The following is a 288,358-nucleotide window of genomic DNA, read 5'->3' on the forward strand; positions in this document are numbered from 1 at the left end:
CTTAGGAGGCTTTCGATAAATCTTGCTTGAATGAATTAACAAAAACATGATTGGAGGATACCTCCTCGTTCCCCCGGGTACACGGTGTTCCAGGGCCCCAATCTGTGCTAGCAAGGAAGGCAGGAAGCTGCTGTTTACCTTCCAGGGAGCGGCTGGGTGATGTGCCTGTGTAAACAGCCATTTACCCAGGTGTCAAGAGGAGCCACTGAGAGGGAACACACATTTATTCCTTTCCGCGTGGTAATGACCCAGAAATCCCGGCTTGCCTTTCTGCATTTTTCCAGGCACTACTGGAGTGGGAGCCTGGCGTTTTTCTGCTTCAGCCTGAATAAGACTCCCACCTTCACTCCGCCACCCTTTCCCCCGGTCACTCCTCTAGTGACCCTCCAGGGCAAATATCAGCATCTGAAGTTATCTTATTATTGGACGTTTTTGCCCGCTTGCTGTGTCCTTCCCCTGGAATGGAAACACCTTAAGATTCACCTGTTTTGTTCATTGCCATATTTCCACACCTGGAGGAGTGTCCTATACTGGGTGGGACTGCCCAGTCAATAGATACTGACCAACTGATGAATGAGTAAGGCTAGCTCCAAGCCTGGTCTAGTGTAGTCACTAGCCTCAAGTGGGGCCTGAAATTTCCACCGCTAAACCTACCTCTCTGGGGTAAGTCAGCATTCTTCACTCAATTATGACACAGCATTGTTGAAGTTTGGGTCATATCTCTTACTCTAATTTACTTAATATATTTCTCTAATTCATCTCTCCTCTTTTCATAAATTTATTTCAAACACATTCTGTATGTCATGACTGTAAATGGAAACCATTAATCACTCTCCATACAGAGAAAGTGACTATAAAAATAAACACCATGATCCTTCCATGGTGGATAGAACTCTACTTCAATATTTTTTTTTCTTTTAATACCAGGCATTTTGTTGTAGGCATTTACAGATGTTATTTTGATATAAATAATAAATAATAGGGTCCATAGGGTTTACCAGACTTCCATAGGAGCCATGGCATTGTTCCAAAGAACCCCAAGAAGAGATACGAGGATATAGTCCGCAATGGTCCAAGCTTGAGGACTCTTCTTTCTTTGTTAAAAAGGAAAATCAGGGACTTCCTAGGTGGTCCATCTGTTAAGACTCTGCACTTCCTATGTGGGGGATGTGGGTTCAATCCCTGGTCAAGAAACTAAGATCCCACATGCCACACAGTGTGACAAAAATATTTTTTTAAAAAATTATTTTTTAAGAAAAATCAAATAGTATTAAGACAGTATGTAAGACATGCTAATACCAGCCTGGATATACTTTCTGGTGCACATATGTATTCATTTATGTTGGGCATATATCTTTGAATGGAAATTTTGGACCATAGGGTGTCTGCATGTTCAGTTTTATATACACAGTCAAAGAGTTTTAAAAGTGGTTTTTTTTAACCGGTTTATAATACCCACCAGAAGTATGAGAATTCCAGTTATTCCATTTCCTTACCTCGTTTACTACTAACAGTCTTTTTCATTTCAGCCATTCCAGTGACTATGCAGTGCTAAATCCGTGTTGCTTTACTTTACACTCTCGCTGTGACTAATAAGGTTAAACACCTTTCCATGTGTTTATTGGCCACTTGGATACCCCTTTGAAAGATGATTGTTTAAATCTTGTGCCTGTTTCTTTCTTTTTTTTTTCTCTCCTGTATTTTTCTTATCTACTTGAAGGAGTTTTTAAAAAAAAAAATATTTTCTGGATATGTTTCTTTCAGTATTCCAGTTTTTTTCTCACTCTATAGTTCCACTCTCTTAATAATGCCTTTTCCTGAAGAGAAATTCTTAATTTTAAAGAAGCCCAAACATCTGATCATTCCCTTTATAGGGTTTATGTTCTGTTAAGAAATCTTAGCTGGGACTTCCCTGGTAGTCCAGTGGTTAAGAATCTGCCTTGCAATGCAGAGGACTTGGGTTCAATCCTTGGTCAGGGAACTAAGATCCCACATGCCACAGAGAAACTAAGCCCAAGCATCACAACGCCTGAGCCTGTGTGCTCCGGAGCCCATGTGTCACGACTAGAGAGTCTGTGCACCACAAAGAAAGATCCCGCATGCTTCAACTGAGACCCGATGCAGTCAAATAAATAAATAATTTTTTAAAAAAGAAAGCTTATCTCAAGATCATGAAGATATTCTTCTATACTGTATTCTAGAAACTCTATTGCTTTAGCTTTCACATGTACATCTATAAATCACTTTGGGTGCATGGGGTGAATTATGAATAAACACTCTTCTGTGTTCATTTCATATGGATTTTTCATAGGAATTCAAAACCATTTTCTGAAAAATCTATCCTTTCTCACTGTTCTGCAGTGTTGCCTTTTTCACAAAACTAGTGTCCATATATGCATGGGTCTTCTCCTGGACCCCCTGTTATCACCTTTAGTCGATTTGTGTATTCTTACACTGATACCAGGCTTCCTCCGTGGCTCAGGGGTAAGGAATCCACCTGCCATGCAGGAGACGCGGGTTTGATCCCTGGGTTGGGAAGCTCCCCTGGAGAAGCAAATGGCAACCCACTCCAGTATTTTTACTGGGAAAATCCTAAGGACAGAGGAGCCTGGAGGGCTACGGTCCGTGGTGTCGCGAAGAGTTGGACACGACTGAAGAGACTGAACGCGCATGCACACAACCATTTACGTTGGTTGCTCATTATGCACTAATTCATTTTGTATCCCACATATTTTGTAAAGTGTGGACTTCATTGTTTGATGAGGATATATTCATATGTAAGGGGAAATAATATGGTCATTTTAAAAATTAAAGAAATTAAAAAGTAGCTAGAAAGCAAGCTTGTCTTTATCTGTTTCTTGGGAAAGCCAAGCTTACGGAATATCAAGCTGTACGTGAAGAGACGGTATTATGGTTAGACTCACGCTGTATTACAATAGCTTCTCCTTACTAAGCTGCATTAGAGAGGCACTTCTCAGTTCAGCGATTTCCCAGGTTGGTGAGTTACCTATCGGAACATAAACCTACTTACTTGCTTTGTTACCTGCTAGATAAAAAAGGACCAAAAGTTATAGGAATCTTCCAATTCTGGGAAAACATTAACTTTCTCAAACTAACTTTAGCATGCAACTAAATTAAAAAAAGAAAAAAAATTCTTTCTTAGAAAGAGAGATATAGAGCTATAGAGTCCTACAATTTATATAAAGACTCAATTTGTAAACTCCATTCCACAGCTTTTCCAGATTTGAAATCCAAATTAGGAAGTGAATATTAGTCTGAGATGACTTTCATCTTATTTATTCTACCCAGGTCTTTTATGATCATTTGAGTCTGAATTTTGTCTCCAACTCTATTAACTAATGTTTCCATCATTTCATCAACTAAAAATTTAGTAGCTGTGTCTATGTCCTAATTTATTTATGAAAATGTTGGAAAATTTTTCCAAAAAATTCAGAATCAGGGACAGAATAAAATGAGACTTTGCTAATGGGTTTCTGTAGGTTGTCAATAACAAATCAACACCCTTTGTGTATGATATTCTATTTCAAATCCACCTGACTACAGTATGAACCCATTCACATTTCTGTTGTTCCACTAGAGCTACCAAATATTTTATTCCCATTCAAATCTTCTCTTTGGTGAACTAACTTAGTCATAGACCATAAGACCCAACCCTCAGGTACCTGGCCACATTAGATTAAACCAGGGATGAACAAACTGGGCCAGATTTTCCATCTCAAGAGCCTGGTAAAGAATTGATAAGACAGTAGATCTTGAAAGTTCTCATTACATGAAAAAAATTATAACTCTGTAAGGTGAATGATGCTAACTAAACATACTGTGGTAATCATTTCACAATATGTTTTCAGCTGACCCTTGAACAGCATGGGTTTGAATTGCTGTTCACTTATACACAGTGAACAAATGGGTCCACTTATACACAGATTGTTTTCAACAAATACAGCACTTGTAATTTCATTTTTCAGATCTTTACGTAAACTAAGTGTGGGGAAAAGTGTGCATTTGATTAGAGATCGCAATAGAGGGCACCCAAAGAGCTAGGGTTTGAGTCCTGATTCTATGCAGGTGCGTCATTTATCATTTATCACCCTTAGGCAGGTGCATCATTTATCATTTACCAATTCCTTCGCATTTGAAGCAGAGATAGCAGTATGCAGAGTTTTCACTGAAGGAGGGGTACAGGCAGTGGAATCTGTAGTATCCATAGTGTTTAAGGGTCAACAATATTATTCTCACACTCACACACACACATATATAATCATTACGTTGTACGCCTTAAACTTACACAATGCTCAGTCTCTAAGTCATGTCCAACTCTTTGCCACCCTATCGACAGTAGCCTGCCTGGCTCCTCTGTCCCTGGGATTCTCCAGGCAAGAATACTGGAGTGGGTTGCCATGCCCTCCTCTGGAGGATCTTCCCGACCCAGGAATCAAACCCATTCTCCTGTATCTCCTACACTGCAGCCAGATTCTTTACCCACTGAGCCACCTGGGAAGCCCAAACTTATACAATGTTGCATGTCAACTGTATCTCAATAAGACTGGGAAAAAAATTTTCGAAAAATGCGTGGGGCTTGAGTCAGCTCTAAGAAGCCGAACAGGAGGGTCCTGTGACTTGGGACCTGAGACCACCATCACATGGCACCCATGATGGGCCTTGTACAAGAAGAGTGAGGGTGTGATCGGGAGAGAGAGAGAAAAGAACCAAAGCGTACAACCTAAGAAAAACAGAAGTTTGAGACCAGAAAGAGGAGAAAAGATGAAAAGAAGAGCTCCCTGTTGGCTTTCCAGTTCCCATGAGGTCTGACTTTATAACCTGTACTTTGATTCTGTGAATTTTTCTATAGTTTTAAAATAAGCTTCCTTTTGGCTTGGGCGAATCTCATAACTGTACTCTCTGCAAAGTCCGTATGTTGAAACCCCAAATCTCAAAACCTCAGGATGTGATTGTTTCTGGAGACAGGGCCTTTGAAGAGGTGATCAAGTTCAAACGAAGCATTTAGGGTGTGTCCATAACACAACCTGCCTGGTGTCCTTGTAAGAAGAGATTAGGACATGCAGCGAGACCGCGTGGAGACTCTAGCACAGAGAGATGACCACGAAAAGAGGCAGCTCGAGGGTGACCATCCACAAGCTAAGGCCAGAGGTCTCAGCGCAAACCAGTCCTGCCGACGCCTTGATCTGGTGCTTCCAGCCTCTGTGGTGTAAGCCACCCAGTACATGGTATTTCATATGGCAGCCCTGACAAACCAATATAGCAAATTAAGTGAGTTTCGCTGCTCTCAGTTTCAAGTAACAGAAGACTTCAACTTAATTGACTCAGAAGATAGAATATGTATTATTTCACATAGCTAGAAATCAGGAGGAAAAGAGCTCCGGGGCTGGTTAATTCAGTGACTCATGACATTGTCAAGGATCTATGTTCTTTGCATGTTTCTGCTTTACCATTCTTATCCCAGTATGTCAGCTCTGACCTCAGGCTAGACTCCCTTCACGTTGACAACATTTCCAGACATGACACTGTCCAGAAGAAGAAATTATTATGTCTTCTTGTTTCCTTTTAAGAGCAAAGAAACTCCTTAACAAGCCCTCCTGCACTCTTTTGCACGTCTCATCAAACAGAAATACATCATAGCCAAAGACTAAACTTATCACTGGCAGTGAAAATTGGGGACATCATGATAGAATCTACTCTGAATGAATACAATCCAGTGGAGGAAAATGGGCCTACATATAATAAAGGCGGGGTTAAGCAGTAAGAGGAAATGAATTTGGGCCAGGAAAACAACTGTGTCTTTCTGGTTCCTTTTACCATGTTTCCTAGGCCACAAGGAGAAGGAATTGGCACCCTACTCCAGTATTCTTGCCTGGGAAATCCCACCGACAGAGGAGCCTGGCAGGCTACAGTCCACGGGGTCTCAAACAGACACGACTCAGTGACTGAGCACGTATGCTAGACCACAATTGTATGGACAAGAAATCTGACAAATGCATTGTGGAATTTGAAACACTTCTTTAATATCACTCCTCTAATCTGTTGATCTTGTTAATATTTACAAGCAGAAGCAAATAAGTTTGGATGTTGATATTTTCATAATCTTGCATAATTTAAAAAATCTGTATGCATGCTACAGATCCCTTTTAGAAGAATGAGGCTCAGAAACTTAAAATGATTTCCTCAAGAACATACATTATTTACTCCTGGAAGAATGGGAAAATGACTAGGGGGGCACATGTCAGTGAGTCATGATAGAATAGATTAGAGATATAAAATTAGAGATGTAAAATCATAGGAATCTAGGCCACTCTATGAGGGCCTTGCACGTTAGGGGAAGGAGGTTTAAAGCTGATTAACTTAATATTGTAAGATCTTAATCTGAGGAGTGACAAGATGCAATGGTATTTCAGGAAGACTGATCAACAAGTCATTTCCAAAAACAGTTCGTAGGTGTCTTAACTAAATAGCACATAAGGACCATATTCAATTCTGGATTCATTCATTGTCCTTCAGTCAGTGTTTATTGAGCACACACCACATGGGAGACCCTGTATTTAGCATAGGGACCAGGAAATGATCAAGACAGATACAGTGCCTTTCCTTGTGTCACTTTTCATTGTATTTATTTATTTTTTGGCTGCACTGGGGTCTTCACTGCTGCATGCAGGCTTTCTTTAGTTGTGGCCAGTGGGGGCTACTCTCTAGCTGTGGTTCATGGGCTTCTCATTAAGATGGCTCCTCCTGTTATAAAGCAGGGGCTCTAGAGCTTGGGCTTCAGTAGTTACAGCCCATGGGTTTACTTGCTCTACCTCATGTGGAATCTTCCCAGACCAGGGATCAAACCCAGGTCCCTTGCATTGGCAGGCAGATGCTTAACCACTGAACTACCAGGGAAGTCCTCCTAAGTCAGGGGAGTCTGTATTGATCAGGATAGGCTAGACTATGCAACAGTAACAAACACTCCTATGGCTCAAAACCCTAAAGATATGTTTTTGCTCATGTAAATTCCGAGGTGTGAATGACCTTCCTCTATTTTCTATCTATGGCATTTGAAACACCTGGCCCCCAAGGACAGCACAGTAGGGCAAGAGAGATACGGAGGATGCAAGCATGCATGCGTGCGAAGTTGCTCAGTCGTGTCTGACTCTTTGCGACCCTATGGACCGAAGCCCCCAGGCTCCTCTGTCCATGGGATTCTCCAGGCAAGAATACTGGAGTGGGTTGCTATGTGCTTCTGCAGGGGATCTTCCCGACCCAGGGATCGAACCCGTGTCTCTTATGTCTACTTGCACTGACAGGCAGGTTCTTTACCACTTGCGCCCCCTGGGAAGCCCACAGAGGATGCCTATCAGATCTTAATTTTCTCAGCCTGAAAATGACACATTTGCTCACAGTCCATTGGTCAGAACTGGTCACATGACCCCTTGTCTAATGACAGAAAAGGTTGGGAAATACACAATGCGGGGAGGGGGCAGCACATGAACCCTTTGAAAATGGCAACTGTCTCTGCCATAGGATTTTATAATAAATAAACTCAAGTAAAGATTTGTTTCTTCTTAATTCACTTATAAAGTTGTCCTACTCAAGGAGTAGTTATATAAACAGCATTTTAAGGACAACTTCTGCTTGAGGAGAAAAGTATCATGTTAACCTTGCTTTCAGACTCTGGGTATAAGGAGAAGATAAAGAATAACAAGTCAATACTAAAGAAAGGTGGCATTTTTATTTCTTTGCCCTGCAGTGATGCAGTAGAAAGAAAAGACCTCAATTTGCATCATGGCTCTCCTATGTGCTCCTTCTGTATCCTTAAGCAAGTCATTTAACCTCCGTGAGCTTACTTCTTCAACTTAAAAAAAAATAGGGAATAATACTATCTACTTCAGAGAGATGTCATGAGGATTAAAATTTTAAATATACATATGCAAATGTCTACATTGCACCACAACTGGCACACAGGATAAACTCATTAAATGTTAAATGAGTCTGCTGAATATGAGTCAAAGCAAATTTTAGATCAGAGAACCCAGCCATGTTTTCATGTCATCCTCCATGTAGACTTTTGCATCAAATCTAACTCAGCTGCAGGAACTTCAAAACTTCATTACCTTTAACTTCTCAGCCTGCCTCTCCCCTCCACAACTTACCGGCATCTTATCTCACCAAGCTCTTCAAGACTCACTCACTGCTCCAGCTAAACAATTTTACTTGTTGCCTGAAATGTTTGATAAGTCTCTTTAAAAAACTCTTCCTTCATCACTGATTTCATTTTTTCAAAATATTGTGAGCCCCTCCATATCAGACCATTTCCTATGGAGGACTGTACTTTCTGCCCCATTGACATCAGGCATGGCTACCTGATTATCTGACTCACTTTGACTAGTGAAAAGTGAGTGGAAGTGATGTGAGCAGAGGCTTCAAGAGCCATAGCATGTTTTCTCTACCTCTTTTTTCATTTCCAGAAGACCAGATAGAAGCTTCTGCTTCAACTTTGGTCCTGAAATGAAAATGTGACTGGTGGTAGACAAAAATGTGAGTGAGAAATAGTTCTTTGTAGTGGTAATCCACTAAGATATTACAGGTTGTCACTGTAGCATAATCTGTCAGGGATGACTGACAGGACTCCATATTCCAGTCATACATATGAGCTCTTCTCCTTAATGACTGTGCTCAAAAGCTCCTTCCTTTAGGACACTTATTCCTCCCTCTTGCCTCCCCCAAATACTTTCTGCTTTCAAATGCCTTCTCCATGAAGCTTTCCCTGATAATCTTGATCCTAAACCATCTCTCCATTCTCTAAGTAATACCCTAACATATTATCTGCAAACATATCTGTGAATAAAATTTGTTGACTACATTAGGGAGGAAATGCTTCTCCTAAGACACTAATGATGGGCTTCCCTGGTGGCTCAGGTGGGTAAAGAATCCACCTGCAATGCAGGTTTGATCCCTGGGTTGGGAAGATCCCCTGGAGAAGGGAATGGCAACCCACTCCATTATTCTTGCCTGGAGAATCCCATGGACAGAGGAGCCTGGCCTGCTACAGTCCCTGGGGTTGCAAAAAGTCAGGCACAACTGAAGTGACCAAGCAGTCATGCAAGACACTAATGATAATATTTCATCATTATAATACTTTCCCAGTGTCTTATAATCTTCACTGTGAACAGGGATCATACTTGTTTCCATTTCTGGAAACAGCATCGGGTACCGAGAAAGGCACAGAAAAAAAAAGAACAATAAATGACATGAGTTTCAGTTCTGACTAAGATGGAGTAATCACATTCTACCCTATCTATTCCACTAAGCATAGCTACTTGGTACTTTCAAGTACACAGTGGGGACTCATTTGGTGATGTTTCTAGATTAAGAGAGTCTTTCGGTAAAATCATTGCTGATGATATGTGGCTCTGGGCAGCAGAATAGGTTTCTTCTTTAGACCAGTTTAAGGGCTTCCCAGGTGGCACTAGCAGTGAAGAATCTGCTTGCTAATGCAGGAGATGTGGATTCAATCCCTGGGTTGGGAAGATCCCCTGGAGAAGGAAATGGCAACCCACTCCAGTATTCTTGCCTGGGAAATCCCATGGACAAAGGAGCCGGGTGGGCTACAGTCCATGGGGATTACAAAGAGCTGGATATGAATGAACAAAACAACAACACAACAGTTAAATGAGAAAACTTCTGGAAACTCCTATCTTTGGGACTGAAATTAGACTCACAGATGTTCACAAGAAAGCTAGACCTTTTATGGCTATAATTTTGTTATTGTTGTTAAGGGAATGTGACAGATCAAGAAGGGTTTGTGGGGATCTCTCCAGATTTACAACTGCAACATCCCCAGTGAAAGATGGGGAGAAGCACATGATGAACCAAACCATGGGGTCAAAAGGGAAAGAAAAGTTGGGGCAGGATGGCCTATAATACCAGGGTAGTGTTTGTATGATGACCTGCATAGCCTGTGAAACGGGCTTCATTTTGCAGTGAAAAAGAAATTTTGAGGCATAATAGAGAGTTCTTTAAAAACCAGTTATTTACACCTGTGGAAGAATAAAATGGTCACAGACATAGTGGCATTGGACAGATAGGGCAACAGATAAGCAACGTGAGGGGAAAAATTAAATTTTGATTTTGTGACTTAAGGTCTAGAAGAATCCAAGACTCTCATGGGAGGTGTTGAGGGTGAACAAGGGAGGAAAACAGAAGTAGGAAGGAAGGCAGTAGGTGGTGGCAGAGGCCAGCCTTAGGACCAACCACAGAAGTTAGGAGGCTGTCATTGTTTTTAAATTTTATTTTTAATTGGAGGATAACTGCTTGACAATGCTATGTTGGTTTCTGCTATACAACAACGTGGATCCGCTACAAAGGGACATTTATCCCCTCCTTCCTGAACCTCCTTCCCACTCCTCTAGGTCATTGCAGAGCACCAGCTGAGTTCCCTGTGTTATAGAGCAGCTTCTCACCAGCGATACAAATCAAATCTACAACGAGGTATCTCTTCATACCAGTCAAAACGGCCATCGTCCAAAAACCCACAAACGATAAATGCTGGAGAGGATGTAGTGAAAAGGGAACTCTCTGGCACTGTTGGTGGAAGTGTAAATTGATATAGGCACTATGGAGAACAGTATATGGAGAGTCCTTAAAAAACTAAGAATAAAACTGCCATATGAGCCAGCAATCCCACTACTGGGCATACACTCTAAGAAAACCATTAAAAAGACACAGGTACCCCAATGTTCGTTGCAGCACTATTTATAATAAAGGGTGTTATTTTTACTGGAAAGTCTATCTCAAGAGGTTTCAAGCAGGCATCAGTTCTGAAGAGCCTTCTATGATCTTCATTTCCTGCCTGTCCTGGGTTTCTGGGTTGTGGCTTGGGGTAAGTGGAAGAAGGAAAAAGAGGTGCTGTTTCATTGAACAACTCTAGGGGGCAGCATCCACACTGCATGTAGGTAAGGGAAGGAAGTTGTCTTCGCCTTCCCCAAGGATAGCCATAAAAGAAGGAAACAAGATGTTTTCTCTGAAACACTTGCCATGACCCTTTTTCTATTTAATTTCTGTTATATATGTAACCAGTTTTCAATTCTCAGAGTCCTGGTTGGAAATTTTTGACATTTTCCTTTTCTTCAACATGTTGTTGATCCAGGGCATACTGAATAGATAAAATGAAATGGTTTTACCTGCTCACCTTTAACAGAAAAGCTCTTCTGTGAACTAGCTTCACTTCTTTAAACATGTTTTCTTAAAAAAAAAAAAAAAGCAAATCCTCTAATCTAACTTGTAAAACATTTAATATTTTGGATATACGGCTTTCATGACCATCCAGAAGTCAGGCTGACTGGACAATGGGAGCTGCCAGGACTATTGTTCATTGGCCACAAAGCCATGAGGTGGCTCTTTCTCCCAGGTCAAGAGGTCAAGCTCCACAGCATTAATTTTGCTGAGTTTCTTTGTTATAAATAACAAACAAGGTCATTTATTTTCATTTTCTTGTTTCTAACTGCATGCATCTACTCCCGAGGATGAACTCCATAAACAGGTGGCTGGAATGCTGGGGGAGAAAGCTTGAAACTGTTCCAGGAAAGAGGGCATGTCCCACTCCGGCGAAAACAGTTTGATGAGTTAGAGATTTCGATACTGCACCTGCATTATTACTCGAAAAGCAAACACTCGTGTGTTTGGCACGCACGGATCTATGTAAATTAGGGGGGATTATTTTGCTGCTAGTCCTTGGCTGTTCGGTGATCAAAATGTAATTGTTTCCTAATTCTTAAGAAACAGAATCTCTACTGGACTCAGTTCTTTTCTTGGTGTGTTTTTTTTTTGTTTTGTTTTTTTACAATTTTATTGTTCTATGGTTATTAAAAATAACATGCCTTATAAATTCAACCTAGAGACTTGGGTGCTTATCAAAGAAAGGATATCATCAGAGGCTCCAACTATGGGAAGTATTTATGTGCATTGGTATATAGATCTGTCGTGGAAGGACTTAATATCTGTGTAATGATTTTTTTTTGCCTTAATGCCCCTATAGCTGTCCTTTGGTGAAGAATAAAAAATGGACTGACTGCCACCCATCGCTAAGAGAGTCCTGGGTCCTCAGCTTTCATTGTTTAGTCAGTAGGCTTTGTGGGCGACCCTGCAGGGCCCCTCTTGCTGGAAACCCTCCGAGCTTCCTGATTTCCAATCCTGTAAAAACCTCCTCCCCCATCGCTACCTTTGTCTCTTTGTGGGGTGGGGAGTGGGGAAAAATCTTTTTCACTTGAGCAAAATAAAAACTACCCAGTATTTGTTTCTGGAGTGTAATTATAAACTTCATTGTACATTCTTCCTGGCTTTGATGCTTATCTTGAAGAGTTCAGTGAAAATAAATTGTTTTTATGAAAGCAGAGAAACCATTTGATAAACACGCTGTCTCTGAAAATTGTTCCTGCAAAAGAGGTCATTCTTTCACTTTAAAAGAAATAGAATATATTTCAGAAAACAGGCAAGGCAACAGTTTAGGATTTCTGTGAACACAGGATATATTTTTTTAAAACAGGGTGTAAACACATTGAAAATTGCACACCTCCTGGTTGTATGGAGTGTATTGGTTTTTAAAACAGCTTTATTGAAGAGCTACTTAGGTCACAAGCAAATACTGGCTATATTTCATATTTCTGGGAATGAATTCTCAACTCAGTACTTTTTTTTGCTACTAAGGTTTTGGGGGTTACTGTTTCATAATTACTATATATCTGTTGGAACCTATGGGTGTATCTATTCTTATTAAAAGTCAAACTTAGCTGGGAAAATGATTCATTTTCTAGAGCTCTTCTTGTGCCTGGTAGCACAGAGACCCATGTGGCCAAAATTGGTTGTAGTAATATGAGACACAACCTCATGTACATAACAATATACATTCATTATTTTTTTCCCACTGTCTCATGTGTTTGTACATCTTGACCTAAGTAAAACTATAAAAATAGTTCACATTTCCAGACCAGAAAAGTTCGGATTTACTGAAAACTGAAACTAACCATGACAGTGCTTGGGATTTTTTTTTCACACTGTAATTCCTAGGTTGAACTCTTTCCTGGTGATTAGTTTTTGAGCCTGAGCTAGAGATGGGTAATGAGGGCCCCGAGGTCAGAATGCTTCCTCTATGCCATGAGTACATCCACTATTGTGAGAGCCTTGGTTGGTCTTGACTTGATTTTATCTGCATGTGATTTAGACTATGAAAGTGAAGTGTTGATTCTTGACAGGAAACTCTCTTAAATTTCACGGAGATGAGTTATACAGACACTAAGAATCCATGCTAGATAGAAATGCTATGCTTTATGACGTGAAGACAAATTCAGATATAAAGCCAAGTATAAGACGTTTGACCAATATAATACTTTAGCTGTTACTATGGGAATAGAAAAGAAACTTCAGTAGCTCTGGCCTTGTTAATTTCCATTTGGAGCCGCTGTTAATTTGGCTACATTACATATTGCAAACAAGGATCATAATGTTTGGATAGAACTTTTTATGCCCCAAACTCAAGAAAATTAAACTGTATATAATGTTTAGTACAATCCTCATGTGAGGAAGCCCAATACAGGTTAAATTACCATTCATAGATACCTAAAAGTGGGGAGGGGGGTCTCATTAAGATCTTTGGTTATAAAACTCAGCAGGCTTAATGCATCCTCATGGGACTCTCTTGCTTAATTTGGAGCCAGATAAGGCAGAGAAATAAGGTTTTTGAGTTCTATCAAGATATAAAAATGGTGTTTCTATTATGTAAAGTTTGTGTGTTTTACCCCCATTTTTAAAAGATTCTTGGATGACACCAACTATCCAATTATAAACATCAAGCTAATAAGACTGACATTTTGGACCCAAATCATATTAAAAACCCTATAGGAATTTTCTTATGCCCCAAAGTTGTATTTTGGCTTCATAACTGATTCTTGTGCTGCCTTCTTCTAAATCAATGACTGTTAGCACCGTGCAGCATAAATTCAAAGCATGTTTAAGATATGCTCTTGGAGAAGTTTCTTCAAATTCAAGGCTAATGTAGTACAAAGAAAGCCTTTGTCTGTGGCATAAAACGCTGACAGCCTGAAAAAGGTGACACCCTTACAATGACAAATAGCATGACAGTTACAATTGCATTAAATTTTTAAAAGAATCATTCTAAAATTTTTAACCAATGGGCTTCAGATCCACTGGAACCCTTAAAACTGGGGCAGCATTCTGAATACAAAGAATCATCAGAACAGCACTAAATGCAACAACATATAATTCTAGTCTTAATGTGGATAAAGGCTCCAAAACTGCAGGGTACGAAAGACCCCAAGTTTGTTCTTCTCCAAATCAGAACTGCTGGGTTTACTCTTTCCAAATCTTACCTCAACCAGGTTCCCTGGGAAGGATATTCCACTATGAATACATCTGTCTCTCTTCCCTCTCTCTCTTTCCCTTTCTCCCCCAACTCCTTCTTTCCCTTCTTCCTTCTCACTTTCCTTTCTTAAATGCATATTTACTTATTGCAAACCACCCAAGTACCAAAGGTGGTCCCAGGTTCTTGGGAAACAGCAGTGATCCTGCCTGGGCTCTTGAGCAGTGGTTTTGCCCCCTCCCTGGAACTTTCTTTTACTGTGGATAAAATACTATGGATGCAAATTTGCATATCAGATGGCTTCTCCCCATAGCAGCAGCAGGTATGTCATCACGGGATCTCCAGGTAACTAGATGAGAATATATGTGTGTATGTAACATGTGCAGGAGTGTGACTGGTCCACTTCTTTGAGGGCTTTCACATGTATCATTTTGGGCTCCTCCTTCTCATTCACAAGTGCCCAAACAGTGTCCAGCACAGGGGAAGTCATGCAAAAGTAGCTGCTGAATGCACAGATTATGGACAGTAGCCAAAGTCAGGGGTTGGCATACAGCCTTCCCAGATGACTATTTCTGGTCTAGGGATTTTTTTTTTTTTTTTATTCATAGTGTCTCAACATATGTATCTTCAGACTCATCAGACAGTTTCTTTTTTCCTCTCTTCTTAATCAAGATCTACACTCAGAACTTTCGCTTACATTACTTCCTAAATCATCATCATCTTAAAATATCGACTGACGAAATATTGTTTCCCTCTCCAAAACATCTGCATTGTAACGGGGAGGGGGATATTAAGAGCAAGCCTTTCTCACAACAATGGCCTGGAGGTGGTACCCCTAGCGCCTGGCATTCCTGCCTCCTGGGAGGCTCCTGGGAGAAGGTTGTCCTGAGTTTCCAGTCTCTACAGCGCTATGCTCAATGCCACGCATGCGCTCACATGCAATTCCCAGTCTTGCAGCTAGTGGGGTTTCCAGTGCGAATATTTGTATTCCTGATCCTCGAAGTCTGATTACAGCTTCAGGTTTTGTCTCTCTGTAACTTTGATTATACTTTGCTTCATCCTCTGTAATCAAGCTCAGATTGCTTCGGATGTGTGACAGAACGAGCAGAAGGTGAGGGCTGTGAGTGCGCGAAGAAAAACTCCCCTTCCCAGCCTTTGGGGGCTTCTTTAACAACTATCTGGAAGAAAAAAAAAGAGAGATTTCTTTTTTGGTACCTCAGCTCAGCAGGCTGCTCCTCTCCTGTGGCCAGATGCTGCACTCTCCGCCATTGTTAAATACTAATAGTGAAACTTAAAAGATGTACTCTTGCGAGACAACAGGTGGCCACTGCAACCTCGGGCTCTGATTGGTGGAAAAGGCCACAGGCGCCCAGTGGCCCGGAGAAAGGGCCTCCACTTCTGCGTTTCAAGAACCTGCTCAATGGGGTGTTGTCCTGATAATATCTCAGCTCACTGCCAATTTGTGCAACCCGCTGGGCCATTAGGGAGCGCCGCTGGGTTGTCAACGTTAAATGGAGACTCGGGAGAGGAGACCAAAGCTTTTTCAGGAGGGGGGATTGGAGTCAACCCAGCGACAATGTAAGCAGTTGTTCCTTTCCTGAATACACACCGCTCTCTCACGCAGTCTCCAAACACCTGACTCTGCTAAGAGAAGGGCAAATACACAAACTTTCGCCTAATTGAAGTTTATTTTTTCCTGCTTGGTTTCAGAAAGATAACATTGGGCAAAGGTACAGACATAAGGTGTCACCAAGCCAGGGAGAATAGACGAAACGGAGAGAAAGTCCTGTGATGCTTGTCCGAAAAACTTCAGGCTGTGGGCCAGCAAAGTGTGATCAGGGATGAAAGTGTGAGTGAGCGTCAGCTCAAATATTCCTAAATTTCTCCCTTCCGGTTAGTTTCTAGATAACCAAATTGGGGAGGGGGGCAAATCTCACAGCCTCTCCCTAACGTTCTCGGCTGGTATAAAATCCTTTCCCTTCTGCCAAGGCTGAGGGCCAAACTCTCAAATGAACCCGAAGCAAAGTGGAGGGTAGGGACGTGGGGGTGGGGGGTAAGATGCAGCTTAAAGAAAGAGAAAGAAATGAAGAGGGGCTGGGAGAGTGCAGTGTGAGGAAGTTAATCACCCAGAACCTTTTAGGAAAATAGGGACATTTTCTCTCCGAGAGCAGTGAGTGATCCGCCTAGATCCAGTTACTCAAATGCCTTTCGAATACAAACAAGAGCAAAGAAAACACGAAGAGAAGCGCCAAGAGCCTGAACCCCGGAGCTTCAGGTCTGCCTACCTGTGAAAGGGCAGGCCCCCACCCCTCCCCACAGGTGTACCCTGGCTCCCGGCTCTCGGGAGGCAATTGTGCAGGTGACCTGCTGGGTTAGGTACCTCCGAGAGGAAGGGAGCACTCGCAGGGGAAGGTGCAGGGCCGTAGAGGGACCGGGGGACCCACGAGAAAGGAATGGGGCGAGGAGTGGAAACGAGGGAAAGAGCGGTGGTGGGAAGGGAGTGGACGGCGCGTGGCCGCTGCTGACCGCAGCCGGGGGGCCCCGGGCAGGGGTGGTGGGAAAGGGGGCTGGAGGGCCACGCCGGGCACGGGGCTGGCCGAAGTGGCCGAGGGAAGGAGGGGAGCGAGGAGCGCTCCGAGGCAGCGGGGACAAAGAGGACCGGAGAGGGAAGGGGGGCGCGGTGGGAAGAAGAGGGGCCCGGGAGAGGGGGAGGCCGCCGGGCGGGCGACGGGGCGGGTGAGCGCTGCGCGAGGCGCGGGGTGAGCGGCGAGGGGCCGCGCGGGGCAGGGGCCGGCGGGGCGGGGTCCGCGCGCCCGGAGGCGGTCCGGGCCGAGAGCGCACCGGCGGGGCGGGCGGCGCGCCAGCTGCCCGCGGTGGGAGGGGCGGAGCGGCGGCCGCGCGGGGAGGGGACCGGCGGCGGAGGGAGGCAGGAGGGGGAGAAGGAGGGGAGGGGCCGGGCCCCTTGTCTCCGCGGCTCGTCTCCTCAGTCCGCCCGGGGAGGAGGAGGAGGAGCGCGGCCAGCCGCCGCCGCCGCCGCCGCCGTCCCAGTCCCAGCCTCGCCCCGCGCACCTGAACTCGCCGCGCCGTCCCGGGCCCCCGCGCCGCGCCCCGCGCCCCGGGCGCCCGGCCCGCGCGCAGCGCTGCCTCGGTGCCCCGGCGGGGCGCGTCCCCCGGGCCGCCTCCCGCTCTCCCGCGGTTCGCGTGGCCGCGCCTTTGTGTGCGGCGGCCGCGGCTCCCGGGCTCCTTCGGCTCCAGGTCGCTGCGCCCCTCCGGCCCCGCGTCCCGCGCGCCGCCCCCGGGACAACCCCGGCCCGGCGCCCCCCGACGGTGGATCTAGCGGCTTCGAGGAGGCGGGCACCGGCCCCGGCGAGCCCCAGTCTCGGCCCCGCGGCCCCGGGCCCGGCTCAGGCATGGATGTGAGGTTCTACCCCGCGGCGGCCGGGGACCCCGCCGGCCTGGACTTCGCGCAGTGCCTGGGGTACTACGGCTACAGCAAGGTGACCGGGCCGGGCGGGGGCCGGGGGCGGCGGGGCGGGGGCCATCTCTCCATTCCGGGCGCGCCCAGCTCTGCCTGCTGCACTTTTCTGTCCCCTCTCCACTCCCTGCCCATTGCGCCTTCGTCTCTGTCCAACTCTCTCGCTCTACTCTTTCTGCCCCCTTCCCACCCCCCTTTTTGTCCCTCAGCCTGCGCTCCCCTCTCCCCTCCGCCTCTCCTCCCACTGTCTCTCCCCCCCACCCCCCACTCCGCCGACTCTCTTTGGCTGCCCCCAAAGAAGCAAGGAGCAGCCCAAGAACTGCTAGGGGGGATTCGCTTTGTTGTTGTTATTAGTAAACCCGATCGCAGGCTCCCTGAGTTTGGGGTAGAGGGGGGCAACGCAGGAGTCCCCGATTTCGTGGTCTGATGACCTCGCCGCCCCCCTCCCAGTCCATCTCACCTCCCCCACGCGCCCTAGAGCTGGACTCCGGGCCGCTTAGCGAAGGAAAGGAACTAACTTTTGAGCGTGCCCTGGATGGGGGAAGAAGGGGGCCGGGAAGTGTTGGGACCCCCGCAGGTGGCCTTTGTTGCCCTCTCGCTGGGTCACTTTGGACCAGGCAACGGAGGGGCCCGCTCTTGCCGGGTTAGCGCCAGTGGCTTCTCATCTTTCATTTTCTGGGGAGGGGTAAATTTGGCATTTCGGGGAGATCAGGGTTGGAGACCTCCACACCACGCCCTGGATCACCCCACCTCCTTCACCTCCCCCTGCGCCAACTTTGAGGACCGAGCATTTCAGGTGGCCGAAGGTGGATCTCTCGGAAGGGCAGCTGGTGCCGCGCGCAGCGGCGAGTCCGTGCGAGAGCCGGAGTCCTTGGCCCAGGGCAGCGCGGACTCGCGTTCTCCATCCTTCCTGAAGCCCCCAAGGCCAAGCTTTGGAGGAAACATCACCCCGAGGGCGATATTCAGAGAAAGAGCTGTGCCTTTTGAATGTGGTTTTTCTTTCTCCTTCCCCACCCCTGCTCCTCCCTCCCCCCTCCCCTTTTTTCTTTCAAATCGCAGTTTGTTTATGATTGCTTGGATAACAGAGGAGGAAATAAAGAGCCTGCAGAAAGAAAGGTGCTATACAAAACTAATGAGTACATAGCAGGAAGAAGGGGAATTGTATCTAGAGGGAGGAACGGTTGCAGTGCCCCGTGGCTGATGGAAGCTTCTGTTCTTTTCTATTTGTTTATACTCCCATCCGATCGCAACTCCAGTGCTGAAGTTTGTGAAAGACCATCAAGGTTTCTCTCCCTCACCCTTGTCCCTGTGGCATCGTCGTCCAGCTCTGCTCCTGGCACTGAGGGGCCTCCCAGCAAGTATAGAAGGAAGGGACATTATTCAGTGTTTTTTACCCTTTGGTGATGGGAGGGCGAGGAGAGGGGCATTAATGCTCTCCAAATTCCTGAGCTTTGAAAGAGAAGCAACAAAAAGCCCACCGAGGTAGCCAGAGTTACCGTTTAGTTTCTGTCCTCTGATTTTGGATTTACTCAGGTTATTAAATGCTTTAAAAAGTCCCCCATGTATGCTCAGTTAGGGACTCAGGCAGCCTAATTAAGTATGTAGTGTATCTGAGAATCCACCTAATTATTCCAGTGGGGTATTATTTGTCTCCTTACAACTTAGCCTTGTGTATGCAAGCCTTGTCTAACTGGGCAGGCTCTTATTTTTGGAAGCCATTACCTTTCCTAATGTAACTACTTCTTTCTCTGATTTAAGATCAGCAACCCTCCAATGACACCAAAATAGAAACCTTTTGTACTAATCCAGTCACTGCAATGCGTGGCAAATCTCTGTTCACTAGGATCCCAAGGGTACTTCAAGGGACCAGAGGAAATTGTGGGTGTTTTGTGTGTGTCTCTTTTTATTTTTTGAGAAAGGCTATTTGGAGTCAATTTAAACTCAGAACATTATTTATTTCAGGGAGGGTCTAGAAAGCTTAAAAACAGACAATATTTATTGAAATGCTAGTTCAACTTCAGGAGTAGGGACACAAGGTGGATTGCTGTCATATTTTCTTAATGCAGCTATTTGCCTGAAATAACTCAGTTTCATAGTAATTCTGCAATCTGTCATCTTAAGTGCACTGTGTACCCAACTTATGAAAGTTAGCACTTAATATTGGTACAAATCAGATTGTACTTATTTTAAGGGATGTTTGCATTTCATTCCTTGCAGATAAAAATACAAAAGTCTTTAAATTGAGCCATGATACTATATTTTCCTACTCTTCATTTCATAAGTGAACAACTCAACTCTCTTCCCTGTAATTTTTCTTTATGGAGAGAATGAAGTAGATGAGGAAGTATTAACTTCATGGGTATAAAACAGCAAGTGCTAATTAAAGGTTTATAGCACTTTGTTTCATAGCTAACTTGTGTGTCTGAAGTGGCGTTGTTCAGTACAGATTTATATTGAAAATGTAAAAACTAGCAGACAAAGACATGCATTTATTTTATTTGAAAACACCTGTAATTATTAATCTCCAAAGACTTTAACTTTTAATCATATATATTATCTTTCTGGATGGGAAACGATGGCTTTCTAAGAAAGTCTGTTTCTGCCCTTTCTTGTTTTAACGACCATCTGGGAAACTTTAGAAGAAATACAGAGCCCTCTGCTCCAGGCTTAACAAGTGCAAAGTTGTTTAAATTTATTTACAAACCGTGAATAATAGGGTTTCATTCATTTCTCTCTTTAACAAATGACCAGAGTCCTTTGTATAAATTATATCATGTGCATTATCTTTACATTCTGTGAGTATATGGATCCTTTTTAAATGTCAGCGATCAGGAGAGTGTGTAATTTTGTCTATGGAGAATGGATGAAAGAGTTTTGAGGGTTCAAAAGTCATCGCAAGTAGGAGAATAACTTCAAATAAAATATAGCCAGGATCATTAAAATCAGTTAATAATTCATGAACCAGCCACTGATGTATAAACTTAAAGTCATCTCTATTTCCTCAGGGCTAATTTCCATTTTAATTTCAAGTGGAAAATCTACTGTTTGAGCATTTCTTTTTCTGATGCAGCTAACAAATTTAACACCTATATATATGTTTTTGAAAAAGGCCTTATCTTACTCAAGTGAGTTAATGACCCATTGTCTATATACCTGGATTTTTTCTTTCCCCGGGTTCAATTTGTCTTTACCAGTAAGAAGATAATATGCAACATATCCATCAGCATGTAGTGCTCAGAAGTCTGTTCCCCCTAAATAAACTATTTTATTTTATGTGGGTGTAAGCAAGATAAAATCACACTGTGGGTTAATAATGAACTTGAACTCAACTCTAGTTACTTTTCTGCATGTTCTTAGGGCTTCCTCACCCCCTTTCAAAATACCGCTATTGACTTCTTACCCTATATAGAATGGTCCTAACTGTTGTAACTCTATCAGTCCCAAACATTCCTTTCTAATTACTATATGTGTTATTGATCACTCTGCTTAATTAAGACGCTCTGATGTGAACTCTTTTCCTCCACCTCATGGGCCTCTACCTTAACTAGCTTGAAGAGTAGGAGGACCTGAAGGGTGATTTGTCATTGGTCTATATCAGTGGAGACCATGGTTTAAATTGGGAACATATTGAGCGGGGAGGGGCGTGTGACTGAAACTCTTTTTAAGTTAATATCTTGCACGAGCATAAAAACTCATGATTTCATTTGTAGGTTCTAGAGTATGGGAGTGTTGAACTTTGAGAGCAGATTGAGAGATTTTTCATGTCAGGTATTTAAATAAGATGTGGAAACCACATTGAAAGAAATAAAATGTTTCTAAGGACCTTAAAGCAGGGGTCATAAACAAAATGTCTATAGGGACATCTGGTTAACCTTCATGAAGCCAGGTGTTGTGGTTAAGTGGAGAACATGCCCCATTGAAAGGGGGTGCCTTGCTCAGCATTATTGGATTTTTGTCATGCCAACATTTGACCCAGTATCTCCATATTCTGCATTTCATTTTTTTTTCAAGAGAATGATAATCTGGGTTTTTATGGGAAATAGCCTGAATTTTAAATATAGCAAATTAACAAACAATTGAAATCATTATGTAGTACTCTCAACACATGCTCAGCTTTTGTGTTGACAAACTCATAGGCAGATGAGAATTCAAAAAATCATTTTTTTAATAAGTCATTTCTAGTTTATGTTCAACTATGTGGGCAGTTCTACTGCAGTGTTCACCTACATGGATTGTTCATTTGAGTGAGTGGAACTACACTTTCAGTGTAGTTCTAATCTAATCATTTGGATTCTATCATTTGTTACTTTTATCATCTCAAACCAATGGAATAGTTGTTATAGACCAGGATTTGGCAAACAGCATCCTGCAGGTTACATCTGGCCCCCTGACTGTTCTGGTATGGTCTGCAAGTTAAGGTTGGTCTTTGCATTTTTAAATGGTTGAAAGAATTTGAAAGAAGTATAATATTGGGTTGGCCAAAAGTTCATTCGGGTTTTAAGTAAGTTGGCACAGAAAGTCCCAAGTGGACTTTTTGGCCAACCCAATATTTTGTGACTGTTAAAACTACATGAAATTGACTTTTGTGTTCCATAAATAAAGTTTTATTGGAACACAGCCCCACTCATTTGTTTACATCTTGTCTGGGAGGCGGGCTGCCTTCATGCCACGGTGGCAGATTTGAGTCATGGTGACAAAGACTGCATGGCTTGCAAAGCCTGAAACATTTGCTGTTTGCCACTTTATAGAGAAAGGTTGCCAACCCCTGTTCTAGATAATTAGTCCACTGATGGTGCCATAATCTTCCTGTGTTCCAAGCCAAGGCAGTAGAAAGAAAATCAAGCTGGTCTAACTGGAAAGATGTGTATCTCAGAGAATGTTTCTGGAAATGTTTCTAGAACAGTGGAGTCTCAGCCCTGGCTTCAGTCATGGTTATGTAGGAGGAGGCTTGTAGAAGATACTGAAACTCAGCCTTACCCTAGACTAGGTCAATAAGAATCTCTGGGGATGGGATCTAGGCAGCAGTGTTTAAAAGCTCCTCAGGTGATTCTAATGTGCAGCCATGGTTAAAAACTTTGTTTTAGGCTGAGGATCCTGGAGTGAGTAGTGTCAAGGGGCAGTAAAACTGAGTATGAAGTTTGTGATTGCTATAAGGAAGATAAGACCTAGGGCAGAATGGTTGGTTCCAGGTTGGCACTCAGGTCTTTTGAGGACCTTGGCAATGCCTCAGTCCTATTGATCTGGGCTCCCCTCTACATCCTCCATTTAATATAATATGATGTGATACCATATCTGAGTTGCTGTTGGTGAGGTGGCTTGTGTTTGTATTTTGTAGGCATTTAATTAAGCATCTATTTGTTTTAATTTTGTACTGTGTGTCTGTGTGCACATGTGCACACATGTGCCTGTGTGTGCTGTGTGGCCAATTATTTTTTTCTCATATTTTGAACATTTTTATAGGCCCCCAAGAGGCTTGGAGTTCTAGGTGTCCAGTCTGGTGACTAATGGATAAAGTGATCTTGCTGACAGTAACTAGATGTCCATAACCCTCCCCCTGCCCCCGCATTTTGCCATCCCAAACAGTGGAGTGTTGATGAGAACCTTGTGCTCGGTGGAGTCTAACATAGTTAGCCAAAGAGTATTAATTTCAGTCATTTCAGGTGAAGTCAGTGGTTGTCTGTGGCCACAGCATTCAAAGTGTGTGTGGATATTGCAAAAACTTTCTACTCCAGGTCACAAACTGTCAGGGGAATGCTGAATCCCCTTGAGGACTTGTTTTGTTTACTTTGCACCAGTGTTTTTTTTTTTTTTTTAAATAAATGAGTTGTATGCTTCTAAAAATCTTTGCATGTAAATCTGGATTTCCAGCTTTGCCCTCCTCATAAATTTGGCAGTACTAGACCTGTACCCTCTTGTGGCATCATCTCCTGTTGCCCTGATTCAGACGACCGTGCATTCCACCATTCACCATGGTCCTCTCCTGTCTCTCTCCCTCATAGTTCGACCTCGGTAAACCTCTGAGGTCCCAGGAGGCTTCAAGTTTGAAAACTTTGATTAGAAAGAGATGAAATTAAGCGAGCATCAAATGATGCCCAGACCTAGTGAAATGAGGTCACTGTCATTAGAGAAGTGTTCCTTATGGTATGTAGGAGAGTAGATTAAATGGAAAAGAGTAATTTGTGATCATATTATAGAGCAGTGTTTCTCAAACTTTAGCATATACAGTGATCACCTAGAATGCTTTTTATAACACAGACTGTTGGACTTTACCCCTAGAGATTCTGAATCATCGGTTTGGGGTGGGGCTCCCAGGTGATGATGTCATGCTGTAAGTAGCATGGCATGGAGGGTGTTAAGTGGTAAGGGAAAGAGTTTGTTCTGTGGACATTTATTGGTTAGAATGCTTCGGGCTCCAGGGAGCAAATGCCCAGCAAACAGTGGCATAAACCATAAGGACACTGGTTTACTTGTAAGTCTTTAGTGGGCCATCTCTGGCTGTTTTGGATGGTTCAGTCATGTCTTCCCTGGTGGCTCAGATGGTAAAGAATCCACCTGCAGTGTGGGAGACCTGGGTTCTATCCCTGGGTTGGGAAGATCCCCTGGAGAAGGGCATGGCAACCCACTGCAGTATTCTTGCCTGGAGAGTTCCCATGGACAGAGAAGCCTGGTGGACTGCAGCCCTCGGGGTCACAAAGAGTTGGACACAACTGAGTGACGAAGCACAGTACAGTCATGTCTTCAAGAAACCTGTTTGTTTTTCTTTTTATTATGTCATCCTTGGGAGTTTCAACAGTCTCCTCATGGTCACAGGGTGGCTGCTGTAGCTCTTGGCATCACATCCTCACATCATATCCTCACATGATATCATGCAAAATGAGAAACAGGATAGCAGTGTGGTGGGGGTGGTAGCAAAGGAGCACTTTCTCCTTCTACACGTCTCTTATGAACACAAAGGGGGAAAGATAGGGTGGGAGATTGGGATTGCTATGTACACACTAGTATGTGTAAAATAGGTAGCTAATGAGAACCTGTATAGCACAGGGACCTCTACTCAGCGCTCTGCGGTGACCTCAATGGGAAGGAAATTCGCAAAAGAGGGAATATGTGTATACATATGGCTTCCCAGGTGGCTCAGTGGGAAAGAATCTGCCTGCCCATGCAGTAGATGCAAGAGTTGCAGGTTCGATCCCTGGGTGGGGAAGATCCCCTGGAGGAGGAAATGGCAACCCACTTCAGTGTTCTTGCCTGAAAAATTCCATGGACAGAGGAACCTGGGGGGTAGGCTCCAGTCCATGGGGTCACAAAGAATCAGACATAATTGAAGCATGCATGCACATACTATGGCTGATTCACTTTGCTGCTCAGAGAAACTAATACAACATTGTAAAGCAACTATACTCCAATACATTTTTTTTTTAAAAAAAGAAAGCTTTCTTGATAACAGTTCCACTAGACTCTTTTGACTTATTGATCAGAAATGGATCACATGTCCACCCTAGACCCATCATTGACAAAGAGATTGCTGTGATCAGCTTCAACCAATCCCATGTCATCCATCCCCTGGGGCTGGGCACTTGTCACATGAGCATAATGAATGCTTTGCTCTGTTAGCAAGGAGGAAGGCTATTGGAAAGACACCCTCATCTACTATGGGGCACATCTGAACAATTTTGAGAGGCTGGCGGTGTGGGTGGGGTTGCCCTGTGTGAAGATGGCTCCGACTTTTTCGTGTGGGACCTGACAAGAGGTTGTGAGGGTGGGGGCAGAGAGGAAAGATTTGAACTAAGGAGAGGTGGGAATGGATGTGAAGGAGAGGAGGGCAGGGAACAGAGCATCTCTGTAGCTTAGGAAGGGGAAAAGGAGGCAGAGTGTTTGAACTTGGGACCTGCGTGACCGTTGACCTCAAACAGAGGCAGAGAGGCCAAAGGAGAAACTGGTGTTGAAGGACAGATAAAGCTGATTGAGGATGTTTTGCTGGAACATTCCCACAGAGATATCAAGTAGGTGCCCTGGAACCTACCAGTGCCCTGGAACTCAAGAGAGAGAAATCGGGGCTGAAGGACCGAAGTCGGGGTCTTCCTCTACATGATAAAGTGCTGGAAACAGAAGTGACTCCTCTAAATGTAAGGAGACAGGGGTGGCAAGGATATATGCTTAATCAAGAGGGTTGGCTGATGTGGTATTTGTTAACCCAGCTTCCCAGTTAGGGAGGTAGTATTTTAGGACATGACATGTGAAACTCAGAAAACTTGGAAATCCTACTGTACCATTACAACTATGATACAAAAAAGGAGTGTGTGGGTGTGTGGGTGTGTGGGTGTGTGGGTGTGTGACAGTATATCTTTTCTATCTTAACAGTCATTTGGAAAAAAGCATTCTTAAATAGTGGTCATCAACTGGGAATGATGCAAAATTTGTAACACTTCATGTTACAACCACGTCAGCCAACTTTCAAATTAAAATATTTCATGTGTTTTTCTTGATGTAAGAGGTACAGGTTCAAATTGGATTTTGTGACGTGTTAATGATGGCATTAGTATCTTAGGGAATCTGTTTTGAGTGTGGTTAATGAGGAAAGACAGGATTTCAGCTAAGTATGCTTATAAATTCAATATGTTTTACAGGTGGATTCAGCACTCTTTAAAAAACTTAAAATATAAGAAATAGAGGCTTTTATTCAAGGTCTGCATGAGCTTCTGACAGGTTTTATTTTCTCTCTCTGTAGTAGATCATTTTATGTTCTTTGTTTCCTAGGTTTGTCTCTTAATCCGTTCCTTTGGGAGGCCATGTTCTTTTAAATATGTTCCATGCTTGTGTAAAACACATGAGCCGTTGGAAAATGGCCCTTCTTGTAGGACTAACATTCTGTCTTTAATCTTAATTTAATTGTACTTTGTTTATAAAAGAATACTTTTCATGTCTTCATAATCCTGAAGTTAAACAAATTGGCCAATATCAAGAAGTGTTTGGATTTCACTCTAAATACTATCTGAATGATGTAGACTCATTCTTTTGGAGGAACTAGATTTTAAGGTGGGCCCTTCTATTTCAGAGCTTGCAAGTTGAATGTGGCCTTTGCTACACTGACTATAAATTGTTTATATAAAAGAATTATGTTAAATATTGTAACGGAAGTGAGTTCTCAACATATGTTAAATTGATATAGTAGAACTATACCATATTATGAGATTTTCCAGCAGTTTCTACAGCTAATTTGTAATGAGCAAGGGATTTTGATGTGTCATAGAATAACAAAAGTTTTCCACTTTCTTTTAAAAATCTTCTAGATATAGGAAGTAGAAGTCCCAAATGCTGACCTGCTACAAAACTTTTATTAAATATGTATGTTTGACTTGAAACTTTCTTTTTTTTTGGAAAAAGGATGAGTTAAATTTAGAACTATTGAGTGCTCATAAAGAATACTAGTAGATCTCTTTTCTAATCTTTTATGCTTGTCTTCGGGCTTCCCAGATAGTGCTTGTGGTAAAGAATCTCCCTGCCATTGCTGGAGATGTAAAAGACACAGGTTCAATCCCTGGGTCAGGAAGATTCTCTGGAGGAGGGCATGGCAACCCACTCCAGTATTCTTTCCTGGAGAATCCCATGAGGAGCCTGGTGGGCTATTGTCCATACGGTTGCAAAGAGTCAGACATGACTGAAGCAGCTTAGCACTCGCGCATTCCTGTCTTCAGGGAAAAACTCAACTCTTATTATTTGGCTTACTCAAAAAATTCTAACAGTGTTTAATGGAGACGCCATTAAAACTGTTGTACAGGTAAAACTTATTTTGAACCCAAATAGGGAAAATCCTCAAACTGTTTTAAATAGAAAAAGGGTTGTAAGTTTTGCTTCAGGCACAGCTGGATCCAGGTGTCACAAAGCGATGCTGTCAAGACTCTTCTATTAGTTGTGTGTTCATCTGTTTGGCTTCTTTCTCAGTCAGGTTATACTCAGATGGTGGGAAGATGTCCAGTAACAGCTGCAAGTCCCATCTGCACAGCCTTCCCAAAAGGGAACGATTCTCTTCCTCACTTATCTTAGTACCTCGGGTGCATCAAGTCTCATTGGATGGAATTGGGTCATGTGCCCAGGCCCAGTGTCACATACGCATCTTAGAATCAGAGGTTCATACTGGCAGCCCCCCTAGAAACCAGATGAGCCAAGAGTCGGGAGCAATGGTATCTCAGAGGGGCAGCAAAACCCTGACATCACAGCAAAAGGAAGTGGATGTATGGTATTAAAAAAAGGGGAAAAAATCCATTTAAACTGCTAAATGAAGTGAAACTTGATGGTTTTGAAGATTTTTAAAGATTTGAGTTGTTCATGTTTCTTGTTCTTTGTGGAAACCAGAAATAGCCTGTGCCTATTTAATGCAGGTATCATCATTGTTACTTATTACTCATTTATTAGGAATGCACTTCTTATGAGGGCCTATTAGATGTGGTCTGCCTTTGAGAAACCTCTGGTTTGGTGGGAGAGGGTGTTTATATGTGAGTGTTCAGGAAATATGGGTGTTTGTGTGGTTGTGTCAATATGGGTACATGGGGAGATGTTCTAGACAGAGGCCAATGGTTGGTTTGGTAAAAGTGTTCCAGAAATGGTCAAGGAAGGGGAAACTTTGATTCAGGTAAAGAAGAACCTGTGAGTTAGGGTTTGCTTGCAAGTAAAAGGAAAAAAAATCTTGGGGTCACTCCTCCCTGGTAATTAAAAGACACTTGCTCCTTGGAAGAAAAGTTATGACAAAGCTAGACAGACAGCATATAAAAAACAGAGACATTACTTTGCTGACAAAGGTCCATATAGTCAAAGCTATGGTGTTTCCAGTAGTCATGTACAGATGTGAGAGTTGGACCATAAAGAAGGCTGAGCACTGGAGAACTGATGCTTTTGAACTGTGGTGTTGGAGAAGACTCTTGAGAGTCCCTTGGACTGCAAGGAGATCAAACCAGTCCATCCTAAAGGGAATCAGTCCTGAATATTCATTGATAGGCCTGATGCTGAAGCTGAAGCTCCAATACTTTGGCTACCTGATGCGAAGAGCCGACTCGTTAGAAAAGACCAGAATGATGGGAAAGATTGAAGTCAGGAGGAGAAGGGGACGACAGAGGATGAGATGCTTGGATGGCATCACTGACTCAACGGACATGAGTTTGAACAAGCTCTGGGAGATGGTGAAGGACAGGGAAGCCTGGCGTGCACAGTTCATGGGGTTGCAAAGAGTCAGACACGACTGAAAGCCTGAACAACGACGACTGTGGTTAGCGGTCTCTGCTCTCACTGCTGGGGGCCTGGATTTGACCCCTGGTCAAGGAAATAAAATCTCCACAAGCAGTGAGGTATGGCCAAAATATAAAACAAAACAAGCAAAACACAGAACCTCAAAAAACCACTTGAGAAGCAGTGGCTTGAATGAGGTAGATTTTCTCTTGTCTCTAATGAAGACCAGAGGTAAGTAATACAGGGCTGCTCTGGGGGCTTCCTAAACATCTGGGACCCAAGCTTACCTCCAACTTTCACATGCCCCTTGTCCTTACGGTTCCAGGTACAGGGCCAGTCATCTTCATGGTCCAACCAGCAGGAAGGAAATGCGGTCAAGGGAGGTTTCCAGAGTCTGCCGCAGGACCCTTGCTTATTCCTCACTGGCCAGAGCTGAGACACAAGGCCACACCTATCAGTGCAAGTTTGTGGCTGGCCGTGTGCCCAGGCAGACACACAGCTACTGAGGAAGCAGGCCTGAGTGCCTGGGAGTGTGGTCTGAGGAACCCTTTCCGGTTATCTCCAAGTACAAACGGTGATGCTGTATTTTACTTCATTCAATATTTTAGCTTTTATTTGCCCCTTAGAGGGTCCTCTTTTAGTGAAAGAGATACACCATGCTATCTTTTCAATCCTTTCTTCAGCTTTGGGGTTTTATTTTGGATCAGCTTAAAATACGTGATGATTGATCTTCTTTGCAGGAGCTGCAAATTCAATGTCCTGACGTTAATTGATTACCTATATTTTAGGTCCAAATTTCTTTCCATTTTGAACTACCTCTTGAATTTTTACACTGTCATTTCTCAAGTCCAAACTCTTGGTAACAGAGTTTTATGCAGAAGTCAATGTTTAGTTGTGTTTTTAAATGAGATTGTTTTTCAGTGGACATGTTTCCTCTTCGATCAAACCCAGCTTACTTCTGACTCATCATATCCATATGTCCACCGAATCTTCTTCCCCAGAAACCTATGGTTCTCTTTGCGCTTTCTCCTCACTTAACCCCCTGGTCCCTTTAATTAACCTTTGACCACTGCAAAGCCAAGGCATCCTTCCCCACCATGCCTCCTCAGCCCCCTCCCCTTTTGCTGTGTAGGCTTTGTCAGCCTTTGGTCAACCCCATTTCTCAACTTTAGGGTAATTGAGAACTGTGGCCATTTATCCTACTAAAAATTAAAACTGTCTGAGTGTACCTGAGTCCTTTTGTTCATCTGTTTATTCTCTTGGACATTTTCCAAATGCAGAGCCCAAGGGCTCCCCACTCTTTTCAAGTCAGAGTCAATCTTAGAAGTGAACTCTCAGCTTTCACCTCACAGGATTGTTGATATTATCTGCTGGGAATCGCTCTATTGCCATCCTCACTTGTCTAGGGACCACGTCTCTCTTTCATCCAGACCCAGAGGAGAGCAGTTTCTACTCTTTGGGAGAAATCCCCACCACCCCACCCCACCCCCGTAACAATGTCACTCCTTTTCTGACTGTTAAATATTCTTGATTCTGCAGACAACTCCTGTCTTTCCTGTCTGGTTCCTTTCTACTTTCAAATGTGCCCAGATGTCCTCTGACCTCCACTACATGCATTTCAGATTTTTTCCATCTTCAGTTTGTTGAGGGCCACCTCACTGGTCACAATTTTGGCTGTCTCCTCATGGGCTTCCCTGGTGGCTCAGATGGTAAAGAATCTGCCTGCAGTGCAGGAGACCTGGGTTCGATCCCTGGGTGGGGAAGATCTCCTGGAGCAGGGAATGACTACCCACTCCAGTATTCTGGCCCAGAAAATTCCATGGACGGAGAAGACTGGAGGGCTACAATCCATGGGGTTGCAAAGAGTCAGACACGACTGAACGACTAACACACACACATTATAATATGTGTCACAGTTTCTTTCAACTCACTTTTCTCCCTTACATAAATTAATGGTAAATGAAGACTATCACCAGTGGAAAACCCTATCACTTCCCAGACTTGGAGGAAAATCCTAAAGATAAACACCAGGGGAGTAAACAGTATTCTGGAAAGCTCACTGGAGACCTTGCTGGCCTCAGGCTCTGCTGTCTGTTTGTTGAAAAGGGGGATTTGCAAGTGTTAGGGAGGTGTGGAATCTGTGTCAGCACTGAACTGAGATGCTGCCTTTGATTTTATCTGGGGTCTTGAAAGGGAGTTCAAAACAGAAGGACTTTCTCAAGATGTAATTAAACATTCTTTCTTCCTTGTCTATGGATCTCGAAGAGCAGTGCTTCTCAAACTGAGATGTGCATGCAGGTCAGCTGGGGGTGGGGATAAAAGGCAGATCAGTGGGTTGGGGGGTGCTGGAGGGTTGGCATTGCTAATCTGTTGCTGCTGGGTCCCTGCCACTCTGGTAGTTATAAGTCGAGAAAGGACCATCTTTGTTGACACTTAATCTGACTCTGTGAACCCCTGTTTTTTAATCATCTCTCTACACCATTGCTCAAACAGGAAATCTCTACCTACAGTTACATGTCTTTCCTACTCCCAGGCCCTCCTCAACTCACTGCAGTTTGCTTTTGTTCCTCCTTTTATTTATTGACACTGTCTTTTCCCTCTTCTCCTGTGAGCTCTGCCTTGCCCAAGGAGACTTCATTCGTTCTTGCAAGAATATGGAGTGCCAACTTTAGGTTAGATCCTACTTTAAGCCCTGGGGCTATGATTTTCTGATGACTCCTTGAGATCTCCTATCTCTACCCCTACCCTTCTGTCTCCTGTGACCTTGCTTGTCTCTGGTTCCCAAATATGGTACCCTTGGGTACTTCTGCTCTTTTGTCTGCTTTCTCTCCTCTTCCCAGACAGTGGAAATGTCCTCCCCAAACTTGTCTCCTTGCTGTTTTGCCCCTGTATTTTTTTTTTTTTCTTCCCACTTCATGTGTAGGTCTTGCTGTCTGCCTTTCACTGTTCTCTCTCTGATATTGTTTGTATCAGATATCTATTGCTGTGTAACAAATTAAACCTTGTGGCTTAAAACAAAAAACAGGTTTCCCTTGGGATTCTGCAAATCAGCAGCTTAGGCTGGGTCCAGGGGCACAGTTATTCTACTTTTAAATTTATTTATTCTGATTGGAGGATAATTGCTGTACAGTATGGCACAGTTATTCTTATCTTAGCTGGGTTAAGAATGTGTTTGTGATCGATGGCAGGTCGGCTAGGAGGCTCTGCTTCTGGAGGTTGGCTGACTGTCTGCTGGGGGTCCTCACTTCTCCAGTGAGTACATGTAGTCTCTACCCTCTGGCAAGCCAAATTGTACACAGGAGTCTGGATGGCAGCATTTTAAGAAGTTCAAAAAACCCTTGAGTTCAGGCTCAGAAACTCTTCCTTCTTGCACATACTACTGCTCAAGGCCAGCTTCAAGGGGAGAAGTAGATCCCATTTCTTGAAAGGAACTATTGCAAAGTCACATGACAAAGGCGTGTGGATACCGGGAGATGTGGGGCACTGTTTTTTTTTTGCAGTCTACCCCCCAAGGCCTCAAATCTTCATCTTTGGCTTCATATGCATTTCTCATCTCCTACATGGCAGCTCTCTCTAGAGAGAGCTTCTAAGATATTACCACTTCCCTGTCTGCCATCTATTCAAATCCAACATAAGCCATATGGCCACCAGCATCCCTCTTCCCCCAAAGCTCCCCTTCACGTTTTCACCATTTCTCTCAGTACCCTCGCCATTTTCAGATACAAAAAGTTAATCATGATTACTGGGCCTCTTTCATTCCCTTAGGGCAATAACTCTTCATGTTGTCTTCATCTTTCTTCTCATGCGCTCTTTTGCATCTATCTTCTTTCTTTCCACTGCCAGCATCCTAGCCCAGGCCTCTGTCATAACCACAGGCTCCTCACCAGCTCTGTATTCTCTAAATCTCTCCCACCTGCAGTTGAGTCTGTGTTCCACTTTGGTTTGATCCTCAAAAGGATATTAGTCTAAGCATCATTCTCCTTCTAAAAGCACTTCCAATGGCTCATCTTTGTGTATACCAGTGCTTTCTCAGCCTTGCCACCTCTTTTTGGCCATATCTACATACCACTGATATTATTTATTAAATATTTTGTGGACTTCACTAGCAGTCCAGTGGTTAAGACTTTACCTTCCGGTGCAGGGGGTGTGGGTTTGATCCCTGGTCAGGGAATTAACATCCCACATGCCTTGAGGCCAAAAAAACCAAAACATAAGCAATAAAAGCAATATTGTAACAAATTCAATAAAGACTTTAAAAATAGCTCACATCAAAAAATTAAAAAAAATTTTTTTTTACATTGGCTCACTTTTTATTTTCTGTCACTATTGCATAAGGCAATCTTGTATTGCTTGCAATATGTAAAAATTAGCCATACAATAAATGCAAAACTGTTAATATTTTTTAAATGTTTATTTATATATCAGTTAAATTAATCCACCTATGCATAATAGATATTGGGATTATTGGCCTACTGGCTAAATTGCTTTGTCCTCAACTTGACTTTGAAGACCCTTCATATCTAGTACCAAAGTTAACCACATTAAGGAAAAATAAAATTCCTTAGAAAAGATTATTGAATTATATTAAGGGTCATTACAGTGGCTATAGATCAACACCACAAAGTAGGATTGCCTGTCTTAATATTTTTGTGCATTGCTTAGATATATCAGTTGTTTTGAGCATATTAATTTGAATTAGCTATTTTTCCTGGACCTCAAAGCTCTGTTGTTCATACTTATGTTCTTGGTGGCATAATAGCCTTGTTCTGTCTGCATTAATAATTTTTCAAATATTATCTCCAGTTCTGACTTTGGCTTGACAGGTTTCTGCTGCCAGTGGGCTAAAATTTTGTACTACATATTCCCTTATTTATGGCTTGTCTTAATCCTAGATTCCTAGGAAATACTTTTAGTTGTGATGTATACCATTGTGATCATCTGAAAAACCACCTCATTGTTAGACACTTTGAAAACACTCATGCTTGAGCTTCCATCTGCTCAAGCATAGATGGGGGTTGTAGTTGGCACTCACCTGCCTTCCCCATGATTTTTGAACCTGTGTGTTTATTAGGGTAAAACTGGTAGAAGTTCAGGGCAGAAATCAAGTGAAGGAAAACCAAGTCAGTTTAAAGGAATTCTGATAGACTTATACGAAAAGTAAGAAGAGTGACAACAGAAGACAAGAGTCTCAACCACAAACCACAAGAGTGGTTGAGACTGATCCAGAAGAGTCGTATCTAGAGAGACAAAAAAAAAACAACAAAAAAACGATGTCCAGATGTGGGGATAAAAAAGAAAAGGGTCGTTGCTCTCGGTGTGTGGGGGTCAGTTCAAACGTCATCCTCTTTTGAATAAATATGTGTATCATAACATGCTCATCTTAAAAAAGAGAAACCAGCAAAAAGAAAAGGGTATTTTTTTTTTTTAGAGAGGCCAATTCAACCTTAACTGATAACTTTTGGACTATAGTCAACACCTTATTGCTTGACTACTAAAATTTCCCAGTGAAATGTAACCCACATGTGAGAATTCAACTTTGGGGGAAATGTTTTTCTGATGATAAATTTGGCCATTATACTTAATGGTTGACACAGAATTCTTGTCCTTTAGTTTCCTATCAGAAATGATGCTCTTGAAGTCTGCTGCTCAATCCTTAGTAAAAACTGTTGTAAGAGATAATATATTTATGGCAAATGGCCTGAAGAAGATGCAGTGCAGCCATTCAACCAGATAACCTAATTTAATGTGAGGCTTCTGCCAGCCTGAAAGCTGCCTGCTCAGGATGGTACCCTGTTGTGCACCCCACTCCACAGTTGCCTTCACTGGGTCCTTCTCATGCGTTGATTGCACACTCCTAGGGCTTCACTTTGCACAAATAGTAGTTTCATGAATATCCTCTTTTCAGTTCTGTTTAGGCTGTCTCCCATTACATATCCCAGTGTCCTCTTTTATAATGTCTTACCAGAGAATCTTCTTAGGTTACTGTACAGGAAAAGCTGGGGAAAAAAATCACTTAGCTTTAGCTAATAGGTATTATTAATCTTGTTATTCTCATTTCTTTGCATTGGCTGCCAAGAAGCTTGGAGTCCAGCATGAAACTTACTCAGTAACTCTCCAGGAGAGTAGAATGTACATTCTGGTCATCTTGGCTTTATTATTTTCTTAATTTTTTTGCCTTGATTCTTAGAAATATAAACTCTCTCTTAGAATCAATTGTACTTTTAAAAGTCACCCAGCTCTTTTGTGGAGAAAGACAGGTTATGAATAAATACTTAAAATGCTCCTAAGTATAATGAGTATGTTTATATAGTGTCAAGGATACATTGCATATCTTTCTACAAGAGAAATTTCCACTTAGGAAATTAAAGTCTACTGGTTATGTCAATATTGTGCAACTGAAAAAAAAAAAAAAATCACCAAGCACATCCCTTCCCCTTTTGGTCTTTTTATAAGGACGAGTCTAGTTCTCAACTTAAAACGCTTGCTAGAATTCATCTCTTTTAGAATATTTTCCCCAGAGTTAGGAAATTTATTGAAATGATGAGAACAGAGAAATTGGGATAGTGCCCGAGCATTCAAATCAGTGCTCTGCTATCAGTCAAAAATTTCCTCTAATTCCTATATGTTCACATTATGCCATCATCAGCATTTATCTTGGGCTTCCCTGGTAGCTCAGCTGGTAAAGCATCTGCCTGTAATTGAGTAGATGTGGTTTTAATTTTACCTGAAGACCGTGCTAAGATTACACCAGCGCTGGGAGTCCATTGGACCAGTTGTCAAGTGGTGACTGGTCCACACATACATTCCAGGACCCACGAGTTGGCTCCCTCATAGTTGGAAAACATTTCTGCACACACCCAGGGCATTTGATCTTTGAGAAAGTGCTGCTGTCTTGGTTCTGGGAAGCCTGCCCGGTGCCACGTGAGCTCTGCCCAAATTAAGAGAAGCAGTTAACCTCTTGTAAAACCAGCCACCCTCTTAGATTGCTTTAAAGTGACTCATGGCAATGCAGATGTACATTACCATTGTCTTGGGGGCCACTGTTTTGTTTAATCAGCTTCCTGAAAAGTGGAAAACTTTATTTTGGTAACTTTGGAAAGCAGCCTGACTCACTCCTCCTTCAGTTGTTTATCTAAGGTTGGCCCAAGAGGTCTAATGGATTTTAATGACTCTGAATATCAAGCAGTTGGCAGGCTGGCAGGGTGTGGGGGCAGAGGCCCAGTTGGAGCTACTCTCCACTATGTATGGGCTCTATGATCTCCCGCACATTTGTGAGCTTCATCTCTAAAATGGTAATTCTGCTCTGTTGGGTGGTAGACAGACACTGGTGAACAAAACGGAGAAATCCTGCTCATAGGACTTCCATTTTAGAAACTTCTAGACCCACCTGCTACATGGGATTGTTGTGTGTAATAAATAAGCTTCTTGTTGTTGTTCAGTTGCTTAAATCATGTCCAATTCTTTTGTGACCCTGTGGACTACAGCCCGCCAGACTCCTCTGTCCATGGGATTTTCCAGGCAAGAATACTGGAGTGAGCTGCCATTTCCTTCTCCCAGGGATCTTTCCAACCCAGGGATCGAACCCTGTCTCCTGCAATGGTGGGCAGATTCTTTATCACTGAGCCACCTGGGAAGCCCATAAATAAATATACTTTGTAGAAATTAATGACAGCATTTATAACATAGGGTTGTTGTAAATATTGACTGTAGCTCTTTGTATACCAAGGGCTTCATTATTGTTAGCTATTATCATCATTAGGGCTTCCCAGGTGGCACAGTGGTAAAGAATCTGCCTGCCAATACAGGAGACACAGGTTCAATCCCTGGGTTGGGAAGATCCCCTGGAGGAGGAAATGGCAACCCACTCCAGTATTCTTGTCTGGAAAAGTCCGTGGACAGAGGAGCCTGGCAGGCTGTGGTCCATGGGGTCACAAAGAGTTGGACACAGCTAAGCCCCATGCATGGTACAGTAATTATCATCATTATTATTCTATGGTATTATTTTTCACCTGAGATCAGGTGAATTTCTTCAGCTACGGAGAGATTGCTGAACAAAGACTGTGGCAGAAGGATCTTGCCCCGGAATATCAAATATATGAATGGAACTGTTTGGAGGACTTTACACCTTAAACATTGATAGATGGATCCTGTTTTCTTTGCTTAATGTATAACTAGGTCAGGGTTTCTCAACCTCAGCACTATTGATGTTTGGGGCCAGATAATTCTTTGTTCTGGAGCTTTTTCATATATTATTGGGTGTTAGCAGTAACCCTGGCCTCTAGCCACTAGATGCCTATAGTACCTCCAGTAAAAGAACCAGAAATGTCTCTCAACTTGGCCGAATGTTCTTTGGGGGGCAGAATTGCCCCTGGTTGGGAACCGCTGAGCTAGAGAAGTATTTTGGAAAACTTTCTGGTTTTATCATTTAGAAAGTGCTAACTGGGATGAATTACTCTTTCGTTACAAAGGGCATTTATCTAAATATAGGGCAGATTTTTCTCTAGGGCCTAATGGAGCTAAAAGGAGGCTCCATTACTGTGTGCGCCTCAGAATAGCTAAGAAGGCCAGTGTCAGTTTTGGGGAGTCACCGGGGAAGGAAGTCCCTGGACCAGGTAAGAGAATCAACAGCTGCCTTCCCATCTGGCAACTGTTTTCTTTTTCTTCCTCTCTCTGTTTGGGGATCTCTCTGGGTTAATGGAAAAAACTTTTGAATTTGCAAAGCTATGTAATAGAGTAGATTGAGAAGAGAAGGTCTGTGTTCACTAGACGGGATAATTGTTCATGAACTTGGGACTTGGCTCAGTTAGGGTCCACCTGTGTCTCTAGATACTTGAATTAAGTCAGTCACAAAGCTATTTGGAGTGAATTGTTAAAATACCACCAATGACTGGTTCTATGCAATGATTACATTAAATAACAGATATGATCTGGATATCAAGGATTTCTGCTTCTCATCCCATTTCTTCTAATTTGAGGGACACATTCAAGTTGATTATTTCCTGTGTTTGGTCATTTCCAGTTTATCTGCTAGTTGTTATTATTCTTTTTAGGTTTGAGTCACATGAATCCCAAACTCAGAAATCTTTTCTTCATTCATCCCTCAAATATTTGGCAGTGACTATGCCATATAGCAGCAGTCCCCAACATTTTTGGCATCAGGGATCAGTTTTTTGGAAGACAATTTTTCCGCAGACTGGGGGGATTTGAGTGATGGGGAGTGGCTGTAAATACAGATGAAGCTTCACTCACTCGCCCACTGCTCACCTCCTGCTGTGAGGCCCAGGTCCTAACAGGCAATGGACCAGTACCCATCAGGTTTTGGGGCCCCTGCTGTATGGTGCATAGAAGCTGAAGAAATAGTTTCAACTTTCTACACGGTGACCTTCATGTCTGTCAGTCTTGATTGTCTGTGCTCAGAACTCATCCCTGTGTCTGGCGCGCAGGAAAATCTCAATTTATAACTAGTTGAAATGTTTTATGCTAATAGTCAAGGTCCCTTGTTTAAAGATTCTGTAGACTGATTACGCATTCCTTGAACAATTGATAGGATGTCTTAAGGAACCTGTAGCAATGTGTTCAAACAAACAAATTCCAAGAACATGTACTGTGGTAGTCCAGCATTTTCCAAGCAATAAATTGCAAAGCCTACCTGGCTGATCCTTCCCAGAGCAGTCGTCGCCACGACCCTTCCCTCTCTACCATGCTTGGAATTCCCAAAGGGAAGGGGGGAGTGCTGCAGACAACAATGTGCCCTCTTGGGCTCTGATCAGGGTTTTATTGTCAGGAAATCCCCCTTTTCAGGGACTTCATTGTCTGCATCCTCTAACCAGCCCTCCTCTAAACCGTCTCCCCATCCCCTACCAGCCAACAGATTTCAAGGCTTTATGGAAATGAAAAGTTGCTCTTCTTCACAAAGAAAGATTGGGGGAGATAAAGTGATTAACACTTATTTTGTTCAGGAATCCATCCGAGCCACCATCCTTGAACACTCATTTGGCTTGTTGGAAGGGTAATCTCTTTCAGAAACATTGGACAGAATTGACCAATTCATTATGTATGTAAGTCTGCTTAAGAATGTTTAATTCAGTGAGTCCTCATCTCCAGGCTTCGTAATCTCCTGCCTTGGCTATTCTGTTTTCTTTGAGTTTATGCAACTCATTTCTCTCTTGGTTATTGAATCTTTCCCTGGACATTCCAGACATGGTAGAATCTCAATGAATAGATGGATGGGGGTGGGGAATTCCACACTCTTTTAGTTAGTTGTCGATGACGGAATTGTTCTGGGGTAATTAAACTTGGACAACTACAAACTTGAAAAAAGTATGAGAATACTTAAGCCAGTGGAAATGTTGGAGCATGCCTTAGAGGCAACAGTAGCTTATAAAATGTAGCTACTTTGGCCAATATGGGAGAAGTTCCTGGAGAGCCAATTCTGGAAGATCTAAAGAAAAACAAGTGAACATTTAGTTCTTTATGGGCAGACCAGTGTTTTTGCTATTTAAAGAGAGGAACAATTCAATTGTGGGTATCTTTCAGTGGGATATATATATATATATATATTTTTTTTTTTTTTAACTCATTTACTCTTCCTTTTGGGTTTACCTAGCAGGTTTGTGTTATAAATTAATGCAGTACTAATACTTATAACAGGGAAGGGAGGGAGTGGGGAAAATAAAAAAATCGGGCAACGTTGAAAGGGCGTGTGTGTGTGTATGTGTGTGTGCAGGCACGTGTACGACACTCAGTGGGACTCAGATGGATATCCCAGTGGTAGAAAGTAGCAGAGGCGTGAGAAGAGACCCTCCCTTTAGCTATTGCCTTTGTAGTTCAGGCCTCCACTATCTCTGATTGCAAAGAAGCAATGAAATACATTCTTACGTGCTTGACAGTAGCCACTGGTTTGAAATTGATGTTTTTCCCTTTAGGTGTGGCGGTTAAAGTTGCTGATGGCAGGCTGCACGCTTCTTAACAAGTGGCCAGATGTCCGAAGTAGAATTTGATTTGTTATTTTATTTTGTTTTACTTATATGTCTAAGTAATTTAGGGAAGTGCTCTGGACTCCAGAAAATGTTTTTCTTTTTTCCCCCATTTCCTTTGCAGTAGGAGGGCTTCCGGGAAAATGGCAGAAGAAAAAAAGAAAACAACCCCACTAACTTCTTCGAGTGGATCATTACATTTTAATAAATACATGGGTAGCCCTCCTCCCCCAATCATCAACCTTTGTATTCATCCAAAATGTTCTTCAGTCATTTTATTTACTGTAGCTGATTAGTTGCAGTGAGTTCAACACACACGGTGGGAGTCAAGTCCTGCATGTTTACTTTCCAAAACTCAACCCCCAAACTCATGACCTAAGAGGGGTGGGATTGGGGCATGGGAGGGAGGCTCAAAAGGAAGGGGACGTATGTGTACTTAGAGCGGGTTCACTTTGTTGTACGGCAGAAAGGAACACAACTCTGTAAAGCAATTACGCTCCAGTTTAAAAAAAATAGTCAAACTTCAACCCTCCTTTTTTCCCCCCGAAAGAGCATGCCTTTTAGACTTTTGTGGAGGGGGGAATGGCAATCCACTTCAGTATTCTTGCCTGGAGAATCCCATGGACAGAGGAGACTGGCAGGCTACAGTTCGTGGGATCGCAAAGAGTCGACACGACTGAGCGACTAACACACTGCTTAGACTTTTGAAACCGGAATAGAGCAGAGCAGAATTTTTTTTTTTTTTTAATTATGATCATTCCAGCTAAAGAAACTGATAGAGGAATTTTACTTTAGCAGAACTTGGGGGGGTAGGTATGCGGAGGAGGAAAGTCATAGAGCCATGACCAGGCAGCAAATGGGGGTTCTCAGCAGAAACCCAGAGGGGAGGACAGAGGCTGCATTTGGAAAGGTCTCTCCAGGCACACTGCAGAGGTTGGGCTTTATCTTTCAGGCACTTTGCTCCAAGGGTCATGCTTATACTTCTGTTCTGGAGGTTGGGTAGACCTGGCGTGAGGTGCTGAGGGGCGGCCTGGGGATGGGAGGTTAATGGGTCCTGGGTGGGGGGAGTGGGGTAGCTGTGTTCTTCTCACAAGACTTGGGTCCCTTTTAGCATCTCTGAGAAGAGGTAGGGCCTGGGGATGTTCATTTCCTTTATGTCTGGTTCAGAAATGCCGAAGTCTTCCAACATCTCATTAAGGGCCCGTTGTCCTTCAGTACACGTCCCCATGGTGATTTGACATCATTTGCATTTTCTGGCCCATCATGTAAATCATAGTCATTTTTAGGAAGAAAGAATCACAAACATCTAAAAAAACTGACTTACATTCATTTCTCAAATTCTGCCTCTAATATATCCTTTTCTTTCAGGCGATCAAATGTCTTATCAGAATTATTTTTAAAAACTGAAATAGGCCCCTTTTAGGGCCTATTGGATTCAGTGAGTTATTAAATTTCACATCTTCCAGGGTATATTTTTTCCTGATGCCATAGTTCAAGATAATGTTTTTTTAATACTACATGCAGAATTCCAGAGATTCATAATAGCTTATGACATCTTAATGTCCATAGTGACATTCCACTGGTCATATCCAGCTGTGATAAACAGCTCTGTACTCTATAAAGACGACAGTCACTAAGTAAAATGCAGCAAGATGCAAACAGTCCCTGGATCTTATGAATAATGCTACAGAACCTGAATGTTAATTTTGAAGAAAACACATACTTAAATTTCAAGTTTATGCCTTCAATTCGTAGTCCTTTTATTCTTCCAAGAAAAAAAAAAATCAAGCAGCTATACTTTAAATGAATTTAATGAACTGCAAAGACTGACATTTTCACTATAAAAGTCACACTTCATTTAATGAGTAGTTAAATATTGATGCTATATTAAAATACAGGCAGAATAAAAATGGCACAATGGATTTCAAAATAGGAATTCAGGGTTCTTTTATGTTGAAAATTTCATGAACGGAAAAAAAGTATCATTCATCAGAATGTCTTCATAAACACAAATATTCCTGAACAAAAAAAGCGTATTAGCCTCCAGTACATAAATCCCAGTAGAGGAACTGAGGTAAGTCTCTCTTTCACTGTTTGATTCTCTATCAGTCTTGTTGCCTAAGGACCCCATGGTGTGAAACAAGGTTCTTACCTTCAATGAGAAGGATGCTGAAATTATAGGAGCGGAACCTAGTTTGCTTGAACTGACTTGCTTAGGTATGAAGAAAAAACCACTGTATGTTGATGACTATTCTAGAAAAATAATTGAGTTAGGTCCTATTAGTCCTATTATTCCCTGCTCAGAGCTCTCCAGTGACTCTCTGACTCACTCAGTCAAAGCCAAAGTCCACATAAAGGCCTGTAAGGTCTCAACTGGGTGGCTGCCATGATCTTCTTGATCTCATCTCTTAGGCGAGGCTCACTCTGCTCCTGCCGCCCTCAGAAACTCCAGGCACACTAGTGTCTTCAGTTTACTCCCTGTAGTCTGGCCCCAAACCCCTTTCAGCAGGTGTTTTCACGTTTCCCTCCCTCATCTTCCTAAAGTCTTTTTTTTCCAAATGTCCTTTTCTCAGGGAACCCTTTAATGACCAACCCTTTAATGATCAACCTAACCAACCTATTAGGACCTTTTATGAACCCTCTTCCCTTTCCATGATATTTTTCTGTCCCCCCTTCTCGTCTCCATTTTCCTCCACTCATTTGGTCTTACAATAGACACTGTATTTGTTTCACTGACTGCCTGTCTCCCTTGTGCTAGGACATAACGTTTTAAGGGCAGAGAGTTTTATCTCTTTTCTTCATTGCTTAATCCCCATTGCCCAGACCAGTGCCTGCTTTAGAGGAAATATTCAATAAGTATTTGCAAAATGCACAAACAAACAAAGTGTTTGGGTGTTTTTTTTTTTTTTTTTGAGGTAAAGGTGGGAAACATTCCACATAGTAGTTGGACCTGAGGACCAGAATATCAGGAGAGACCCCTCGGGTATAGATTTTGGAGTGATCTGCATGGGTAAGGTGTCCAACTCATCTTGGGTTTCCTTGGACTCTCCTACTCTTCGCAGGAAAAGAGCCATGTCCTAGGAAACCTGTCCGTCTCGGGTAGACTGGGATGGTTGGCCACGCTGTGCACAGAGAATGTGCTGAAAGCTCTTCGAGTTTGCAGGAGGAACGGGCTTGCAAAGCCGCCTGTCATAGGCACCGGGAAGGTGACATGTGACTGCAGCTGACTTGCCTGTGTATATGGCTGCAGGCTGAGAGCGGGACATGGACCCCATCTAAGGGCATGGTGGCAACTCTACTCTGACCAACCGTGGCTCCAGGGAATTAGAGGAGCTAATTCCTCTAATTAGCTAAGCTAATTGTTTAGTGTTTTCTAAACTCCAGAGTTTCCAAGGGGTTCCAGAAATTTTGATCCCATGCTATTTCTCAATTTTTAAATCTTGGCAACTAGTTTGAAACCATTCAGGGATTGCATATAGCCTGTGGGCTGTCATTTACCTACTTCTGCTGCAGTAGACTTAGTCTCCCAATTCTTTAGGAGACAAGTCTTCTGAACCTTAATTTTAATCCTTAAATGAAAACAGTCATTCAATGTCTTTGTTGTTTGGAGAAAACAAATCCCATTGTTAGTTGTAAGTAAAGGTTTTATGTGGAAATTTGTAGTATAAATATTTGTGGAGTATTTCCAAAAACTAGTCTAAGCATGTGACCTCTATTAGTAAATTTAATCCTCAACTCATAAGGTAAGTCCTGGTAAGGTCCCAGTTTACAGGTGAGGAAACAGAGGCGTGACTAGATTAAATAACTTATTCATGGTCACAGGCTCAGAGGGGATAGATATGAGATTCAAACTCAGCAGGCTGGTTCAGAGCCTGTGCTCCATACTCTCATGCTTCTTAAAATTTAATGAGCATCAGAATCACCTAGAGGGCCTGTTAGAACCGAAATTGCCAGATCTCACATCCAGAGTTTCTGACTTGGTCTGTGGTGGGGCCAAAGAATTTGCGTGTCTAACAGGCTCCCAGGTGATGCTGTTGCTGCAGCCTCAGGATCTCAGTCTGAGTGAGCATCACTGCTCTGAACCATCCCGAGGCCTCTGAAGGGACCAGAGACCACCGGAGAGAATATACTCCCATCCACCAGAGTTGTGTAGATTCAGTCCATCTCTGCAAAATGCATACTCTGGTGATCACAGTGTCTTCCACAAAGGCAGCCATAGACAAAGGCAGAACACATTTAACAAATATAAAGTGGGTTTCATGTAGAGTGAAGTGCTTCCTGGACCCTTGTGGTCTTACACAACTTAAGTTTCTTAGCAGCTGCATACTGAAGACCTCTGTGTGTATTTCCAAACAGCTGACAGAGAAGGTAGGCCAGCCAGGGATGGGAGCAGACAGCTGGGATGAGTTTGTGTAAGACTGGAGGGAGGGAGGTGATGGTGAGCTTCAGCCATCAGTGGGATGTGATTTGATTCCTAGCTATGAGGATATGTCATTAAACCATACTGAGTGATATAGAAAGGGTTTCTTTTCCATTTCCTTTTCAGTCTTTTTACAGCAATGAGAAAAATCTCAGTTTGGTGCCACTATGTCATTAACACCTAATACTTGCTAATCTCTCTTTTTTAACAGAGCTTGAAAGAAGAGAGGCAAAAGCAGAGGGTGGAGAGAAGGAAGGAATCAGGAGGGAGACATAGGCAGAGAGAAAGAGGAGGAAGAGGGGAAAACAGGACTTGGTCACAAACTTTCTGTAGCTAGTAGCTTGCTAGAATGAAATTGATCATTTTTCTTTTATTGTATTACTTTTGATGGTTATGTTCTATTTATGGCAAAGAATACTGGTTTTCTACTTATGATATAAATTTTCCTTTTGTTAATAAAAAAGCATAATTTTTCTTATTCAAATGGTGGAATTAAAGAGAAGTAAAGGCTCACAATGCTTTAGCCACAATTCCCGAATTCTGAAAGCTCTGAAAAACAAAGTTTTTCTTATTAAAAAAAAAGTTTACGATAATACATTTGCAACAAAACCTGAACCGAACTTAGGTAAGACTGTTTTTATTTTCTACTTATCCCCCTTCGTGTGAATATTCAGACATTTTGCTGCAGAAATATTTGTGTATTTGATTATAGGATGCTGCCCAGGCCACTAGAGGTATCATGTCATAGATGAATTGTATTACTTTTCTAAATCTTAAAAACACTCAGCTGTAAAGCCCATCTGTCCCCAAGATTATGGAGAAGGAAGAATGTGGACCTGCTTTAAATGGCAAAATTCATAGGGGTGGTATACAAATAATTGAAATTTGGCAGACACTGATCTAGGGTGAAGAGCTATCCCCTGGAGAAGGTCACGGCAATGTGCTCCAGTATTCTTGCCGGGAGAATCCCATGAACAGAGGAGCCTGGGGGTACAGTCCATGGGATCACAAAGAGTTGGACAGGACTGAAGCGATTTAATACGCACACATTCAAGTGAGCAAAGCAAGCATACGATTTAATAGTTTCTCAGCTTTAGCTTGTTATGAACAGTTGCTAGTGGTTGTATCTCTATTTGTTGTATTTTGCATCAGATAAGGTGCTTGTCCTGCTGCTAAGCCTGATCTTTTGAAATAAAGGCTTTTCAGGGAAGTTATAATGAATGACAGTATTTTCACTGGTAAACTGAAGATATTCAACCAAGAGCTAGTTTTTTTAATATAATTTTATTTATTTAGTTAGTTATTTTTGACTGTGCTGGGCCTTGGTTGCTGCATGAGAGCTTTCTCTAGTTGCAGTGAGCAGGCTCTAGAGTTGTGACTCAGTAGTTGGGGCACATGGGCTTAGTTCTGCGGGCATCCCAGATGAGGGATCGAGCTGGTGTCTCCTGCATTGCAAGGCAGAGATATGTTCTCAGGATTTTTTAAATTACTCCTATGGATTCACTTTTTATATTTAGATCTTATATACCATTGCTTCAGAAAATTGGGCATATCTGACATGTGATATCTGCACCCATAATCCAGTTTCCATGAGGCATGGTATTTGTAGGTTGTTTTACTACTACTTTTACATAAGAGGTGATGTCTGGTGTTTAAACACATCTTCTCAGTGTGAAATGGCTGATTGCCCAACCATCATATCCCTTTATTTTGCTCAGCTAGGATTCACTTCTTTCATCCAACCCAGTCCAGCAAAGAGACAGAAGAGACAGGAGCAGTAGAGAAGCAGGACTCAGGTGCTCACAGAAGACAGTGAGAAGTGATGAGGGGATCCTGCCTCAGGAGCATGGCACATTGCCTTGGTTGCCTGACAACCACCTATCCCATAGAAAGACCTAATCTTCTGGTACGGTTGGCTAATGGATCTTGGTGGGCCAGCTGACTGTATATTTTATCACTTTGTGTGATGAGTGAACTGGTCCTTGTATTTCCAGTTTAAATAAGAAGAAAGCATTTGGGAATAAGGAGGTATAGATTTCAATATAACATGCGTGAGCTAGTGTAGATTTCATGGGTTTTAAACAATTTGTAGTCTCCAAAATGTTTGTAGATAACTCAAGACAGTTTAGCCCCTCCATCTGCCAAGGACAGTTAGTGTGAGAAAAGGTTGGGTTTATGTGCCTTGAGTAATACTCTTTTTCCTTTAATCTTGGCAATAGTTGTCTCTTAATTGTCCTTACCACGAGGAAGGATTTCCTGATAACTGACATTTAGCCTTTCTGTAACTTCTTCCAGTTACTAAAGTCAGTCTCATTGCTTATTGTCCTTGGTGTTTACACTCAAGTGCAAATTTTGGTAGAAAAAAGAATTGAAGTGATTTGCTTCACCACAGAATATTAATTGATCATTGAAATATGATTCAGATCAGAAACATCCCATCCTACCATAGAGGAGAATGTTTGGAAAAGCATGCATTGTTCCTCATGCTTGAAATCTGTGAGAAATCGATCAGGTAAAGCAGTTGTTCTTTTTATTTATATTTTTCAGATGGACATTAAGCCCCTGATTCTAAGTTACTGTAAGATGCTTTTCTCCCCTGTGCCACACACATAGTATTGCAATTTACAAAGGTAAATGTAGATATTTGAGAAATACATAGCTGGCAATTCTTGTAAATATTAAAATTCTGTACAGGAATATTGATATTAAAGCTGTATTAGGACTGATACCATTAGCAGCAATATAGAGAAGATGTTTTATTAAATACTAATTTCATATGTTATTTAACAAGTAGCTGGCTTTGAGCACATTAATCTCTCTTTTTAATTCAAGGTTGATGGTCTGGGTCTTACATAGTGTATCCCTGAATAGGCCATTCAATAACTATGCAAAATATCTATTTCTCCCATGGGTATTTGTGCTTTGATATATTCTGATCCTTATTAAATTTAAACAGGATCAAATTTATACAGCTCTGGCAGAGATTTATTAAAATACACTGAATGGACAGCTTGTGGGAGCGTAGTGTACTGTAATAACATATGCCTTTTACCAGAGAATAGTAATTATTGAGAATCAAATAAATCTGTAGGAGGTTAAATATATATGGAAAAGATATCAATTGCAGTTCTTCAAAACAAGACTGAAATAGTATTTGAAGATGTGTTACTGGGCAGAATAACAAACCTCATCCTTTTAGACTCTAAATATTTGGTAATATTTGACATGCAGGTTTTTAGAGATGCTTTAAATTCCAAAGGAGGGGAGGGTGGAATTCAGCATTATCAGAAGTGTTACATGTGTTTCGCATACTCCATCTGCAGAGGCACCTGTTTTTTACTTTGCCCTACTTTTTATTAAATAAAATTGAAAGCGTATGTATTATATGGTTTGCAAGAAATCATTTTTTGGAAGCAGAAATCTGTGTCTCCTTTGCTTGGGGGTTTGGGAGAAGGTGCACAGATGGACTCAATAGAAACTTTTTTCATACTTTTCACTGCCTATATTTTTTAAATATTATTTTTGTTCTTAATTGTGTGTTTCCTTATATATTTTCTTTTATTTTTCTTATGTAACCTTTTTTAAAAGAATTTCAAATTTATTTTTTAATTGAGAGAAAATAATTTTACAACGTTGTGTTGGTTTCAGCCATGCAGCAGCACAAATCAGCCATAATTTTACATGTATCACCTCCCTTCCCTATATATTTTCAAAATGGTCTTGGTGTGTTTAATCTGATGGAAAAGTTAGTGGTATTCCCAATTTACTAGGTTTTTTCCTTTGGTATGATGGCAGAGGACAGTTAGTACTTACTTAACTTGCAGGTAAGATACAGGTAGCCCATCGGTTCCCATGGCTCCAATATTATATCCTTCATAAATTGTTTAATTATGTTACATTCATCATTATTAGTTCTTTTCTCTCCTGTATATTTATAGACACTCTTGGGAGCTGATTAGGGCATCATCAAGGTGAAGGGAGCTCTCAGCGAGGCAGGGGGAGATCTTCCCGTAGCAAACCATCCTGGCTTGCCACTACATCCTCCACCCAGGATCTGAGTTTCTTTTTCTGTCCAGTTCTTTCTAGTGTAGAGGCAGAGACATAGGTGGAGTTAGCCACTCATCTTTTCTGGTCAGAATAATGACAGGTGTCAAGTTAGAGTAGATCAAAATGTCCAAGGGAAACTTTGAGTGGTGGTGTCTAGGGGGAGTGAGTTAAGACACTCCCAGCAGTTCCCCCAACTCTGTCCTAAATTAGACCAAGTGCTGGTAAGGAATTATTGGGCTTCTCCGGTAGCCCAGTGGTAAAGAATCCACCTGCAATGCAGGAACCCCAGGAAACATGGGTTCAATCCCCGGGTCGGGAAGATCCCCTGGAGGCAGGCATGGCAACCCGCTTGCCTTTCTTGCCTGGAGAATCCCATGGACAGAGGAGCCTGGTGGGCTACAGTCCATGGGGTCGCAAAGAGTTGGCCACTGAGTGAAGTGACTGAACGCAACACACACACAAGGGATAGTTAGGGTCGGGAGTAGGAAATCTATTTTCTACTCTGTATTAATCGTATCTAACCTAATTTTTGTACTTAATATTCGTTAAACATATCATCCTTCTCTGTGTGTTTTATTAGAGAGTCGCTGTTTGCTTAATGCATTCATTGTAGTATTTTTTAAAAATAATTACTTATTTATGTGACTGCACTGGATCTTAGTCGCAGCACACGGGATCCTTGTTGTATGAAGCAGGATCTTCCATCACAGAGTATGGGCTCAGTAGTTGTGATGTGAAGTCCTTTTTTGTAGTATTAGGCTGGGTCGTAATTAATGTTTGTGTGTCTATGGCAGGTACTCTATAGAAATGATTCTTTAGGTTCATGGTACGTTAGGGTTTGGGGTTTTATTTTGTCAGATTTATTGAGATATAATTTACATGCAAGTGCAACTTTCCAGTTTTAAGTGTGCTGTTTAAATTTTGATGAATTGGTACTGAATTTGTACCGTTGTTAATAACCATCTCAGTGATTACAGAGCGTTTCCATCTTAAGAAAGGTTTCTTCATGCCCTTTAGCACAACTTACTCCCAATCACTGATCTCTCTACAAGATGTTTATAATATGCATTTATGTTTAAGAGAACTAGGTTAAATCAATAAATGGGTAAATGTTTAGCTATGTCCACATTAGTAAACCATTATGGTTAGCATAAACATTAGTTTTTTCAGTCTTTTGCTACATTTTGGTAATACTGAGTCATAATCAAGAAGAGGAAATATCAGAAATTTGAGTAAAAAGTTTATATCAATTATGGTAAAAACTATTTTTAAATGCTCTGAATTATTTTTTTTATTGACTCTGTTGCCAACATTTCTCCCTCATTATTGCTGATGAACAAGACAGATTTTTCTAAGTGCACAAAAGTGATGCAATTAAATTGGAGGAGAAGGTCCCTTTCTCCTGCAATTATTATTATTATTTTTTTTACTTGTGTGTCTGTTTCTGTGTGGGGAAAATATCATATTTTTTCTTTGATAGTATTAGATCTGCAGGGCCGCATAGACCTCTTTTCTGAAATTTGAAATTTGATTTAAAAAAATTAAATGAGATGATTTTTTAATCTAAATGCTTTCATGTTCATCTTTGGTTGGTTTTCTCAGACATTATGTTTGTGACTATATTGGAAATCTGTGTGGAATTTGAAAGTTATTTTACATTCAAGGTCATCTACAATGCCATGGCTTTGAACTGTATCAGCTCAAAGCTCTTTTCAGTTCTGAAGTAGATAATTCTTTGAGGTTTTTTTTTTTGCAATTATATGTGTGCATGTTTGATTTGTGTGTGTGTATAGGTGTGTACTTATAGGTCTGTGTATACAGATTCACACACACAAAGAGAAAAACCCCAAATGATTGTGCTATAGATATTTTAGAGCTATCATGTTCAGAGGATTGATTGTAAAGATCATTAAAATAAACATTCTATGTGTTGATTATATCAGTGTGAACAGTGATGAAGACAGAAAGCTATTTGCTGTGAAATTTTGCTGTGAAAGTGTTAGTCCCACAGTTGTGTCTGACTCTTTGCAACCCCATGAACTATAGCCCACCAGGCTCCTCTGTCCATGGAATTTTCCAGGCAAAGATACTGGAGTGGGTAACCATTCCCTTCTTCAGGCGAACTTCCTGACCCAGGGATCAAACCTGGATCTGTTGCATTGCAGGGTGATTCTTTAACATCAGAGCCACCAGGGAAGGAAGTTAAAGGGCAAGAAGAAAAAAAAAATCAGCTTATTCTGTCCTTCCATTTCATCTCCTTCACATTTAGAGTAACCTGATCACTAACTTCATAAATGCCAGGCTCTTAAATCCTGCAGTAACAAGGGCATGTTTTAATGTTGTCAGAACTTTTGTTTGCACCTGGTGCTACACTTGATCACTGAATAATTGAGTGATAATGACTGTTATTTTTAAACTAAAGTATAACATCAGAGGAGGATGAGAAACACATAATGATTAACTTCCCAAGGGGAGTAGGGAAAATATTTATGTGTCAAGCATGGTAGAACTGTTGAAAGTACATGCAATCAGCTATGCCAACTCTGAACAGAAGTCATGAAATGATTTGTTCTGCAGCTCAAAAAATCAGACTCTTTTTAAAATTTCATAAAGATGAAAATTCAAGCAAAGGAAAATGAGTAGAATTTGGACACCAGTGAACAAGAATTAGGAAACTATCATAACAAGCCAAACACAACTGTTCAGGACCAAGGACAGGGGCACAGGCAAGCCTCTTCCCACTTAAAACATTCCTTTTTCTTCTTTTTTGGTAAACTCTTCATAGTTACGCCTTAAGTTATCCATTTGTTTCATTTACTCATTCAGCAATTATCTATTGAGTATCTATCTTGTGACAAAACAAGACAAATCAGAGCTCTGCCCTCATGGGACTTGTTTTCTCTTGGGTCCTTTTCTAAAGTTAGCTCTTCTATAAAGTTATATGCTCTTTCTCATCTTCTGGGGCGTGGCTCCTCCTCCAGGGTAATTCCTATCTTCTGCATAAATACCTCCTGTTAGATTCTCAACCTACTGGTCTTCTCTTATATTCACCCTCCCCTAGTTTTCACGAGCTTTCTGTTTCTAGAGCTATTGAAGTTGTAAGTACTGTTCTTATCTTAGCTTTTATAACCATATTGAGAAAATAATTACTGTTTTCCTTATTTTTAAATGACTGTTCTAAAGATGAATGAAGGGTGCTCTGAGTAGTTTAGTGGTTAAGTATCAGTTGGGTTCTTGCTCAAAACCAGTTATTTGGGGCTTTCCTGGTGGCTCAGTGGTAAAGAATCCATGTGTCAATGCAGGAGACATGAGTTTGGTCCCTGATCCGGGAAGATCCCACATGCCATGGAGCAGCTAAGCCCATGTGCCGCAACTACTGAGCTAGGGCTCTGGAGCCCCAGAGTAACTACCGAAGCCAGTGTACTCTATAGCCCGTTTCCACAACAAGATAAGCCACCTCAATGAGAAGCCCGCACTCGCTGAAACTAGAGAAAAGCCTGATCAGCAATGAAGATCCATCACAGCCAGAAATAAGTAAGTAAATAAAATCTTAAAAAGAAAAAAAAGCAATCATACAGAGTTAAGTTTGTAAGCATTGGCTCTTGAGTTATGACTGAAATGATACCCAGAAACAGAAGACATACAATGTCTAATTTAAAGAAGGTATCTATTTAGCCTCTAATAATTTGGAATTTGCTAAACTTGCCAAAGAATTGATGCTTTTGAACTGTGATGTTGGAGAAGAGTCTTGAGAGTCCCTTGGACTGCGAGGAGATCAAACCAGTCAATCCTAAAGGAAATAGCCCTGAATATTCATTGGAAGGCCTGATGCTGAAGCTGAAGCTCCAATACTTTGGCCACCTGATGCGAAGGACTAACTCATTGGAAAAGACCCTGATGCTGGAAAAGATTGAAGTCAGGAGAGGGGACAACAGAGGATGGGATGGTTGGATGGCATTGTTGGTGATGGACAGGCAAGCCTGGCATGCTGCAGTCCATGGGTCGCAAAGAGTTAGACATGACTAAGCGACTGAACAGAACTGGACTGCAACTTGTATTATATTTAAGAAGTCTGATATAGTGGAAAAACATAGATCTGGAGCTTAATAACCCTCTGTTTGACTCCCACAATTAACCCTTTATTAGCTTGGTTCCTTTGTATATGTTATTTAATGATCTCTGAACCATCATTTATTTATAAATAAGGGAATAATAATACCTACCTCAAGACATTGTAAGTCTCAATGAATGTAAAGCGTGTAGAAAAATATATGTAAATTCCCTTCCCTCCTTTGTATTTTTGTAAGTAGTGAATTTCCCCTTATTGTAAAATTCTACGTTTAAGATTTTTCAATTTTAGATTAGTCTTTCTATTCCAAATTCTAGGTCACTCTGCTTTTACTCAGTAGAGCTTTAGTTTTAGAACTAGAATAGAAGCAACACAGAAAAATCATGTCAGTTTTATTTTGGAGAAGAAACCAACATTTTCTGAGCCCTTTTAGGACCCCAGGTACTCTGCTAGGATCTTGGTATTTCATATCCCATTTTAACCATGAGAGAAATTGTTTTCAGTATGTTTTCAATTTCTCCCTCATCTAGTCTTCTGTAATTTTTACTCATGCCTTTACCCTTGTAATGATCCTAATTATATGAATGTTTGTGAAGTATGGGGCTGGTCCTCAGTATTTCTATACATTGAATATACAAAGAGGAAATGGTTGTTTATCATCTTTGTGATGAATATGCCATACATCTCCAGGTATCGTAACACAAAATGTTTCTGGAACACAGGTAACACTGTATTTCTGGTTGTTTGGAAAATGGTGCTGCCGGTAGTGATGACTATCAGAGGGCAGGAGTGAAAATGGAGAGCCAGTTGGCCTTTTGTGCAGTATACATCCTTATTACTGTGCTTGGGGGAAGGCTGTGAGTATTCAGTCTTTGTGTTGGAGTCTCCACCTCTTTTTTGTTAAGCCCCGCCCCCCAAATTAGTTGCAGTCTGTTTGCATTATAGCCATTCTTCCCTTGTGATCCACTACTATGGTGCCTGATATGGTATGTGCATATATAGTTTTTAGAATTGCCAAAAGAAAATTGATCTACTATTGACTGTTATGAGGAGTACTATTTATTCTTTTTGCTTACTTTGCTTGCACCATGTTTTTTTTTTTTTTTTTTGGTCTCTTCCGTCCTGTCCAAGCTTGTGTTGAAATCCTCCCTGGCATTCTCTTTGCTTAAGCCATCTTTCTTTTTTTTCTCTTTCTCTTCTTCCTTCCATCCTCATGCCAGGCATGTTCCTTACTCAGGGCTTTCCTACTTGTTCTTCCTCAAGGGATCTTCTTCCAGCCCTTAATAAGGCTGGCTTCTTCTCATTGTTGATGCCTTAGCAGAGACTGTGCCTCCTCCCAGAAGCCTTTCCTGTTCCCCCTCTTAAAAGCATCCTTCCCACAAGGCCTTTTTAGTAACATAGCCTTATTTTCTTCATCTGAAATTCTTGTGTAATGTCATCTCTCTTTGTGTGTCCCCTACCTCGTCTGGGGCAGAGACCTTGGTCTATTTTGTTGCTAGCTACATCTTAAGCATATAGTGTAGTACCTGGCATGTGATGATGAATATAGCATTTGATTCATAAATGGCTGTATCGAGCAGTAGCTGTGCTTTGATAAAAAGGAAACAGAAGCTATGTTGACTGAAATATTCCTGGAGTAAAGTTCAGAGTTATAGAGTATTTAGGTTTGGGATCGTTTTTGAAGGAGTTGAACACAATCCATCAGTTTGTATTTTCTTCTTCAAAAATCATCCTGGCATTTTGGCAACTATATCTGAGGCAAATTTTTATTCTCTTGATTCAGTTGAAAGAAAATAAATTGGAACCCATATCTCTGTGTCTTTTCCAGAATATGTCCTGATTTGGGGGGTATAGTAATAAAAAACATACTATTCCTTTCATGGTCAAACTGTCTTAAAGATGAACTACCAAATATCTGTACAATCAAACAAATGCTATAGAGATGGTCACTTTGCATAGATTATCTCACATTTGATCGTCATATTTACTACAGAGAGAGATCTGATGGGTCTTAACATTTTAAAAACTGGGAAATAGGCAAAGTGTAATTGAACTTGAACTCTCTGATTCCAAGTTCACTTCTCCATTGTGTTCTGTTTCCTCCCTCAGAAGTTCTGAATTTATCCAGTTAGGCAATAAATATCTTGTTTGGTTTTAGCTGCTGCTGCTGCTAAGTCGCTTCAGCTGTGTCCGACTCTGTGCGACCCCATAGACAGCAGCCCACGAGGCTCCGCCGTCCCTGGGATTCTCCAGGCAAGAACACTGGAGTGGGTTGAAGTCGCTCAGTCGTGTCCGACTCCTCGCGACCCCATGGACTGCAGCCTACCAGGCTCCTCGGTCCATGGGATTTTCCAGGCAAGAGTACTGGAGTGGGTTGCCATTGCCTTCTCCAGAGCTTGGTTTTAAGCCTTCTTTGAAATTATACAGTCAAACACAATTTTGCACTGAAGAGTTTTTTTTTTATTTTTTCAAGTACACTCAGTTTTTGAGTCATTCAGGTGTGGGCTAATAGTTCTCAAACTTCTTGAGACCTGAAGACTCACTCTCACAGAGGTTGCTGGGATTCTTCATGTTTTCTTGGAATAGTTCTTACTTTTCTGGGACTGTTTGGGTTACTCAGAGTTCATTAACACACATAATGAAAAAGGCAGATCTGTATTTTATAAAGAAGCACATGCCTAATAGGAGAAACAGAATATTCAAACCTGCGAGCACTTTACCACTTATTAAAATTGTTTTTAAGGGAATTCTCCTGCAGACCAGTGGTTAGGAGTCTGCACTTCCACTGCCAGACTTCAGGGGGCACAGGTTCAATCCCTGGTTGGGGAACTAAGATCCCACATGCTGAGTGGTGGAGGAAAAAAAAATCAGTTTTAAGGTTTTTTTCACATAATCACTCCTCTTTTGTATTACAAATACCTTTCTTTGGGGTATACTCCACATTAACTTTTCTATTTTAGCATCCTGAACTCAGAGCTTTTTATAGTATGTACTTGTTCTAATTAATTATGATGCATATTCTCAGGTTGGTGCTCAGATGGTCACAGCTTGACCTGAGGGAATCTTCTTAAGCTTTCTCCTTGGTCCTCTCAGCATCTCTCCCGGCATTCCTGAAAGCACTTTTATTTTCTGAGAACCAAAACAATTTCCAGTTGACCTTGATTTTTTTTTCCTGTTCCCAACACGTGGCATCAGCTATTCTCCAAGGAACTCTGATTCTTTAGTAGAGAATAGTATTGGAGTCTAAAATTTGGATGCTGGGCCATTCACGTGCCTCTGAAAAGAAGAAGTGATTCCCCTGTTAGGTCGTTTTAGGGTGAGATCTGTAAAGGTTAAGGTCATGAGTTCAAATACCTATTTCCAGTTTAAATCCAGTATTACTAAATCCATTTTTATTTTGTTCTAAATATAAATTTTTATATATATTTCTGCTCAACAGACCTACTCCTAGATTTTTAAGACCCTTGTCCTCTTAAGTATTTTATTTTATTCCTTTCTCTTCTATAATATTTAATGTCTCATCATTTTATTGTAATCACTTTATTGACAAAATAATTTTGAGATTATTTATGCTTGTCATAAGAGAAAAGGGAAAGACACATGAAAATGAGCCTTGCATTTCATCTTTTAAGTGGCATCATTTTGACCAAGGTTTATGTCTTTGCTCTTTTTCTTGGAAATGCAACAGATATTTTTTTGATGTATGAGGGGAGGTGGTGAATTACCAGGGACTAGAGGAATATAGCTGATTTTGTACTTGGATGCGCCCTCCAAACCATTATCAGTGGGAAATAGCTTTGGTTTCTGGGGATGGGGGTGGGACATGGGGTCCTTTTAGATTCATCTCACAAATATCATGACTGGCCATTATTTTTGCACCAGCTTAGTGTTTAGACTTGCCATTTCCTATTTAAAAGTTAGTTATATTAGTAGCATTGCTAATATCAGCATTATGTCTAATATATAATAAGATGATATGCTAAAATCTATTTTAATCAACACCCAGCATTTAATGTGTTTATACATATTTAAGTATTATGTGTGCTTGTGTGTGTACATGTAAACACACATATGCATACATGTTAGACTCCAGTGCATTATCTCGAGGAATTATGAGTGGGTGTGTGTGATTGGCAAGTGTGAAATTAAATTTAATATGAGATTCTCTGTCTTAGGTAAAATATTTGAAAGGATGCTGGTAGTGAAAAGCTGTCTAGCTTTGGAAAAAATGGCTTATATGTTTTGGGAGCAAGAGGTCTGAATGTTAAAATTTCATTTAAATGGCAAAACATTTTTAGAACTACACTGAAGAATTTGGCTTTAGTGGGAAAAACGTTAATTTGCCTATAACATGAAGTACAAGTTATTAATTGCACCAAAGATAACATACTAATTAAAAGGTTCATGTATAGTTGTCAGAGGTTAACAGTGCACACTGACAGACTTGGAATAGAAACTAATTATGTTATGTTCTCTAAAAGGAGTATTTTTACCCACGAATGTACCATACCTTATTATAGTACTGTTTTTTTCTTAGCTTGGAAAGAAGTCTATTAGATGTACTTTATAATAAAACTGCAGTGATAAGCATTCAGACCAATGATGAGGCTATATAAATAGCTTTACTTGCAACATTAGCTTCAAACATGGTTACAGAGATAATTCCAAAGAAACATTTATTCATATTTTCAGCTTATAAGAAAGATACACAGAGTGGAACTTTCCTAAACTTATTATCTTGGGTTGAAAGAACATCACAAGAGCCAGGATTTCTAGAAATACTCTAATGCTTCTTTCACAATTACTTTCTCAGTAACAATCATCTTTTGATTGTTAGTATGCTAGAGAGTTGTGCTTATTCAGTCCTTTATTGCACTTTAAGTCTCTTAATTGTTACATATATGTATATATATATATCCTATATATATGTGTGTATATATATATTCTCTCTCTATATATATAATAGAACTATATATAGGGGCTTCACCAGAGGCTCTGTGATAAAGAATCCTCCTGCAGTGTAGGAGATGCAGGACATGTGGGTTTGTTCCCTGGGCTGGGAAGATCCCCTGGAGGAGGGCATGGCAACCCACTCCAGTATTCTTGCTGGAAAAATCCTGTGGACTGGAGACCAGTGGGCTACGGTCCATGGGGTTGCAGAGTCAGACATGACTGAAGTGACTGAGCATGCACACATAATTATATATGTGGATTTAGATTGGAAAATATATTTCATGTGCACAAATATAATTAATGTTTCAAGAATAATAATAAAGCCATCACTATCTAGCCAACACCCAGCTTAACTGAAAGTTATTAATAACGTTGACACCTCCTCCGTGTCCTCAATTGCGACTCTTTCCATCCCACCCCCAGAGGCAGTCACTTTCCTGAAGTTTACATTTACCACTCCCTTGTTTTTCTCTATAGTTTGACTATACATCTAGTTGTCCCTCAACAACATGTTGTTTGGTTTTACATATTTCTAACCTGTTTAATAAGTAGAAATCTACCGTACATTTTCTTTTCTGCTTGCTTTTTCCCCCTCAGTGTTATTTTTGTGACATTCATCCAAGTTTATGCATCTGGCTGCACTTTCTGGGTATACAGGCTGTACACTACACTTTTCTGGTATACACTACACTATTCCACTGTATGGATTGAATTAAATTCATCACCAACATTTTGCTATTATGAACAGAACCCCTGCACACATCCTGTATCTGTATCCCAGTGGTCTCCTGTGTTTCTCTCCTGTGTTTGCTTAGGAGTGCAACTCATGAGTTTTAGGCAGAATATGTGCTTGACTATATGATGCTGAACTGTTTTCCAGAGTGATTGTGCGAATTTATACTCCCACCCAGATGTATCTGTTTTAGACCTCTCCTTCAAAACAGTCTTTGTATTAATGCCTCCAGACACGTGTATGATTAGTTAATTCTCTAATTACATCAAAGGAATTTTTTTCCCTATATAATGGAAACTTATAGGGGTTCTGCTCTGTTCGCTTATTTCTTTGATTACAATGCTTAGTCAAAAGTGCTCAGTATTGTTGATCAAATATTAAATGTGTCCAGAAATAAGCCTAAAGCTCATTCATAATACTGTTATAGCTACCCACTCCAGTATTCTTGCTTGGAGAATTCCATGGACAGAGGAACTTGGCAGGCCCCAGCCTATGGGGTCATAAAAGAGTTGGACACGACTGAGCAACTAACACCTATGCAAACTCCATAGCTTAGTTGTGACAGAATTGAGTCCTCTGATACACCTTCACTCTTTCCTGAGTTTTCTTCTGTCACCTAACATACCAAAAGTCACTGTTTTCAAATAGTATAATCTAGACACCAAAAAAGAAAGTAAAAAGATAGTATTAGGCCTGTATGTGTGCTTAGTCACTCAGTCATGTCCGACTCTTTGTGAGCCTCTGGACTGCAGCCCGCCACGCTCCTCTGTCCATGGGGATTTTCCAGTCAAGAATATTGGAGTGGATCCCCTCCTCCAAGGGATCTTCCTGACCCAGGGATCAAACCCAGGTCTCCTGCACTGCAGGTGGATTCTTCACTGTTTGAGCCACCCAGGAAGCCTACGTATTAGCCCTAATAAAATGTAATTAAAATCATATAATATCCAAACTGTAAAAATGATCTCATGTATAAATGAAATCCTCAGTATGTAACTTCTGGACTTTAGTACCAGTTCTGAACGAACTGATACTTTGGGTAACCTATGGCATTTCTTTGCTCTGTTAATAGGAAAATAATCATATGCATCATTTTCTATTTTTGACATAATGTTTTCCTAAATACTTCTCTTCTTGTTTGTGGCTTACTTTGCTTACTGAACTGTGTGCAAACAATTAAGCATAAATGTTGAAATGAAAACTTCATAACTCTTTTGAGGTGCACCTTCTTACACTTTATCACAGAAGCCCCCCTGATGGTAAAGAAGGCAGAGAACTCACATTCTTCAAGGTCTTTTTGCTGCCATCAATTCTCTAAAGTCTCTTGTTTTATTTTTTTAATACAGTTTTGCTTTTTAACCATTGTTCCTCCATGTTTACTATAATACAAATCACAGCTTTCTCCCCCCACCCCCTTTCTTTGAGTAAAATTTGTATGGAAGATTATCAGCTTCATTCTGTGACTTGGAAAATATTTTTATGTGTACCCAATGTGTCCATGTACCCTAGTTAAATAGTGATGTTCCATCTATTTTAGCATTAAATAAGAACTATGTGAGCTTCATCACCTTGACAACCAGTGACCACTTTGTTGGAAGCCTTAGAACAGTGTGAGCAGAATTAAGATCTCCATGGGGGACTCTAATCAGAGTTTCCTGCCACTTAAATTCATTAGTCTCCATGATGACCTCAGTGAGTACTTGGCACAAGCATTTGTTGTTCAGTCACTCAGTTGTGTCTGACTTTTTGAGACCCCATGGATCTCAAAAGCCAAGCATGCCAGGCTTCCCTGTCCTTCACCAACTCCCAGAGCTTGCTCAAACTCATGTCCATTGAGTTGGTAATGCCATCCAAGCGTCTCATCCTCTGTCATCCCCTTCTCCTCCTGACTTCAATCTTTCCCAGTATCAGGGTCTTTTCTAATGAGTCAGTTCTTCACATCAGGTGGCCAAAGTATTGGAGCTTCAGCTTCAGCATCAGTCCTTCCAGTGAATATTCAGGACTGATTTCCTTTAGGATTGACTGGTTTAATCTCCTTGCTGTCCAAGGGACTCTCAAGAGTCTTCTCCAACACCACAGTTCAAAAGCATCAATTCTTCGATGCTCAGCCTTCTTTATGGTCCAAATCTCACATCCATACTTGACTACTGGAAGAACCTTAGCTTACAAACAATACTATGTTATAAATGGAAAAACCATAGCTTACAAACAATACTATGTTATAAATGGTAGTACTTCTTAGATGAAGTAGATTTAGAAGGATATTCTAAGGGAAATCAGAATTCTATGGAGGAGAATGTTAATGTATGATTTAATCACGTTTTTGAATTTTTTTAATGACCATAAGTGGTATCCCATTGTTGGAGGCCTCCACAATAATTCCATCCTCCTTACTCCCCCGTAAAAATTCTCTTACCTTGAACCTTGCCTTCAGCTTCTGATTACTTTGTGAACCTGAATAATATGCTTGTAATAAGCAACTTATGGTAGGAGGCTGGCTGCCATGACCCTGTGAACTTTAAGAGAAAGGTCAAGAATCCATAAGACCCTTGAGTCATGTACTGCAGCTCGTTCATAATGACTATGGTCTACCATTCTGTGTGATGCATCACTTTGTGAGTTGGGTTGATATGAAGGTTCTGATGACTATGTGTTTTGAATTCTTACCTATGGGAAGCTGTTCACCTTCTTGTTCTTTCCTCTTTTCTGTTGGACCTGGCTTCTAGTAGTTAGAAAAAAAAACACTTCTCTCTAACTGTTGTATTTGTTCATGTCTTTTGGTAGTTAGACCTTTGGGCATATGAGTAATGAAGCTTGAGCATTTTGTGTGTGTCAGGTATGTACCTGCTAAGACTTGAAACCAAGAGGCACTCAGTGCATTGTTTTTAGCATGAGAAGAGTTTCCTTTGCACTGCTCCCCAAATTCTTCGACGTAGATAAAATAGCCTTGGAATTGAATATTGAGACCCCTCTCTGGTGATTGTAATTTTGTGTGTCCACTCAGGGCTAAGTTAATAATATTCATCATTGAGGTTTCAAATACATTTAGATAAAAATTGAGATTCTCCTAGAGATTCTTCATTCTTCTTGTGATTTATAATGATTAACTAGCTGATTGTGATCCTGACTGTTTTGTATTCACCAGAAGGAACTTGGGGCTTATCCATGAGGTCAAAGCAGTTGATGATTTTTGTGGCAAAATCCAATTGTCAGCTCCATGAAAACTCAATTTAGTTACATTGTCTAGTATAATCTGTAATTATTCCTATGCTTCCAAATTGTCAATCAGCATGCTTAATGCTTAGTTTGGAGACCCTGACATTCAGAGTTTATTATAGCTAAAGAAACAAGCAAACAAGTCATCCCTCTGGAAAAAAGTGGATAAGCCAGTTATTATTGTTATTCAAATGAGAAGTTAATAAAGTCAGGACTATTGGTAGCAGAAATGAATCATTACATCTGAACTGCATTGATGACTAAATAAGAATAGCCAAAGAGATTCAGAGATTCTTAGCCAGGCTTTTTCTTTCCTGTGTATTGGTCTCCTTAACTGATCTGCATTTTCTTAGTTCTTTAAAAGCTTCTCTGTCTTTAATATATCACTGCTGCTCTATCCATCTCAATAGGTCTTTAAGAGGCTTCTTTATGCCAACAGTGAAACGCACATCTCTTCCATCCTTTGAGTCTCACCTATGCTTTTCAGTGCTGTCGTGCGAGCAGAAAAGAATGGAGCCCTGACTACGCTCTCCACCAAGTGTGTGTGTGTGTGTGTGTGTGTAGAGTCCTGTGTGCACACAGACATTTCTCATTCTCTTCATCTGAGAATGTGAGCATCTTAAGGGAGTAAGCCAGGCCTTTTGGTTCTTTCCCAACCACCAAAATTGTTGCACAACAGGAATGATTGGCATATGTTGCCCTTATGTTCAATTTTGCTAAAAGAAACTACTTAATCCCTGGACTTTCAAGACCTACTCTTTATTGAGTATCTCATGCTGTCCTGAATAGGAAATTGTTGATTCTACTGGAGAACAAATATCAGAATATGTCTACTTGATTTCAAAAACAACAATAAATCAAACTTTGGAGTGGTGTGTTATTATCTCACATTTTTGTTCTAAAAGAGTGTCTTTTCGTAGTATTGAAACCAGTTAATTTACAATGTGTGTGTTGTTACCATAAATGCATCCTCTGGTTCAAGTAAGGTTATAAAATAACAGCTTTCATTTACTATTTATTTCTTATTCTTTGAAAGTTGGAGAGAAGCACATTATATACAATTTTCTCTAGAAAACTTGTTGATACAGTTTCAGTATTAACTATTACTTTCTGTTGCCTTTCTCTCTTGTAAAACATTGGAAGATCCAGTTTATGCTTTGACTTGGAAGCTAAAGTAACATTTTGCCTTCTCCCACTCTTTCATTTGTTTCACTTGCTTATTCATTCAACATAGGTTCATTGTGCTGGATTTTCTTTTTTTAATATCATTAGAGATAAACTGGAAGAAAGCTGATAGCAATAATTTTTATAGGTCGTGTAGTAGAAATGTGCTTTATAGTCACTGTCTGGTCCTCACAGGGAATGGCACTGTGGCGTTAGGACTGTCATCATCTCCGTTTTACTAGGGACAAAACTGACATCTTGTGATGGAAGGTCACTTGGCCTGAGTCCCAGGGCTGTCCTAGAACCCATCCCTGTTTGACTTCATAGTCCAAGGCTCTTTCTTCATTCTGTATTTTTATGAGCAAACATAACTTTTAATGAGCAAACATAATTTTTATTGTGGAATGATCCCAATGAACAGCAGGCTGAAAAAAAAATTAAGTAGATACAAGTAATCATTCAAACCACGGGATGGAGAACTATGGCTCGAGGGCCAGCTGTAAGTTTTTGTAAAGAAAGTTTTATTGAAACACTGCCACGCTCATTCAGTTTTGTATGTCTGTCTTCTGTGACTGCTTTCATGCTGCCTCAAGCAGACCTGAGTAGTTGCAATACAGACCAGATGGCTCATAGAGCCCAAAATACTGAATTGGCCAATATTCTGTGAGAGTGTATAGAAACCCAAACAAACTGTTGGGCCAACCCAGTAATTACTATCTGGTCCTTTAAGAAAAAGTTTGCTGAACTCTCTGAAATGTAAAAATGCATTGTTATTATTATTATCCACATTAATATTATACCAGCAAGCTGAAGTTATACTTAGAACAAGAAGCAATATTGTTTGATTATGTTTTGGAATTCCCAGAAACTGAATTACCAAGGTTTAGTCTTCATCAGGGTATTATGGAATTCTTATGTTATGTTATAACTAACTCTTATGTTAGTCTCTCAAAAAGAGTTGGTAATAATTGTAAAATACTTTCTCTTCTTTTCTTTGTTAAAAAGTTATATTTAGAGCTCATTCTGGCATTCTTCATTTTGACTACAATATAATCCATTTATTTGGTCGAAGTTCACCGCTAAAGATTATCCTTAAAAACCTTAGTGCTTTTCATTAGACATGGCAGCCAGGATCAATGGTAATTTTCCTTCTTTGCTACTGAACTATTTTCTCAATGTGTCCTTTTTGTTGAGAATAGACTTTTACATTTTAACTGAAAATTGTTTCCTTTTCTTGAAGACCCCATTCTTGTAGGTTTGATCTGCATGGTATTGACTACTGCTTATCTTGTTAGAAACTGGCTTTCTGGCTAATATACAAGAGAAGATATTTTAGAAATGAGAGTTAAACTTAAAGCATGGAAGAGTGTAGCTTTTTCTAGGCATGTTAGATTTTCTTCCTGTTTTTTATGGTTGCAGCTTTTGTGTGTGTTCCTGGTAACGTGCATGGGCTGGCAAACAGTAGGCACTCAGGAAATGCTTGAGTATTTGCCTTATTGTAGGGTTGGAAGGGACTGTCAGGAAAAAATGTAGTTGCAGTGTTCCAGAAAACCATGCATTGATAAGCCACCTGGGAAGGTGTGGCCACTTTGACAAGACTCATTGACGTGCCCATGTTTTGTTTGGTGGGTATTCAACTTGCAGGAAACTGATTCTTTCCTTCCTTTTTCTGTTGCTTCCTTTCCTCAAGTAATTGCAGGATGGTGAGACAAGTCTGTACCACCCCAGGAAGGAAGGCAGAGGGAGCCTAGTTGGTGGTGTGGTTGTCTCTCATAGATCATTCTAGATAAGAAGGTTGTCACAAGTAATCTGTTTAGCAGGGGTTTCCCCATTATGGCCTCACATAGCTCAGGGAGTGACTTTAGGATCAGAGAAGAAAATATTAGTAATTATCTCTATGTTTCTCATCCTTTTCATTACAATTTTTGGTATGTTTTAAAGTATGTATACCATGTCAGAATGGTGGTAATTAGCTATATAAATTAAACCAGATAAACCTGCATATGTTGGCAGTGGATGTCAGTGATTTTAGGGAGACACTTCAGTCCAGTGTGGAGTCTGCTTATCTGCATCACCTGGTTGCCTTGGTCAAGGTCCTTAGTTTGTCCCTCTGTAGAATGGGTATAGTCATGGTACCTGTCTCAGATTTTTGTGAGGAAGTAATGAATTAACATATGGAAAGGGCTCTGAAGTGTGCCTGGTGCAATGGTAAATAATATGAAAATGTTAGCTATTATTATTTATGAGAAGGTTTTAGTAGAGATGTACAATAAAAAAAATTGTAGACTACTTAATTAGAATATAAGATTTCAGAATCAGACCATTCTTAGTTTGAGTCCACGTTTTCTTGCTGTGCAATTGTGGACAAGTTACTGAAACTCTCTGAGCTTTGTCTCCTTAGTTGTAAATGGGGATAGCAATAATAAAAATACCATATTTCATTGATCAAGGCACACATTTACTCACATTTTAACATTCTGTAGTTGGATTTTATCTTACAATCGGTGGTGTCCTAGATTTTATAAAATATGATAGTTTCTTTTTTACCTCATATAGATGTTGTGAAGGATAAATTAGGTAATTAACAGGATGTGATTAGCAGAATGCCTAGCATACAGAAGGTACTCAATAAATGTTAACTGTTATTATTACTAAGACACATTGGCATATGAATTATTCTAAAGGGAGGTAAGAAAGCAAAATGCAGTGACTTTCACTGGAAGGTTTTAGAGATCTGCTCTTGATAACCTGTAAGAGTGTAGATTCAGCCTTCACAACTCTTGGAAATTCTTCTATGGTACCAGCTTGAGAAATGTGGCGGCACTTAAACCTTCTCCAGAAATCTCTGTGAAACATCCAGTGTGATGCTGTTGGTTCATGTGATCAAATGCTGATGAGATGGTACCAGTAGTGGTCAGTTAGAGGGCATCTGTTCACTATAAGGCTATGTCCTTGGCCAATGCTGAGGAGCTAATATCCATGGGGTGTACACGTTTTGTTTACATACTCTTTGATATTTGTTTGAGTCATAGTGCCATTCCTCCAATGAAGGAGATGTTTAAACACAAGAAGGCCTTGTGCATTTACAGGGTAAAATTTGATGTGATGTGACTTCCTTTGCCAACTAAATGTTAGTGTGTTATTTCTTTTAAATCTCTTAAATATAGCATTAATTTCTTTTATCTGGAGAGGGAAACCATAGTCAGCGATCCCTTTTCCAGTTCTAGAATTCTCTGTCTTTGTAAAGATGGAAAACTTCTGGCTTGCATAATAGTATCCATTCTTATATGGAGCCAGAAGCAGAAATTCATAGTTGTCACTTTGAAGTCAGTGACTTTTTTTGTGTTTAAACCAAAGATTGATGCTTGCTATGGTTTTGTGTTTGTCTCAGACATCTTGTATGCTCTCAGAAACTGGCAGAACTGACTTGGAAAAAGCTTTTATGAAGGGTCATGCGTCTATACCTTGTACCTAAGATGATGCAAGAGTTGCTGTTTGGTACTTCTCTGCTCACCATCTACCTGTCCAGGAAGATATATTTTTGAGACCCTAGTGAAAGCATATTTTCATCTTGCTAGAACCATGAGTCCAGGTGTGCACTCTCTGCTAGCTGAGAATATCCTGAGGTGGATCTTAGATCCTTCAAGACTGCTGGAGAGGAGACTGGTTTAGAAATAAAATAATTGAAATGAAATTTACATCCTTTTTACTTGGGCTAGGAGACAGGGATGAAAGAGGGCCTTGGACCAAAATCCTTCAGGCAGTTTTGCGTCATCATTTTGTTTATTCTGGACTTTTAGAATCACTGTGATCTTTAAAAATCTGATTCCAAAAGTGATGAATTCTTCATACTTTGTCTAGAATCCTCTGTTTTATGTTTTTTTTTTCAATTTTTAAAAATTTTGCTGAAGTATAGTTGATTTACAAAGTCGTGTTTGTTTCAGGTGTATAGCACAGTGATTCAGTTATACATATACACATGTATTCTTTTTTTCAGCTTCTCTTCCCTTATAGGTTATACAAAATATTGAGTCTAGTTCCCTGTGCTATACAGTAGGTCCTTGTTGGTTATCTTATGTCTTTTTTAAAATCAGAAACCTTCTATGAATGATATATGTGAACACAGCTTTAGTTAATATTATGAGTATTTGGAACATAGGCCATGAAGAAAAAGAAGATAATTCATGAGGACAGGGTGTTTGCGTTGTCCCCAAGTAAATGCTGCCTGGCTTCCTCCAAGCAGCTGTCTGCCTCGCTAAGACTGGTGTGGGAGCACCCAATTCCCTTCTTGCCTACTGGCTTTCTAATTTTTCCCCTGTGATCATAGTTATAAAACGTAATTTCCAGGGGGGTCTTGTGAATCATATTAGTAGCTTTCTGTTATAATAGCAATTTTATATTGCATCGGTATTCATTTTCACTATTACGGAATAATCAAATCAGCACCTCTCTTGTTATGCCGTTGAAATAGAAAATAATGGACTGTAATGTAAAACTGCTAATGTGATGAAACTCGCTCATTGTGTGAGGGTAAGAATGTCCTCCTTTCTTGTTCCAGCTCACTTGAAACTGTGATTGAGGAAGGAAATGGAAAGCATTTCTACATCTGTGATAAGGGCCCGCGTATATCCTTCATTTGAATATGTAATTGTCTTTTTATGGCTCAGGCAGTGACGGTCGGTCCACACGCTCCGAGACCTTCCCTGCCACTGGGGCGATGCTCAGGCTGACAAGCAGGAGGTCGTGTGGGCTAGTTTCATACCGCCGTCTCCCTTTTAACCATGAGTAACATTTGATGTCTCTTTGCTTCCAGAATTGTTTGCACTTGCTTTCGAGCTCATCCAGGCCTTCTCCTCACTTAAAAAAAAACAAAAACAAAAAAAACACAAAAAACCCAACTTGAAGAACACGTTTAGGCTATATTGTTAGAAAGTACAACAACCCCCCCCCCCCCCAAAGGTTCTGATTTGACAGGGATCTTGGGAGGGCGGTCAAGCAACTGCCTAATGAAGATGAATGAAGAAAATTGCTGGTACCAGGATCATGCCGGGGCTCCCAGCCCAGGTTGTTGAAAGTGTGATGGAATCTCATCGCTTCATTTATCAGTGTCATATTTGGGCTAAAAGTGAGCAGTATTGTTCTCATTTCTCCCAGATGGATAGGTCAACGTTAATATTTATTGCTCTTGTAGAACATTTGTTTGATGTATTTCCATTAGCTAGGCAATAATAGGAAAGCAGTGGAGAGAAACATAAAACAGTTCTCTTCCTATTCAGTTGAAATACAGCATACACTAATGTAGAACTACAGCTTGAAGTGCCACGATTTTCCCCCCTTTTGGTTGATGACATGACTGTATATATTAGAGAGTCCCATGAAAATAATGGGGAAGTGGCATGAATATAATGTATATTGAGAGCAGCTGGTGGGGTATAAATTGTGCTGTCTTTTGATTTTCATGATTTGGTCATGTAATTGGTGGATTCCTCTTGGCTATATATTAAATTCTTAGCCCAATATCATATTTTGGAGTTGGGAATAATGTGCGGTAGATCACGTCATCCTCTGTGTTCTATGGCGAATCTCAATAAAGCTAGCATTTTCTTCACATCATAGAGCAAATTGTTTTCAGTCGCTGAATAATGTTGATTTTTTTTTCCCCTTTCTGTCTTTGTGGGAGAAAAATACTGTGTTCCACAAAGTATTTTCCCATATGTTTTGAATATATGAAAAGATAAGACCCTAAACACTCGAAGAGATTGGCTCTGCAAGGACATCCCGATTTATTAGCTGATACTCACATTTTGCAGAAATCTCAATGTTGGGATATTATTTTCTGCCGTGGCACAAACCTAGCTCTTTGTGAGCTAGGTGTTGTCTTAAGTGCAAAGCAAACATCCTAGCCATATGTTTCTATAATTTAAATTAATTTGGTACAGTCATACTGTTAATCTTTAGTGACTTGTTGATTGGCATTTTGCAGACATATTTCTGGAAGGCTCCCAATACCATTTTCTGCAGCCTTTCTGGCAGTAGCAAAGAGCAACATTTCCACAAATTGGAATCTTGTACAGCACTGGGAAGCGAGCCAAGATTTAAATTAGACAATAACCTCTGCTCTGTATATAGCTTCTATTCTTCAGCTGTAGGCAGAATGATTTGTTTAAAACAGTCAGCCCTGTAGCATATAATAGACTGATATATGAGTCACTCCTTGGCAATGTGTGTTTCTTAAATTTATATAGATTGAACAACTGGTTGGTAATGTACTTAGTTACAGTTGTACAAACAATAACTATTAGCAGGGCTGAAACAGGCCTGGAAAAGCTACACTGGGCCGGTGTTTGCAAGGATCCTGAAGTATTGCCGAATTTCAGAATAATTCCCCTTTGGAGGCTGAGGGAGACTCTATTTCATAAACATGAGTGTGCTTTTTTAGCAAAGTAGCAATAAAAGTTTGATGTTATAGTTTTCTGTTTCTCATTTTCTATTTGTTTAAAATTGAATTGGGGAACCTAATTTGCTTCAAAAATTAAACTTAACATCAGTCTACCTTTGGGGCAGGATCATTTGGTTTCAGGGTCTTTGTGTGTGGGTTGTGTGCGTGTATAAACGTTTCAAAGAACATGAGTATAAATACATATTTTCCATTTTTTTTCCCCAGGTTAGATTTGTCACTGGCATTAACCGTTCATAGGTTGAAAGAGATCTTTCTGGACAACAAAGATCTTTTCTTAAGGGAAAAGCCTGTGCTCCAAGTTCAGTTCATGTTTATTTAAAAGATTAAAATCATTAGACCAGATCTCACTTTTTTTTTGGTCCAAAAGAAAATTGATTTTGCTTTCCATAAAAGTGGGATCTGAAAGAGGATATTCAGGAATACGCAAATAGAGGCGATGGCGGAATCTGTTTGTGCAGCTGAACAAAGCAATTGTGTTTTTACCGCTGAACATTTACTTAGCCTTGGTGTGAAAATTTCTGAACAGAATTGTCACCTGTCTTTAGAAAGTACTTCTTTTGTAAGGCAAAGGGGATCATTTTGATCTGAAATGTTTTAATGCCTTTTTTTTTTTTTGCTTATGCCAACTCGAGCATTTATAAAATAACACACCCTGTAAATATTGAACAATACAAAGACATCTTTCATAACAGTTTATAGTATGTTGCCTGTGCTCTGTGGAAGCCAAGCAGTAGTTAGTGGCAAATGATATGCCAATCAAAAATTATTATTGCAAGTATAACCTGGTATAATGCAGTATCTTATCTGGAAGTGTCAACTTGATATAAGCCAAGTCTTTGTCTTTTAAAGTTAAGCTCCTGTTTGCCCTCAGTTAATTCTGTCTCCCCAAGGCTCATTTGAATTGCATAAAGGATAATCTACTTGACAGTTTTATACATTTAAACAATCTTGATTATATGGTATTTTACAGGTTTTTTTTCTTTTTAAAGCTCCCAGTTACTATTTTGTGCAGGCTTTTACGTCTTCAGTTTAGAAAAGAATGAGAAAAACTCATGGGTAGAATTCGATCCTCTTTTGTGAACAGCATTTAGTAAAACTGGATACACAGCACCTCTTTTCACTGGCCCCATAGTTCTTAGTGATGATGTTTGATCGTTGTTGATGGTGTAGAGTTTGCTTTCAAAGTTTCTCAGACTAAAATTCTAAGTGAGAATAACTGGAAGAAAATGTAATACTCCAGTTTCACTCTTCTGAAATAGACATTTATAGATTGTTTTTTACTCTCCCTCCATGGTCATTTCGAGAATTTCTAGATTGATCTGGAGTGGAGGATTTCAGGATCCAAGTGCCTTGCTGCAAGAATTTGGAGATTATCAATGGGCCAGCTGCCCTCTGGAAGGGCAGGGGTGGGTATCAACACTGCTGTGGTCATTGAGAGCACATCTGGCATGATCCAGCTTGACTTGGAACCACCACACGTGCATGCACTGTGGTTTCTGAACAAGTTGCTAAAGTTCTCTGGGAATCAGCTTCTGCACTGACAACCAGAGGAGACAGCAGTATGCCCCTCAGTCAGGGTTGTGATCCAGGTGAAATGTACTGAAATGCCAATAAATGTTACTCCAGTGTGGTCCATCCTAAAGGAAATCAACCCTGCATATTCATTGGAAGGACTGATGCTAAAGCTGACCCTCCAGTACTTTGACCAGCTGATGTGAAAAGCTGACTCATTGGAAAAGACCCTGATGCTGGGAGAGATTGAAGGCAAAGGAGAAGAGGGTGGCCAAAGATGAGATGGTTAGATAGCATCACTGACTCGATGGACATGAACTAGAGCAAACTCCAGGATAGTGGAGGACGGGGAAGCCTGGCGGCTGCAGTCCATAGTGTTACAAAGAGTCAGACAGGACTTAGTGACTGAACAACAAGTGTGGTCTATTCGTTCAATGTTTTAGAACTAGTGAGATTTGGGAATATGGATCCAGAGTGGTTAATACTTAAATTTCCTTTCACCAGCCAAGTATTTAATAATTATTTGATCATTATGAGGAAGGTCACATGGTGATTCTCCATATCTTCTGAAGAAATGTGTTTTAAAGACAAAAATAAGGCATTGGGGAATTGCATTTTGAGGAGGTAGGAGGATCTCTGTTTCCAAAGTACCTTTTGAACCCCTGACTTCTTTGAAGGTAATGTAGAGGTAAAGATATCTTAAAGGTAAAAGGGGTTTTCTTCATGTCTCTTATTGGTGGGCGCAATAAAAACAATCCTGCAAGGTCTAGGTCAGTATTATCTCTGTTCTCTGGATGAGGAAATGGGAGCTTAGAGGGTTTAAGAAACTTATAAAGAGCTTACATAACCTCAGCCTGTGGGTGGGATTTGAACACATGTGCTGTGAACTGCAAATCCGTGCCCTCTTCAGTATCAGCAGACAGTGATCCTATTTTTAGGAGAAAAATTTCTCCTATGGAAGATCTGAGACCCACCCCTCCCTGTAAGGTGCTGAGGTGGATATTGTCATCAATGAGCTAATGACACCCTGTTGGCCATTTGACAGAAACTCTTGTACCTGCAGTATATAACACAGGTGAATGGTTTGCCATAGGAAAGCAAGCAAGCTGAAAAAACTTACTCTCTCCTCCAATATATCATCAGGTTGCCAAATAACATTGCATCTGATGTAAGAGTACTGAATAAATATTTATCAATGGAGGGATTAAAGAATCATGTGACCAGATGCAAATGAGTGTAATACAAGCAATACATAAGGGCTGAGAATATGGTTTTTGGTGGAAGTTTTGATTAGAGAAGTAAATTTGATTAGAGCTTTGAAGGTCAGTGTGGACACTGAATGAGTCATTTAGTGATGGCCTCAAAACCTGTGAGACTAGAAATGGTCAGATGACAGATGAATAGAGCAAATAGAAGATGCAACAGAGCAAATAGAAGATGGTGATCTGGTCAAAATAGCCCAACAGCTGTATAGCCTAACAGTTGTAACACCAGGGGCTTCTCTGGTTCCCTGGTGGCTCAGATGGTAAAGAATCTGCCTGCAATGTGGGAGACCTGGGTTCGCTCCCTGGGTCAGGAAGATCCCCTGGAAATGGGCACAGCAACCCACTCCAGTATTCTTGCCTGGAGAATCACGATGACAGAGGAGCCTGGCGGGCTACAGTCCATGGGATTGCAGAAAGTTGGACACGACTGAGCGACTACACTTTTCTATAACAAATAGACCTTGAATGTGTAATGAAATACACATAATAGAGATGTAGTTCTTGTTCGCCCATACCGATCAAGATTCCTCTAGTCGGGAAACTAGGCTGGTGGAGATTCTGCCATCTTCTTTTAAGTGCCAGCAACCAGCTGTGATAGAAGGGGAAGTAGAAGATGGAGAAGTCACACTTACTTCTCAACTGTTTCCTTCCAAATGACACACATTCTTTCTGCAGTGATGAGAACTAGTTGCCTAGCCTGGCCAAAGGGGTTTAGAAACAGCCAGTAATTCTATACCATGAAGAGAGGAGCCTGACTTTTAGAAAATAATTAGCTGGAGCTGCCACATGTGACAGGAAGATTTGTTTGCTAGTATTAGAGGATTCTTTGGGGAGTTGGAAGAAGAGATTATAAAATTATTCTTAGAAGTGCAGCTGGAAAGATTGTAAAGGAGTTTTGGATGATCAGTTGGAAAATATCTGCTTTTCTAAGATATAAAATTCAAACCTTTCAATGTTAGGGAAGATAAATGTTTAAGGAGCACGTGCCCACAGGGAGAGTTATAAACACTGAGAGAGCATCTAAAATATTGACACTGAATCTAGAGAAGGTGGCTGTGACCAAGAGCTGTCTGGCTGGTTGTGGGCTTTAATGCTAGGACTTTGGGAAATGATTACCATCTTTCTTCCAAATAAAGGGGGAGACTTTATAGGAAAGGTGGGGTTTCAAGAGATAGAAGCAAAGGTACTGAGTATTTGGATGAAAAGACACCTTCTCTAAATTAGACATAGTCTTTAGGAAGGTTCTGAGATGGACAGGAGTGAAAATAAAGAAACTGAGGAAATTTTCCTGTGAGTAAAAGAGAGGTTGGGAAGGACAAAAAAAGACTGTTTAGGATGGTCAAATATTTATAACCAATTGTCTCTCTTCTTGCTGGTAATTCTCTTCAGGTGATGTTTGGTGTAAAGTGGGCTTTTTGGTTTCTCATCACCCTGCAGTTTATTGGTGCATTTATTTTTTAAGCTCTCCTGGGAATTCACCATTACTTTTATGTTATGGTCCAATTTATGGAGATGCTGAACTTGAATAAAGATTTTAGCTTTCACTTTTCCAAAGAACTGGTTTCTGAGAGGGAGAGGGTAGATATGTACGTGTTCATGTGAATATATGTGTGTGGGGGGGTGGTGTATGGTTGTGTGTTCAAGGTTAAATATTTCTTGACATCATCTTACATTTATTTCTCCCCTGTACATCCCTCTGCATGTGTTGTCTGGAATACTGAATTGAGAGTCTCTTTCCTTTGCCCCCGTTTTAAGTCACTATTTTCAGATACTTCTGCCTCTTGCAGGCAAGAAGTCCTTTGCAGGTGTGAGTATTAACGAAGCGAAGGGAAGCTTGCTTCTGTCCACTTGTTCTGTGTTCAGTGAAAGTACAAAGTACATGTTTGTTTCACTTGTAAGTATAAAGGGGAAAAACCCACCTGTTTTGCCTTCAGAAAAATTCTTTTGATCTTACTGTTCTCAGAACGAAAGCTAGGGTGAACTTTTTTTTTTAGTTGGATTGTCTGATCTACCGTGTGCCTCACATGAAAACAAAATTGGGAGTTGAAAGAGTCTACTCTTGAGGAAAAAGAAAATAAAGACACTTTTCAACATTCTGCAAATCAGAAGCAAAGATACGGCCTTTCATTTTTCTCGTCATATACGATAACACCTGGTAATGTTTGGAGCCCTGACTCAATTGGGAAGGGGAAGAGTGACTTAATTTTGATCGGCCATCTGTCTTAGATCCCAGATACAGTGTGTGAAAATTCAGTTGTTCATGAGTGTTCTACATAAAAAGGAAAATTAAGGAATTTTTGTATAATTTTAGAAGTGATTGATAACAATAGCGCCATTAAAAAGTTTATAAAAATGGCCAAAGTAATTTGATACCCAGATTCATTGCACACATCCATTTTGAGAAACTGATCTAATTTATAAATCCTGGAACAACTGAAGGAATAATATTTCAAAGCCAACCCCGTGTCAAGGGGGCCCAGCAAATTCAAGTCCTTCAGAAGCCAGCTTTCCTCTTGCTACCAGCCCCAGGGCACGTGGCCCTGAAAGCAGCTTGGCCTATGTTTCATGAGAAACAAGAAATCTTCTGAAAAAATGATTATGGGATGCTGAAACATACGAATGTGTCATCTTCTGATTCTTGATATGAAACCTGATATGATGAAACCTGTGCTTCAGTTTCTACTCTCTAAGGATGGAGATCATGCTGTCAGTGACATCATAGAGTCACTTATTCCTTCTTGCAGGAAGTATTTATTTAGCACCTGTCTAGTCCCACAGTGTGTTTGATACTCAGAATAAAATAGGAAAAAGGGATGCAGTTCCTATGCGACATTGACAGTCAATGGGCGGGTCAAGCATGTTCATCAAATAATTACCGATACTTTGTCCACCTGATACAAAGAGCTGATTCACTGGAAAGGACCACAATGCTGGGGAAGATTGAGGGCAGGAGATGGGAGCGACAGAGGAGGAGGTATTTGGATGGCATCACCGACTCAATGGACATGAGTTTGAGTAGATTCAGGGAGATAGTGAAGGACAGGGAAGCCTGGCATGCTGCAGTCCATGGGGTCACAAAGGGTTAGACATGACTAAGCAAGTGAACAAAAAAATATACAATTGCTACTCCAAAGCTCAAAGAAGATTAGACATGGCACATACTTAGCATTCAGAAAATTGAACTATTACTATAAATATTGCATAATAAGTCCTATACTGGTAACATACCCCAGTGAAAAACCTTTGTCCCCATGTATTTAACACAAATTTTAGAGGTTGCTATGAGTCTTTGTGAGTCTTTATCATATGCAGTAAGACAATATGTCTTCTGGAGGGTCTTAAAGTCAAATTAGGAAGAAGGATGAAAGAACCAATGATACTTGGCGTGAAAGACAGCCTGGGGCTCTTGGCAGCAAGGCTTGACATCATTGGATGATAAGAGGAAAGGAAATTTCTAGGAGAGAGACTGGCAGATCCAAGAAGTGGAAGATCATAGACGTAAAGAGGGTGAAGTTGCCAGTGGGGAAAAGCGGAGGGGAATGAGGCTGCATAGATAAGGCAGTGTAGACTTGTGAATGGCCTTTTCCTCCTACTGATGAAAGGAGTTTGTAATCAGTGAGCTGTGGGCAGCCTTTGAAGGATTTTCAGCCCCATAGGGACATGCTTGATCAGAGTTCCATTTTGGATGGCTAACCCCACCGAGAACCAATGAAGTAAATGATGCTAAAGCCAGCCTTGGTATACAGCATGCCTGTTAAAAACCCCATCTTAGATGGTAATGGCAAGGAAAATGGTTGTGGAATATCTTAAAGTTTTAAAAGTGTGTTAAATATACAACTAGATCTCGATTTTGTTTTAAAGGTTATATATATACGGAGAGGAAAACCAAAAAGATTGGGAAAATATTATGGCAAAAGATTGAATGATCATGTCATTATGGGGTGAGAAGGACTTTTCTGTTTGTCCTGCTTTTCGGTATCTTAAAGTGTAATAAAAATTGCTATTTAGAGGATAAACTGAGAGAAAGGTAACACTGGATGCCATGTGGAGTGTAGATTAGAAAGAGAGAAACGAGTCTGAGGGCTCGTTACGATCAGCAGGGCCATTAGAAGAGAACACGTGAAAGACGTTGGCAGAGCTGCAGGCATTGTGTGGAAAATGAGAGAGAGGGTCAACAGTGATGCCTGGGATGGTTACTTGAGAGAAATATGGCTGCGATTGGTCCAGTGTAGTTCTTTACTGGATGTGTTGAATTTGAGTTGTTGGTAAGACATCCATTGCAACATGCAGGAGGAGCTGGAAAACTGAAACTCAGTATAATGACAGATATTTAGCCTGGAGAGTGTTGGTCGTGACTGGTGCATTGGACATGATGAATTATCAGACTATGTATTAAGAAGAAACTGAGAACTCTTCAGGGGAATAAGAAAACTGGCAGAGAGTCTTTCCAAATGAAAAATACTCTTTCAAAAAGGGGATGGTTGAAAGTGTCAGAGGAAGGAAAGTGACCATTTGAGGCAGAGCAGGGAAGTGTCGGTGGATCTTGGTAATTAGGAGTCCAAGAACAGTGGTGGGCTTCCCTGGTGGTCCAGTGGACCAGGATTAAGAATCCACCTGCTGCTGCAGGAGACAGGGGTTGAATACCTGGCCTGGGAAGAGCCCACATGCCGAGGAGCAGCTAGGCCCGTGTGCCGCAACTACCGAGCCTGTGCTCTAGAGCCCGGGAGCCGCAACTACTGAAGCCCGTGTGCCCTGGAGTCTGTGCTCCAAAACAAGAGAGTAGCCTGCATTTGCAGCAACTAGAGAAAAGTCTTCATTCAGCAACAAAGACGACCCAGCACAGTCATAAAGACAACAAGAACGACAAAAACCCCAGCAGTTCGTTACATAGAGGAAGACACTTGCAGCCTTAGGAATGAATGAAAGATCAAGGTGTGGAGGTGGAATCAGGATGAGTAGGTATGGGGTGGGAAAGAGGAGAGATTTATTTTAAGAGGGGCTCTGGTCTCAGTGGTCTTTGGTTCCCCTTCCCCTAAAGGATTTAAATGTTTTTATAAGTCTAGGGAGGAAGCTGTGAAGTGAGAAAAGCTGAAGGATCAATTGAGAGGTAAATGAATAGAGGCAAGTCTACATGGGAGTGGGATGTGCAGAAGAACACGTTTTCCTTGGCCAAGAAAGGAGAAGGATGATTGGAAGGAATGGTTTGGGGGTGATAGTTGAAGAACTCAATTGATGGCCTCTGCTTTTTTTTTTTTTTTATAAGGGGCACAGTTCTCTTGTGGAGGAGTAGGTGAAGATTGGCAAAGAGCTGGAGGGGAAGGGAGAGGTTTGGCAGAACCACTCTGGGAAATGGATCTGCAGTTGCAGGGGAATGCTGAGTATTTTCAGGGCTCTGCTGAGATCAGAAACTTAATAAGGCAGAGATCATGCCTATTGGGAGATACATATTTTTGGTGCTGTGTTTCCATAGTCTCTTGTCTGTGTGTGTATGGGTGTATGTGGATTCTATAATGACGGCTCCGCACGTGTTTGTTGAACAAAAGAGTCAGTCATAGGTTGGCAGACAATTTGGGGTTAGACACTTTTTCCTAGAACCCAAGTAATATGTCAAGATTTGAATCCCTTTTCCTTGTTATGCTTTACTTTTGTGACCTTGGTTTCCTTTCTCTTCAGTTGATATTTTCTCTTCCACTAAAATAAAAAGTTCATGTCAGAATGAAAAACTAAATCCAAATACTTACTGTGTCTCTTCTATGGATAAAGCATTGTATGTAGCTAGCCTTGCAGAAGAGTCAGAGGGGACAAGATGGTCCTTGCCCTTAAAGAGCTTCCAGTATGGTGGGAGAGGTGGGATAAAGCATAGGAAGAATTCATCATTTTCAGCACATGCTGGGCATTGTAAGACATGGGAAGGAAGGGCTTTGAAAATTTCAAAGAAGGAGAAGCAGCTCTGCTGGCCTGGGCCAAGAAGGATCCTGCAGAAGCGGAGGTGTTCCCGGTACATCTTGATGAATGCATAGAATTTCAACAGGAGGCCACTAGCTGGGCGCAGGAGTGTGTTGGAATGGAGTTGGAGAGAAGCACCATTTCAGATGGAGAAGATGGCCTGGAGCTGGGAAAGGCTGGGATGTGTTCAAGAAGGAACATACATATGTAGTCCAGGAGACTACATATGGAGGAAGTACAGTCAGTTAGTTATTCATTTTCAAGTTTAGGGACCCAAAAGTTTATCTTTCGCTTACTTAATAAAGCTGACAGGACCTCAGATTCAAGGTAGACAAAGTTCACTTTTTATTTATTGGAGTATAGTTTTGACTTACAATATTCTGTTAGTTTTAGGTGTACAGCAAAGTGATTCAGTTACACATATATATGTATATGTCAATATTATTCTTTTGATTCTTTTCCACTATAGGCTACTACTATGAGATACTGAATATAGTTCCCTGTGCTATACAGTAAATTCTTCTTGGTTATCCATTTTAAATATAATAGTATGCATCTGTTAATCTCATACTCCCAATTTATCTCTCCCCTACCCCTTCCCCTTTGGTAACCATAACTTAGTTTGTTTTCTATGTCTGTGAGTCTGTTTGTGTTTTGTAAATAAGTTCATTCAAGCTATATTTTAGATTCCGCATATAAGTGATATCATATCTTTCTTTGTCTGAGTTAACATGACAATCTCTAGATCCATCCATGGTGCTGCAAATGCCATTATTTCTGAATTACATTCTTTATACATATCAGAATCAGGAGGAAAATTTTGCTTTTCCCTATTGGTCACTAGATTTTTGATCCCAAAATTTATAGACTTGTAGAATTCATATTGTTGGCTTCATAGACAACCTGTCAGTTTTCAAAGGCCCCAACAGCAACCTTTATCACAACCAAATTGCTTTGTGAGAAATAGTTCCAAATTTATTAGAAATTTCCTCCAATTTTCAATTAAAATTTCATGCATTAACTTTAACCACAACATCTAGTCTGATTCTCCTGTTTTTAAAACAATATTGAGAAAATAATGTGACAATAGCAGTTGCCAGCTTACAAATTTGTTGTCCTAGAAACAGAAGCAATTATTTTAACCCTGTTTCTTCTAGATGTTATTTCCTTCTGAACATATCTGGATGACTCCTTATGTTTAAATGATGTGTGTGTTGGGGGGGCACTTCCCTGGTGGTCCAGTGGTTAAGACTTTGCCTCCCAATGCAGAGGGTGGGGGCTCGATTCCTGATTGGGGAGCTAAGATTCCACATGCCTCGTGGTCAAAAAAAAACAAAGCAGAAGCACTATTGTAATAAATTCAATAAAGACTTTAAAAAAAAAGTGGTCCATATTAAAAAAAAAAAATCTTTAAAGGGTGTGGGTGAATAAAAGTGGAGAGAGGAAGTGTTTCTTGCTCCATTACATGTATGTTTAATTTTGCACTACCCCTATTTTAGAATTAAATATTGTCCTAAAATCAATCTATAATACCTACTGTCTTATTTAATTTATTTATTATTTTTAATTAGAGGATAATTGCTTTACAATGTTGTGTTGGTCTCTGCCACACATCAACATGAATCAGCCATAGGTATACATATGTCCCCTCCCTCTTGACCCCCGCTCCCACCTCCCAGCCCACCCCACCCCTCTAGGTTGTTGCAGAGCACTGGATTGAGCTCCCTGTGTCATATAGCAAATGCCTGCACGCTATCTGTTTTACGTAGCTTAGTGCATGTGTTTCAGTTCTGTTCTCTCATTGCATCCCACCCTCTCCCTCCCCGGCTGTGTCCACAAGTGTGTGCTCTATGGCTGCGTCCATCGCTGCCCTGCACGTAGGTTCATCCGTACCATCTCTCTCACAGGACCTTTTAATGTATGACATTTCTCAGCCATGAAAGAATATTGGGAAAGCTCACTCGTCTCCCTCGTGCCCCCACTCATGATGAAGTGGGTGTCTTCGTCTATGACTCAGCTGCTCTGGTCAGGAGGGGTGTGAGGTAGGAGCTGACCGTGGCATTGCCGCGTGCTCATCACCGCCGGAAACCAACAGTTTCTGGGCCATCCAGCTCTTTGTGCTCATCAGCAAACAAGGCCTTTTCACCAGCCCCAGAAAATGCACCTTCTGCTTTATTATAAGAGAATCTTGTTTGTCCATTTGTGCTAAGGGCTTTTCCTTTGCAGATGTTTTGGGACTCTTGTTTATCTATTCAGGGATGACTTATATGCGAAGACGATAATGCTTATTATTTCTTCTCCCATAATAAATGAAAATTGTAGGGTAGCTGTCCATCACATTTATTTACTTATTTGTTCATTTATTTACATTGATTCATAACTCTACATAAATTTCATCCATTTTTATTTTTTTTTAATTTTATTTATTTATTTGTGGCTGTGCTGGGGCTTCATTGGTGCTGCCCATGGACTTTCTCTAGTTGCACAGACTGGGGGCTAACTCTCCACTGCGATGGGCAGGCTTCTTATTGTGGTGGCCTCTCTTGTTTGCGGGCCATGGGCTCTAGGGCACATGGGCTCAGTAGCTGTGACTCACGGGCTTAGCTGCCCTGTGGCATGTGGGACCTTCCCAGACCAGGGATTGAACCCATGTCCCTTGTGTTGGCAGGTGGATTCTTAACCACTGGACCCCAGGGAAGTCCCATATATATATATAAAATATATATATATGTATGTATAAATTTTTTTTTTTTACATAACTGAAATCTTCCTTACCTCAGGCTTGTCCCTTGCTTCTCCCATTTTCTCTTCTCCCACCCAAACTGGAGTTGAGTCCTGGAGCTTCTGTGGGAGGTGGTTTCGTGCTGTTGCCTGTGTGTCAGCATCGTCTTCACAATGCCCCGAGGGCAGCTGGTACTATCCCTCCCTTATCTTTCTGCTCAGCGCCTTCCGTGAACAGCAAAGTATCTTGTGCCACTAAATCCAGCAGATGTATCTCAGCTTCATCCTCCTTTTCATTTTCGCGGTGTTTAGCAGGACCCGCTCCTCTCTTTCTGCAGCTTCTCTTGGTCGAGAATGCCACTCTGTCTAAACTGCACCATGCTTTCACAGGCTGCTTTGCTGAGTCAGCGTCCTGGACTTGCTCACTGTTCTGTTCTAGGCTTCTCCTCCCCCCAGTCTCATTCCTGTTCATGGTTGTGCTAAACATCTGCATCCATGGGTCTTAACAAAGATTCTCACCCAAAAAATTCTCACTGTTTCAGACCTTTCCCAAAAACTACAGATGTTTCCTGGGTCTCTTAATCCCGGTTGTTGCCAAACACAACTTCGTGTGTCTAGTGAGGCCAAACAATACCTAAACATCAGAGTTTAGAGCAGGGAAAAGTTTATTGCAGGGCCATGCAAGGAGACAGGTGACTTGTGCCTCCAAAACTTCCATACCTGAAGGATTTCAGCAAAGCATTTTTAAAGGCAAGGTGAAGGAGGGGGCGTGATTAATTGTTAGAAACTTCTTGGTGTCTGAATCCTTTGTTCTTGTAGCTACCCACATAGATCACAATGTTCCTATACACCTCCAACAAAACAAATGCCATTCTTTGTTCTGAAACTTTTTATCTCTATATGAATGGACTCTTAAAGGTCAGAGCCCTGAGAATAGGCTATCCTGTTTATTTCAGGCTATAAGCAACTTTTTTTTTTTTTTTTTTACAAAAATATAGAACCAACTTGACTAAGCACAGGCAGTAGAACAGATCTAATATGGAGTCAGATTTATTCTTCTTTATTGCAAAACTCTGGGTTTTTCTTGGTTCCTCCATCTCAACACAGTTAAAATGCACCCATGATTCAGCCCACCCCCCAAACCTAAGTCTGATTCTGTTCCGCATCCCCTGCTTAGACGAATGGCACTGCCACTCATCCAGGCCCGTGAGCCTTGCCATCTTCCTTGACCACAGCCCTCTCCCTCACTCCTCTCAAGTCATCATGAAGTCCAGGGAGAAATAAATTCCTGGATGCCATCCACTCCTCGACTTTCCCCATCTTCCCTCCCTTACCCCCACCATTCCCACCTTAGTTCATGCTACTATCACCTCTCATCTGGCCTGTTGTAATATTTTCTTCTGATCTACCAGCATTTATTCTAATCCATTTTACAGCCTATGTCCTTCTTCATGGCCTACTTCACAGGTGAAGTCTCTTCAAATATTTCTATAATCATTTAATTGCTCTCTTATCTCTCTGTTCTCAGCTATGTGCTCCATGGAGTCAGGAACCATCTTTTTTGGCTCACATTGTATTCTCAGTATTTAAGCAAACTCCCTGGCACATAGATTTTATCAGAATATATTTACTGTCAGAATGAGTAAATAAATGAACAGTAAAAATTGATTATTGCTGTTTCTTATTTTCAGTATTTTATTTATTAATTATGCATTTTATGCTGATAGACATTGAGGAAATCCTTCTTGGGAGCAGTTCCATTATAAATAATGTAATTTTTCTGATTACCAAACTAGTAGGTGCTAATTTTAGAAAGTATAAAAGGAGAAGAAAAAATTATTTCACACTGTATATGGTTTTGAATCATGGTTTTCTAACAAATCATGACCATTTCCCCACAACATTAAAGCCACCTTAGAATTGTTTAAAATAAAATTCACAAACGTGAGACATATAGCCTTTCTAGAATGTTTATATTTGATGCATATCATCCTTGGGAAGACCTTGTTTAGTTGATGGAGTTAGGAGCTGTCGGAGTTCGTAAGGTTTGATGACTCTTAGGCTCCATTTAAAATATACGACACTGTTTATTGTCAAAGATATGTTTTCTGCTTCAGGATGACTGCTACTTTGTAAAACCCTTTACTGTTACCTGGGCCTCCCCTTATTCAGATTTTTCAAGAGCAGGGTGAGGATTCCTTGATTAATATCTGTCACAAAGCAACACTTGATATAGTTCCAGATGACCACCTACAACATCCACTTCAGGTTCTACCATTAGAAATGAAATCTTCTGTAGAAATGAAATCTTGTGTCTTTGGTAAAGTTACTTTCCTTGTATTAAAAACTGCCCTGACCAGTAGGGGAAGCAACTTGAAAAACTTTTGCCCAGCAGTGGAGAGAAAGCAGGTGAGGCTTTCCTTGTAGCTCTTGTTTTCCAAAGGCACGTGCAGGGAGTTGATCGGTGTTCAGTGCTAGAATGAGATGAACACTGAACACTTGGTGTTGTCTTAGCCCTTCTTTTCTGGTCAATGCAAGGATCAAGGACTTTGACTTAATAGAATACATTTCCTGTTAACTCTGGAGGGTTTATTTTTCCACGGAGATGTGTGATCTTTTATGTCAAGAGTTTCCCTATTATATGTTTCTCCCCCCAACACCCCAATGGTGTATTAGGATATGAAGTGTCACCTCTTTATAATCTGATGAAAGTCATTAAAACATGACGAGAGTAAACAGTTTGGGCGATAGTTGTGGTTTTTAAGGGCGCGGTCTTCCTGTGAGCATTTATTTTGGGTATGGAGCGTTTAGACAGCACGGTTAAGGGAGCAGCAGCCAGTGCCAGATGGAATCCAGGGCATCCCTCATGGAATCTGTTCCTGATCCCAGGGGCCCTATTAGACAGGGTTCATTTTCAATATTAATCTTGATATGAAGGCAGCTGTGGTTCTTTAAGAAATCATGCCCTAGGACTTCCCGGGTGGGGCAGTGGATAAGAATCCTCCTGTCAATGCAGGGGACGCGGGTTCAATCCCTACTCCGGGAAGATCCCACACGCCATGGAGCAACTAAGCCCGTGTGCCACAGCTACTGAGTCTGTGCTCTGGAGCCCGAGAGCCGCAACTACTGAAACCCAGATGCTAGAGCCGGCGCTACCAGAGAAGCCACTGCAATGAGAAGCCCCCACCCGCCTCAACTAGAGAAAGCCCTTGCAAAGTAACGAAGGCCCATAGGACCATAAGAGGCAAAAAAAAAAAAAAGAAAGAAAAAACAACCTGTTAAAATAGCAATCATACCCTCAATTCTTTTTATTATGGCCAAAGAAATTTATAGATAGGCTTTATAGATGGATCTGACTTTCCCCCTCCGTTATTAACCAGCACTATAGAACGTGTAGTAATTTTTCCTTTGTGCCATGTATATTCTTCCACTAGTAGCAATGAGAAAGAAATGCTCTTCCTAGGAATAAATGGAGTCAGTATAGGTTGATAAATACGTACATTTAAAAAATAAGAGTCACTATAAATAAGGTGCTAACATTTTACTTTAAAGCCAAGTAGTTTGCCTTTTCTAAGAAGTTTCCAAGCAAAAATTTCCTCCCCTAATAGGTGGCATTTTAACTGTGGCCTATTAAGAGGGTTGGGGCCTCCCAGGTGGAACTTGTGGTAAAGAATCCACCTGCCAATGCAGGAGATGTAAGAGACACGGGCTTCGATCCCTGGGTTGGGAAGGTCCCCTGGAGGAGGGCACGGCAACCCACTCCAGTGTTTTTGCCTGGAGAATCCCCATGGACAGAGGAGCCTGGCGGGCTGCATTCTGTGGGGTTGCAAAGAGTCAGACACGACTGAGTGACTAAGCACTCAGGAGGATTGGTTCATGTTTAAATAGGAGGCACATACTCCAGCCTAGCTACTAGCCCTTTGTGATTGTTTTAAGATTTTCACCTGTTTTACCTCATTTGGGGTCACTTTTGCATTTACAACCTGATACAGTTTGCCTTCATAGAGTTGAGTCACTCTTCTAGAATCGAATGTGGATTTTGCTGAAGAGTAAAATTTGATATATGATTTAAGAAGAGCTGCTTACAAATTGCTGTATAATCACATCTTTTTAAATTCATGCAAAGAAATGTTAAGGTAATCTTGAATGTACTGGCATACAATGACTGTTTGGGATTCTAAGAATAAAATGCCTCCCTTATTTAGGAATGCTTAAACTCATGGTTATTTTATGGAAAGTGCTAAAATAAGTTTGAGCTCTACACCAGATTAACACTGACATCTTGAGTGAATTCCATTATTTGTTTTTAAGATGAAAGCCAACAGTTCCTACTTTGAAGGGATTTTATTTTATGGTTATGTTTAAAAAACCATTAGCCTCTTACTCAAACTAATTAAAATATAGGTCTAGAGGCGGGGGGGAACCTCCTTTAAAAATAAATATAAGATATAAAATCTTAAGTTACAGATTTCAGAGTAGTTGTTTGGGAGGCATGTAATTTCCCTCCCTCCTGCCCTGAGACCTTATCAGAAGTGGGATTTAGAGTCTCGTGTGAGTCCTTTCCTAGTAAAAGATTTTAGCTAAATAAACAAACATAACTGGTAGGATACAGAGAACTAATGAAAGCTATATGATCGCCCATCTGGTAAAAAGTTGTCCCTGCAGAATTCAGGCAATCATAAAATCACAGAAAAAATGTATGTAATCAAGATATTCTTGCAGTGTGAGCAAAAACTCCCTGCCCTACCCTGTAAAACACTACTCCTGACATGTTTCCATAGCCAGCACAGAACCAGGGGTCTTGTACATTCTTACAATTTCTTATCAGGTATCTGAGACATGTTCTTAAGCTTTTGGAAATGATAGATGTGAATTAATAGGCATTCATAGACATATGTAATCCTGTTTGATTTAAACGATTATGTATTTGCTGACAAAATCTTATCATTGATAACTTTTGAGTTAAATGGGCTTCAAGTATTTGGTGCATCAAATATGTCTGAGACTGGAAAGTACACACAATAAGTCACTTATCATTCTTTGGGAAGAATTTATAGGTTTATTTCTCTTTTTAAAACAGCCTTAGAATAACAGCTAAAACTATTTTTGTTTCTTGACTTATTCAAAACAGGGAAAAAACATGCAACTAAGTATTTATATAAGTGGAAAGCTTCAGAGCTGACAACCAACTAGTTGATACATATTTGAAACCCATTTAAGATAATCCTTAATTGCAGTCAATAATCTTATAAGTAGGTAACACCCAAAGTCAGCATAATGCCCACTTGAAGAAAGAACACTGATTGTGTTTGGATACTGTAGCAGCAAGAATCCTGTAGTATGTCTTTTAAAATACTTTAACTTTTGTTTATGCTTAATGTATGAAGTGATCTATATCAGGATTTCTCAGTCTCAGCACTACTAGCATTTTGGTTTGGTTTTGTTCTTTTAGCAGCCAGTATTTTATTTTATTTTTTTGTCCTCATTGTCATTTGTTTTTTAATTAAACCTGTTTTGTATTGGAGTGTAGCTGATTAACAATGTTGGATAGATTCAGGTGGGCACCAAAGGGACTCAGCCATGCATTGACATGTGTCTGTTCTCCCCTAAATTCCCCTCCCACCCAGGATATGGCACTAATAGCACTTTGGAAAAGATACTTTTTTCATGTGGGAGCTGCTCTGTGCATTGCAGGATATTTAGCAACATCCTTGGCTTCTACCCACTAGATGCCAGAAGCACTCTATAGTCATGACAATAAAAACTCTCTCCAGACAGCATCAAATATCCCCTGGGGGGCAAAATTACCCCTCATTGGGAATCACTGGTCTCTATACCTGTGTATTTATATCTGTAAATCTATAGCTTTACCTGCATCTCTGTATGAGCATAGTTGTTTTAGGCACCCCACTCGACGTGATACAGTTTAGGAGCATTAAACTTTATACTTTAGCAATCAAAGAGTGGAAGACAATACAGAAAGTCATTTTTGGTGGAATCCATACTAACTTATAATTAGAGAGATTGAAACTAGAGAACACATGTTTTACCTTTGGTTGGGAGAGTTTGGTGACTGAACTAAAAAAATACTGTAATTAGATAAAATGTTTTCATTTAAAAATAGTGAAGAACATTTTGCTTAATGCATGGTTCCTTTGTTACATTTGAAATTTCATAGGGTTGTGCAAGAAGTAAGACCCAAGAGACTTATTGAAGGTATTTAGAATAAATATGTCCCGTCATTGGAGACCTTAAAGTTTGTTTTCAGTGGAAAGTTTCTGAGGTCCTGGGTCATTTGATTGCAGTATGAACTACAAAGTCTGGCAGGACAAGGAAAAGAACTCAGATTTTATCTTAGATGACTTTCCATTTCTATTTTAAGACCTGGCAGTGCTTTGGCAAACCCTCCCAGTGGTTCACCTGAATTTGAAGTGGACTGAATCATGTGCACAAAAATAAATGGCTTAGGAAAAAATAAATAAATAAATGGCTTAGCTACACGCTAGAGCTGCTAATGGCAAGGACCCCTGGGCTGATTCTGAGACCACTGCCTCAGTAGTTGAGTACTTCCTGTGTGCCAGGCCATGGGGCTGTGACGGCCAATGGGCCACATACAGCCTCTGCCCTCGAGGGAGACAGACGGGGAAATGGATCATTTTAGCACAGCGTAGTGATGTCTTGTGGCTCAGCTGGTAAAGAATCTGCCTGCAATGTGGGAGACCTGGGTTCGATCCCTGGGTTGGGAAGATCCCCTGGAGAAGGGAAAGGCTACCCACTTCAGTATTCTGGGCTGGACAATTCTATGGACTGTATAGTCCATGGGGTTGCAAAGAGTCAGACACAACTGAGCGACTTTCACTTCACACTTCCCTTTAGAATGATGTACAGGTTGCTTCAGAGCTTGAAAGAGGAGAATCTAGCAAAGCACAGGGGTGCATAAGGTGCTGCCAAGGAAGACCTTTCGAAGGTGTTGTTTTCTGGGTTTTTTTCTTTCAGTTTTATTGAGATATAATTGCATATGGCATGGTATAAGTTTAAGGTATGCAGAATAATAATTTGACTTACATGCATTATGAAATGATTATCCTAGTAAGTATCAGGAACATCCATCATCTCATACAGATAACAAAATTAAAGAAATAGAAAAAGTGGTTTTTTTTTCCTAGTGATGGAGAACTCCTAGGATTTATTCTTTTGTCGATTCTCATATATAACATGTAGCAGGGTTAATTATATTTATTGTGTTGGGCATTACATCCCTAGTACATATTTATCTTATACTGAAAGTTTGTACCTTTTGATCACCTCCTCTGACCCTCCCTGCCCAAGTAACCACAAATTTGACCTATTTTCCTATGAATTTGTTTGTTTTTGAAGTATAATTGACCTACAACATTATATTAGTTCCTGTTATACAACATAATGAATCGATAGTTCTATACATTTCAAAATGATCACTGTGATATATCACATGCAAAGGCATTACATAATTATTGGCTGTATTCCTTACAGTGTATATTTCATACCTGTGACTCATATACTTTGCAACTGGAAGTTTGTAACTTTCACTCTCCTGCACCTATTATATTTCTATCCTCCCACCACCACCTCCCCTCTGGCAGCTGTCTGTTTGTTCTCTGTGTCTATGTGTCTGTTTCTGTTTTGTTATATTTGTTCTTTTTTTGTTTGCTTGTTTTATAGATTCACATATACATGAAATAATATGAATTTGTCTTTCCCTTTTTGACTTAACTGCACTTATCACAATACCCTCTAGGTCAATCCATGCTGTCACAAAAGGCAAGATTTCTCCCTTTTTATGGCTGAGTAGTATTCCATTGTATATATGTACCATATCTTCCTTACCCATTCATCTACTGATGGGCACTTAAGTTGCTTCCATATCTTGGCAGGTTCACTGCTGCAGTGAACCTCAGGATGCATATATCTTTTCAAATTAATGTTTTTTTCCTTCATATTAATACCCAGGAGTGGAATTGCTGGATCTTATGGTAGTTCTGTTTTTCATTTTTTGAGGAATCTCCATGCTGTTTTCCATAGTGGCTGCACCAATTTACATTCCCACCAATAGTGCACAAGGGTTCCCGCCCTTTTCTCTGCATTCCATGAAATTGTTTTCTGAGCATCCCTGAAGATGATACCTACTGTGTGCATCAGTGGGTCTATTTATTATAAATTAAAGTGAAGTGAAAGTTGCTCAGTTGTGTCCAACTCTGTGACTCCATGTCCATGGAATTCCCCAGGGCAGAATACTGGAGTGGGTAGCCTTTCCCTTCTCCAGGGGATCTTCCCAACCCAGGGATTGAACCCAGATCTCCTGCATTGCAGGTGGATTCTTTACCAACTGAGCTATCAGGGAAGCCCCATTATAAATGAACCCACACTAAAGTGCCCATGAGAGATGAGAACAAAGTAGTTGTTTCTTTCAGGAATGTTAGAACTTATCTTGAGACACAGCCCTTTCTAAGCCCAAGTAACCGCTAGTGACAGAAATTTGCATGTGAATGTCAGATCTTTGGGGGCAGGCAGAGATCTTTCTGGGTTTTACAGTGACATCAAAGAAAGTAGCTGTTTTTTCCATCCACATTAATGGCTACTCTTCTGTCTCATTTCAGTCCTTTTCAAGAAACCAAAAGAAACCAAGCACATCTAATGTACAAGTTGCTATTGTTATACAAAAGATGCCCACAATTTGCCAAATACAAGGGAAAACCCTGTAAGAAAAGACATGATTCTTACCTTCTGGAAGTTATGCTCTGGACTTTATCTTCTGCTTAATGTTGGCTGGTACTTCTCTTCCGTCTTTAGTCTTTCCTCTGCTTGCAAACCTCCGTACAGCATGTCTGAGCTAAAGCTCTCCAAAGTGTAGTCTGTACTTGCTGGCTCCCATATGAACACTCTCTGTTCACTGCCAAGAATGCATATCCCCGTTTCTTTGTCTGCCAGGCCCGCTGATGACAAGTAATTTTCTCTACCAGAGTGCTCTTGTCTCATAGACAAACTCCTGTACATCCTTCAAGACCCCATTTAAGTGGCCTCTGTTATTTGAAAACTTCTGCTGACTTTCCATGGGGAGTGTTTTGCTTATCTCTAGTGTATAGTGTGGTCACGTGGAGTCCTACCTGTCCTTAACATTAGAGCACTTCTAGGGTAGAAACTGCATCTTATTCACATGTATTTTTACCGAATGTGTACCACTGTGTCTTTTATATTATGTGTGTGTGCTCAATAGCTCAGTCACGTTTGATTCCTTGCAACCCCATGGATTGTAGCCCCACCAGGCTCCTCTGTCCATGGGATTCTCCAGGGAAGAATACTGGAGTGGGTTTCCATTTCCTTCTCCCAAGGAATCTTCCTGACCCAGGGATTGAATCTGTGTCTCCTGCATTGGCAGGCAGATTCTTTACCACTGAACCACCTGGAAAGCCCCTTTTATATTGTGAAAGTGAAAGTGTTAGTTGCTCAGTCGTGTCCGACTCTTTGCAACCCCATGGTCTGTACCCCACCAGGCTCCTCTGTCTATGGGATTTTCCAGGCAAGAATACTAGAGTGTGTTTCCATTCACTTCTACAGGGGATCTTCCAACTCAGGAACTGGACTCGGGTCTCCTACATTGCAGGCAGATCCTTTACCGTCTGAGCCACAAATAAATATTACATGAAATGTTTCAATGATCCATTTATTTTCCCCAGATTACCAAACACCAAGTTCTTTACTCTCAACTTTCTTTTTTGTTTAATCATGTGCCTCTTGCATATAAAACACTTTGCTGGGGGCTTTGTCTTGTCTGTCTTCTCCTTACATAGCCCAGTCCCACAAAGTTCTATCCTTTCCTTCTTAGAAACAAGGAAACAGAAACTCAGAGAGGGAACGTGAAGCATGGTACCTAATGATAACCCAGTATGTAAGTGGTAAAGCTTGGATTTGAACTTAGATCTTTCTGGTTCATTTGTCCACTCATGCATTCAACTGATAATACTGATAAATACTTACTGTGAGTAACCATACTTACACTGGGGCCAGAGGAAACCACATGGAAGCAGATAAATTCCTTGTCACCATGGATTCTCCATTCTAGTGAGGCCAGAGACAGACAATTAAATACAATAAAGGAACTTCCCTGGTGGTCCAGGAGCTAAGACTCTGAGCTCCCAATGCAGAGGGCCCAGATCCCATCCCTAGTTGGGGAGCTAGATTCCACGTGCTGCAACTAAGAGTTTGTATGCTCCAACTAAGACCCAGTGCAGCAAAATAAATAAGGATGGGGTGTGTGTGCCTCTATAGCTAAGCTGATCTGGGGAGGGACCTTAAGCAGAAACTGACATGAATTAATGGTGGAGGGGATAGTGGTCCAGGCAGGGAGGAGATCGGGGCACTGGCCTGGGGAAGGGAGCGAGGAACAGCTGGGGCAGAGTGCCTGGATCTGAGCGGCTCTCCTAGGAGGTCTTTTGGAAGAGGAATCAGCAGCCAGGTCCTGTGGGTATGTGTGGCCCGTGGACAGGGATAAAGCTTTTACTCTGTGTATCAAAGGGAAGCTACTCGAGTTCTTTAGGTAGTAAAATTCTCTTGTGCAATCTTATAAGCCTTCGCAGTTTGTAAAACAACCATGCGTGGTCTGCTTTGGTTTCTGCAAGACTCTGAAATGTCACCTTCATCATGAGTACAGAGAGAAAAAGTAGCTTTCTGTGCACAACCCATTTCGTTCGCAAAACCCCCAGGATGAGGCAAATGCTGTTCTTATGTCCACGATAGAAACAGGAAAAGTAAAAGCCATGGTGTCTAACCAGCTTGTGCAGTTACATGACTAGCAAGTAGTCAATAACTGTTGGAGTTTGAACTTGTCCTGAAAGTGAGTTAGGTAACTTACCTACCTTCCCATAACTAGCCCCGTGGGATTGGAGTGCAAAGCCAATTAGTCTGACTTGTAATGAAATGCTGTCTGTATTGCATTCTTCCTGCTCTTGGCCCTGCCTGGTCTCGGCCTCTGCAACTTGGTGCCAACCTTGCCATGTGAACTGGTTTCTCAGCTTCCGTCTATCCTGATACCAATCTTGTACACCTCCTACAGGCCATGTGCTCGGGGGAGAGGGGCTTCACATCTCTCTTACTAAATCTTCCCTTCAACAAAATCCTTCCTGGACCTTCCTATTTAGTGCATTTCAAAATATTGGGTTGGTCAAGAAGTTTGTTTGGGTCCTTCCATAACATCTATGGAAAACCCCAAACGAACTTCTTGGCCCATGCAATAAATACTTAGACTGGCCTTCAAGGCCCCCCCAGAGCCTGGCTGCCGACCATCTCTCCATAGTGACCTTGCCTTTCCTCAATACCTGCCCTTTGCCTGCAGCCAGATGGGTCTGTTTGTTCCTGGAAGGAAGCCTGTGCTTGCTAAGGTCTGCAGCTTTGCTCATCCCATTCTCTCTGCCTGGGCCATTCCCCACCCCCACCTTCTTACTTCATCCAAGATATATTTTTTGAAAAGGCCATTCCCTTTTGATTCCATCTGCTAAGCTTGCAGACCATTTGTCAGTGTCACTCACCAACCAACCTGGGCCTTGATAAATGTTTTTGTGCTATCACTCAAACTGAGTTGTCATCTCTTAAAACCAACAATCACATCTCCTACTTCAACTTCTTGACATCTGCAGATAGAGCCCCAACCACATCCTTTTAATTAGCCTCTAATATGCCCTCAGTGAAGTGTTGGTAAGGCTTTGAGGAGGAGGAAGTGAGATAAATTATAATTACACAAAAGGTGTGGTCACTTCATAGCAGATGCCTTACCATTGGCCCCTTTGGGTGTGTATTTAAGGAAAATTTGGCCTTGTTCCCTGAATACCGGTGATGCTCGGTAGCTAGACCAATCCCAAGAACTGCTCCATTTTTGCTAAAAGGAAAACTTTATTTGAGAGATTTAATATCCTCTCCTCTACTTATATTTGTTCTTTTTTATATTAAACAAGTGCAGTTGGGTTTGAGAGGGTGTTGGTTTTTTTTCATTATTTTTCTTGCTACTTTTAACTAGTCCAGATGGCTATGCCATTCACAGACTCAAATGTGTCCAGATCATGAAACTCCAAAGGCCTCCCTGTTTGCGTAGAGTCCATATGTTTAGGCATTGTTGTTCCTTGTGTGGGTCCACAGAACGTGTTGAAAAATCTAACAGGGGAACTTGCATTTCCTACTTGGTCCAAGTTAGGATGTTTCTGTCCTTCCTCCTGGTCATGAGGGGAGGGGAGGGGGATCATGGTCACCTTTCAGATGATTACTTTCTCCTCTAAGCGAGGAAGGTGAGAAGAGATGATAAATAATTGAACGAAGCCTTTATTACTCTAAACAGTACAGTCTGTGCTATGTCAGCATTTTGGCAAGATCAGTGTCAGATGTATGGAAAGGTTTTTTTTTAAAAAAGAAATTTCCACCCATTAGCCTAAAATTAATCAGGCTCATCATTTGCAAATAGGAGTCTATTTTTGAGTTCCTGAGAAACTGGTTCAAAATATAGATTTTTTTTAAAAAAAATAATAATTTTCTTTTTTTTTTTTTTTGGTCGATACCCAGGGATGCGTGGCGCCCTAACCACTGGCCCACCAGAAAAGTCCCAAAATACAGATTTTTTTAGGTCCCCACTGCCTCAAGATTCCGATACGTTAATTCCTAGTTGGGTATCAGGTCATCTGACTTTAATACCAGGCATCTGATTACTCCTTGGTTCCTAGCACCAGACTTTGAGAAATTCTAATCTAGACTTGAAAGCTAAAATTTCAAAAAACAGGATATTTCAATGAGAAAAAAAATCAACTAACAAATTTAAAGCTCAAATATTTGCCCTATTAGATTGTTGGCTTTCTCTTCTTTTCTTGCCTACCAGCCAGAATCTCCGTTATTCATTGCAGCTTGTTTTTAGCCACTGAAGGCATCATCCTTAACACTCCAACCCTACCTACCTATAGGCCTCTTTATCCCTCCTAGAAAAGGGTTAGTGCATTTTCTAGAATAAAGCATTTTTCTTCCAAGCTAAGTAGCTCTAAGCTGTCTCTTCAGTTGTGTCCGACTCTGTGTGACCCCATAGACGGCAGCCCGCCAGGCTCCCCCGTCCCTGGGATTCTCCAGGCAAGAACACTGGAGTGGGTTGCCATTGCCTTCTCCAATGCATGAAAATGAAAAGTGAAAGTGAAGTCGCTCAATCGTGTCCGACTGTTAGCGACCCCATGGACTGCAGCCCACCAGGCTCCTCCGTCCATGGGATTTTTCAGGCAAGAGTACTGGAGTGGGGTGCCATTGCCTTCTCCTAGTGTTTAAAATATTCATTTTATTAGAGTATATAGGCAACAGAGGATGAGATGGCTGGATGGCATCATCGACTCAATGGACATGAGTTTGAGCAAATTCCAGGAGATGGTAAATGACAGGGAAGCCTGGTGTGCTGTGGTCTATGGGGTCGCAAAGAGTCAGACACGACTAAGCAACCGAACAATAACAGCAAGTTCTTTTTCCACTTTTCCCACTTTCCCCCATAGGTGTGGTTTTTTAAGGGACCTCTTGTAATGTGCTTACTCAGTTGCTTCAGTCATGTCTGATTCTTCGTGACCCCAGAGGAGCCTGCCAGGCTCCTCTGTCTGTGGGATTCTACAGACAAGAATACTAGAGTGGGTTGCCATCCCCTCCTCTAGGGGATCTTACCAACCCAGGGATCGAACCCCTGTCTCCTGCGTCTCCTACATTGTAGGCATATTCTTTACCACTGAGCCACTTGGGAAGCCCAGTAGTGATGGATGCTTGGTTTCTCCTTCTTATTTGAATTTCATGTGCTGACTCTGTGCTCTGCTTAGCTTGGAGGACAATGCCACGTACCATCATTTCATATCTAGAAATGAATTTATCTGTTTGTTCAGTTGAGATCTATTGAACACCTGCTATTTATCAAACACTCACCTTGGCCCTGGGACATCAGTGTAAACAAGAGATAACACATGCTTATTCTCACTAACTTTACAATCTAGTGGAGGAGAAAGATAAGACCTAGGTTACGTTATGATAAGACCTGATTTAAAGACCTGACTCATTGGAAAAGACCCTGATGCTGGGAAAGATTGAAGGCGGAGGAGAAGGGGATGACAGAGGATGAGGTGGTTGGATGGTGTCACCGACTCGATGGACAGGAGTTTGAGCAAGCTTTGGGAGTTGGTGATGGACAGGGAAGCCTGGCGTGCTGCAGTCCATGGGGTTGCAAAGAGTCGGACACGACTGAGCAACTGACCTGAACTGACTGAGGTTACATTGAAAAGTGTTATGGAAAAAATAAAGTAGGGGAAGAAGGGTAGAGTTCTCTAGAGGTGGAGGAGGGCTGCAAAGATATGTTATTCGGTGATCAGAGAGAAGGTGACATTTGAGAAAAGTTTCAAAAGGAGAGGAGTGAGCAAGCCATCAGGCTTTCCAGGTGGTGCAGTGGTAAAGAATATGCCTGCCAATGCAGGAGACACAGGAGACTCCAGTTTGATCCCTGAGTCGGAAGGATTCCCCTACAGGAGGGCATGGCAACCCACTCTAGTATTCTTGTCTGGAGAATCCCACGGACAGAGGAGCCTGAAAGGCTATCATCCATGGGATCGCAAAGAGTCAGACACAACTGAGCGTGCACAGGAATGCACATGAGCGCACCGGGGACACTTGGAGCGACAACAGTCTGGGCAGGGGAAACAGTCAGTGCAAAGACCCTGAGATGGCCATGTGTCAGGCATCTTACAGGAACAGCAAGGAGAGGCTGGCAGGGATAGGGTGGGATAAGCAAGCGGGAAGAACAGTGACAAAGTGCGGAGAAGACATGGGCCATTGTGCAGATTTGGGCTTCTTCCCTTGCGTGAATGGGCAGCCACGGCAAAGTTTTGAGCAGAGGAGGGAGGTGATCTGACTTGGATTTTCAAAGGGTCTCTTTGGCTCTGTGCTGGGAACAGACTGTATGTAGGGGGTTGGCAGAGCTAGTGGGACCTGCCAGGAGGCTGCAGCAGGGATCCAGGAGGGCATGGATGCTGGGGCCTGCCTGAATCCTGCAGAGGCGGTGGCAAGCGTCAGTTTGGGATATAATTAGAAAGATGAGCCAACAGAATCTTTTGATGATTTGATGGGGGAAGGGAGAGAGAAAGACTGGATTCAAGGATGATTTTTGGCCTGAGTCACCGGAACTGAGTCACTTTCCTTTCAAAAGAGACGAGGAAAGGCTGAGGGTGATGTGGTTGGGGGAGAAGATGAGGAATTCAGTTTTGCTCTCATGACTGAGATGCCTATTGATATCCAAGAGGAAGTGCTGTGGGTGACTGTATATATGAGTCTGGTGCTTTGCAGGTAATTATCTAGAAGTTTTTAGCATATGCACAGGCAAATAATAATTTTGAAAGTGTATTTCCTTAAAAAAATCTTGCTTTGTACTTGAGCCTATTTATGTGTGCTTATGTATGTGTATGTGTGCTAAGTCTCTTCAGTTGTGTCTGACTCTTTGCGATCCTATGGACTATAGCCCACCTGGCTTCACCATCCATGGGATTCTCCAGTTAAGAATACTGGAGTGGCTTGTCATGCCCTCCTCCAGGGCATCTCCCCCACCCAGGGATGGAACTCATGTCTCTTATGTCTTCTGCAATGGCAGGCAGGATCTTTACCTCTAACTCAGCTTAGGAAGTGCATGTCTGTGTATGTGATTGTATATATGTGTGTACATAATTCTCTCTGGTTATAATTGTATAAAGAGCAGAATTGTGTTTGTATGCAATTAGTATGCTACCACTACGCTACCACGTGTTGGGGGGGAGGGGCTTCCCCGGTGGCTCAGTGGTAAAGAATCTGCCTGCCAATGCAGGAGATGTGGGTTCAATCCTTGGGTCTGGAAGATCCCCTGGAGTAGGAAATGGCAACCCTCTCCAGTATTCTTGCCTGGAACATTCCATGGACAGAGGAGCCTGGTGGACTACAGTCCATGGAGCTGCAGAGTTGGACAGGACTGAGCGACTCCACACACACACGTGTGTGCTCTTCCACTTAGCATACCTCAGAGTCCATTATTTGCAGTTTTTTTTGTGTCCAGCCTATTGTTGACCCCCTAACCTTTGGTACAAACTGACTTTTTTTTGACAAGGCCACTCTTTGTTTCCTGGTGTGATGCTCCAGATTTACCCCTGATCACCATTAGTATTATCATTTGCCATATTGGGCTTTCTAAAGACAGATTACCACTGCTGAAAAGGGTTAAATCTTGATGATCCCTGGCAAGTTCTTTTCCACGGGGTAGTTAACAGAGCCTTCGAGAGTGAACTTAGCAGTGCAGTCTTCTCCATCATGTGACCGTGCTTGGCACACTTGGTCCATGATGGCACAGTTCATTTGTGTAAGCAACTTGACAGATGTCCTTACTGAGGCATCAAATTGGATGGTGTCTGCTAACAAATCTAATGGGAAAAAAGAAAAGAGAATTCAATGGATTATCTTTTTTTTTTTTTTTTTTAGGATTAAATTTGTGCCATTTAGCTGTTTGATACCCTGTAGTTAATGCTGCTTTATTAGAAGCCTATACAATTCTTCACATGGGTGTCAAAATAATTTCAGTGAGAATGATGTTGTGTGGACTCATCAGGCTGAAGTCTTCGTCTTGTGACTACAGATGGGTTATTGTCTGCTGTTCCACTGTCTTCCAAGCCTTTTGCTGGATGAGCGAGACTTAACAATCTCCATTAATTTGCTTTGGCACTTCACATGGTTAGTCAGGCCATGAACACGATGGTCTTTAATAATTTTTTTTTTTAAATACTGCAATGCTCCTTTTCAGTTGCTGTCCTTCATAAATTGTATTTGCTGAAGCTATAATTACTCATCAAGCAGCAAAAGCAAATCTACCTCCAAGTACAATGAAGATGTTCTTTTGTGAAATTATTAAGATAGAGAAGTTCGACATGCAGAGTAATTTAGTTCTGCTTTTTAATTATATCTTTGGGGATCCCATCTATTAGAGCCTATCAAATTGGAAAGGACTGATCATCACCAGCACACCTCATAAATGCCCCTGTCTCACAGTGACCATTTCCCCACATAGATGAGGTCTTTAAAACAGTTGAATTAGCCTGTTTCTTTCATAACATGTTTAAATGCTCTTTAGAGTAGTTAACTCTGTTTCACCTACAGGTTCATATAATTTATTTGACATATTTTGTTTTGACTCTTGAAATCACATAGAAGAACTTTGTTTCATTGAGTAGAGGATCTTGGAAGGAACATTAGTGAAGAGTTGCCACTGAGAAATTTTGGAAATTGACCAAATTAAGGTGACTTGTTTTTGCTGTTCTTGTTTACTTGCTAAGTTGTGTCCAACTTTGTGACCCCATGGGCTGCAGCATGCCAGACTCCTCGGTGCTCCACTATCTCCTGGAGTTTGCTCAAATTCATATCCATTGAGTCAGTGTTGCCTAGCCATCTTGACTTAGAATGTCTAATTCAGAAATTCATATTTAGTTGATTAATAAAATACATAAACTTTACCATGGTGCAAAGTTAGGATATTAGTTATTATAAGAAGGATTCAGGGAAAATAAAACAGTATTATCAATAAAGGATTTGGAACAAGGTGTCCCAGAATGTGTTCCCACAGGGTGTTGTGGGGGGAAAAATGAATTGTTCCACAGCCAGTTTATGTGGGGCTGGGTTTATTAGTTCTCAATTAAAGAAAAATGTCAGCTCCGTCCAGATAGGAACCTTGTCATCTTTTTCATCATTTTGTCTCAGGTCTTGCACATTGTAAACACTGCAGGACTTCTCACAATCTTTAATGTTACAGGGAGCCCTGTGACTCATCCAAGAGAGGGCAGTGATCCGCAGCCTTTCCCAAATTTACTGGTTTTTGAAATACTTTTACTGAAGTGCATTTTACTAGACTTAGTAAATGAGCTACCCTCTGGGAAATTTAAGCTTTGAGTAAGATCATTAAACATGAAGTTCTGAAATTGATCACTAAGTGAAATATTCAAGTTTTTGCTGCGACTGGAATGTAATTGATACAGATTATGAGGCAGGAGGGGCTTCCCCAATGGCTCAGCGATAAAGAATCTGCCTGCCCATGCAGGAGATGCAAGACATGCAAGTTTGATCCCTGGGTTGGGAAGATTCCCCTGGAGAAGGAAATGGCAACCCACTCCAGTATTCTTGCCTGGGAAATCTCACGAACAGAGGAGCCTATAGTCCATGGGGTCGCAAAGAGTCGGACACGACTGAGCAACTGAGTGAACAAGCATGAGGCAGGAGGGATGTCAGGCTTGACTGCTTGTGTCTGTGTTTGGGGCAAGTTTCCTGACTCCCTAGAAGCCTCAGTGTGTTCGTCTGTAAAGTAGGGGTAGTCATTTTATTTCTCTGTTTGTTGGGAAAATAAATTACATTTGGCCCCACTCTGGAAAGTTAAATGAAATATTAATTATGTATGCAGAGGACTTCCCTGGGTAAACCTTTATTATCATTATCATAAAAAACTAAGGGGTAAAATTGTTCCACTTCAGATGAGTGATTATGTATGATACACTGAAATTAAAATATGAACACCCTCCCTTCCACAAATATCGGAGGGCTTATAACATGCCAGGCATTGTTGTTAGTTCAGGCAGAGCGTGGTGAACACAGTCAAGGCCCCTTCCCTCGTGGACCTAGAGTTTTTGTACTATAATGTGTTTATGGATGTCACTGTCTCTTAGAACGTAAATCTAATTGTACACAATTCAGTTAAAGTTAATTGTTCTGGGGTCATTATATTAGCGATCTGCCCCAAATGATCACTTTTTCCTCTCAGAATCAGATCGGTTCTTACACAAAAGAAGCGCAACAAAATCAGAGGTCATGTTTTAAAAGAAAATAAAATTAAGCTAGCATTACTTGATAAGGTAAAGCTAGTGAACATGGGATCCAGTTCTTCCTTGTGAGGTCCATCAGCACACAAGGGTAGCCAGATTTAGCAAATAAACATACACAACCTGCAGTTCAATTCGAATCCCCCGTAAATAAATACTTTTTTAGTATAAGTATACCCCAAATACTGCACGAAACGTAATTATACGAAAATAAAGTGGTGTTTTTTTTAAATTTTTTATTTTATATTTGAGTTGCTATTTAGTCACGTCCTACTTTTTGTGACCTGTAGCCCACCAGGCCCCTTTGTCCATAGCATTTCCCAGGCAAGAATTCTGGAGTGGGTTGCCATTTCCTTCTCCAGGGGATCTTTCCCACCCAGAGATCGAACCCACATCTCTTGCGTTGACAGGTAGATTCTTCACTACTGAGCCACCAGGGAAGCCCAAATTGAAGTATGGCTGACTAGCAATGTTGTGATAGTTTCAGGTGAAGAGCAAAGAGACTGAGCCTTATGTAAGCATGGATCCATTCTACCCCAGGTCCCCCTTCCATCCAAGCTGCCCCATGACATTGGGCAGAGTTCCCTGTGCTATACAGTAGGTCTTTGTTGGTTATCCATTTTAAATACAGTGGTATATTTGAAAGGGAAATTTAGCTGGGCATCCTGTTTTTGTTTTTGTTTTTTTCTTCTGAGTACCCTCCAGTTCCAACCCAGAGGAGATATTTTTACCCCAAACAGAATAGAAACCTTTGCTTCCATTTCAGATGATTTATAACTCTTCCTGCCTGATCACGAAGTGTTTCCAAATTAAAAGCCATTCATTAAGGCCTTATATAGATACAAAGGATATGCAAGGAGTGCTTTGTAATGCCAGCTCAGTACTTCAGGTGAGAGCTTTTCAAATTACGTGGGCCACTGGAGCCACCTGCTTGAGTAACCACGGAGGGGGCCGTCCCGTGGCTCATCAACGCACCACCGTGCCCGCGTTGTTACTGATTTTTCTCATTTCTCCAGGGCAAATACTAATTAATGGATACAATTCACAGCTGATTAGCTGTAGTTTCTTCAGTAATTACATTCGCATGCTAACTGTTCAGAAGAGGATTTCTAACCCAGTTCTTATTTCACTCTAAGCTTAATTTGTTTTTTGAATTGTTTAAGCCCTTCGTTTAATAGCCATTTTATTTTTCTTTGTTGTTTTAGGTGCTATTAGATAATAAGTGAGTTTAATCTTAAAAAAAAAAAACAAACCTCTCTGATAATGAGCTGTTTGCTTTAAATGGATTTCTAATTCCCCAACAAAACCTACATTTAAGTAACAGTAAAGCTGTGATACAGGCTGTCGTCAGTAGCTTGGGAGCCAGGGTTGGTACACGGAATATACATCGTGATCCAAGCTCTCATAAATACCCTAAAAAGAACATTTGAGATGGAGGCCTGAGATCTTAATTCTAAACTCCTTTATTCAACAGAAATTCCTGTCCTTTCTCTCGCATGTATTTAACACTGTGGAAAAATGGGCCGGGGGCCAGTGGGGTGGGGTGGAATATATGTGTATGTGCATGCACCTGCTCATGTGTTTTTTTTTTATATATATTTTAAAATTATTTTTGAAACACTTTATTGAGGTATCATAGACATACAAAAAAACCTGTACATATTTAATGTATACAACTTGATGAGTTCGGAGATAAGTAGACATCTGTGAACCCATCACCACGTGTTTTCGATATCACATGCCTTCAGAAAAGCTAGATAAAGGGCTTTCTTAAGCGCTAACAAGTACATCTTTCAGAAATCCTCATAAAGATACTTATCCAAATGAATCTGAGGGCTCCTTGTGTGAGGATGTATTTAGGTGTCGGTTTACGGGGTGGGATTTTGCTTCTGTAGACCGTAACAGCGTTCTGGAACCATTAGAGCCTTCTGTATAAATCCTGCTTAGTTCTTGGATCCCTGACATGATAAAGTAGAGCATGTCAATCCCACTTCTGTGCGCGAATCCTACAGGTTCAGAGTTGGAGGATGAGAGCCCCTCGGAAATAAGAGTGTGGGGGCGTATTGAGAGGAGGATGTGTGGGTTTATTGTGGGTCTTTCATATCTGTATGTCTGTATTTATATTTATTCTCTGTGTTTATCAATCTGTGTATTTGTATCTGTCTGTCTACCTCCTTGGGAAAATCGTGCCTTTTACTTTAAATAATTACTGGCTGTATTTATAATAGAGAATGGATATACATTTCACCCGTTGGAGACCAAATCTATGTGTTATTTGATGCATGAAAGGGAGGAAATAATACACTTTATAAAAAGAAGGGCATTCTTTTACCATTTAAAAATCGTGAAAATAATATAGTTCCAGATAATTATGTTCCCAGAGCCTCTCTACATTGCCAGACTGATAACAGAAATGTTTAAAGCAACAAAAATGTGCCTTCTTAGACCATCTGAACCTGAAAATGCATTTCTGCCAAAATCCAAGTTTTACATTTTGATAACAGGTCTCTGGAAGGAAAGAGCTTATGTCTGAAATGCTGATACAGTCTTACTTGTGATGGTCTGAATGGGCTATTGTGTTAGGGAATTAAATAAAAATTGCTGTGTTCATGGGATCCTGCTTATTTTTTAAACCTCTTTGCACTTAATGTTACATTGAGAGATTAAATACCACTATTTTCAACAGCTCTGATGGATATAGATATCATTTTAAACTCTATTTGAAGGTTTAAAAAATATTCTTTAGTCTTATTATTTATTTATATTCATGCCACACCCTATTCAGGGGAAAATAGAATTTGAGTCCTGGGAACTGAATTCTATTCAATTTAATTCACATTTTAGTCTAGGTACACTTGTGACATTTGTTCTTGAAAAGTAAGCTATGAAGTCCCAACATGCTTTAAAAATGTGTCAAGGTGATTTTCTTGGAAACTCTTTTCCTGCTAACCTCTGACAAATGCCAGTTCGATAAACAACACCCACTAGTGACCAGTTGGGCAAATGTTTACAGTTGTCTCCTTTCACTGTTAGTCTTGATGAGAAACAACACTATTTTCTAGAATTATCGCGTAAGCTTAACTCGATGCTTTATTTTCTGAGGGAGTCAGCTGACAGAATATAGCATGGTGCTCTGAAACCTGTCACAGTTCAGATTTCGTCTGAGGCAGACCACCCTTTTATCTCATCACACCAACGTTCTTTCCAGATCCCATCTGAGCGCTAAGTAAATCCCCAGAATTCTTTATGACACGGCATATTAACATAAAACAATGTGTTTTCTTTCAGTTTGGAAATAACAATAACTACATGAATATGGCTGAGGCAAACAACGCTTTCTTTGCCGCCAGCGAGGTAGGTGTCTGTCTTAATGTGCCTGTTCATGTTTTGTCTGTTATTTAGATCATTTAAAAGGCTTGAAGGGAAAAGCCAAGTATTGAATTTATCTCACTCTGGCTCTTACATGGCACGAGGTAACAACTTTGGAGGAGAAATGAGAAAAACCTATTGGAAGAGAAAATAACCTGACAAGTCTTTATCACTCGTCCGTAGGCTGTTACAAGTGTTAGTAACTCACACACACACACACCTCTTAGTGAAAAAAAAATATAGGTGCAAACAGCAGTAAATATATAAGAAGAGACTATCTATCCAAACTATATTGGTGTCTAAGCAGATAAGGGTTATTTTGGAAACTAGGATGGAAGGGATTTCTAATAGAAAATATTTAAGCATCACACCGCTCTGGAAATCATTTCATTAAGTTGCCATGGTTTTGGAATGATGTGGCAGAATGGCATCATGATTTGTCGGGTCTTCAGTGGGTGTGATGTAAAATGAGTGTTTTTTGTCAGATTCCCACAGCTGAGTATAGTGGTGTGCACACAGCGCCTGCTAAGTTGCTTCAGTCACGTCTGACTCTGCGACCCCGTGGACTGTAGCCTGCCAGGCTTCCCTGTCCATGGGATTCTCCAGGCAAGAATGCTGGAGTGGGTTGCCGTTTCCTTCTCCAGGGGATCTTCCCGACCCCGGGATCAAACCCGCGTCTCTTATGTCTCTTGCATTAGCAGGCAGGTTCTTTACCTCTAGCACCACCTCTGCTCAGTAAATATGTATTGAATGAATGAATGAATGAGCATGCTCCAAGACTGTCAGGGCTAGGAAAATAGAGGGATGGAATCAAAAGGCAGCACCATGCTCGGAAACCATGAGAGTATGTGAAGGTTATCAGTGGAATGAACATATTCTTGTTGCTGTTTTCACTGCACTCCTTACTCAGTGACAGGGCTGCTCCCCTGGTCTCACTGGCCTGCCTTCCAGAAAAACCTCCATCTTGATTAGATCAAGAAATGGTTTCCTGAAAATGGTACCCTGTGTGAGATTTAAGGAAACAAAAACAAGCAGAAGTGAAAATGGAACATTTCCTCTTGCAGTGCCCATAATACAAAACTCTTCATTTTCCAAATACATTCAAATATAGGAAAGTGAACCAGCTTGACCCCAGAGAATGAAAATCATAACGTAAATTTTCTCCGTTACAGGAAGGCAAGTGGTATGGAAGAAATGAACTTGGCAAAATGAGTAGAAAAAGTGGGGAATCAAGAATTAAGGGTATCCATAAATTAATCATTTTTGTAGTGACTGTCATCTCTCTAACCAAGAAGACTGCCTAGATAAGGGAATATTGTTTGGCACTGGCTGCTGTGTTGTTTGTGATAATGAGCACAAACCCCATCTGTAAGGACAACATGATGTTTCATTCTGTAGGATTTTTTTCCCTACATTTGAATCAAACATTGATGAAAGCTCTAGTGCCAGCAGCTGTTCAGAGACAATTTAATTCCAGCTGTGATAATTCACCGTGTCAGACATTGGCTGTTATATGTTGATACAACAGTTCTCCAGATTTGCATTTTTATCAAAAGGAACAAATGTTTTGAACATTTCAGTACAGATGGTATTTAACCATGTACATACTACTTTAACATGTACAAGGTAAACACTGGAAAGTCAATATCTGTAAAAAGTAATTATATAAACTAACTGATTAATCTGATATTGGTCATATGGTGTGGTTGCAGAAGTCAATGTCTTTTTTTTGGTTGCTGCCATACTTGGTTATTTTTATTATCTCAGATAACCATTGCTTTGATTACTCGTTTCTCTAAGGAATGTTTAACTTTATATTTCATGGATTACCTCTCTTTAAAAGTCATTTAAGGTTTTAGCATTTTCTTAGTTATATAATATAATGTTATGGTATTGTTTTATTAGATTATGAAATAGTAATATATTGAATTCTATGTAAAAATTAATTTCTTTAAAAAATATACTGGAGGGACATATATGTAAGATCTCTTTATACCTTAACAAAAATAAAAATGAAAATCTCTTTAATTTTAACTGCCTAGCAAAAGACATACTTTATGTTCAAGTTTAAAAAATAATCCTATGTAATGATTTCACTGTACATGTTTGCTTGAGCAAAAAATAAAGCCCAAGTTAATGTTAATACACTACATTATAGTATGTGCCTAATTTCCCAATCACTTCATTAAAAGCATTAAAAGTAAATTTGTTTAGTTTTTTAACATTTTAATGAGTGCAAACTCATTCAGGAAGACTTTAGGTTTGATGCTGTGAAGTCAAAATTGTGCCTGAAACTGATTCCCTTCCCATAGATATCTCCCAGTAGATAACACTATGGGGACCAGGATGCTCTGAGTTTGAAATTCACACATTTGCTTTATGTTTTCTGTCTGTGTCATGATTACCCTGACCATTTTTAAAGTACTTTAAATATTTATTGAAATAATATTTCAAGTGTTAATTACAGTGGTAATGAAAACAGCCAAATGCCACATATCAAGAATGAGTGTTTATCCGTATTGTTAATGTGATATGTTAGATTTCATTAAGCAGTAATGGGGTAGCAAATGAGTCACAAATTACAGTTGCATCTGTTACTAGACCACATTAGTGCCAAAATAACAGCAAATGCAGCCATAGGGTTACATTCATTAGCCAGCCACGCTTGTGGCCAATTCATCCTTTGTGTTTGAGAACTCGGGGTACCGCAGTTGGAAACTGACATTTTTGGGGAGCCGTTCTTGGAATCAATATGTCAGATAATCTAATATTTCACTCCAGCTTTCAAATGTGCTATTGTACTCTCATGTTTTGCATCTACTGAATCTACTGAGAAACTCAAGATGTTCAGTTGCCCAGCCATGGACACCCATAGCTTGTGACTTCTTTATTTCTGGTGAGATACGAATAGCAGTTGACAGGTTCTATAGACAAGAAAGGGTGTGTGTGTGTTTTCTCCCCTTGGGTTTGTTTCTATTTTCTTTCAAATGGTTATTAAGTTACATCATCATTGATAGCTTGAAGAAGGATGATTTTCAGCTCTTAATTAGTTTTCTTAACCAATTATAGTAGATTCAAATTATCTTGCACCAATTCATTCTTCAAAAATTACTATTAATAATAAATGAACTATAATATTGACCCTCTGAGCTGGAAATAAAAAGTATCTGAGTAACTGCTTCACCCTACCAAAAAGAATATTCTAGACATTGACCCCTCTTCCCACAAAATTGAAGTTCTATTTTAAGAAAGATAGTTCATGGGGTTTGGCAGGCAGCTCTAATTTGCACCCCAAGGGCCTATGTGAAAATATTATCTTTAAGGGTCTAAGTAGCACTGAAAAAAGTATGCATTATTTACTTTGGTCTTGAGAAATAACATTAAGTACTTGAGAAACATCCATGGAATTAGTACATTTCTATCAATATATCTCTATGCTCCTTCTATGGCCTTTAAAAACTGAAGACTGGAAGAGAAGTGTTCTGATAAATACAAATCAAAAATCTTCCTATAAAAGAAAATTCTCCTTTTTGTTTAAATAAAAGCCCTGGATAAATATGCTCTGATGATCCTTATATAAAATGCTTTATTACAAACAGTAGCAACTTCCATGGAAGCAGGCATTGCACTTGAGACTATACCAATAAGGAAATTAAAAAAGCAAACCATACATTCGGCATCACTTGTTTTATATGTTGTGGCAGAAAGTAAATATGTGTAATGTTCACTTCCGGATTAATGTTGTGTGTGCACTCCACAAAATCGTCAACATTTGATGAAGCATGTGGATAATGTAAGCGTTTGAGCTGTTTCACTAACATATCAATAAAGTGGCAATTTGTTATATAGCCAAATCTAATGTCGCTGGTGCTCCAACTAACAACAAAGACAGATGTTGCTAATTAAGTACGCATTAAAAAACTGTTAATACTGATACTCCATTAAAACCATATGATAATGAGACTTAAATCTTTAATCAGAATGATCAGCAAAACTTTATATATGGAAATCTGTGTTTAAGATGTTTTCATTTGAGAAATAAATATTTGGTCTAGCTGTGTAGTGTTTTCATGTGACATCGTTCTTTTTCCCTCCGAGGAGAAATAAGATCTAGGAACAGAATATGAAGATATCTATATTTTGTTTCCTTTTAGCAGACATTCCATACACCAAGCCTTGGGGATGAGGAGTTTGAAATACCCCCCATCACGCCGCCTCCAGAGTCAGATCCCGCCCTGGGCATGCCTGATGTCCTTCTGCCTTTTCAAGGCCTCAGCGATCCGCTGCCTTCCCAGGGAAGTGAATTCACACCCCAGTTTCCCCCTCAAAGCCTGGATCTTCCTTCCATAACAATCTCAAGAAATCTCGTGGAACAAGATGGCGTGCTTCATAGCAGTGCGTTGCATATGGTAGGCATCAAATTTACTGCTTGAAAGTGTTTTACTTATCGTTTGACCTTTGCGGGGTAAAGATCTGAGAGCCCATGTCCTGAAACATGCCCATGCCCGTGTGGGACTGGTGGACATGTAGATTGTTCCTCCTGGTGCCATTTAAAGGCACATAGTGGAGCAGTCCCTGGTGTTGGTCAAGATGGCATTGGGTTGGTTGACTTGAAAAAGGAGGACCCCATAAGATCCTCTGGTTTGAATTGATTTTTTAAAGTAGTCTGACTCATTGGTTTGAAAGCAGCCAATCTTCCCTTGCTTTTGGTTTAACAAAGATATGTCCTTGAGTTGAAAGTTTGCCCAGGAGAGTTTTTTTTAAAAAGAGAGCCCTTACCAGGGCCCAGGTCTTTTTGCATTTGTTGGATTAAAGCATCATGTTTATGATATGTGATTTGCTCCTACCTGAAATGAAATTTCAAACTGTGATACAGAGAAAGGGAAAAAGAATAATTGTTCATAACCAACAGAGGAAAGTATAGAGCAGGTTATTTTGTGAAATATAGCTAATTGTGTTATTTATTGTTGTAAACATCAAATAAGGCACTCCAGAGAGCCAAAATTACTAATGCAATAATTTTGGTTCTGTTTTTCTTGGTGTGCAATTATAGTTAGCAATCACCAGAGTAAATCTACTTAAGTATTTTAAACTCTTCTGCTGGGGCTGTTTTTTCCCTACCATAGTATATAAGGCATTGGGTGTCTATCTAGGTGAAGTATGAAACAGACGTTTTAAAACAAGATTAATAGTTTATAGGGCTTTTTTTTTTTCTTAAACCCTGATAAGATGAAACAGATGTGTTGGTATAACAAAAAACAAATCCTATTGCTTGTTTACATATTTCTCTGCACATTATGACCATGCCAGTGATGTTTATTGGTTTCATTGTTAATTCCCCAGATAACAGCAGATGATTGCAAAATATGTAGTGGATTAGCAGTGCAAAGATTCAGTGTGCGCTCTGAAATATAAGATTACTTTCCCAAATAGGATTGCAGCAACATAATTTTCTTTGCCTGTGATCTTTTGTGTTTGAGCTGAACATCAGGGTTTTTATTTTTACTTTTTTGTCAGAAAAGAGTGTAAGGAACAGTCGGGAAATGGTCATTAAGTATTCATAAATGTTCCTCGCCATCTCAAATAATTGTTTCCTGTGGACTTTCTTGCATTTTTGTCCCTTTGACACTGGAAGGGAGGGTTCTGTCCTCTGTTTCTCTACAATCAGCCTTGCAATGTTGTGCCTGGAAAATAATAAAAATAAAAAGGGTGTTTAGTTGCCAAGGGAGTTTGCCCAGGGTTCACCATTATTCATAGATGCTCAGTGAGGCTCATTTAAGTTAGGGAAATAGTTAAAAGACCATATAATGCATGCTAAAATGTGTGCTTTATTAAATTGGTAAATATTTATTAATAATATAAGAATCTGCCTTTAAATTAAACATCTGATGAATTACCTTGCCGTAAAGCTATAAAACTGTTATTGCTGCTATAAAAAAGTGTAAAGGAGGCATTTTGACTATGAAATTTCATTTCATGGTCAATTGAATTTACTATATTGGAAAGAACTAAAGATGGAATCATAAAATAATTATGATATTCACATACACTTAAAGAACAATGCTTTCACGGAGTGGCGTTGGGAGAGAGGACTCAATTTTTAATGCTTCTTTTGTAATGTATTGCTAATCACTCATGCAGTTGAATTATTTCATTGATTTTTAAAAGTAGAAGTCCTTTAGCTAAGTACAAACTGTTGTCATGGTGTTTATGTGGACCTCATCGCATTTATTGGTGCCTTTCTGAAGTTTTGCTGAACCTGAATGATATTTATTTTGGCTGGAAACAAACTAATCTTGTTGAAAATTCGAGTAGAATTTCACCTTGAAGAAATGTCATGGGATTTTAAATCACAAATGTTGGAAAAAATAAAACGTACCAGGACAGAATTACGATGAATACAATGTGTCGTTGGCTTTGTTCTGTGTACTACCTGACATGTTCACCTATAAACTTGAATTCAGAATCGCCAGAGGCATGGTTAAAAATAGGTTATGTCAAGGTTCTTCTATATTTCCCTCCGGGTACCGAGGTGGCTGGCGACATCGTAATGCTCCACAGCAGCTCCTCGGAGATTTCCCTCAGGAAGGTCACCAGAAAAATAATAAATAATACTTTATACATCATGCATTCAGTTTCCCAGTGTGCACTGGCTATTTGGTACCTTATGCAACTAAGAAGTTTTATTATCCAAATGAATATGGCTGTCGGTTAAGAATTGCTATAGTAAATTAAGACTATCATGTAAGAAGAAAAGCCAGCTTGTTTATGTAGTTTTGAACCAGCTTTTCTTCAGAGCCTCATTGGTTTTCCTTTAGAGAGTGACAGTTTGTCACATTACTGATTAACTTTATTTTGTTGGCAACATGTTTATCTTCTTTAAATTTCTGCCATTATATTTAAAAAACAGAAAGCAGGAACAAAAAAGAAAAGGGGGGAGATTGAAAAGAGTCTAATGATTAGCAATCCAATATGCAAATAATGCCCTGGTTATTCAAAAGCGAATTGTTGAAAAAATTGAAATCTGATGCATTTGTGGCTTCAAAGAACAACCTTGATTTGCTTGTTGTGGATATGTGTATTTTCAAACAGGATGTGGTTGGCAAGTCAAAATCAACAGTCATAGTTTGGTTAAAAATTCTTTTTACCTCTAAGCATTATTGTCAGTTCAGATGATCATCTGGAAATTATTTTAATCTACAAAAGATGGCAATCCTAAAAATCTACAACATGTGCTCTAAAGGGTTTCTTTTTTTTTTTTTAACACCTCTCTATAATCTGCCCAGCCTGCTGAGTAGCATTGACATCAGTAGTACATCAATTTCAGAAAGTGGATTATTTTTACTAGACAGCTATTGTGACATATTGGGTCAGTCATAAATGAAAGATATTCATGCAAGCATGCAATACTTGTAATGAAGTCTCACTCTGACCTTCTGTATGATTGATTCTGTAATTTAGTTTTCTCAGGCAGTGCCTGAAATGAAATGAAATCATGTTGAACAAGTTTTGAATACCCACAGTGCACCAGGAGAAGAAAAATCTGCAGCCCTAGAGGCTTGAGAGAGAGCAGCTGAACGATTTATCTCTATGCTATTATAGCCTTTGCCAGCATTCAACATTTCTTTCTTTCTTTTTTTTTTTTCTTATTTGGCTTAAGTACTTAATTCTGCAGGTAGCTGTAAATGGGAAAATAAAATGCTGTTCAGATTTAAAATGACAGGACAGGAGTATGTGCAGGGGACTGATAAAATATCTTGAATAGAACTGACCTTTCATGTAGCTGAAAGTTACTGGGGGATTCATCCTCATAATTACCATATAGATTATTTTTATTTCTTTCCTGCAATGAAACATTTCAGAGAGCAGTAGTGCTGATTGAATGAAAATTGAACTTGTTAACATTCTTTTCAGCTTAGCCTGTTGTACATAACAGAAGGTTAGCTTTGATGAATTTCAAAATTCTCTTTGATATCCAAGAAACAGACAGTAAAATAATTGTCTCTAGTCTGATATTTTAGATGCCCCCCCCAAAGAGAATTTATAAAACACACTGATAATTCACACACTTTTTCTTTGTGCATTATATTTCATGTTTGAAGGACCAACGTTTTCTGTTTGATATTTGCTTTGGACTTAATTGTGATAGCATATATTTATAGAAAGTACTCCTGGTGCTTTGGTAATATCAAACATAGTATTAGAAAATTGAAAATGATGGCAGTAAGGGAAGTAAATTTGAGTATGGTAGTCTCTGTACCTGTTAAAGAAAGAGAATAAGAGAGAAAAAAAGTCTTATAGAAGATAAGCACACAGAGAAGAAAAAGAAGAAGCTTTTAAAATATTCATAAAGCTCTTAAGACATAATCCAGACAGATATCATTTTTGATCAGAAAAATGGAAGTGTATCAAAATAATTCTAAAATTGCCAGGCTTGTTTTAGAAATTTTTATTTTTCATACAGTCATTTAGTATGGGTCTAATTCTGGATTATTTTTATTTTCACAAAATAACTTCCATGCCATTTTTGTATTCCAAAATCTTCAGAGAAATATCCGACTTTCAATGAATACATTGTTTTAGCAATGTTGCTTAATGTGTTACAGATAAAACAGTTATTTCATGGGTCATTAATGTGTTTAATGCGTGGAACGTTCTATTAAAACAAGCCCTTATTATTGTTATGGACATGTTCATTGCTATTGTCAATAGAAGCGGCAAAGCTAAATTCCGCTGGACGATTACCATTTAGCCATTGGAGGGGACCAACAATTTCTCATACAAATTGAACGATTACTTCAATAATGTTTATTTTTGGTCAAGTATGGTCAAAACATTTTCTTATTGTAAGTTAACAGTAGAAAAGGCATGTCTTACATAAGCAAAATGACTCACTTTGAATGCAGTGGGACCCATCTCTTCAAAGTCCAAATTATAAAATTGAAACCATATTAACTCTAGCACACATTTACTGAGCACCTACTAAGTGCTATATATTCTTAATCATTAGAGACTGATCACTTATAAATTGAGTTTTTGGTTAGCAGTGTCTCTTCCATGTAATACCAAAACACAGAGTCTGATGACTGCTTCATAGAGGCATGTTGTCCGGAGTCAACTTTAGTTTAGCTGTTACTACACCTTGACAATTGTCTGCTCAAAATACCAAGGCCACAGACATTATACAAGCTGCCTTTCTTGGTAGAGCAAATAGCCTTGTACCATGCATAGCTCTATGTACCTACTAACCCTGAACATTGGAGTGTTCTCTTTAAGGCTGAGTTAACTTTAGGATCATGTTTTTGCTTTTAAAAAGATCATGTATTGAAGGAGGGGAATGTTCCAAATTTCTACTAAACCCAATTAGCTGTTGTGAAGGGCAACCTGTGATGACTTGGCTGGTTTATTACATTCAAGGAAACAAAAACATGTTATTAAAAAGTTAGCCTATGATTTATTTCCCTGTGTCTCATTTTGAACATATAATCTACAGTTATAATCTTTTATAGCATTGGCAGTACTTCCCTGTGGGTTAGGGACAGTAGACAGACCATTTAACAAATTTTTATTTATGTATTTATTTTAGTTTTGGTCGCACTGAGTCATTGTCGCTGCCCATGAGCTTTCTCTAGTCTTGCAGTGAGCAGGGTCTACTCTCTAGTTGCCGTGTGCAGGCTTCTCATCGCAGTGGCTTCACTTGTTGCGGAGCATGGGCTCTAGGGTACGTGGACTTCAGTAGTTTCAGCGCTTGGGCTTAGTTGCCCCGTGGCACGTGGAATCTTCCTGCACCTGGGATTGAACTGGACTTGCTTGCATTGCAACCTGGATTCTTAACCACTGAACCACCAGGGTGTGTGTGTGCTCAGTTGAGTCCGACTGTGAGGCCATGGACTGGAGCCCACCAGGCTCCTCTCTCCATGAGATTTCCCAGGCAAGAATACTGGAGTGGGTTTCTATTTCCTCCTCCAGGGGATCTTCCTGACCCAGGGATCGAACTCACGACGTCTGCATCTCCTGCACTGGCAGGCGGATTCTTTACCACTTTACCAGCTGGGAGGCCCCCTGGACCACCAGGAAAGCTCTCAAACAATTTTTAGAGGGATGATAGTTACTCCTGTACTGTTGTCTCACTTTCTTTTATTCACAGCCCTGTTGCCCTTAGAGACAGTTTTTCTTTGCTTGTTTAAGGCCTGTCCTCCCCTCCTTGCCTGTCTTGTCTGCTACTAGTTCATCCTGAGACCTAGAAGTGTCTGGGCTGAAACACACAAAGCTCTCAATAAATATTTTGTTGAATATATGAATGAATGAAAGGATCATGAGAGAATATTTATTGGTTATTAAGAGAGTACTTTGACTACTAAATAAAAATGGAGGGGAAGGGGATTTAAAACATCAACAGCTGTAAAAATAGAATTAATCTTTAAAATTTTAATTTAGGATCAAATAAAATCAATATAGAGCTGACTGCTTGGTAAAACAAAGGAGTTAGAGGGTGTATGAGAAAATACCATTGTTTTATCATAAACTCTTGAAATTTTTATTTTGCTGAGAAACTATTAATTAACTTTGGGGAAGACTGTTTTTCACAAAACTTTCATGTGTAGGTATGTTTGATTATAACCCTGAGAGTAGTTATTAAGTAAAAATTATCTATTTCAGTGTAGATATTTTGATGAATATGGTATGTAGGTCTGTAATTATCATTGGTATGCATCTGGCACAACTTTATTTGTTTGAGGTTCTACTTGGGTTAGGAATACATTAGTTATGCCTAAGTATTGATTAATTGCTTATCTGCAAATAAAATTTTAACATTGCTATAGAATATAACTAAATAATTGAGCTTAAAATTATTGGATTTCCTATTTGTAGTTCTCTGATATTTATAAATACAAAGCACTTTTTATTACTGATAATTGTTTAATTACTCCATTTCTTAAGAAATATTGATTAAAATAACACATTGTGAAAATTTATTTAGTCACACTCTCTAGTATGTTTGGGCTGTTTGCTTCTTAATTAGTTGTTCTCCTTTATTATGAAAACCTGAGGTTGAATTGTTACAGAGAATATTTGTAAATGCAGATGGAAGATGCATAAAATACATTTGCATCTTAGATTTTTAAAATTCCTTTTGAGCCAAAATCCTTTGGCTTACTTTCAAAGATGGAAGTAAGCACCATTGTAGTGAGTCACAATCGATAGAATAATGTGTGATATTTAAAATTATAAAATCTATTTGAATATATTTTACTTTGTAAAAGAAACAAGAAAGCAATACAGGAGGATGTATGATTATGTATCACCAAGTGTATATCACAAAGATAAATGTCAGGCATGGGAAGGAAAGAGAAATTTACTCTGAGAGGACTTCGTGGAAGGACTGGTCCTTGTGGGCCTGAAAGTAGGAGTGGAAAAAATTTGAATATGTAAAGGAAGTAGAGCTTTCTTGGCTAAGGTAGTAAGAGCAACCTGTTTCCATTCCCTCCCCATCCCCTCAAACCCCATATATCTTATAGGAAGTATGAACATGGTAATATGCCATCATGATTTACACAGTAGGGACATTTTTCAACTTTTCATTCTCTTTCAGTCTTGATTAAATCAAGGAGGCAGTCTCAGTTTGAGGCTAATTAGTCTTTCACATCTCTCTTTCATCCTTTTTCAAAAGGAGAAAGCAGAACTCTGGCCCCAAATCTTAGGCAGATCCCCATATTTAGATGGACTGTGTTGTTATTTGCTTTACTTGGTATTTACCTGGCATTCCAATGATCATGGTTTTTAATTTATGATTCCAGTTTTTAATTTATGCTAGTGAGCAAAAGCTTCCTTTTTAATATAAAATTATTCAGATTTTTACCATTCACTCCAATGATTAATGTTCATTAATAGACTGGATTTCAGGCAATTGAAGAAAACAAGGGACCACTACCCAAAACATCCATTCCTTGGTTTCCTTTTTTAAAAAACAAACGACAAAGAGGCTTTTTTATCAGGTGGAGAGAGGAGCAAGTCTCAGCTAAGCACTCTGCCCATGAAGACATGGACAAACCATCAAGACATCATTGCCCAAAGACTTTGTTGAATTGTATTTAGAGGCAACTAGAAGGCAGTGTGCTTTCTGTTAGAAGTCTGTGATCTGCCCATTCAGAATAATTTTCTCTGGTTGCAAAAATAAATCCTTGAGTACTCTTCAAATCATACTACCATATGACTCAGCAGTCCCACTCCTGGGCATATACCTGGAGAAAACCATAATTCAAAAAGATACATGCACCCCATGTTCATTGCAGCAATATTTAACAATAGCTAGGACATGAGAGCATGTCCAACAACAGAGGAATGGGTGAAGAAGTGATACATGTACACAATGAAATACTACTCAGCCATAAAAAGGAATGAAATAGTGACATTTGTAGAGATGTGGATGGACCTAGAAACTGTCATACAGAGTGAAGTCAGAAAGAGAAAAACAAATATATTAACACATATGTGTGGAATCTAGAAAAATGGTATAGATGAGCTTATTTGCAAAGCAGAAATAGAAGCACAGACATAGAGAACGAATGTATGGATACCAAGCAGGGGGGAGGGAGTGTGTGGGATGGATTGGGATTGACATATATATACTACTATATACAAAATAGATAATTAATGAAAATCAAAAAGCATAAAATAAAGGAGCCTGGGCTTTTAGGAGCTATCATATATATTTTACTGATTTACACTTTAATTTTTATTAGAAAATTAAAATTTATGGCTTCCCTGATAGCTCAGTTGGTAAAAAGTCCACCTGCAATGCAGGAGACCCTGGTTTAATTTCTGGGCTGGGAAGATCCCCTGGAGAAGGGATAGGCTACCCACTCCAGTATTCTTGGGCTTCCCTTGTGGCTTATCTGGTAAAGAATCTGCCTGGATGCGGGAGACCTGGATTTGATCCCTGGGTTGGGAAGATCCCCTAGAGAAGAGAAAGTCTACCCACTCCCGTATTCTGACCTGGAGAATTCCATGGACTGTCTAGTCCATGGGGTAGCAAAGAGTTGGACACGAGTGGGAGACTTTCACTTCACTAGAAAGTAAATTAAAAATTGCTTCATTCTACAAAAAATAAAAAAAGTTCATACCAATTTAAAAAATAAGTTGAGGTGTTAGGCTCTTTATACTATTTATAATTAAATCCAAGTTGTCCACAATTGATGGGTTGCCCTTGAAATACCATCAGTTAATATTTATTGGGATGAATGACATCAATAAATAGGTACCAAGCTTTTAAACTTTCAATGGCTTCCTTATCCATTGTGAATAAAATCCAGAATGGATTATAGACCCATTACTTATGGCCATTACTTGTTCTCCAGCCTCACAGCGAGCCTTGCTTTTCCTGGGCAGTGACACGGACCTCTTCTTTACTTATCCGGCATGTGCTTCCTTAGGGTTTCCTAAGTGGCGCTAGTGGTAAAGAACCTGCCTGCCAATGCAGGAGATTTAAGAGACGTGGGTTTGATCCCTGAGTCGGGAAGATCCCCTGGAAGAGGGCATGGAAACCCACTCCAGCATTCTCACCTGGAGAATCCTTTGGACAGAGGAGCCTGGTGGGCTGTAGTCCATAGGGTCGCAGAGTCAGATGCGACTTAGCGAGCACACACGCATGTGCTTCCTTATGCCACGGGACTTTGCGCATGTTCTTCTTCTCTGCATACAATGCTCTTTCCTCTTTTCTAGCTCTGTTAGCTTCCACTCATCCTTTACAACTCAGCGCAGTGGGTCACCTCTGCAGGGGAGCATCCCCCAATTTTCCCACCTCACCTGATCTGGCTCATCCTCATCTCTCCCAAACCCATTGCATTTCGCTGTTCACCTTGCCTACCCGGCTCCTGCCTCTTCTGGCCTCCTCATTTCTCAAGCGTGACAAGCCTTCTCCCATCTCAGACTTTGCACATGCTCTTCCCTCTGGCTGGAACATACTTTCTCCTCATTTCCTAATGGACTTCTTACTTTTTAGGTATCGGCTCAAAAGTCACCTTGGAGAGGCCTTTCCTACTGTAGCTATCCTCTCCTGAATAATTTTTTTTTTTTTTTTTTTTGCGTAGCCTCTTTATTTTTCCACAATATTTATCACAGTTCTATTTTCACATATGTTCTATTTTCACAGACAGAACCTAATTTTGGACCCCTCCTTCTCTTCCCCCACAAGAAGAAGATTTCTGTTGTATTTCTCTTAATAAAATCATTTTCAAATGGGGCATTGCAGATTTTGTCCATCAGGGAACTTTGCCAGTGTCTGGAGACATTTGGATGTCACAGCTCGGTAGGGAGGGGAGGTTACTGGCGCCCAGTGGATAGAGACCAGAGATGCTATTAAGCATTTACAATGCTCAGGATGCATTGCAAGCAAAGGATTTGATGCATCTGCCCAACAAAGAATTTTCCAGTCCAAAATGTCAATACTGCTGATGTTGACAAACTCTTATCTAATATTATCAGTTAGAAGACAGAGTGAGATAAGAAGAAAGAAGGAGTTGCTTTCCAATGATGAACAATTTAGGAAATGATACAAGTGAACTCTCCATATAAAACATAATTGCATGAAGAGTCAAAAAAGCTACCAGCATTCAGTCCTTCTTGTTGGATGTGATAATAGCATCTCTTATAACGCAGCAGTTGCTTTGCCTTTCAGAGATCATTGGGAAGTCTTTCAATGCTTAATTTTAATAAGTAAGATTAATGATTTACAAAAGCACATTGAATTTCTTAGGGCTATGTCCATGATTTTACATTTCCATCTCATGTCACTGGTGGTGGTAGTGGTGGGTTAGTCGCTCAATCATGTCTGACTCTTTTGTGACCCCATGGACTGTAGCCCGCCAGGCTCCTCTGTCCATGGGATTTCCCAGGCAAAAATACTGGAGTGAGTTGCCATTTCCTTCTCCAGGGGATCTTCCCAACCCAGAAATCAAACCCACATCTCCTGCATTGCAGGCAGATTCTTTACTGACTAAACCATCAGGGAAGCCCTCTTGTGTCATTACTACTAGGAAAAATGGTGAGCTATTTTGAAGGAATATATATGAATTATTCTTGCCTATACTTTTTTATGGTATTAATAAATTCATTAGTCCATTCTAAATTTTGTCTAAATAGAGTCATGTTTAAAAGAATCACATGGTAACTTTCTAGTTTTGAAAGATATGAGCATTGGTATATTGGTGTCTCTGGCCTGGCACATAGTAAGTGCTCAATAAATACTTTTCCACTGAGCTGACATCTTTTTCTTCTTAAGTGGAAATCCTAAGATCACAGGAGGTTTTTTTTTAAGGTTACTTTTTGAAATAGAAAATGATTGGCGCTGTTAAGGATCACCAGGTTCCCCAAGGAGGTTGTTAATAATTGGTGACCCTAAAGGAACTTGAATCTCTAAAGAGATACTTTCACCATTAATCTTCTTATACTATAATCCTCACACATAGGAAGTTATTACCAGATAACAATGGACCATGGTAGATGCTAGCACATTTTGTTGCACTGATTATGTGGTTCACAGGTTACCTGACAATATTTGAGAGGTCCTTGGTGTGTGGTCCTGTGGGAGATAAGAAAGGTGGGCCAGCATTTTTTGGATTTGAAGACCACGTGGATGGCTCTGAGTTTTGGCAAGATCTTGGCCCCACCACCACCAGCATGCTTCAGGAGTGGTTTTCACACTGTCCCCAATTCAGAAGCCACCCCCCCCTTTCTTTTTTTTAGTGAAATGAGTCTCAATTTATATAAGACAAATAAAAATGGAGTTGCTTTTGTGAAAGGAGGGTGGGACGGTCAGAGTTCAGAGCCCACCCGTCTCTCACTCTGTCAGTACAAGCTTCCACCAGTGGTGGTCCACGGCTCCTTTGCTGTGTTGCTGTTCAGTTACTGAGTCAAGTCTGACTCTTTGCCACCCCATGGACTGTAGCCTGCCAGGCTCCTCTGTCCATGGGACTTAGAGAACAGTTTCTCCATCAGTCAATCACCCCAGCTACCTCTGTGGCTTAGGGGTTCCTTCTTATCCAAGAATAGGTACAATAGTATCTAATTCAGGAAGTTATTTAGAGGATTGAATTGGAAAGTGCATACATACTAAGCTTAGCACAGGTCCCAGATCCGAGGAAACACACAATGCTCCTTGTCCATGAACCTTGGTTGTTTATCAACAGGAGCTCTTAGGCAACCAGGTCCATCATAAAGGTATAAATGGCAGGTGGAATTCAGGAAGAGTAGACAAAGTCAAAAAGTCTAACCCCGTGGCCCTCTGTGTGACCATGAGCTTCCTCTGAAATAGTGTACGTCTGGGATGCACCTGTCACGTATTGATGTTCATGGGCATGGGAGTAAAGAAAGCGAAGTGGCTTCTTGGTCAATGAGAAGGTTGTGTAAATTATATCCTGATATTTCATGGCCATGCCAGTTAACTGATGATTTTACCATTGGAATTAAAATGCTCTGGAGTTGCCTGCAGATATTTTTAAATAGTTAGATTTAAAGAAGTCTGAAAGGACCTTTGAAAAGCCTCTGAAAGATGTATTTGGAGGCTACAGTTAAGAAAAATATAGCATAATTCCCAGTTGTGGCGGGCTGGAAAACATCAGCAAGCAATGGTAGAACTTTAAAAGGACATGGAAGGGTGGACAGTCTGCTCAAATTTTTGAAGAGAAATAGCTAAGTGTGTGAAGAATGCCAATAAAAAGAAATTAAGACACACTGGTAACGTGAAATCCACTTTTCTGATATCAGACTGTAGAAGGACTCCTACAAGGAGAATGTAGTATTTTAGGAGCGTATTGTTAGTGAGACAAAAAGAGTTAGGGTTGCTTGGAAATGTGGAGCACCTTTTCCCAGGATTCCATAGGAATTTGATAACTCAAGAATTATTAATGGAAAATATGTACATTTTCTATTAAACCCTGGCAGTTAGCCACAGACTCTTTTAACTGTTTCTGTCTCTTGTTTTTAGATTTTCCTAACTATAGTGTTTTAGTTTCTGTTTGTTTTGTTTTGTGTTTTTGTGAATGGGAAAAGTTAAGGTGCTTCCCTCTTTACCCCTCCAATCCAATCCAGTATAATGTAAGTACTGTTTACACTTTTAAAAAATATTTATTTATTTGGTTGCATCCAGGTTTAGTCACAGTATGTTGGACCTTCCCTTGCAGCAGGCGGGCTTCTCTCTAGTTGTGATGCAACTATGTGGAATCTTAGTTCCCCGACTAGGGATCAAATCTGCATCCCCTGCATTGGAAGGTGGATTCTTATCCACTGGATCACCACGGAAGTCCCTAAACTTTTTTTTTTTTTTAAACAAAGAGGGGGCTGTACTCTCTAACTGTTTTGCAACCTGGTTTTTCACTTGCTATGTCTTGCACATCACTCTAGATTAGTGGCTCTCTCCCCACTCCAGTGTTCTTGCCTGGAGAATCCCAGGGACGGGGGAGCCTGGTGGGCTGCCATCTGTGGGGTCGCACAGAGTCGGCCATGACTGGAGCGACATAGCAGCAGCAGCAGCAGAACTGGAGCAAGCTTGCCCTCCATGGGGCAATGTCCAGAGACATTTTTGATTGTCATGACTGGTGAAAGGAAGGAGGTTGCTATTGGCATCTCCAAGTTTGATTGCTGGGTTAGGAATGGCAACCCATTCCAGTACTCTTGCCTGGAGAATTCCATGGACAGAGGAGCCTGGTAGGCTGCAGTTCAAGTGGCCACAAAGAGTTGGATGTGACTGAATGACTAACACACACACACAGGGAGAGACCGGAGTTACTGTAAACATCCTACAATGCAAAGCACAGCCCCCACAGCAAAGAATTATCTGGTCCAAAATGTCATTAGAGCCAAAATGAAGAAACTCTTCTCTAGGTCAATACACATAAATCTAATTCATTATTTTAAAAAGCTTCATAATACTTTGTAGCATGATCGATCATAATTTATTCAACAAGTTTCCTATTGATAGCTCTTGGCTTCTGAATTAGTGACATTACAATATTTACAATTCATTTGTTTCTTTAAAGAGCAAAATAAGCTTTATCAGAAATATTGAAAAGAAGAATTCATAGGGTTATGTATAAAATTAGATTCTGGGTCACTGTGAGTCAAGAGAATCAAGAAAATCGGTTTCAAGAAAATCGCAGGCTCACTCTAAATGACAAGTCTTAAATGTAGTCATTTGAAAAGCATGTCTTCATTTTTGTATTGTTTGGAATGAGAAGAAGCAAATATAAATCCTTTTCTATGCCTCCTCAAAACAGAGACTACTTTTGAAGTGTTGGCAGTAATTTTCAGAGGAGCTAATTCTGATGGTCTCTACCTCCTCCTTATACATATTTTTTACCAATTCATTAATGCATTAAGTCAAGATGGGTTAAGGAAAAGAAAACAAAGCAGGTTTAAGATGAAAAAAGTGATATTCAATCCTAAAGACATGGAATGACTTCCAGATGCCATTGACAATGTAATTCAGAATTGGAATGATCCTCTGGTTAACCACAGAGGTTTTCACAGAGAGGGTGCCCCGAAGCAAACAGATGCTTGCTCCGTGTTTCTCTAGCCCATCCTTTCTACATGGTGTACGCCTGCCTGGGAGGATAAAATAGAGAACAGCTCCTCCCCATTTTGCAGAGCTGGAGAAAGGATAATTGAACCAGTACCATGTGGAAGAAGGATGGCCAATGAGTTGGTGAGTCTGAAAGGCTTGGACCTTAGCATCACCCCTTTTCTTGTCATCAGTTTCCTCAGTAAGGAGCAAGAGCTGGATATTTCTCTTCCCTTTGCTAATAGTCCTTTATTTTCACTTAATGAAGTCATCCAGTGATAGTTCTAGGCTTCCCTGGTAGCCCAGTGGTAGAGAAATCTGCCTGCCATTGCAGGAGATCCCTGGGCGGGAAGATCCCTTGGAGGGGGAAATGGCAACCTACTCCAGTATTCTTGCCTGAAAAATCCCATGGACAGAGGAGCCTGGTGGGCTAGTCCATGAGGTTGCCAAGAGTCAGACACGACAGCATGCATGCACACTCGAAGAAGACAATTCTACAGTGTCATAGTTGAGGCTGGATAATTTGGGCTTCGTGATTTTGACCTTTCAACTTTCTAGCATGAGTCCTTCTAGTTAATAAATTAATAGAGACCATTATCCTGCAATAAATCAGATCTAACAAAATTGGAACAAGTCAAACTTATCTAAGGAGCTGCTGAAGTTATAAGTTCATTGATCTTTTTAATTGAGGTATTAATTGACATATTAGTTTTAGGTATAGAACATAATGATTGGATATTTGTATATATTCCAGAAATATCACCACAGTAATTGCAGTTAACATTTGTCATCATACAGTTACAAATAAAAAAAAAAAACAGTTTTTCTTTTTCTTGTGATGAAGACTTTATAATCTATTGTCTTAGCAACTTTCAAACATGTCATAGAGTATTATTACCTACAGCCCCCAGGCTGTGTATTCCATCCCTATGATGTATATAGGGTTTCCCTGGTTGCTCAGCAGTGAAGAATCTGCCTACAATGCAGGAGACACTTGTAGGAGATGCAAAGTTTGATCCCTGGGTCAAGAAGATTCCCTGGAGCAGGAAATGGTAACACACTCTAGTATTCTTGCCTGGGAAATCCCATGGACAGAGGAGCCCAGCAGGCTAAAGTCTGTGGGGTTGCAAAGAGTCGGAAAGGACTTAACAGCTCAACAACAATGCAATGCAATGATCTATTTATTTTGTAACTGAAAGTTGGTACCTTTTGACCCCCTTCCCAAACCCCTGCAAGCTCACTGATGTTTGGGAAAACTAAGAGTGTCCCATTTCTGTTGCCCCTTTAGGATCAGAGCCACACACAAGTTTCACAATACCGCCAGGATCCCTCTGTGATCATGAGGTCCATCGTCCACATGACGGACGCTGCTCGCTCTGGGATCATGCCTCCTGCCCAGCTCACCACCATCAACCAGTCTCAGCTCAGCGCCCAGTTGGGGTTGAATTTGGGAGGTGCCAGTGTGCCCCACACGTCTCCTTCACCTCCTGCGAGCAAATCTGCGACTCCCTCCCCTTCCAGCTCCATCAACGAGGAGGATGCTGACGAATCCAACAGAGTAAGTTAACTGCCTTTAGTATATAGGGATCAACCCCATGTTCTTGTGTTTAAACTCCATTCACAATATTACCTTCCTTTTCTTCATGGATGTGGAGTAGCACTTAAATTTATGCCGGTTTAATTTTTTCTTAACTCTTTTATATCTGTTTATTTCTGTGGAAAGTATATTCAACTGAAACTTGGGAGATCTGACTTTTACTAATTGTAAAGCATTGAGCAAGTCACTTAATAGGCTGAATTTTACTTAAATCGGCAAAGGAGAAGGCTTGTGCTAGGCTTTTCAGAAATTCTGAACTGCTCAGGTTCTAAGTTAATGTCCAGGTGGGCAAGTTTCATCTGGTCAGTTGGCTGACCTGCTGCCCCATTGGATAGTCAGTCTTGCACTTGGGTGATGTTTACCGCATAGTATGTTCCAGGGGTTTTGCCCCTTTGCTTTTGTCAGGGAAATGATACATGATTCAAATATACCCAATTTGAAACAAAAACTTAGTTGCCAGTTTGACTTTTTTGAATGCCTAGAAAAAAACATTGTTTCATTGAAGTTACTTACTCTAGGTACACAATTACTCATTCCTCATTTATTAATTATGGGTGGCACACCTACTCTGCGCTTGGCATCTTACTTGGTTCTGGTGATACAAAGACTTATGAGGGAATTGCTGCCCCTGGGACTTCCCACTGAGAACAAATAAGAGTGTTTAAAACTAGCTCCAGATGTGATTAGTGGCATAACTGATGTATGTGGTATACTGAGATTGTCATCGATTCTGCTTTGGAGAGTGATTTGAGGAAGACTTTATTGAGAAGGTGATGTTTGAATTAGGTCTAAGAGGATACATAAAAGTTTGTGAGGCAGAAGAGAGAGGGCCACATAGTGGTAGAAAGAGCAAAGGAATTATATGTCCATTTATGGGTACCATGAATGGTGTGACGTGGAGGAGGAAAGAAATAGGACTTGAAAGAAATTGCTGGAATGTGGCAGCCTTTTCCTGCTGGTACTTGAGAGCTGATTAATTCTTTGCATCGAGGAATAGCATAAACAGATTTTTTTGCTTTAGAAAGATAGCTTAGGCTGTATATAGAACGTGTTACAAAGAGAGGGACCAGAGAGAAGGAAACCAATTAAAACATCCTTTTGTTATGATTTGTTTCCTTTAATTTTAGCAAAGGAAGGCATACAAGAGGTACCAGATTAGTGAGACATTCAAGAGAGAGAGAATCATCCATTAAGGTTTGATGATTGCCTGGAATTTGAAGGAGTAAAAGGTATGTTGGGTTTTAGTTTGAGAACCAGCATGGATATCAGTAAATGGAGAGGATTAACCCAGGAAGTGAGGAGTGTTCTTTTATTCCCCCCATGGGGAAGCTGAGAGTTTGGCATGGTAGGGGTTGAATTTGAGACGCTTCCATTTGAGTCTAGAACTCAGTCCATTGGAGAGAGTCTAGAATTCAGTCTGTTAGAGGTGGAAGTATAGACTTTTGAACCATCGGCACATAGATAGGAGCACATAGAAGTAACCAGAATTTCTCAGAGTGGGTAAGGAACAAGTCAAGGCCAGAATATTAAGCATCATTTATTTTCACCTTTAGCATCATTTATGTTTAAATAGAAATGGAAGAAAAGGTGCTTAGAGAAGATTGCAGGTGATGAAAAGAGGAGGGAGTTTAGCTGAAAAGAGGAGAAACGTGGCAGGGATTTTAAGGAGGGTTTGGTCTGTCCAGATATGTTAACTCCCCACTAGACACAGAGTGGGGAGATTTGCTTAGCAGTCTCTACTCACACTCACAAGGACTTCAGCAGGGTGAAGTGGGAAATAATAAACCCAAGGGATGTGTATAAGATATTGCTGGGTTACAGCTGGCTATTACACAATTCAAATGGATTCCTTTCATTTCGTTCGCATTCCCACTGATCTTAATACTTACCTCTGTATCAATCTGAAATTGTCATCTCTGTAAAGATAATTTTATGTGACTCTTAGCTTGTTCCATTTTTAGACAGGATCCAGGTTTTGAGTAAAGACAAGGAATCCAGTTTATCTTTTAAGTAACTTAGCTGAAAAAAAGGAAGATTAACGTTATTGTTGATTATGTCTTTGGGATAAAGCTATTTCTCCACTTTCTCACAGCCCTTTGAGTCAACTATGCAAAGTTTCTTTAGGAGAATTAATTGTGAGCTTTTATTTAAACTGTGAGATTCTTCATTTTGGATTTATTCTTAAAAGGTAATGATGACTAGGGCAAGTCATGGTTGTCCAAGAAAGATGACAAAGGTTGTCAACATTTGAATGTTGTTTTGCAAAGAAAGGAACTGAACTCTCATTTGGAAAATCTACACTGGAAATAGCTTTCATCTTGTCATTGGTCAGGGTATTGTTGGTGCAAACAGTGCCAAATTCTCTTCCAAGAAAAGAATAGAGTTTGACTCAATTAGAAAAATCTGTGTATATATTTTTGCCTTGTGGTTAAAGTAATATTTTTCATTGAAGGAAAATTTGGCTCAAGTTGAAACTCCAGCTAGAAGACATCTGACTCGTTTGCAAGTTCAGATTCATTAACTAGAATACACGTTTCACTTATTCTGAAGATTTAGAAAAAAGACTGTGGGGTCTATGGAATTTTATTTAATGCAGTGTGTGAGTTATGAAAGGTGGCATTTTGGAGGAGAGGTGAAGTCTAGCTTAATACCTACTGACATCTGTAAGCTACTTGTGTAAAGTATGGGTGTGGTTGTTACTCAAATAGTGCAAACAATAGGCCCACCAAGAAGGAGGTTACTGGCTTCCTAGGGTTCAGAGCTCTCAAAGAAAAGTTACTTATCAGTTTCTTCCCTATGAATTCTATTCATTGAATTAAGTTCCAAACAACCCTCTTTCAGAATGCAATGATACTCTTGGAAAATTTGAGTTAAGATTCAAGACTCAAGGCCATTAAAAGCCAATCTGCTAGTAACTTGAATCTGTCTCCGTTGATCTTGCCCAGAGCTGGCTTTTAAAACATATTTTGTCAAACACTTCAGGATTCTTGATAAAGTTAACTGCAAAATTATCTCCAATATAGTCATCATATTATAATCTAGGGGATGAAGAGGGGGATAAAACAAGGTTGATGAATCATTTCCCCTGCTTCTCTGATGAGTCTGTTATATGATTTTTGAAATTAGATGATGGTAGCAGGTGAGTATTAGAGCTCAGTGGTATATAAATTTGGTAAACTATATCATTCCTATGGTTTTGATTTCAGAGTTCATTGGGAATGTGTGTGAATATCACTGGGCCAGTATTCTTGTGGCAGCCTTACTTACTTTAGATAATAATAAGCATCTTATTAGTCTTCTTTTTAGCCTTGGTGATTCTAGCCTAAATATCTACTGATGCTGCTGTTTTACAGGTTTTTTATTTTATGAAGAGTATCAATTTCCTTTCTAGCCCTAGTTAGAAGTTGGACACGTTTGCATTCCTTATTACCCTATTCTTTAGCAAGTTTTTATTATTTTAGAAAATAAAAGTGGCCTTTCCCTTTTTGTGCAAACTTAGGGATTGGAGCTAATTTCCATTTGAGTTTCTGGAGACCATTAGCAAAGTAAAATTCCAGTTAAAAAAAAAAGAAACCAAACTTCGAAAAATCAATTCAGACCAATCATACATACGATGGTATGAGTCTTTGGCTAAGGGACCTCATTTAAAGTATCTGAGTATGATCAACATCCTGAATATTATTTAGGTTTACTTCTAAAACCTCTGAAAATGTAAGATATTTTGTTTATGGGTACATATGTAACACACACACATACACATGCACACATGCATACGTGTTTGGTACAAAGCATCCTGTTTTTCATTATTCATAATTGCTATTTAAAGCACATGTTGCAAATGTATTGAAGATACTTCTGGGTCTCATTAATCAATGTTCTAAATGCTAATCTCTGCCGTCCAGTTAACACTAAGCAAATTTACCCCTCCCCCTCTTTTGGTGGTGATTCATCTGTTGATGATGTTTAACAAAACCTTAAAAGAACAACCACGGACCTGAGTAAGTCTTTCTGCATTCTCTTCAAGTACATTCTAGGCAGTGAATTTTCATCTTGCTTTGCAGGCCATTGGAGAGAAAAGAGCTGCTCCAGATTCTGGCAAGAAGCCCAAGACTCCAAAGAAAAAGAAAAAGAAAGATCCCAATGAGCCACAGAAGCCAGTGTCAGCATATGCCCTGTTTTTCAGAGACACACAGGCTGCAATTAAAGGTCAGAACCCCAATGCGACCTTTGGAGAGGTCTCAAAAATCGTAGCATCAATGTGGGACAGCCTCGGGGAAGAACAAAAGCAGGTAAGTTCAGGCAAAGACCCATCACAGCCATATAATTCAATGTTCCAAGAATATTCCTGACACCTTTTCTGGGTGAATACATCACCTTAATATGATTGCTTCTCATGAAAGCCTTTTTCTAAGCTATGGAATTAAAAAAACACTAACATATAACTCCAAAGTACTTTCCAGTTATCTGGATTTCTCAGTTCCCTTAAGGGGTGTGTGTTCAGAACCCATTCAGAAGAGAGTTGGAGGAGATCCAGGCAGTATCCTGCAAGCATAAACTTTTGATGATAATCTTTTCATTTTAAATAATGTAGAATTTCCCCAACCCCCCCCCCCCACCTTGGTCACAAAGGGCACTATGGAGGGATTAGGTCCATCCTGCTTGCCTTTTTTTTGATCATCTTTCTGAACCCTAGTGCTCTCCTGGTGGGTTTCCAAACTTTGAAGCCGCCTCTGTGTGTTTTATTATTGTCAATGGGCATTTGAAATTTTATTCCATGTTCATTTGAAAGTGTGGCCATATGAGAGGCCTTGAGAGATTAGCCATGCTGGTGGGAGACACTTCCTTAGGGTCTAGCATCCTGTCTTTCCCCATGCAAGTCCTCCACACAAATGCAGAGAAGAATGGCTTCCTTGGGGCTCAGTTCTCCTCTGTCTTTTCCGTGAAATTCCAATGACCATTCATAGGCGTTAATTTCACATATCCTCACAGGAATAGACCCCTGTTAGTAGTAAACCAGAATAATTGTTTCATGAATAGAATGGAAAACCCTTGATTTTCATTCTTTCTCTCTTCCTTCTTTCCTTTAATCATGAACTCATTCCTACTAGCTGGTTACCTTGGGCTGATGCTACTGGAGAATCTGCCTGCTTGTTTGCACTGAGCTCCATGCTCTAGGCAGCAGCCCCATCTTCTACCCTAGAAATGTAATCCTAAGGGGCTGGCAAACTGCTGCATCTAACTTTTAAATTCTGGAGAAAAAAAGATAGTTGCATTTTGGTGTAACAGCTAGCCATCAGACCATTGTTTAAGAAAAGGAAGCCCAAATCAGGTTTCGTATACTGGGATTTATTTATATAAATCACTAGTCTCACTAATGGAAATCTTTTATCTTTCACTATTTCTGATTTTTTTTTTTTTCTTGAAAAGAAAGGTCTCCATCTTTTCTCTTCTGTCTTCACTCGCTCTCCCTGTTGTTGCTGGGTTTTCATCCTCTGATTTGTTTCAGTTTAGAAATGGGTGTGAGGGAAAGAAGACAGGATGGAGAAATTGTTAATATTCTATCATTTAAACTGTTTGCCACAAATTTCATTCTCGTTACCTTATTTACTGCCTGAACAGGAGGCCCTCAGCTGTTATTCTCATGAATTCTCTGCTGCTAGCCGAGAAATCTTTTTCTGTTTGTAATAGTAAACATTAAAACTGTGCCCCAGTGAAGGTGGCAGGGTTTGGTTTTGTTTTAATACCTGTGTGTGTGTTTTCACATTTAAAAATCAAAGCCAGAGAGACCAACTTTTTATGTGAGTTCTGTTGCAACCTAATTTGCACAGCAGTTATTTTATGGCTGAGAATGTGTATGCTAAAGGTGGTGCTAATTGTGGTCTTTTAATAGGTATATAAAAGGAAAACGGAAGCTGCCAAAAAAGAATACCTGAAAGCCCTGGCTGCATACAGGGCCAGCCTCGTTTCTAAGGTAAGAGAGCGACCAGTCTCTGCATTACAAAGTTGAAAACAGCCCTGGAGCACTGAAAACATAAATCCAACTCCTCAAACAGATAGCACCTCAAATAACTCATAAACTTATTTGTTCTCATTAGAGATAACTCAAATGACGGCATGAAAAATAAAGAGTTCATTCAAGCTAATGAATCCAAATTGTTTCCAAAAGATTCACTGATCTCTGCATATGTTGGCTGAAGCTATTCAGACAAATCTTAAACAGCCCTTTTCTTCCTGTCAGGGGCTGAGATCTGTGTTAATGTCCTCTATTTAAATTGAGAAGTATGTTTCTCAGGCATTTTTGGACATCAGATCATAAATTCTCCAGTGGTTGCATTATTGTAATAGAGGATGTTGTATTTTTGACAAACTGTTCCACATCATATAAATAAATAAACCTCATGATTATTTAAAATAAAATTATGCTCCAAGTACTTAAAAAAAGAGACATGTATACATGTATTATACATAGAGTATACAATGGGCCCTGATGTATTATAAAATGCACTGGTATTCTAAAGCAAATGTCACTCTGGATTATTATTACCTTGATCCAAAAGGAGCATGAGCTGTTACCTTCTATTTTAACATTTAATTAACTTTGTCTTTAGCCTTCCTAGAATTTAGAAAGGCTTTGGGGAGGATAATGTGAACTAATGTTTTGCTCTTGATGTATTTCCTCTGGCAAGCAGAGATTCCATTTCATTGTCTTTGTCGTGGCCTCAAAGTACCACGTTGGGCCTCAGGGCATGGTCAGTGCTGCTGGCAAAGCCATTTAAAAAGAATTTAGCCCTTTTTTCTCCTTTTCACCTGAGTTGTTTCTTCTTTGTATTAAGATCTACCATTGGCAGCTGCTCAGAACCAGATCAAGAGAGGTTGTCTTTGACAGTTCTTAGGACACTGCCTGTTTCATTAGAAAGAGAAAATATTCATCAGGTCCATAGCAAAGCCTTTTTCTGGGACTCTGGAAGATGCACATTGAGAGATATACTGATTCTGGATGCAGACTTGCACATTGGTAGAAAACCACTGAATGTGTGGGCTATAGATGTTAAGAATTGAGGTGTACTTGATGGCTAATTAGATGGAGTGACGTGACTAGAGTAACAATGTGCATGTACTCAAGTGGACCATTTATTCATTCACTTAGCCAGAAGCAGGTATAGATGATCTTTGTGCATTAGAGTGTGAATAATTGACCATACATGGATTTAAGCCAAGAGCCAGTAACTCAAAGTGCACTCTGGAAATAGCATCGGTGATTGGGCTGATCAGGTCTATGACTGACTTAGAAGGGATAACATACAAGTTTTACTTTTGGATACTAAAAACTGATTCAGAAATGTTTCCCAATGGATAGATTGAGTCTATGGATACTGGAAAAACTATTCAATAGGATGGGATTTAAAAAGAATAAATCTAAAATTCTTTAGGGGTAGGTTTGCTTTGTTTTTGGTTTTTCAATAGGTTAAGTACTGTTGTTGTTTAGTTGCTGAGTCGTGTTGTGCTCTAGCAACCCCATGGACTGTAGCCCATCGGGCTCCTCTGTCCATGGAATTTTCCAGGCAAGAATACTGGAGTGGGTCACCATTTCCTTCTCCAGGGGATCTTCCCAACCCAGGGGGCCAAACCCGTGTCTCCTGCTTGGCAGGCAGATTCTTTATGTGAGCCTCCTGGGAAGCCCCAGGGCAGTTGAGAACACCCCAAATTTATAGTCAGAGACATAGCAGGCAACTAAAATGGCCCTTGGGGTATAAGTTTAGAATAACTTCAACCTGACCCTAAAGTGTGAAATAGCCGCTAATATGGTGATCTCACAGGAAGCAGCATCTAACTGTATAGTTTGATGAGTAGACCACATCTGAAGAATTGGTTCTCTCTTTTTTGGTCCCCATGATATAAAGAGAAATGGTGACTAACTGAAGGCCTTCTAGTGGGTTGTCTCCATGATGGTAAGGACTGAAAATCAAATCCTATTTAAATAATTAAAAGAATCATGGGAGCAAGGGTTTGGGGGCATTTGATTTGGTCCTCAAGTATAACAGCCATCATGGAAGGAAAGCTTAAGTTTGATCTCTGTGTCCTGGATGGAACTCATTCAAGGAGTGGGATTACAGGGAGCAAGATTTCAGCCCCAGCATTAGAAATAATAAACAAGGGTGCATCACATGTGCTTTATAACTTAAGCCTCTACATTCAGAGGGCTTCTCCGGTGGCTCAGCGGTAAAGAATCCACTTGCAATGCAGGAAACACAGGAGATTCAGGCTCATTCCCTGAATAGGGAAGATCCCCTGGAGGCGGGCATGGCAACCCACTCCAGTATTCTTGCCTGGAGAATCCCATGGACAGAGGAACCTGACTGGCTACAGTCCATAGAGTTGCAAAGAGTCAGACACAGCTAAAGCAACTGAGCATGCACTACATTCAGAGCCTGGAACTCCTTCCCTTAAGGTGTGACTCAGCTATCACTTTTAGTCTTCAGAATAACCAACAAAATTAATAGAAGCTTAATATTAAACTGTAAAGGAGTAGAACCGGCAGGTGAGCAGGAGTCCTTCATAGCCATCCACTTTTCCATTCTCCACTAGGGGAGCATCTTAAAGGTGCAATGGCGTGATTGCCCAGGTGTCTAAGTATAGACTTTTCTTGTAGTTTCTTCCTTAAGACTGTCTTGGCCATTTTTAAATATTTGAGTATTTAAAAATAATGTGTCATTTACATGGAGAAAACTGCATATTCTACTTTGTGGGTGAAGTAATGGTTTTTAAAGATCATTATGAACATTTGTAGGTTTCTTCTTAACCAAAGACTTTAGAACATGACCCTCCACCCTCAAGCCATGTGCAGCCCCCAGCCCCACCCCATCCCCTGAGCTTTTGTACAAAATCATAAAACTGTCCATGAATGGATGGAGTCTTACACTGATAAGGTCTTCAAATGGAAGCCATCAGACATGGCTTTTTCTACCTCCAGTGATTCTCCATGTAAAGTCATTCCTCAAGTGTCTTCTAATAGTAGATTTTATAAATGTAAGTAATAAAAATCTAGAAATAAACATTCAAAATCATTAAAGAGAATAGATAGCTTGATGCCTCCAAGTTCCCCTGTCCCTACTCCCCTCCAAAAAACCCTAATTTTATGAAGCATAAGAAGAAAAAATAATCTTTAAAAGAAATCATTCCAATCACAGTTGCATTAGTATAATATTTTTGTGGAGGTAATTAGGTGTTTTTAGTACAAAATGTATGAGGCAGTTTCTCTGCATGTTGAGGTCCAGATTGTTTGTTTATAACAGGTTGTTCAGTCACATGAGAGTTGAACACTCACCACTTATCCATGACGTCTTTGATCAATTTTGGAAAACTTTGAAAATATTTGGTAAACCAAAATATTTCTAAAGTTGTAAAGTTCTTCAATTAAGTGTTTCTAAAGAATTCAATTATGTTTTTCTCATACTCAAGTAAGCACTGTTATAAATAATCATGGCTCTGATTATTGTATACAGGGCTTTGAAGTTTTCTAGTAATAGTCATTTTCTGGCAGTAGAGCTCCTTAATGAGTGAAAATAGCTAACATTTACCAAGTGCTCTCTGTAGGCCAGGCACTTTTGTAAATGCTTAACAAATATACGAGTACATTTAATTCTCACAACCCCTACACAAGGTGAATACCATTAAACCCCATTTAATGGATAAGGAAACTGAGGAACAGATGGGTGAATTAACTTACCTCAAGTCACAGAATTGTTGAGTAGTGGAGCTAGACTTGGACTCCGGCAGTCTACTGTCATTGTCTTTCAAAATGGTTCTTGGTGATGATCTTAGTTCAGGTTTCAATGCTGAACAACTGTTACTCAAACGTGTATCAGTCATCTTTCAGTACAGTAGTGCTGTGGAACAGTTGCATCGACCCAAAGCCCAATGACTTACAAAGATAAGCATGTATCTCAGAGAGTGCCAGGTAACTAGCTGGGTCTTCAGATCTAGGCCAAGCCAAGGCAGCATCACCAAATCCTTCTCATCTGTGTGCAATTGGCACACACATACCCCTACATGGCAGTGGGCTGGCTGGCAGTGAGCTAGTAATTGAGTCTGGTACCAGGGCCACATGTCTGTCATCACCTAGTGGTAGGTTCTGAAAGAGACAGACAGTCTTTGAAGCCTCATTTCCATCACTTTCTGTTGACCAGAGCAAAGGTGCCAAGCCAGCTCAGATTCAAAACGTGGGGAGCTGGACTCCACCTCCGGGAGGAGCTGCCTGGTCCTCCCCCAAAGCTTGGGCTCAGGGAAGCAAGAGTAATGCTGACCATTTTGATCATCCTTTCACAGTCCTTATAAAAACACTTCAACCGGTCTCCCCTCCAATGCAGGCTGCGGCGGAATCAGCAGAAGCCCAGACCATTCGTTCGGTTCAGCAGACCCTGGCGTCCACCAATCTGACCTCCTCCCTCCTCCTCAGCCCTCCGCTGTCTCAGCACGGAGCCGTGTCAGCCTCCCCGCAGACTCTCCAGCCGTCGCTCCCTCGCTCGATTGCTCCCAAGCCCTTGGCCATGAGACTCCCCGTGAGCCCGATGGTCACGTCGGTCACCATGGCCGCCAGCATGCCGTCGAACCTCGGGGCCCCGCTGATGAGCCCCGTGGTGGGCTCAGCGTCGTCGGCCCCGGTCAGCCCGCCCGTGCAGCCGCAGCCGCAGCAGCAGATGCAGCAGCTGCAGCTCCAGCAGCAGCTGCAGCAGCAGCGTTTTCAGCAGCACGTGCAGCTGCAGCAGCATCTCAGCCAGCAGCAGCTGCAGCAGCGTCTCCAGCTGCAGCAGCTGCAGCACATGCAGCATCAGTCCCAGCCCTCTCCCCGGCAGCACTCGCCGGCCGCCTCCCAGATCACGTCCCCCATCCCCACCCTCGGGAGCCCCCAGCCGGCCTCGCAGATACAGCCTCAGACACAGACTCAAGTGTTATCGCAGGTCAGTATTTTCTAAAGACGAACGCGCGCGCGGGGCAGGCGGTTCGTGCCGCGTCTGGAAGAGAGTGGCCGTCGGAGGGTACACCCCGGGCGGCTGCAACTCGCGGAGTCGGGGTGTGGTGATGCAGAAAGGTGTAACGATCGCGGCGGTCCTTCCGGTGTCTATTAGATAGGCAAGAAGAACGAAACAGTGGAGCTGAAAGATCTCGAAACGACTCTGTTTTTAAACAAGAAAAGCTGTGCTCTTCTATGTGATGGCTTTTTTATTTATTCAGGCTCTACCTACAATATGTGAATCAAACCGTGTCATGAATCCTAGGACAGACTGATGACTATAAGAAACTGGCCTCTCTGAGTCATAGCAAATGGCCTTATTTCTCCCGAAGTGAAGAATCCCCACTTCAAGGCGACTGGAACTTCCGAAGCCCTAAAAATAAAAAGCACAGTCAGTAACTACCTGAAATCTGAAGGTCCAGTTTCATACAAACATTTGTATGACGTCAATCGTTGATGGCATTTTTTTGTCATGAAAAAAAAAATAATGTAAATCACAGACTTTTGCCAAAGCTCTTATTTTTTTCCTTAAATCTCTCCAGAAAAAAAAAAAAAAAAAAAAAAAAAATGCAAGTGATTAGATTCAATTATTGACTCCTTTTCACTTTTTATCCATGACTTCTCCAGACCAAACCACAGTATATGTTGTAACACTATGACCACTGTTAGCCCATTCTATTCATTCCAATTAGAAGAAAAGAATGTGAATACTATATTCTGTGTTTTGAGTGACAAGTTTCGAAAATTAAAAACACTGTATTTTTAAAAGGGAAATGCACTTAAATGAAGACAGTTATTACAAAAGTTAAGATTTAAAAAAAAGCAAGAGTTTTTATTATGATGTAATACCGGTAGAATATTTAAAAGGCGCACCACATCTGAATAATCAATGTAAATATTTTCCTTCAAAGTTGTAAGTTTTCATATCATGTGTTGTAAAGTTTTCATAAACGAGGCTTTAACGTAAACACTGGTGACATAAACCATTCATTGCTACGTTGCTTATTGTGTTTTTATGCTGTTTTATACTTTTTTATGAGTTATGATAGCAGCAATTAAGTTGTTTGTATTTTGCTTAACTAAAACAAAAATGCTTTTATCTTGCTATAGAATAAACACATTTCAGTAAAAACTGTGGACTGTATTTTGATGCAACAACCAGGCAACTGTTCACTTTTCAAATAAAATGATATGTCAAATTTCACTTGTGGTTCCTTGAATATGTAGAAAATGGGGGAAATAGATCCCATACCAACCTGTTTTTAAGCCCAGGTATCTTCAATTTTTAGCTGAAAATGCAAGATTTACAGCTAAGAATGTGGATTGCATGGCCCCAAACTAGGGCCTGTTAAAAAGAAGCTAAACCATTAGAAATAGAACCATTAATGGAATTCCCTGGCGGCCCAGTGGTTTAAGACTCTGAGCTTTCAGTGATGAGGGCACAAGTTCGATCACCGGTTGGGGAACTAAGATCCTACAAACTGTGCGGTGGGGCCAAAAAATAACAAAATAAATAGAACCATTAGTAATTATTTATAATTATCATTTTATTAAGATGCAAGGGCAAGGTAAGTCTAGAGGAAAAAGCAATTGTCTTCTATTTGGGGCTCGAACTAGCTGGCATTGTGTCTTTATTGCTATTAAAATGGATGGTGAATGCTAATTCTTAAGCCAAAATAATTATTTCAGTGCCCATTTCTTCCCCCCTTTTCTTGCTCTGTGGTGACTCCTCTTTGAGAACACTGTGACCACTATCCCCAGTTGTCCTGCATGATTAATTACAGCATCTGTCCTGTCAGAAGCTATAATGAAGAGGTCTTGATAAAAATTGCAAATTACCACTGGCAACAGTCTTCAACTGCTTATGATAAAATGAAAATTAAAAACAGCAAGTGTCATCCCTGACCAGAATCCTAATCTGGAAAAAAAAAAGAGGGTGTGAGTGGTGGTATCCATGGCTACTGTGTATAAGACATTCAAAAAAATAATGGAATATGGATTCCTCAAAGTTGTTGTTGTATTTCAAAGAATATTTACTGTATGTTGTGGGCTATGAATAATGAATTCAGCTTTCAATATTTCATAATCCTCTCGTCCTCTGTATTATGTACAAATATTGAACAGCAAGAGATTCTAATTATAAATTTATAGATTTCTGGCTGTAGAAAAATTTATGTCTAAATTGAAGCTTTTCATGAGATGTTTTAGTTGACAGGTATCAGTGTTCAAACAGTCTAAGAATGATGCCTAATCACATCTACAAGGGGGCAATTGTATTCCACAAAGAAATGAGATGCTTACACCAGACCCATCAGAGGCAGAGCTGATGGTAAAAGATTTTCTGTGAATTGAAACTAACATTACATAAAAATAAGAACCATTTTATATTCTGTTGTGAAACCTTTAGACAAATGTCTTCAAAATTAATTGCTAAACTACATGTGACAGTAATTGTGTATTAGTTCTGTAATTGTCATTTTGAAAACCCATGAAGTATTGCTTGGAAAAAAAATGTCACTAGTGATAAGACTTAATTGCAAATGAAGTCTGTTTTCAACTGTTTGCAGTTAGAAGCAGGTGTTGTATCATCTATTAAATGATTTTTATAAATCTTGGGTTTTATCACATCTGATTAAATGTTGCTAAGCCACTGACGGTCCATTTCAAGAAAAAAATAGCTTAATTACTGCAGTTTAAAAAATTAATCACCAGGCAAAACTGTGTCTTGAAAATGTCAAAAAGCTTGAATCATGAAACAAATTCCCCGACCTTGTTACCATATTATTCTCAGGATCTGCTAAAAGCATATTATGAGTCAACTTGTATTTCATTTTGTACATAGGATTGATTCCTGTTTCTGAGACATAAGTAAGTACATGGTGTATTTGGTGTGTGGTTTTTTTTTTGGTTACAAGTCAGAAATGAATCAGGGTAATGAAAAATAGGCATGAACATTATAGAAGCTGATTAGTGGGACACCTCTATACTTTCCCACTTCAGTGGTCCACGGACATTAACGAGGCGCCCCTCATACCCTCCTTCACGACACATACACCTTTTCTCTCCCCTGCCGTGTGCACATTATTTTATTACTCTGGCTAAACAGGCTCTCTATTTTTTGCATTAACCTGTCCTGCTCTATGATGAAAGAACATAAGGAGTTTTCGTTTTCTAGCTGACATGGGGTCGTTAGCTCCCAGCTCACAGAACAGAAGCTTAAATGCCTTCGTGCAGCATAATTTCTGCAATACATTACCACCGGACGGAGGTTTGAAGGCTTTCTAGACAGATGGATGAATATCTCAGGTTTAAGTAGAAGTCCTCTGCTGTGTCCATTCAGACATCTGAATGGTTTCTCTCCCATTTCTCACTTCGCAGAGCATTTTTCAGCACTGGACTTCCATCTAACCTTTCCTTCCCCCCCTTCCCCACCCCCTTTGTTTGGCTTTTGTTTTGCAACAGCTGTTATTATCGTTTTTGGTCAGCTGTGATTGCTGGAGGCAAAATAGGACCAGATGGTGTTTTGCTATGCATGAATGGCAAGTTAGAGGAGTTGGGATTGAATAGGCCAAGTTTGAATGGTGTCTCCGCACCACCTGCCTGCCTGAGCTGTGGCACACACATCACAGGAGCATGATCCGCCTCAGACCCACTAGGCTCGGATGGGAAAGTGGGGAGCTGGGCTGGATTTTCCCCATATTTATTGATCTGCCATGCACTCACAGAATAACGTGGTGTACAGTCAATTTGAGTTAATTGGAAGTGACACAGCATGGGCGTGTAATCTATCATTCAAGAATTCTGGTTTGCTTTAAAGATTTCGTTGCTCTCCCAAACACACACACACACACACATACACACAAAACACAGTAATAGCAAAAATTAATGGGCATGGTGAGCACAAAATTTTTTGAAATATCTGTCTGAAGTGCTAGAATTAAGGGTCTGGCATGAGGTTTTCATAAAGGGAGGATTCTTCAAAATGATATTTGTATCAGTTAATAATGCAAGGTGAAAAAAAAAAGCTATGATGCTAATGGATGTAAAGAGCCCTTGTACTTGAAGATTATCCATCAAATATTTCATGTTTAAAAGAAATGTGCCTTACTGGAAAGACCACATAAATAACAACCAGATTAAAATTTTCTTAGAAAATATTCTTATCTAGATTTTGTTCTCCTTATCCTCTCAAATATGATTCTTTTTGCTGACTGTCTGATGTAACTTGGAGGATTAGCTTTCCCTAAATCTGAAAGTTGGTGAACAGGTTTAACCCGTGTTGACTGCGATCCCACAGGTGTGTGGGTTGTGCGTGCTGGGGTGTTACCAAGGAAAAGCGTAACCACCCAGCAAACGTGGAGTCAGAGATGCCGACCGACAGCTCTATTTGCCTAAGGCCCTAATTACTTAAATTTACTTCTGGTACATGCAAAACACTATGATAGCTCCCGAAGGAGATGCAAAAATAAACAGGGCCTTCTGCTGATGACTTTGTATATGTTTGAGATTTTCCATAATACAAGTTAAAAAAAAATAAAATAAAAGCCATCCTTAACTTTGGGAGTTTTTAATTTTTTTTTTTTCAATTGTGGTAGGGAAAGCACATGATAATTGATATGCTGACAAGAGACACAGAATACACACGGGTGGTTGTAAGGTTTTGTTGTTGTCGTAATTGGAGAAAATTACAATTTATTTGGAAAGGGAAGGGATTGCAATTGATCAGGGGTATTAGGGAAAGCTCCTTAGGATTATTGGCATTTAAGATGTGCCTTAAAGTTTGGGCAGAAGTTCACTAGGCCAGAGATGGAAGCCCCATCCTGGTAGAAGGAGGCATCTCCAGACAAGCAGAAGCAGGAGAAAAGTCACCTGGTTGAAAGCACAGACACCATCAGAACAGCAACCGAGGACTTCCTGGTGGTCCAGTGGTTGAGAACACGCCTGCCAATGCAGGGGCTATGGGTTCAATCCCTGGTCCGGGAAGATCCCACATGCCACGGGGCAGCCAAGCCCATGCATCGTAACTACTGAAGCCCTCTCGCCTACAGCCCATGCTCTAGAGAAACCGCAGCAATGAGAAGCCTGCACACCTCAACTAGAAAGTAGCCCCCACTTGCCTCAACTAGAGAAAGCTGGCGCACAGCAACCAAGATGCAGCAGGGCCAGAAATAAATAAACAAACAAATTAAAAAAAAAAACAGTGTAGAGAATATAGCAAACTGGACACACAGTGCTTTGGGTGGTGTTGGGGTGGGGGAGGGGAGATTGAGCAGGAGAAAGGGCTAGAAAGGAAATTTGGGATTAGATTTGTAGAAGTTCTTGTACGCCCAGCTGAGGACTTACATTGAAAAGCACTAGGTGTCTGAGTAAGGAACGTATGATATCAGGGCTGATTGAATGCGTAAGGGATTTTATCTTAACTTACTTTTGCAAATGGGAGTATCCAATTGGCCCTCAAAGCCAAAGGAGAAAAGGAACAAGATTCCCACTTGAAAATGTATCCCAATATTTTAATTCTTCACATAAATAATAAGGCAATGGCTTCAGACTCACTCTCTTACCACTCCCAACTTCCTGGTACAGAAATATGCCACTGACAAAGCTGAATTGAGGCATTTTGGGAGACGACCGCAGAATAAGCCTCATCGTCACATTAGCATCCAGAGGGAGGTCATTTTCTGTGTTTCTGCTGTGAAAAGAAAGCTATTTTCTCCACTGGTAAAAAGTACCTCTCGGCGCTTGAACTCAAATGCGATGAATGATAAAAAGAAGGCCTTGCTTTGTTGCTTGAGTAAAACCTCAGGCAGCACTGGGAGGGATGTTGGCTATGGTCTCAATTTAATTTCAAAGAAGAACCTTCACAGACAGAAAACGCGAATGTGGATGTACACTTCTTAGCAGAGAAATAATGTTCTTTTGTAAAACATCTCATTATATCCCCAGCATTTGTGTAGCACTCTGTACTTTTCAAAGCAGTTTGCTATGGATTTGCTCATTCAGTTCCTTCTCTAGGTAGTACAGGAGTGAACCCCACATCACAAATTGGGAAACTGAGGCACGGTGAGGGTGTTCACTTGTTCCAGTATCTCTTTGCTTGTAAGAGACATAGTCAGAAATGGAAGGGAAATCTTCTCCTTCTAGACCTGTTATTTCATTTATCTTCTAATATTTGTATAGGTATGACATATATATTTGATATGTACTTATATCTGTCATATGTTTTTATGTAGGATGTATAAATAAATAAGTGTGTGAATAGATGTGTGATATATATAGATATTAGGTAGATATTAATAGATAGATAGATGACAGAAATCCATCACAGTAGCAAAGAGAATAATTAATCCATGTTTTCCTCATGGCTAGTCAAGCAATAAACCAAAGCAAATGCCCCCAACCTGTGTTCTCAATGGGGCATAATGCCACATGGCAGTTTTTGCAGCGTGAATATCTTCCAGTCTGATTGTTTTCTCTACTGAGATCTCTCTGTAATTATTTTCTATTCAGGTAAACAACTTTGACCTGTGGGCTTTGAATATTGGGGTTGGAGGTGCTGCAAAACTGGGAAAGCATGATATTTCTCTATGTGTTTATGAAGGGAAAAAAAACAGGCTTTAGGGAAAATTGGGAGGGATAAACACTACATAGGTGTGCACTGTTATACATAATTTAAGGAATCCTGTGAATCAATATTGAGCATGGGAAATCTATGACAGGATAGGGAATGTGTTTCCCTAGGGATTATGGGTAGGGACACTGATTCATAAGTTACCTGTCCATTTCCTCCTCATTAAGTGGGCAGTGTTCTGCCAGAGGCTGCCACTTGTTAAAGGAAATACAGAAGTTAAGTATGTCTGCTGTCCATAAGATTCTATTATTGTCTTAACTTTACATAAACCCTACTAAAGATACCTTGAAAATAGTCGCTTGTTAAGGTTGAATAGAAATGAATACCATTCTAACAGATTCGTAATACCAGACACCAGCATTCTGGGAGCTTTCATTCATAATGTATTCGAGTGACATTCAAAGTCAACAGGATCGTGGTTATTTTGAGATCCAGGTCTTATGTTTATTTTCAGATTTTTGCCTGCTTTTTCTTTCTGGTTAGTCTGCCTTGCTTCCAAGGATCTACTGTTATCAAGTAAGATCCTCTTGATAATATTCCTTGTTAAGTGACATCCCTCTGACATGCAGTGGGAGCCTTAATTTCCAATTTGTCACAATGAGTGAAGATGATGCTATGTTCTAAACCCGCCTTAATTGGTAATTTGCAAATTTGATACAAGATCTCAGCCCAAATCATTCAGACCTGCTGTTCCACCCTCACCCTTTCTGCCCATTCTTAATCCTCTCCTCCATAATTGGTATTGAGTATGTGGGTTCCCAGGGGACAAATAATAGCATCTGAGGAAATTACCTACATACAGTCTGACCTCTCCTGTGCTTTTTTGGATGTCAAATTAAGATATCCATCTTTGGCTGTTTGGATGGTTACCTGGAAGGACTAGCACCATTTTCTTCATAATAACATTTTTATAGATTGTATCCAAAGGCTGGCATACCTAGCATGGAACTTTTTAATGATGTTCAGAACATTTTGCCTGACTAATGTAAGTAGAGTTATAGCTCTTTCCAAAGCAGAACCTAATTCCACAAGGGAAATGCACTTTTCTTTCCCCCGTAATTGATCCATTGCTAAGTTGCTTCAGTCGTGTCTGATTCATTGCGACCCTATGGACCAGAGCCCACCAGGCTACTCTATCCATAGGGATTTCCAGGCAAGAATACTGAGCGTGTTGTCAGGTCCTCCTCCAGGGGATCTTCCTGGCCCAGGTACTGAACCCACATCTCTTACTGTCTCCTGCATTCTTTATTACTAGTGATACCTGGGAAGCCCAGAAATGCACTATTTTTCCACATGTAGAAAATAAAGTCATCATTGTTTGTGCTATTTGGAGAAAATGTCTTACAAATAAATATCATTTTTTTCTTGCAGCATAAATTCTAAAATCTTAGCAAGAAGAGCAGGACTTTCTAGCACAGAAAATTTGCAAGATGTAAGTATGTTAAAAGGGTGGCAATAACATTTACGTATAGATTTTTAAGAGCCCAGAAATGGGAAATGGGCCTCTGGGGTTCATTCAACTGTTGGACACAAGTTACCAGTTGTCAGTTACGTCTGAAGTTTGTTTATTGCCAAATAACAACTTACTTGTCTGTTGGGGACAAAATATATATGTCGTTCATTTTTTGGATAAAATGTGAAGGTCAGATTCTTGAGATAGGTAATTGTCTATAGAGGTTTAAATTATTTTTTCTTTAATTTTTATTTTATGTTAAAATATAGTTGATTTACAATTTTATTTTTTTAATTTATTATTTTATGTATTTATCTTTTAACTGGAATATAGTTGAATTACAGTGTTGTTAGTTTCAGGTATACAGCATATTGAATCAGTTAGACGTTACATATACTCACTTTTATTTTAGATTCTTTTTCCCACATAGGTCATTACAGAGTATTGAGTAGTGTTCCGTGTGCTATACATCAGGGCCTTATTAGTTATGCATTTCATATATAGTAATGTGTATATGTCAATCCCAGCCTCCCAATTTATCTCCCCCTCCCCACCCTGGTAACCATAGGTTTATTTTCCACATCTGTGATTCTATTTCTGTTTTATAACTAAGTTCATTTGTACCATTTTTTAGATTTCACTCATAAGTGATATCATATGATATTTGTCTTTGTCTGATTTTACTTCACTTAGTATGATAATCTTTAGGTTCATCTATATTGCTACAAATTGCATTATTTCATTCTTTTCTATGGCTAAGTAATATTTCATAGTGTACGCACCACATTTTCTTTATCCATCCCTCTGTCAACGGAGATTTATACGGCTTCCATGTCCTGGCTCTTGTAAATAGCACTGCAATAAACATTGGGGTGCATATGTCATTTCAAATTACTGTTTTCTCTGGGTATATGCCCAGGAATGGGATTGCTGACTCTTAGGGTTTAAGTTCTTGAACCAAAAACTGTTCAGAGCCCAGAGTCATGTTTTTTTCAAGTTGTTCTTCCCTTTCATTGTTAAAACCTTTTGATAGAGACAAGCATCTTCAGGGGAAAGCTTCATTTGGAGATTTCCGGGGGAATGGTCTGACACCCAAAGACCTTGATAGCATTTAGCTAAGGGAAATTCAGGAAGCGGTGCTCTTGGCCAACTTCAAGGGCTTAAATCACCACTACACATAAAGAAAATGAACAGAACTCTGCAGGGCACATTCAGTGCTAAGCAAAATCTCTGCAGAAGCGTATCACTGGTCTGAGCACCTAGCATCATTCCCGCAAGGGCGCTGAGCAAACAGGTAACTAGGCTGTGTGTCAAAGAAACAGGATGGAGCCCAAGAAGAAGGAGATCATTGGATTCTTGTGGTTTGTGGGCACCCGGGCAATAGCCATGAAACTACTTGGCTCCAGAACTAATCAGCTACGTTTTGTAAGCCTGTGTTCTTAGAGCAACTAAGAGTTTTATGTTTGATACAGATGGTGTTTATATAGAGTATACGAGCTCAGCGTGAGAAGTAGTCGTAAAACAGACTGGGGTTTGGTATAATTATTCACAATTACTATTGTATAATTGGATGCCATAACTATTATATAAAAAATATTTTAAGAAGTAGACTCTGCTTCTCCTTTCACAATAGTTCTTAACAATAAGAGACATATGCTGCAAAAGTTGTAACATATTTTATGGTGTTTACAAACTCATACCAGGTTTGGCAAAATGGCAAATATAAAAGGCCAGGTTCTCTTTCTTGCATCCTTGGGAGACTCACTTGCGCTAACTTACCTCCAACAGTAAGGTCACTTTCTAGTACCCACAGGGCTTCAGAAGCTTACTGCATTCAGTCACCCAAATGAATGAGTGGCTGTGAATAACAATATTTTAGAAGTCAAAAAAACAAAAAAACAAAACCAGGTCTATTCTGTGGAAAATACTCATTTCTTCATCTTTCTCCAAACCAGCAAAAGAAAATTCTGTTGGGCCAAATTACGGCCATGGCACATCAATTCAGTCCTTATTTTAATGCTTCTAAATGGAATTAGTGCATCTACAGACATCCAATCATTATGTACATGAACATCCATGTCTTCTAAAAGGAAAAAAAAAAAAAAAAATGAGCCTAGTCCTAATTGCCCTCAAGGAAAGCAAGCAAAAAGCAAATTCATTAGAGTTTCAAGAGAAACTTTGTTTCCTCTTAATTGCATTTACAAAGTGGGTCTGTGTTCATGAGTTCGATGGCGTTTCTGTGAGACAACAGTAAAGCACGGGAAGTAAATTTCAGAGTGACTGACTTTGGTGAGAGACTTCTTTCCAAACACATGTGTAATGGGCATGGAAATCAAAAGAGCTCTCCCATCGCCCCTTGTGCAAACTCACGGGTGGGCAGCCATTGTTAAACTTTTGCCTGCGAATCTCAAAAGTAATTGCTATGTTTTAATGACTGGAGTCTTTATTACAGTAAGATCTGGGGTTTCCAAGGTGCATCGTGTTATCATCGAGAAGTAAAAAGCTTCTTTCCCGTCTGGACACTGGGTGCCAGGATGGAGATCATTGTTTGTGCAAGTCCACCACCTGTTGCTCTAATGATGGTGTCCTTGAATATTTATCTACCAGGTAAATACAAGCATGATGTATGTGCCTCAGGAGCCAGGGAGAGTGAGGGTTATGTCTTTGTTATAGCAACAGCCAATACTTAATGTTCCAAGCCTGGATTGAAACAACCTGTTTTAAGTATGGTTTCCAAAGGGACTGCTTCCAGGAATCCTCTTTGGCCCTAGAAGAGGAAGTAGTGAAGTATAGCTTTAGTACTGTATTATGCCAGAGTGAGCAGACCCAGCCTTTCCGAAATTCTCAGCCATCAAGCTATTTCCTATGGCCAGGAATGCTCCATGAGTGCAGTAGCCTGCACAATAAGCCCTGAGATCAGGTTCTCTTACAAAAGAGAACATGAATGAATGCTTAGTGTGCAAGGATGCTGGGGTTTTGTCTTCTTGGACCTGTCCTTGCACACTTTATTTGTTCTATGTAGAATGTACAACACATGTATATGTATTTATGTACTGCTAAGTTTGATCAATATATTGCAACTGTTTTGTTTTTTATTTTTGGCCACGCTGCATGGCATGTAGGATCTTAGTTCCCCATCCATGGATCGAACCCATGCCCCCTGTAGTTGAAGCATGGAGTCTTAACCACTAGAACACTGGGAAGTCCCAACAGTTTCTTTATGACTCTATTGTATGGTTTGCCTTTTTAACAACCAGGGTTAATTCTCTGGTATAAGCAGCCCAAGGGAATGTTAATAAAAGAGAACAGTTGTCCTTTCTGATGTTAACCTCAGAGCTTCGGATTTTATTTCCAACACCGTGCTTTCCATTAATAGCTCTCTGTGAATATGTTACCTATTAATTAGTCTTACCTTTTCATGTTTACAAATTTTATGGGTTCTCTCTAAGCTTTATGATATAGAGTATCTATTTATTCTACTTCTTACCCTTTATCCCACCATCTCATTGGTTCACTGGTAGGCCTAATATTACCCAATTGAGTCATTGACTCGTGCATTTGTTCAGCAAATATTTTCATGGTGCCTTCTCTCATGGAATTATAATGTGAAGGGGGATATGGTTTTATTAGTTCAATAAGAATTTGGGTACCAAATGCAGTGGATAAAAAGAAGCAAGAAAGGTGGATGGGGAGGGTATCAAGGGATGGGGAGAGGATGAACTGCTTTTACGAATAGTCAAAGAAAGCCTAACAGAGAGAGTGATGATGGGCAAGGTGAAAAGGCATTTGTCCACCTGGGGGAAGAGCATCCAAGCGGGGAGAACGCCAAGTGCAAGGGCTCAAGACTGTGTCTGAGACACTGCAAGAGAGCAGTGTGACTGGAGGAAAGGGGGGAGATGGGTACGGGAGAAAGTAGATGAAGTTCAAGGGGAAACAGGGAGTTAGGCCTTGTAGGGTGTGGCTCTCAGTCCTCAGTGAATCACAATCACTGTTCCCTTAGCTGTGATTATGATATTGTGGTTATGCTCGAAAAAAATGAGTCCTTAACTTTTCAAGCTACTGAAATATGTGTGGATAGAAAGAGATGATGTCTAGGATTTGCTCCATAATCATGCAAGATGGGGGAAGTGGATGGGGATGTGAGAGGCCATCCCCTTTGGCCATGGATTTGAGAAATGTGGGGACTGGAGTATGGATATATGTGTGTCAGTGTACTTTTTTAATTTCTTGTCTGATTTTGTGTATGTTCAAAATTCACCATAATAATAACATAAAGAAGAAACCACCTGGGGAACCTTTACAAATAAACAGTGGCCCCAGTGAGTGGCATAGTTGGTTTGGGGAGCGGCATAGACGTTGTTTTTGTTTAAGTTGTCGTTTTTGGTCAGTCGCGCATTCATGTCTGACTCTTTGCAACCCCATGGACTGCAGCACGCCAGGCCTCTCTGTCCCTCACCATCTCCCGAAGTTTGCCCAAGTTCATGTGCATCGCATTGGTGATGCCACCCTGCCATCTCATCCTCTGATGCCCTCTTCTCTGTCTGCCCTCAGTCTTTCCCAGCACCAGGGACTTTTCCAATGTGTCAGCTGTTCACATCAAATGACCAAAATACTGGAGCTTCAACTTCAGCATCAGTGCCTCCAAAGAGTATTCGGGGTTGATTTCCCTTAAGGTGGACTGGTTTGATCTCATTGCTGTCCAGGGAACTCTCAGGAGTCTTCTCCAGCACCATAGTTCAAAGGCATCGATTCTTTCGTGCTCTGTCTTCTTTACGGCCCAGCTCTCACAACTGTACATGACCACTGGGAAGACCATAGCCTTGACGATACAGACCTTTGTTGGCAGAGTAATGTTTCTGCTTTTCAACACATTGTCTAGGTTCGTCATTGCTTTCTGGCCAAGAAGCAAACATCTTCTGATTTCATGGCTGCAGTCACCATCGGCAGTGATTTTAGAACCCAAAAGAGGAAATCTGTCACTACTTCCACCTTTTCCCCCTCTATTCATCATGAAGTAATGGGGCCAAATGCCATGATCTTAGTTTTTTTAATATTTAGTTTTAAGCTGGCTGTTTCACTCTCTTCCTTCACCCTCATCAAGAGGCTCTTCAGTTGCTCTTCACTTTCTGCTATTAGAGTGAATTCATTCACATGTTTGAGGTTGTTGATGTTTCTCCTGCATATCTTGATTACAGCTTGTAACTCATCCAGTCCGGCATTTCTCATGATGTGCTCAGAGTATAGATTAAACAAACAGGGTGGCAACAGACAGCCCTGTCATGCTCCCTTCTCAATCATGAACCAATCAGTTGTTCCACACAGGGTTCCAGCTGTTGCTTCTTGACCCGTATGCAGGCTGCTCAGGAGATAGGTAAGATTGTCTGTATTCCCATCTCTTTAAGAGCTTTCTACAGTTTATTATGATCCACACAGTCAAAGGCCTTGACGTAATCAATGAAACAAAGGTATATGTTTTTTTTTTTTTTGAATTCTCTAGCTTTCTCCATGGACTGTAGCTCACCAGGCTCCTCTGTCCATGGAATTCTCCAGGCAGGAATACTGGAGTGGGAAGCCATTTCCTTCTCCAGGGGATCTTCCCAACCCAGGAATCAAACCTAGTCCCCTGCATGCATGGCAGGCAGATTCTTTACCATCTGAGCCATCAGGGAAGTGTCCCTGGGTTTTGTTAATTTCCTGTTCCCTGAGAATAACTCATACAGGATCTTTTAGGCCATTATCAGGACTTGGGTTTTTACTCTGAAAAGGGGGTGAGAATTCTGAGCAGCAGAGGGATGCAAACCGGCTTACGTTTGAAGCAGATCATTCTGGGTTCAGAATAAACCACGGGGCAGCAAGGGCAGAAACAAGGTGATCTAGGCAATTATAGATGAAAGTCATCATAAAACAGTTTGATAGGCTGAATGAAAGATAGGCTGAACATGTATATTCTCCCTCTACCCAACTACTGCTGGACCATGAGGGACATCCCAAAATATGCTAGATGATTTACAGGAAAAGGGTAATGGTAGTGGACAGGTGCTGGACAGAATATAGTTAGTATGTGACCGTACAATAACCCAGGGAAATTCCCACAGCAGAATAAAGTCACTTGCCCTTTAAGACTTCTGACTTTCTTTACTTGCAGCAATTATGTCCTAGTTACTTGTCCAATCTTTTTCCTGATTTCTGATCTTTAACAAAGAGGGCAAAGTGAAAGATTATCAAGAAGAAATGCTTTTTGAGTCCAACATGCAGGAACTTAGCATCTCATAAAACCATCTTTCACTGATTTGTGAATGTACAAAATGCTTTGGAAGTTCAGCCAAACTAATCAATCAGTTTTTCAATGACAGTTCAGCATATTTTCTCATATGATGGAAACTTACAAGTAGAAATGGAGTATTTCTCATCTTTCCGACTTGTATCTTTCAAATATTACTCTCAGCAAACCTTCAGTGCTGTGTTGTGCTTGCTTAGTCATTCAGTCTTGTCTGACTCTTTGAGACCCCATGGGTGGTGGTCTGCCAGGCTCCTCTGTCCACTGGGATTCTCCAGGCAAGAATACTGGAGTGGGTTGCCATGCCTCCTCCCGGGGATCTTCCTGACCCAGGGATAGAACCCAGGTCTCTTGTGTCTCCTGCATTTCAGGGAGATTCTTTACCCCTGAGCCACTGAGGAAGCCCAAATTTCAGTATACCTTGTTTAATCCACATCTATCCCCTGAGTGTGACTTCGGTAAGGTCATGAATTGGACTTAGTGAGAATGAGTAGCCTAAGATGCAAACCCTTACATTTTGACCTTCCTCTTCTTGAATCAACCACTGTGCTTTAGTTAAAACCAAATAAGTACCTAAAAACGGTTTTAATTTGTTGTATACGTCACTACTGATTTTAAATCAGATGGATACGGAGATCACGGTTTGCATGTGGTCATTTGTATTTCTTCACCACCATGGAAAGTGCTGGTCCTACAAAAGATGCTTAAAAATATTGGCTGACTGATTTCTAGATAATTTTCATGAGAAATCAATAGTAAGACATTTAAGAATAGTGCATTCCCTAACAGTAATTGCAGAGGGATGACAAGATAAGTTCAGCCGACCTAAATTAGCCTCTGGAGCATTGGGATGGTTCTCAAAAATGCAACTGACCAAAGAGCACATGAGAAAGGAAAGCTAAATTCATTAGGTTTCCTGGTGGAACCAAAGAGGATTATGGAGTTGAGCAAGACCCTTAACACTAGTCAACCTGAAGCTCTTTCCCCCAGGCCCATAAGGGGAAAGAAACCCAGCTTATCTTCCCTCCTTGAAAACCTCCCTTTACCTTCCTTACCTCCCTTTACCTACCTTAATCTTCCTCTTTGTATCACCCCAACTCTTTCAGATATCATTAGGTATAATAACTCTTTTCATTGCTTTAAGTAGGAGAGTGAGTCCATACCTTGTGCAGATTGGAGCAGTATGAGCATTGTCTTTTCCTTCAGCAAGGAAGCAAATTTTGGTAGAAGGATAATGCCTTCTACTTCTTTAGAAGCCCACAGCAGGTGCTCAATAGGTAAGTATTTTTTAAAGAAACAGAATTACCAAAATGCATTATTCTGTTCAATCCTGTTTTAATTAGGGCTTTCAATTGCAAGAGATAAAAACCCAAATCAAATTGGCTGAGGGAAAATAAAGAAATTGATTTGCTCCAGTAACTGAAAGTCCAGGGACAGGACTGGTTTCAGGCTCAGCTGGTACCAAGAGCACAAGCAAGTCATCAATAACCCAGGGCTCATTTTCTCTGTGTCTTTGCTCTGCCATCTACAGAACCATCTGCATCCTCAGGTTCCACTTATTGACTCTTGGAAGTACCAGCTCAGGATATCCTTTCTGCTGGCATTCTCAACAGAAAAGAGGATGTACTCCGCTGACCATCCCAGGAAAATTTCATTGTGTTAAGTTGGTTCTGATTAGGTCTTGTGCCTGAGCATAAACCAATCACTGTGGACTACTGTAATGTCCTGCTCTGACTGGTTAAGCTCATCACCTATTCTACCTTGGAGAGAATGGATGCAGCTTGTTTAGAAGTACATGGACTGAAAACAGGGAGAGGAGGTTTCCTTATGAAAACAAGAATACTGTTACCAGAGGAAAGAGTGCAAACTGGGTAGCATGAACAGTGCTCGTCAAACTCTTTAAAGGAAATTCTTCTTAGTGAGTTGGCTGATACAAAGCATCTAGCAGGAGTCTGGGAAAAGGGTACACTTGATTTGGGTGTGTGCCTAAATTAGTTTTGTGGCTTTGGAAATGTGTTCTCTCTTGCCCTCAGCCGGCCTTTTGAAGTGAGGACATTCCCTGGAGTCTATTCCAGTTGTCTGTCCCTCAGGGTTTGACAATATTAACTGCTTATTGTTCAGATTCCTTGAACAATATAGAAAATAAATTCCTTGAACAATATATAAAATGAGTAGAGACATTCTTCCCCGAAACATCCAGTAAAGCACCCAGACTTCACTTTTCTCCTCCAGTTAGGTTCCCTGTGTGGCTGTTGAATAAATGATTGAACATGGGACAGCACTTAATCTTCTGAACAATGGCCCTCCAAACATCCAACACTGTCAGATGCTTTTCTGGCATGTGAAAATACGCCTGCAGCAAAGCCATCTATTGAATGTTCACTGTGACTAAGACCTCGTGGACAAAGAAGACTGTAAAGCTTCCATTATTGGCAAAATCAGTCGCTGTGGGGCCTCCTAGGGAAAGAGGAGAAGACATGGAAGATGACCTCCTGAAAGCCAGCTAAGAGTGTGGTGTTGGGGTTGTCTCAAGCTTGTCTACCAACTTGATGCTTTCCATACAGCACAGTAGGGATGCACCCCTATTTGGGAACATTTCAGGGTGTGGGTCTGGGGGTTGGGGAGAAGGGTTGTCCCTACATAAGTGTTATCTCTGATGTTTCATTTGTCACTGGAAGGCTCTATATTTTGATTTCTTTCCACTTGTTCCATCCAAACTCCTAATCCAGATTGGATTTGCAAATAGGACATTTCCTTCAACTTTCCAGCACAATTATGTTTCATAGTTAAAAAAATTATTGATACAGTCTTTCAGAACTCTAAATGAATTGTAAAGGCCTGATAATGAATTTCTACATGACTTGGCTTATTTTATTGGTGATAGAATGACTTAGTGGTGATTTCCAAGCTATTTGTGATTTCTCCTTCTTTGGAACTGCATCTTGATGCATGGGATAGTGTTCCCTGATGCAGCCCTTCTGGTCATAACTGATGGATCAGAGATACCTTTTGAAATCCAGGTGAGCCAATCAGATTATCTCTTTCTGGAATTGCCAATCGTATTGGAGCCAGATGACCAATGGAGCAGAATTCATATTACTACTTCTCAGTGTTTCTTGGTCTTTTCTGTTAAGTATGCTGATTCTAGGCTACTGCCTGAAAATTGACTTGTTTTTGTTGTTGTTGTTATTTTTTAAAATTTACTTATTTTTAAAATTGAAGGATAATTCCTTTACAGAATTTTTTGGTTTTCCGTCAAATGTCAATGTGAATCAGTTATCGGTATATATATGTCCCCTCCCTCTTGAGTCTCCCTTCTTTAACAAGCTCTCCTAGGTGAGTCCTATCAACCCATTGATGTGGAAGATACTAGTTAAGAAAGAGTTTAGGAACTTCTCTATGGGATCTCCATAGTAGGCTGGGTTCTTCCTTCCCAAATTCTTGTGAGTACTCAACTCTTCACTCCATCAGTAAGCTTAATGCATTCTATTTTGTCTTTAAATTGATCAGAGATAGTTTTTGTTACTTACAATGAAAGACTACTAATATGGAAATACACCGTGGCTTGAGGCACCAACCAGAGGGTCTGACTTGAAGTCAGAGTTACCGATGAGCTAATGGAATAAACCTGCTAGCTGGTTGAAGAAGATTCTATTCTGTAGTATACCCTTCATTCATTTGCCCCGGAAAGAAGAAAAACATGATAAATGAGGGACTTTGACCCTTTAAGCAAATGAACAAACTGTAGCTATTGTTTTGCAGACCTACGTGACCTACTATTATGTGTCTGCTGCCTTATTTTGCTTCCTATCATTTTATTTTCAGAAAGTAGCCAATGCCCTGGGCTCTCTTGGTCAATATCCCCTTTGTGTGAGAATGAATGGTCATCTTTGGATGTAACATTGATGTATGAGATAAACATGTGGCGGGAAAAAAAAGAACCATGATCCCCTGTTTGACAGCTGAGTCAAGAAAGGCCAACAGGCCGAATGCTTTGACATGAGCACATAGTCAGTGAGTTCTATTTTCATTCAAAGTTTCTTAATTCCCAGGCACTGGGAGGTAGCTTCTGCCTTCTTAAGTGAGGTGAGTCTGCTAAATGGACATGGATGTGCTTCCCAAAAGGCCAAACTCTAGGGGTCATATCACTTGCCTAGTTTTTTTTTTTTTTTACTTAACCAGAAATCTCTAGCTAAACTACAGTCTTAAACACTAGAAGATTTGCAACTCTGTGATCTTCAAATTAATACAATGCAATAGGCAGAGGTCTCCCAAATGGACAGTCTTTGTAAGAAGGAATCTCTTTATACTAGGAATATAATGTATGTATATTTTAAACTCCCAGAGAAAGGAATATCTGCAAAAAGATATGTTTCTTGAATTGAGTTCTATACTACTAGTATACTTTCTTTTATTTCTGTTCCTGAAAGTCAAACCTTAAAATAGCTTCCAGTGTCCCCTCTCCAATATTTGGTTTATGGATGGGATTCTAAGTCACTCTAGATTTCCCTAAAAAATCCTAGCTTGGACTTGCCTGACAGTGTGACTCTTGGCAAACCAAGATAATTTGATCTAGAGTAACAGTGTCCACTGTAATATATCAACCCTTTCTTCTTATTCCTCAACCCTGAGCTGCCTTTTGTCCCCTCTCACACTGACAGCCTGCTATCAATTTCCAGCCAGGAGAACACAGCCTGGCTATGTGGCAGGTAATTAGTTGGCTCTATATCAGCAAGAGCTGGTCATTTTATTAAGCATGTTCACATCTTGTTAGCAGTTCCTCACCAGGCCCCATCAACATTGTGGCAGCTTTAGTTTGTTAATCTAATATTAAGTCTCCCGGCTAATGAGGAATTGAGAAAGAACATTCAAATGGGGCAATATTTGCTGTCCTTATTTTTGTATTGCACCTGAATATCTAACATCAGCTTTAGGAACCCACTGTCAGGAAGCAGTATCATCTTGTCCTACTTTTAGTCCTTATTCTCCTCCCCACAAAAATGTCATCAGTCAACTTTGCTCAAAAAATACCAGAATGGAATTAACCCCATGAGTTCTGAAAAGTTTCAAATCTCACTCTCTTCTGCTGTCATGAAATTGTCTTTATATCTAAGTTTATGGACTCCCCCCACCCCTCCCACCTAGCTTTCTTGCTAGTTTGAGAAGGCTGATGTGTGCCATAGAGTGAGTTGTGACTTTTCTATTTTTCATGTCCTACTGACTTCATGTATGGACAAGACTCACCTGAATTTTGGGGTTGTCAGTTTCAGTATCAAATTTAGCATTATTTCATCTTCTATTCTTTCCTATATTCATAGTTAAGTAGAAGTTACAAGATTTTTTTGCTTGCCTAATAACTATTCTGGGTTTCCTTGGTAGCTCAGTGGTAAAGAATCTACTTACCAATGCAGGAGATTCGGGTTCGATCCCTGGGTTGGGAAGATCCCCTGGAGAAGGAAATGGCAACCCACTCTAGTATTCTTGCCTGGAGAATCCCATGGACAAGAGCAGCCTGGTGGGCTACAGTCCATGGGGTCCCAGAAAAGTAGGACACAACTTAGTGACTAAACAACAGCAGTAGCTATTCCTCTTCTTTTTGTAACTAAATTCTGGTTCTCCCTTGTCTATATGGTGTAGGTATTGCTGAATCCATTCCTGAGCCAAAGACAGATGTTTGAACCAGGCACGGCCCATCAGAAAATCACAACTTACTGGTAAACAGGGATAGATTTAGGGGTGAGCAGGTGACTCAGTCACAGTCAAGGTCTCTAAGGATGGAAAAGTCTCTTGGTTAACTCAGGTTGCTCAGGAACAAGCATTAAGTTTATCACAGTCAACTCTAGGAGAAACACACTAGGGTGAAAATGATGTCCAAGGAGGGAAAATGAAGCCAAGAGGTGCAAGAGTCGACCTGAGTCTGGTGACATGATGTAAGTCTCTGGTTCCAGGTGTCTGCAGCAGAGATTAGACTTCTCAAATTTTCACACCAATACATTCCCTTTTCTACTGAAGCCACTGGGCTGGTTTTTGTCATTTGTAGTCAGGTTTTGTCATTTGTAGCATATGAGTCTTGACTAGTGCTCATACCTCTTTTCATCCTGTTTCACATGACTGCTTTTCTTTCCTTTCCCAATCTATTGTACGTATCTCTGTCAAAATCTGCTCATCCTCTAAGATTGAATACACATGTCCCTGTTTCCAAAAAGCATGTTTTCCTGGTATTTCCTCCAGTCAAGATAAATTGCTCACTCATCTATCTACCAAAAAATTCTCAATAGCAATTTTCACATTCACGTTTCCATGTATTGTTAAGCTTTCTATTTCATGAACGTTTTAGATATTCGGTAATGTATTAAATTGAAATTAGGACCTTTGGAGGCTGTGAGCGCTTTTACCTTCTTAGGAAACATTAATTAGATTAGTGATGAGTCCCCAAAGCAGCATTTCTGAAACTGAACTGTGGAATCCTGTGCACTTGAAAGTACTTGAGTAATAGATATTCAGCTCTTCAGAAGGTCTCATGGTCAAATAAACCTGGGAAACTTAGTTAAACAAAATTGAACTGGTGCTTTTTAGAACCTTTATGACACCAGTGAACAATATGACACTGCAGGATATGGGTGGTGTGGCTATGAATGGTATGGGTATTCGTTGGGGGTCTAGTCGGGAAATAGAAGCTACACAGTAATTTGAACTGGGAAGATTTAATAAATTACTATATATATATAATTAAAATAATTATTAACTAGGTTCAAGGGATAAAGAGAGCTCTATCCACTATCAATAAACATTCTTATATATTCATTAAGGGCAGAGATATGGAATATGTGTGCGTTAGTTCCTTAATATTTCTGTGAAAATAAAATACAGATGATGGTGTAATGGGCACCGTTTGACTTTGAAACTAGATGGACTGAGAGTTTCCCTGGTGGCTCAGACAGTAAAGAATCTGCCTGCAATATAGGAGACCTGGGTTTGATCCCTGGGTTGGGAAGATCCCCTGGAGAAGGAAATGGCTACCCAATCCAGTATTCTTGCCTGGAGAATCCCATGGACAGACTACAGTCTATGGGGTCGCAAACAGTTGGACATGACTGAGAGCAACTAACACTCTCACCCTTTTCACTCACTAGATGGACTGAAGCTTGAATATGAATTTGCTTTCATTACTTACTAGCTCCGTGATCTTACTCAGAGCTTATTACCTTATCTTTCAAAAGCAATGATAACCCTTTTTTGCAAGGAGGTAGTATAATAATGAAAACGTAGTGTTATCTGCCACAGTGCCTTGCTCATAATGGTTAATGGATTGTAGATATTATTTTAATAGGATTGAGTCTTCCTTCCACTTTATTAAAATCTCATACAGCCTAACACCTCAAATCCTTATAATGACCTAAAAGGCTTTATATAATTTGAACGCTGACTACTTCTCCATCCTGAGTTACTACCATTCTCATCTTAGTAAAGGAGCTGTGCTGGCCTCCTTTCTAGTCTTCTCAGGCACTAAGCTTATCCCTGCCTCAGGGCCTTTGCACTTGCTACTCCCTCTGCATAATATGCTCTTTGAAAAACTGGCTCTTATTTAGCTAAAATGTCATCTCCTCATCCCACATCACTTTCTGTTAAGTCACTCTATTTTGTTTTCTTTATGCAACTTAGCACACTAAAATGATCTTACTTTTTTATTCATTTTTTTACTTAGATATTGCCTGTCTTTTGCCACTAAAATGTGAGCTCCCAAAGAACCAAAACTATACCTGTCTCAGTTTCTGCTGAAGCCTTAGTATGTAGAATAGTCCCAGGAAATATCTGTTGAGTGGAGGAATTTTTATTAGTCACTAGCTTCTTTTCCTATCTGAACAAACACAGCTACATCAGTCACAGTATTTCATTGAGGTTTGAGTTGTAATACAGATTGTTTGTCATTGCACAAATGAGGAAACTGAAAATTAAGAGGTAGAGATGCTAAGAAAGAGGAAAAGTTGTGAAGAAAATCCTCAAACTTTTTTTTTCCCCCACAAAGTAGTATGACTGATTTTCAATGTTTATTTCAGCATTTGTTTTTTTCCTCTATCATCAATCACTGTCAATTTGAAAAAGTACAATACTTAGGGTCATTTATCTAGACCTATTGGAGTCTGAAATTATGCAGCTTCAGTCAAATATATGTGAATAAAGACTGTCATTTCTGATTAATGACATGTGACTTGAATGTCTCACAAAATCACGTGTGCCATCCAGGCTTTACAGAAAGGTTATTATGTAAGGTCTTCGACTAATGTTTCTGCTTTTCTCCCTAAGAATCCTAGAGGATCTGATTTCTCCACAGGGGGAGAAAAAAAGCGATGCTTAATGATTTCAGTTGTAATTGTTACTCAGATCTTTGATTTGCTGGACCAAGAGTGTTTTTCAAGTTGAAAATTCTCTTCCACTGGATGGTTAGGCAAGCTTATGATGTTGCTGTTTTGCAATTTTTGTTGCCAACATAGCCTTCCCTATTATTGAAAAAATAATCCATGTAAGACACTAATCTTATTCAGCTGATGCAGAGAAAAAGAAGAGTGAAAAACATGCCAATTCTTTGTCAATTACACTTTCCATGATTCATCAACTCTCTTCTTGAAGCATAAAATTCCACTTCAGCATAATCCCAAAAACCTGGAAAAGAAAGACTTTAGAAAGCAAAACCCGAAGGAGGAAAAACCAGGGCTGAAATCATGAAAGAAGAGAAATTTTTCATGTGAAGTGACATTGTGTCTACTTCTCCTCAGTGGTATCACAAAGTCTCTTAGATTATCTCCATATAATCACTCTGAGAACCTTTTTCTATCCCTAGGAGTGTTTTGTTTGTTTGTTTTGGTTGAGCTACATGTGGGATCTTAGTTCCTTGACCCAGAATTGAATTGTGCCCCCTGCATTAGAAGTGCAGAGTCTTCAGCAGTAGACCACTAGGGGAGTCCTCTATCACTAGGAGTTTAAGAGAGACCATTAGCAACTGTAAGTCACAAGCCCCTAAGGTTTGATCAAGGTAAGTAGCTAGACGCACATGTAGGGGGAATACTTCTTTTCTGTCCTTGATGTTTCCTTCAGGGTGAAAGGACCATCTCAGATGTGACACCTCTGATTTTCTCCTCTTCATCCCTTCCTCGGAGCAGGAAAGTGATATATTTGATTGTAAACATGAAGGGATTAACTGGCTATGGTAGGTTCGAATCCGACTTTATTCCTCTTGGGAGTGAGCTGTCTGTTGGCAATAAAAATCAGAGTATGATTTCTCTGCTTCTCCTGTCACCCCAAAGGAAGCTTTCCTGGTTCAGTGCTGCCAAGACCAGATAGCTTCCTGACGTGGGCTTTAAAGTTAGTAAACTCATGAGACTATCATTCCTGATGGCTCATCTTCCATCTTTGTTGCTGTCGTTTAATTGCTAAGTCATGTCTACCTCTTTGCAATCCCATGGACTGTAGCCCACCAGGCTCCTCTATCCATGGGATCTCCTAGGCAAGAACATTGGAGTGGGTTGCTATTCCCTTCTCCAGAGGAACTTTCCAACACAGGGATCAAAACCAAATCTCCTATATTGGCAGGTGGATTCTTTACACTGACCCACCATGGAATCCCCGTCTTCCACCCTGGTCTCTGTTAATTTAATAGGGATGACATTTTGGCCTTCATCTTTTTTTTTCTTTGTTTCTTCAACTTACACAGATGCCAGGGTGGTTGGGGACTCTAATTTTCAAGGACCTCCCTCAGAGATTGAGATAGTTGTGTCCTCTTGGGTCATAGCAGGAAACTCACATTATATCTGAAAAGTCCGCCAGCATCTTGGTCCCTTCTCAAGTACCCTGTGCATAGTAAGTATCTTTAGCTCATTTTTAAAAAGTCTCTACTATGTGCTAAGTGGCTCAGACAGTAAAGCGTCTGTCTGCAATACTGGAGACCCGGGTTCGATCCCTGGGTTGGGAAGATCCCCTGGAGAAGGAAATGGCAACCCACTCCAGTACTCTTGCCTGGAAAATCCCATGGACAGAGGAGCCTGGTAGGCTGCAGTCCATGGGGTCACAAAGAGTCAGACACGACTGAGCGACTTTACTTACTTTATTTTACTATGTGCTAAGCTCTATTTTAAGTTTTGATATGACTACAAAATATCTGTGAAACATGGCCTTTTCCTGCAATATTTTACTTAGGGTTAAAACCCATTTTTTTTGTTGTTTTTAAAAAAGGCACAATAGGCCATAAATAGCTGAAACCGTTTATAGGTTGGGTGCTATGTGTTCAGAAGAGAGAGGGATAGTGAAGCTTAGGATTGATGAAGGAGAATTCTTAGAGGAGGAGGCACTGTACTTGAACTAAACCTTTACAGATGAACAGAATTAGAATGATGAAAGGACCATATTAACCATGGTTGTCTTGGTTGCAAGTGATGGAATGACATTCAAACTGGTGCAAGTGAAAGAGGGGATGCTTTGGTTCACAGCTGAAAACCCAGAGGTAGTATCGTGTTAGGCATAGCTGGATCCTTGGTGGTCAGTGGTACTCTCCAAGTTTGGTTTCATCTTCTTCATTTCTCTCTCTTTTATTTTCTAGCCAAGCCACATGCAGGATCTTAGTTCCCCAACCAGAGTAGAACCTGTAACCCCTGCATTGGAAGTGTAAAGTTTTAACCACTGGACCACCAGGAAAGTCCCTCATCTTCTCCATCTCTTGATTTATATCTCCTTTGCCTTATGTTGGCTTTATTCCCAGACAGGTCATCTCTTTGGTAACAAGATACCTGCCAGGATTTCCAGACGTAAATCTCATCAGCAATCTCAACAAAAAGCAAACTCTCTTCTTAAAGTTCTAGGTTTCAGCCTCATGGACTCTGACTGGGTCATGTGTCCCCCTTTAAAATAGTCACTGCGGCTGCCTGGCCGTTCTTCTCTGTTGAGTGTCACATGGGTTGACATAGGGGAAGGGATATTTCTTAGGAAATTTAGAATGCCATCAGCAAGACCCATCGGAGAGTAGATATTGGGTAGACAAATGTAAAACATGGCTGTAGGAGGAGGTAAGTCAACAAATATATGAGGGGGTGATGCTGTTTAAGAGATGTTCTATAAATATAAGTAAGTATAAGGGGTTGGCTATGGAGTGGCAGTTGATGTAAAACTTGATTAGGACATCATCCGGTAAGAAAATGCTGTGTCCAAGGAACAAGGGAGAATAAAAATTGATTAGAATGTAAAAATATCTTGAAAATGGTGAGCAAATAAAGCTAGAGAACAGAGTGGACCAAAGCATAGAGGAAGTTGTCTCGAGGCTAGTTAAATTTTATGCCCTTGGCAAAAGCAACTAGCCATTGAGAGAGTTTTAAATATCTCCGTTAAACATTGCACCACATTATTTGCAATGACAGTATACTAAAAAGATGTCCCTACCTGTTTTCATTTTTTTGAAGGGAATGGCAGAGGACTCACCCAAATGCATTCCTAGTGAGAAGCTTGGTGTGAGTCAATAGGGGTAGGCCCTTTTCCTCGACCGGGGAGGGACCGAGTCGGAAGTGGGTGTGAGATCCAACTCTGTCTCACGAGAGGTAAGAAGTCTGTTGGAGGAATTTCTGCAGAAAGTTTTATTTTTCCTAAGAAGGGTCTAAAGGGAGAGACTGTTTTCTTTTTCCATGGGAAGCTGGCCCTAATACCTAGAACTGTTGAACGTTTTTACTACAAGTCTGAGGATGGAGCCCCATGCTAGGAAGACATAAGAACCTAGATCCTTGGTGTCAGAGCACTGCAGTCTGATCTACTTTGGGCTTTCTGTTATGTGACTTGATAAATATCTTTATTGTTTCAGCCAGTTTGAGATAGGTTTTCTGTTATTTGTAGCCAAAAGCAACCTAAGCAATATACTTTGTGTATAGAATATATAGACATAGAAACCTTTATTGTAATATCATTTATTTATTCTTTTATTATTCACACAACAAAACTCACTAAAATAGAAAAGAAAAAGCTATGCTATCAGGTACAGAATTGTATATATATTGGTACTACAGTCTCATGGAAAAAAAAAAGACTAGAAGGAAATTGATCAAAATCTTAATACTTCACTTTAGGGACAGCTATACTTAATATAGAAGGGGCTTCCCAGTTGGCTCAGTGGTAAAGAATCCACCTGTCAATGCAAGAGGCAATGCAGGAGACATGAATTCGATCGCTGTGTAGGGAAGATCCCAGAAGGAAGAAATGGCAACCCACTCCAATATTCTTGCCTAGAAAACTCCATGGACAAAGGAGCCTGGTGGGCTAGAGTTCATGGAGTCTCCAAAGAGTTGGACATGACTGAGCACACATAGAGATGGTGTGGTTTTTTCTTCTGTCTGGTTCTTTTTTTTTTCCCCAAAATGCTATATTGAGAAACTTCTTGCTTTTATAAAAATTAGAAAATGGAAAATTTTTCAAGACCAAAACAATTCAATCAATCTAAATTTTGAGTGATTGGTTATTGTTGATATCTTAATTTTCTGGGTAATTTAGAACCCTTTTGATTCCAAATGTTGTGATTAGCAATTGTTCTGAAATACATGAGTCACTTTTATATCTTAGTAAATTGGGCAGTAACCAGAATGGAATTTTTCTTTGCTGATGGCAGATGTCTCCAGCTTTAGGTCATCTATCTGAAGGTCAAGGCCTGGAATTACAAGCTGAGCTGGTGTGGGAAATTAAGCTTACTCTCTACTGATGGAGTACTGTCCTGGAAATTGCCTGCCCTCCTTGTCCTATATGTGAGTTCCTGGGAGTCATTTGTACTCTATTATTTGAAGGATTTATTTAGAATTTCTTTTTAAATTAGTTTATTTTCCTTCCAGAAAAAGATTTAATTGAAAAGGAAAATTTTTATAACAATGAAAACTGGTATCCTTTGAGATTAATAGAACCTATAAGGATAACCCACATGAAATATAAAGATATTAATCACATTCTCTCTTGATACTATTGAATGTTAAAGGTTCTGAGCCAAGACCTGCTATGTTTTTATTTAAAAGAGAGATTACTAAGTGTTAGAGAGATATTAGAGAGCCTATTAGTACCAAACTGAGTCTTCTTGAGTAGCGGGGAGTGTTGAAAAGGATTAGCTTTCTTTCTAAGAGATTCAATATTATTTAAAATTGCATTCCAGTGTCATTTGAAATCATATCCTCCAGAACACCCAGGGTGACTTATCTTCCATTATTTTTGTGTCACCTGTGTTACCTGCTGCAGTCCACATTTTAGGAAACACTGAATACATCAGTGGGTGCACATTAAAAGCACCGGGAGCGTTAACACACACAAATTCTCAAGCAATAGTGTGTGTTGAAATCACTGGCAGTGCGTATTGAATTAGAGTTTCTGATTCAGTAGGTTTAACATAAGACCTCAAAATTTGAATTTCTGACAAGATTCCAGGTAACACTAACATTACCTCCCAAGAAACCACTTTGAGAATCACTTCGCACAATAATGATAATAATATTTTTTTTTTTAAAATCAGTGTAAGACTAAGCTCTAAAAAATGTTGTCTCCTCAGTTTCATTGAAGCCAGTCCAGGCTGGTCTTACATGGTAAGCCGAAGACTAGAGCAGGGTTGAAATCCAGATGAATTAAGATGCACATATTTCTTAACCTTTACTCCAGCTAGGAGTACATCACTTCCTACAAGTGGAGCTGTAGCACAAAGTAAATAGATCTGCTCTGAGAAAAGGTCAGTACACATGTTCTGCTACAATCTAATTTCAGTCTATTGCTCTATGCCCTATTACTCACTCTGGTGCAAGAGATCCAATGGTGAAAAGCTTGAATTTAATTGTCTCTGCTATACTAAAAGCTTCTTGGCCTACAGAATATTCATGAAACTAAAGAGAGCGACTGGAGAAGGCAGGCTTGTCCAGCCACAGTATCACACATATCCCTTCCACTCTGCCTCTGAGACTGCTGCTTCTCTGGTTTCCATCAGTGTTTGGGAGAAGGCTCCTTTTTAAATCTTCAAGCAGTCCTCAAGTCTATGTTTTCCTGCCTCTTCATTCACTGCATGTCATCATCGAGAACCAGATAGGAGGAGTTACCGGAGAAAGAAGCCCCGAACAATTCTTACTCTGGTGTGCTAGCTATTTTGCCAGCCCTGCTGCCGATTGTGAAATTGCATTTAGTTTCTATGACTTAATAATTACTTTAATTTCACTTCACACTGTTCTGAAGAACTCCTTTTGAATGAAGGGCACTTACCACACTCCTAGTGCTCGCCTGGCACCGACACAGCAAATCAGAATGTGTAGAATTAAATAAAAGAGTAATTATGGGAGACTGTGATGTGTTATAACAGATGTACCAAACAAGGCTGGATCAACTCATTGCTCGGAAGAAATATAATTTATTAAGGCAGTTTCAGCACAGATCTTACAAGCACAAGGGGAAGTATTTAACGGGGTAGAGGAGGAGAAAAAATGGAAATTTTTGAAGCATGGAATTTAATAAAAAGATTCAAATTACTTTATTTATTCTGTGCACTCTTCAGGTGCATCTTCAAATAGTTCTTGGTGCTCAAATCTGTTTGAATTTCCTGTCCCTGGGATATAGGTCCCTTTTTGGTTCAAATGACCATGAAGGAAAGGTCTCTAAGAGTAGGGTGGGGACACTGAGATATCTCCCCAGGATAAGTCTCCAGTCAACAAAGCTCCTCATCTCTCCCTTTCTTTTAAGGTGATCCATGGTATGCTAGGTGGAAAACTGAAGGTGAGAGAAAATGGGAGTCAGGCTACTGAAAGGAGCCGAATTGATGGTCTGCTTCTCATCTAGCTCTAAGCTATGCCAGCCTCTCAGGGAATGTTTTCCCTAAACACTGCATGGTTAAAGCAGCCATGTACTTAGAGCTCATTAGCTAAATTAGATTTATTTCAATACCAGTCTTACAGAATTTAGCTTTTGCTGTGGATACAGACTCTTGGTGAGGAGGGAAAGAAAAGGTAGAAAACAAGGTTTATTTCTTAACTTTAACAAGGCCTATGATTAACTAATAAAGCCAAGACAAGCCCATGCACTTCCAAATTTAAGAACAGTTCCAGTACGTCACTAGATCCTTGCTTAAAATATAATGTCTAATTGTTCAAAAACAGCCTAAGGGATAGGGTTTGCAACACTTTTAGGAGGACCCAAGTCTTAACCCTGAACTTCAAGCAATTTGCTGTCATTCAACAGATTTGATTTGGCAAGGATGGTCTTTAAAGGGTGCCTTTTTAAGATGCCATTTTTTCTTTGAACCTGATCTTCATTTGCCCTCTGTACAATTTGTATAGAATTTTTATTGTTGATTGTGTAGGGCATCTTTCGGAGAAGGCAATGGCAACCCACTCCAGTACTCTTGCCAGGAAAATCCCATGGACGGAGGAGTCTTGTAGGCTGTAGTCCACGGGGTCGCGAAGAGTCAGACACGACTGAAGCAACTTAGCAGCAGCAGGGACTTCTTTCCATTTATTTTGTCTCAAACTCTATCTATCATCTATCTATCTGTCTAAACTTTCATACAACTTACAAAAGCATATATAATTTTTTCTCAAATTTGTCTTGTGTTCACAACTAGGCATCAAGCTTTTTGAAGATTAGTGATATTTCTTATTCATCTGTGTATCTTTGTGTTTAGGACAGTGGCATTTTTTTCTACAAAAGCAATAAATTGCTGATTGATTGTACTGAAATAAAGTGATGATCTTGGCTGTCTAGGTCTGAAGTAGTACAAATCGCAAGTGTGGATAATGAGCAAGTGGTTCTTTGCTTTATTCCTTCTTTTTCATATTGTACCTATGATGAATGAGGCCAGAGGGTATGTGAGTAGAGTGGGGACCACTGAGATATCTCCCCAGGATAAGTTACAAGGCACAACAGAGTACACCAGAACAAACATGGTGTTCAGTCGGGAGACCTGGTGTCCAAGCACCATATGCCTGGCACCAAGTTGAGTTCTGGAAACCTTTCATCACTTGGGCTGCCAGAGTCCCCCTTGGTCAAGCGGGCCTGGCAATGGTACTTATCCACACATGGATTTGGTGCAGATCAAATGAAATAATATGTGAAAAACATAAAGAAAAGTTCTGGTCCTATGTAAATAAATAGAAATGGTTGTTTATGATAATAAAACAGAGAGAATGGAGCACATATTGAAACCAGCATAAACCAGTTTGATCAAGTCCAGACAGTTTGGCAGTTTCAATAAATCTCATGGCTTTATAAAGTTTCTACTGTTTACTTGAAAAATCATAACATTTTCCAAAAAAACAAATACAGGCCTCTTTAATTGGGGCTGCCTTGTGGAAAGAGAAGGGCAGATGGTTACCAAATGGGCTGGTGGATTAGAGCGAGGCAGCTGGATTAATCATCCTTTTCATCAGGTTGGGAGATCTTGGCTGGAAGAAAGCAGGGTGGTTCCATCCTGGCCCTGTACCTGCATGTGCCTGTCGGATGCCACAGGCCTGAGGCGATCGAGGGTCTGCCCTAGGATTCTCTCCTGCTCGAAACGGACTCTAAGGGAAGCTGGGGAAAGGGTGAAGCGTAGTTGTTGGTGCTTACACAGCCATCTGCTGATGTGTGCCTTCCTGCCACACTTTTCCAGGAAGGATAACTTGTTTACCTTGAGAAACTACCCTTCTCTCAGCCCCAGGAAAGGTTATGTGGCCCAAGTCTGTCCAATCAGGGTACTGTATTGCCCTCTTTTGGGCACATGACCCATACTAGGCCATCCAGGGCCAGAGACTCAATTCGAGAACTTGCCTTTAAACTGTCAGAAAAGAGAAGCCTTCTTTCTCTCTTTTTTTTTCCTTTTCTTTTTTTATTGAGGTAACTTCCCAGGTGGTGCTAGTGGTAAAGAACCTGCCTGCCAATGCAGGAGACATAAGAGACTCGAGTTCCATCCCTGGGTCAGGAAGATCCCCTGGAGGAGGGCATGGCAACCCACTCCAGTATTCTTGCCTAGAGAATCCCATGGACAGAGGAACCTGGTGGCCTAGAGTTCCTAGGGTCACAAAGAGTTGGACATGACTGAAATGACTTAGCATCTCATAGTTGATTTACAATAGTGTGTTGATTTCAGGTGTATAGTATAGTGATTCGTTCTTTTGTTGTTGTTTCAAGATTATACTATAGAAATTCCATTATAAGATATTGGGTATAATTCCCTGTGCTACACAGTAAATCTTTGTTGCTTATCTATTTCATGTAAAGTAGTTTGTGTCTGTTAATCCCATACTTTTCATTTGTCCCTCTTCCTACCTTCTCCCCTTAACCATAAGTTTGTTTTCCATATTTATGAGTCTATATAGATTATATACTTTAATTTGTATATAGATTAATTTGCATTATTTTTTAGATTCCACATATAAGTGATATCATATATTATTTGTCTAACGTTTCACTAAGCATAATATTCTCTAGGTCCATGCACGTTGCTGCAAATGGCAATGTTTCATTCTTTTTCATAGCTGAAATATTCCATTATATATATGTATATATATATATATATGAAATGAAGTGATGTCGCTCAGTCGTATCCTACTCATTGGGACCCCATGGACTATAGCCTGCCAGGCTCCTCTGTCCATGGGATTTCCAGGCAAGAATACTGGAGAGGGTTACTCATTCCTTCTCCAGGGAGTCTTCCTGACCCAGGGATCAAACCCACATCTCCTGCATCTCCTGCATTAGTACGTGGATTCTTTACAGCTGAGCCAACATATATGTATATTTATAAATACACCATACCACATTATGTATGCATGGGTATATACATATATACATATATATGTACATATGCTGCTGCTGCTGCTGCTGGTAAGTCGCTTCAGTCGTGTCTGACTCTGTGAGACCCCATAGAGGTGCTCCTCTGTCCCTGGGACTCTCCAGGCAAGAAAACTGGAGTGGGTTGCCATTTCCTTCTCCAATGCATGAAAGTGAAAAGTGAAAGTGAAGTCGCTCAGGTGTGTCCAACTCTGTGTGACCCCATGGACTGCAGCCTACCAGGCTCTTCGGTCCATGGGATTTTTTAGGCAAGAGTACTGGAGTGGGTTGCCATTGCCTTCTCTGATATGTATATATAGTCCATCTTAAACCAATCTTCTGTTGATGGAAATTTGAGTTGCTTCAAAGTCTTCTTTCTCTTGATGTTAGAAAGGTGTAAGTTTGGAATTCTTGGTAGCCAGTCCCGTGATAGTGCCTGCTTGAGAGTGGAGCTGGTGCTGAGAAAAGCAAAGCTGAGACACGAGGACACCTCACTGACCATATGGTTTGAGTATCTGGACTTAGTGACCCATCAGCAAGTCCTTTCCTGGAATTTATAATGGGAATAAAACCAACACATTTCTCAGAAGTGAGTGGGACAAAAGTAAAATAAATGAGACTTATCAATAATAAGGTCTTACATACTGGGGAGTGCTGTGTCCTCCTCTGAGAAGACACCCGTCCCCACCCCTCACCATCTATCCTTCCTAATTGGAAACAAACAGTTACATATTGTTTACTATTTGCTCCTGAAGTTATGTCACTTCATGTTCCAGTTTAGACTCCCTAGTAGATTGACTTAACCTCGAGGGCAGGGTTTTATTTTGTTTTGGCTCCTACTTAGCATACAGAGCTACTTAGAGTGTACAAGCTCAAAAATCTATGCCTTGACTATTGGGAAAAGGAGGATGTTCGTTGAGTTCTCAGAGGACAGAGCTTCTCCATTGGGCCTGTGTGTAGCCAGAGTGGACAGGCTGTGGCCTTAGCTAATATTCATTTCGCTCACCAGCCACAGCAGGTATAATAAGGGAATTTGGCCTGAGCTTTCTAGGACAGTCCCAGATTTGGGGCGGGGACAGCTCTGCATACTGAAGAGCCAGTCTCCTCTTTGCCTTCTGCCTTTGCCGTCTTGTCAAGGCTTGCATCACCACCTGTGTTTCCTGAAATGCAACAGCATCCAACTACTGACGCTGAGGCTGTACACCCAGTGTATGTGGAGAGGTGGGTCAGAGGACTAGACCCCTCCACAGCTTTGTCATCCAGACCCTGGATCAGGACATTGGCATAGGTCCCACGCAGCTATGGCTAATTCAGTTTCTCTCATCCCTTTTACTGTGGGGCGCTTATTCAGATCATTCCAGCTGACAGAGGCTCTGTCAACACTCCTTTGCCAAGGCCTTCTTTCTTCCTTTCCTATCCCCCCACTGTAGCAGAATAACTTCCTCCTCTATAACCAAAAAGCAAGAGCTCTGTACATAGTCAATGATCCTTCATTAGAAGCAGCGAAGCCTTCTGTCCACCCCAGCCAAGGCATTGTTATCTCAACCATTGTAAAAGGGGCTCTGATTATGACTTATAAAGTGCTTTCACAGATGTACCTTGTTAATGCTCTATAACTCTGTGGTGAGTCAGGAACTCAGCCAGGGAATGGAGCCCATGATCACATAGTTTGAAAGGTGCAGGGCCAAGTTCCGAAAATGTGTCTCCTAACTTCTTATTTTTTATCAAATTATTTTTCTTCCATATAATCAGCTTTTGAGCCCAAAGACTGAGACCAAACCCATGCTTCCCCAGTCTCCTGCAAAGCTTTCTCCTTTAGCTTCTTTGGGTGAAGATAGAGCCCCCTCCTTTCTCCAGTCTATCTGTGAAACTTTGAACCAGTTGGGCTGGAAATTTAACACGACCTCGACAAGATACATGAACAGGGGCCCCTGGCATGTCTGTCAACGCTGAGCAACCCTGAGGGTTCCAGGAGAGGGTTAGGTTGGGATGGTATCCTAGACCCTTCGAACAGAATTCTTCCCTCATCAGATGAGTTGTGATTATTATGAATGATAAAGAGGTTCAGTACTTTATTATTCTCACTTTAAAAAATTCTGAAGCAAATGTTTTTCTCTCTGCACCCTAACTGATCATTTTAATTTCCTTGCTTTTGCTGTAATAAAAATTGACGTTAAAGGATGCCTGAGGCAGTGTAATGAGAAAATGAAATTAGTTTTTCAGTTGACTGATCAAAAGCATTTTATATGTGATAATAAACAGTTTATTTTACTCTTTTACTTATGACATAATTAATGGCAAAAATATTTTCCTGAAATTCATATTGTCTGCAGAACTCTCCTTCCAAGTTCTAGGAAAGTAATATTTTTGTAATTCCACAAACTGGACAAAAAAAATAAACTTTACTGTCCCCTGCAGAAGAGAATTCATAATCTTTGTTTAACCCTTCATGATTTGTGGCTACTATTAGACCAATCAGGTAGCAGAAAAATGTTTGTCTACATTTCCTTCCTAGGGGACAGCAATATTTCTCCACTGAAACTGAAGCCAAACTTCCCAATGGTCTTTCTTGTGGGAACACACTTCCTAAAACCCTGACAAGCTCTGGTTTGTTGTCAGGATTAAGCAGCATATGTTTTTAAAACTGTAGACTCGTTGAAACCCAGCAAACTGAATTGGAACTTTTTTGATTTTTTACTTTGAAATTTGTGTTGCTTTTGCTCCACTTAGCAAAAGAAGACGATGGTGGATTTGAAAAAATGTTGAATTGAGTTTGAAGAACTGGCTACTCATCCCAAATATCTCCCTCCCCATGTGTGAGTTTGGAATTTCAGTTTAATTTAGCTCTATCTCAGGTTCTTCATCTGTGCAGTTTCCTGATTTATCTAAATAATAATAATAGTACCAATTACTAGGGGCTTGCTATGTGCCAGGTGCACTAAGATGTATATGCAAAGCCATTTCCTGATGCACTGCTGGTCAGGACAGAAAACTGCCGACCACCTGCAGCAGTTAGCTTTTACTGCCTAACAACTACTCTAAAGTATAATGGCTTAAAATAACAACCATTTTATTTAGCTTATGATTCTATGAGTTAGCTGGGTGGTTCTTCTAGTCTCAGCTGACTTGGCTTTTTGACTCTTTTTTTTTTTTCTTTACTTTTAAAAAAAATTCTCCTTTTATTTATTTATTTTTCTCTTTTAGCTGTGGCTCATAGCATGTGGGATCTTAGTTCCCTGACTAAGGATCAAACCTGTGCCCCCTCCAGGGGAAGCACAGTCTTAACCACCGGACTGCCAGGGAAGTCCCACTTTTTTGACTTTCTTATGTCTCTGATTAGCTGTCATTTTGCAGCTGGAAGGTCTTGGATGGTGTCTGGAGGTTGACAGGCTGGATAGTCAGTTGAGATAGCTGTTCTGTGCTCCACGTAGTTTCTTAACCTTGAGTAGGCTAACCTGAGCTTGTTCATGTGGTGGTCTCAGAGTTCTAAGTACAAAAGGAGAGAGGAAGCCCCAGCATACAACGTTTGCTAAAAGTCTCCACTTCCATCAATGTTTGCTATCTTTCCATTGGCCAAAGCAAGTCACATGGAGTAGCCCAGAGCCCATATAATAGGGTACTACCCAAGGGAAGGGAATCTTTGCAGCCTCTTTGGCAGGCAGTCTACCACATGACCTAAATAACCATCAATACCAAGAAAGTGTGAAAGTGAAAGTGTTAGTTGCTTAGTCTTGTCTGACTCCTTGTGACCCCATGGACTATGAGACTCCTCTGTCCATGGAATTCTTCAGGCAAGAGTTCTGGAGTTGGTTGCCATTCTCTTCTCCAGGGGATCTTCCTGACTCAGGAATCAAACCCGGATCTCCTGCATTACAGGCAGATTCTTTATCATCTGAGATACTGTAGCCCCCATACCAAGAATGGTTGATTCAATTACGGTTCATATTTGCTCTTTGCACAAAGGCTTTGCACATGCTATTGCTTTTGTTTGGAGTGTTCTTTTCTCTTCATTTATTTAACTGATTTTCTTCTTCAGTGCTCTGCTTGAGAACTCTTCCCTGGTTCTTTGATTGGGGCCGATCTCTAAAACTCTCAGAAACACTGTGTACCTTCCTCTGTAGCCCTTCCCAGGTTAGCAATATAACATTTAATTTGCATGGTTTTGGTTATTGATTATCCCACCAGACTGCAAGCTCAAGAGCATAAACAACTTGTATGCTCAGTCTATCAGGGTGTCTGGCATACAACATCAAAGTGCTCATTATTTATTGTTTTTAGATTATTTTTAATATTTCTCAATGTCATGTAGTTGTTATGGAAGTCTTACATATCTTTCATTAGATTTATTCTTAATGCTTTGATGTTTTCAGTCAGTTTTTAAAATTTTCTTTTCTTTTCCTTTGTTGCTGGTAGCTAACAATAAGTTGAATTTTGTGTATTAACTTTATGACCAGAGACTTTGCTAGATTCACTAATTTATTCTAATGTTTTGTAAATTAAAAAAAAAATTCTTATAAGAAACGAAGTCACCTGTAAATAGTGACTATTTTATTTCTTTCTTTTAAATTTCTGTCGTTTTATTTTCTTGCCTTATCATAGTACCCAGGAACCTCATTCCAATGTTTAATAGAAGTAGTGGTATCAGGCATCCTGTTTATTTGTGATCTCAGAGGGAAGCATCCTGTAAGTCAACATTCCTCTGAGGTTTGCTAAGGATTTCTTACATTTCTGGCTCATTTTCAAAATGACAAAGTACAGAAAAGTGACCACAGTGAAACTAGATGTGTTCTCAATGCCAGATGCAAGGTACTACCTTGTCTTTATCCATCTCAGTAAGTTATTTGGTATAATACACTGAAATAATAATTTAATATGAGGGGATATTGCAGGCAGGCAAATAGCATTAGGACTGCTAATCGTGGAGAGACCTCAATGAGCTGGTTTACTACCAACAAGAGATATTTCTAGAAGGAGAAGACTAAGTAGTGAGAGTTAATATATATTAGAACTGATCACTCTTTTTAATAAATAACATGTGTTATGTCACCTAATTCTGACATCAACCCTGTAATGTACCTATTATCCCATTTTACAGATGAGGAAATTGAGTCTTGGAGCAATTTAGTCACTCACTCAGAGACAACATTTTTACATGTGGAATGGTTGTCTGATTCCAACGGCTGGTTATGATACCATATTTGCCTCCAAAAGAAGGCAGAAACCTAGATGATTTTTAAGTCTCTTCAGATTTGAAAGTTGGTGTCTATATCTGCCATTCTAAATAAGTAACATTAAAGTCACTTGAGATTCATTCCTTCAGCCATTCAACGAATAGGTTTTGAGCACTTATTATGGGCAAAGATTTGAGAGCATTGAAGCAAAGTGGGTTCCTGCCCTCATGGAACATCTGTCACCAGGTCAGCTGGGGGCACTGTCCAGGGTGAATACAGCCAGAGGATGTCCCATGTTGTTGTCATTTAATTGCTAAGTTGTGTCTGACTCTTTTGTGATCCCATGGATTGTTGCCCGCCAGGCTCCTCTGTCTATGGGATTTCCCAGGGAAGAACTGGAGTGGATTGCTGTTTCCCACTCCAGGGGATCTTCCAGACCCAGGGATCAAACCTGTGTCTCTTGCATTGGCAGGCAGATTCTTTATCACTGAGCCACCAGAGAAACCTGGATGTCCCATGGGCTCTGTCTTTTATAGTCCTGCTTCTCATCCTGCAGGGACTACATTGCACAGTTCCTGAAAGCACAATTAATTTTTGCTCACTTCCTGACTGCCGTGTCATCTGTCATTGAGACCACCAGACCCCTCTGACGGGCTGCAGGAGTTCTGGGCAGCTGTGGGGAGGTCAAAGTTCCCTGTTAGGTCATAGCTTCTGCTTGCAGGCAAAGATAAAGCGATTTGTAACTCCCACAGGAACAAGTAAAATGGATAGGAACTAGTGGTCAGGGAAGAGGGATTGGCATTTAAGATCTTTGGAAATGTCAACAGATCCATTAAAGTTTCCTCGGCCCAGGTTTCTTGCAGACTCACCTGGAGGGAGAGAATCAATTTCAGAAACATCAGGGATCGCCAGGTACTCAACACAGATAAATACAGGTTGATGAGGCACATTTAGTTAGATGATTTTATAAGCCCTGCTATGCAGATCTTCCGATGGGGAAAAAAATGCATAGTTAAGCTTAGGTGGAAGAGAATTTGCCCTCAGCACGTGTACCCAAGCTTTATCCAGTAGTTTGGGGCTGGGGGTGTAGAATTCTGATGAAACCTAAGATCACTTTCTTTAATCTGAGTTTCTCATGCAGTGTGTGTTAATATTTGTCTTCTTTCTTAAGTGCCTCAATGGTTACATTTTCAATTGCATAACCACTGAATATGCAAGATATAAACCACAGGCAATTAAATGATAGCTAAGGTAGTAGGGCTGACTTGATTTAACTGGTGCCTTATTAAGATTATAAACACAGTCAGTTCGGCCACTGAGGAAAATATTATGTCTGGCTGAGGGTCCTTTTTCCAAGAGACAGTGAGTGTATGGAGGGAGTTTGAGAGGCAGGACCCCAGTATCTTCCTGCCATTTCTCCTTTGGTGCTTAATATTTTGTCTCTGGGGGACACCAATGAAAATATTTTGTTTTTTTAATTTTTTTAAATTTATTTGGCTGCACCAAGTCTTAGTTGCAGCCTGTAGGAGCTTCCATCTTTGCTGTGACATGAGGGGTCTTCAGTTGCAGCTTGTGGAATCTAGCTCCCGGGCTAGGATCGAACCCAGGCCGCCTGCATTGGGAACATGGAGTCTTAGCCACTGGACCACCAGAGAAGTCCCCAAATACAGTTTTGTTATGAGGGAAAGAGAGAGAATCACAAGGACCACTGAGTTTCCTATTTTTCTTTCTGCCTCACTGATGGCTCCTTTTCTTCTGTCTGACCCTTGAATATTGGGGCTTCCCCATTTGGATTATTAATTCTTCCCTTCTTGCTCAGCAGTGGGAAACTGACACTTCAGTCTTACTCAGAAAATAGAACCAACACCAGATAGTCTCACAGAGGACAAGTTAATAAGGGCAACTAGTTATAAAATGGTGGAAAGTGAAAGGTTTAGTCCCTCAGCCCTGTCTGACTCTTTTCTATCCCTTGGACGTAGTCCGCCAGGCTCCTCTGTCCACAAAGAATTCTCCAGACAAGAATAGTGGAGTGGGTAGCCATTCCCTTCTCCAGGGGATCTTCCCAATCCAGGGATTAAACCTGGGTCTCTTGCATTGCAGGTGGATTCTTTCCTCTCTGAGCCACCAGGAAAACCAGGAAAAGGATGGGGGAAAGGGCAAAGCTGAATGCAGGAAGTTGAGACAACCTAGAGAGTAGCTACAAGGGGAAACCTCCGGTGCTCCTAGGCTTGGAGGTATAATGGGAGCAGGTGGCAGGATCTATGTCCCAGAGCCAGGGCTGGCCATGGAAGCTGGAGCCACAGCAGAGGCTACCTAGCCCGGAGCTGGGCCCTAGAGGAAGGGGCAACCAGTGTGGGAGAAGTGACTAGAAACAGAGACAGAGGAAGCAATACCCTGACTTTTCCCATCTCTGCCCTCCTGTCTCCTCCAGAGTCTCCCACTGGGTGAAGCCAGGCAGAAGCTAGTTGTCAATGACGCTCAGGAAATGTACTACAACTAGCAGGAAAGGGACAAAGAATGGACCTGAGTGAACAGGAGATAGCCAGACAATAGTCTATCTCACTCACTCACCCTTATGGGCTGTAAAGTTCCTATTTCCAGCCTGCAGTTCTCTCCTGAGCTTCAGACACACACGTCCACCACTTGTAGACATCTTCACCTGGATCTTCCTCAAGTATTTCAAAGTCAACATGTACTTTATGTATATGTATTTGTATTCTCCCCAGCCCATCTCTTCCCACCAGCCTTTTCATCATGATTAGATTATTGAGTGGTTTGTGTATCTGCTGATTTTTTAAAAAGGAAATCATCCTTGATTTACTTCTTAGCTGTTTTCTGGATTTTATCTCATTAACTATGCTTTTATCTTTACTATTTCTATTCTGCTTCCTTTCACTTTTTTTTTTTACTATTTTGATATGGAAATTTGTTTTAATGGCTTTATTTTTATTGGCATAAATATTTAAATCTATAATTTTTCTCTGATTACCACGTTATTAGTACCCCAGAGATTCTGGCAGGTAGCACATTCTATAATTTAATATTTTTAGACTTATGCCATCTTGGTTTATATTTCAACTTTTACCTGAGAATAGTAAATGGATTAATTTTTAATTTCAGAGAGGAGAACTTGTTCTTTCTTTTTATTGTCAATTTCTTATTTTACTGAAAAAAATCTGAGAATGTTATCTGTATCCTTTATATCTTTTGGAAACTATCATTTTTTTTTTCTGTGAAATAGTGTTCACTTCTCATAAGCTATTTATTGTATGATGCTTTAGAGAAAAGAAAATTTTTCTGTTGTTGGGAAGGACATTTTAACATTTACCCTCAAGATCTGATCTTTCTTATACTTATGCTATTCAAGTCTTTTATATTATTATTTATTTTTGTTATACTTAGCCACTGTTAAAGTCTTATATTAGAAGTTTCTACCTGTTTCTACTTGCATTTCCAATGCTGAAAACTTGAAAATAAATACTTACTTAATGTTGAAGTACTAGGTTGAAAATAAATACTTAATTAATATTGAAGTACTAGGTTAAATAAGTTACAACATCCATTTAGTAGAACATGGTACAGTCATTAAATGTTAACAGTGAAGAAAACTATTTATTATACAAGATATACTGTTGAGAGGGACAGATATACTACATGGCCTAAATTTTGTTAGAAAGCCTTCTTCCAGACAATCTAAAAATCTACATTGCTTAAAATTTCTGTAAGAAACATGTATTACATATTTAATTAAAGAAAAGGAAATCTTGACGCAAAGGGTGAGTTCAATTCCACAATATTTATTATGCATCTAGGAAAATGGGTCAGGTGTTATGCTGCAAAGGTGAATGAGACACAGTCTTTTCCCCTAAGAAAGTCATAATTTAATACAGAAGACAAATGTGTATTTTTAAATGACTATAGCATACAAGAGAATAAGTAAACAAGTTGTTATCCAGGAAACAGAGTGATTAATTCTTAATGGGTAATGAGAGGGCCCCTCGTACAGAAGACTCCTGGCTAGGCGAGCCAGAGTTGAGTAAATATGCACTTTTCTAGCTAAGCCTACAGATACATATTCTCATACAAAGAGAGCTGATTTGGGGATGATCCTTTAACTTCCTTAGGAGAAGATTTTTAAAGTTTCATAGCTAACTTAATTTATAAACTTTTAGAGATATTTAGAAACAATCAAATATTTTATTATGTTCCTTTGATGAGTTTAGACATACATATTAAAAATCATGAATTACATAACATACCTATTTATACATATTGTTTTGTGCTCATAATGAAAGAAATACTTATCATAACTCCTTAATTTTCAATGTCAATGTTTTATGATCTCAAGGACCACAGTTTGAGACATCCAAAATAATTTTTAGGTCATCATATTCATGCTTGTCTAAGTTGTCTTTGAGATATATCTCTCTCAGAGGTTGAATTATACCCCTGCGAAATTTGCAAGTTGAAGTCCTAACCCTTGATACCTCAGAATGTGAACTTATTTGGCAATGAAGTCTTCACTGGATGAACTCTTCACCAATATGATCAATGTCCTTATTAAAAGGGGGAAATCTGGAGACAGACAGGTTTACCTGGAAGAAATGTGAACTGTGTGAACATTCAGATAGCGACCACAAGCCTGAAATGGATCCTTCCCTCAAATCTCAGAGGGCACTCACCCTGCCTACACCCTGCTTCAGACTACTAGCCTCCAGAACTGTGAGATAACAAATTTCTGTTCTGTAAGCCACTCAGTTTGTGGTAGCTCATTATGACATCCCTGGCAAATTAATACAAGTGCTTTTTTACCTCCTGGAAAAAAAATTAGTGTTTATATATCAAGTGCAGAGATTTGGTCATTCTTATTCCTCAGGTCACAGCATACTATCATCTGAGTCTTTGAACCATTTTTATTTCATTTCTGATTGTGTTCTGCATCATTTTTCATCTCCAGTCCCATACCTATTTTCCCTATAGATGTCCTTGCTAATATCTTAAATGCACACACTCCTTCCAATCCACTTTATATATATTTATACATGTACGGAGAATGCAGCCTTGAAAAACACTAGTGTTGTCTTCCATGTGTCTGCTTTGAATTTGAATTATGATATCGTTTGATAAACCTTGCTCTACTTCTAACTTGGTTTACTCAATGCGATTCTGCTCTGTCACCAGAGTTCATTATTTTCGACTGCTGCGTAGTATTTCACTGTCATATACCACGTTTTACCCACCTCCACATCGAATTATGGATATCCAGTGACATCTAGCTCCTTGTTACCACTGACAATGTGATGCAGCACTTTTGAGCTGGTCCATGACCTTGTTGCTAAAAACGCTTTCTATTTAGGAATCCTCCCAAAGAAATTTTTAGTAAAATAATGTCTTTCACCAGATGAGATATTATTTCTGCTCAAATGTCTTTATATTCATTGTATTATTGAATGCAGTGAGCAATCTCGTAAAGTAAGGATGAAATTATCAATCCTATTCCACAGATGAATAAGCAGGGTCTTAGGGATCTGGAGATGTTTAAGGCTTACCTAACTGGTCAGTAGGAGATTTAAAATAGAATCCAGATCTCCTGTCTTCTAGATGGAGGTGATGATGAATGGGTCTACGGGAAGGGTGAGAGGATGGAGGTGAAAACTGCAGAGTGTGCATATTCTCACCATTTGGCTACAGTTTTTCAAGAATGGAGGAAAACAAACAAAAAGAATGAGTATATAAGAAGAATTTGTTTAGATCATTTTTTTGTGTATGTCCCTTAAAACATTTCCCATTTTGATCACCTCATACTCTTGTCATGGAAAACAAAGCATGAACATTTTGGCTGCAGACATCACTGTAATACCAGGTCTAGAGTGAGAACACTTATAGGTCGACAAGACCTGCAGGACTGATCCTCTTGTTTGCTGAAGGTGGAGACAGTGCTGTTTTTCAGGTCGTGTTACACCAGGAGAGTCGGCTGATACCTGTTGTGGAGATCGTTACTTTTCGTGTTTTAGTTTTTTCAACCAATATACATTATGTAGTTTCTTTGTGCTCGGCTGCGTGCTCAGTTCTAGAGATATTAATCTGCTCAGTCACTTCAGGTGGGTCCAGCTCTTTGTGACCCTGTGACCTGGAGCCCACCAGGCTCCTCTGTCTGTGGGACTTTCCCAGGCAAGAATACTGGAGTGGGTCACTGTGCCCTCCTCCAGGGGATCTTCCCAACCCAGGGATCAAACCTGCATTTCCTGTGTCTCCTTGCATTTGCAGGTGAATTCTTTACCTGCTGAGCAATCAGGGAACCCCAGAGAAATATTAATAGTCTAGTGACAAAGAATTCCTCCCCTCAACATATTCCCTATCCAGAGGCTCTTCGGATAGAGTGGTGACTACTGGGACTGGAGCATAAAGTATGTGGTGGATACACAAATGTGGGACAATGATTTAGAGAGAGCCCTGTTCCCTATTCCTGTGTAATCCTACTTTCTTTTTCACCCTAATTTCTTGGAGTTTGAGATAGCATATGAAAATTAAGATCTGTCTGCCCTCAGCAACAGGGAAATCCATTTTGCTGTTTTGAATATTTTGTCTTTAGGATCCCCTGGAGGAGAGTATGGGAACCCACTCCAGTATTCTTACCTGGAGAATCACAGGCACAGGGGAGCCGGGTGAGCTACAGTCCACAGGGTTGTTGTAAGTCACTCAGACAGGACTGAGTGACTCAGCACGCAGGTCTTTAGGTTTAACAGATTAAAAAGTCTAAAAGGACAGAGAAATAGGGGAAAACAATAGAATAGGAAAGACTAGAGATCTCTTCAAGAAAATTAGAGATATCAAGGGAACATTTCGTACAAAGATGGGCTCAATAAAGGACAGAAATGGTATGGACCTAACGGAAGCAGAAAATATTAAGAAGAGGTGGCAAGAATACACAGAAGAACTATACAAAAAGATCTTCATGACCCAGAAAATCACAATGGTGTGATCACTCACCTAGAGCTAGACATCCTGGAATGTGAAGTCAAGTGGGCCTTAGGAAGCATTACTATGAACAAAGCTAATGGAAGTGATAGAATTCCAGTTGAGCTATTTCAAATCCTAAAAGATGATGCTGTGAAAGTGCTGTACTCAATATGTCAGCAAATTTGGAAAACTCAGCGGTGGCCACAGAACTGGAAAAGGTCAGTTTTCATTCCAATTCAAAGAAAGGTAATGCCAAAGAATGGTCAAATTACCGCACAATTGTACCCATCTCACATGCTAGTAAAGTAATGCTCAAACTTCCCCAAGCCAAGCTTCAGCAACACGTGAACCAAGAACTTCCAGATGTTCAAGCTGGATTTAGAAAAGGCAGAGGAACCAGAGATCAAGTGGCCAATATCATCAAAAAAGCAAGAGAGTTCCAGAAAAACATCTATTTCTGCTTTATTGACTATGCCAAAGCCTTTGACTGTGTGGATCACAACAAACTGTGGAAAATTCTTCAAGAGATGGGAATACCAGATCACCTGACCTGCCTCTTGAGAAACCTGTATGCAGGTCAGGAAGCAACAGTTAGAACTGGACACTGAACAATAGACTGGTTCCAAATAGGAAAAGGAGTACGTCAAGGCTGTATGTTGTCAGCCTGCTTATTTAACTTATATTCAGAGTACACCATGCGAAATGCTGGGCTGGATGAAGCACAAGTTGGAATTAAATTGCCTGGAGAGATATCAATAACCTCACATATGCAGATGACACCACCCTTATGGCAGAAAGTGAAAAGGAACTAAAAAGCCTCTTGATGAAAGTGAAAGAGGAGAGTGAAAAAGTTGGCTTAAAGCTCAACATTCAGAAAACTAAGATCATGGCATCTGGTCCCATCACTTCATGGCAAATAGATGGGGAAACAGTGGAAACAGTGGGCTGACTTTATTTTGGGGGGCTCCAAAATCACTGCAGATGGTGACTGTAGCCATGAAATTAAAAGATGCTTACTCCTTGGAAGGAAAGTTATGACCAAACTAGACAGCATATTAAAAAGCAGAGACATTACTTTGTCAACAAAGATCCGTCTAGTCAAGGCTATGGTTTTTCCAGTAGTCATGTATGGATGTGAGAGTTGGACTATAAAGAAAGTTGACGCCAAAGAATTGATGCTTTTGAACTGTGGTGTTGGAGAAGACTCTTGAGAGTCCCTTGGACTGCAAGAAGATCCAACCAGTCCATCCTAAAGGAAATCAGTCCTGGATGTTCATTGGAGGACTGATGTTAAAGCTGAAACTCCAATATTTTGGCCATCTGATGGGAAGAGCTGACTCATTTGAAAAGACTCTGATGTTGGGAAAGACTGAAGGCAGGAGGAGAAGGGGACGACAGAGGATGAGATAGTTAGATGGCATCACCGACTCCATGGACATGAGTTTGGGTAAACTCCAGGAGCTGGTGATGGACAGGGAAGCCTGGCGTGCTGCGGTTCATGGGGTCGCAAAGAATCAGACACGACTGAGCGACTGAACTGAACTGAACTGAAAAGGACAAAAGGAAGGAATGTTTTGGGATGAATAGAAAACTACACAGGAAGGAGGGAGTGGAGATTCCCCTGGCTTTGGATAGAAGAGCCCTGTCGCTATAACTTGACTCAACCACTGCTTTGGGCCAGTTCCCTGAAGAACCGGCCTGGCCTAGAGGGTGTGAATGCATGGTCTATCTAGAGTAGAAAAGTTCAGAGGTACGGGAAAGCTCTCACAGACCTCTCCAGGCATGAAAGTGGGTAGCAGCAAGGCTCCAAGAGAGCATTGGAAAAGCAGACAAAGATTATTGTTAGAAGAATACAGTGGGAGGAGTCTAGAATTGTCCCCCTTTTTGTTCTGCATTCTGAATTTTAGTACAGCTTCATTAAAGACCGAGGAAGGATTTCTCACCAACCTCTTGGAATTGTGATTTCAAGAAAAAAAAAATTTAAATTGATTAATGAAAAATAAAGAATTGTGTTATTGCCTGTCTGAATCTTTCAACCAAGGTTCCTATCTGTGCTGGGTATATTCAGGTGAAGCTCAATAGAGGCAGGGCCGTGGCCTCTGGCCATATGCTCAACTATGCTGATTCTATAGCTCAACCTTGTTGAAAGATGCTGACTATTTACTTCACATGATAATTCCTGGCTCCTCTGCCACCTTTCTCCACAGTCTGTCCAGGAATTCCAGGTGCTCCTCAGTGGTGGTTTCCAAGGAGAAAGGCAAATTTTGGAGCCTTAGGGTCTCACCCAGGAAGCCTGTGCAGCCGAGTCTGACTCTGGCAGGAGTTACAATGTTACCATCCCATTAATGGGTAATATGCACAGGGATAGGTTAGATTGCTTCCATTATTCAAGGAGCTCCATGTGCCTGGTAGCAACAATTACCAAGACGCATAAATACAACAAAGTTAATTAAAATGTTAGCTGATATAAATAACCTAAGGTTATTGAACATTGTTCCATTTTAAATTAATAAATACGCAAAGGTAATGTTTATAATTAAAGCTATAATTTATCTTCATGCTCTGTTTGTTTAATAGCAGTGGTAATATAACGCTACATGCAGAAATGTAGTAATAGATTTGTTTAGCACTGACATTATAAACAAATGTCTCAGTCTATTTATTCTAAGTTATGATACAGATTCTTTTCACATGCATCTGATGGCCTTTAAACCATTTAAAATGAACTGCATTAACGTAATCTAATCTTGATACTGAACATAACATTTCAGTTTGAATTATCCTGAATCCATGATCCATTTTATTACTCACAAGGCACTTTATACATTTATGATAATGGCAAACCTTGCTCTGTTATTTAAATCCCATTTCAAAAGGGATGTTATTTTTTCTTAAAAAAATAAATAAACCCCACACATTTGGGGTAGTAAAGTACAAATAAGGAAAAGTCAATGCCCAGCAAGCCCTTTAACAAAGCAAACAATTCAGATTTTTATGACATTAGCAAATAATAAAGGGAAGAACTGACATTTACAGTTGATGAAATTTTATGTTATAACAGATGATGAAAATGGAATGAAAATCACACGGAAAAATTTGTCCAGGAGGTTCAGCCATTCTGAGGCAATCTCTACCTGTGGACTGTCTTTAGGGACTCTTTCCTAACTTCAACCTTTGTTCAACCCTCAGAAAGGTCTCAGGTCTACCCAGAGAGTAAGGCTTGTTTGGAAGAGAACAGGGCACAGAGCTTCAGTTGCCTTTAATTCTTCCTCCTTTTGGCTTCCTTCTCTGCCCTCCCCACTTCCTCCTCCCTCCCAATCATTCACCTTCTTCTGCTCTCAAAGAAATACTTATTCTCCACCCTCTCATTTAAATTATAATAGCAAACTGGACTGTTTTCTCCTAAGGTTGCTTGAGGTGTGGCAGAAAGAGAAGACAGATTTTTTTTTTTTCTTTCTTGTGTATTTCTAGTTCTTTTCCTTAACACAGCTTCTCCTTTCTCTCCCTCCTTAATCCCTTTTAAAATAAATGTTTCTTCTGGATTCATTTGCAGTCACTGGAAAAAAAAAAAACTCACTTTATTTTAGTAAGACTATTTCATTGGATGTCTTAGAAACAGTTGCCCCTGAAGTGAAATAAACAAGAAATTTAATTTTTTTTAAAGGCATTTCTTTCTTTCTTTTAAAGGAAGTTAAAAATGTAGCAAGCCTATTTTTGGAGAAAGAATGGGCCAGAGAGTTTTTTTTTTTTTTTTAATTTCTAAACAGATTACACACTTTGAAAAATCCTAAAAGGATTTTTGATGCTGGAACGTCTGAAATTCAGGAAGGATTTAAATTTAGGATTATAAACTATCCCACCGCAAAATCCTCCTGTGATCAAATATCACATTTTAGGAGACGAGTGTCTTTGTAGCTGCCACTCAGGCTGGTTCTTCTCATTCTGTTCAGTATTAATAAAACAGGAGGACTGTGGCACTCAGGGCAAACTTTGCAGAGCTGGGCTGCCAGGCTGGCCTGCTGTCAAAGGTTCAGGCTTCAGAAATAAGTCAGAGGGCTCCAGTCAGTCCCCTGCAGAGGCTCAGAGGGGCTGGGCGAGGCTGAAGTGGTTGCCTGCACTGGTAGATCTGGGCTACACTCAAGCCCTGAGCACCGAGGCAAGGAGTTGGGCCAGAGAAGGTGATGGTTGAGGAGAGAAGAGATGATTAAACCCCAACTTCCCCCCACTCTTTTCCTTTGCTACCATCTCATATATCCTTTAACTTCAGACTCTTCTCAATGTACAGTAAGTCTCCTAGATACTAGCAAGTTCTGTTCCAAGAGTGTGTTCGTTAAGTCCAATTTATTAAGTCCAACAAAATTAGCCCAGGTACCCACCTGACACATTTGTCTATACAGTATTATACTATAATAGATTTATAATTCTTTTCACACAAATAATACCTAAAATACGAAGAAACACATGGAAAAAAGAAAACATTTTTAGCCTTACTGTGTGAAAATAGTAGTGAAAAGTGTCAGTCATTCAGTCCTGTCCCACTCTTTGGGACCCCATGGACTGTAGCCCGCCAGGCTCCTCTGTCCATGGGATTCTCCAGGTAAGAATACTGGAGTGGGTAACCTGTTCCTTCTCCAGGGGATCTTCCTGACCCAGGGATCGAACCTGGGCCTCCTACAGTGCAGGCAGGTTCTTTACTGTCTAAGCTGGTGTACAGGGGCGGGCATTGAATGAACAGGCAAGAAGAGTTACTGACTGCAGCAGGGAGAAGGGGTGGGAGATGGTAGAGATGAAGGACCGTCAGCAATAGGAGACGAAGGGCAAGCTGCCCAACCATCTTAGAGGACGCATGGACGAGACAATGTATGCCAGACAGGTGAACTAACTTACATGGCTGCATATGTGAACGCTTGTGTGCGTCTTTGAAAGTTCGAGGCTTGACATTTGTGTGTAGAGGACTTGCTGCTGCTGCTGCTAAGTCGCTTCAGTCGTGTCCGACCCTGTGCAACCCCTTAGACAGCAGCCCACCAGGCTCCGCTGTCCCTGGGATTCTCCAGGCAAGAACACTGGAGTGGGCTGCCATTTCCTTCTCCAATGCATGAAAGTGAAAAGTGAAAGTGAAGTCGCTCAGTCGTGTCCGACTCTTTGCAACCGCATGGACTGCAGCCCATCAGGCTCCTCTGCCCACGGGATTTTCCAGGCAAGAGTACTGGAGGCGGGTGCAATTGCCTTCTCAGGTAGAGGACTTACTTGTATTCTGTTTTTGGTCCTTTCCCATCGCAGTTATGCTGTATCAATGGAGTGAAGGAGGAATGGGTTGACAGGCTTCAGAACACTCTATGCCAAGATATGGTCCTGTGGCAAAACTAGTTATTTTAAGTTGAAGGAATTTGGGAAATGGGAGGGGCAGGAAGGATTTTCTGGCCTTCCCTGGAAGCAGACCCTAAGATCCTCAGGTGAGAGGAGTCCTCCCATCTCCCATAAGAGCACCTTTATCTCTGGAAGTGGAAGGACACCATCAGGAATTCGAATAAACAGGCCTTGATAAGTTTAAGCTTCCTCCATTTACCTAGACGACCTCCTATCCCATTTTGTCCTATCACTTTCCCCCACAACTGTTTCATTCTTTATCAAACCTGGTATAAAAATACTCCTTTGACACTTCTTTGGGTATTCATTTCCTTAGGAAAACTCCTGAGTTGCATAAAACTTACTTTAAGTAAATTTGTACATTTTTCTCTTGTTAATCTGTATTTTGTTACAGGGACTCCAGCTGAGAACTTAGAAAGGTAGAGAAAACCCCTACCCTTGCTCTCCCTCAAATTCTTGCTCTCTTCAAGTCTGGCTTCTAGTGGCTATTCAAGTATTTTTGTACACAAAATTATGTCCATATTAAGGGTTTTTCTAGAATCCTAGAACCGGAAGGGTTCGTTGATATTATCTAACCTAGAGATTTTAAAGCTTTGGTAACAGTTATGCCACCCTGCCTGTTAAGTTGCTTCAGTAGTTTCCGACACTTTGAGACCCCATGGACTAGCCTGCCAGGCTCCTCTGTCCATGGGATTCTCCAGGCAAGAATACTGGAGTGGGTTGCCATGCCCTTCTCCAGGGGATACTCCAGATCTAGGGATCAAACCCAAGTCTCTCATGTCTCCTGCATTGGCTGGTGGGTTCTTTACCACTAGTACCACCTGGGAAGCTTCAATAACACTTATACACACCGATAAAGATTCTTTGCTTGGCCAGACTTTAGTCAGGCTCCTGAGCCTTCTCCCAGGCCTATCTGTGCATTTTTGGGGGTAAAATCTAGTTTTAGCAAGAATACTGATAATGAAGTTTAACCAGAATCCCCCATTCTCAATATCTGATCACCTTTGATATCTGATCAGATTCCTCATTCTCTACCACCCACCTCCAGGTAATATCTGACCTCCCCGGCCAGTTTTCAGCAAGAGGTGTGTTAGTTGGATTTAGATGGAACCCCCCCGCTTTACCCCTATTATTTTCTCTTAGTAATTTTCCATCCACTGACCCCATGCACTTGCCCATAAATTTCCTCTTGCCCATGCTATATTCAGAGTTGAGTGTAATCTCTCTGCCCTCTGCAAAATCCCATGCCTGTGGTTATAACAACTGAGATAGCCTCCCCACCCTTCGACTGAAGTCTTCCTTACTGTGATTTAACAAGTGCCATCGAATTATTTCCTTTAAACACACACACACATGATGCTGAAACATTCTCTCAGGAAGGAAATTTAACCTAGAAGTCCAGTATGAAGAATAGATAAGAAGAAAGTTGATCTTATTGACTGAGCATTTGAGCGGCAGACTGGCACCCCTCATCTCACATTTTCTCCCAAGGGGGATCCTGCAATAATACCTTTATTAAACTTTAGAAATACACACAACAGTTTGAAGATCCTTAATTGGGTCCAAGCTCTTCTTTTTCTGCACTTCTACTGAAAGAAAGTCAAACAAGGCAGCCAAAGAAAGCAGGGGAGTTGCTCAGTGGCTCCCAGTTGACCTGGACCCCAAATCCACTTGCCCTAACTCTGAGCTTAGATCCCTTTCTTTAAGGATGTCATCAAGTGCTGGCCAGTTTTGTTCTATATACTTCAATAAGCAGAGAACCCCAACTTGGGCATAAGCATTATCTAACAAACCAATTAAATTTAGAGCCAGGAGATATGATGGGCTAATAGAAATGTACAGCTTCATGTTGACCCTCAGAAGACAGGTCAGTGATTTCGACGTGATATCATTGTGTCGGTTTGGTGGAGGGTGCCAAGGAGACTAGAGGTAGGAAAAGGCATGATGAGTAAGTGAACCTAAATTTAAATTCAACAGTTCACTTTGTCCTAGGTTATCACCTCTTCATGAACTTGTATTAAGGTTGGTCTTGTAATCTTGTGATGCATTAGAATGGTGGTTCTCAACTGGGGTGATTTTGCCATTCATGGGCTATTTGGCAATATCTGCAGACTTCTGATGCTCCTACACGTCCTACAAAGTATAGGACATTTCCCCCAAACAAACAGTTATCTGGTCCAAGATGTCAATAATGCCCAGGTTTAGTTAACCTGCTTGAGAATTTATCAATCACTTTCACATACACAGTCTCATAATTAGCCAACTAAATCCTTATCTGAACTTTGATTTACAACATAATTAAAACTCAGCACTAAATTGGACAATATACCACAGGTAGGTAGTGCAAATGTGTTGAAGAGTTCCAGCCTCTTGGAGGGCCTCTCATTCTGCTGGGAGAGGTGGGCACACTGGGTACAAATTACTGTGCGAGGGGAGAGAGGAGATTGGGGGTGGGTGTCTGGATCTTTGGCTTGTGTGGGAGAGGTATGGTGTGTGTTCCAAGTTTCTTTCTTGATTTTTTTTGGGGGATCAGATGAGTCAGATAATCGCTCAGCAATGACGTGGGGGAAAGAGAGACGTAGGGAAGTAAAAGAGAAGGAGCAAACCTCTTTAGTTACTGAGGATCAGCCTGGAATAAGAATGCAGAATATCACGGAAAACCCATGGTGATAAGGATCAGGGTGAACATGATTTTGGGTGGCCTCGGCCTGCAGCAACTTGAAGCCGGGCTTTTGGTTCCCAGTCAGAGATTGAGGTTGGGTCGAGGAGGTGAAAGAGCAGAATCCTAGCCTCTAGACCACCAGGAACCAGTGGCCAGTGACAAGGCCCTGGCCTGTCAGCTGTGTAGATGTAAATTTCCACATGAATATGGAAAGTAGGGAAGCAGTAAAGCATTCATTAGGAGGAAAGTCAGTACAGTATATGTGGATAGACACACGGTGGGCTCGGAGAGAGATTTGTGCCCTCATGGTGGTTTGAGTCCCTTTTATGGGGCATTTCTCTCCAGTGTCCTTTGGCCAATCATCTTACTTTGCCTGGTTCTGAGTACATATTTGGCTTAGCTCAGGATCTTCCCATGTGTGCAGATGCATCTTTTAACCAAGATGGATTCTACCGAAGAGGCCTATGGGTAGTTAACATCATTTACTATGGGGTGGCACACCCTCCTTTTTAAACCTCCAAGCTCCAAGGAGCTTTTCTGCCTGTGTGCAGTTGGGGAAGTCTCCTGCCTTGAGAATGAAGAATATGTGGTCTTTTATTTCATATCTGGGCAGGGCCTCACTTCCTCCCTTGATTGTCCTGCCATACTCTTATTGGAGTATCTGTCCACAGAGAATGCAGTCCAGCTCTTTGCCCTGGGGGCCCGTCTATCTCCTGCCTCAACTTGGCCAGAGGAAGCAAGTTACAAGCGTGGACAAGCTAGGTGCAGGCTCTCCTGTGGAACCATGGCTGCCTAAATGCAGGCGATTAAAGGAATTATAGAATCAGCTCCCACCTTGGATCCTATTTTCTAAAAGCACTGCCCATTGCCTTGAAAAAAGAGCTTTCTCCTCTGCCAGCCCAGGAGACAAAGAGCAATGCTTTGCAAAATCCATAAAACAAAAGGCTCCAACAGTGTCAAGCCTCTTTAAACAATCACTTGTGCTATGAGGCAAAACAACTGAGACATCCGGATAAGCACTGTGGTGGTATTTTTCATGTTGATTGCAATAACACCATCAAAGCCATGCACATTCTGTGTAAAATCAATGTCTGCTTGTTGGAGGAGGAGGGGGAGGGGTGAGGCCTGGGGATTTTATCTTGTAAGTCAGCTTTGCAGATAATCACATGCCTGGGGCTTGGAAAAAATTGATGGTGGATCAATGGTCAGGAACATGAACTGGATTCACATGTGACTGTGCAATGCCAAGTGTTAGCTGGGAGTCTTGCTCTGTATGAGAGAGATGGGGGACTGAGATGCTACTTTTGAATGGGCTGGTAAGGTCTTGGCATTATCTGCAAGGTAATGAGAATGATTACTCTGGGAGGGTTCAGATACTAGAAAAGATGAGCTATAGTGAGAGTGAATTTCCCGGGGCTGGGGATGCTCTTATCCAAGAAAGGAGGCATGTGTGTGTGTGTGTGTGTGTAGGTGCATATACACACATACATGCACAAACAGCCCTTATATTCATGGGGAAAGCACTTGAGTTTGTGTCAAGGAAATGTCTGTTACCCAACTACTTGGGTCCACTTCCCCACGAGCAGTAAAGCCAATCTACTGACACCAGGTTGTGGTGAAGGAAAGTGCAGCTTTACTGTAAGACAACAATACAAGGAGAATGGGGGTTTGTTACTCTGGAAGGGTGTCAGCAAAGCATTTCTTTAAAAAAAAACTTTTATCTTATATTGGGGTATAGCTGATTAACAATGTCGTCATAGTTTCAGATGAACAGCCAAGAAACTCAGCCATATATATACAGGTATCCCTTCTCCCCCAGACTCCTCTCCCATCCAGGTAGCAAAGCATTTTGAAAGGCAAAGTGAAGGAAGGGTGGTCCAGGATATGTGGTCAGCTCATGCATAATTCTGACTGGTTTATGTTGAGATAACCAGGTGATGTCACAGGGGTTAACACCATCCCTCCTTAGGTCTGGGGGCTACTCTTCCCAATGTTCAAGTAGTACATTTCTTCCATTTGATGGTGGTTTTAGCATCCAAAAAAAAATTGGGAAACCAGCATCATATACTATTAACTAGGTGCTTCAGAGAGGAGCTAAAGCGGAGGATATGGTGGAAGGGGTCTGTCTGGGAAGGCCCCATAGGGTCCTTCTCCTTTCTACTTTTACAAGTTATTTTTGTCCTGATCAAGGGTGTTTGCTGGTTCCTTTGCTTCATAAACCAGGGAAATATTGGGTTGGCCAAAATGTTTGTTGTTTGGGTTTTGTGTAAAGTATTTCGGAGAACCCAATACTTAGGCCCAGGGTGGAGCAGAGGGGTTGAATTGTGCATCTAACTTGGTACCAGCCTGCTTATGTTTGACCCATGGTTTCGCAGTTCTTCTTTACTGATGTGGATGCTTCGTGGTGGCGATAGGAAGGAATAAGGAAGAGAGGGCAATCACCTTATTGTTTTTTTATTTCCAAATGAGGTTCCTATAGGAGTGGACTCTTTCCCCCCATGTTTTACCCCAAAGTGGTCTCGATTCCCTTTCACTGATGAGGAAGAGGGAGTGAATTGCATCTTCCCTTTGATGATCCCTGTGAGGACTAAATGAGTTATTTCACATAAAGCACTAACCTTACCCAATAAAGATTTGAGTTACTGTGGTCTCATCATTTTTAGAGACTTCCCTAGTGGCTCAGTGGTAAAGAATCCACCTGCAATGCAGGAGACCTTGGTTCAATCCCTGGGTCAGGAAGGGCTACCCACTCCAGAATTCTTGTAAGGTTATAGTGTATTGAAAATGAAAATTAAGGAGTAGTAGAGGAGTACTAGAGGACTTTAAAAGAAATAAGAGAAAAAGAAAAATAGAAAATAGAAGAGAAAAAGGAAAGAAAAAAAAGAAAAAAAAAAGAAAGAAAAAGAAAAAAAAGAAAAAAAAAAGAAAAAAAAATTTTTTTTCCCCCTAATTAAAAAATCGTAAAAGTCTATGGAAATGAAAGTTAAGGAGTAATGGGGGAGTAATAGGGGATTTTAAAGGAAAATAAAAGAGAAAAATAAAAAAGAAAAAATAAAAAAAGAAAAAAAATAAAAAAGAAAAAATAAAAAAGAGAAAAAAGTAAAATTATATCTAGGAGTTTCTCTGGAGCTGTTGCGGTCAGTGTGGGTTTGGCTCAGTTTCAGATAGCTCCTCGTTCCAGCTTACACTTCTCGATATCTACAGGCCCCTTCCGGTGTAGTCGGTGTTTTCCACAGGGATTTTAATCTGTTGCACCAGTCCCTTCTGAGGCGGTTCCCTTTGTTTATTTGGCTTCCGTTTGCCGGTCTCTTCAGAGCCTCATTTCCGCCCTGAGACTGGCGGGCGGAGGTGGACTCTTACTCAGGTAGCTAGTTCCGTCGCTCTGCGGGGCAGGGAGGGGCCGGCGCTGCAGGGAGGGGCTTGCGCCGCGGGGACGGGCTGGCGCTGCCGGGAGGGGCTGACGCTGCTTTCTCCGTCTGCGCTGCTCAGGCTCCCGGCTGTTCTATATGGAGCGCGCCCCGCGCTGCGCGCGGTTCCAGCCCTCAGGTGTTACACAAAAGCGCGGAAGGAAAAGCTGCGCCTGCTCTCTGTGCCTTCCCCGTCAGAGCGGTCCAGGCAGCCAGGGGCTTGGTGGGCGCACTCTCCCCAGGTGTGGCGCGCCCACTCCCTTCCACGGACCCAGTCTCAGTTTCTGCTGGCGCCAGTCGGGTGCGCGCGCCTTCTGCCCTCCGCGTCCCCAGCCCCAGTCCCCGCCCGCGCCGGTCGGGTGCCTGCGCCCTGTGTCTCGCCGCGACCTTCCCCTCCCCGCTGCCTCCTGCCTCCGGCGGGGCTGGGCCGGTCCGCAGCCTGCGAGCTCTTCTCTGGACTTTCTCGGTCTCTTTGTTCTGCGAACGGCCGGCAGTGTGTTCCGGCCGGTTAATTTACTCTCTCTCCTTTGGTCTCCCACAGTTCAAGTTGGCAACTCACAGAAGCTCCCTCCGATTGCCCTCAGGGCACTCAGGCCCGGACCCTACCCCAAGCAATGCCGCCTAAGACTCCCTTCCCGGGACGAATGTCCGTCCTTAGCTCTTTTGTCTCACTTTTAATCTTTTATATTTTGTCCTACCTCCTTTCGAAGATAATGGGCTGCTTTTCTGGGCGCCTGATGACCTCAGCTAGCGATCAGAGGTTGTTTTGCGAAGTTTGCTCTGCGTTCAGTTATTCTTTTGATGAATTTGTAGGAGAGAAAGTGGTCTCCCCGTCCTACTCCTCCGCCATCCCACGCCAGTATTCTTGCCTGGAGAATTCCATGGACAGTGGAGCCTGGTGGGCTACAGTCCATCGGGTAGTAGTAAAAGTTGGGTACAACTGGGCAACTAACATACTTCAAGCTTCTGGAGAGGGACAGTGTGATGTAAGACTTTCTCTTGGACCTTTGGCACCAATACCCAAATGTTGCTTTGATGGATCCTCTTTGATTGTGATAAAAGTATAATTAACATGTTGTGTCTGGATCACTTGCTGTAAGACTTTACACCAAAAGTGACCTCAGCTGTCATAAGGCAGTGGTTCTGACTTTTGGGGGGATCAAATTCTTTTGAGAAGCTGATAACACCTATAGTTCCTCTGTCCAGAGCACACACGTATACACACACAAGTGTCATATGATTTTGAGGGAGTTTGTGGACACTGTAAACCCTGTTGACCCTTGTAGGCTCTTAGTTAAGAGTCCTTGCTCTCAGGGGAATAAGAAAGTGGGCTGCAAAGAATGTATCTGGAAGGGGGACCCCAGAGAGGGGCGCTTGTCTGACGCTTGGAAAGGGATTGTCTGAGGAGACACACATACTGACGAAAGCAGAAGACTGTTGAAAATGGGTGCTGGGGTGAAGAGCAGCAGGGTAAGACAACCCAGGGGAACCGCCCTGCCACATGGCTTGCAGTCTTAGGGTTTAAGGGAATGGGGTTAGCTTTCTGGTTGTCTTTGGCCAATCAGCTTGCTTGTGCTCATATCTGGTCTGACTCAAGATCTTTCCTGGTGGCACATGCATCTCTCAGCCAAGATGGATTCAAGAGTGAAGGTTTCTGGGAGGCTGACTGGCATCTCCTCTCTGCACTCAGCCCCTCCCGAATTCTCCTGGTTAGTTTTTGGCAGCAGCACCACGATTCCTTATTGGGACCTCCTCTTGCGTGACAACTCATGTAAGTGGTTATTATTGTGACTGGTCAAGGCAGGCAGGTTTCATTCAATGGTTCCCTAACAAGAAGTCCACTCTCCTTTCTGTTACAGTAAGTTGTTACTGCAGGTCTCTGCCTTTGAACTAGAACCCAATCTAACTCAGCTTCCTCATTCAGTGATATCGTGTAGGATGAGAGAAGAAGATAAAAGAAGTACAAAGCTTATTCTCCCTCTCAGTGAGCTTTCAAACCCATCCAGAATATAACTTGACCAAGTTACTGAGCCTTAGTTTTTCATCCCTAAAATGGAAATAATTGTATCTACCCCATAGGGTAATTGAGAATATTACAGAGTGGGATTAGAATGAGGAGCTGAAGCATTCTTCTAGGGTGCAGAACTTAAGAGAAAGCCAGAAAACCCAGTCATTGAGATAAATGTTTTCATGGAAGAGTTTAAAAAATTAAAATGAATATAAACAATCCATGATGAGCAAAAATATCATAATTTTAAAGAAAGACAGGATCAGTAGCACTGTTTTTGTCTTTGCCTCACGTCCCAATAGGAAGAGCATAGTACTCTTACTGATCCTAAAATCTTGGTACACGGTAAAAAAAAAAAAAAAAAATTGGCATAGCTTATCTAAACCCAATTTCTGTCTGGAACCGTAATCTTGCCTAAAGCAGGTCCTAGGACATGTGTCAAGCCAGGTTTGTAAATTTGGCTAGTCTTCACCCTAAAGGTGGACCCTACAACTTAGCCCACTTTTGGTGTGATCTGAGAAGGGCCAGGACAGATAATTGTGGGGGAACAAATAGCAAGATTTGTCTTTCTTTCCTAGCACATCTTAAAAAGGAAGCCAAGTCTCCAAGACAGTGTGGTTTATGATTTTTTTCCATGCTTCCTTCATGACATACCTAGACAGTCATATGTGGGTAATTATGATTTGAAGTGAATGTGAATTATGATTCTCAATGATACTTCCTTGTGATTTGTTGCAATATAAATAATGGTGATTTATTGCAGCTTCACCAACTGCTCTGTTGGTGATGGATCATAATAGTAGATCATGATAATTATGAAATCAGCACAGAGCTGTTTTCTCCTTGTAATTCAATTGTAACACAACCGCCAAGGCTGCCGAACATCACAGCTTGTCTGCTGGATGCTGGATTGTGTTCAAGAGAGGTTTTTTGGTCTTTCATGTAATTCACAGCAGTTCATCTCTAATAATTATCCAGGTGGTTGTAGTATTATATAGGTTGATGGCATTTTACTTGTAGATTTTTATTCCAGATGCAAATTTAAATTCAAGAGTTTGTCGTTCCTAGACAAGAGGAATTAGGGAACTGCTGAAGGTCTGGGGAGGCCTGAGCAGGTGACAGAACCCAGACCCCTCTCCTCCACTCTCTCCTGGACAGACCCACCCCTCCCACCTCAGGCCTGGGCTGTGTCATGCAGCCTGTGTCAGAGTGTTTATTAATTTTTCTGATTTACACGGAAGAACCTTTTCTCCAAAGAACATGAGATACATGTCATTTTGGATTCTGCATTAGGCAACTCTAATCTATAAAAATCGACTTCATTTTTAGAACACTTATTTCCCAAACTGAATGCAAAGATGCTAGTTCCAGGAATTCTCTGAATAAAGAAAGTGCCTATGGTCAACTTACCTTGAAAGACACTTGGCTTAATATAAATGAAAAATGTGTACGGACGTAAATAAATAAAAGATACATTTTTTCTTAAATAGTAAGTGAAATCATGTTCTTTACCATGAGACTTCTTAGAGACTTTGCTTTGATGATGAGCTCAGTGAATGTTTGTGAAAAAAAACATGGTACACAGCAGTTCCTCAACTGTAGTCTGTTCCTATTTCTGCTCAGTGGACTGAACTGGGTGGTCAATTGTTCACCAATCCTCTCATCAAGAAGTAGAACCAGAGAGTCAGGGACAGATTAGGAGTTTGGGATTAACAAATACATGCTCCTACCTACAAAAGAGGCAACCAGCGAGGACCTACTGTATAGCAAAGGAAACTCTACTCAATATTTTGTAGCAACCTATAAAGGGAAAGAACCTGGAAAAAAAAATATTTATATGGGGCTACCCAGGTGGCTCAGATGGTAAAGACTCTGCCTCCAATGCAGGAGACCTGGGTTTCATCCCTGGGTGGGAAGACCCCCTGGAGAAGGGAATAGTTATCCACTCCAGGATTCTTGCCTGGAGAATTCCATGGACAAGGGAGCATGGTGGGCTACGGTCCCTTGGGTTGCAAAGAGACCCACAGGACTCAGCCATTAACACTTTCACTTTGATAGAGGGAAATAACCTAAAAAAAAAAAAAAGAAAGAAAGAAAGAAAACAATGGAAACAAGATGGTGAGAGAGTAGGTGGACGTGGAGTACATCTCTCTCCATGGATATATCAGGAATATACCTCTAGCCACAGAAGTGCATGCAGAACACCAGCTGAGAGCAGGCAGGAGTATCTGACCAGCGAAAAGAATATATAGAACGACATAAAACTAGGTAGGATGAAGGAACTAGTGGGAAAAACAGGAGTGTTAATAGGATTGGACGTGACTTTGGCAGGAAGCAGGGGTCCAATCCCCACATCGGGGCAATTGTCTGAATCAGAGGAGAAACATTTAAGGCTGAGAGTGAAACACCTTATCTGTGGCAGCCTAAATGGAATGAGAATCAGACAGTCCTTGCCACAGCCATACACACCCTGGACAGGGACACAGGTCCCCTAGAAGTTGCAGCAGCGGGGAGCTGGAGTTTAGGGATTATGGAGCAATCCCAGGGTGTGGGCTGCTGTTAACTGCAGAGAGACAGATCGAGGGGATGTGAGGGAGGAGATTGTGGTGGGAAATGCCTGTGGAGGAAAGCCAGGCAGCCATGGAAGCAAGGCTATGCTGCTGAGTCATGCATAGGGGGTGGAGCCATCTCCATAGGCTCTCTCCCCCCATGTGCCAACATCAGCGGCTGAACAATAGATAGGCTGGCCTGTCAAACGCCTGCAAACTGAACTACAGAGTAGGACCCCACCTAAGGTGCTCCTTTAAGTGACTGATGCCCCGAACTTAGAGTAGGACACTACCTAGGGTGCCCCTTTAAGTGCCTGATGCACGGAACAACAGAGAAGGACCCCAGGCAAGGGAGCCCTTTAAGTGCCTGAACGAGCAGAGCTATGGAGAAAGACTGGCCAAAGAGGCTTTCTGATCGCCAGCTACAAGAGGCTTGAAAAAAGCCTCTGATATGGCCATAACTACCATGGCAGAGGCAGTCTGTGTCCCTACACACTTGGCACTGCCAGGGTCCCTGCAAGCCAAGCAGCTGCACCACCTCCATGCTCAACCCTCACTGGGGCAGAGCTGCCACAGGCAAAAAAAGTCTTGCGTCTGTGTGCAGGGTCACTTCGGTCGTGTCTGACTCTTTGCGACCCTGTGGACTGTGGCCTGCCAGGCTTCTCTGTCAGGGTGGTTCTCCAGGCAAGAATACTGGAGTGTACTGGCCAATGCTGGTTGCCATACCCTTCTAGAGCACTCTATTTCCTGCTGCCCTAGACACCAACTCCCCTGAGTGCCTGGTGCTGCCAGAACCCCTGTGACCCAAGCAGCTGCGCCACCTCCACACCTGGCTTTCATTGGGCAGACCCAAGTCCTCCAGGGCAGCCTCAGGAGCAAATCCCAGTGGACAACCCACATGCAGAGGTGGAAATAAAACCACAGTTGAAACCCAGGGGCAGTGTGGCTAAGGAAGAAGACCCAAAACCGTCTTACCAATTATACAAGCTACAGACTAAATCCACACAACCAACTAGGCAGACTCTGTGTCTATGGAATATACAAAATGACATTAAGAGCTCCCCCAAAAGAAAACGCATTAGTTCTGATAACTATGGACTTTGGAGGTGGGAACACACAGGAGTAGGAACAGATTAGAATCTGAGCTGCCCCCACAGCAGGTCCAGAAGCCAGCACAGTGTTGGAGGGCATCCTAGGGAGGTGAGGTAGAGTGTGACTTCCAGAGAACTGACTCTGACAGCAGTGACTCAAGAAAAGACATTTATTATTCTTATGTTTTGACTTGCTCTGTAGATTCTTTTGGATTTTTTTTCACTTTCTTCTCCCCCCACCCCCCTCCCATTGTAGTTGTTGATTTTATTGACACTATGAAATTTAATTAAGCTTTTGAGGTTTTTGTTCTGTTTTTCTTCTCAGTAACATTTTTTATTGTTGTTATAAACCTCTGCCTCTACATTGGGCTTTTGCAGTTCTGTGGAGTTTTCCTTTTTTTTTTTTAATTCTTCTTCCCCTTTTCTATCTTTTCTCTTTTTTTAATTTTAATTAAAATTTTAATATTATTTTTTCTACATTTATTCCTTTGTTTGCTTTTCCTACTGTTCTTTCCCCTGTGCAGTTAATCATTAATGTATATAAATCTTCTTTATCTACCTCTATTTAACTTTGCATATCTATTCTTTCTTTCTTTCCTTTCAACATATTTGTTAGTTTTGCTTTTATTGCTTTATTCCCCACTTGGCACTTTGCTTTAGTTTTGTTTTCCAGTTTGTGCTTTAGTTAGTTTTGTTCTTAACTGGTAGATATAATTTTTGGTTTCCTTTGTTCGCCGGGTCAAACTATTGTACTTTATTTTAGTTAGAGTATTTTGATTTTGCTCATGGGTGTATATGTATATGCGTATATTCAGTCACACTTTTTATTGTTGTTATAAACCTCTGCCTCCCTCTATGTTGGGCTTTTGCAGATCTGTGGAGTTTTCCTTTTTTTTTTTTTTAACTTTCAATTTTTAATCTTTTTAAACCTATTATATTTTTTCTACATTTATTCCTTTGTTTGCTTTTCCTGTTCTTTTCCCCTTGCAGTTAATCTTTAATGTATCTAAACCTTCTTAATCTACCTCTATATAACTTTGCATATCTATTCTTTCTTTCCTTTCCTCTCAACATATTTGTTAGTTTTGTTTTCATTGCTTTATTCCCCACTTGGCACCTTGATTTAGTTTTGTTTTAAAGCTTGTGCTTCAGTTAGGTTTGTTCTTAACTGGTAGATAAAATTTTTGATTTCCTTTGTTTGCCAGGTCAAACTATTGTACTTTATTTTAGTTGGAGTGTTTTGATTTTGCTTATGGGTGTATATGTATATGTGTAGACATTACTTTGCTAACAAAGGTCCGTCTAGTCAAGGCTATGGTTTTTCCAGTGGTCATGTATGGATGTGAGAGTTGGACTGTGAAGAAAGCTGAGTGCTGAAAAATTGATGCTTTTGAACTGCAGTGTTGGAGAAGACTTTTGAGAGTCCCTTGGACAGCAAGAAGATCCAACCAGTCCATCCTAAAGGAGATCAGTCCTGGGTGTTCATTGGAAGGACTGATGCTGAAGCTGAAACTCCAATACTTTGGCCACCTTATGTGAAGAGTTGACTCATTGGAAAAGACCCTGATGCTGGGAGGGATTGGGGGCAGGAGGAGAAGGGGACGACAGAGGATGAGATGGCTGGATGGCATCACCGACTCGATGGACATCGGTTTGGGTGGGCTCCAGGAGTTGGTGATGGACAGGGAGACCTGGCGTCCTGCACGATTCATGGGGTCGCAAAGAGTCGGACATGACTGAGCAACTGAACTGATAGTCTATTAATTTAAATATTATTTGCCTGATTTTGTAACTGGCATTTGTCTGGGGTTCATCTTTGGTTTCTCATTTTTGGGTATTTGTTTTAATCTCATTTAATGCCACAACAAACCACTTGTGGACTCTCTGTTCCAGACCAGGGGAGGGGGGGAAATTGCTGTATGGCTCAGGAAACTCAAACAGGGTCTCTGAATCAACCTAGAGGGGTGGGATGGGGAGGGAGATGGGAGGGAGTTTCACAAGAGAGGTGATATCTATCTATCTATCTATATCTATATATCTATATATCTATGGCTGATTCATGTTGAGGTTTGACAGAAAACAACAAAATTCTGTAAAGCAATTATCCTTCAATTAAAAAATAAATAAAATAAAAAATATAAAAAATAGATCTATGTATAACTGAATCACTTTGCTGAACAACTGAAACTAACACAACATTGTAAATCAACTATATTTTAATTTAAAAAAAATTAAAAATTTTTAAAAATTAAAAAAAAAAAAGAAGAAGAAGAAATAGGGGCAGATGGATGTAATGATGTCCTTCTCGCTGGAGGCTTAAGTCCTTCAGGCTTAAGCCACACCAGACAAGGGATGGAAGATGATGGCAAACGCAGCTGCTCTTCTGGTTCCCTCTGCGAGACCCTCCCCTCCCCTCCCTGCCTATAGGTGGCCTGTAGTGTGTGGAAGGCTGGGGTGCAGCCTCAGGTCAGACCCCCGATGTCTCACCCACTACCTCTCAGCGCGGTAGGGTCCTGGTCCTCCGTGCAGCACAAGCTCTCGCGCGGGCCCCTTGCTGTCTCGCGAGAGGGCCTCTCGCTCGGCTGGGCGGGAATAGCGGTGGGGACTTCCTGCTTCAGCGCTGCGCGCGGCAAAGGCCCTGGACGAGGCTCCTGGAGCGCTCCGGGCAGTTCATCAGGTCCCCGCGGCCCGGTAGTGGCATCGTCTCCTGTGCCCAGTGAGGCCCTCGGGTCCCCATTGCGGAGGTGCTTCCGGTGAGCAGCTCTCCGTGGGTGGAGACGGTCAGGAAGGCACGCCTCTTGCCTTGTGGGATCCAGGGCCGCCCCCTCGCAGTTGTCCTCTCTGCGTACCTGGCGAGCACGCGCCTTGTGTTCCCACTTCTCCCAGGTCCCGCGTGGGGGCCCTGGGAGTGACGGTGATGGACCGGGGGCTGCGAGGGGGCCCTTACGGTTTTCAGAGGCGCCTGAAAGCAGCACAGGTTTTGCCTTGGCCCTGATTGCCAACACTCATGTTTTAAAATTTTTCTTAAAAAAAAAAAAAAAATTCAGTTCTTTTGGAAATAGAGTCAGATTTCTCTACTCTTGAATCTGGAATAATCTCATGACTTGTTTTGACCAACAGAATGGAGCAGAAGTGACCCTGTGTAATTTGGGGGCTGGGCCTTAAGATACCTGAAATTTTTGTTTTTTCTACTCAGAACACTGCTTGAAAGGCAGCCATCATGTGGATGAGGTTCTAGAAGGTTTGTGGAAAGGCTTGTGAGAACTCGGGCCCCAGTCACCAGTTGGGCTCCCAGCCAGCACCCCTACAGCCATGGGAATGAGGCCATTTTGGACGTTTCAGGCAGCTCTGCACCCCAGCCAATACCATGGGAAGCCGAAGAACCTTCTAATCAGTCAACAGAAGTGTGAGAAATGGTAAGTTGTTATTTTAAGACACTGAATTTTGGATTGGTTTTTACACCTCATAGATGACTGAAACACTCTGCCACTTATTCAGTATTTCTTATCGTAAGACACTGTTCATTTCTTACACAGAATTTAGCACTGTTCATTTCTTACACAGAATTTAGTTAGTTTACATCTTTAGTTTTTTTCCCATGCTGCAAACTCTCAGATTGCAGGATCCTTGTTTATTTTACTTAATTCTGTATACGCTTACCTAGCAACCTAGCACAGTGACTGGTGGAGAGATGACCTTAACTAATCTTTGTTAAATGAATGAGCATCTTTTAGAAAGCAGCTTCAAACCCTACCCTAGTTTATAGACAGAATTAGGCATTGACTACTTAACAGAAGAGTTCTTTGTTAAAGCAGGGATTATTCAAGGTTCTCTTAAATATTGAACCTCCATAGTATACCTAAAATAGGATGTAGTGTGGAAAGCCCCAAATTGCTGAATTTTTTCCAGAAACAGGAACTGGACCTAAAGGCAATCATGTAGTACTCATATCAGAAACAGAAGTTTCTACTCACAGGCCTTCCCTTCTTCCCTCTGTAGAGGAAACAATATCTGAGGTTGTTGAGTGTCGCTCCCGAGTATATTTTTACTTCTTAGTACATAGGCACACAAACATAAAAATATGGAATATACACTATATTTTGTATTACATACTTCCCAACCATTTGTGTTTTGCTTTACTCACTCTTAGGTTTTGAAATTTGTTCACCTTAATACAGGCATATCTAATTCATTCATTTTGACTGTGTAAAGTATTCCATTTTATGACTAAACATTAGTCTCTTTGTTTATTTTCCTAATGATGGATTATCATCAGTTCTTCCTATATTAACAATGATAAACCAGGCTGTGATGAACATCTTTGTACATGTCTCTGGGTAGGAATTTATTGTGGCCCTTTTTCAGATGAAAAGATTGAAGCTCAAAGCATTCTCAGAAACTTATCTAATGTCAGAAAGTTAATCAGGTTAGGGCTAGCCAGAATTCAAATTCAGCCCATGTTCTGTCCTTTGCTGCATTTAGCCTCCCCCAAAGGCTAGAAAGTCCTCAGACAAAGTTTTTACTGCTTGGAAGGGGTAAGCTCCCTGAGAAAGGGAGGTTCGTGAGTACCTCACTGAATTGGCCTGAGATTGGCCTCTCAGTTCTGAAGTTGATCACTAAGTAAAAACATGACAGGGAACCAAGTGGTATTGAGATAGTACAGGATCGACGATCATAAGTCATGGGGTCAAAGTCTAGCTTTGCCACTTCCGGGCTGTAGAACTTGGGCTTGTGACTTGACTTCTCTGATGAGATAAATGTGGGTTCTTATTTTTTGGCCTTAAAAAGAGCGGCTTAAAGAAAGTGATCGCATTTGCTGAAAATGGACTAGGCCTTGAGCTCTGAAATATGTGAGAGGTGGGCTGGTGAGTTAAGACAGAGGAAGATGGGCTTCTAGGGGTGTTGAAGTACTGAAAGGAGCTTGGGGATCTTGATATCTCCACAGCTACAAGGTGGTTTTGATTCCTTTGAACTTAGGGGTAAGTTTTGCTTGGAGTTTGAACTATCAAATGCCAACATGGTGACTTTCACACTTGTTTTTCTCATATCATTTTCTTCTGTGTTCTTCAGTGTGATCCTGAAACCCATCTCTGCTCCTCTTATCTGAGTGCAGGAATGGTTTAGTGAATTGTTTTGGTGTCTTCATTTTTCTAATTGGTGAATAGACCTGACCATGGGAATCTTCATGTGTATCTGATACTCACAGCAGCATTGGAACATTAGGCATCCAGAGCTAGAAGGATCTCAGAAACCCTGTGCACCATCTTCATTTGGCAGATGAACATCTAAGGACCAGAGAGAAAGAGACTCACTAAGGATCTCACAGCCACTGAATGGAATACAAAGAATCAGAAGCAGGTACACCAAACCCTGCCAGTGTTCTGTTTTCTTTCTGTGATGAACTCCTTGCTCCTGCAGGAACTGTCTAACATGGCCCTTCATACAGAGCTGGCACTTTGTGACTTTGCCTGGGGGCAGTTCTTAGGTGTCTCCTTGGGCAGGTGGGGTCAGTTAGATTCAGATTGTGTCCTGAGTGCCCCTCTGAGGTCTTGCCAAGGAAGAAAGAGGTTTCTTGTCTATAGTTTCTTCCATCCCATTGTCCAATCCCACAGCATGGTTTGCCATGGAGAGTTGTTTTCATGAGTTGGGAATATCAAACCACTCAATTTGGCAAACCCTTTTACTCCTACCAGGATATCAACAGTTGGCAATGCCTACCTGGATGAAAGTGAAAGAGGAGAGTGAAAAAGTTGGCTTAAAGCTCAACATTCAGAAAACTTAAGATCATGGCATCTGGTCCCATCACTTCATGGGAAATAGATGGGGAGACAGTGGAAACAGTGTCAGACTGTATTTTTTTGGGCTCCAAAATCACTGCAGATGGTGATTGCACCCATGAAATTAAAAGACGCTTACTCCTTGGAAGGAAAGTTATGATCAACCTAGATAGTGTATTGAAAAGCAGAGACATTATACTTTGCCAACAAAGGTCCATCTAGTCAAGGCTATGGTTTTTCCAGTGGTCATGTATGGATGTGAGAGTTGGACTGTGAAGAAAGCTGAGCGCTGAAGAATTGATGCTTTTCAACTGTGGTGTTGGAGAAGACTCTTGAGAGTCCCTTGGACTGCAAGGAGATCCAACCAGTCCATCCTAAAGGAGATCAGTCCTGGGTGTTCATTGGAAGGACTGATGCTGAAGCTGAAACTCCAATACTTTGGCCACCTTATGTGAAGAGTTGACTCATTGGAAAAGACCCTGATGCTGGGAGGGACTGGGGGCAGGAGGAGAAGGGGACGACAGAGGACGAGATAGCTGGATGGCATCACTGACTCGGTGGACATGAGTTTGAGTAAACTCCAGGTGTTGGTGATGGACAGGGAGGCCTGGCCTGCTGCGATTCATGGGGTTGCAAAGAGTTGGACACGACTGAGCGACTGGGCTGAACTGAACTGAACCTGGAAGACCATGTTGAAAAATTTTCAGAGGTTGAAGTAGGTCTGTGATCCATTTTTGCTATCTGCTGTGAGCATGGGCATAGAGAATGGTAGTGTTACCAATGATAAATACACGGCATGTGTTTACATTTCTGCTTTCCTCCTTGTATGATGTCAGCACTGCCCTCCAGGGCTCTCCTAAGAGTTTTGGAGGTGCAAAAATGGGCATATGAAACCTTGTGGTGGTTGTTGCAAGAGCTACCACTCATATAAGGAATGTCTTTATCAATTCCAGAGTGCATACTCAGCAGGCTCTGTAACCCTCCTGCCTTTTCCTCCCTCCAAGTAAAGCAGCTGACCCAGTTCCTGGCTACCCAGATCCTGACTAATTGTCCTCCCTTGCAAGCAGACCTTCACTGAACCTTAGAAGCAGAAAAATTCAGAAACAAAAGCAAGATATAAAAGAGCTGTCAGAAGGAATCTACATAGAACCCTGAAGTTGTGCTTTCATAACTGAATAAATAACTCCTTGAGCAATAATTTGTTTGCAAGCTGTTAATTAGCAGCATAATTAATTTCTGCAGATTATAAATAACAGAGCACAAAGTGGCATTCCCAGTAGAGCCAATGAAAAATTACCTAAACCATTTTAAGAACCAAAAATAGTCTACAGTGTAACAGATTTAAATGGGCTCTAGAATCTGAGTGGTGCCATTTTCTTTTTCCTTTGGGTTAAAAGGAAAGAAGGAAGAAAAGAAAAAAAAAATCCCCAGAAAACTCAACAACTATGAGCTTGTATCTGAAGTCAGAAATTTATTGGCAAAAGGCAGAGTTTCATTAATCACCCTGTTCTCTCTTATGCCTGGCATGTCAAGAAGAAAAAAAAAAAAAATCTCTGTTTATCTCTGCTTCAAACAAACAGCCGCATAAGTGGATTATTCCCAACAGAAAGATTTTCCCTATACTCTAATCTCAGAGCAATCATTCACTGCTCTAAATGAGCAGTTACTTAAAATGTTAAGAAGGGATGGTAATTAGCTCAAGGAAAACCCTGCCAAGTATTTAATTTTCAGAAAATAAAATGAAGATAAGAAAGGCCTCTCACCTTTGCAACCCGAAGCCATTGTTTTCTATCTCATCTCTTACTTCGAGTGCCTCCCTGTTTTAGGATGTGGACTCAGAGATGCTAGCTGAGTGGTACCAAGTAATCTCTAGTTTCAGAAAATCAAGGGTAAGAATATTCTTGAAACTTGAGGAGAAAGAGTCTTAGCTTTATTTATAACCTGGAATCTTTTCCAAGAAGATTTAGCTAGTTTGCTAAAAGACAAAAAAAATGAAAAAATGAGTCTGTTAAAGACCAAGTTGGATAAATGCTGGAAGGAAATAGACCTAGGAGAAATGAAATAGGCATTCCAATTATGCTGCAGTTTGGCACCACTTAACCCTGAGCTTCCCAGTAACCAGTGTAAGGAGAACAACATGGTGCTAAAGGGCTCATGTTATCTGAAAGGAAAACTGGTGAAGACAGGAATATGGGCTACAACCCTTAAGACCTGGGCTTTAGAACCAGAAGAACATGGGTTCAAATTGATCTCTTCATATACAAACTTTGTGATCTGGGCAAGCTGTATAATCACCCTGTGTCCCAGGATTATTCTTTATTTTAAAAAAGTGTTTTTGTTTTGAAATAATTTTACACCCATAAGAGGTTGTAAGAATAGTTCAAAATTCTTTTGCATTCTTCACCCAGCTTCTCCCGATGATATTATCTCAGATTCAAAAGAACATGATCAATACCAAGAAATTTGGTATTGATATCAGTGATATCATGATATATCAATGTCATTGTAATTGATACAATACTATGGACCAAACAACATGCCATATTCAGATTTCACCATTCCCAGGTTTAGTTTTTTTTAAAAAGGGAAACACCACCACCAACAATAATACTTAGGCATAGGGTTTTTATAACAACTACAGAGCGTGGCATATGTAACTCACTTAACATTTAATCAACCACATAATATGCATTCATTAGATGGTAGCCACTACCTTCCTCCTCAGAACAGATTAAGAAGAGGTGACAAGAATACACGAGAACTATACAAAATAGGTCATTAAGATAATGACCATGATGGTGTGGTCACTCACCTAGAGCCAGACATCCTGGAGTGTGAAGTCAAGTGGAGCTTAGGAAGCATTGCTGCAAACAAAGCTAGTAGAGGTGATAGAATTCCAGCTGAGCTATTTCCCATCCTAAAAGATGATGCTGTTAAAGTGCTGCACTCAATATATCAGCAAATTTGGAAACCTCAGCAGTGGCCACAGAACTGGAAGAGGTCAGTTTTCATTCCAATCCCAAAGAAAGGCAATGCCAAAGAATGTTCAAACTACTGTACAATTGCACTCATTTCACATGCTAGCAAAGTGATGCTCAAAATTCTTCAAGCTAGGCTTCAACAGTACGTGAACCAAGAACTTAACAGATGTTCAAGCTGAATTTAGAAAAGCCAGAGGAACCAGAGATCAAATTGCCAGCATCCACTGGATGGTAGAAAAAGCAATAGAATTCCAGGAAATCATCTACTTCTGCTTCATTGACTGTGCTAAAAAGCCTTGACTGTGTGGATTGTAACAAACTGTGGAAAATTCTTAGAGGTGGGACTACCAGACCACCTTACCTGTCTCCTGAGAAATCTTTCTGCAGGATAAGAAGCAACAGTTAGAACTGGACGTGGAGCAATGGACTGGTTCAAAGTTGGGAAAAGAGTACCTCAAGGCTGTATAGTGTCACCCTGCTTATTTACTTTATATGCAGAGCACATCATGCCAAATGCTGGGCTGGATGGCTCACAAGCTGGAATCATGACAGCTGGGAGCAATATCAACACCCTCAGATATGCACATGACAGCACTCTAATGGCAGAAAGTGAAGAGGAACTAAAGAGACTCTTTTTTTTTTTTTTTTGGTTTTTAATATTTTATTGAAGTATAGTTGATTTACAATGTTGTGTCAATTTCTGTTGTATGGCACAGTGATTCAGTTATGCATACATACATTCTTTTTCACATTCTTTTCCATTATGGTTTATCATAGGATCTTGAATATAGTGCTATACAGTAGGACCTTGTTTATCCATTTTCTATATAATAGTTTGCATCTGCTAATCCCAAACTCTCAATCGTTCCTTCCCCTAACTCCCTCTCACCCTTAGCAACCACAAGTTTGTTCTCTTATTTCTTTTTTTAAAAAAGTTTATTTTAATTGGAGGTTCATTACTTTACAATATTGTGGTGGTTTTTGCTGTACATTGACATGAATCAGCCACAGGTGTGCATGTGTCCCCCATTCCGAACCCCCCTCCCACCTCTCTCCCCATCCCATCCCTCTGGGTTGTCCCAGTGCACCGGGTTTGAGTGCCCTATTTCATGCATCAAACTTGGACTGGTCATCTATTTCACACATTGTAATATACATGTTTCAATACTATTCTCTCAAATCATCCCACCCTCCCCTTCTCCCACAGAGTCCAAAAGTCTGTTCTTTATATCTGTGTCTCTTTTGGTGTCTCATTACCATCTTTCTAAATTCCATATATATGTTTTAATATACTGTATTGGTTTTTCTTTCTGCCTTACTTCATTCCATATAATAGGCTCCAGTTTCATCCACCTCATTAGAACTGATTCAAATGCATTCTTTTTAATAGCTGAGTGATATTCCATTATGTATATGTACCACAACTTTCTTATCCATTCATCTGCCAGAGGACATCTAGGTTGCTTCCATGTCCTAGCTTTTGTAAACAGTGCTGCAATGAACACTGGGGTACATATGTCTCTTTCAATTCTGGTTTCCTTGGTGTGTATGCTCAGCAGTGGAATTGCTGGGTCAAATGACAGTTCTATTTTCAGTTTTTTAAAGAAATCCCCACACTGTTCTCCATAGTGGCTGTACTAGTTTGCATTCCCACCAACAGTGTAAGCGGGTTTCTTTTTCTCCACACCCTCTCCAGTATTTATTGTTTGTAAACTTTTTGATAGCAGCCATTCTGACTGGCATGAGATGGTACCTCATGGTGGTTTTGATTTGCATTTCTCTGATAATGAGTGATGTTGAGCATCTTTTCATGTGTTTGTTAGTCATCTGTATGTCTTTGGAGAAGTGTCTGTTTAGTTCTTTCGCCCATTTTTTGATTGGGTCATTTGTTTCTGGTATTGAGCTGCTTGTATATTTTTGAGATTAATTCTTTGTCAGTTGTTTCATCTGCTATTATTTTCTCCCATTCTGAAGGCTGTCTTTTCACCTTGCTTATAGTTTCCTTTGTTGTGCAAACACTTTTAAGTTTAACTAGGTCCCATTTTTTAATTTTTGTTTTTATTTCCATTATTTTGGGAGGTGGGTTATGGAGGATTTTGCTGTGGTTTATGTCAGAGTGTTTTGCCTATGTTTTCCTCTAGGAGTTTTATAGTTTCTGGTCTTATATTTAGATCTTTAATCCATTTTGAGTTTGTTTTTGTGTATGGTGTTAGGAAGTATTCTAGTTTCATTCTTTTACAGGTGGTTGATCAGTTTTCCCAACACCACTTGTTAAAGAGATTGTCTTTTCTCCATTGTATACTTCTGCCTCCTTTTTCAAAGATAAGGTGTCCATAGGTATGTGGATTTATCTCTGGGCTTTCTATTTTGTTCCATTGATCTATATTTCTGTCTGGGCTTTCTATTTTGTTCCATTGATCTATATTTCTGTCTTTGTGCCAGTACCATACTGTCTTGATGACTGTAGCTTTGTAGTGTAGTCTGAAGTCAGGTAGGTTGATTCCTCTAATTCCATTCTTCTTTCTCAAGATTGCTTTGGCTATTTGAGGTTTTTTGTATTTCCATACAAATTGTGAAATTATTTGTTCTAGTTCTGTGAAAAATACCATTGGTAGCTTAATAGGGATTGCATTGAATGTGTAGATTGCTTTGAGTAGTATACTCGTTTTCACTATATTGGTTCTTTGGATCCATGAACATGGTCTATTTCTCCATCTATTTGTGTCATCTTTGATTTCTTTCATCAGTGTTTTATAGTTTTATATATATAGGTCTTTTGTTTCTTTAGGTAGATTTACTCCTAAGTATTTTATTCTTTTAGTCACAATGGTGAATGGGATTGTTTCCTTAATTTCTCTTTCTGTTTTCTCATTGTTAGTGTATAAAATGCAAGTGATTTTCTATGTATTAATTTTATATGCTGCAACTTTACTATATCCATTGATTAGCTCTAGTAATTTTCTGGTGGTGTCTTTAGGGTTTTCTATGTAGAGGATCATCTCATCTGCAAACAGAGTTCTACTTCTTTTATGATCTGGATTCCTTTTATTTCTTTTTCTTCTCTGATTGCTATGGCTAAAAGTTCCAAAACTATGTTGAATAGTAGTGGTGAGAATGGGAACCATTGTCTTGTTCCTGACTTTAGGGGAAATACTTTCAATTTTTCACCATTGAGGATAATGTTTGCTGTGGGTTTATCATATATGGCTTTTATTTTGTTGAGGTATGTTCCTTCTCTGCCTGCTTTCTGGAGAGATTTTATCAGAAATGGGTGCTGAATTTTGTCAAAGGCTTTCTCTGCATCTGTTGAGATAATCATATGGTTTTTATCTTTCAATTTGTTAATGTGGTGTATCGCATTGATTGATTTGTGAATATTGAAGAATCCTTGCATCCCTAGGATAAAGCACACTTGGTCATGATGTATGATCTTTTTAATATGTTGTTGGATTCTGTTTGCTAGAATTTTGTTGAGGATTTTTGCCTCTATGTTCATCAGTGATATTGGCCTGTAGCTTTCTTTTTTGTGTGACATCTTTGTCTGGTTTTGGTATTAGGGTGATGGTGGCCTTGTAGAATGAGTTTGGGAGTTTACCTTCCTCTGCAATTCTCTGGAAGAGTTTGAGTAGAGCCTCTTGATGAATGTGAAAGAGAAGAGTCAAAAAGCTGGTTTAAAACTCAACATTCAAAAAACTAAGATCATGGCATCTGGTTCCATCACTTCATGTCAAATAGATTGGGAAAAAGTGCAAACAGTGACAGATTTTATTTTTTTGGACTTCAGAATTACTGTGGATGGTGACTGCAGCCACGAAATTAAAAGAAGTTTGCTTCTTGAAAGAAAAGCTATAATAAGCCTAGACAGTATATTAAAAAGCAGACTCCAATACTGTGGCCACCTCCTGTTAAGAGCCAACTCGTTGGAAAAGACCCTGATGCCGGGAAAGACTGAATGTAGGAGAAGGGGCCCACAGAGAATGAGGTGGTTGAATGGTATCACTGACTAAACGAACATGAGTTTGAGCAAACTCTGAAAGACAGTGAAGAATAGGGAAGCCTTGTATGCTGCAGTCCATGGGTTTGCAAGGAGTCAGACATGACTGAGACTGAACAGTCTTCCTCCTCATTAATATATAAGTTAATGGGAAGAAGATCATTAGCCATAGAACCTACATGATGTTTCCTAGACAGGAAATGTAACTAATATTTTGTTATCAGTCCAGACTTCCAGTGGGAAGAGATATATTTGGTCGGGTATGACAAGGCTGAGACTGGAAAGAGGGTCCACTTAAGAATGAGGAAATGCAGACTGGCACATTTAATCTGGGTTCTGGTGATAAAACACAAAAGAATCGAAGCATCTTCATTTCTGTTTGAGGCACTGGTTTATTTTCTGCTTCCCCAGCCACCCAGAAAGTAAGAGCTCCTTTCTCATCCCTCTGATATAAAAAGAACAAAATGCCTAATTATAGATAGTGCTTTTCTAAGATCTGAGCCAGTGCTGCAGAGGAACTGGGTATGAGTTTGCAGTTTTATTGTTGCTGCTTGTATGTGTTTGAACATTTCTGCAGATGCTTGTGCTATTCTATTCAATTCCATTTGACACAGCTAAGCTGTTATTATATATGTGCATTTCATGGTGCTTGCTGGGCACTAAAGGAAGCACAGGATGAAAAAGAGATGATTTTTACCCCCAAGGAGCTTATAATCTAGTGGGTATGTGACAAGGATATATACTCTAATATTATTTCCCACTGAGTTTGTATATTATCAGTTATTTTATTCAATTCTTGAGTAATGCTGTCTCAGACACAGTAAAGTGATGGTGAATGGAATATCTGCTCTAGAAGGTATTGCCCTGAAGCTTCTCATATTATTGAAAGAATAAAGAAAAAAATACTGATTCACCTAGTAAATATTTATTGTGTATATACTATGTGCTCAGTAATTTTCTATGTGCTTGGTGTTCAGCAGTGAACACAATAGGTAAAATTCCTGTTTTAATGGATTATATCTTACAGCAGGGGAGGAATATGGAAAATTGTGTAAACGAATGAAGAAAACTGATGAAGAATAACTGGTGGGAGTAGGATGCAACTGGAAAACTGAAACATGTTCTGCAGAGGCAATATTTGATCTGACACTTGTAAAATGGGGAGGATCAAATTATGTGACGTTGCAGGGGAAATAGGAAAACATAGCAGATGATGGAGGGACCAGTCAATGCAAAGACTCAAATGCAATCCTATGTGATAGGAGACAGTGTGATGAAACAAATCTTAGTACAGTGTAGATGTTCTCTCAGTGTTGACTGAAAGAAGTGCCAGAGTGCATGGTTCAGAAGGTCAGAGACAAAGGACGGTGGTGAGACTGAGCTTCCCAGAAGGAGGCATTTAACTTGACTCTGAAGATGAAACCTTCTGGATAGATGGGGAAGGGTTGGCCTTTCCCTGGGAAAAGGAATGAACAAAAGTGCTCTGTAGGGTGGTCTCATTTAGGAGAATGTGAGAATGAGTTGAAAGAGTGGTGAGGATGACTGTGGGGACTGCAGAAATAGTAATCGTCTATTAATGAGACAGGCTGGGACCTGGAACCCTTTGCTGTGGCGCTGCAATGCTTTCACCTGGACAGATGTCTCCTTGAGCAAAAAAATACAAAGAAACTATAAAGGCATAGTGTGCATGCGCAATTGGGGCAAATTCTTGACAAAAGGTACAAAAAGACTAAAAACACAGAGGCTACTGTGAAGAGCTGGGAGCTGAAGCAGGGGTACTGTGCATGCTCCCTGCACACAGCATCACAGAGGGGTGGGCAGAACACCTGGGCCATCGCTTTGACATCACTCCTGGATGCACCGCTACCCTTACCCCACGTAAGGAACCAGTTCACCTGGACTCCAGGAGCAAGCAACAAGGAAACCTGTTACTTGTTTTCCCTGCTCCCTGGTGCAGCAGGGGCCCACATAAAGCCTTCCCTGTATTTCTTGTCTGGCCTCTAATCAATATCTATTAATTGAGGAAGACCAAGAGCCCTGGTTGGTATCATTATTATTATTACACTTATGGGCTTGTTATTAAAATATTTAATAACATTAAATATCAAAAGTTTATTGTGTGGTAAGGATTGTTATAAGTATTTTTCCTTTTATTCAAAGTGTTAGTCACTCAATTGTGTCTGACTCTTTGCGACCCCATGGACTGTAGCCCGCCAGGCTCCCTGTCCATGGGATTCTCCAGGCAAGAATACTGGAGTGGGTTGCTGTTTGCTTCTCCAGAGGATCCTCCTGACCTAGGGCTCAAACTCAGGTCTCCTGCATTGCAGATGGATTCTTTACCATCTGAGCTACCTGGGAAGCCCTTCTATTAGTTCATTATTATTCACCTTCAGTTTTACAGTTGAAGGAACTGAGGCTCAGAGAAGTAGCTTGCCCAGGGTCACATGATTGAGTGGCAGGGTCAGGACATGAACCCGTGTCTGTTAGACTGCAAGGTTCATGTTGTGTTATATGAAAATATAGTTCTTGAACATGTGCTGTTGAATTTGTTTCCCCAGGTCTTTTTCTCTGAGATCCCAGAGGAGTTTGGCAAATGCTGACTAAATTTTTTGAAACAGTGAAATCATGCAGTGTCTAATAGATAACTTTAACATCATCCTCAGTGGTGATGATGTCGTCCTATGTCTTTGCCATAATCTTGCCCAGTGTCAGCAGTGGTGATGGTGGTAATGTGCGTTTTGGGGAGGGATTGAGTTTTTCATTTTCTTACTTGGCTCTTTTTGTGATAAAGGGTAGCACTTGGCTGTGGTGAGAAAGCACAGTACTTCCTACTGATACAGCATGTGGTCCTGGAGTAGGAATTTTTCTGTGCCAAGCAAACTGGTTCTTGTACATATTAAGTACATGGCTGAGATTGTCACCTGATAAGGCACGGCAGCTGCCTTTAAGAGTGCCACGCTTTCTGGGCATAGGTCCAAAGTCATCATGCTAAAGTGAAAATGTCTGATTAGAGCCTAGGGGTGATGATAGCAAGGTCGTGCCTTTCATCACACTGCACCCATGACCTCGTTAGCATCACTCAGCCCATTGCCACAGTAGGAGCAATCATCTTAGCACTGTGTCTTGTATATCTGTGCTGTTGTCCATATAGGACACTGATCAAGAGAACAGCTGATACCGCACACTTGCAGGACCTGAGGTCTGTCCTAAGATGATATGTGCAAAGCAGCAAGCACAATGCCTCAGTTACATGGCAGAAACACACTCAGTAAATTGAATTTCTTTTCCTTTTCTGATTTTTTCCCAGCCTCATTCTCCCTTGCTCTGATACTTGTTCCTTTTATGCTACTGGATAACTCATTTTCCTCTTTCAACTTCTCCTTTATCATCTAAAGGTTGGTCAGGGATGGCAGGTTGTGTTAGTCTCATGTTCCAACGTGCATCCGTGTTTAAGGAGCACTGAATGAAGGAGAATTGTGGAGCTGTGTTCAGGCTCAAAATAAAAGGGTCTTGGATTGATTGGTGATGTCTGCCAAGTACATGAATGTGCTGTTTACTGACCTGGTTGGTTTCTATGTTTCTGCCATATTTAGTCTTCTCTGATTATGTTTCAACAACTCATCATATGTGCAGGAAACCAGTCTAAGCTGCCCTCTTGGGGTGGACCAGTAGGGTCACCTTTATACTTAACAGTAGCACGTTGTTATGGCAACTTGAACAATTCAAGAACAATTCAAGGCTTGGCAGCTGTACTTGAGAGTGGCCCTGGCTCTCACTGCAGACCGTTTTCTCCTGTGACTCCTGGTCTTCTTGCCAGCTCTGTGGACCACAAAGGCACTCTACCTTTTAGGTCTGCTTGGAAGAACAAATGAGCGAAGATCTGGGCCTCTGCATGGTATGGGTGATGAGACACCCCGGCTGTAGTTAAAAGTGGTGAACAGCATGGGAGGCACAGAAAAGGCGGGTTAAGGGTGACCTTTGTCAGGCTCTGATTCACTCCCACCTTTGACTCTTAAGTCTGAGCAGCACAGCCGTGCCTTGACTCATTTTATTTAAAGCTCCAGCCTCCTCTTTCCTCTTCATCATTTTCAGTTCATACTTTCCATTACTTTCTCCTATTTGGGATGAACAAAACTTGCTCTTCACCACAGGACTTTTTAGGGGTTCTGAATTCTTCTCAGGTATGCTATGGGGGGACATCTCTGAGCAAATCAACCATCTTTTTCATTGTTCTTATTGCCATATTTCATTGTCTGAGGGTGAAAGTTTGGAATCTTAGTATATTAGATCTATTAACTAGTTATTTGTCATATGTATATTTGTCTCATACATATATATATATATATATATATTACATATATGTTTTGCAGATTTTCCTAAAAGGGTAATTTTCTTGTGATTTTTATACATTGTATCCTGTGCATCATCAAATTGATAATAAAAAGACCAACTCAGAGTTCTTTAGAGAAGAGAGAATCCAAATGGACAGGAAGCATATGAAAAGATGCTTAACCTCACTGCTAGTCAGCAATATTTCTAATTAAAGATATAATGCAAACATTTCAAGTGCATTATCACCTCATGCTGGTGATATGCCAAGGAAAAGGAGGCGCTCACACATTGCTGATGGAGATGGAAACTGTTGCAGCCTGTTGGAAGTGCATTATCACCTCATGCTGGTGATATGCCAAGGAAAAGGAGGCGCTCACACATTGCTGATGGAGATGGAAACTGTTGCAGCCTGTTGGAAGGCAGTCTGGCAATATCCCTTCCCTGCAATACCATTCCTGGGAATCTGCTGCGAAAAAAAAAAAAGAAAAGACCAGTATATTATATTGTCTTTATTCTAGCATAGTTTATAGTGGGGTGGGGAAAAAAGAAAAATAAAATGAAACAAACTATCAAATAACAAAGAGATGGCTGAGTGAAATGTGGCTTATTCATCCACAATATATGAATTGTAATCAACAAAAATAGTAGCTTAACCCCCTTCCCATCTTCCTCCCCATCCCATCCCTCAGGGTTGTTCAGGATGGGGGACACATGTACACCCATGGCTGATTCAGGTCAATATATGACAAAAACCACTTCAATATTGTGAAGTAATTAGCCTCCAATTAAAATACATAAATTAATTTTAAAAAATAGCTTAAATCTGTATCATTTAACTTGGATGAATTTTCGTAATGTATTGTTAAGTGAGGAAAGTTATATGCAAAGACAGGTATACCATATAATACCATTTTTATAATAGCGAGAAACAACAATAACAATATAATTCTAAATACATATATTAATGCATATATGTATTTGATCAAGAAGAAATGTATGGGATAAAAACACTAGGCCTATAACAGTTGCTGGGAGGTGGGGCAGAGGAATAAAAAGTGAGAGAAGAAACAGGGAAAGGGGAACAAAATTAAATTGCAGAATAAAAAGAAAAATGTTTATAATAAAATAGTATATATTGGGTTGGCCAAAAATTTGTTCAAGTTTTTCCATAAGATGATCTCCTTTATGAAAAAAATTTATGAAATTATGTGTTTGTTCTTTCTTATTATATATATATAAAATAAAAATCTTAACTGAGACTATCTTTGAATGATGAGGTTTCAGATGGGGTTTGCATTTTCTTTGTACTTTTTGATTATTTTTTTCATGGTGGTCAAATAATGTCATCAGAACTGATCTCTCATCCTTTGTATCTGAATTCTGTGTTTTGTTGGTTTTATTCTGTTTCTTTTCAATTGATAAATAACTAACTAATATAGCAAGAAAGAACAGAATATATTATTACCTCAGGGGGCCCATAGCAAGAACATCTTGTTTGTAATAGTTCCAACAAAAAGTTCATACTCTGATTGATTCTACTTTGCATCACAATCTACTCCTGGAACAACCACTGTTGCCACAGTCAATGTTAATTGACCAGTTTGGGGTTACATTCCCAAATACCCTGAACTGACAGTGGGAGAAAGCAGTTTGCTAAAGGAAACCCCATGTGCTCTTATCAGAATATGGGTAAATTACAGGGAGTTAGTTTTTACCAGAATATATCCATTCTAAATTGGGGGGAGGGGAGGGAGGATCTAACACTGCCTTGAACAACAGTGTCAAATACTATGGTGAGGAAAATAAATAATGACTGGAGATTATAGCAAGATCACCTAGAATTTGCCTAAGTGCACAGGAGAAGAGGTAAGCTTTTCCAGAGAAAGAGACAATTAAGCTAAACTCTTCTATTTGAATGTTTATCTTTCTCCATATATTAATCAGAGATTTAGTTGCACATACCAGATCCATGCTGATATATGATACAAAGTAGTTCATTTAAGGTCTAGGGGAGTTGGGGAATCAAGCTTTGATGCTTCATACTGGGAAAGATGCTCTACCCTGCCAAGCTAGAACCATACTTCTGCCACTGGCCTAGGTCCACACTCATGAAACTAGGGAATGATCTTGAGAAACATGGACATAACTATCACAGAATAAAGAAACACTTGCATTATGTGTGCCATAAGAGTCATGTGGCCTCAGGCTTGTGATATTTGCTTCATCCTTTTAATCTCAAACAGATAGGTCTACTTGATGAGGGGAAGCTATTTGCAGAACCATAGCTGCAAGAGAGTCTGGGAAATGCTGTCTTTGGCTTTGTGACTTCTACTCTGAAAAAGAAATACAAGGAGTTTAGAATAGTAGTGGGTGAGCCATTCTGCATTTTCTGTCATATTCTGGTTCATTGTATATTCAGCAGTATACCTACTCTTTCTATTCCACTGAAGCTTCCAGAGAATAAGAATGTCAATAACATGCTCTTGCTTAATATAATGAAACCTACCTCTCAAACAAGCAAAGCGGCTCATCCTCATATCCAAAAGGTAAGATCCAAATTCTTATCAGTCATTGCCTCCATCTCTTGATGTTACCTTATTTTTCTGGTCACAATCTATCTTGATACTTGCAAGCTATACTTTAATTTGTAAAGGTCATTACTGTGAACACTCATCATATGAAATAATAGGGAAAATAAAATTAGTTAATATAAATAAATATCTGTACAAGAACAAGGATAAGTATGGGTAACGTCTTTAGTCTTTGATTCTGCAGTGTGTCATGAGCTCATAGAATTAAAAATTTTTTTCCTCTGCATCCCTGTTCACATTACCTTTTTGGGGTTTATCTACTGGATCATTCATTTCTAGGGGTACAAGCCTTGGTATTACTAAGTTGCTGTTTCTGTCATCTCTCATTAAGTTTTATCACTGAAAATGGTAGTAATAGGAAACTTTGGGTTCCTCTCTTAAATTCTCTTTCTCCTTCAGAGTAAGCCTTGATCATCTTATCTAGCACTTTCTTTTGAGGACCATAGCGTGGCCAACAGGGCCTCAACTTCATATTCAATGGAACACACATGTCCTTTATAGAAGAAGATATTTCTGCCTGAATTATCAAGACTGCTATGTCAGGATTGTGGAAATAAAAAAGAAATACCTTTTTAGGGGTTACTAGTTGTGGTGAAAGGAGCCATTCACCTTCCCATTTGTGTTTCTGTCTCTCGTCTCTTCGGTCTGTGAGAGAAATGGCACCACAATATTGGTCTCTTGTTTGTTCAATGCATGATGTTACATGCCATAGGACAGTTATCTGGTCTCTCAAGATATCTCCAACAGCTGATAAATCAGGAGATCACTCTATCATTCTGTAACACCAGCTCCAGTGGATAGTGGGATACATGGAAAGAAATACTGCCTTACTGCTTTTGCGGTAAAATAAAGAGACAGTGTTGTGTATGATACCATGATCACAAACAAAGCATTTAGTGATTCTGTGCCTGGTAGGACTGTGGGAGACATGGTGAACAAGGACTGCAAATCCATAGAATAAATATCTATTCCAGTAAGAGTGCATTTTTGTTCCTTCATAAAGGAAAAGTTCCAATGAAATCATTTGCCACCAGGTAGCAGTCTGGTCCTCAGAAAATGATGCAATATTTAAAACCCTGGTGCACTGATTGATGATGATAGCCAGAATTACTTTTGTTATTAAGCCTGTGCGTTTCTTCTGTCTTTGCCTCTGTGACCACTTTGTCCGTCAACCCATTCATTAGTGTCTGGAAAAAGGTTGACAGACATTCACGGGGATATGATTTACAGCACTATTTTTGAGAACTTATACAGTGGGGTTTTTTCTGAACACTCACATGGAACAAAAGTACTCTCATATTTTGAGCCCATTTAGAATCATCCGGCCTTCATTAAAACCTCCTTGTTACCAATCCCGGAATCTTATTCTTTCCAAATGCCTAGACCTTGCATCATGAGACGAAGTCCCTAAAATCCTACCTATAGGAAAACTCTCCCACTCTCCATTGTCCTTTAAGGTCATTCTTGAGTGGGTCTGAAATGGCACAGCTGTCCATTTCTCACTGCCACCATTGATCAGGCCTGATTTCCTCCTCAGCCATCTGATCATAAGGACTCCTTGTGAGTCCTGGGACTGCAGTGTGGCAGGAATAATTATGCTGAGAGAGAAAATAACTTACACCTTAAATATCTGCTCAAGCCCAATTCTATATATATCACATCTCCTTGATGGACCACTGCAGGGCCTCTCTGACTTTATGGTTTGGTAAATCAGACAACATCCACTTCATGATAGCAAGCTCCGTTTTTATGACTTCATGGCATTTAGGTGCTTTGAGAAAGCTGTTTTCTTCAAAGGAGAAAAGAGTATGGTTTTGCTACCAACTCTAAAGCCTGCATCTCTGATTCTCCTAACATTTGTTGCCACAAGCCTTTAACAGTACCTGGACCATTCGCAAATCAAACATCACTGGATCTGAGGAATCATAAAGGCCAACTGACTGAGCTGGGCCAGCTGGAGAGTCTTCTCTTGCTCTGACTTTCCCTCTAAATTGGCAGTCTTATGGGTTACTTAATAGTTACTTTTGATATTTTCTGCTAATGGGGATAGAGAAAAATGCATTAGACAGATCAATATCTGCACACTAGGTGCCAGAGGCTGTATTGATTTACTCCGCTGAGAAGACTACATCTGGAATAGTAGCTGCAATTGAAGTCAACACCTAATTAAGCTTAGAATAAGCCATTGTAATTCTCCAAGATCCATCCATCTTCTGAGATTAAATAGACAAACTAAATGAGATTGTGATAGGGTTGATCTTCCAAGACTTGGTTGGTAGCACTAATCTCTATATTCCTATAGGGATTAGGATTGTTGTTGGTTTACTATTGTTTTGGTTTACTATTTACTATAGAGGAGAGCTAAGGAGCTTCCCTTCAATCCTTTTCCCATAAACCTCTCATTCGAACAGTGTTTTGAGAATATCTGTTCCTACTGTTAACTCAGAAACTAGTGAAATAACCAACATGGGTTCATGTATCCATTGAACCCATGGTTATGTGGCTTAGGCCTAAATTCTACTATCAACCCTGCTCTAACCCTTGGTCCATAATTGCATTGTGAGGTCCCAGATTAGTGATAATTCAGAAGAATTCAGTCCAATGATGCTACAAAGTTCTGTGTATCTCCCCTTTCCCACTGCACAGTTATCAATAAAACGTAAATCAACTATGTGTTACTCACTTAGTTGTGTTTGACTCTTTGTGACCCCATGGACTGTAGCCTGCCAGGCTTCTCTGTCCATGGGATTCTTCAGGCAAGAATATTGGAGTGGGTTGTCATTTCCTGCTCCAGTTACAATATTAGGTTATGTTATGTTGTATTATATTATATTACAAAGAGAGAATAAGTGTATTGGGAAAAATCTGCATCAAATATTGGAAAGACAGAAAATACTCCCTCCAGTGCTTTATTCTATTTTGGGTTATTTGAACCTAGAGATTTTCTGAAGGCAGAGACAATAATATACAAATGGAATGACAGTGTAAATATGTAAAATATTAAGCAAAAATAACTAAATCAAAACATAATTTGATTTAAATCTAATCTCATAATGGGAAAGTCCCCTATAAAAAATAAAGAACTCCTAAGTTATACGTACATACAAATATGACTACATTAGAATAAAAAATATAAAAATTGACAGAATAAGAGTTAAAATCTGAATAGGAGATTAAGATGAATTATGTGCAATAGAGAAAAAGTTACATGTACTGAAATAGAAGGTTTTTTATATTAAAATTATGCTTATTCATTTTCTAAAAAATTAGGTCATGAACAGGCCAATCACTAAAGAGACAAAAATTATCAATAAATACATAAAAATATTCAAACCTAACTAGGATTATAAAAATGCTAATTATAATAGTCATGACTATAAATTCAGTCTCTTTGTATTATATAATTGCTATAAAGGCAACCATATAAAAATTAGAAGACATAATTTAATGATAACATCTGAGGTTTGTTTAATGATTACATCTAAATCAACTATACTTCAATTTAAAAAAAAAAACCTTCAAAAAAAGACCCCATAACAGAAACCCCTCTGGGTCATCCTTCTAGCTGTGCTGATCATCCTTCTGATCATCCTTCCGGCCATGCTGCCTGTTATGGCAATCATGCTAACTTTGCCTCTGGTGGTTGTGCCACCCCATCAACCCCACTGAAATTAGAGGGTGCTTTTCAATGACAGTGTCTTGAATCTTCACTTATAGCATGGAGTAAAAGCCACTACAGCCCTTTTCAAAGATTCTGCTGTTTCTGTTGTCAGTGTATTTCTCACTGCTTTGGATAGGGGGTGTTTTTAAACGCTCTCAAAGGTGGGTGAGTGAACGGAATATAATGAATTTGCTCCAGCGTCCTTTCTCCCTGCATCTTTGTCATCTTCCTTCTACATTTTACCATGAATATTGACTTTATTTACAGTATGACACCACAGAGTCGAAATTTCTGTCCGTCTTCTGGAACCACTCCTAGCTGCTTGAATGAGCCTATTGATATTAGAATCTCTGATAGATAAACCCACATCACTAAATTCAGTCATATTCAGAGTTATGTTACTCCTTCTTTAATCTCACATGTTTCCTGGGCTGTGTTGACATGGTTTAGCAAAATCTTGCCGTTGTTTTAGTGTGGCCCTTATTTTCTGGTTTTACTCTAATAAAACGGACGACCCAGGGCAGATTGGGATCTTACTTTGGTTTTAAGCCTGAAGCCCCTGAGAGGTAGTATATTGAGTCAAAGAAAGAGTTGGATTTCTGTGATAGTAACTCTCCTCAATGAGGCCTTTATTGGTTGTTTCAGGAAGCAGAGCCCGCTTCATCAGACAGCTAAAGATGGGCTGCTTCTGTTGGCAATGGGAGGTCACATTTGGAAAGTTAGAGGTCTTCAGAAGCCTTCAAATCCTCTCCACTCTCATCATTCTTATTCTAAACGTCCTTTTCTTTCCAAATCATTTTCTGATTTGTACATAAGAAATCCAATGAGGCTGTTTAATCAATCTGTGTTGAGTGTTGAGCAACCCACAGGATTAGGCTTGGCATCTCTTATTTTTGTAGCCACCTCCTTTTAGGTTACTCATGGAAACCATGATTCTCTAATTATGCCTTAAATAGGGAATGAAGTCTTTAATTTGTCATTTTATTTTTTTAGACTTGCCAGTGCAGTTAGAATTAGCCAGCCATTTTGGTAATCTGCTGCTACGTAACAAACCGCTCCAAAGCTTGGTGGCTTCCAACAGTAACCAGTTGCTGTGTCTCAGTTTTGTGGATTGACTGGATTTAGTGGCGACTGCTGGGACAACAGTCTGAGGGTCAGCATGGGCTGGAATATTCAAGACAGGTGACAAAAAAGAGGCTGGTAGTCGATTCTGGGTGCTGGTTGAAGATTTAGGTGGGGCTGTCAGCTAAGGACACCTTGGTCCTGCTCTCTCAAACCTTTCTTCCTGGTTGCTTGTGCTCCCCCACAGCATGGTGACCGGCTTCCAAGAGAGAATGTTCTGAGAGGGAAAGGCATTTACTGCAGACCTAAGGCTCCGCCTCCGTGGTTATATAGGACTAATTCTGTCATATTTGTATTCATTCAAATCAAGAGACAATTGCAGTTTGGGGGAAGGAGGGAACAGATGGATAAGTCACAGAATTTGTAACCATCTTTAATCTACTGTATCAGTCCACTCTATTTTTTCATTCTTTGTGCCTTGTAATGGTCTCTAGCATCATCCACTTAGTCCTCCAAAACCTTACAAGAGTTCCATTTTCTAATGCTAACTGAATCTGCATTGATTTCAGACTCAACCAGGTCCTAATCAATCTCATATTTCCCATTTCCTTGAAGATTGATTGCCTGTGATCATCTGCTGTATTACTTAGCTTCTTTAATTGCAGACAAAATAATGCACTCTAACTAGTTCAAGTAGGAAAGGATTTATGATAGGTCATTAAGTCACTTACAAGAATTTCTAGGAGAGCTAGTGGAAGAAAATTAAGCGCTACACAGCCTGGAGCAGAGAAGCCAAGAGAAAATCCAGTCACATGTAGCATACTTTCAGTGAAAACCTTGATGCTTCTAATACTTGACACTCAGGGAGTAGAGCTAGCACCACAACTTCGGCAGAGAAACTTCAAGTGAGCTTGCGGGAGGACTTTACAACTGTGGCCTCATGGATCTCACTTCTGCTTTCCAATTAAGTACATGTGGAACTCTAGCTGCAAGACATGTGTGTCTTGGGAAATAGCTTTGTTTTCCCGTCTCCAGGCAGATTTCACAGCTTTGATTTTTATTGATATTTTAGACTAGATACTTTGTTAGGGGATGGGGATCATCTTACATGTTGTAAGATATTTAGCAACATCCCTGGCCTCTATCCACTAGATGTTGATAGCGCTGGCCTGTATCTCTCCTCTCCTTTCCAGGTTGTGACAACCAGAAATGCTTCCAGTTATTGCCAAATATCCCCTGGGGGGAAAATTGCCTCCTGTTGGGAAGTGCTCCTCCAGAGTAATAAAGCATGGTGGAATGGAGTGGGAATGGGACTAAATAAACTGCCACACTCCACAAAATAGATTAACGGGAGGTTGTTGTTTGTTGTTGTTGTTGAGTTGCTAAGTCATGTCCAATTCTTTGCGACACCATGGACTGTAGCCCGTCAGGCTCCTCTGTCTGTGCGATTTTCCAGGCAAGAATACTGGAGTGGGTTGCCATTTCCTTCTCCAGAGAATCTTCCTGACCCAGGGATTGAACTCAAGTCTCCTGCATTGGCAGGTGGATTCTTTACCATTGAGGAGGTTAGTGTAGAAGAAAAAGAAATTCTTCAATAGCTCAAAGATCAGTGAAACAAAAATGTAATTTTAGATCTACTAATACTATTTAGATATTTAGGTATACTAATACTTATTTAGATATACTAATGGCAGTGGAATGAAAAGTCCAGCTAGATAGTGGAAGATGAGATAGAGGGGAATGCTTGACCATTTTTTCCAATGATGTTGACAATTAGGGTTTAGAATAAGAGAAGTTCTTCCAACACAGTTGCCCTCAGATAAACTCTCTTCAGACCCCCTCTTCACTTGAGGTTCTGTCAGCTTGGCAGGGGTGAGTCTTGCTATCTATGTGAGTGCAGAGTACCACCAGTCTGTCTGCATTTCTCTCAATTTAACTGTCTCAAAAAACCTAATATGAGTCCATAAGTACAGTATTGCTATCAGTGTCATCTGACAATTTTCTGCCCTCCATTCCTCGTACTTTTATTACTTGAATCCAAGTTCTATTGGGGTTATTTTTTAAAAGTGGCAATAGGAAACTAGTGGACTAGAGGAGGGAGGGAAGCCTATCCGCATCATTGTGGATAAAGGATTTTTATTCTGTGCAGCTAAGGATGTCAGTCCCATGGGAAATTGCTTTTGATACAGGAGTCCCTAGAGAGACAGATGTGGAAGAGACAGTAATGTTATGTTGTGTGACAGCAAATGGTGAGAATGCAGTGGGTCAGGGAGCTCTAATCTTCATATTAAAACAAGTGTCGTTGTGGGATAAGAAATTGAGTTAGGTTTAATCTGCTCCTTCCTGATACCTTGATTAGTGTGGTGTATTCAGTAGGCACTTACCATGATCTCAGTCCTATGAAAGATAAAAGACAAGTAGAAGACATTGTCCTGCCGTTAGCAACCGTTATCAGTTATTCAATTGTATCAATTATGTCAGTTATTCTCTTCATTTAGTGAGAATTCACAACATGCTAAGCATTGGTTGAACTGCTTTGCATACATTACTTCATTAAATGCTTGAAATAACTCTTTAAGGGATATACTTTATTCCATTTTACTTAGCTGTCATACTACATTACAACAGGAGGACTTCCTACTTTAAAAAGTAGATTAAATAGAATCTAGAGTCTCATAATACAATATTCAAACTTCCCAGGATACAATAAAAAAAAATCACTGTTCATACCAAGAATGAGGAAAATCACATCTTGAATGAGAAAGGGCAATCAATAGATGCCAAGACTACAATAAAGCAGAATTATCTGACAAGGATTTTAAAGCAGCTGTCTTATAGCAGTTATGAATTCTCTTGACACAAATGAAAAAATATCAAATGTCAGCAAAAAATTGAAGTTAATAAAAAAAGAACAAAATGGAAATTGTAAAACTGAAAAATAAAATAACTGAAATAAAACATTCACTGGATGGGTGAATAGTAGAGTAGAGATGACACAGGATAAAATCTGTAAACTTGAGGACAGAGTAATAGACTTTGCTCAGTCTAAACAGGAGAGAAAATAAATTGAAAGAACAATGAACAAAGTCCTCAGGAACCTGTGGGACAACAAAAAGAGCTGACATATGTACTACTGGAGTTCCTGAAGGAAAGGAAAGATAGAGGAGTAGTGAAATATTTGAAGAAATAATGACCGAAACTTGGTAAATTTGGCAAAAACCATGAACCTACATGTTTACGAAGCTGAGTTAATCCCAAATGGGATAAACACAAAGAAATCTATGCCAAGACACACCATAATTGAAGTACTGAAAACTAAAGACAAAGTGAACATCTTGAAGGCTACTACAGAGAGACAAAGGATAGCTTAAGGAGAACACAGAATTCAAATGATTGTGGATTTGTCTCTTGAAACCATGGATGTAAGAAAAATGATGTTGACATTTTTCAAATATTGAAATAAAAGGTCTGTCAACCTTAAATCCTAAATTCAGAAAACTACATGGACTTGGGGAAAAGGAAGTTACACACAAAAGATTTGAACAGCAGAAGGGAATCTAGCTGTTGGGGAGACTGCAAGAATACATGTTGCCGCAAAATATAATGGGTAATTAAAGCCATTTCCCAAGTCAGCTAAATTTTTTTTTGCTTCTATGATTATGCCTATTTCTGTATTCTTTTAGAAAGTATATTGGATGTCTCCCACCGCTGACAAGTCTATCTATAAACATTTATTACTCTGTGCTTGTCTTCCCAGAGTGTTTAATTATCTTCTTGTTACTACTAGAGAGTAGTTTTTGAACAGACTGAGTAGGCAAGGCTGCTTTAGGATTAGTGTCTGTTTGAGGTACCAGATAAGGCATTTGTGGATGAAATCCATGTCCTATCTTTGCTTTGGCCACCAGGAATTGCATTGACAAACCAAGTTTCTCTGAAAAAGAGATTGGGTTGAATTGAATCATTTATAATGATGACATCAAATTCTTACCAATATTAGACCTTTGCCATTCAGTGGGAGTAGGTATTTGTTTATTGAAGACACATAAACAAAAAAGTTGGCTTTTACGACCTTCTCAATGCAAAAATCTTAACAGGTGGCCCTAAAGGGAGAAAGGCAGAGCCTCAGAAAACAGAGGTGATGAAGAAGGGTGGGAGCATTAATTACAAGGAAAGACAGGAAGTTCTGCCATTTGAGCTTAGACTAAAAGGCTCTATCAATGAATGGATTCTGTTCCTGGAAGTATCTAAGCACCTTTAACCATTCTAGGTTTTATTTAGTAAATTTTATCTTATGTAATGTCCTTCATATTCTGTAAATATATTGGCCATATGTGGTTGTACCCATTCCTTAGATGAGAAAATCACTGCACAGATTTTACATGGTATCTATAACTTGATGCTATTTAAGTATTCTACCTATTGTACCGTAGACTTTAGCTATAGACTTAAATTTCCATGTGACTTAAATAATCCCCTCCATTCTGGTTCCTCTCTGGCAAGTGGACTCCAAATAGACTTTGCCACTCTGATGAGGAGGTAATTCTGTCATGATTAAATGGATCTTGCAAAGAATCATTGAAGAGAGGCCCTTTTCACTTGGGAAACCACAGCTTGAAGGCTCAAAGCTGTGAAAGATAAATTAACCTTCCCTCGGACTTCGTCCAACCCGCCAAGCAAACTGGAAGTAATTATTTTATGTGGAATGCTTATTGCCATTACAGTGGCAGGGACTTGATTTCACCATTTAGCAGACCCATCTGTTCCTTCCTTGGCAGGCACTCTGATCGCATGTCACCTGGGGTGCTGGCACTGCTGGGCTTTGATTGCAGGATAGGTCCGAGGCTAAGATGTGGGTATATAGAGAGAGTGAGAAGACCTGACTTCCATCCCTAGTCTAGCTGGAGAGGTGGGACTAAGAGTGAAATGATATATACCCTTAGAGGCATATTAGTACCTCTAAGGGTTGATCAGACAGTACATATTCAAAAATTAGAAATGATGCACTGTGGTCACAGCCCAGGCCCCGGTTCTGTCACTTGTTAATTGTGAGATCTTGGGCAAGTTATGTAACCTCCACGTGCTTCAGCTTTTTCAGTTATAATATAGGCATGATACTGTTTATGTCATCAAACATCACGTGAAGGTGGTGTAAGGGGCTCGGCACATAGTAAGTATTCAGTACCTGTTAGATTTTATGGTAAAGAGTTAAGGAGGAACAGAACCCTGGGGGTGGTCAAAAGGGACTTTCTTTGGGTTGGAAACACTGCTTTGTCTTTTTGTTCCACTGTCGCCCCGTTTCATAGCCTGTCTGCCTCGTTGGTCACAGCTGGTTAGTCTAAGCATGGTCATCTGGTGGAGCAGGAGCCAATCAGAGTTCCTCCCCAGAAAATGTAGAGCTGGGAAAGCCATTATCCCCATGATGGCTGAGACTGTGAGAAGTAAAGCTTAGCAAGGTGATGGCTGGATTTCCTGCTGCGTGGACCAGAGAAGGTAGGATAGGGGAGGCTTTGAGACCCATCTAACATTGGTTTTTCATCTGATAAACAAGCAGGGCTTTCTGAACAGGGGCATGAAACCCAGAAGTGAGCATTTTAGGAAAGCCTTGACCTCCTTCTTCAGACCTGGGGAAACTGTTTCCTAGAAAATATCTGCTTTTTAATGATGCTGAAAGTTATCAGCCACTGTAGATGTTGCACTAAGTGTGAATTCAGGATTGAGTAACATTAGTAGTCTCCAGCTTCTAGTGTGTTGACTGTATGTTTCCTTTATAGGGAAGTCTCTGCAGTCCTGGTTGTACCTTAACTACCTTTCTGATGGACGCAATCTAATTTTTCAGACTAGACAGTTACCTCTCATTTCCTCACGGGGAGAAGTTGCCAACAGTTTCTATTTAGATCAGGAGCCATTTTTGTACCACATGGCAGCAAGAAATGATGAGATCATATGAGCCATCACTTAAGTTCGTGCTGAGACGGTTTTGTTGTTGTGATGAGGAATACACATTAAAAAATACCCTTGTGTCTTCATCAGCAACAAACCAGTTGTTGTGAAAAATGGCATGCCAGTGTGTTTCTGGAACTCTGATTTCTGATAGAGACCCTACAAAGATGGAAACAGTTCTGTTCTTCTGGCTTTTACATGCAGGGTAGCCTGGCCGCTGGAGTCATTCCTGGCTTTGACACCATTTCTCTGACTCATAATATTGTTGGGAGGGTTAGGTGGTAGATAGCATCACTAAAGGACCTGGCAGGGTAAATGCTTAACAAATGACAGGAATTAATATTATGCTTAGTGATAGCTCCCCAGAATTTGCTCATTTTGTCTTTTTAGTTAGATCACAAACCACATTAAAAAGGGAGCGTACCATGTTGGCATCTTCTGAAGTGTTGGATTATTGATTCTTTATTTCCTCTATTTTGCATTTAAAATGTTATGTATGTGTGTCCATGTGTGGGTGTGTTGATTGAAGAATTTTTAGCACATTCATGGAGTCACATAACCACCCTACCACCATCAGGATTGTATCACCCTCCCCAGTACCCCCTGCAATGCCCCTTTGTACCCAAATCCTCACTCCGCCCTCGGCAACCACAGTTCTGTTTGCTGTCAGGATACTTTTGCCTCTTTCAGAATGTCATGTCAATGGAAACATATAAATGTAATGCTTTGAGATTTGCTTTTCTGTCAGCATTAGGGTGGCTTCCCTGTGGCTCAGCAGTAAAATAATTCACACAATGCAGGAGACCTGGGTTTGATCCCTGGGTTGGAAAGATCTCCTGGAGAAGGAAATGATAACACACTCCAGTATTCTTGTCTGGCAAATCCAATGGATAGAGGAGCCTGGTGGGTTACAGTCCATGGGGTTGCAAAGGTGTTGGTCAGGACTTAGTGACTAAACAACAACAGTAGTTAAGTCCTTGTTTATTACATGTCTTTGTTTGATGTACGTTTAATGCATATTTATCAAGAAAGCATTCTTGTTTATGGCTGAGAAGTATTCCACTGTATGAATGTACCGCTGTTTATTTGCCCTTCCAAGGATATTTGTGTTACTTTCAGCTTTCAGCTCTTACAGATAAATTGGCTATAAACATTCACATGATCAGTCAATCCTTACTTGGATAAATGCTTTCATTTTTCTTGGGTGAATACTTGGGGTAGAATAACTGGGTCACGTGAGAGGTGTCTGTTTAAATTTACAAGAAACCAGCAATAAGTTTTCCAGAGTGACTGTACTATGTTGCATTCTCACCCGTGATGTCTGAGAATTCTGGTTGCTTTCCATCCTCACCAGTACTTGGTATTGCCAGTTATAGTTTAGCTTTAGCTACTGTAATAGTTGAGGTTTTCACTTGCATTTCTTTACTTGTTAATGACATTGAGCATCTATTTGTTTGCCTGTTTCTGATCAGGATAGCCTGCTTACTAAGGTATCTGTTCATATATGCCCAGTTTTTTTTTTTTAATTGAGAAATAATCCACATATCATAAAATTCACCCTTTTAGTGTTTTACAACCTTCTTCTTCTTCTTTTTTATAAAGATTATTCACTGTCCTTTTTTGGAGCATGATTAAAACAGATACTTTATAGGTCTGATAATTCCAGTATCCATGTCATCTTCAGGTAGGTGTGTATTGATTGTCTTTTCCTTTTCCAGATATTGAGATTTTTCTCATTGTTTGTCTGTAGGATTAACTTGAAACTGTGTCTTGGACGGACTTTTCTAATGTTATGTTAGGACACTCTTGCTTTTATTAAATCACATGGAGAATGTTATTTATGTGTGTGTGTGTTTTACCAGGCAGGTTCTGTTGAGACTGCAAGTCTCCACCTGCCTCCTATGAGCTGTTTGTAACAGTGTCAGGTCAGTGTCAGAGCCTCAGCGGTGAGTGCCATCTAGGTCCCTGCTTGGGAATGAGGCAGTTGACTACCCTGTAACTTAGTTCTGAAGCTTCTGGCATGTTATTTGGGATCGGATCCATACGTGCATAGCTCAGAGTGAGTATGAGAATTCATACAAAACATTTTGACCTCATTGTCTCTACCTCTCAACTCTCTGTGACTTCCCAGACACCAGTTGGCTTATAAAAATTTCCTTTCCTGGTTTTTTGACTAAAAGGCTGTGGCTTAATTTCTTCTCTCTGTCATGATCTTCCCACAATTTATCTGTGTATGGGGCTAAATGGTGGGAGGATATACAGAGAAAAAGAACAATGAACATTTTCCTCTTGCTTTTGGGAAAAGTTTCTCTGGTCAGAAAAAAAAAAAAAAAATCCCCTCCTTGAGTTTTAGGCACCTGCTCATCTTCTGATGTCATTACTACCACCAACACTATGTGATTGCCTGCTACTGGAAAATGGGATTTTTCCAACTCTCTGTTATCCAGAGAGCCCCCTTTCCATTCTTTGGACCAGAAACAGAGCTCATTTGGAGGTCCCCCTGTGTGCTCTCCCTATGCAGTTCAGAGTTCTAAGATGCCTTTGAATTAGGTTGGAGGATTCCGGAAAGGGGCAAGTGGGAGCTTACTATAATAGTATTTAGAACTCTGGGTTCCATCCTGAATACCTGTTGCCATTTGCTTTTCAGAATCCTTGGCTAGCTGCTCCATCCTTTTTGTCCAGAATTTTTAGTTTCATTGAGTGCCTACTTCATTTTGAACCTGAATGCTCCTTTATTTTGGACAAAGGAAAGATGACCTTTCAAGGCAATAAGCAAGCTCCAGTTATTTTTTAAATCATGGAAATTACATAGAGTGATAGTCAAGCTCATGGACTCTAGAGCCATCTGCTTGGATTCAATCTTGATTCTGTCACACTCTCACTGTACAGCATTTAGCAAGCTAGTTGATTGCTGTGATTCAAAGAGACATCTTTGATAATAACAAAATGCTTCATAGGGTTAATATGAGTCTATATTTATAAAGCATTAGAACTTTGCCTGACACATAGTAAATGATATCTAAGTGTTTTTTGTGTAAACTAGTATCTGTTGGCTCCATGGTTTATAAGAAATGAGTTTCACTTCTGCATTTCCCAATTCCCTTGGTGTTTAACTTACCATTTTTTGTAGAAGGATATAGAGTAGAGTTAAAAACACCATAGGCATTAGGATCAGGATGATCTGAATTGAAATCCAGTTTAAAATACCTAGCTCAATATCAGTCACTTGGGGGGAGCAATGTAAATATTCCTTCCCTCTTATTGTAAAAGAAAATGCACAATGCCCTTCTTTGTTCTTGATTATTGTCCTAGTGCTACTTTTTCATACATTTATCCATCAAATCATTTCTTTATAAATTAATTAATTTAAAATGTATTAAATACCTACTTTGTTCCTGGACATGTGCTAGGTGCCAGGGAAATATTGGTGAGCAAAATGTACATGATTCCTGCCAATATGGAGGTTACATTAATCAAAGAATTAATGTAACTAAGAATCTAACGATACAGTTACAAAGAACAATGGATACACTGAAGAAAAAGTACATAATATTTTCTGAACATATAACAGAGGAATCTAATCTAACTAGGGGAGGTGAAGGAAGAAGGTGGTAAATAATGAATTGAATAATGAGTGGGAGCTGAATTGGCCAACTAGTAAGGAAGGGTAGAGAGCGCAGCACTTTCAGTGACCCTTCAATGGAATGAGAGTGGCATATTCCGGAACAGATACGGTTGATGCTGTGGTTAGTGAGGGAGTTCTCAGGAGAATGGCACTTGAAGAGGGTGAAACAAGCTGGAGAATTATGTTGGGGCAGGCCTCTGAGCTTTGTGAAGGATCGTATTATAAGAAAAAGATGAGGAAATTGCAGATTTTTAAATGGGATAGGAGGGGACAATGATGTGACCAGATTTATTCTGGAAGATTACACCCATGACCACCTCCATGTGGACAGTTTGAGGCTTAGAGTCATTGATCCACGTCTAGGTTTGTTTGGAACCAGTGTCCTCCATGATTATTCCCTCTGGGCTCTTAAGGGGCATCACCAGTCTCTTCACAGTGAAAGTCAAAAAGCTTGGCATCAGCATTTAATGATATGGTTGATGATGACACCCACTGTCTAATGGTCTCCCCACACCTTTTGGATGTGTTTTCTTGGCTTAGGCAAATCATCTTCCTCTGGAAGCTGACATCAAAAACTGTAGGAATGAATTTTCTCTGTGGTGGGAAAGAATGAAACAGATTTTTCAAGCAAGGTATAGATGGGAGATGAGAGCCCCTGTGATATTTGAGTTTCTGTGGATCCAGTCAATCCTGAAACTGTTTCCATTCCTATTTTTTCTATAGTTTGTGTTTCATGGGCCAACAGATTTCTTTTTGTGCTCAAGGCGACTTATAACCAGAAAAGCCTTGTCCAATACATTTTTTCAGGGAACAAGTTTTGCTTTTTGTGCTAATTAGTTTAGCTCAAGATTTCGCTGGGGTCAGTCACTCTGTCCTTTGAATTTAAATAAATTTGGCACATACTTCCATCCCACACGCAGAGGGCAAGGGCTTTGTTTCTTGCCTGGGATTCTGTGTGTGTGTTTGTGTGTGTGTGTGTGTCAGAGAGAGAGAGAGAGAGAGAGAGAGAGACTAGGTGGGAGCAGGAAATAGGGGAAGGAGAAGAAGGGAGAATGTGGACATTCTCTGGTATCCTGCTGTGTCCTCAGTGAACTCTTAGCCATGTTCACTTCTCACATCTGGCAACTCTTCTTTCTCTGCCTTCCAGTTCAGGAAAATCGCCCTGTTACCACAGTTATCCCAAATCACTGTCACCAGGCATCGGTGCTGTACATCTTGCTTGAAGTCTGGGATGGCAGAGATGTTGACATTTCAAACTTGCAAACATCTTAAATTTAGACATCAAGTCTTCTTGAAACAATCTAGAATATCTCAGTGATCACTCTTCACTGTAGGTGTCTGCTTCCAGTCCTGTTGTTCTCACCTTACCCCTTGCTGAGTTTTCTAGTCCTGAATTCTTTGAAATTCCCATGCAGACAAGTTTTCATCTTTTGCTTTAACTGTCTCCATGTGGAACCTCCCACCTAGAGCAGCCTGGAGACATACATTGCTTATAAAGATAGGATCTCCTTTAGGATGGACTGGTTGATCGCTTCTCGGCCTTTTGGCTAAGATAAAGTGTAGGATGGACTGGTTGGATCTCCTTGCAGTTCACGGGACTCTCAAGAGTCTTCTCCAACACCACAGTTCAAAAGCATCAATTCTTCAGCGCTTCCTCCGTCCCTGCTGTTGTGTTTAGCTGCTCAGTCGTGTCTGACTCTGCTGCCCCATGGATTGTAGCCCACCAGGCTCCTCTGTCCATGGGATTCTCCAGGCAAGAATACTGGAGTGGGTTGCCATATCCTCCTCCAGGAGATCTGCCCGACTCAGGGTTCGAACCCCTCTCTCCTGCATTGGCAGGCGGATTCTTTACCACTGAGCCATCAGGGAAGCTGAGAAAACACACCAGCAGCTGGTTAAATGAAGGTTTTTCTTCTTTCACCCACTTCACTATCTATTAATATCTACACTCTCTGGTTTGCCTGTTTAGCATCTCCTTTTCTCCTTTAATTTCTATTGTTATTTTCACCTCCTTCCCTGAAATGCAACAAAAAACCAAAATAATCTTGGCATTGATTCTTAATGGTGTGCTTCACTCTCACTAAGCAAATGGCTTTGAAAGGATCATTTTCCCTCATCTACTGGGAACTGGGGAGAGGCCCCAGCCCTCTCCCCCCACCCCTGCAACTCAGTATTCTAAGGTACCAAGTTGGCATCAGGTCTGAACAGTATCTTTTGTGTCATGCAACCCTTTCCCTTTCCACCCTCCCCACCATGCCCCATAGGAGCTTTGGCAAAAGAAAGAAAAAACCTGACTGGGTTCCAGCTCTTCTCTTGCCTTTTTCTCCCAGGTCTCAGGTTACTTGAATGAGGAGACTCTCTTGCCGATTGAACCTCCTGTGTTCAGCTTTTTGAGCGGACAGCTTCCCTTTCTTCTCCTGCCATGAGAAAGCTTTCCCGGGGCTCAAGCGTGTCCCCTCTCCCCTGGCATGGAGGTGCAACCTGCTCCAGCTAGCCAGCCACAGGGATATAGGATTGCTGAGCCCTTGGCCCCAGAGTAGCTGGCCTTGGCACCACTGTCCCTCTGCTGTCTGCTGAGGTACCTTGTTCCAGGGGGAGTGCTGACTTTGGTGGTTGACCTTTCATTCCAGGCATAGCTTTCTTCTCAAACTTGGGAGAAGGAAATGCAGAAAGGGGAGAGCAGAGAGGTGTGCCTTCTGTGGCACAAACATGTGGCCTGACCAGTGTGAGTAGTCAAGTGGATTTTCCTAATGATAGCCAGAAAGATTGCCCGTAGGAGAGAGAATAAGACTGTTAATGCCCCTTCACCTTTCCTTCTTTCTTGTAAGCTGTAAAATGCAAGTGTTATACATTATTTTTGCATACCATACAATTCCTAGCTCATACATTGTACGTGCCAGATCCTAAAAACTTTTGAAGGCATCACAAGCGGTGGAAAGATGTCAGGTGTCTGTAATAACATTAACCAGCAATCTGTCATTGTTGACACCATCACTGGTTGTGGAGCACTTAATTACACACTAGGTATTATGCAGAGTCCTTCAAATGGAATGTCTTTGAATACTCCCAATAATCCTATGACTTAGATTTGATCAAACTCTGTCTTATAAACAGAGGTAAAGAGGTTAAGCCACTTAAACCCAGCTAATTTTTGCTGGAGCTAGAATTTGAACCCAAGCTACCTGCACTCTGTATGTTGAATTGAATGCTGTATCCATGCATGTCATGGATGTATGGGGAAAGTGGTCTTGACTCTTGATGGATATAGTACATCCAATAAGGAAAAACCTCATATCTATGCAAGGAAAAGCAAAGGGGGTTTTTCTTCTTTGTTCTGTGTTTTCCTGTAAACATCAGTCATCTTTGAATGATTTCAACTCATGGCCCTCTGATGCCAGGTAGACTTAAAGAGTTCAGATTCCCTGAGAGGGATCTCTGGAGAAAAACTGAAAGTTTAGAGACTGCTTCTCTCATCCTAACACTGAATAAGTGTCTTAAAGGATGGAAAAGCCAGAGATTTGGTATGCACTGTAGAAAACAAAAGCAGGGAGATAGGGAAAGTTCCAGAGTTTGGAGGTTTGAAGGAAATAAAAGGCTTGGTAACTCTTCACTTTAGGAGGGAACTTGTAACTCTCTCATTTAACCAACATCATGCAACCATGAAGTAGGCCTTGGCTGTAGACCAACAGTATTGGGAGTGTAGCATGACACCTTGGTCCTTGTCCCCTGGGGCTTATGTTTTAATGGGGATAGATAGACTGAAACAAGCAAACAACTGTGTTGATTTCAAGTAGTGATAAATCAGTGCCATGCAGAGAGTAAAGCAGTATAGTAGGTTAGATAGAGACTGGCTAGACCAAAGCATCTGGGAAGACTTCTTTGAGGTGGGTGGGTGGCATTTGATCTAAGGCTGTCTATGCTTGGGTTTATTTCTGGGCTTTTTTATTCTGTTCCAATAAATTCTCTATGAAAATTCCAGGGGGAATTTTTCATAGAAATAGAAAAAAGTCTAAAATTCACAAGGAACAAGAAGACTCCAAATAGCCAACGCAATATTGAGCAAGAAGAGCAGAGTTGGAGGCATCACATTGCCTAATTTCAAATTATATTACAAAGCTGTAGTCATCAAAACGGTATAATGCCAGTTTAAAAACAGACACATAGACAAGTGGAACAGAATAAAAAGCCCAGAAATAAACCGAAGCGTGGTGATTTTTGACGAAGATGCCAAGAATGCGAGTAGGAAGAGGTTAGTCTTGTCAGTAAATGATGTGGGAGATCCACGTGCACAAGAGCGAAACCGGGCCTTCACTTCAAACTGCTTATACCAGTCTACTCTTAGCAGATTTTCACTCTAATACAATATGACGAACTATAGTCATCATGCTGAATATTCGATCTCCAGACTTACTCATCTTCAGTCCAATTCAGTTCAGTCACTTAGTCATGCCCTACTCTTTGCGACCCCATGGACTGCAGCATGAAAGGCTTCCCTGTCCATCACCAACTCCCAGAGCTTGCTCAGACTCAAGTCCATCGAGTCAGTGCTGCAGTCTGACCATCTCATCCTCTGTCTTCCCCTTCTCCTCCCACCTTCAGTTTTTCCCAGCATCAAGGTCTTTTCCAGTGAGTCAGTTCTTCACATCAGGTGGCTAAAGTATTGGAGTTTTGGCTTCAACATCAGTCCTTCCACTGAATATTCACGACTGATTTCCTTTAGGATGGATTGGTTGGATCTCCTTGCTGTCCAAGGGACTCTCAAGAGTCTTCCCCAACACTACAGTTCAAAAGCATCAATTCTTTGGCACTCAGCTTTCTTTATAGTCCAACTCTCACATCCATACATGACTACTAGAAAAACCATAGCTTTGACTAGATGGACCTTTGTTGGCAAAGGAATGTCTCTGCTTTTTAAAATGATGTCTAGGTTGGTCATAGGTTTTCTTCCAAGGAGCAAGTGTCTTTTAATTTCATGGCTGCAGTCACTATCTGCAGTTATTTTGGAGCCCCCCAAAATAAAGTCTTTCACTATTTCCATTGTTTCCCCATCTATTTGCCATGAAATGATGGGACCAGCTGCCATGATCTTAGTTTCTGAATGTTGAGTTCTAAGCCAACTTTTTCACTCTCCTCTTTCACTTTCATCAAGAGGCTCTTTAGTTCTTCCTCACTTTCTGCCATAAGGGTGGTGTCATCTGCATATCTGAGGTTATTGATATCTCTCCAGGCAATTTAATTCCAACTTGTGCTTCATCCAGCCCAGCATTTTGTGGTGTACTCTGCATATAAGTTAAATAAGCAGGGTGACAATATACAGCCTTGACGTACTCCTTTCCCTGTTTGGAACCAGTCTGTTGTTCTATGTCCAGTTCTAACTGTTGCTTCCTGACCTGCATATAGGTTTCTCAAGAGGCAGGTCAGGTGGTCTGGTATTCCCATCTCTTTCAGAATTTTCCACAGTTTATTGTGATCCACACAGTCAAAGGCTTTGGCATAGTCAATAAAGCAGAAATAGATGTTTTTCTGGAATTCTGTTGCTTTTTCATGATCCAGCGGATGTTGGCAATTTGATCTCTGGTTCCTCTGGCTTTTCTAAATGCATTTGAACATCTGGAAGTTCTTGGTTCATGTACTGTTGAAGCCTGGCTTGGAGAATTTTGAGCATTACTTTGCTAGTATGTGAGGAGAGTACAATTGTGTAATAGTTGGAGCATTCTTTGACATTGCCTTTCTTTGGGATTGGAATGAAAACATCATTTCCAGTCCCGTGGCCACTGCTGAGTTTTCCAAATTTACTGGCATATTGAGTGCAGCACTTTCACAGCATCATCTTTTAGGATTTGAAATAGCTCAACTGGAATTCCATCACCTTCACTAGCTTTGTTCGTAGTAATGCTTCCTAAGGCCCACTTGACTTCTCATTCCAGGATATTTGGCTCTAGGTGAGTGATCACACCATCGTGGTTCTCTGGGTCATGAAGATTTTTTTGTATAGCTCTTCTGCGTATTCTTGCCACCTCTTCTTAGTATCTTCTGCCTCTGTTAGGTCCATACCATTTCTGTCCTTTATTGAGCCCATCTTTGCATGAAATGTTCCCTTGGTATATCTGATTTTCTTGAGGAGATCTCTAGTCTTTCCCATTCTGTTGTTTTCCTCTATCTGTTTGCATTAATCACTGAGGAAGTCTTTCTTATCTCTCCTTTCTGTTCTTTGGAACTCTGCATTCAAATGAGTATATCTTTCCTTTTCTCCTTTGCCTTTAGCTTCTCTTCTTTTCTCAGCTATTTGTAAGGCCTTCTCAGACAACCATTTTGCCTTTTTGCATTTCTTTTTCTTGGGCATGGTCTTGATCACTGCTTCCTGTACAATGTCTTATACCCCCATCATAGTTCTTCAGGCACTCTGTCTATCAGATCTAATCCCTTGAATCTATTTGTCACTTCCACTGTATAATCATAAAGGTTTTGGTTTAGGTCAGACCTGAATGGTGTAGTGGTTTTCCCTGCTTTCTTCAATTTACATCTGAATTTTGTAATAAGAAGTTCATGATCTGAGCTACAGTCAGCTTCCAGTCTTGTTTTTGCTGACTGTTTAGAGCTTCTTCATCATTGACTGCAAAGAATATAATCAGTCTAATTTCGGTATTGACTATCTGGTGATGTTCATGTGTAGAGTCATCTCTTATATTGTTGGAAGAGGGTGTTTGCTATGACCAGTGCATTCTCTTGACAAAACTCTGTTTGCCTTGCCCAGTTTCATTTTGTACTCCAAGGCCAAAGTTGCCTGTTACTCCAGGTATCTCTTGACTTCTACCTTTGCATTCCAGTCCCCTATAATGAAGAAGACATCTTTTTTGGGTGTTAGTTCTAGTAGGTCTTGTAGGTCTTCATAGAACTGTTCAAGTTCAGCTTCTTCAGCACTACTGGTTGGGGCATAGACTTGGATTACTTTGTATATATATAATGGATTATTACTCAGCCACTAAAAAGGAATGAAATGCTGCCATTTGCAGCAGTATGGATGGACCTAAAGATTTACATCTTGAGTGAAGTAAGTCAGAGAAAGACAAGTACCATGTGGTATCTAATGATACCACTTATATGTGGAATCTAAAAAAATGATACAAATGAACTTATTTACAATATAAAGTAGACTCACATACACAGAAAACAAACTTATGATTACCAAAGGGGATAGCAGAGTTGGACGGAGAGATAAATTAGGATTTTGCAATTAACATATACACTCTATTATATACAAAATACATAACCAATAAAGACCTACTGGATGGCACAGGGAACTATACTCAGTATTCTGTAATAACCTATAATGAAAAAGAATCTGAAAAAGAATGTATATATATATATATATGTATGTATATATATATTTACATATGAATCAATTTCCTACATACCTATAAATTTACTATACTTCAGTTTTTTAAAAAATGGTTTTAAAAATGATTTTCTCTCTTTTTAAGTAATTTGATTATGCTGTTTATGTTGTAAACTTCATTATTTCATCTTTCTTGTGCTTGGCATTTATAGACTGCCTTGGATTCTTGGGCTAATAGATTATGTTAAATTGGGAAAAAAAAATCATTACTTCTTCAAGTATTTTTTTCTGTCCCTGTACTTTTTCAAGCACTCTAATGGCTACCTGATGTGAAGAGCTGAGGTCATTGGAAAAGACCCTGATGCTGGGAAAAATTGAGGGCAGGAGGAGAAGGGGACGACAGAGGATGAGATGGTTGGATGGCATCACCGACTTGATGGGCATGGGTTTGGGTGAACTCCGGGAGTTGGTGATGGACGGGGAGGCCTGGCGTGCTGTGGTTCATGGGGTCACAAAGAGTTGGACACAACTGAGCGACTGAACTAATGGACAGAGGAACCTAGCAGGCTACAGTCCATGGGGTCAGAAGAGTTGGCCATGATTTAGCAACTAAACCTACACCAGTGACAAAATAGGTTATACTGCTTGAAGTTGTGCCACAGCCCACTGATGCTCTATTCATTTTTCTTTTCTTTTTTCTTTCTCTTTTTCATGTTAATTTCATTTTTTTGTCATTAAATTCTCTAGTCTTTTCTTCTGTAGCATCTAATCTGTCATTAATCCCATCCAGTACATATCCTCTTACACACTGTAGTTCTTATTTGTCCAAGTTCAGTTTGGGTGTTTTGTGCATTGTCCATGTTTGTACTTAACAAGTACAGTCTTTCCTCTGTGTTTTTTAAAACATTATCTGGAGTGAATTATAATAATTTTAATACTTTCCTGTTAATTCTACTATCTGAGTAAATTCTGGGTTATTTTCAGTGGATTGATTTTTTTTCTCCTATGGCAGAAGGTAAAGAAGAACTAAAGAGCCTCTATCAAGAGTGAAAGTGAAAGAGGAGAGTGAAAAAGTTGGCTTAAAGCTCAACATTCAGAAAACTAAGATCATGGCATCTGGTCCCATCACTTCATGGCAAATAGATGGGGAAACAGTGGCTGAGTTTATTTTTCTGGGCTCCAAAATCACTGCAGATGGTGACTGCAGCCATGAAATTAAAAGGCACCTACTCCTTGGAAGGAAAGTTATGACCAAACTAGACAGCATGTTAAAAAGCAGAGACATTACTTTGCCAACAAAGGTCCGTCTAGTCAAGGCTATGGTTTTTCCAGTGGTCATGTATGGATGTGAGAGTTGGACTGTGAAGAAAGCTGAGTGCTGAAGAATTGATGCTTTTTCAACTGTGGTGTTGGAGAAGACTCTTGAGAGTCCCTTGGACTGCAAGGAGATCCAACCAGTCCATCCTAAAGGAGATCAGTCCTGGGTGTTCATTGGAAGGACTGATGTTGAAGCTGAAACTCCAATACTTTGGCCACCTGATGCAAAGAGCTGACTCATTTGAAAAGACCCTGATGCTGGGAAAGATTGAAGGCAGGAGGAGAAGGGGATGACAGAGGATGAGATGGTTGAATGGCATCACTGACTCAGTGGACATGGGTTTGGGTGGACTCCGGGAGTTGGTGATGGTCAGGGAGGCCTGGCGTGCTGCGGTTCATGGGGTCACAAAGAGTCAGACACGACTGAGCAACTGAACTGAACATGATGGATTCTATTTTTTCCCATTTTTTAACATGCCTGGTAATTTTTGATTAGATACCAGATATTTACCCGTAGTACCACAATTTCTCCAGGTGGACACTCTGCAGATTTATAGGGTCTTTTTCTGTGTAACTCTTTCCTTTTGGTGTTCTGCCTGTGAACACTAGCTGGCATGCTCTCCTTGGACACTCATATTTGTGTCCCCAATCAGGGAATTTGCCTAGGACCACCAGAGCTTCCCTTGCCTGTGTTGTGGACAGGAAACTCTCTCAATGGAGTAAGCTTGGAAAACTGCAGGGCTCTCCTCATGTGTTTCCTGTATCTCAGGTTCCACTGTCCTTTGTTGACAATGCCTAATGTTTTGAAAACCATTATTTTATGCGTGTTGTCTGTGTTATAGTGATTTCAGGAGCAAAGGTTCCTGTTACTACATCATGGCTGAAAATAAAAACCCTGAGGGTCATTTTTTAAGTGAATGACTTTTAATAACAGAAAGGGTTACTAATAATATGTGATCCACTTGGCTTTCAGATAACTCTTGGGATGACTTAGCATAGTACGTGAGGGCAGTGCATATTCATTACATACTCATTACAAAAGATGATGAACATTTTAGTTTAAAAATATTCTAATATTAAGGTGCAAGGAGTGTGAGTGTAGCAGAAAAGTATTTGATTACTGATTGACTAATCGTTTAGAACTCTGGCAGTTAAATTTGACACAATATCAGTGAAAGTATTCTCAGTATACAGACCAATTACTGATGACAGCCCATCTATGATGCTAATGGAACAAATAATGATTCTGTAAAGTTTTAAAACAGATGGGCAGTTATTTCTGTGTCTACAAAGTCGATGCTCAAGATAAGAATAAATTCATTTTCTTCTAACCAGGGGATTTTGTTTATGATACGGGAAAGCTCATTCCTTATAATGAACAGGAGTTAGCTTGTCATTGACCTAGAAGGCTGAGAAAACTCTCAGGTAAATGATAATCACTTTCATAGATATTTATCAAATAAAAACAGTATTGTCTATCTTACAACAATAGCAAACTGGTGGCTTGTGTGTATTATTTGTATTTTAAAAATCAGGATATTTCACTGATTCATCCAGATTTTCAGTTTCTCTTTGATGAAGACTCTCCCTTATTAAGCAATCCGACCCCTTTTATTCATTTCTATTAGTTGATGTGTATTTAATCTGAATTTGCAACCCCTTTCTCAGTGCTTCACCCTTCCTATTTTTTTTTTTTCATTGAACTATCTTCCTAGTAAAGATAATGCCTACAGTATTGTGAGTAGTAAAAATATATCATTGAAGCAGGACTGCTCTTAAATGCACTTTAAACTTATTACTTCTATCTTCTGGTGGTTTAAAATAATGGCCACTTTTTTTAGATTCCACATATAAGTGATATCCTGTGATGTTTGTCTACTTGAAAGTAACAAAACATTGTACATCAACTATGCTCCAATAAAAAACTATTAAAAATAAAATAAAATAGTGGCCACAAAGCTTTTGACACTACCCCTATTGAAAGAAGGAATCTGTGTCTATTTTTTTACCTGAATCTAAATAAGCTCATGACTCAGTTGGAGCCAGTAGAATGTGGCAGCAGTAACACTGTGATTTCCTAGTGTAAATAATGAAGGGTGATGCAACTCTCCTTTTGTTTGCTGAGATAGCTGGTTTTGCAACCTAGAGCTGCCAGTTACGTAGTTTGATGGCCCCGGGGCTGCCATATTGTGGGGAAACCCAGACAAGGAGGAAGAGGGACTGTAACCCACAGTTCCACCTAAGGGCCCAGCCAGCAGCCATCATGAACTGTCAGACCTGAGAGAAGACGCCTCCAGGTGATTTCAGATTTTAGCCATTTAGTCATACTCAGCCATCAAGAATGCTAAGCTGAGGCCTCAGTCACTGTGGAGTAGAGACAGATTGTTCCCTCTAGGCCCTGTCTAGATTTTGATTCACAGAATGTGATGAAAAAAATGGTTGTTTTCCTCTTTAACAAGTGGTGCTGGGAAAACTGGTCAACCACTTGTAAAAGAATGAAACTAGAACACTTTCTAACACCATACACAAGAATAAACTCAAAATGGATTAAAGATCTAAATGTAAGACCAGAAACTATAAAACTCCTAGAGGAGAACATAGGCAAAACACTCTCCGACATAAATCACAGCAAGATCCTCTATGACCCACCTCCCAGAATATTGGAAATAAAAGCAAAACTAAACAAATGGGACCTAATGAAACTTAAAAGCTTTTGCACAACAAAGGAAACTATAAGCAAGGTGAAAAGACAGCCTTCAGATTGGGAGAAAATAATAGCAAATGAAGAAACAGACAAAGGATTAATCTCAAAAATATACAAGCAACTCCTGCAGCTCAATTCCAGAAAAATAAATGACCCAATCAAAAAATGGGCCAAAGAACTAAACAGACATTTCTCCAAAGAAGACATACAGATGGCTAACAAACACATGAAAAGATGCTCAACATCTCTCATTATCAGAGAAATGCAAATCAAAACCACAATGAGGTACCATTACACGCCAGTCAGGATGGCTGCTATCCAAAAGTCTACAAGCAATAAATGCTGGAGAGGGTGTGGAGAAAAGGGAACCCTCTTACACTGTTGGTGGGAATGCAAACTAGTACAGCCGCTATGGAAAACAGTGTGGAGATTTCTTAAAAAACTGGAAATAGAACTGCCATATGACCCAGCAATCCCACTTCTGGGCATACACACTGAGGAAACCAGATCTGAAAGAGACACGTGCACCCCAATGTTCATCGCAGCACTGTTTATAATAGCCAGGACATGGAAGCAACCTAGATGCCCATCAGCAGATGAATGGATAAGGAAGCTGTGGTACATATACACCATGGAATATTACTCAGCTGTTAAAAAGAATTCATTTGAATCAGTCCTAATGAGATGGATGAAACTGGAGCCCCTTATACAGAGTGAAGTAAGCCAGAAAGATAAAGAACATTACAGCATACTAACACATATATATGGAATTTAGAAAGATGGTAACGATAACCCTATATGCAAAACAGAAAAAGAGACACAGAAATACAGAACAGACTTTTGAACTCTGTGGGAGAATGTGAGGGTGGGATATTTCAAAAGAACAGCATGTATACTATCTATGGTGAAACAGATCACCAGCCCAGGTGGGATGCATGAGACAAGTGCTCGGGCCTGGTGCACTGGGAAGACCCAGAGGAATCGGGTGGAGAGGGGGGTGGGAGGGGGGATCGGGATGGGGAATGCGTGTAAATCTATGGCTGATTCATATCAATGTATGACAAAACCCACTGAAATGTTGTGAAGTAATTAGCCTCCAACTAATAAAAAAAAAAATGGTTGTTTTAAGGTGCCAAATTATGGGGTAACTTCACACAGCGAGTAGGACATAACTGTTTGAAAACTTATTTGAAGGAATTCTGCACTAAAGAACACATACACTGATCTGAATCTCTCTGTCAAATAGGAGCGATAGTTTCTGTAAGATTAGGGGAGTGAAAGCGTGTAATATACCAGTGCCAGTACCTGTTACATGGTAAGTTCTTGCTTTTAAAAATAATTGAAACAGGAGTAATTTATTGCTATGTAACACTAATTCCTCAACAGAAGTTTAGAAGGAACCCTAGGACAAAATGGCGCAGTGGTAAAGGACCCCCCTGCCAACATAGGAGATGTAGGAGGCACAGTTCGATCTCTGGGTCGGGAAGATCGCCTGGAGTAGAAAAGGGCAATTCACTCTGGTATTGTTGCCTGGAAAATTCCATGGACAGAGGAGGTTGGTCGGCTACAGTCCCCGGGGTTGTAGCGAGTTAGACATGACTGCGCAACTGAGTGCTAAAATGATTCCTGTTGCTATTTCCCGCCCCGCCCCCCCAATCCTAATCTCTCATTACAAATAGAACTGGCTCATTTGAAAAGACCCTGATGCTGGGAAAGATTGAGGGCAGGAGGAGAAGGGGACGACAGAGGATGAGATGGTTGGATGGCATCACCATCAAATGGACATGAGTTTGAGTAAACTCTGGGAGTTGGTGATGGACAGGGAGGCCTGGTGTGCTGCAGTCCATGGAGTCGCAAAGAGTTGGACATGGCTGAGTGACTTAACTGAACTGAGAGATTAATGGACAGGGGACATGATTTCCTGTCCTTTTCCTTGGGTCACTTGGTGGCATGGCTTATTGGCTAATCCAGATCCCCCTGGGATGAAAGGAACAGGAAATCAACGTTAGATCTTGCAGCTATTTCAGCTGTAGATGAGCCATGTAGGTGTGCACCACTTTGCTGTTAAGAATAAATAAATCATCAAGATTCTGTATCCCACGTATATTTTGGAAGATGAAATGAAGTGAATTATTAGTCTTAAGGGCTCACCTTCATTGTGGATTCACTTCCCACCTTTGGTTTCTCATTGGAAACTTGAGAAAAGGTGAATTTCTTTATGTGTATTAGGGTCTTCTCTTGAAGAGGAGGTGACTAGAAAAAATTTAAAAAATGGGGGCCAAGCACTCAGAGAGGTACTTTCTTTTTCTCATTTCCAAGAAAAATCACCTTTTCCTACCAACTCCCTAGTGCAAAGGCTATGTTTCTCTCTTGGTGTCTGAACAACACTAAGTTCTCTACACAGATGTGGGGCCCTTTATATAGAAGACACACGTGTGATACCTCCCTTTAAATCCCTCCTCTCCATCCTTCAGCACACATTTCCCCTAGTGTTTTTCATCCTGTTAGAGAGACTCTGAGAAGAAATGGAAACTTACTGGGGAGCTGACAGGGAGCACTTTCTTGACAGAGAGGGAGCACTTTCTCGTTTTCTCTCTAAGACCCAGGGTTCATGGAGGCTCTGTGGAGGCGGGGTTCTGGGACCTGTGCGGGAGTTCTCTGACACAGGTGTGTGCTCTCACTCCATCTTCTTGCCAGTTCACAACCAGCTGGCCTCGAGTTCTGCTTTGGCCAGTGTCTGCCCTTTCTCAGCCAGATAACATTTTCCGGTGCTTTTTTGAGCATGTAGAAGTCCATTTGGATGCAAGAGGGCATGTGTCTGGGCGCCATGTAGGAGGTTAACTAACTTGTTGAAAATCTGGCTCCTAATTGTAGGAATCAAAATGAATTTTCAGTATTTATCTGTGAGAACAGGGTCATTAACCATCGCAGAAACACAGCCAAAAAGGTGTTCCTTCTTTCAGCAAATATTTGACCACCTTCTCTATGTCAAAGACTGCTTCGGGCTCCTGGAGGTCCAGTGAGCAAAACAGAGAAAAATCAGAGAAAAATTCGTATCCCCGTGGAGCCTGTATTGTACTGAGGCAGAGAGAGAGGGAGGGAGGAAGGGAGGAAGGGGGAGAAGATAAACAGTATAGTAAGTAAAATAAGTACTAACAAAGGAAAAAATTTCGGGAGAAAGGAAATGGTGAAGTTAAGGGAATTTGAAACAGTAAGTAGGGAAGCCAGGGAAGACCTTACAGCAAGGTTGCTTACTTCCTTTGGGTATTTCCTAGAATGAGACCAAGCCATGTATAGTAGAGGGATATGTCAGGCAAAGGGCAGAGCAAATGCAAAAGCCCTGAGCTGACTTATTCAAGGACGATAGCAGGCCTCGTGTGCTGGAATGAACTGCTTGTCCAAATTGTTTTTCATTTTTTCTCTGCACAGGGAAGGCCTAAGATCTGACCTAACGTAGTACATGTTATCATTTTTGTACTGCTGGATTGTCATTAACCCTAGAGAGCATTTAGAATATACATTTGTTGGAATCCCTGCGCAAGCTATTCCAGTTGAGTAAGTCCGGGGTGCTGGCCAGGTACCTGTCTTTGTAGACAGCTTCCCAGGTAGTTTAGATGATCTGTAAGGTCTGGGGACCAGCTCTCTAGATCCAATCCATCATGAGCTCCAGCTTCATTTTGGCTACAACATCTAGGGATCCCCTTTTCAGGGCAATGAAACATTGAAACCAATATGATTAGTGTTGGATTCAGTTATTTTATTGGCAGGGAGAAGGCCTGGTGATGACAGGCTAATATTTTTGTGTCCTATGCTCAGTAATTGCAGCACAGTTTCAGTTGCCCTATAGATTTGTGCTGTGCTTCCTTCCATGAGAACTGGCCTCTGTCTTCAGCAGGTTGTGGTTGCCCGATTCTATGTGTCACTGTAGCCAAGAAAGGATTAAATAAGTCAGCTGTAGTGGTAGGTATGTAAATAGGATTCACCGGGAACTTAATGCAATTTGAAACATTCCGTTCTTGTTTTTCCTGCTCTCTGCCTGTTGGTCTTGTATTCCATCATTCCCACAATGCAGAAAACATGGGCTCTCAACTCTTGAGTTTTACGCCTGAAAGCTTCTGCCACAAGAGGGTCTGACTTCTATTCTTTGAATCCCGCGTCTGAGAAGTTCCCAGGGAGGAGACTGAGTGGCCTGTCCCTGGTCAGATGTTTCCTGTTGGGTGGATTCAACATGGCCAGCGTCATGTAAGTCCATGGCAGCTCCTCTAGCAGCCATCAGTGAGGACCAGTGACAGTTCTCGGGAAAGGGATGGGGTGCCGCGCATATGAACAGTTACTTAGATGTTCACTCCAGAGCTGAGACTTTCCTTGAACCTTTTCTTTTGATATTGCTATAGAGCCAGGGTGATTTAGATTTAGAACCAAAACCAAAGTCCTTAAAATTATATAAATGGCCCTCCTAGATCTAATTCCCTGTTACTGCACTCTAACTTCATTGCTGAACATCATATCATTCCTATGCTCAGGCCCCTCTAGTCACACTGGTCCTCCCAGGCAAAGCCTTTGAACTTGCTGTTACTACTGTCTAGAAAATTCTGCCCCAGAAATCTACAAGGCTCCCTCCCTCGCCTCCTTTTGGTCTTTGCCGAAATGTTGTTTTCATTTCAGTGAATCTCCCCTTGTTTACCTTATTTAAAATTGCATTTCTCCTACCCCAGAGCTCCTAAGAGTCCCTGATAATTTTATCCACAGCACACATTACCACTTTACATACCCTGTGTAATGTATTTGTTGTGTTTTTCATTCATTATAACATCAGTTCACAAGGTCAGGGTTTTTGTTTTTGTTTTTTTTGGTCTGTCTGTCCTGTTCACTGCTGTATCCTCAGCACCTGGAGCAATGCCTGGCATGTATTAGGCACTCGGAAAATACTGAGTGGTCAGTAAAGTTCATGTACGTTTTCTTGGACAGCCATAGTTATTCCCCAGCCATACTCGCCTATGACTTTCCATGATTAGGAGCTCCCAGGTAGGGAGTCTCACCTGGGCCTCCTTTGGGTGGAAGCCAGTGATGATTCCAGAGAACAAGCAGAAGATCAGGGAGGCTGGTGTTGGCATAGCCGCTGCTGAGCTGGGACGGGGACAGCATCTGCATTACTCAGACGTAGCAGCATCCCGAGGGAGAGGGTAACCCTGAGGCTCTGCAGGTCTTTTCAATATCTTGGAGTAAATGAACTGTGAAATACTTGTTTTATTAGAAGAGCTTGGCTTTGTTTCTGAGGCTTTAAGTCGTGTCTGTTCTGAGCAACTGATACATAGCCGAGTGGAGAGTGCTCAGTGTTTATAGAGAACTCATGGGAACTTCTTCCATCATTGGGAGTCTGTTTTCAGGGCCCCCTCCCACTTCTTCTCCAAGACCAGCAATCTCTTTGTTGGGTCAAAGCCCCAAGGGAAGTCGAGGTTACTGTTGGTAAAAGAAAAGGACCATGGAGGGGAGCAGCCTCAGGTAGCACTGAGTGCGGAGGAACTCAGGAAATTCTGCAGTCTAGAGAAATTTAACTGGGGCAAGTGTTTTAAATGAAGATGGAACTGGAGGTTCAGGAAGAGCTAGTTCCTAAAACTGATAGAAATTAGAGAACTTTTATGAGACTTGAAAGAAAAGACCTTCATATGTATAGATGTGCTGAATACAGTTCCAACAGCATGCTCTGCCAAGTGTGTTGCTCTGAAACCCCACTTCCCATCTTAGTCTAAGAGAGCTGAGGGCCTCTGAGGTTCAGGAGGGAAGCCCTGCTTTCTGAGCAGGGAATGAGAAAGCCCAAATCCCCTGGTGAATTCCCACAGTGAGTGGGGCAGGAACCTCCCCGTTCTCAGCTATGAATTCTCAGCATCTTTCTTCTTGCTACAGATTTGTCACTGATTCACCTGTCAGTCCCCCATCTCTGCAGATGCAGAACCTACAGATATGGAAGGCTGACTGCACTCCGCCATGTTATATGTGTAAAGGACTTGATCGTCTGTGGATTTTATGTATATGTGAATGTATATATGTAGACATGAGTGTGTATAAATACATGGGAGCAGTTTTTGAGTGTATACCCTACCAATGGTTAAGTGTCTGACTCTGTGCAGAAAAGAAAGAATGGACCAAGGTAAAGTAAATTGTTTCATTTTTAGCCTTATATAATGCTAAAATGTTGGCATCTTTTTCCTACTAAAATATATTCATGTGTTATTTACAGTTTTAAAAAATTGCAGGAAGATTATAGTTGACAAATGAAATCTACTAACCAGTGACAAACTGACGGATGGTCCCTTTTCTGCTCTAGTGTATTTCCTGCCAGTTCCAAATGACCGCAGTAGTCATGGATTGGGGATCTAATCACATCATGTAGGAATCATGGTTTCTCTAATGCTGCTGACCTACTTTCCTATGTATCTATGCCATTTTTTCATGCTGTCCTTTACACCTATAATCCTTCTTTTCCCAGCTCTTAGTATCTTTAGGTACCAATTTTGCTCATCCTTTAAGACCTATCTTGATTCAATCACCCCCATGACACTTTTTCTCATTTGTTTAGCATTCATCTTATCCATCCATCTATCCATTTGTTATTTAGTGAATGGCAACTAGATGTCAAATACAGTGTGGTACTTTAGGTAATGCAGATACTGTTCTTGCCCTCTTCAAGATAACATTATAAAGAGAAGACAGAAATAATCAAGCAATCAAATAAATGTAAAATTTAAATTATAATAAATGCTCAAAAAAAATAAACATGATGCTCTGATAGAGAATAAAGAAACAACACCCAAATTAAATAGGGTGATCAGAGATGGCATTTATCCTAAGATATAAAAATGAAAAAGTGAGAAATATGTCAAAGGATAAGGGAGAGGAAGTATAAAGATGTTTTCACAGGGGAAACATAATATATATGATTCTTTGGCTTCTGAAACCCTTCTGTATTTGCTTATCAAATTGTTCATTGTACATATGATGTTTGTGTTCTCTTTTAAAGTTGTATTTATTTTTGGCTGCTGGGTCTTCGTTGCTGCGTGTGGGCTTCCTCTAGTTGCAGTGAACCGGGTCAGTTCTCTAGTTGAGGGGCCCGGGCTTCTCATTGCAGTGGCTTCTCTTGCTGTGGGGCACAGGCTCCAGGTGCATGGACTTCAGTAGTTGCGGCACACGGGCTTAGGTGCCAAGCAGCATGTGGGATCTTCCTGGAGCAGGAATCGAACCCGTGTCCCCTGCTTTAGCAGGCAGTTCCTTAACCACACTGGATCATCAGGGAAGCTCTGTGTTCATATTTTTGACTTTCAGGTTTGGGGGCAGCTTTTCTGTGTGTGGGCAGAGTCGGGCATCTGTGGACTTCAAAGCAGGAAGAAGGAATTCCTTATATTGTCTCAAAGATATCTCAGATTTCACTGATACCCTCTCTGGAGAGTTTCTAAAGACACAGAGATTATTTCGAAATGATCTTCAGGACTGCATATTAAAATGGTTTTATGCCTCTCTGCGATGTGAGAGCTTTACTCTCTGCCAGGAAAGGAAGGTTTCCATTATCTACTAATCCAACTCTGGTTGGACAGAATTGATCCTTAGGCCAAACTTTATTTAAAATCATTTAAAGTCTTGTTAAAGAGGAAGTACTTTCTTCCCTTTGTGTTCCCTCAGGCCTGTGGGTTTTTGTTTTTTTTTTTTAATAGGAAAGAGAAAGTATAGTTTTGGTAGACCAGAAATTATTTTCTTTAGTGGAGTATATGGACTATAGAACATACCCAGCCTATAATCACCTCTCCATGACTCTAAACTGAGGTAGTGATGTTTTACCAACTTAATGAGTTGTTATTCATCTTGATTTTTCCGTAAGGTCTGGCCTTAAGGCGTGGAGAGAATTTTATTTTCTAAACCAGAAACCAGAGTATCTTTGGTTTCTCCCTTGGGGATAGCATCTTCCAGACTAAGGCACTAGAGAGAGCAACTCCAATTTCAGAAACATACGGTAATCAAAATAAAGTGAAAAACACCTTGCTCTCTCTGAAAGGTCATCAGAGCTTAAGAATTAGAAGATACCTTGGAAATTCAGTGTGGAATTTGTTTATAATAGCACAGAAAAATGGTCATACATCTCATTTTCACATAAATATTTCTCTTGATGAGAAACATAATACCTTCTAAGGCAGATTATTCTGCTTTTTAGTTATCTCTGGTTATTAGATATTACTCATCATACCAGTTTTATCCCATAACCTTCAGTGAGACAAAACCCACAGTTCTAATATCTTTCCAGTAATCCTAAGAACTTGTGTTATCTATGGCTTAATTTAAACTAAATTAGGCTTTGACTTGGAAGATTTGAATTGTGACTCCACAGATTAGTTCATCTTGGGCAAATTTTTAACGTCCGTGGCTCAATTTCCTCCTCTGTTAAATGTGGATAGTCCTCTATCTCACTGAATCATTGTGAGGATTATTAAATAGGAAAATGGTGTGAAAACAATTAACTTATCCCCAACATAGAGTAAGTGGGCAGTAACTTTTCTGTCCCATTTTCTTTCTTATATTTACTTAAAGAGTCTGAGGACAACTATAGATAAGGGTTGCATTTGTCCACAAGTCACAGAGAACCCAAATGTTATTGACTCTATCATAAGGATGTTTATTATTTGTTTATTGTGAGTGCATGCTCAGTTGCTTAGTCGTGTCCGACTCTTTGTACTGGAGCCCGCCAGGCTCCTCAGTCCATGGGATTTTCCACGCAAGGATACTGAAGTGGGCTGCCATTTCCTCCCCCAGGGGATCTTCCCCACCCAGGTATTGAATTCACATCTCTTACATCTCCTGCATTGGCAGGTGGATTCTTTACCTGCTGAACCATCAGGGGCGCATTTATTAAGCAACTCAAAGATTGGCAGCTGTAGGCTAAGTATGGTCACTTATTGATCTTATGAAGGACCCACGCTCTACCTCTCTGCTCCACCATCCTTAGCATCACTGGCTTTTGTCTCCGTGCTTACTGCATTCTAGCTGTAAGATGGCTGTGGTAGCTCCGGGCATCATGGATGAATTTAAGTCAGAAAGAAAGAGGGGAGAGTGGCATCTATAACTCCTTTCCATTCCCTTTCCTTTTCTCAGGAAGCAAAATAGTGTCCCCTGAAGCCTCTCTGCAGACTTCTGCTTGCCTTTCATTGGCCAGACTGAGTAACAGAGCCATGCTCCCTGCAAGGTGAGCTGGGGAAGTGATGCAGGCAGGAGGGAAGGGGGTGGGGATGGCTGTGCATTAGCTAGCTGACCACAGCTGTTCCTGAAGCACCTTCCCTGTCTCCCCCAAACTGCCACTTCTCCAGGCTTATCATTCCTTGGGGTCTCATCGTCTCTGAAAAGGACTTTATTTGCATACCCTTTGCTCCTTTAGTCTCCTTGGATGAGTTTAATCAAGGTCAGAACCAGGTGATGGCTGTACCCCCATGAGGCTCAATCAGGGAGCAGAACCACTGTGAGTAATAGGATCTGTGGGATTTACCGTGAGATTAGATTTTACAAAATGTAGGAGGACCTAAAGAAGTAATGTCTAGAAAGGGGAGTTGTTGGATCAGAGAAAATGACTAACCAGCTCTCCCAAGACATGAGCACAAGGGAACAAGTCATAACTTGTAGGGAAATCTGGAAAGTCAGGCATGTGCAGCTGCCAGAGCAGGGCCACAAAAGGGATCTGGTAAAGAAGTTTCCGGAAGGTTGTTTCCACTGTCTGTTGGTGAACCAGGGTTCATGAGAGTCGGGCCTGGAGTCAGGAAGAAGAGCGGTGTGCAGGGGAAAGCTGGGACAAGCTGGAACCCACTGGCTTCTCTTTTCTGTCTCTGACTTCCTCTAACCACAGTGGATCTTCGAGCATAAATTCAGAGTGATTTGAATGGACTCAAGTGTAGCTCCCCCAAACCCAGGGTGTGTCAAGCATGGGGGAAAAAGAATAGGGCTGTCACCAAATGCATTTTGGCCCTGGTGAGGTTTCACACATTTTCTTTGCAGCAAGACACACTTTTAGGAAGAGCAGATTCTCTGAAGGTTTATCGAATGAGCGAAGCAGAGCCCATTCTAAAGGTAAAATTAGGATGCGCATGGAATATGTATAAATTGTTCTTGTGAATCTGTGAGGGGAAGGAAAAGCAGAAACTTAAGTTGTGAGAATAAAGAAGGAAGAAGAAGATGGAATTTTGAAGCAGAAGCTGTGCCCCCAATCATGTTCCTATATAAGCCCTACCCATCTCCACTATTAATTTTGTTTCCTTAACATCTGTGTCCAAACCCCATAACAGCAGTTTTTCCTTAAGGATATTTTTTCTTTCGAATTAAATCTTTAATCTTTGTCTTGACTTGTATATCAGTAAATGTTTAGCAGTATGTTAACTGTTATCTTTTGTGTACTAAAGCACAAGATTGTTTAGAATAATTAAATCACAGGATGGCTCCTAAGACCCATCTTACTGCTGATACTCTTTTCATCTAGGTGATAAAAGCCAGACATTCATTAATCCACATCAAATTGTCTTGTGATAATTTGAAAAATTGTGAGAGAATGTTATCTAATCTTGAAAATAAGCTAAATTATTCCTTTTCTATAAATAAGAGGGTTTTTGCGGGGGGTGGGGGGAATTGGCAAAGCAGACAGAAGTGAGTAGGGTCATTTTTCTCTTCCATTATGAAACACATGGTATATATTTATTGTTTAAATAAAGTTTAGTATTTTAGGGCTAATCTGTCAAAGGGACAGCCTGACTTATGTCTTCTCTGCATAACAAGCGGAACGCCAAACAAATGTCTCCTTCATTCCAAAGACACCATTCTATTCTAGTCTATTTAGGTAGAAGATGATGCTTAACTTAGCAGCAGGAAATTGCTTGACTGAAGTACCTTCTGATGGCAAGCTTATTTCACAGAGCTCTGTAGAGAAGGTGAGTTTTGATGTCCCTGCTAGTTAAAGCAATGGCTCCAACCTGATTTCTAGTTATTATTGTTCAAATGGGAGCATTCAAATGCTGAGATTTCCTTTTAAAACTTGTAACCCTGGAAAAGTTACATTTGAAAAAACAAAACGAAACAGCACAACTTAAGGGTATATACAAAAGCCAGCATCATAAATTCCATATTACTCTGGACTTGGGGAAATAAGCAGATGGAATACATTGGAAGGGTTGAGGGCACAGATGTCTTCTTGGCTTGGGTTCAGAGTGAAAGAAGAAGCCCATTTTGTAGCTGAGTCTGGGATAGGAAAGATCCAGATACACGGAGGGCTGAAAAATCGAGAATACAGGTTTAATGAACTGTTTATCAGAACAGTTATTACAATATTTAAGCAACAAGTTATTGTCTGGGAGTGTGCTTTTTTAATCGATTTAAATATGTGTTTTAAGTGGTGAAGCTTATCAATGGTGGTTGAATTATGCTAAGTGTCCTTAGATCTTCCACTTAGAGTAGCATTGCTGTTGCTCTGACCAAGAGAAATCTTACTCTTTGGAGCCCTAAGCCCTTTGTTCATTACAAACATTGTCTCTCCCATGTTTAATAAACTGGGAATGAATGTTTACTGTGTCGAATTTTCCTTTAAAAGTGAAAAAATAATCAGCTGCTATACTCAGTTTAGGGACCATATTGCTAAAGGAGAAGCCATGAAAAATAATTAACTTCTACTGTTTAGTTCTTGTTATAAAATTTATGCATACTCCTTGGAGAAAATGTAAGAAAATACAGACAAAAAAGTTTAAATCACCAGAAATCATTTTATCAGAAAATGATCAAAGTTAACATTTTATTTTAAATTTTCCAGTTACATATGTATTTTTCATATTCCTGTTTTTTTCCCAGCAGTATGTTATAGACGTTGTTATTTGTCAATAAATACAGATATAAATTGTCAGTTTAATAGATGCCTGTATTTTATCTATAGTTTTTCTAGCCTATCCACCATTTGTAGACACAGTGAAATATATCTATTTATCTGTCTATTTTTTCAATCCACTTACTTGTCTGTATGTTTGTCTGATTATTTCCTTGGGTTGAATTCCCAGAAGCAGAATTGCTGGATCAACGGGTCTGCACAAGTTTAACTTTTGATAGATATTGCCAAATTGCTTGCCAAAATTTCATACCCATTATACTCCCTTCAACAGAGTATGAGAGTGTCTTTTCTCCATATGCTCCCTAACACTGAGTAATATCAATCCAGTTAATCTCTGCCAAGCTAAAAAGCTAGAACAGCCATGGCATTACCATTTGTTGTCTTATTTGTGTATTTAAGATTATTATTGAATTTGCACATCTTGTTGCACATTAATTAGCCCTTTGCACAGAACATGATGGATGTCCAGACTCCGAACTCCATTCATTGTGTGGCATTTTCATTGTACTTTAAAGAGATTAAGTGATGTAATCTGGAAGTGAGCAGGTCTGACATTTAGCCCCTAATTCTCACTAGATGCATCTGTAAAATGGGAGCAGTTATAACCCGGCACAGCCATGATGGCTACTTCTTCTATTACATAACTGCAGAGAGGAGGTTTTGTGTTTGTTTTGGGTTTGGCGTTTTTGTTTGCTTGGTAAATTTCCTTTCACTCGTGTGGTAGGCAGCCTGTAAGAGGCCCCTCAGTGATTCCAAACTTCCTAGTTTTCACATCCTGGTACAATAGCCCCTTGAATGTGACTGGACCCTGTGACTTACCTCCAGTCAATAGGATACAGCAGAAGTGGTGGGATACTTCTACGACTAGATTACCAGAGACTCTGGCTTCTACTTGCTCCACATCCCTGACCCTCTCTCACTGTCTCTCTGTCTCTCTCAGAGCTGTAACTCTAGGGGAAGCATGGAAGTCATGGAACAGTTTATTACGCAGCAGTAGGTGACTCACACGACTCCTGAGCACTCCTCCTGGAGTTAGTACCAAGTGTCCTGTGCTCTGCCTCCTGCTGCTGGCCTGACCATGCCCCAGCCTGTCATCACTGGTCACCACTGGGTACTCAGCATTCTTTGTCTCAGTGTACTTGGTCTGTCCTAGTGGATGGGTCAGGAAGAGCTACACTCCTGTATTAACCACATATTTTATGTTCTGTATTCTAATGCTCTGATATCTGGGGCCTTGCTGACCCCAGAGGGACTGTCCATCTCAGGGTTAGTGAATTTCTAGGGGTAATAAACAGCTCTCCTGGGAGTATCCTTTTCAAATACAAACCAACCCACCCAGAATCACACCCCCAGCTACCTCCTTCACTGGGCTCTTATACTGTGGGCTACTAACCTCCTGTCCTGATCACCACAGGGCCAGGTGCTAGACCATTAGGATGACCTCTGTACTCCAGAGCCCACTGAAACTATTCAAACCAGACAATCCTAAGCCTGCTTGCCTTGCCCATTTCTACTCAAAGAAGCCACAGTGAAGGCTCTTATACAGAGTTCCCTCTTCTTCGGCCTCTTGACACTGGTGCTTCCCCGTTTATCCCCCACTCCAGGGTTTGCCCCCTGTCTTGGATTTTGAATCTTGAATATAACTATTAATTTTTCAATGGCAGTTGTCTTCTAATCTGTTGGCCTTACCATTCCTGTGTCATAACAAAACCTCTATTAACACAACTCCCTTTATTCTTGCTTGTCTTCTTCCTATACTGACTCCTCTTACTACTTTTAAATAAAAGGCTATATGACAGCACATAACCTGAAGAAAACTTATTTCTCAGAGACCCATATTAGCTAAACGCACAATAAGAGAAACACTTTTGTAAGTGCACTTGACCTGTGCAGATTCCCTTGACTATTAACATGAAAATCAGCATCAGTTCTCCTTTGTTTATTACAACTTTCAGATTCTATGTTAGATTCATCAGTATTTAAGACATGGGACTTATTAGAGAACAGACTACCCCACTTAACTCAGCTTACCCTGAGTTACACAGAAACTGATCTAAAGCTCTGGAAGTGCTAGTTTTAAAAGTCAGATTACTTGTTGCTCTCACCCTTCTCACCTCACCTCTTGCCCCTGCAGGTAAAGAGGAATGAAAGAAAGAAGTTAGTTCTGTTATTTTAGTCAAAGGGCTAGGTCAGATGGTCTTTCAAGGTCCTACTTAGTCCTTAAAGTTGCTTGGCTTGTTTGCGGATTGGTTCTGAGAATGGTAGGATGAAGATCGTGGATACTGTCATTTACTCATTATGTTCTTATGTTGTTTATATTTTTGTTTCCTTTGTTTTCAAAGAAATAGCATGTCAGCTTGTCAAGCCATAATCGTGTCTCAAGTCCTTACTTTTGAGTAAGGTGGTGGGGGTGTACTTGGGCGGACATCATGTAGACTGTTTAATGGATTTCCCATGCATTTGTTTTCCTGGGCAGGATGTCATCTTTTGTCTCTAAAGGGGAGACAATAATTGTACTTTGCAATTACTCTAGAAGAGAAAAAGTGGAACCCTGTGCTTTCCTAAGGTCCAATCAAATTTTGTTAAAATTTTTGTTCAGTGAGTCTATTTGTCAACATTTCATTGTATCTAAAGTTGCTTTTATTCACTCTTATTTGTCTTAGGTTGAACTAAATAGTATGTAATTTACTAAATCACCAAAACATGGAAGAGAAAAGCAAAATATTTCTTAATCTTTTTTTCTACATCTCACCTGTGAGGTGAAGTGAATCTGGTGCTTCAGGACTATGAATCATTTCTGATTCTGGAACTGCTTTAGTAAAAATAAGGCATCCTGATAGTTATATATATATATTTGAGACTCTCTTCTTTGTTTAATGAACTGCCTCTTAAATAATGCTCTTACCCTGTTGAGAGAGAGCCATTGAATTGTCATGTGTGTGTTGACTAGCAAACACATATAAACGGAATAGTAGCTGGGCTCCTGTAACCAAGAGAAGTTTGCAAAACATTTAATTGTTAAGAGAGTCACAGTATTTCAGAAATTGACCTTGAAGTTTTAAAAAAGTGAATTGATCCACTGGAACGAGTACAAAGCCAGCTTTGGTGCTAAATGTAAATTGTTAAAAATGGTACGGAATAACATCTGCCTTGTAGTGTGCCTTAATCAGCTCTGTGAAAAATGAAAGTTTAACGATCTACTATAGTGGCTTCTAAGTGAAGGATAAACAAAGGATGAAAGAGTTTCTTGCATGGTTTGTAACTGATGCCATGAAAAATGTCAAGAACCATCTGCCTCAAACTTATCCAAACTGTCATCAAGTATTCTAATCCAGTCAAACGAGATACAACTAGAAGAACCTATGTAACTTGCTGAAGGCTTATCAAAAGAGTTGTAAATAAAGAAGGAAAAAACCCATCAACTGTGTAGCCGCAGATTGCAGCCAGCTTGCCTGTGGCTTTGAAATTCAATCCCATTTCTCTAGTCTGACAAACTGTACTAAATAGCAAAATGGATTTTTATTGCTCTCAGCCATTTTCACTTTAGTTGCTATCAGGAGATGAATACACAGCTTCCTAATAGACTCAGAATCATGATTTATTTTTTAAAATGCACAGACTGGTTTGGACCTCACCACACAGTCCATGAGTATGTACAGAGTTCATACAGAGGAGCTAAATAATACATTTCTATAGGTAAGAATGGCTAGATTTCTATGACCAAAGATTCTCCACTTTTTTTTTTTTTCTTAAATTGTCTTAAATTGGAGCTTCTTTCATGCTGTGTGTGGTGTGTACTAAGTCACTTTTGTTGTGTCAGACTCTTTATGACCCTAAGGACCGTAGCCCTCCAGGCTCTACTGTCCATGGGATTCTGCAGGCAAGAATACTGGAGTGGGGCACCATTTCCTTCTCCAGTGGGTCTTCCAGACCCAGGGATCGAAGTCACATCTCTTATGTCTCCTGTATTGGCAAGTGGGTTCTTTACCACTAGTGCCACCTGGGAAGCCCTTCTCTCATGCAACTATTTATTATTCATATTTTCATAATCTAGTCATTAAGAGTACAGAGTTCAGACTCATTCTGATAGGATTTAAATTCCAGAACAAGTATTGTACTTACTGGCTGAGAGATTTTAGGCACATTTCTTCACTTTCTTGGACTTATTGTCATCATCTAAAAAGTCTGAGATAATTATAATTATGTAGATCATAGATGGACATTCGTTTATGCCTTTAAAATTCCTGAAATATTGAAGCTAATTATAACAGGTAATACTCACTAAATATTCATGTTCCTGTGTTCCTCTTGGTTTCCTAGTCCTTTGCAATTGAGTTGGGGCCATGTCACTAGTTCTGGCAATGAACTATTAATAGAAGGGCTGCATGCCATGTCTGAGCCAAGATATTTAACCGCCTGCGTGTCTCCTCCACCTTTCTCATTCCCTGCCAAGGCAACCTTGGAGTCGGTGTGTTCCAGACAGAATAGTTACAAGATAAAGAAGTGCTACTGATCCCCCCATTGGGCCTCCCATGAGAAAGAAATATGTCTTTGTTGGGTTTAGCTGCTGGCAGTCATTATTAATTTGTTGCTGCATATAGTTGAGGTAGGCCTAATACATAAATCAGTAAGTGTTGGTATTGGTAATTATGTATATCTATTTTGCTACCAATGGCTACACAGTAAATATGTACTCAAATGGCATGTAATCTTCTGACTATTTCTTTCTCTTCTTCAGTGTTTCTAACTGGAGAGGAAAAAAAAGAAGGGGGAAGAAAGATGATGATACAAATAACTGTAGAATAAGGCAAAATGTTGCTAAAGCTGCAAAGATAGTTTCACAAAAGGACTTCTGAGAGATTCCTTACAGCTGAGAAGTTCTGGAAGAAAACTCATGGATGTATAGCTAGTGTTAGAGGATGGACAGTATTGAGATAAGCCAGTCTAGAAGTGTGCAAGGCATTCTGTGTTTCACTTCCTCAAGTGAAGTGATGTTCTCTGATGGAGAACAATGCATAAGTGTTTAGAAAAAAAGAAAGAAGAATGACCAATATACATATGAAAAAATATTCACTCCCACAGGTAAGCAAGATAATCAGATAAAAATGTATCAATATTGAAACACAAAACAGATATGATTTTTTTACCCATCACTTTGGCCAAAATATGAAGACTGATGCTATCCGATGCAGGTGAGAGAGTGGAGAAATGGAGCTCTCAGTGACCTCCAGTGGAAGGGTAACTGGCTACATCTCTGAGGTTTTGGGGCAGTAAACATAAAAATGTGCTTGTCTTTCACCCAGTGATTCCACAAAGATTATTATAAGGATATATTCATCAGAGAAAAAAGATTAAAAAATAAAATAACCCACAACAGGAAACAATCTAAATGTCTGTCAGGGATGGATAAAAAAATTATGCCATATATAAGAACATTATTAATTAAAATGATCCATGTGTAAATCTATTGACATAGAAAGATCCATACTATATAGTTTAATAAAAATATGTTTTAGATCATTACAGACAATGTATCCTATTTATGCCTTTACTAGTGAAGACATATATTGTATGATGTATTTTTAGAGTTTAGAATTATAGGTTGTAGACTTACATAATGTCTAAGTATATTTTCATACATACCGTATTTTATATATTTTTGGACTTCAGTTAGATATAGATTCACACACATATGCATATCCTTTCCAAATTTTTTGAATTCTTAAATTACCTATTTTTAATTGAAGGATACTTACAATACTGTGTTGGTTTCTGCCATACTTCAGCATGAATCAGCTGTAGATACACACGTGTCCCTTCCCTCTTGAAGCTCTCTGCCGCCTTCCACCCCTTCCTGCCTCTCTCTCGGTTGTTACAGAGCCCCAGTTTGAGTTCCTTGAGTCATACAGGAAATTCCCATTGGCTGGCTGTTTTACACGTGGTAGTGTATATGTTTCCATGCTACTCTCTCCGTTCATCCTACCCTCTCCTTCCTACCCCCAGCCCATGTCCGTAAGTCTGTTCTCTATGTCAGTGTCTCCATGGTTACCCTGCAAAGAAGTTCATCAGTAATACCTTTCTAGAGTCCATATGTATGTGTTAACATACGATATTTGTTTTCTGACTCACTTCACTCTGTATATTAGGCTCTAGGTTCACCCACCTCATTAGAATTGACTCAGATGTGTTCCTTTTTATGGCTGAGCAGTATTGCATTGTGTATATGTTCCATAGTTTCTTTATCCATCCATCTATCGATGGACATCTAGATTGCTTCCATGTCCTAGCTATTGTAAATAGTGCTGCAGTGAACTTTGGAGTACGTGTGTCTTTTTCAGTTCTGGTTTCCTCAGGGTATATGCCTTATTGTTGTTTGGTGGCTAAGTTGTGGACTGCAGCATGTCAGGCCTCCCTGTGCCTCACTGTCTCTCAGAGTTTGCCCAAGTTCATGTTTGTGATTATATATATAATGTATATTTACACATATATCAAAATTTTAACAATTTATATTTGGTGGTTTTAGATGGCAAGATTATAAGTGCAATTCATTTTCACTCTTTTTAAAAAAGATTTATTTATTATTTATTTTTGTGCTATGGTGGGTCTTCATCGCTGCCTGTGGGCTTTCTCTAGTTGTGGTGAGCAAGGGCCACTCTCTAGTTTCAGTGTGAGGGCTTCTCATTGTGGTGGCCTCTCTTGTTTCAGACTCTAGGCATGTGGGCTTTAGTAGTTTCAGTGTGTGGGCTCAGCTGTTGTGGCTTGCAGGCTCTAGAGCTCGGGATTCAGTAATTGTGGTATGCTGGCTCAGCTACTCCACGGCATGTGGGATCTTCCTGGACCAGGGATCGAACCAGTGTCCCCTGCATTGCAAGACAGATTCTTAACCACAGGACCACCAGGGAAGCCCCATTTTGAATTATTTCTTGTGTTTAGGTATTGCTTTAATAGTAAAAAGGAAGCTCAAAAACAAAGTGGGAGACACTGTTTGGGAATGACTTTCATGTTTGGATCTGGATAAGGGACTCTTCTAACGGCCTCATTCCCTGATTGATGGATATGCTTTCTTACAAGCTGATTGTGTCTACTTTTTGTATAAGGAGATGGGCTACATGTGAAACAGGCCATTTTCTATTTATTTAAATCATTTTGCATTGAAAAAAACTGCTTGTCAACAAGTTTTTAATCTTTTTAGCATTATCTGCCATTTCTCTGAAAGTAAGTATACCTTTAATTTTATAAGACTGAAGTGGTTTGACAGGCCACAGAGTAAAAGAGAAAAAGATGAGTTGATACTTTAAAATCTAGAAGACCGGGAATCTCTTGCCTTGTACAGTCAGGGCAGATTATTCTTAGTTTTCCTATATTTGAAATAACATCTAGGATGCACTGAATGCTTTCTATTTGACACGTTTGTGCTGAGCACTTTCTGTGCAATATCTTGTTTCATCTTTCTCACAATCTTATGAGGTCAGTTCAGTTATTATTTTAATTTCATAGATGAGGACACTGAGTTTGTTACTGATTAAGCAACTTGTCTGGGTTCCACAGCTAACAAGGGGGAGTCATTTTTTTCCTGATAATTGAGAGATGATCAGATTCCAAATGGTGGAATTGATGTATGAAAAGGGACTGATTAGATGACTGAGATCATATTGCTGTTAAATCTTGGCCATTTTTTCCCTTTGGGTTGGAGTAAATATGGCAAACAGAGGGCATGTATACTTACACTTCATTCACATGATTGCTTGCTTGTTAGTCACTCAGTCCTGTCCAACTCTTTGCGACCCCATGGACTGTAGCCCACCAGGCTCCTCTGTCCATGGAATTCTCTAGGCAAGAATACTGGAGTGGGTAGCCACTGCTTTCTCCAGGGGGTCTTCCCAACCCAGGATTGAACCTGGGTCTCTTGCATGGCAGGAAGGTTCTTCATCATCTGAGCCACCAGAGAAGTGGGATTTGAACCCACACCTCCAGGGGAACCTGTGACGTGAAGGCAGCGCCTTAGACCGATCTGCCATCCTGACTACCCACTCACATGACAGTAAGGGAATAAAAGTTATCTACCTATATGTATGCCTAGATCTGTGCCGATACAGACAGAGAGGAGAGGTCACAGATGAGAGGTGTCAGGATGGCAAGCAGAACATAGAGCAGTAATTACCTTAGGCAGAATGTAGAGAACCGTAGCCCAAGTGCTTGTGGTATGAGGAGGTAAAGCAAGGATGTTTGCTCTGGAGATTCATGACAAAGTTCAGAGATTGAAGGAATCCCAAAGAACACCTATTTATTTACCCATCTAGTTATTTTTATTAAAATATTTTATTTTACTTATTTTTCTGGAATAAATTTCTTTGAATTTTGTGTTGGACTGTAGCCAGTTAAGAGTTTTGTGATCATTTCAGGTGGACAGCAAAGGGACTCAGCCACGCATATACATGTATCCATTCTCTCTCAAACTCTCTTCCCATCCTGTGTGCCTATAGCACTGAGCAGAATTCCTTGTGCTATATATTTCAATTTTTAAAATTTTATTGGAGTATAGTTGATTTACAATGTTGTGTTAGTTTCAGGTGTATAGCGAAGTAATTAATTCAGACATATACATATATTCATTCTTTTTTAGATTTTTTTCTCATATAGTTTATCACAGAATACTGAATAAAGTAAGATAGACAAACAACAAGGACATGCTGTATAGGACAGGAAACTCTACTCTTTAAAATGTTTTAATCCATTTTGTAGAATTCTTACTTTCCAATGCATTGCTTTGCGATTGTTTCCTTTTTCTTGGTTTTTCTTTGTTTTTCAAATTAGAAAGTTTTAAGGTTTTTAAATTAATGCAAGCATCATATTCATATTACAAGAATTTCAAACAGCGTGGAAATGTAGACAGTGATAAAAAGAAAGTCTTTCACACCTCCATATGATTCTCTAGCTGTACTATCCAATATGGTATCCACCAGCTATGTGTTGATATTTTAAATTTAAATTAATTAAAATCAGCTAAAATTAAAACTCTGGTTCCTCAGTTGCACTAGCTACATTTCAAGTGTTTAGTGGTCACAGGTGGGGCTTCCCTGGTAGCTCAGCTGGTAAAGAATACGCCAGCAATGCAGTAGACCCTGGATCAGTTACTGGGTCAGGAAGATTTCGTGGAGAAGGGATAGGTTACCCACTCTTGTATCCTTGGTTTCCCTGGTGGCTCAGATGGTAAAGAATCTACCTACTATGCAGGAGATCTGGGTTCGATCCCTGGGTTGGGAAGATCCCTTGGAGGAGGGCATGGCATCCCACTCCAGTATTCTTGCCTGGAGAATCCCCATGGACAGAGGAGCCTGGCGGGCTACAGTCCCAGGATGGGGTCGCAAAGAGTTGGACACGACTGAGCGGCTGAGCAGAGGACAGCAGTCACAGGTGGCCTGTGGCTCCTGTACTGAACGGTGCAGAAATAGCTCATTTCTGTTATCATAGAAACTCTGTTGGCCACCATTGCTCTAGAGGTATTCACTGTTAACAGTTCATTGTATAATTTTTCAAAATTCTTTCAGTTGTACTTAGAAGTAATAATGTGTCACAGGACACATACTCATGGTTTTACACAAATAGTTCAGCTGCTTTTAAGGAAAAACCTTGTTGCCTTTTTCCACCCCTCGCTATCCCCAGCTCAGCTTCCCACAAGCACCTACTTATCATCTTTCAAGTCGAATTATAGTTATGCATTGTAACAAGCTAAATAATGCAGAAGCACAAGAAAAGCACCCTTGACCATCTCTAGTCGTATCATATGGAGACCAAGTCTGTTTACTGTTTCTACTTTTTGCTCTTTTGGTGACTGCTTCCAGAATTCCATTTCTTGATTTATCTCTCAGTCAATATCTATTAACTCCTCAATATGGAAGATGAGGATTAGCTCTCCCATATCGACCTCTCCCCTTTTTATCCTCCTCCTCGTGTTTGAAATTGTTACTCTCTAATAATTGCCCCTCTAACTCTAAATAACATTGTTTAACCTCCATTTCTTATTTCATCCACTTGCCCTGGACTTGCAACATAACTCCTCAACCCTCCCCTCTGTCTCTTCCTGCCGTTTCCAAGTCTCACCCTATGCGGCCACTCTTCCCCACGTATTGTATATTCTGTCTGCCTACCGAAGCTGTGTTCTCTGTGCTCACTTCACAGTTCAGCTCTAAAAGTCTGAAGCCAATTAGTGACATTTATTTGAAACAAAATACATGGCTTGAACTTAAAACACTCCAAGGTCGCCTAATTTGGGGTATTCTACATACTATCTACTTAGCTAGATTTGATGTTAGGTCATCTGATAGAAGCTCGACTCACACCAATGAGGGGAGAGTCTGTATGTGTCTGTGTGTGTGTGTGAATGCACACTCCTGTTTGCATGGGGGAGTGCTCTTCTCTGATCATGTCAGGTAGGAGGTGCTTGTTTAGGGGCTTTGGGGGTCCCTTGGAAACAAGCTACAACAGTGTGGTTCTGGTTCCTTTGATTGTGTACAGGCTTCACATCCTGGATCTTTGTTCATACACTGTCTCTCTGGCATGGCCTGGGGGCTGTGGATACTGTGGAGCTTTCTGATCTTCCAGAGTATAAAAGATTTCCTTGACTGAGGTAGAAGCCCATGGTCTAAAAGGCACGAGGAGCAAACTTTCAATCCCAGAGATCTATGCAAATGCATGGAGATATCTATATTACATAGACCATGCAAGTTGACACAATTTATTCATAATTTTAATGACAATAGTGGATTGCCTTTAATATGCACTAGGTGAAAGGGGGAACTAACCAAAAGCTAATATTGGAGCCTGCTTTCAGGCTGCTGGGAGGCCCCCAAGAATCTCACTGGCAGGCTCTTTTGAAGATCAGTTCCCAATGTCCATTAAACCAAGATTAAATTAGTTAGTGGGAGCTGCTTTTAGCATTTGCACTATTACATTATGCATGATTCCTGACTGCACATCGCATGAACAAACTACACGGAGCTCCATTAGTGATTTTTTAGGGCTGTGCTTAACTTGGAAATGGATTGATTTTGTGTAGGTCAATGTAGAGCAGTGGTGCTGCTGTGTCCTTAAAAATACCCTCTTATATTTGATATCAATAGGGAAGCTCTCTTGGGGGATTATGGCTCATTTTAAAAGGATAAATTATGTAGATTGCATGATTAGAGAGCAGTAAACCCTGTAATAGTACCTTGTAATATCAGGAAAAGTAGCATGCCCCTCCTCCATGCCTTCAAGAGGTCAGGCTACCTCATTCAGTGTTTCCCACCACTTCCCCACGTGGTAAAATGATATTCCCAGGATCATTTAGCAATCAGGACAGAGCCAAACACTGAACACATACCTTTTAAATTCTGATTGTGGAAGACTAAGCTTTGAGGAATCTTCGCTCATCTTTCCCACTAGAGGGCTACGTCCATTTTTCTGTTCTTTATAGATCCAAGCAAGGTGCCTAGGTTAGCCAAGATGTTGGTATACATTTGCTGAATGGAGCTAAACAAATGCAGCTTTCTCACTTTATAGAGAAGGTGACTAGGACACAGTTAAATATTTAGTTAAAAAGTACTTTCACCAAAAGTGTATCCTAGGCTGGGCCCAGAAATCAACCATCCATGGCTGCTGCCTTCCAGTAGCTGAGAGTTCAGTGGGAGAGCAGATAATAGACAGGCAATGCCTCTGGAAGGAGCAGAGTGGAGCAGGTGAGCAGGGCGAGAAGAGGAGGGGCTTCCAGCTGCTTCAGGGCCATGGTATCTATGGTGAGTCAGGCAAATGATGTGGAGGAGAGGTGTGAGTGTGGGCACAAGGAGAAGAAACAGCACGAGTGGGCAGGGCTTGGTAAGCATGGTGGGCGATGGGGCAAGACGGAGGGCCAGGCAAGACAAATCAGAGGGGGCCTTCCTTGCCAAGGGAGGGAGCTTGCTTTGCCCAGGGACGTCTCATGTTCCATGACAGAAGCGGGACTCAGATTCACTTCTCTTGATTCCCCAAGCTGCACCATCCACCTCTACCACACTTTTTCTCACCTCTGTCCTGGAGGGTTTTTTTTTTTTTTGCTGCCCCTCCTGGGAGAACTTCTGCTGCACAGCTTTCTGTTTATTAGTATTTTTTCATGAGAAAAGTAATGTGTTCTAATTTTTTCTAAGGACTGAAAAATAGAGAAAAATAAAATCTCCCCTCTTGTCTACTTTCCCAATCTCAGACTGATAATGGTTTCTTACGTATCTTTCCAGACAAATTCCATACACACAGGTGTGTAGTATATATATATACTATGTACCTTCTATATACATATATGCAAAATAATATATTTTAAATATAGTAGAAAATGTATGAAACATGAGTTAGATACCACACCTTTTTAGATAGCACCTCCACCACACTCAGAGTGGATTAGATACACTCAGAAGTTAGGCAAAGGATTGCCTTGAAAAAACAAATGGGGAAGCACAAAGTATTTCATGTTTATCTGTAATGTTTTATTTCTTTAAGAAAAGATACATAGCAAACAAAGTAGCTACATGTTATTACATTATTGTTTGTGATTTTCTGTATCTGTCAGTTCTACAGTTTTATTTTAAAAATACACACACACACACACGCAAAGCAAATAACAGTTTCATTCTGTAAAATATGCATTGTTTTATTTCCTGTAGGGATACTCTTGAAAAAACTGTCCATTAGATCACAAGAGAAGCCCCTCTGATATTCTTCTCAAAATCAACCCCAGGATTAAAGGAGAGTTTGTAAGTTTCTAGTTTATTTTAAACCATGCGGCCAAGGGGAAGCAAGAGAGAGGGGAAGGCAAGCAGATAAGCTCCCCCTCTTGTCACCATTTTCTGTGGTTCTTCCTTGAGCCCTTCTGGAAAACTCCAGCGTGTCAGACAGGTTTACTCACCAAGGGACCTCTTGTGTTACACCACCTTGACTCACGAAGATGTGGCCAGTCCAGGAACTTAACTCCTCAGAGGCTCTGCATGTTTCCTTCTGCCTCACCTTCACCACTGTGAGCTTGCAACTTCCAAGTAAAACATCAGGACTTAGATCCCTGCCTGGCCTCTGCATTTCAGAGGAATCAGCACATCCCCATGACCCACATGTTGGTTATGCTGTAGGGTTTCATGGGGAGCCTTGGAAACGGAGGTCTCAAGTGTTTCTAGAACCAGGCAATGCGGTTTAGTCAAATATAGAAGCAAATGTGGAGCCAGGTGTCCTAGATTCAAGCCTTGGCTCTGGTTCTTATTAACTGTGTGGCCTTTAATCTCGCTCATCAGCCTAATGGACATGACATTACCTGCCCTTCTTATCTTGAGATGCCATCATCAGGATTAGACGGAGATAAGGTTTGAGAAAGCCTTATGTGTAAGCTATAAGGTGACATACAGATTGATAAGTAGCACTATTAGACATGAATTTGGTCTAGTGAGTTTGGTTGCCTTTTTAAGTCAGTACAAGATCAGTGTTAAAATTTTGTAAAATTGTTAAACTTCAAGAAGTCTATTGTTTTAGTTGCCTGGGGCTGCTATAAAAAGCTGAGTGACTTAAAGCAACAGAAATTTATTCTCAGACAGTTCTGTAAGCTAGAAGTGTGAAATCAGGGAGCCAGTGGAGCCATGCTCCCTTCAAAGGCTAGAATCCTTCCTTGCTTCTTCCAACTTCTGGTGGCTCCAGGTGTTTCTTTCCACGTTTACCTGGCTGTCTTCTCTCTGTGTGTCTCTATGTCGCCAAATCTTTTTCTCCTTACAGGAAACCATCCTCCTGTTGATGGTTGTTCAACAGCTAGTTGCGATTTTGGTGTTTTAGTGTTCTCCCAGGAGAAGATGAGCACATGTCCTTCAACTCTGCCATCTTGGTTTTTTGAGTCAGGTTCAGCATCTTGGGCAAGCTCTCTACCTCTGGTGTCATCTCCTTCTAGTCCTGTGGTGTAAGTGCTGGCCCCATGTTACCAAGGTAGTGCTCAAAAGCCTTTAAGCTAGGCTTCAACAATATATGAACTGAGAACTTCCAGATGTATGAACTGGACTCAGAAAAGGCAGAGGAACCAGAGATCAAATTGCCAACATCCATCAGATCATAGAAAAAGCAAGAGAATTAAAAAAGAAAATCTACTTCTGCTTCATTGACTATGCCAAAGCCTTTGATTGTGTGAATCACAAGAAACTGGAAAATTCTTAAAGAGATGGGAATACCTGACCACCCTACCTGCCTCCTGAGAAACCTGTATGCAGGTCAAGCAGCAGCAGTTAGAACCAGACATGGAACAATGGGTGGTTCAAAATTGGGAAAGGAGTAGTCAAGGCTGTATATTGTCACTCTGTTTATTTAGCTTATATGCAGAGTACATCATGTGAAATCCCAGGCTGGATAAATCACAAGGTGGAATCAAGATTGCTGGGATAAATATCAACAACCTCAGATATGTAGATGATAGCACTCTATTGGCAGAAAGCAAAGAGGAACTAAAGAGCCTCTTGATGAGAGCAAAAGAGAAGAGTGAACAAGCTGTCTTAAAACTCAACATTTAAAAAACTAATATCACGGCATTCAGTCCCATCACTTCATGGCAAATAGAAGGGGAAAAAGTGGAAACAGTGACAGACTTTATTTTCTTGGGCTCCAAAATCACTGCTGATGGTGATTGCAGCCACAAAATTAAAAGACCTTGCTCCTTGAAAGAAAAACTATGACAAACTAGACAGCATATTAAAAAGCAGAGATATCACTTTGCCAAACTCTGGGAGATAGTGAAGGACAGGGAAGCCTGGCATGCTACACTTTGTGGAGTCTCAAAGTGTCAGACTTAGCGACTAAACAACAACAAGGAAACTTTTCCTTGAATTTCTGCCACCCTAATCCTATACAATCTCATCTTTTCTTGATTATACCTACAAAGATCCTGTTTCTAAATAAGGTCACATTCACAAGTACCTGGGGTTAGAATTTGAACATCTTATTGGAGGGGGGGTTACAATTCAACCTACAAGGGTTGTGAAAGCTCTTAAAAAATATATACGTATTTGTATATGTATGTGTATGTATATTATATACAATATTATAGATTTATGAAGCTAATGATGTGAAGAGATGTACAATTTTTACTAATAAGCAAAATAATCTAGCTCTTAGGAACCTTTCCCCAAGATCTATGTTCAAATTAATGTCCCTTAATTCCAGATGCCCTGCCCCCGATATATCATAACTTAGCCATATAATGGTCATTTATTTCTGTGTCATGAAACCATCCTTTGAAGAAATCCTTCCAGCGTTTCAGTAACTGAATCATCTTGGCAAGGGAAAAGAAGGAAAAATGGAGAAAGAAAGTCAAATTTACTGAAGCCTTATCATTACTCAGTGTTACAATGATTCTTTCATTTCATCATCATAACCAGCCTGTAAGGGAGATGCTGTTTTTGTTTGTTTTGTAGATAAGTGAAGTTGCTCAGTTGTGTACGACTCTTTGCGATCCCATTGACTGTAGCATAAGAGGCTCCTCCATCCATGACATTTTCCAGGCAAGAATACTGAAGTGGGTTGCCATTTCCTTCTCCAGGGGATCTTCCCGACCCGGGGATTGAACCCAGGTCTCCTGCATTGTGGGCAGATGCTTTACCATCTGAGCCACCAGGGAAGCCCTTTATAGATAAACTGAAGCTCAGAAGACTTGTGTCATGTCTAAAGATTCATCAAATAGGGGAATACGTGACTAAAACTCTACTGTTCTGAATCTAAATCTCAAGATGACTTTTCTTATTCTTAATTTAATTCTAGAGTATATATGGTAGGTAATAATAGACCCATCTCTTTAGACACTTAAGAACTTTAAAGTTATGATCTGAATAGTGAACAATGGTTCCCCAATCTCTTTTACTTTAGTGTCCAAGTTTTATGGTTGAGGCATCTCTTCCTTGTCTTATACTAAGTCTGAATGGGCCAGTTCCTGGATTAAACCTATCTTCCACCTCAGTGCGTGGTTGCTTATTCATTCATCCATTCAATAAATATTATTGGACATCAACTATACTCTTAACTGTGGAGTTCCAATGGTGACCAAAAGAAGCCCTTACAAAACTTACAGTTTTATGGTAATTAAAACATTGGCTTCATAGGTCAAATCAGTGTTTCACATTTGGTACTAGAGTTAAAAATGATTTGGGTCAAATCAACTTAAAACTCAAACAAAAGGAGAAAGAAAAAGCAACATGCATACACCTGATGTGAATCAGTTCCCGCAGGCCTTAGAACGCTGCTTGGCTCACAGCCCAGTAAATTATATTAAGATAGAAGGGGGTGCAGGAAAAAGAGAAAAGCTAAAGAATGGAGAAATTGCCAAAGAAAGAAAAAAAAGGGAGGGGATAAAAAGACTATTCATGTGGGTAACTGATGGTTGCAAATTTTCCTTTTTCATATAGAGGATGGTTGAATAGAGAATCTTGCTTCTAAATGCATACATACTGACCTGCTTTAATAATTCAAATCAGAGTGCAGGTTCACGGAGCTTCCAGAACCCTCCATAAAATCAAAGATACATAAGGCGGGAAAGGCTGCAGCCTAATTAGAGTTTGTAGAAGCCAGCCAGCACGAGTTGGGGCGGGAGAGTCAGGTGGGATCAGCTTCCACAGCGCCAGGGAGAGAGAGCCCTGGACTATGTCTGGAACAACTGGGGACAGGTAAGAAGTAGGGGAATCTGAGGCACCTCAGGGTATTTTTACTTTCTATAGATTCCTACATTAGTGGAGTCTTTGGAAATTTTCAGTGTAATCCATTCGTCATCAAGGCAGATAAAGCACATTTGCAGTCAGCCAAGGAAAATTTAGCAATGGCCTAGTTGTGTCTGGGTCTGGATTTTGAGCACTAGGTCTATGCAGAACTCAAAGCTGGACAAGGTCAGAGTAAGTTCCCATCACCAGGCTTTACCAAGTAGTCATGGGTCTGGAAGGAAGCAAGTCATACATGTTTACTGAACCATTGTTTGTGGCTGTAAAAACTAGGGGCAGCCAAATTTAATAAAGGGAAGTTGATCCATATACTGTGATATATTCAAATAATGTAGCATCATACAAGAGTTCAGGCAGAATAACTGTATCTATATGTAGTAACATGGCTAGGTCTGAGAGGCTTGTTGTAAATACTTTCAGCTGTTCACCCTGAACATACTTAATGTGTATATGTATTTAGTTACACATTATGTACACGTTCAGTTTTGTTTCTAAAGTATATACTACAATGGAAGTGAAAAAGAATGATATGAAAGATAGAAATGATAATACCTCTCAGAATTTGATTATAGTTTAGTGACCCCTGCTCTAGTAGGGTATTATTTCTATAAAAGCCCCCAAACACACATAACCTACCTGCAGTTAGCACAATTTTATAAACTTTTAGCAGTGATCTTGTTTTGACTGAAGGCAACCAGAGATTGTGAGACAAAATTCTTGTTCCACAGCAATAACTATTATGTTATTAGTATATTTGTATGCTACTTCATGGCTTACACTTTGCTTTCTCAAACTTTATCTCCGTCTGATCCTGATGATGGCATTTCAAGATAAGGAGGGCAGGTAATGTCATGTCCATTAGGCTGATGAGAGAGATTAAAGGTCACACAGTTAATAAGAACCAGAGCCAAGGCTTGAATCTAGGACACCTGTCTCCACATTTGCTTCTATATTTGACTAAGCCACATTGCCTGGTTCTAGAAACACTTGAGACCTCCGTTTCCAAGGCTCCCCCTGAACTCTATGGCATAACCAACCTGTAGGTCATGGGAATGTGCTGAGTCTTCTGGAAAGCAGAGGCAAGGTGAGGATTGAAGTCCTGATGTTTTTACTTGGAAGTTGCAAGCTCACAGTGGTAAAGGTGAGGCAGAAGGAAGCAACGCAGCGCACCTGAGGAGACAGTTCCTGGACCGGCCACGTCTTCTCCGTGGGCCATGGTGTAACACAGGAGGTCCCTCAGTGTGTAAATTTGCTTGGCACACTGTAGTTTTCCAGAAGGGCTCAAGGAAGACCACAGAAAATGGTGACAAGAAGGAGAAATTATCTGCTTGCCTTCCCCCTGGTTCTTTCTTCCCACTGGTTATTATTCATCCCATGATGAGATGACTACCCTTCCACCCACTTCCGGGTGACCTCATTTTACCTTCTGTGGCACTAAATATATATCTCAGGGTGATGAGAGAAGGTTGCACTGCTCATGTATGCTTAATCTGTTTTTGTTACTGACTTTTTCTCCTTTCTGGTCGCTAAAGTGGTATTGCAGAAATGATAAAGGAAAAAATAAAGATCAAATACAACCACAGTTCTCTCAGAAACTTCTGTTTCCAAGGGAAAAGGAAAAAGGACAGGATGCTGTGAGGCCTGTGCTGAAGTATGTAAAAATCAAGAGCTGCTCACATATTAAATACTTGTGTTCTTGCTGCTAAGTGTCTTACATGCATTGTCATCCTCATTATGAAATAAGCATCTGTATTTTGTAGATGAGCTATCAATTCAGTTCAGTCACTCAGTCGTGTCCAACTCTTTGCGACCCACAGACTGCAGTATGCCAGGCCTCCCTGTCCATCACCAACTCCTGGAGCTTGCTCAAACTCACGTCCATTGAGTCAATGATGCCATCCAACCATCTCATCCTCTTCTGTCGTCCCCTTCTTCTCCTGCCTTCAATCTTTCCCAGCATCAGGGTCTTTTCAAATGAGTCAGTTCTTAGCATCCGGTGGCCAAAGTGTTGGAGTTTCAGCTTCAGCATCAGTCCTTCCATTGAGTATTAAGGACTAATTTCCTTTAGGATTGATCTCCTCACAGTTCAAGAGACTCTCAAGAGTTTTCTCCAACACCACACATTATAGAAACCAACACCAACACTATAGAAACTTCTAAAAGATGAATAATTTGAGAAAATCAACTAAAAGTAACATATTTGTCAAGCTCAAAATTTGTGCCCAGATTATCTGCTGCCAAAACCGGAGTTCACAAGCATTGTGTCATATACTGTGTGCGTGGGTGCCAAGTCACTTCAGTTATGTCCCATTCTTTGTGACCCCATGGGTTGTAACCTGCCAGGCTCCTCTGTCCATGGAATTTCCCAGGCAGGAATACTGAAGTGGGTTGTCATGTCCTCCATCAGGGGGTCTTTTCAACCCAGGGATCAAACTCACATCTCTTCCATCTCCTGCATTGGCAGGTGGGTTCTTTACCTCTGGCGTCATCTCTTTATCATTATTTCTTCAAATCTAAGCCAGTGCTGATTGAAGTCAAACCATTATTTTATGTGTGATTAACACGAGTACTGGAGTGGGTTGCCATTTCCTTCTCCAAAGGATCTTCCCAACCCAGGGATCGAACCCAGGTCTCCTGCATGGCAGGCAGACGCTTTACCGTCTGAGCCACCAGGGAAGCCTAAAGAAAACTCGTGCCAATTAAATTGGTGCACTCTTTTTACCTATTAAATGTTTTTCATTTTCTACTTACTAAAACTTTTCTTTTAAACTTGTTTAGACATACCGTTATCACACATAGATAGAAAATATAGTTGAAATAAATTTGTTAGACTATTTCTAAAACATGTTCACTTTTGATGTCTTGAAGATGTTTTGAATAACATTTCATCTGGGATGTCAATGCTTGCGTATTCTATATGACCAAGAGTCTTGGTGATAAAAACTTTGCTTAAGAGAACCTATTATTACCCCCATGATTTTCTTGCAAACTATTGACACCCATTCTACACATGTTGATGCCCATGAAGAGACAATGACCACCACACTGTGACTGACCCCTGGCCAACAGTGATTATGCACCCAGTTTTAGAGATGCAAAAAAGGTGAGGAATACACATTTCAGAATCTATAAAGTATGGAAATTTTATCCCTGGTCCTCACTTAGATGTTCTTTTCCATTTTGAATAAAATGTTTTTCTCTCATGACCTAGGAGATTTTTGCTGGCTGTGTAGGCTTATTGGGGGGGAAAAATGTAGAAAATCTTTCTGTTGCAGGGTTTCAATAATCCGAGCAACAGCCTTAATGATTTGGATTATTTTATAAATAACCCAACCCCCTCCATTCTTTGCCGGCTTTGAGATTAAACTGTGTTTGGGAAAGTTTTCTGCTAAAACTCCTGGGCTTTTAACTTATGTGGCGTCTTAAGTCGAATTCATCGTCTTATCTAATCTGATATCCAAGGATAGCTTTGTCAAAGCAAAGTCAAGTATTGGCAATCCCTCAGAAACTTCAGAAGAATGAATAAAAGAAAAATGATTTAAAGCTGAAAGATTTAGGTAGAAATTTGAAATCTTTTTAAAAGCAGAACAACAGACCCCTTCCTGGATCTGCTAATGCTGGCTTTGGAATATGAATAGAACAGCAGACTCTGAGAGCAGAGATGGATCTCAGGATAAATACCATCTTGTCTATTGCAAGAGGAGTATCCAGCATCCGGCCCAGATAGCAATGTTATCTGCCCAGATAACAAAGTAGTGATTCCAGAAAATTCCCTTGAAGAACAGATTCCCTAACTGCTGTAGCTATTCTGTGCCTCACTTCCCCAGAAAAAAAAAAAAACAAACATGCTCCACATTTTTATTGATATTACTTTTCCTTGCATTTAGAAGATACAGAGAAAGATGACCCTGTCCCTTATATAGGGCTTCCCTGGTGGTTCAGATGGTAAAGAACCTGCCTGCAATGCAGGAGACCTGGGTTCAATTCCCTAGAGGGGATGAATAGTATAGGGGTTAAAATATGGATCCAGTCCCAGTTTTGGATCCCAGCTCTGCCACTCTGGAATTTATTGGCAATGTGACCTGAGGCTAGTTTTGCAGCATTCTGAGGCTTGTTTTCTCATTTATAAAGTGAAGAACATAATTGTGTCTGTTTAATGGTATAATTATGAGTACTAAGTGCTTCCATGGTGGCTCAGAGGGTAAAGAATCTGCCTGTAATACAGGAGACTTGGTTTTGATCCCTGGGTCAGGAAGATCCCCTGCAGAAGGGAATGGTAACCCACCCCAGTAATTTTGCTTGGAGAATTACATGGACAGAGGAGCCTGGTTCGTGAGTTCACAAAGAAATGGGAATATTTGTTAAGCCCTAACACACAGTAAGAACCTGGAACCTTTTAGGTGTTTTGTAAGTGCTTTTTAAATAAAACATAAGTAACAACTATTTTCATTAATTCAAGTTCTTGTAAATAGTGTAAACTGGATTGGAGTCCTTTATCATGTCATATGTCCATTGCTTCTTTCAACTTCAAAGGAAAAGTAGTCAACCAGTAACAATAAACCAGTATAATCACCTGGATTGTTTTTCCTTGGCATATTTATCTCTGAAGATATACTTCCATGTTTTTCCTAAATTCTGAAAGATGAAGATGAGAATTTTCTGGGTTGATGGGCAGCCTGTTCTGTGTGTAAATGCTATATGCATATTTAGCTTTCTTTGGAGTTGACTTTACATTTGTGCTTCTTGCTACATCAGGAAAGATGGAAATTGGATATTGCATTTTGAAGAAAGTTTGACAAAAAATGTGCCTGGCACCAAAGTCAGAGCTCTTAACTGCAAAGTTTAAGGCTCTTTATTCTAGGACTCTGCTCAGCCCACTCCTAGAGTTACCTCTTTCTATTCTGTTATCTTCTGGAAAAATTGTTTTTGGACTTTGGTTTCTAATGGAAGGAACCTAAACGTCAGTATACTTTTCTTTCTCTCAGGCTACTTCTTAGGCCAGCAGCCACCCTCATGTAACAGCATGGCACTACCTTTGTGGTTCGGGTGTGAACAGAGGCCATGGTTACATTGATTGGAGCATAAAAGGCAAGATTTACTCTAGTAGCAAATAGATTGATGTATACGATGCAGACGTCCTGGGTGTACGTTTTCCATTCATGGAAGCAAAATTCATCAAGTCCCGATCAGCACTTCTTTTTGCACACTGAGAATTGACAACGTGGATTTGTTAGTAGAATATGATCTCCACCAGATCAGGCGCACATCACTGAGTCAGCCTTGTCTGGCTTCGTGTGCCCAGTGGCTCTCAAGTTATCCAGCCCACAAGGGACCCTCATTCACTATTAAATGAGAAGGGTTTGTTGTTTCCTTTGAAGTGACTTGTGTTTTAAATTAAAATATTGGTCAGCCAACTCAAGAGGTCACTGTAACTGTATGAAATTTGTAAGGAAAGTTTCAATTATGCTAGATGAGAAGCAAGGTAAAGAGCTGCTCTGTAGCATAGTGCCTTTGGTTAATACGATGCAGTGCACCTCAGAGTTTATTCAGAGGCTGGATCTCATGTTAAGTGTTTTTACCACAAAACAACAACAGGGACAACAGCAGACACCAAGGAAACAGAAATGTTGGCTATGTCTTATTATCTTGATTGTGGTGATGGTGTCATGAGTGTTTTCATAAGTTCAGACTCATCAGATTGTCCACATTAATTCTTCATTGATCAATTATACCTCAATAAAGCTGTAAAGAAATGAATGGAAGGGAGGAGAGATGGAGGAAGAAAAAAATGAGAGGAGGAAGGAACCGGGCCTCAGTCTTTCTGAGTCGTTGAATTGAGAGTGACTCTTGCTGATCATTGTGGTTCAGGACCACTCTTACTTCCTGAGAAGTCCAAAGCCTTGTCCTAGTAACCACCAAAAACTTCAAGCTAGTTGGAAAACCCATTGGATTATAAATGAAAATGCATATCTGGGTCCCTTTCTCTCTTTTAGAAATTATAATAGAAGTAATTGCTCTTACATTTTTTAAATCCAAAAATAAGAAATGTAACAAAATGAAAGTCTCCTTTCCTCTTCGTGCCCTTTCACTCTTATGTCTGTCCTCAAAAGTAGTCTCATAATCAGTTTAGTGTCTACAGTTCCATGACACTCTCCTATTATATAACACAAATAAAGGGGTGTGTGTGTGTATTATATGTATTTACAGAAAAACTGACACGTATATTCGCTATGGATCTTAGAACATAAGCTGCAGGAAATTCAACCTCAAGTTAAGGTTTCTCTGGCTCCCGTGTGTTGTGCCAGGATCCTAGGGCTTTATGAGACATCATCCTGAGGGCCCCTTGGCTCTCCCCTCCACGCTGGTTACTGCTGAGGTGTCCATGTTCTCTGCTAACATGGTCCTTTCCAGAAATCCTAGACAAAACCTGTGCTGGTGGCAAGGATTCTGAATGCGCAAAGGTGATGGTAGGGAAAAACAGGAAGAAAGCAGCATTTATTATATAAATGGGCATTCTACCTAGATGTGTTTATATTGTTTCTGGAGAGACAGAAATGAGGATATTATGGCACATGTCTGCATAAAAAAATAATTAGAGTTAGTTCACAAAGCTATCCTTATATTATCTATGAAGTTAAATTGATTTTTCTACTCTCTCTTCCTGATAGTGAATTAACAGATTACAATAAGCATAAGGAAAAAACTGCATATGCCTCTTATCTGATTCAGGCTCTGTGTGTATGAAGTTCTTCACTAATGAATCCTTTGTAGTGATGCTCAGAAACAAGCCTCATAATTCACTAGAAGCACAGCAGTATGCACCGTGAGGTAAATCACTACTTGAATTCCTTGAAAGGTACTGTCGGCCTTGTAAAACTACCCCTGGTTTCTTCTCATTATGCTTTTCTCCCTCTTTCCTCATACTTCGTGGCTGCACTGATTAGTGTTTATTTCTGTTTTCTTTTCCTTCTGTTTGTCCTACTATTTGTCCTTATTTTCCTAACTGTGGCAGAAGCTCAGCCCACTGCACTGCAAGGGATGAAATCTCTTAATGAAACAGTTGGAGATAAGGACCTGGGCTCCTCACATGCTGTCAGTAACTATCTTTGAAGTTTAAAGGAGAAGCATGAACCTTGTGACCCTGGAGGAGCCAGCTTACTTTGCAATTTAAGCTGATCAGTTTGGATGATATATTTGAGGCACTGAGGGAGGAGAAGATGTGACCCATTTCTCATCGCATACCCAACTTGAGTTCCAACCAGTTTCTGAGGCTTCAGCTGAGTCAAGGAAACTTTAAGATCCCCAGGACTCACAAAATACATGAGTAGTCCAGAAACATTCATCATGTTATCTTATCTGATAGTGACGTTTCCCCCTTCTGTTCACCAAAATAGAAAAGTCAGTGCATTTGCGTGATGTGCCCTTGGCATTGCAATATAAGGCATCTTGAAGTTTTTCTGGTCAAGTTGATAGGTGCTGTTGGGGTGTGAGAAGTCAGTTTTTATCTTTCAGCTCCTGAAATTTCTCTCAACTGGAAGTGCAGCTGCTATCTGAAATCTGAATGTCCATTGAGATAACATGTCAAACTCTAAAATTGATATTGGAGCAGCTAATAAAGTATTAGTTGCTCAATCGTGTCTGATTTTACAACCCCATGGACTGTAGCCTGCCAGGCTCCTCTCTTCATGGAATTCTCCAGGCAAGAATACTGGAATGGGTGGTCATTCCCTTCTCCAGGAGATCTTCCTGACCCAGGGATCAAACTTGGGTCTCCTTCCTTGCAGGCAGATTCCTTACTGTCTGAGCCACCGGGGAAGCCCCACAGCTAATAAAGTTAGATATCAGTTAAATTATGTGCTTAGGGGTGGAGAAAAATGTAAGCAATTGGAATCCTTCATCTTTTAAGCATACTGTCTCAATCACTATTTATTTTTAGTCATTCTAATATTTTCCATTATTGTAAGATAGACGGTTATGGAATTCTGACACATTTCTAGTCCTTTTGCCCCCAAATGGTACAGATGACTCAGTAAATTGCCACATTTATTTTGCTTTCCTCTAACTTCTTCAGTCCCCAGACATTTCTAGCTGTGTCATATCAGACTTATGATTGTCATCAAAATCTCCTGTATCCTGTTCTTTAAACGTTCTTTCCAGCATCGTATTCTGAGACCTGGCTACTCTTTGCAGATATTGTTTCCCATAATCTTGGATCAGGGTTTGGAGATCGACCATCTCCTCCTTTTCCTTATTGCTCTTTCCAGATCATTTCCCTCTCCTCTCCCCTACATAACAGTTCCTTTGAGATGCACGCTATCAAACTGTTTACTCCCACTCCTTTTTGAAAGAGTCACCTATTAATGACCAAGCCACTCTGCATCCCATTCATTGACAACTTAAACAGATTAATGGTTCTCGCCCAGGGACTTCCCTCAATGTCCACTGATAAAGACTCTGGACTCCCAATGCAGAGAAATAGGTCCTGCCTGCTGCAGTGAAGACGTCATACTCAGCAATAGCTGCGTGCTGCAACTAAGACCTCGTGCAAACAAATACATTAAAAAACAAAATGCAAAACTTCTCTCGCATTGTCACATCTTTATCATTCCCGGGAAGTCCAGCCTCTACAAGGATGATACTTCTAACCTGTTGGCACCTTACACTCTTGCCCTCCTCCCTTCCAAAGGTCTTCTTTCTGCACGCTGCCTGTTTTAGTCATCCTTTTTCCATGACATCATCCTAGACCTCTAAGCAGCTGACCCCCATTCCTGGGCTTGTACAGTTTAAAAAATATTTATTAATTATTTATTTTATTTGGCTGTACTGGGACTTATAGGATCTTCAATCTTCGTTGCAGCATGTGGAATCTAGTCCCCCAAGACTTTTGCGTTTATCTGGGACATTTTCTGCACATCTCTCATGGGTTGTCCCCTCACTTGTACAAGTCTCTGTAAAAATGAAACTTCCTGGGGAGGCTTTTTGGACTACCTTATCTAAAATAACCATCCTGCTCCAACCCTCACCCCTCCCTATCTTCTTACTCTTTTTCTTCATGCCTCTTATTACCATCTTGACAGTATAAAAGTATATCATTTCTCTCTCTCTGGAATGTCTGCTCGTGGGAATAGGATTTTGTCTGCTTGTTCACTACCATGTTCCTTGCACCTAAACTCTGTCAACTCATACTAGGCCCTAAATAGGTATTTGAGAATTAAATAATGAATGTATTATATGTGTTTATGTATTAGTTACATACTCATTTACTGTGAACACTTTCAGGCCATTTAGTGAATTATCACACTATCTCAATACTCATATGGTAACTCTTATATTAAGAGCATTCCTGGGAATAATTTCCATCAGAATTTTTATATTTCCCCACTTGAAATTTTTCTGATGCATTCTAATTAATCCAATCACATTCATAGCCTATCCTGAAGTGCTGTGTAGATTTCCCCTGGGAGAAATTTTGAAACAGGCAGGCCAGCTCTTAATAATATTTCTAGCATAAGTTTAGATAATTCTCTTTATACTGGATGAGAAAAATTGCATAGATGGCAAGGGTGAGAGAACATGGGTCATTCTTGTGAATGAGAAGATTTATTGCTTGCTTAATTCTCAAGGAAGTACCTTTAACTCCTTCTTAAACTCTGGGTCACAGTTTTCCTGTGTTTATGTAGTAGCTTTATTCATAGGCCCAATATTTGGCCTCTTCTGAGATCCTGAGTCAGAAAAAAAGCTCTGCTTTGTGTACAAAGATGATCTATTGACCTGCTGACTCTGAGGCCTCCTGCTGGGCTATTTCTCCAGAGGTGGGGATTTTTAACTTTTTTTCCTAAGGCCTTTACTAATTCTTTTCTGACTTTTCTTCTGATCAGTGGCCTGTGTTTTTAAGACATCTAGCAGTATCCAAAGACCTAGACCGATATGAAGAAAAGACTTTCCCCTTGTGAAAACCTAACTAAACTTTAGATAGACTTTGACCTCATTAGTTCCCTTTTCTAAGCAAGCCTGTAGCACACTACTGTTAAAAAACAAAATCCAACTGAGTATGAAAACTACTGAGCATGAGAAATTTAAGAAAAGAGTACTGAAAAAATAAAGAAATTGCTGTGTATCTGTGTGGTTTCCTTCACTTTGTACTTTCCAAAGAGCAGATACTCATGATAGAAATTATTTTCAGTCATTTTTTCCCAGTACTGTTATTTAATTGAATGTATGTTTATGTCTCAGGGCTCATTTTTATGAGGTGTGCGTAAAGTGACCCCTGACTGGGGATGGGAGGGATGGTCTTTCAGGCTGTCTCTGGACATTCAGGTGATTAGAGCTGACTTCTTATCTGAGGAATCAGAGAAGGCTTCCAAAAGGGATGGTATTTTACTTAGGCTTCAGAAGGTGGGTGAAATGTGGATCAACAGAGACAAGAGGCAGAACTTCTAGAAGAGGCAACGATGAAAGTGAGGCAGCACAGATCAGGGAGGGGCTTGGGGCTCGGTGTGGCCGCTCTCTTCACCTGGAATATGTTGTTCACACTTGACCATCCTCAACTCTGCTTTTACCTGGGCAAGTCTTACTCATCCTTTAGGCCTCAGCAGACCTCACTCCCTGCAATAAGACTTTCCTGATTCCTCTCTGCGTGGTATTATGGGAGGCTCCTGGGTATGTATGTGGTGAAACCCAGGGCTTCTGTTATTAGAGCACTCATCACAATAATGGAAGCTCCCGTTATCTCCCCTGTATCCAGGAGGACAGAACTTCTTGCTCGTCATCACTTTTACCCAGCATCTATCACCAGGACATGGTAGTTTCTTAATAACTGTGTGGTTTTCTTTTCTTTTTTCCAAGAAATACTTAAATGAGAGAGACAATCATTGGGGATACTTGCTGAAAAATCCTGGAAGATGCAACATGGAAGACACTGGTCTTGTTGGACACCTAACCCAGTGGCTCAGACTGTAAACAATCTGCCTGCAGTGCAGGACACCTGGGTTCAATCCCTGGTTCAGGAAGATTCCCCTGGAGAATGGAATGGCAACCCACTCCAGTATTCTTGCTGAGATAATCCCATGGACAGAGGAACCTGGTGGGCTACAGTCCAGGGGATTGCAGAGTTGGACATGACTGAGAAACTAGAAAGTGTAAAAGTGTAACCTGCCAGGTGAGTTGATAACTCAATCATAAGCTACCACTGTGGGAGAAGGTCATTAGAAATATGTAAGTTATCTCCTCCTTGTAACAGACATTTTAGAGTTGAGGAAGCAGAGGTGATGAGAAGTAAGGTATCCAAGTTGCTGTTTAGTTACTAAGTCGTGTCTGAATCTTTGACACCCCATGGACTGTAGCCCGTCAGGCTCCTCTGTCCATGGAATTCTACAGACAAGAATACTGGAGTGGGTAGCCATTCCCTTCTCCAGGTGCAATTCCTGACGCAGGGATCGAACCTAGATCTCCTGCATTGCAGGCATACTTGTTACTGCCTGAGCCACTAGGGAAGCCCAAGGTATTCAAGAGAGGCATTCAGTTACTGCCAGCTGACTATTCTTTATTAGTTGCCACACTGGTGCATTTCCCCGTGCCATGTGGTTACCATAGAAATTTAAAAATTAAAATTATTTTAATTTAATGATCAGAAATTTGCAATCCAATACTGGAAAAAAAAATCATCTCTAAAATGCCATGCCCCTACACACTGAGGAAACCAGATCTGAAAGAGACACGTGCACCCCAATGTTCATCGCAGCACTGTTTATAATAGCCAGGACATGGAAGCAACCTAGATGCCCATCAGCAGATGAATGGATAAGGAAGCTGTGGTACATATACACCATGGAATATTACTCAGCTGTTAAAAAGAATTCATTTGAACCAATCCTAATGAGATGGATGAAACTGGAGCCCCTTATACAGAGTGAAGTAAGCCAGAAAGATAAAGAACATTACAGCATACTAACACATATATATGGAATTTAGAAAGATGGTAACGATAACCCTATATGCAAAACAGAAAAAGAGACACAGAAATACAGAACAGACTTTTGAACTCTGTGGGAGAATGTGAGGGTGGGATATTTCAAAAGAACAGCATGTATACTATTTATGGTGAAACAGATCACCAGCCCAGGTGGGATGCATGAGACAAGTGCTCGGGCCTGGTGCACTGGGAAGACCCAGAGGAATCGGGTGGAGAGGGAGGTGGGAGGGGGGATCGGGATGGAGAATACGTGTAAATCTATGGCTGATTCATGTCAATGTATGACAAAACCCACTGAAATGTTGTGAAGTAATTAGCCTCCAACTAATAAAAAAAAAAAAATAAATAAATAAATAAATAAAATGCCATGCCCCGAAGCAAACTATAGCTAAGACTCAGAGAAGTGATAGAATTTATTTGCGTGAAATATTAAATATTGAATCCAGTCCGCAAACTCCCCCACCCCACCTACTTCTTATTCCAAAGTCTGTTGTCACTGTTGTCAATCATGACTGCTCCAGCTCTTGCCCACTTACATTTATATTGAGTATACCTGTATGACTTTAAGGTACAAGCAGCCATAATCAGTTCAGTCCAGTCACTCAGTCGTGTCCAACTCTGTGACCCCATGGACTGCAGCACCCCAGGCTTCCCTGTCCATCACCAACTCCCAGAGCTTACTCAAACTCATGTCCATCGAGTTAGTGATGCCATCCAACCATCTCATCCTCTATCGTCCCCTTCTCCTCCTGCCTTCAGTCTTTCCCAGCATCAGGGTCTTTTCCAGTGAGTCAGTTCTTCACATCAGGTGGCCAAGTACTGGCATTTCAGCTTTAGCATCAGTCCTTCCAATGAATATTCAGGGCTGATTTCCTTTAGGGTGGACTTGTTGGATCTCCTTGCAGTCCAAGGGACTCTCAAGCGTCTTCTCCAACACGACAGTTCAAAAGCATCAACTCTTTGATGCTCAGCTTTCTTTGTAGTCCAACTCTCACATCTATACACAACTATTGGAAAAATCATAGCTTTGGCTAGACGGACCTTTGTTGGCAAAGTAATGTCTCTGCTTTTTAATATGCTGTCCAGGTTGGTCATAACTTTTCTTCCAAGGAGTCTTTTAATTTCATGGCTGCAGTCACATTCTGCAGTGATTTTGGAGCTCCCCAAAATAAAGTCTGTCACTGTCTCCATTGTTTCCCCAACTATTTGCCATGAAGTGATGGGACTGGATGTCATGAACTTTGTTTTCTGAATGTTGAGTTTTAAGCCAACTTTTTCACTCTCCTCTTTCACTTTCAATAAGAGGCTCTTTAGTTCTTCTTCACTTTCTGACATAAGGGTGGTGTCATCTGCATATCTGAGGTTATTGATATTTCTCCTGGCAATCTTGATTCCAGCTTTTGTTTCATCCAGTCAAGCATTTCTCATGATGTACTCTGCATATAAGGTAAATAAGCAGGCTGACAATATACAGCCTTGATGTACTCCTTTCCCAATTTGGAACCAGTCTGTTATTCCATGTCCAGTTCTAACTGTTGCTTCTTGACCTGCATACAGATTTCTCAGGAGGCAGGTAAGGTGGTCAGACATTCCCATTTCTTGAAGAGTTTTCCACAGTTTGTTGTGGAAAACTGATCCCCACACAGTCAAAGGCTTTGGCATAGTCCATAAAGCAGAAGTAGATGTTTTTCTGGGACTTTCTTCCTTTTTCGATGATCCAATAGATGTTGACAATTTGATCTCTGGTTCCTCTGCCTTTTCTAAATCCAGCTTGAATATCTGGAAGTTCGTGGTTCATGTACTGCTGAAGCCTGGCTTGGAGAATTTTGAGCATTACTTTGCTAGTATGTCAGGTGAGTACAATTGTGCGCAGTTTGAGCCTTCTTTGGCATTGCCTTTCTTTGGAATTGGAATGAAAACTGACCTTTCCAGTCCTGTGACCACTGCTGAGTTTTCCAAATTTGCTGGCATATTGAGTGCAGCACTTTCACAGCATCATCTTTCAGGATTTGAAATAGTTCAACTGGAATTCCATCACCTCCACTAGCTTTGTTTGTCGTGTTGCTTTCTAAAGCCCACTTGACTTCACGTTCCAGGATGTCTGGCTCTAGGTGAGTGATCACACCATCATGGTTATCTGGGTCATGAAGATCTTTTTTGTATAGCTCTTCTGTGTATTCTTGCCACCTCTTCTTAATATTTTCTGCTTCTGTGAGGTCCATACCATTTCTGTCCTTTATTGTGCCCATCTTTGCATGAAATATTCCCTTGGTATCTCTAATTTTCTTGAAGAGATCTCTAGTTTTTTTCATTCTATTGTTTTCCTCTATTTCTTTGCATTGATCACTGAGGAAGGCTTGTTTTTTTTTATCTCTCCTTGCTATTCTTTGGAACTCTGCATTCAAATGGATATATCTTTCCTTTCCTCCTTTGCTTTTATCTTCTCTTCTTTTCTCAGCTATTTGTAAGGCCTCCTCAGACAATCATTTTGCATATTTGCATTTCTTTTTCTTGGGGATCATTTTGATCACTGCCTCCTATACATTGTCAGGAGCCTCTGTCCATAGTTCTTCAGGCACTCTGTCTATCAGATCTACTCCCTTGAATCTATTCGTCACTTCCACTGTATAATTGTAAGGGATTTGATTTAGGTCGTACCTGAATGGTCTAGTGGTTTTCCCTACTTTCTTCAATTTAAGTCTGAATTTGAAATAGGAGTTCATGATCTGAGCTACAGTCAGCTCCCAGTCTTGTTTTGCTGACTGTGTAGAGCTTCTCCATCTTTGACGGCAAAGAATATAATCAATCTGACTTTGGTATTGACCATCTGGTGATGTCCATGTGTAGAGTCTTCTCTTGTGTTGTTGGAAGAGGGTGTTTGCTATGATCAGTGTGTTCTCTTGGCAAAACTCTGTTAGCCTTTGCCCTGCTTCATTTTGTGTTCCACAGCCAATTTCACCTGTTACTCGAGGTATTTCTTGACTTCCTACTTTTGCATTCCAGTCCCCTGTAATGAAAAGGACATCTTTTTTGTGTGTTAGTTCTAGAAGGTCTTGTAGGTCTTCATAGAACCATTCAACTTCAGCTTCTTCAGCATTACTGGTTGCTTCATAGACTTGATTACTCTGATATTGAATGGCTTGACTTGGAAATGAACAGAGATCATTCCGTAGTTTTTGATATTGCATCCAAGTACTGCATTTCGGACTCTTGTTGACTGTGATGGCTACTCCATTTCTTCTAATGGATTTTTGCTCACGGTAGCAGACATAATGATCATCTGAGTTAAATTCACACATTCCAGTCCATTTTAGTTCACTGATTCCTAAAATGTTGATGTTTACTCTTGCCATTTCCTGTTTGACCACTTCCAATTTGCCCTGATTTATGGACCTAACATTTCAGGTTCCTATGCAATGTAGCTCTTTACAGCATCAGACTTTACTTCTATCACCAGTCACATTCACAGCTGGGTGTTGTTTTTGCTTTGGCTCCGTCTCTTCATTCTTTCTGAAGTTACTTCTCCACTGATCTCCAGTAGTGTACTGGGCATCTACTGACCTGCAGAGTTCATCATTCAGTGTCCTATCTTTTTGCCTTTTCATACTGTTCATGGGGTTCTCAAGGCAAGAATATTGAAGCGGTTTGCCAGTCCCTTCTCCAGTGGACCACGTTTTGTCAGAACTCTCCACCATTACCTGTCCATCTTGGGTGGCCCTACAGGGCATGGCTCATAGTTTCATTGAGTTAGACAAAGCTGTGGTCCATGTGATCAGTTTGGTTAGTTTCTGATTGTGGTTTTCATTCTGTTGGCCCTCTGATGGATAAGGATAAGAAGGTTTTTTTTTTTTTTTTTTGGTAAGAGGTTTATAGAAGCTTCCTGATGGGAGGGACTGAGTGTGGGGGAAACTGGGTCTTGTTCTGATGGGCAGGACTGTGTTCAGTAAATCTTTAATCCAGTTTTCTGTTGATGGGTGGGACTGTGTTCCCTCCCGGTTGTTTGACCTGAGGCCAAACTATGGTGGAGGTGATGAAGGTACTGGCGACCTTCACAACGTCCCTGCGTGGGGAGCCTGCTGCACTCAGTGCCCCAGGCCCTGCAGCAGGCTCCCCACGCCTTCGCCAGAGACTCCTGGACACTCACAGGCAAGTCTGGGTCAGTCTTCGGTGGGATTCAACATTCGCCTGTCAATGGTTGTTCAGCAGTGAGTTGTAATTTTGGAGTTCTTGCAGAAGAAAATGTGCACATGTCCTTCTACTCCACCATCTTGTGGGTTGAAAAATCCTTCTACTCTGCCATCTTATGTGTTGAAAAATAGAGTGCAGTCATAATAATACGTCTGCCTACAATGTGGGAGACCTGGGTTCGATCCCTGGGTCAGGAAGATCCCCTGGTGAAGGAAATGGCAACCCACTCTAGTACTCTTGCCTGGAAAATACCATGGACGGAGGAGCCTGGTAGGCTACCGTCCATGGGGTCACAAAGAGTCGGCCACGACTGAGTGACTTCACTTTCTTTCTTTCTTTCATAACAATAGGGGCTATATGCTGTGCTTAGCTGCTCAGTCGTGTCTTTGCGACCCCATGGACTGTAGCCCACAGGCTCCTCTGCCCATGGGGATTCTCCAGGCAACAATATTGGAGTGGATTGCCATGCCCTCCTCCAGGGGATCTTCCCAAGCCAGGGATCCAACCCAGGTCTCCCAGTCTCAGTGGGACGTGGATTCTTTACTGTCTGAGCCACCAGCTCTCAGCTGGGGAATTTGGCCTCAGAGTTCATGCTTCTAACCACCACACTAGAATACATGACTCCAGGCCAGAGCTCCAGGTTGGCAGGACAGGAGAGAGGTGTGTGCTGAAAGATGAAGCAGGAGACATAGATGGAAAAAATTTGGTGCCTTGGAAGCTTCCAGAAGGAAATAGGACTCCCTCCTGAGATCAGAAGGACGCCTCTGGGAGATTAAGAGTGAGAGTGACAGGGTTAGGAGATTCTTCTTGCTGCCATTTGGGCGACGAATTAGTTGAGGACAATGATACAAAGATGGAAACAAAGGACGAGACTTTCCCAGTTGCCTGATAAGGAAGGACATTGGCTTGAAGTAGGTTTATGGCAACAGAGTTGGGGATTTCCATAAATGTGCTGGGTTGGCCAAAAAGTTCATTTGGGTTTTTCCCTTAGATGTTATGACTTCCTTGGTGGCTCAGATGGTAAAGCATCTGCCTACTATGCAGGAGACCCGGGTTCAATCCCTAGGTTTGGAATATCCGCTGGAGAAGGAAATGGCAATCCACTCCAGTATTCTTGCCTGGAAAATCCCATGTACTGAGGAGCCTGTAGGCCACAGTCCATGGGGTCACAAGGAGTCGGAAGTTCACTTCACTTCTTAGATGTTATGGAAAAACCTGAACAAATCTTTTGGCCAACCCAGTATCTTTTTTTAAATGGGAGTTTTGGTGCTAGAAGAAATAGGACTTGGTGATTGAGTATATATTGGGAGATGAGCCTTTAAAAATTATGATGGTATGTAAATCAAACCATCATGCTGTATACTTTAAACTTATACAGAGATGTATCTCAATTATTTCTCAATAAAACTGAAAAAATAGCCAAAAAAAGAGAAAAAAGTTATGTGTATAGCATACACTCTATAAGCCAGAGGGGAAAAAGATTTCTTATTTTATTAAATAAATTAAAATAAGATCCAAAAGAAAAAAGAAAGAAAGTGTATTATAGTGTGACTTATATATAATATTCAGTGATATGTTATCATTATACCAAAATATTTTAAAACTGCAAAACATCTTGGTGATGACAAGTCATTCAAGATATGCTGAATGTATTTCTGTTTGTCCAAATACATGCTCTGTTGTTAGATTCTGTCTGCTTTCAGTTCCTCCTCCATCCCATTAGGAAAAATTTAAAGATAGGAAATGTACCGCACAGTGGAATGTGTTAATAGCTCATGGGCTCAGACCTCAATTCACTCCCCATGGTTTCTCTTCATATGCCTTTAAAAAAGAATCTATAGTATATGGAGATACAAAATGAGTCTATTTTTAATAACACATGTAGCTCTAAGATGTGCTGTCTTAGCCAAGCCATATATTCGTAGATGAATTGCCTTTTTGTAAAGTATGTTTTTCTTTATTCCTGGTGAAAAGAAGTTTTGGGCCCCTCATAAGGAACGGGGGTGGGATAGAGTGAGGTTTATCAGAGGCATAGGACACATCTGTTTGGTCTGGAGCAGCCCTTCCCCAGGCAGTGATCACTGTGGTGGTAACTTCCTGGTGAACCTACCTCCGGTCCAACACCAGTCTCTGCTTTGCAGCCCAGCTTCTCATCTGGCTGGCTTTGCCAGCGCCTTGTCTTAGAGGGAGAAGGGTGGGGTGTGGGCTTCCCACCAGGTCCTTGGTGAGAACAGTGCTATTAGTTAAAAATATTTTTCCTGAGCAAAAATAATTCTAACTGGAGTTTAATACCAACTGCAGTGAGAAGCAACTGACTCAGAAATAAGGTGAAATGAGTAAATGATTGAGGAGCAAATGGAACAGAGGCTCCCAGCTTCCCAGTAGAATAAATGAATACTCTGAAGACATCTAGACAGGATTGGGCATTGAGCCTTCAGGAAAACCTGAAGGCCATTTCCTTCTCCAGGGATCTTGCCGACCCAAGGATTGAACCTGCATCTCTTATGTCTCCTACATTGGCAGGTGGGTTATTTACCAGTAGCGCCATCTGACAGGGTCTAGCTAGAATGTAATAACATTGTTTTATTTTTCAGGTACTTTCTATTTATGGCAAGGGGGATGCCAGTGTTCCATTTATGTTTGTGTTATGGATCTTCCTTTAAAAATAAATGTATATAAGGAAAAGAGGAAGTTGATGTGAAATACTAGGAAATATTAAAGAAGCTATGCAAATAGAGCAAACATCATGAACAACTTAAGAGGCATAGTTATAACACTTGTGCTCTGATGCAGATAGGCAGTGCTGTCATCTGTCATAGAATCCTGAGTGGTATGTAAAAGAAATCTGTGCAGTGGGCAGAATTATTATGAGAATGAACAAATTATTTTTGCTGAGTTTGGCACATGTTCTTT

The 288,358-nt window shown here is 40.6% G+C and overlaps 1 protein-coding gene and 1 non-coding gene across 5 annotated transcripts; one reads left to right on the top strand and one right to left on the bottom strand.

The window, feature by feature from the left end:
* The first annotated feature begins 17,288 nt into the window (after positions 1 to 17,288).
* On the top strand, positions 17,289 to 135,118 carry TOX3 (TOX high mobility group box family member 3). 4 transcript variants are annotated; one of them, XM_043436318.1, is made up of 8 exons: positions 17,289 to 17,883; positions 102,742 to 102,807; positions 106,977 to 107,231; positions 122,667 to 122,936; positions 127,037 to 127,264; positions 128,866 to 128,946; positions 133,343 to 133,933; positions 134,208 to 135,118. In XM_043436318.1, the coding sequence occupies exons 1-8, from the start codon at positions 17,797 to 17,799 to the stop codon at positions 134,259 to 134,261; spliced, it is 1,632 nt and encodes a 543-aa protein (XP_043292253.1). In that variant the 5' UTR covers positions 17,289 to 17,796; the 3' UTR covers positions 134,262 to 135,118. The 4 variants fall into 4 exon arrangements, with proteins under 4 accessions (XP_043292253.1, XP_043292254.1, XP_043292255.1 ...); XM_043436319.1 differs by having other exon boundaries at positions 106,980 to 107,231; XM_043436320.1 differs by having other exon boundaries at positions 133,343 to 135,118.
* Positions 135,119 to 271,890: 136,772 nt separating this feature from the next.
* TRNAG-GCC lies at positions 271,891 to 271,962 on the bottom strand. Its single transcript has one exon. It is a non-coding gene; the product is annotated as a tRNA-Gly (tRNA).
* Positions 271,963 to 288,358: the final 16,396 nt, after the last annotated feature.

This window comes from Cervus canadensis, chromosome 18 (assembly GCF_019320065.1).
Source record: "Cervus canadensis isolate Bull #8, Minnesota chromosome 18, ASM1932006v1, whole genome shotgun sequence".
Taxonomy (NCBI): domain Eukaryota; kingdom Metazoa; phylum Chordata; class Mammalia; order Artiodactyla; family Cervidae; genus Cervus; species Cervus canadensis.

Coding starts and splice junctions, on each gene's coding strand:
- TOX3 (XM_043436318.1), top strand. CDS start 17,797: ATGGATGTGAGGTTCTACCCCGCGGCGGCCGGGGACCCCGCCGGCCTG. Junction 102,808..106,976: donor CTTTCTTTGCCGCCAGCGAG/GTAGGTGTCTGT, acceptor GTTTCCTTTTAG/CAGACATTCCATACACCAAG. Junction 122,937..127,036: donor ATGCTGACGAATCCAACAGA/GTAAGTTAACTG, acceptor CTTGCTTTGCAG/GCCATTGGAGAGAAAAGAGC.